Below are 246,106 nucleotides of genomic sequence, written 5' to 3'. Positions count from 1 at the left end.
ACTAAGTGCATGGCAGGGTGTATCAGGTATTTTTGGATATACTGTGTTGCCCACATCACTATGTATACCCACAATGTTCATCCAAAGCCCATCAAACAAGGAAGTTCCTTCCAATAACTCCAAAATCATACCAAACACCCCAAACCAAAGTGTAAAAATTCCCATAAAACAACTTCAACCAAATGATAAAATTATCACTAATCCAAACTAAAACTTTATATACTTTTATGTCTATTCTTGATTGCAAAACCTTCAAGAAGGCAAATTTTATTTCCTCATTTAATCCAAAACTTCGACTACGCAAAAAAGGAAAGAATTCTCAAAAAAAACTTACATTTGCCATCAATTTTTACGATAAGAATGGTAAAACAATCGAGTCAAGCTTAACTAGTCTTATGGTACGGATATAGCATTATCATTAGACAACAAAAGGCTATTGATGCCGAGCCATTGATTATGGTGAATGAGCAATGAACACAAAAATTAAAGTCAAGGCAATCGTCAAAGGACCTTAATTTTTTTGTTATTGAATAAATTGTGATTTGATTGAAGGATAGACTGTAATGGATGAAGAAAACATGGTAACGACTTACTGTCTAATTTAATTGCAAGCCATTGACCAATATCTACTGACTTGCAATTACAATTTTGTTATAGACATATCAAATAAATGATGGAATAATTGAACAATAATGTATGTTGAATGTCTGTTGGATTCTCGATCATGTAATGACTGGATTTACAGTTTTTGCGGATGAATCCTTAATATTAACACATGGTTCAAGGAAATCAAACAAAGTCGTAAAGCATTAAGGGGATTTTTCTCATATTAATCGTAATGGCTTCTTTACTTTGTTTCAATCTATTTCCATTAGCTTGTTTTTTGGATGGTGTGGATGAAATGAAGTTATACATTTTGTCCGATTCTAAAGATATTTTGATATTCAGAGTTAATATGCTGTTTAGAAACCACATATGATATTCAGCAACATAGCGTGTCATTTAGTGACGTAGCTTGCCACATAGCGACATAGCTTGCCACTCTGAAGCGTAGTGTGGTGTTCAGCGACATCACATGCCCCTCAGCAATGTTGCATGTCACTCATCAACGTCACATGTCACTGTGTAAAGTCACTTTCCACTTAGTAACGTCACATGTCGCTCGGCAATGTCGCATGTCACTTGGCAACGTCACATGTCACTTGGCAACGTCGCATGTCACTCGGTAACGTCACATGCTAATTGGCAACGTCACATTCACTTGGAAACGTCACATGTCACTCGAATGCCACTTGACGATGTAGTAAATCATTGAAATAGCGTGTCACATTGCAAATGCTACAATTCCCAACAATTCCTTTGGATTCAGGATATAACATTGAAATCGTAAATCCAAATAAAGCGCCTTAAACTTCTTAACTTACCATTTCACCCCCCAAACACAATTTTTCTATATCATCCAAACGGAAATGTGTGCGTCTACACATATAATGGATAAAAGAAGCAAGTCACTCAATCAATTGTGTAATATCTCTCTTTCCTGTATCGATAGTAAATGTGAAGCAATTTTCATAGAGATAAATTACTTCCCAAACGATTCATTTCAACCCGAAGAAAATGTCTATGCCTTATTCTTGGAACATTTGACTCCATAAAATCGAATTTTATGCTTGCAAAGTCTCGAGATGCTTTTTTGAATCCTTACCTTACATTCCATTTGGCATAGACTTTGGATGTTGCTTTTTATTCAATAAACTAATTTCCCGTATCATTTTCATATCCTTTATATACCTTTTCAGACTTGTTAGTTTCAGGGATACGGAGGTAGGAAGAACGTGACGGCTCAAAAGAATCAAACATAAATTATTATTTTTATTTTTAAAATTTAGTCTAGCTCCCTTTTTGGCATTTTTCAGATAAATTCTATCCAATGTCACATGCCCAAAAAAAAAATGTCTCATATTACAGTCGGATGTTTGGTTAGGAAGCTGGAGTTTATTTATGGTTGATCAATATGGTAAAATGTGAGATTATGGTTGGCATCGAATTTCGTAATCCTTAAAGAATCGTGTTTTACTGTTGAAATTTAGGGGGGAATTGAGGAAGTGAAAAAGTTTTTCTGTAGGCATGATTAATTGGGTGAAATTTTAGAGGTAGTTGGAGCATTTTGAGGTAAATTTATGGAAATTAGGCTGCGTTGGGTGAGTTTAATGAAGTTTGTTAAGGTTAATCTTGTGGTCTCAACAGTTTATCATTGGAAGTGCAGTTGTAAAGCAGATACAGAGAATGTTTAATTTATGTGTAGTGATTTGCCATAAAGTCAAATTTTCTCCGATAGCTCTGTGGTAGGAGCATGCGACCGGAAATCTTAGGACGCTGGTTTAAATCCTACGGCAAAAAGTCCAAAAAGGTGACTAAAGTGGAGTCTGGACTACAGTATAGGCAACTCCATATCGAATTCCTTCCAATTCTGTGGTAAGTAGTGATATATTATATTTTGAATAGCTTGTTGCCATCATTTCGTCCGTCTGCTCAATATACTGATGCCACTTTATATCAAAACTAAAAGTTCCATTGGATTAAAGCCATAAAAAACTCCCGTAGTTGATTCCTTTTGTTTTTTGTGACATCATGCAGAAATTATGGTTCCTTTCAAAACATTTAGTGATTAAGGGATATCACATTGAAGTGAGAAAGCAATGATGATATTTGAATTTTTTCAGGCAATTTATAAAGGAATAAAAAAAAAAGTTTTGGTAAATTTTCCAAATCATTGTGAAGTTTTTGTTCTTCATAACAACAATGAACATGAAAATGGCGCTCATTTTTGTAGAATTGTCATGAAGATTTTCATCGTTGATGTTTTTCAATTTTACGGCTACAAAAAGAATCATTTTCATTGATAAATGCTCTTATTGACAATTTTTGTAAATGTCCATAAAAATGCTGACTCATCCAAAAAGCAGCCGTCATTGAAAAAAATAAAATATCAACAACATTATCCCTAAATGAACTTCCACTTACATTCTCATATGTAGCATTAACAATAGACAAGTACGCTCATTCACTGTCATACGACGATATCATTAATACTGATTTAATGTGCGTACTTATGCGTAGATTCGATCAATATAAAAATGTCAAGTTGAATGATTGAAAAAATAATTTTTTTTTATATTTTTGTTCTCGTTCACATAGAAACGTGGAGATAAAGTCGATACATTGTCGTTTTTATTAGCTGACATAGACGTGAGTAGACATGCTTTTTATTAAATTAAATTTAAGCTTTAAAACGGAGATTAATCTGTTTTGTTTGATGGATTTTGAAAAATACAGGATTGAAGGAATTGGTAATCTGATGAATTTTGAATGAAATCTTAAAGGAATCTTTGAAAATAAATTTAAAAAGCTTGAAATCAAATTTAAAGATTTGAAATCAAATTTAAAGTTTTGAAATCAAATTTAAAGATTTTGAAATCAAATTTAAAGATTTTAAATCAAATTTAAAGATTTTGAAATCAAATTTAATGATTTTAAATCAAATTTAAAGTTTTGAAATCAAATTCAAAGAATTGGAATTAAATTTAATGATTTGAAATCAAATTTAAAGATTTTGAAATCAATTTTAAAGATTTGAAATCAAATTTAAAGATTTGAAATCAAATTTAAAGATTTGAAATTAAATTTAAAGATTTGAAATCAAATTCAAAGAATTGGAATTAAATTTAATGATTTGAATTCAAATTTAAAGATTTGAAATCAATTTTAAAGATTTGAAATCAAATTTAAAGATTTGAAATCAAATTTAAAGATTTGAAATCAATTTTAAAGATTTGAAATCAAGTTTAAAGATTTAAAATCAAAATTAAAGATTTGAAAATCTGAAAACAAATTTAAAAATTTTTAAAAATTAAGTTTTTTAAATTAAAAATAAATTCAAAAATTTGAAAATTATTTCAAATTATTCTGAAAATCTTTTAAAATTAATTGAATTAAAATTAAAAAACAAATCATGTTTTTTCATATAGAAATTCTCATTCCTTTATTACAATTTTAAGTATTTTCTACAATTTTTCATATTTATTATTATTTTATTTTTTTGCAATAGATATCCTAAAAAAAAGTCTACAAAATTTCATCATTTTGATACAAAAATTTATTTCATCTCAAAAAAAAAAGTTCTTGTTTTAAAAAAAAAATTAATAAATTTTCCATAATATTTCATGTCACAAGACAAACTTTTCTATGCCTTAAATCAAATTACTAGAGTCATTTATCGCTTATAAAATATTTATAATAATTTTCTTCATATTTTTTTATACTCCATACTCAGGGAGTAGAAAAAAAAGTTAAGTTATGAGTGTATACAGTTATTTTTTTTTTATATATATATTCAGAAAAGTTAAATGAGGAAAAATAATATACATGCGACATATTCCCCTGTGTGGTGTATCATATGATGTTCATGAATAATGTTTGAGGAACAAAAATTAAGTGAAATGAATTGCAGACTTGGGAATAGAGATGTCAATACAAATACCCAAATACCCAAATATTTGGGTTTTTTCGAACTATTTGGGGTTCCCAAATATTTGGGTTAAAACCCAAATATATTTGGGCCCACTTAAAATCATCACTTTAAAGGAAATTTTCCATAAAATTTCAGATTTTCATTGAAATTTAAAGTATCAATTTTTTTGCCAATTTGAATTTAATCTCATATTTTGAAATATAAAGCCTAATAAGCTTAAATTAAATCAATCTATTAAATCAATCTATATTTTTAAGACATTTATGTTGAATATAAGTTAAAGTTTGGTTATATAATATACCTTACAAGAAATCATAGTAAATTTGCATAAATTCAGCATTATCATAACCAGAATCCTTACGAAGAATCATACTAATTATATCAGATCTACTGTAAGTTTGTGGAAAAATTGTAGACACAATATGCGACCTACAGAGCGATAGATATATTCCTGCATGCAGATAATAAAAAATAAAATCTGCGAAAAGGTAGTTTTGTTCCTGAAGAATTAATATTTAAAAATAAAAAAAAATTATTCAATCTGCTGTTATTATCTCAGCTCTTGTGGGTGCAACTTTGGTCCAAAGTGGGTACATCTTCAGTAGGTAGAAGAATTAAAATATTAACTAGCTTGACTTTTGCTCATTGTTTTAATTAAACCAATCGGTGAATGACTTTCGCAATGATGAAAAAAAAGCTCAGCTGTTATCTGAGACAACTTTTAAAAGAATTTTTTCGGAAATTGTCCTTAAGCCTACTTTTTAGACCAAAATTTTTTTTAAAAATATTTGTACAAATATTTGGGGTTTAATATTTGGGTATTTGGGTATTTGTACAAATAGTAAAAACCCAAATAATTGACATCTCTACTTGGGAATGATTAGGAAGCTTTTTTGCCTTAATTTTTATAGGCGGGGGCTGCTGTTTATTGTTGAGGTTGGAGTGTACTTAAAGGGGATCAAATGTTGATGATTTTTTGAGTTTTAAATTTAATTTATTGACTTTTTCAAGTGATTTTTGAGAGAATTTAAAGCTCTTTTTAATGAGCCCCTGTTGGAAGTTCGTAAGGATTGTCTAGCAACGATGCTTATGTTGTAGACAAGGTACTTAAGTTTGTTTCCTATGTTACTTGTCATAAAATTTGAAGTTAAAAGGATAATTTTGAAACTTTGATATTGCAACAATCGAGTGCTTCTTATAAACAAGCAACTTACTCATGAGTATCAAGCAACATACCCACAATTGAGCATGGTTCAAATAGACTGACAATTATACACAATCTCACGCAGATTAAGGTATGCTTGTCCTTTGTATGTTAGGAAAATCTGCTAAGCAATTGGCTTTAGCTTACTCAACCAAAGAGCATTAATAGGAATCGAACAAACTACTTTGAGGACATTTTTGTATTTTGTCTATTTAAGTGTGATGAACGTAATCAGCGTTAAGTCAATTTAATTCACTTTTCAGTGTTGAATTAGCATCATCTTTATCCTAACCTAGCATAATTCTACATTAGCCTTCAGTGACATATTCAGAGAGTACTTAAACCTCCCTCGTCCCCTCTATTGGAGAAATTCTTCAATTTGCTAAGGTTTTCGAAGATAATCTCAAAACCCTTTGAAAATTTATCGGCCTGTTTCGCTAAAGTCGGTTAACCTCAATTTGAGAAACATAGGCCGTATGTATGAATCAGAAAATGTCAAAAAGAAAAGAGTGTAACTGTCTCAAATTCGAATTTTTCGTCATTAGATTTGCGAAAAATTGGAACATTTCGAACTGAACTCATTTTAAATTTTTAATTTCCGTTACGAAGAATTGTAAAAGTAACGGTCAAAAAAATATGAATTTTGACGACAAAAAATTATTTTTGAAAAAAATTAACGGTCGTTTTTTGAGACAGCCACACTCTGGCTGGTCTGGTCAAAAAAAGCCATAAAAAATCTCTTAAAAAGCTCAAGCTTCCCACTTCCCCCCAAACTGACACAATTCAAGTCACAACATTTTTCCCAACATTTTCCACTTAAACTGCATTTAAAAAGATTACTTTAAAAAAAAGTTTTCCAGCATATATATATATACACCCAATTTCCCTCAACATACGTCGCTTAAGCATACACAACAAAAAAAGAAAAATGAAAAATGATAAAAAGGATGTTTTTGATTTTTCTCATAGGATAGATACTGAAGTTACACACATAAAAAAAAGAAGAATAAGAAGAACTAAAGGCACAGAGCAATGATTAGAAAATTGAGGGAAAAAGAGATAAAATAAAAAAATTAATTATGAATTGCTATTTAATATTACAATATGAATTTCTCATGATGACCTCATTCATAGTTTTGAGGACTAAGCAAGCATAAATCTCTGCTATATAACAAATGAAATCTGTGTCTGTGAATATAAAAAAGTATTTTTTTTTGTTTCTTGTTCAATGGCCACTATTTAATAGTAAAATACATAAAAAATAATATAAATCCCATATTTATGCTTAAAAATGATCAACTTTAACGCTGACTTGATGGGCTGTATTTGATGGTGGAAGATCTATGTTGTCCCAATTGGTTTGTAGATTTTTTTCACTGTCGGTCGCTTTGAGGGCTAAACCAAGTGATGGTGTACTTGATGCACAATGTGGAATGTTGAGGGTGACGGGTTCAAGGAACTCTAATCCTACCGGTCCACATAGTACGATTGGTGAGAGGACTTGTTCACCTAGAGAATTTGGAGAGAAAAAAAAAAATTAATTTTGAGGTTAGAATTTTAAATATTAGAGTTTTTGTGAGATTCTGAAGTGTAGTTGAGAGGTTGGCTGTGTTGGGGCTAGGTCTCAGGTATTTTTGTATTGTGTCAATTGTAGTATTAAATGGACATGATTGGGGTTTAAATTTCTGAACAATCAGGGCGACGAGAATCTTGCTTAGTGGTAGATTTAATATGAATCCGACATTAAGTAAGAGTACCGTCGACCTGGAATCTAAACCGAATCTGACATTAAGTAAGAGTCATGTCGACTTAGAATCTAAACCGAATCCGGCAACATGTCAGTCGCACCGCTCTGATATGTAAAACTTTTTGAACAATTTTGTCAAAAATTGTGTTGAAAACAGCAGGTATGGCACTTTTTTTTACAATTTTAGCAATTAATATGGCAATGCGCCGATCTTGAATAGTACAAGACGGTTAATCAATCGAAAATCCGACACCAGGACGACATGGCTGCGACTTGGTGACGAATTTGGTTCAAATCCAACAACATGAAAGAGTCACACCAGCCTAGTGCTTGATTTTGGATAAATTACTCGATTGTTGTATGCAGAAATGCCCTAATGACTATATGGTGCTGCTGAAGATGCTGTTGAACTATTTGGCAGTATGTCATTTGCATTAATAGCTAATAGTTCTCAATAAAAAGCTAATAAAATGAAATGTCGTCGATATTACTCATTCCTGAGCTAGTCCAGACACATAACATTGTCAAAACACCTCTATTAAGGTCCAATACCCTCAAATCTCACCCCACACTTCACAGTTCCCCTCAACCCCCCTTCAGAATCTCCATCAACATAAAACATATCAATCAATGTGCTAAAATACTCAAAGTAGAACACAAATCACCGAAATAATAATAAACCAAATGATTCAACAATAAGGAGCGTGTGTAAATGATTAGTATGAATAATCTACAGACTACTTTATAGCATGCAAAAAAAAAGACTAAAAGATACATCACACAGACACATCAAACACACACAAATCAAATAATAAAAAAAAGTTTTTTTGTGAATAACGAAAAATAAAAAAAAGTTTGTGCGAAAAAATAGAACCAACCATTTTCCATGTCCAACGGTGGACCGCCAACTGATTCAGAAATTCTTGGATCTGACACAGTAAAGTAAATTTCTTGTTTTGCACCTTTTGGTAAAGCACCGGGTGGTATTATCAATGATACATTCCATGCCTTATCTTCAAGCATTCCACCCATTTCATCAAAATATCCTTTTGTTGTTGTCGGTTGACGTACGGCCGGGGTACCCAAAAATCTTGCCTTTGCCAATGACTTTTGCTCTTTAAGGGTCAATTCACTTGTATATGGTGTAGAATGAGCATTTGGTGGCCCAGTTGGAAGACTAGCTTGTGATATATATTGTGTATCAATGGATGTATGAGAATCATAAACAAATTCAGCATGTCCATTTCCATTTCTATGTTCGACAGTTCTTGTTGTTGTTGGTGAACGTATTGGCGGTGGTGGAGGTGCTGCACGCTTGATTATACTTGAAATGTGTATTGGTTCTTTTGGACGTTCAATAGCCGTCCGTTGCAATGAATCGTCACTATCGTCGACCGTCTCATTTGTATTGGAATTGACAACTGTAGCTTCATCGTCCGCAAATGGTATTTCACTATCGTCATTATCATCACGTGCTGAAATTTCATTTAATTCATCTTGTGATTTATTCTTCATTATTGTCTCCTCAATCACTTCCAATAATGACTTTTCTTGTTCATTATTCTCATTCGATAGCTCCAAGTCATCACTATTGCGGCTATGTTCCTTATCATTTGACTCATCACATTCCTTCTTCGACTCATAGATTGGCTGTGATCTTAAATTTCCTGTATTTGTGCTTGCACCGCTACTTGATCTGGTTAAGAAATTGGGTTCAGCCATTGATTGCATTGCATCCATACGTGATTGATAGATTTGATCTTTCAATTGTCGTCTTGATTCTCTCAAATTTCTTTCTTTTGATGGCGACGAGATTGATGATGCCGATGATGTTCCAGGTGAATTTACATCTTTTCTAGTTTGCATTAACTTTTGACTGTCATCAATTGGACGTTCAATAAATTGCCGACGATTGATTTGTGACATTTCAGGTTGTGGCGGTCTTGACTTCATTTGTTCTTGATACATCAATGAGCCACGTTGACTTTGATAAATTGGCTCCTCAATTGACATTTGTGTGAATCTATCGTCAATATCTTCAGCATATTTTGAACGACGTTTTGTGAGTGTTGCAAATGCCGGTACATCGGGTTGACGTTCATTCATGCTATGTCGTCGGACAATTCGACCGCCTGTAGATGTTTGGACGGGAGCGGGTCGTTGAAGCTCAATTAATGCACGATTTGCATAAATATTTTCTTCTGGCGGTGGGCCATAATTTCCATACATTGGCTCATCATCATACTGTCCATTGACTGGATAATAACGTTCATGTCGCTGATACCAAGCATAACGTTCATCTTGTGGATAATATCCTGGCCTCTGTTGCTGCTGCTGTTGCTGATAATAATTGTAATACTGTTGCTGCTGATATTCATAATAATCCTGTGTATTTGGATAGCTTTGTTGTGAATAAAACATTCGACTAGATCCTTTTTCCATCATGGAATGTTGTCGTCTTAGTGACCGTTGCTTCTTTGATTCACTTGGTTCCATAAAACTAGCTTGTCGTCGTAATGTTTTTGTGCCTTTGACGATGGCACTTTTAATCGCCTTTAAGGGACTTTTTAATGGATTTTTCTTTGGTTTTACTGGCAGTTCCGGTGGCGGTTCGGGCGTTACACTGACCATATCATAACGATGCTGCTGCTGTTGATGTTTGGGCGGTAAATTCTGTCTCATTGGTGGCATATCGCTAATTCAATTATGGATAAAATTCAATTTTTTTTTTTAATAAATTTTTGTGACTCAATTAATGCACATCAGGACATGCACTAACTTTTTCCATATGCTTGAATTTGTAAAAAAAATTATATTATTTTTTATCATCATCAATTATATTTTTTCTTTCCTGCAGTTGAAAATAAATTGTTTTATATCATCAGTCATACTAGCATCACATTCATTCAAATAAATTAAGCAGATTTTTAAGGTTGATATACCCAACAAATATGTAAGCTTACTGACCCAGATACCAAAAATGACTGTTATGAATTTACTTTTTTTTTTGTGGATTTTTTGATGGTGTTATGGTTGAATTGAGGTAGTTTGTTGTCAATTATGTGTACTTAGGGTACTTAATAGCATGTAATTAGCTTAGTTTACCATTTAAGTATACTAGTTTACTATTTTAGTACACTTTATTAGTATACTAATTTAGTATAAGAATAGTAATTTAGTATATTAACTTGGAAAACTAATTTAGTACACTAAATAATACTAATTTAGTATACCAATTCAGTATTATAATTTAGTACACTAATTCAGTAGACTAGCTTAGTACATTAATTTAGTACACTAATTCAGTAGACTAGCTTAGTACATTAATTTAGTACACTAATTTAGTATACTAATTTAGTAATATAATTCAGTTTACTAACTTAGTTCAATTTTGTATACTAATTTAGTACACTGATTCAGTATACTAACTTAGTACACTAGATAGTTTACTAATTTAGTATAGTAGTTCACTATACTAACTTAGTAAGCTGTTTAGTTAGTACTCTTATACTACTTAGTATACTAGCCTGATACACTAGCTATTGTATACTAATATTTAAGAGTGTGTAATCAGTATTCTTAGTTATAATGTAGTAGTAGTATACTACTAAAATAGTAAGACTAAACCAGTATTAATGAACACTATTTTAACTAGTATTTTCTTATTAATATATAACTGAAAAAGTACTAGCATAGTCTAATACAGTATGACACTAGTATCATAGTCGTATACTAAGATAGAAGAACAATACATGAATAACGACTAGAATTCCAAAATATTCTCAGTCTTTTAATCCATCATTTTTCACTAGAATAAATCATAACAGTCATTACTCATCTGAGTCAAAAATCTCTCCACCAAATTACAATAATTAATCCTTCCTAAACTCAATGAAGTAAAATCCTCAACCACAAAAATAAGGAAAAAGCTGTTATAGCTAATGAAAAGCATATATTTTAAATATCGCAACAGTGTAAGTATGATAAGAAGTTTCGTCTTTATATTCTGTGTCAAAAGTTTGATCTACTCTGTGTATAGCTGTGTATATGATAATACTTAATCTCTTCTACGATATAATATGTAAGGAAGGAAATTACAGCATGAAAACTTGATTCGAAAAATTAAATCCGGAGTCAGAAAATTACCGCTTTGGAGGAAATAACATTTGACACACATCTGGTTTATAAAACTGCACAAAATGACGAAAAATATTTTGAGGTTATTTTGTCTCTAGAAAACCACCAGAGAGATATATGGATTCAAGACTATGCACCAAAAAAGCACTCTTAATGGAGCAACTGAGAGTAAATTTTGCTATTTTTTAACTCAACTCCACCCATTTTGTGGGAATTTTTAAATTAAATTATTAATTTAAATCGTACTCGTATGTAAAATTCTGGCAAAAAATCTACACAGATGTAATCAAAGCTTGAGAAGCAACTCCAAAAAAGTTTGTCTTATTAATGAGCTTGTCGACATAAGGAAATTTATTTCAGAATCAAATCGTATATCAAAGGAGTTCCGAGCTGGATATAGTGAAAATAGGAATTTTTGTGGCTGTGACATGATAACACGTTGCTGTGACATGAAAACCACGTAGCTGTGACTTGAAAACTACATAGCTGTTATGACAAGCACAAGGCTGTGACATGAAAATGGCACAGTTGTGGGACATTGTTGTCACATAAATATGGTATAGAAACCGCGCAATTCTGATAAAACAATCACATGGTTGTGACAAGAAAACCACATGAATGTGATATCTCATTCTTATGACTGTGACATGACATTCATATGACTTTAGAATGACAAAAACTTGAATATGACATGAAAACTATGCAACAGCCACATAAAAGCTGCAAGGCTATGTGATGCCAAAATGACACCATGTGACACTCATGTCGCTCGGAATTCAAGCATTTTATACCATGACTCTACTATAAACATCAAAAGCCAAATATATTCTCTTTCACAGCCACAAGTATTTTGAGAATAAATGAAAGTACTTGTTTTTGCAAAAAAATTGTGCATAGCGATAAAACTTGAGTGTTGAGATGAAAGCGCGAATGCACAAAAAAAGCTCTTTTTTGAGATAAAAGTAATGTGAAAAGTGGTTTGCAGTAGTTTGCGATAGAGGAAGAGACACTTAATGTAAATAATTCTCTAACTAATAGTAAAGCAGCTAATAAATTTGAAAAAGTTTATTGCTAAAAAAGCGAGAGAGAGTCACTGTATTTAAATGACTTTATTTTGTAGATATGCAGTTTTGTGGTTAGAGCTGTAGATTGATTCTTTTGAAGTTTGATTGAATTCTGATCTAAAGTTCTAATAATTTTTGCTATATTTCCTTCCAAACACCAACTAAATTTACACAGAATTCAATCTACTTTGTAAGATAGTGAATATAGATTCACAAATTTATTACTGAGGTTGTTCATAAGTGACGTTAAATTTTTAAGTTGCGTGACACATGTATCGTGACACAATGTGTTGCGATACAGTGTGACACATGCAGTAACACAAAATATTGCACGCACAATAGTAACACAAATTGTTGCACTACACAGTGTGACAAAATGTTGCACTAGTTACACGGTAAATGTTGCACTACATTGTGACATATGTAGTAACACAAATTGTATGTTGAGCTACAGTGTGACACACAGCAGTTAACACAGAATGTTGCTCCACAACATGACATATGAAGTAACACAAAATGTTGCGTTGCAGTGTCACATCAAAATGTTGCGCGACAGTGTCACAGTAGATCAAAAATCTAATTTTGCAAGACATCATTTATGAACAACCCCAATCTAGTATGCAGAATATCATAAGTACAATCTAGTTCAATATTCGTGCATTTTCAAAGCTTTTACAGACTTTCAACAAATCTTTTTACCATCAACATCATTAAACTATCAACAAAAAAAAAAATTAATTAATTATATCATAATATGTAAATGATTCAACAACGATGATCCAACCGAGGAGGGAAAAAAGTTAGTGCGATATCTCTGACTCCTTAGTTACTAAATAGGGAAATGTTTTTTTTTGTTTATAAAAATTCTTTATTTTTTTATAATTTTTTTTATGTTTTCTGTTGTATTTTCAACTTTGTGGATGAAAATGGGGGTATTAGGATATGGTGATGGGAATGTTTTGTGCATGCATGAAAAATATGATAAAGGATATGTGATGTGGTAGTGAATTTTGGGGGGAATTTTGTTTTTGAATCTTTAAAATGAATATGGGAATGGAACTTTTTTTGTGTCCTTAACGATAACATTAGCTAGCTTTCTGGTGGAGGCCATGGATCACATTTCATCTGTATGACCAGCGAAGTAATTAAGTGAAAGGACAACATTAGGATTTTAAAAAAATAAATAAACCTTAGATCGGCTTTTATTTTACGCGGAAACCTTGTTGGTAATCCTCGATCGAAACTGCACAGACGTTTCATGGCATTTTCAAAAATGTTTCGTGATAAACAGGTTGCTTCAATGACCTTTAGCTGATTAAACCATCAGACAGACCCAAAGCATAGCGATATAGACTTAACTTATTGGATTATGAATCCTGGGGTTCAAATGAACTGACTTCAGGGTTAAATATAATTAAACACTGGTATTGAGTTGCTTTGTGACTGATCATAATGCATAAGCAAAAGAAAAACCTTCAAAAAGTAAAGCAAACTCATATACTAAATTAATTTAAAGTTACTGAATTTTGGGATTCGAACCAACACCTATGTATGTAGTTTTGTAATATTCAAATTTATTCAAACTAGGCTTGTACCAAGTTAACATAGTTTTGTGTATAAAGATTTTGGCAAAATCTACATTATAATCACAGAAATTTTTGAAGATGCCTGAAAAGCTTCTGAGGATTGGTAGAGTTATAAACATCTGTTTTGGTATTACGCTTGACTTTATAGGTACATACTTGAGCTAATCGTGCCTAAGCTACTAGTGCTTAAGCTAGGAACTCGAACTTGAGCAATTAAGCGTAACATCACTAAATGAACGCTAAGTTGGTTTGCAAAACTCACAAAGATCTTTCCCAAAATCCCCAAAACAAGGACATTAATTCCCCAAAAAATTCACCTCTTCTATTTTAAAGATTCAAAAACTCGTAACATGAGGATATGAGTAAGAGATAGCATTTATAGAACAGAAAAGAGATAGAAAATGATAGAAAAAAATATATAAAAAAAAGGTAGTAAAAATAAGAGTCAACTCACCTCATACTATGAGCACCAACTTGTGGCTTTCTATACAATTCAAAAGCAGAGCCACGTTGTTCACGATTTGCCAAGTCTATACCATACTGAGTTGGTACTGGTAAGTTTCCTATATTATTTGTTGGATTTAAAATTCAGAGAGTGAAATGGAAAGAGAAGTAGAGATGAAAATGTTATAAAAATTTGTAATAAGATTGTATAACAATTAAAAAAAAACTTAGAGCGGAAATAAGTGCAGGATGGATGGAGGGAAAAAAAAGATTATTAAATAAGCTTCCGTTATTATTTTTCTGTTCCCACAGGCATGGTAATAAAATTATAATTGGGTTAATGGATATTGCAATGCTCATCTGCTATGGATCGTCGACATGACATTTATGTTGTAATCATATCCAATGTGATGAACATCCATAGCATCAGATTCTGTCACAATTTCAATTTTTTTTTATTTTTTCAGCATGCATGAATTCCATCAAATTTTAAATGCATGGAATTATTTTTTGTCATTTTCCAACTTCCGTCAGTTAAAAAATGGTTTAAATGTAATTAAAACAATTAATGAAATTATGAAATATTTTTTAAATGTGTAAATGGATTAACTGGAGTGGGGCAAAGTGGTTCCAAAATTGGGGATGAATTTTGCTGATGATTGTATGGATCAATCAATATGGAAATGAAAATTAAGTGATTTTGATAAAGTTGAAGCATTTTATCATTTAACGGTATTTTAGAATTCAAATTTTAACTATCAAAATGCTTAAAGTTTAGATTTTGAGCTTGAACTTAAAAAACACGTGTTTTTTGCTTATTTAAGAAAAAATCATTGAATTTTCGCGTTTAAATCAAGTTTTGTGCTTTAACACCAATTGATCATGAAATAAATCGATGGCAAAGACCTTAAGTTTCAAACTAAAGCTTTCTACGATGTCTAGTTGTCGAAATTTTGCGTCTCATCTATTCAAATCAATTTTTGATCAATTTCCTTAATTTTCAGCCAAATTTCAAAGTTAATTGAATTTAAAATCTCAAAAAACCGTCAATTTCGCGTATTTTAATAAAATTTCACATCCAATTACCTCAAAAAATAACAAATGTCTGCAGTACCCAAAAATAAATTCACCACAACCGACCTCATACGCTGCATAATATTCATTTCCCAAAAACCGCACGCTCAACACGATTTTCAATAAATTAATATTTCCATATTTAATTTTTATTCCATACTCATGTGCACAATTGCAGCCATAATTTACTCGAAAACATGGCGAGACTCAATAAATTACGATACTTTGGAACCACCACCCATACTTTATTTTTCATGCATATGAATTATTTAATTTTGTTATGGAAGCATTTCAAAGTAAAGTTAATTAAATTAATTTTTTTCATTATTTTTGTTTGCCCAAAAATTTTTTCTGTTTACTGTTCTTACTCCTGCATCAGTAAGGAATTGAACAGTTGGAAGCTTTGTGTATCATGAATATGTATTAATAAATGTAAATGTAAATGTTATGATTATTTACCAAATCCATGATTTCTATGTGAATAGTTTCCACTACCATAATGCGGTTGATGATTATATCCATTATTACCAAACATAGGTGGTGATTGCATATGTGGTGGCATCGGTGGCATTGGTTGTTGACCATAATTTGAATGTGAATTTCCACCAAATTGATGGTGACTATAATGTGGTGATGTACCAGATCCATTTGTCATACTTTGATGATGATAGTGCTGGTGTTGTTGATTGGTTGGAGTTGAATAGTAGAATCCGTTTGGTGAGCGTGGTGAGACAGGCTCCTGGATTAATAGATTGTGTAAAGTATTAGATTTATTGTTATTCTGAATCATTTTCAATAAATTATCAATTTTGAACTTAAATCATTAAGAATTGAACTCAAAAAGTCAAATTTTGAACTTTAACCGACAAATTTTGAATTTCTATAGTCAATTTTGGATTAAAATGATCAAAATTTGAACTTAAACTTAGAAGGTCAATTTTTGAACTTTAATTGACAAAATTTGAACTTTAGCAGTCAATTTTGAATTAAAATAATCAAATATTGAAGTTTAACTGTCAAATTGAACTCAAAAGTTCAAAAATTGAACTATAACTGCAAATTTTGAATTAAAATGATCAAAATTAGTGTCAAATTAAATCCAAAGTATCAAATTTTGAACTTCAACTGACAATTTTTGAACTTAGTTGGTCAATTTTGAGATTAAATGATTAAAAATTGAACTTTGGGTGTCAAATTGAACTGAAAAAGTCAAATTTGAACTTTATCTGACAAATTTTAACTTTAACCCTCTCAAATTGAGGTTTAACATCCTATTTTCATCTACTTACCCCATTTTCCCACTGATTACCATTCGTAGTTCCACCCTGCATCGGTGGACGATAATTCTTCGGCTTTGGCGGTGGAACAGGCTTAAATGCACTTGGTGGTGGCGGTTGAGAGTTGGGAAGTGGCGGTCCAACTTGTGCAATTTTCGGTGGCTTTATATAATCGGCTTGAGTAGCTGAATTGTTTCTACTATAATAGTAATACAAATAATAATAATAATAATGGATGATAATGGAAATAATAAATAAAAATCAATTATTGGTGAATGTAGCAAGCATTAAAAATGTGAGCGAGTGAGAGAGATAGCATGGCATTGTCTACATGTCATGTAACAGCAAAAAAATATAAAATCAGTGCAAATAAATGAAAAAAAACTTATACAAGAGTATTATAAGATGATGTCAACAAATTAGCTTTAGCTAATGGAAGTGCTCGAGTAGCATGTGGAGAATGTGAATATGTGAAAATATGCGAGCGACGTGTTGGGCAAGTTTGATAATGAACAAATGTCTGTGGATTATTCGAATGTAATTTACAAGTGCTGTTGCCTTTTGGTAATTGATAAATTCTATCCAGACAGACAGAGCAATAGATATAAAAAAATATTAGTGCAATTTAACGTTCAATTTTTAATCGGGTGTGGAGAAAAAGAAGATAAAAAAATATGAAGCAGATTAATGCTTGATGCTTGACTTGACTTTCTGTTATTGCTAATCATAATTAATTGAATATTTTGGCTTTTTATGCTTGATTTGTGGTTCAGGACATTTTAATCTTGATATTTTTGTGGTAATGGATTGAATTTGATGTGATTTTGTGGTATTGGGTATTGGGAGTTGGCAGAAGGCAGGCAATGATGGAGTCAGCTTCAGAAGGCAACTAAGAGAAGCTATGGATCGCAGTTAGTCTGTAGGGGCACCAAAGTATGTAAATAAATGATTTGTTGGCAATTTGTGACTATATTGAGTTAGACTAGTCGTGTTTTTGTACCTAATCGGTCAAAACTGTATTTTTAAGACATCATCTTGCTTACTTGGGGTCAGATCCAGGTTGAATCTAGTCTTGACGACAATCAGAAGCCGACTTATGCATTCCAGGATTTTTAAGAACCCAGACTCAAAGTCCTAGTTCAAATTCCTCAATAACATCTCCTTTAAAGCAGCTAATATCACTATTAATCCACTAATGTACCATCCACATCACCCCAACTCCACCCAATTAACCACAATAATCAATCACAAATATTAATTTCCTTTCCCACAAATCACATTCCATGTTAATTTTATGCTCGCAAATTTATGCCAATTATGGATATTCATTAAGTCACCATCTCATCTTACCTATATTTTCCATAATCCGTCTTTGTCTCCATCATATGCGGTTTTCTTGGACTCTCAATTAACAAATTTGTCGGTCTTTGCGGAAGATTTGCATTATTTCTTGGCTGTGCCATTGATTCCATACCACCACTAAAACTATAATCACGTTCATGCATTGAATTACGCTGATGTGATGCATATTCTTGGGAATTAACCAATGATGCACGATTTGCTGTCGGTGGTGGGATTGATTTGAGATCGTCTGGTGCATTTGGACCTAATCGATTCTGTAGAGATGATGTTGATGTAGTGATGGCTTGTTGTGGTTGATTAGCATTGAATGAATCGTAGCTTGACACACTATCGTAACTTGATCCATTTTTCTGATTTGAATTTTGACGATCTAAGGAGTTCTGTTGAGTATTTGAATGTTGGTGGTGGTGATGTCCATGGACAATGTTGCGTCGTTCCAAAGAGTTCTCATTGCTTGGAATTTTCTTGGGTTCCATTGTATTTAAGAGTTTATTTGATGCTGTATATAAGTCATCTTGTTGTTGATCTTCCGGACTAACGCCTTGTTTTGCTTGGTTTCCAAATAGCCGCTCCTGTGCTGTACGTCCTATCGTACCGCCATTACTATTAGCTGATGATGAATTTCTTGATGGCAACGATGATCCTGGTGTGCTTGGTGGCACTGAATTTGGCTTTGATGCTCTATCAATGCGTGGCGGTAATTCTGGAACAGCTAAAAATTTATAGTTATTTCCATTAGCACATACAATAACATACAAATTGTAGATATGTTATAATAAATTTATTTATAGCTTACTGAATGTACTTGGACGCGTTCCATAAAGTGCTTGCTCATCGGTCGGTTTTGATGGTGAAAATCCATATTTATTATCGACAGTCAATCTTCGTGTATGTGCAGTTGAATGGTCATATGGATTCTATAAGTAGTTGTAATAAATGCATTAGTACATATTCTCATGATTATATGGATATTGGAGGTCCCTTGTGATGAATTTTTGTGATATGTTTGAATTGAGTTTTTGGGGTTTTGGGTATAAAATGGTTAAAAACTCAAATTATGGAAGGCTGTATCCCGAATATATTAAAGTAGGCTGGTGACAGAGACAGTGTTCAGATGGAAAGTCTTCTTCTGTAACATAAGCTCCACATAGGAACATGGTTGCAGTAAGTAAGTAAGTAAGAGACAGTGTTGTATTTGTCCGAATACCACAAGCCGGGTAATCGATCCAAAATCCGGGACTAAGCTTGATACAGACATAGTTTCAATTGTAAATCGAATCAAGCAGCAAGTCAGAGTTACGCAGGCCTAGAGCCTGATTTTTTATCGATTAGCCGACTCATGCTGTTTGAGCAGGTTCTAGCAGACGAATGCCAGCGACAGAGCCAGCTTGAGGCTATATCTACGGAAAGCCATGAATCACAATTAGTCTCTCTGGTCAGCAAGATGCGTAATCAGGCAAAGTAGGTATCATACATTTAGTATTAGGTTCCGTTTCAGGTTTTGGTTTCAGTTCTGCTAGTGATGAATCTTTATGTGTTGTAGTTTTGAGATTCGAACCTAAAATATCAATGACAATTCTTGAATTTTCACGAGTCTAGTCCAAATTGCTGCATTTTAGAGATTAGACTAGATTAAAACCAATTAAAATTTGAAACCTTGGCCAAGTTAAAATGGAAAACATGGGTAGTTAAGTGTGTCTTGTGCATATCTAATGGGAGTCTGTATGTAGTTCATGTAGGACACATCCTTAAGCACTTAGAATAAAGAGTTTATTGCTATAGTGCAGAATAGGCTGATTTCTCAATTGTGTTTCCCGAGAAACTCTACAATACTTGAAGGAATTCCCCCCCAAAAATTCAAATATCAACAAAATTCATCCACAAGGGACTAAGCTTTCACAAAAAAAAAAATAACAGAATATATAAGAGTAGAGAATAGATTATGTTAATTCAATATTTCGACCATCAACCAACATAGATATTATAGAGTATATTGTATATATTGCCCAACAACCTCAAGAATGGTTATTATATGGCATATAATATATATAAATGTATATGTCAGTACATGAGAAATACTAATAATAATAAAAAATAATAATAATAAATAATGTGCTGGATGAAGATGGAAGAAATTGTGAATTAAAAGAATCTCACGTCGGTTTTTTTGGTTGAAATCTGTAATTCAATGTATAAATTCAAATCCCTTACCGTGTATGGCGGTGGCATTCCTTCAACCATTTCCTCACGATCACGATCTAAATTATCCTGATTTGTTGCTATTGATGGATCAGAACTTGACTTTACAAGCTGCGGTAAATTACCCAATGATAATGATGCTGATGGTCCTGGTGATAGCTCTAAATCTGATTCGGGACTTGATGCATACGATAGTCTCGATGTTGTATTCATTGGGAATAGGAAATCATCCGATAATGACTCAACAGGCTGAAGATTTTTATGTCAAATTTTTTTTTTAAACATTTTTCGTCGAAGGTCGGATATATGAATGGATGTAAGGATATGATGGATTTTTTTGGGGATATATAATTTTGTCAGGGATGTAGTTTTTGTGGTTAATTTGCCAAATTCGTAAAACCCAAAATAAAATCAGAATTATTTTGTGTGAGAACAAACCAATGTATTTTTATAAAAATGGATATACCGGACGAATGAAATTTATATATATGAACATAAAATATAAATAATCAATAAAACATAAACAGAAATTTGAGGATAAGGAAGGAATTAGGATATGTGCATGAATATGATCAGGATATAAGGCAGAATATATATAAAAAAAATTATGAAAATATTTTCATTTGTGATGATTTTAAGAAAAATAAATGACATTCGATATGTATGTTTATGTAAGCAGATCATGGAAACATAAAAAAAAAGTAGAAAAAAAATATGGAGAAAAAAACACACAGTTAGTGATGGGCATATAAAAATAAATAAACAGATTTTTTAAGCATAAATGATATTTTTTAAAAAATGGATTAATTATTTTTTTGTGGATTATAGAGTTAGTGTTATGCTGCATATTTGGAGAGGTTAGGTTTTTCGTTGAATGAGGTTTTTTGTATAGCTTTGGAATTTTCAATAAAGTTTGATGAATGTTGAGCAGTTTAGCCATCAATGAGGCTAATTGATGGGATTATCACGAATAGAAGAAGTCTGACAAACGATCCAAGATCAGGTACTAGGCCGGCATCAAGGATGATATCGTATTTAAACCGAATCCGGCCGAATTAAATAACTAGGTGTCAGAATCACTAGATTTAAACCGTATCCGGTACAAAATCAGAGTTACTGTCTTAAAACCGAATCTGGGATCAAATCAGAGTCATTGCCTTTAAACTGAATCTGATACCAAGTCAGAATAACTAGGTTTAAACCAAATCCGGCATCAAGTAATAGTCATTGACCATAAGCCGAATCCGGGAGAAATTATGAGCCACTAGCTTTAAATCGTTTCCAACACCGAGTCAGAATCACTAGTTTTAACATCAAGTCAGAGTCATGCCTGTCTGGGTCCGGATTTTCGATCAATTAACTGATTTGTGATATTCAGGTAATAATACTAAATTATAATGAATTTGAGTGAATTCTGAACTTTTTAATTTTGATGCATAAAGACTCTATGACATTGCATAGGGAACAATGCATTTTGTGTTACTTATTGCTCAGCCAAGCGACATAACGGTTAAATTATGAACTTTTTTCATTAAAGATTAAAGATATAAATTTACATTGTGTCATGGTCCTCAACAGTTCCCGATAGCTCAGCAAGTAAGAGCATTTGACATGTAATCGAGTAAGCGTGAGTTCGAGTCCCACTCTGGCTATGTTGTAAATAAGTCTCTAGAACCTTAAAAGTAGTAAGGCTTCACTCAACTATTCATAAATTCACTCTTAAAAAATTCCAAAAAGCACTCAAAAATATCAAAATTCAATAATTGGATTTAATAAAGCTACTATGAACCATGCTACGGACATTTCAGTGTCGAAAAAAGTCGACATTTATGAAAAAAAGTCGACTTGTGTCGAATTTGGAATTTTTTGCATATTTTTGTCTAATTTCAACATTATTAATCATCTATTTTAGCTAAAGATTGATCTACATACAAGAATTGTTCAATTAGACCTTGTTAATCAATGAAAATTGACTAAAATTTGTGAAAATTTGGCGGTTATTTTGAAATTCAAAAGAAAAATAACGACCTTTTTCGACATGTCCGTAGCATGCTATGAACCTAAATGCATTATTCCTCTCTATAAAACAAAGTACAAAGTTCATATTGGCTCACAATCAAGCTATTGAAATCGAATTTTTTTGTCAGTATTGTTTTACATTTTGTGCAATCAAATACTCCAAAAATTTCTCTATTCAATTACTGAGCTTTACATTTTTTCAGCATTTTTGCATGCGATACTGCACACAATAGCACTTGAACCTCAATATCATAAAATTTGATGTTTTTTGCTTTAAAATTTTTGTAAAATTTCCACAAAATCATTGAAAATTCCCCCAAAAAAACTCATTCATCGAAGCCACAATAATGTATACCAAAATGAAGCATAAAAGCTGAAACAGCATTAGAAAAAAAAGTAGCAAGTAAGCTTCATTGTGATAGACAAAAAAGAAACATAAAACATATTAAATTTGTAGTGAAACAAACAACAAAAAAGCTCATGAAATTGTCTCTGGATGGTGAATTGTATTGATAAAGTCTGTAAAGCTTTCATCATTAACATGATTAGGAATTGGAAGAAATTGTTGTTGTGATATTTGTTGTTGTTGTGATGATTGAGCATGCATACGTGTTAGCTCGTTATAATAGTAAGGAGATCTCCTCTCGTCCGTGTGATTTCTCAGCGTTCCATTTCGTGAGCTATTATTGTTATTGTCATCAATCATACGGCCATTATTATTGCCAAATGTATTAAGACTTTGTAGACTACGAGTCGGTACACGATAAAAGCTATTTGCATGACGTATTGGAACAATCTGATAATTCACCGGATTAGGAATAGGCATGGAATAGCGCGGTCTTTGATAGTAAGCCATAGAGCTAGCTGCATGATTTCTGTGACGTAATATTGGATTACAACAAGCATAAGGACATGATGGTGGTGACAAATATGGGAGAAATATGTCTGAGGTAAATCTTGGTTCCTATAATATTTTTTTCAGTATTTTAACATTTATGTGGCGGATTAGTAGGTGAACGACATTTAAGAACATTTATAACATAAACAAGTAGAATAAAAAAAAGAAAGAGAGAAAGGATATCCACATGAGATGTAACGAAATAAAGAAGGAAAATAAATAAAGAAAAAGTAAGAATTTTTTTTCTCTTTAAAAAGTAAATTTTTTTTGGAAAAAAATTGTCAAATTTGAATGGATTTTCTGGTGAACTGGAGGATTTTGAGGAACTGAAATTTTGGCATATGATGCTTGCCACTTTTTTGCATCAAAAGGTATTAATTTGAAGTTTCTAGGATGCTTGCTTAAAGCACAATTTGAAAAACAAAACTCGAAGTGAGAGCATCATTGACATGGATTAACATTTAGATTCGAATTTATTTTAACCGTTACAATATAAATTCATGAAAATCGGTTAAATATTCAAACTATTTTGATCAAAAAGACAGATTTTTGCAATTTTTTTCAAACTTCCTCAAAAATCCACTTCCAGTCCACCTGCAACCCAACTTAAGCCATCCATCTCTGATGGCTTCTTTTTGTATCCATGTCTTTTGTTCATTTCGAAACTCAATGAATAAAAATAATAGTTTGTAGGTGGAAAACAAATTGTTATCAACAACATCAATGACATGTCGAATTTATTAAAGGAAATATGAGCTAAGGCATGGTGAGACTTGAAGAAATTTATCTCATGTCAGTCGATAAAAAGATGATAATTTTTCATGATATTCACCAACACCTTTGCATTAATGCACGACTTTTTTATCGCGCCAATTTCCTTTTTGTTCCGACACCAAAAGCAATAAATTCTTTATTATGTCCTTTAATCTCACCTTCGTTTCTGACATCCAGACAGCACCAGCTTGTTGTTTATCGACAGTCTCTCTGACCTTACGGTACCATGACTCGGTATCATTAAGTGATATTGATGTACTAAATACATGTGACCATACACGATCTAATTTCTGGCATTGCTCGAAAAGCTTCTTGGAACTTTTGTGTGCTGATTTTGGAATACCTTGTCGTAGTTGCTTAATTGTATGCTTAGTATCAGCCTTGAGGAAGATGACAACTGGATAGAATTGTGCATAATTAAGACGATCAACAGCATTTGGTGTTATATCAAGTAATGCATGCTTTCCACGATCCATAATGTCACGAATATTTGATAATCTAACAATCCCGCATTTAGTCTTATCACTATCTTGTAATGGTGCTGTAAACTTATCAGGATAATCCTTAATAAGTCGCTCCCTTGCGAGATCAGCAACAGGTCCGAACAATACAACTGGACGAATAAATCCAGGATGACGAAGCACAACACGCTCATATGCAGGGAATTTAGAAACGGAATCAGAAAATACAACATCATCCCAATTCTCTCTTGACAATGACTTTGATCGTCGATGGTTGGTTCTTTTACGTCTAAAGAAATTCATTCGTGACTCTGAGTTTGATGCTTCCTTCTTACTTGCATTAAATTGAGCTGTTGCCAATTCTTCAGCTCTTGCCTTATTTGGAATTATTCCACGTTGTAATTCTTGATGACCTCGTCCAATTCTCATCACTTGCCAAGATCCAACGACACCATTATGTAGTGTGTCAATTACCCTAAATACATCGCCAGATCTAAACGAAAGTTCATTTTTCGATGGTGCATCGTAGTGGAAATGTGTCTTAATATGGAAGGAATCGCCACGCTGATTTTGTATGACATTATCGTATTCCTCTTTGCAGTATTGCACAATTAGGTCAATGCGATCTTGTAGTGAGAGAAGAAATAGCACAGCTTCCTCACGCGTTACACCATTCATATCCATGTCATTAACTTTTAATAGCTTATCACCTGGTACGAGACCTTGCATTGATGCTGGACTATTTTGTTGTACGGCTGTCACAAAAATTCCAACTTCATTTCCACCCGTTAATCTAATTCCAACTGAGCCTTCTTTTTGGAATGTTATGTATCGTGGTTCGGTCGTTTCAGCTGCCATTCGTCGTGTACTATAATATTCGTCACGTGGTAATGGTGGACGTGGCGGCTCATCAATAATTCCACTACGACTTCTCGAATGATTTGGTGGTGTTGATGGTCGATCGAGTTGCGATAGCTGTGAGATGTCAGTAAGTGGACCTCTTGAACGTCCACGTGGTGTTAAATTGCATTTATCATCTAACATTGTACTCAGTGATGGTCGTGTTGGTGGCTGGACGTAGAGGTTTTGTGTTGAGTATGATGATGTATTAAAATTATCTTCAATATTTGAACAATTTGATAATTGCTGTTGATGTGAGAACATAGAACTATTGGTTTGTTGTGGTTGTGTGACTACTGCATTTGGATCTCTTATGACTGCAAGATTAAGTCGGTCCTTACACGAGTCCATAATCTTCTTTGCTTCCTTTATACTCATCGCGTCATTACAGTTTGTATTGTGAACACGTGTCACGATGTCACCCTCTTGTAACATATATCCATTTGCTGACAATTGCTCACGTGTCTTTGATGAGATCTCCTTTATAAACAATCGACATCCAAGAACAATACCAAAGTCCTCCTTCTTACTGGCTTTATTAATTATAACTTTTATTTGTTGTTGAGATCCAATTGAACTTAGACTATGTTGATGCTGATGCATATTTTGATGATTTGTCATTGCACTACTACCGGGTTGTTGATAATTACCAGGTACCGGTATTGGTACACGTCGTTTAACAACAAGTGTTACTGTATTTCCACTATCACGTAATACTTGAACTGCTGTTGCATACTCGACGTTCTCTAATGAAATGCCATTCGCTGTGATGATTCTGTCGTTCGTTCTAAAAAATATTGAGAGATGGTGAAAGTGATGAGAGAATATTAAAAATTCATAATGGAAAGTGATGAGGTGGGGTGGGTACGTAAGTGACGTCAACTGGAATTGGGATTTTGTGGATCATGTTGGTTGCTGATTCTTCATACATTATGTATGATTGGTTAAACAGAGTCTGGTGATGGTTTGTTTGAGGATACTCAAAGATACTATGAGGTAGTGCTGTTCTGCGCAATAAAATGATAAGCCAAGACCGAAGCCTCACACAGGATGTGGTTCATGGCATTCCTGGCATGTCCCGACACACAGTATATACAACACTGCTGTGAGGGAATGATGTGACAAGATAGGAAGCAACATGGAATGTCAAGTTTCAAGACTTCACCCTAAAACAGCTCTAACAATACATAACTGAGGTCCAGCGACCGAGCAACTCTTAATTTCCCCAATCACACCCTTAATAAACCAGTCTACCAGACATCACTTATTCACACCCCCCTCAAAACTATTCCTATACTCACTCTAATTTTCCTTCCGCTGGTCCACCTTTCAGAACATCACTAACGGCAATAGATGGATCACCATTCGCAAAATGTGGATTGTCTCGTCCTCCAGACTGTATTTAAAAGATGATATTTTATGAGGCTCATTATATGATGATATGAATAGTTTTTACTTACCACAGCAATTCCAAATCCATAGCCTGCAACTCTATATAATATAACAGTGTGATATTCCCATGTAGTTCTTTCACCCTATATAGAAGAGATTAAGAAAAATGAATCATAAGTAAACAAGTCTCTTTTTTTGTCATAACATAATGGACGTTTATGCATATATGCAAATATTAGGATGACTCAAAGCAATCATTATGAAAAAGTAAAGAACTTCCATCTGAGATTAAAAAATCTCGAGTAGATAGTTTTAATTACAAAGTGCTCCCATGTGAATAACTTAAATGCTATGTGTCGGAGACTCTTTTTCATCTGAAATCTTTTTGCAATTTCAATCCACAGAATTGAAGCGTAAGTGAGATGAAATTTCTTGTGAATCAACATCCATTCAGAATTTTATTTTTGTTTGCTTTGACTTCTGGGGATGGAATTTATGAATTATTTCAGTACTTTTTTGTTAAAATAATTTGTTATTGTTATAGCTTGAATATTTAAAGTATTAAGCATCTCACATGTGTGTATTATAAGCAATAATAATAGAATGTTTATTGTCATTCTTGTGTATTGAATATCTTTTTGATATTGTTATATGAATTCAATAAATGGTTTTTGTAGTGAAGTTTAATTTGAGTTAACAAAAGCTTAGTAAGCTGTTATAGATCAGTTTTAAAGGCGAATCTTGAGTATTGTTGCTGATTGTAGGTTTATTTGTCATTTAACAAGGAATTGAACCCTAACTTGACAATTTTTCATATCGACCAGAGTTTGCCAATGAGATTTCATAAGAAACTAGGTTGATGTTCCCCTATAAGTCAATTTTTCAACTTAAAATCACGAATTTCAATCAAAATTTGTAATTTTGAATTCAAAATGCAATTAAAATCAATGCTTGCCATCTTATTTTACTTAGAAATACAATTTTCATCCTTTAAGTCATCACAGTTGGCTAGAAAACTAAGAAAAACTTTTTGAGGTGAGAAAAAAATTTAGGTTAAAACAGCAGTTTTATTTTAATTTTTCAGTAAATTTGGTGACTTTACAGAATTGAAAACTATTATTCCAAATTGATCAGGCTGGAATAAGTCGATCTTATGTCTATTAATTAACTTGACTTGTTTAAAATTTGCCATGAGATGTCAAATTAACTACTAAACAAGAATGAGTCAAAAACTGCTTATGGTTCCACAAAAATCCTCAAATTTGAACAGCACTAGACAGTAAATAACACATATATCCAACATCACTAACTATGATTCATCCAAGCTTCAAAATTTATCTCAACACAGGCAATAAATTCATTTATTCCACTCTTATCTACCAAAAAAAAAAACTCCCAATCCAGCAAAATTCAATTACTTCCCAGACAAAGTCAAATATCCTTTGACAATTTCCCTCAAAAAAATTCCAACTTTTTATTCCATTTTTGCACATATTGTCTGAACTTTCACAGCAATGATAATATCTATTAGACAATATATGTACATAGTTTTTATATTGATCTATGTATTTTTCGCCGGCAGCCAAAATAAAAAAAGCTGCTGTGCATCAACAAACAGTTTTCCTTCGTCATCCAACGAGCGCAAGTAAACACAGCACAGAACTTTATTTTTTATTCAATATCAATCCATAAATATCTCGATTTCAGTTTTACGGAACCATATTCACATGTGGGAAAGTGGTAAATGGGGATTGTATGGATGTGATGTGTATTGGGAAGATTGTGGAGCTGATCAATGCAATTTTTGGTCAATTTTTTATATTTTGAGTAGTTTCACACCCTTGATTTTTTCCAAAATTGGTTTGTGGGTTCAAAAGTCAATCTATAATGTGACACAAGGTATAGGATCACCTTTGCTTAATTGATTATGAGATCGGGAGCTTAATAGTTGATGAAATACATAGAAATGCGTATTAGCATGACACATAGTCAAGTGACAATCCGTAGGCGTAGCTTGACACCCCTGCAACTCAAATCAACGCAATTTAAGTACAATATAGTCAATTAAATAGCTTAATACTAGCCTTAAATAGCTTAAATAGCCACAATTCAATAACCATACAACACAGTCGTAGTTAATCAGTCCAAGAATCCACTTCTCCACACACATCACATCCAGACACTCCCACCCATAACTGATATAAAGACAAAAAACAATATTTACAGCACAATAAGTAATGCAATTACTTTTAGATTGTTTGGAATGTCATAAAGCTTCATTTTGTTCACTTTTTTTGTGTGCAGACATAGGACTTCATCTGCAAACAATTGATATGTAATATTGATGTAAATAAAGAGTAAGCACACTGCGATTAAAATTAAAAATTAAACAATAGACAGGCACAAAAAACCAGAAGTATTTCGAATTTAAAAACACAATGTCGAATGTCTGAGATTTAATAGTAAACTGACGGTCGGGATGAAAAAAAAAAGTAAATTTTTTTGCCTTGTTCAATTGTAAAAAAGCCATGCCGGCACAGTGGAAGTAAACATAGCATAATGTCACGATGTTTGTATGCGACACAGTCGTCGGAGGCAGGCAACAACAAAAAATTATGAAAATCTGTGCCTGTATATGTGGAACTATTTTTCATTGTTGTTGTTGTGGATGAAAATGGATTTTATTTTATGCACATCTACTGCATGCTGCATAAAACTTCAAATGTCAGAATTTTTTTTTATAAATTTTCATTTTCTCGCCCGAAAGGAAGGAAAAAATGTGTACAGACAGCATGAATATGACAACAATGATGTGATTGTTTCTTTCACTGAAAATTGACACACTTGAGTCTACTTAATGCTGTTCTATGCTAAAAGCATACATAACATAAATTATATTAACGAGTTGGTAATGCGGGGCAATGTGTTTAAAAACATTTATTTTAATATTTTTTCTTTCCCTTCTTAAATTGACAGGAATTAAAGTGTTTTTAGTATGTAACTTATCAGATAGACTTAATGTGTTGAAAATGTTATGAGTGACTCTACTTTTTGTGATATTTTGAACAGAAGTGTGGCTAAAGAATGGTACAGAGTGACACAATTAATTGCTTTGAAGCCATTTGAAGGGATCAGAGTTTGGTTTGGTTATTTAAAGCCGTCAACCTAACATTTTAGGCAGTTTAGGGTCACCTACATGGTCTACTCTCTCTTTAGATCCCATTTAAAGGATTTTGTTACAGAATGCATCATATTTGATGTAATCAAGAGGATCTGTTGAAATTGGCAAGTGGAAGCCCGTGATAGGGTCAGTTTCTGACGGCATCTGAAGCAAACCATGGATCACTATCGATCTGTACGACTAACAAAGGAAGTAAGTAAGCTTCTTCCAAGAGGCAGTTTGCTAGGAGTGTCAAACCAATACCAAGCAAATACATCTCGATTCAATTGACATCGGACTACAATCATAATCTGAACATCAACTACTCACACTAAGGCTCACCACCTCCCTAATAGCTCACCCAACTCATCCATTTAGCCTAATTTTAGACAAATTATTCTTTTTAAAAATCCATAACAAAAAATAACTTCAAAGCTGTCATTCCAAGAAATTATCTTCCCTCAAACCATAGCTCATCATCTGATTGGCATCACTCTTGTCCTCATCTGTTTCTCTTTTCCTACCCTTTCAATAATTTTCCTTTTCATGCAAAAAAAATCTTGTCATAACTCAAAATTCCTTTTTTTTTGTTGCTCACGGACAGAAAATGAGAGACGAATAAAAAAAAACAAGGCAATAACAAATGTGGCATTGTAAAGAATATTCTCAATAAAAACAGAAGTTCTCTTCATATCTTATTTCATTTACCATATACATGCATAGATGTCAACTTGACAGAAGATAACGGCACGTTTTATGTTATTTTTTCCAATATTTTCTTTCTTTTCATTCTTCTTTTCATCTTCTCTTATCATAATTGCATTTGAGGCATGAATAAATGAGTGACATAAAGCTATGATATTTTAAAGAAAATAAAAGACGATTAAGTGTCACAAATAAGAGTATTTGAATAAAAAATCAATATTTAAATGGCTTTTTTAAATTAATTTTTAAGCACGATTGAATTTAAAATGCATATCATGTCTTTTCGGGTATTATAAGTAAGTATGTTGAGGCTTGTAAGTCAATTTGAATGGTTGAATGAGTTTGAAAATGGAAATTGGGGAATTTTGAAGATTTGTGACTTTGAGACAACTTTTGCCACTTTTTTCTATCAAATGGCATCAAAAAGTCATAGAAATTCCTAAAATAAGTCCCAAAATTATCAAAATTACTTTTCGAAGTGAGAAAAGTCCGCCATTTTGAATTACAAACTAAACTTCTCAAATTTCAAACATCAAATAACCGTTAAAATTCCATTCAACCTCAAAAATGCAAGAATGTCTCAACCTGACCACAAAAAACACATTTTTTACTTCCTCATATCCATCAAAATTCTTTTGTATCTCGTAAACATTCTTCACAAAAATATGATAATGAAAAAATATAAAAATTCATAAATGTGAATAAAAAATATGCGGCGAGACCACAGCCATCAAGTGACTCATTCGAATGACCTTCTCAGCTACTAATTTAATAATTTGTAGGATGATAAATATTTTTTGAAAATCGACTTATGATTCTTCTGTTAATATGTTAAATTCCTCACGAAAAACAATTTAACATGATCGTGTCAATTTGATTAAAGGAATTTCTTTTCAAGTCTGACGAATTTTGGTCGTGTTTTAACAGACATTGAAGGTTGTATGGGGGTTTGGATGACGTGGAACATTATGAAGGTCAATTCGTGGTAAAGGCTATCAGGCAGAGATGATGCCATGGACCAAGATGCCAAGAAGCTCGCTAGAGCTTATTCAGGTAACATATACTAGATGAGCATGGTTGTGAGCGTTGCTCTCAATATACTCTGCTATTTAGAGCGTGCCTTTTACCTGCTTTATATAGAAATAGCTATGAAAAGGTATAGTTAACTGCTCAGAGCAGGATCTATGTCGAATCTAGTACAGTATTAGTTTGAAGGTGATTTAATGTCAAATTTCTTCCATTTGTGCTTCTTGGAGGTATATCAAAGCTGTTTTGCAGCTTGTGACGAAACTAGAGAGTTTGATTGACTAAGATGCATTATGCAGCTATGGTTTAGAGAACCAAGTTTGGATACTACTTCTATATTTTGGTGTGAGATGCTAAAAAGCCTTGAGTAGCTAGAAAACTACTTTTTGTGCTGAACTAGACTCCAATATCCTCAAAGTAGACAAAAGTCAATTGAAACTCGACATCAACTAGGCATTTGCTTATACTGCCCTAAACTACCTATACTGTAATTTAACTCAATATAACTCCTCAAATCCGTAAATTAAGTATAATTCCTCAACCAACTGTCACCTGATCATCTCATGTCGATTCCCAAGTCTCTGCCATATCCATGCATATTCAGTATGCATCACATACTGAAAACATGGAATTCTGATTCTTTATGATGAGAAGAGGAAAGAGAATGCCACAAAAAAGTTATGAAATGTGTAAATGAATATGTCAAATCCCACACATATGAACATACATCAACATTTGCATATATTCGAAGAATGTGCCGATGGCTATAAATAGCTAGTCGAGAATTTTTTTTATTTTATTTTAACTTTTCATGCAAATGTAAAATTTTAAAATGTTGCAGCAGGTTTAGAATTTCGTAAGCATTAATATGAAGTTTTTATGTGTGCTGCATTCGAAATGAAGCAAATTGTCTTCAAAGAGCCATGCCAAAATATGATTGTTTAGAAATTTACTTCACGTAAAGTTTTTCAATAAACAATTTGGCGCAATTTATGTTTTTTTCAATTGATTTATATAATTTATGTGGCTAATTACAGCACATGAGGAATGGATTTCTCTTTTTTTTTCAGTAATTTATGGCCAATAAATTAGATTATGGATTAACGACTTTGACTTTGTAATCCTTCTTCTTACTTATTTTCTCATAATTTGTTGTATAATCTATTGTTAAGTCATTAAGTCGTTGGTCAGCTGTAGATAAAAAGTCGTTAAAATTGGTTTCAAATTAATTTTTAATTTGTTTTGTTTTAAATGTTGAGTAAGTCGTTATGGATATTCGAACGGGCTAAGAATGGCTGACTTTGGAGGTTATTGACGGCTTTGAAATTCAAAAGTCAAAATTAACGGATTTTGTAGAATTTTAATCTCAAATTTAACGAATCTTGTAGAATTTAAATGCCAAAATTAATGGATTTGTAGAACTCAAATATCAAAATTAACGAATTTTGTAGAATTTAAATGTCAAAATTAACGGGTTTTGTAGAATTTTAATCTCAAATTTAACGAATCTTGTAGAATTTAAATGCCAAAATTAATGGATTTGTAGAACTCAAATATCAAAATTAACGAATTTTGTAGAATTTAAATGTCAAAATTAACGGGTTTTGTAGAATCTTGAAGAATTCAAAATTAAAAATAACGGTTTTCGCCAAATTCTTGCCAATTAAAACATCAAAATCATAACCAGACAATCTACAGCCTCCACGTCCATTTATCAACTCACACAGCTAATCAGTCAATCATCCAACCATCCAATCAGTCACTCATTCTCAAAACAAACAAAACAAAATGAAAACTGATATGCAAAAGAGAAAGAAAATCACGACAATGGCATATCACATAACCTCTTAAATGTCTCTTGATGAATCAAATTACAAACATACAGTTAATTGCTGGACAATGAATGTTAAACACTGCAACTCTACAAGCTATGAAGAAAGTTTTTGTATTATTATTTCCCTTTATGCAGCTATTAGTAACACAGTGTGTTGTGAAAGCAGACACAATATTTCGTGGTACATTTTTGTTGTTGGAATAATAATAAAATTTAATATTTAATGATCGTGTAATTAAATTAAAAAAAATATTTCATGTTGAATTTCGTGTCGAAAGATTAATAAGAAATTGATGCGAGGGTCAAGATTTAATGACCAAAAAATTTATTTAAAATTCGATATAAAATGTAGACAAAATTCATAGAGAGAAAGTAAATTGAAAATTTGTGATAAGAGGAAGCTATATGGACATAACTTGATGTAGAAAATGGTCAGTACTAATGTTCAGCTTTAACTTTAGAATATTCTCACGTCACGGAAGTTGTTCTTACAGGAATGACAAGAATATTAAACATTATTTTATTGTTTTCCATGTTAATACTGTAGATGAACCTTTAAGGTCTTGACTAGGCTTGTTATTGCATTTACATGAGTTGATTAGTTGATGTGAGTCATTAGAAATGCATTTTGCAGACCGATTCTCCATAGGAAATTTAGTATTAGTGGTCGAAACGGTAGAACGTTGGACTTACATGCCCAAAGGTCAATGGTTCGAATCCAAGTTAGGAAAAATGATAGACTAAAGTCAAAACTTTCATTTTAAATTTAAAATTAATTTGTAGATTTGTATTTTGTTGCCGAGCAGTCAAATTTACAAATATTGAGAAAATGAAGTTATAGCTTTGACATGACTGTTGTCATGGTAATTTCATAAATTTTCACGGTCTGTGACGAGTTGCAAACTTGAAATGAGTGGTTATGAGTAGTCAACGATGAGTCTAGATCAGTGACTCTCCAGAGTGTGTCTTTCTCAAAAACGACAGTTAATTTTTTTCAAAAAAAAAAAAAAAAATTTTTGACGTTAATTTTAAATTTTTTTTTGACCGTTCCTTTTATTTTTCTTCCATAAATTTGTACGAAATGCTGACTCTCAAACTGTATTCATGCCACAAAAGTGTGTGATGCGCCTCAATTGTCAAACATCACTCAACCTTTTAACATTCCATCCAACTCACAACAATCAATTAATTCCATTAATCGTGTACCCATAACTCAAAACAACTTAAAAGTCATCCAAAAGAATGTAAAGTATAAAAAACCTCACAAAAAGCCAATCAACTAATTAAATTTAATGATTTTTTAATTACTCGAAAACTACAAAAAAAAATCAATCAAAATGCTTTTTCTTTGTCTCGTCCATGACAAATGAGTAAATAATGACCTATAAAGTCAATAAGTCATATCACTTTCGATAATGAACAGTTACTGATGAAAAAAAATTTACATTACATGCATTATTTCACTCTGATCGAGGCAATTGAACGATGGAAGCGTGCTGTTGCTGCCGTTTTTGTTGCAATTCATGTTGATGACGTCATTGTCATCAAGTTGTTTTTTTTTACGTCGATATATTGAGGCACAAAACTTTTCCTTTTTTTCTTGAATCATTTCGCAATCATGATTTCGAGATGTAAGAAATTAAATATAAAGCTGGTCTAATAGTGTGTGTTAAGATATGTGTGTAAATTTATTCACATCTGACTCTCTTGACTTGCTTTAAAATCAATATTTTCCTTTTAAATTTTTTCTCAGTTTCTTTACTCTTCTTTTCAGTTTCATTTCGTTTGATTCTCTATCAAGTGAGTGTGGAGAAGGCAAGAATTGGCAAATGAAACGATGATGATGATGAAGAAGAAGAAGGAAATTGTATATAGTGCCAGAAAACCAGTTTAGCGAACCTAAATGATTAAATAAATATTCGCGACGCAAACGAAACACACCAAAAAAAATATATGTGTAGATATTCACATATATTATTCTGGTTTGGCTTGCGAGTTGAAATTGAAACTGGAAAAAATTATTATTATGTGAGAGAAATGACTTGAAATTTTTTTTGAGGTTATGTTGGGATTGTGGCGCATTTAAAGAGAAATTAACAGCAATTTTGAGGTTATTTTGAAATAAAATCTATCAAATTATTGTCCGTTTATTAGTTTCAGATTCTAACGGTTTTTTCAAATTCAAAATTGTCCAGTGAAAAAATTTTCAACTCAACAACAAAAATTTTTCTCACCTCGAAAAGTATTTTGCAGATTTTGACTAATCTAAAGCATTTTCGACTGCAAAACTTGTCAATTAATCTTCAAAAAAGTGGCAAGCATAAATTCAAACCAATTTCACCTCTCAATTCTCAAATCCACCAACTTATGACTCAATCTAACATTCTAACCTCGAAAAAAACAAACCCTCGAATGTCAACAATCGCAACACACTTTAATATTAATTGAATTCAATTATAATTTCATAAAGCCCAATATTTAGTCAGACGCTTAGGCAAACATTGTAACTATCCATTTCAAAACATTTGCCAACCAAAGTGTCAACGAGCAAATTAATCACTTGATAAACCGACTAGTCTAATAAATAAAAAACTAGTCAGTCGCTTATGAATCAGCTAGTAAATGTAATCAAATGGGTTTACTGTAATGGGGATTGTTTGTAAGTGATGTAAAATGAGAAATTTTGAGGTTATGTTAGTGATGTGTTGTGGATTTGGGGAGTTTGACTGGTTTGAGTTGTAATACAGCTCATAACCTTAATGATAGACATCATAACCACATTTACCCCTGAGAAACATTAAAAATTATCTAATCAACGAGTCTCGTCTTGTTATTCGATTTCACATTAAAAATACGACAAGTTATTTAAAAATAGGCAGTGACGGGGATGGGCAGACGATTTGATGGACTCTATTTGTGAAATTAGAATGGGAATTCATGAATAATTTTTTGGGGAAACGATGATTAAGTATTCACTTTATGACCACAGTTGAGTGAATTTCTTGGGAACAAATCCGCCCAATTCTAGTTCTCTTCTTCCTTTACCATTGCCATGCTTCCTTTACATTCAAAGTCTCTTTTTATGAATCAAATCTAACAACGACAAAGATATATTTTTATATTTTATATTCCAAGATTTTTCAGTTCGATTACGAATAACAACAAAAAAAAGTTCACGTCTGACCGTGCATCGAAATCTCTTTCATTTATGCTTTTTTTTGTTCTCTTTGCCTTCTGTTTCCTATATCGATGGAATTTCATCGGATTTCTATAACTCATTTTTTTTTTCTTATTGTTTCATTCAGGTATGACTAATGATATTTTCATATATTTTATAGCATGGATATGCTGGTGCAATAAAAAATTGTTATGATTTTTTAAGACTCAGTTATTTTTTGGGAGGGATCGAAAGGTGAAAAAAGTAAAGATTGCAGCAAGGCATAAAAAATGATAAATGCAGAGAGTCAATAACTTATTGCAATTGTTTGGAGGTTTTTGAAGTAAAAGGAGTGTTGAATTATGGATTTTTTGAAGGGAATTGTTGAGTTTCTTTGGGTTTGTGGTAGAGATTATCATCAAGGTTGATCAGATATTTGAGAATTGCAATTATTGTGCTTAATGAACTGCTAATTTAGTCTAAATTTGTGAATTTTTGAGGTATTTTGAGTTAACGACTATCAAAAATTCAAATTTTCAGCAATTTGAAGTTAACGGTCACCAAAAATTCAAATTTTCTACAACCTGAAGTTGCCTTCATCAAAAAATTTCCAGATTTTCAATGTAAACTGTCATAAAAAATTCGAAATTTCTCCAACCTTAAGTTGACTCAAAAATTCAAAAATAAATCATCCGTTAAACATCAAATTTTGACAATCAACTCCAAAATCCATCAAAATATTTCTCCAAAACCACTATAGCTCCAGTTCACAACAAGACATTCATCCACCAAAAAATATGATTAACAATCCAAACACCCGAGGCCAATTTCTCTTTAGAGGCTTTATGAAGTATTTAAACTCTTAATGACTTCAAGCTACTGCCTAATCACCGATTCATTAAGTCATACTCAATACATCCAGCACTCCATCATATTCATCACGATCAAACAACATCTACACATGAGCGATACTTGATCGACTTGAGTACACAATAGTGTGCTATAAAAGATTAGCTAATATTCGAAAGTGATTGATTGAAAAAAGACTTCACATTGAGCTCTCTTTAGGTATTGTGATTCATGATGCAATCATTAAAGGTGGTGGGGATGAGTGTAAGTGACGTCTAATGGATTTTGAGTAATTTTTTGGGATTGTAATGCAAAAAATGCTGAGTTTTGGGAGATTTTTGTGGCTGTAGAGCAATAGATCAAGGTTGTGGGTATGCAGGGGGTGTAGACATGCAGGGTTAGACGTCACCTACCCACAGCCCCCATTAATAAATGAAAAGTAAATGTTTTAATTGGATTTCTACTTTTTTATGCCATTTCATCTTGTGTAAATCTCTTATTTCCTTTTTCTATTGTTAATATTAGCAGTAAATTACAGTATTTAAACTCTGTTTTTTTGATACAGTAACAGCATGCAAATTTGTATTCATCAAAAATTTTCGACTACATTCATCATCATCATTATTTTCGATGTTAGTTCTTTCCACCAATTTTCTTCACTATATTCCATTTCCCATGCTTTTAAAGCAAACAAACATTCTTCTGTGTATATTCATCATAATCCACATAGTAATCACCTCGGACAGCAGCTCATCTTTTATTGTATGATCGAAAATTGCGCATCTTCTTACCACCCGAAAAAAATGCCAGACTTTATGGACTTAATGATCATTTTTGGGATAAATTTAATCATTTGATGCGGATATTTTAAGATTTTTATGGAATTGAGTGAGAACTTTATAGCCTAGTTATAGAGTATTTCCATCATATATGCTCAATTATTTGTTATAAAGGCAACTTAAGTATGGCATGGTTGATTAGAGAGGTAGAATTTGTGACTCATTTGTGTTGCTTGATAGTTTGGTTTGTTGGTGTTGATATGTCTATAACTCAGGTATGAGGTATAATGTTGAGGATTAAGGCTGAACCAAGGCTGGACTAGCTGTATATTTCTACAAGCTTTGTGATGTTGCCAGCAATAGAGTCAGATGGATTAGGTTCCAACTTACAGCATGATTACAGTAAGTAAGTAAATAAGTAGCTGCATATCTAATTCTAAGGCTGACTAATGTTGTCAGGATGACTATTGGAACTAGTCATTCCACTTAATTCAACAAAAAACCATAAATTTTGAGATATATCGATGTAAAATTAATGTGAAAATTGGTAGGATTCGAACCTTCGACTTCACAGTTTGGTATGACCACTTCATGATCACATGTTCTAACCAATGAGCTATCAAAGACTTCTCAACAACCTGACAGAATGTCAATTAAAAAGGAACATGCTAATCTGATCAGCAGGGACGTAATTAGCATTATGTATAGCATCTTTGATCCCTTATGAATGATGTTTAAGCTTAAGATTCTGCTGAACTAAAGCTTGTCAATAAAAGCAAATTTAAATCCCAAAATTCCGTTAAATTTCAAAATTCATCCACCAATAAATCATCAACTAATCTTCAATATCCATCAATCCAGCTCAGCAATTCCGCAAATTAAGCCTTTTGTTTAGCTATTATTTTATTATACAAGTAACACAACAACCATGAGACAATTGGAATGCCTACATAATTACTCACATATCCAGCCATACGATATTTTTTTATTTTTATATCTTTCTATCTCGTAATGGATTAAATTGCAGCCAAAGGCTTTTTTTATTGCACAGTTATGCTGCAAGCATTATGACTTGATGTAATATGCAGCAATATTATCTCCTACTGCCTATGCTTTTTTTTTGCCATATTGCTTATGTCTCATTTTATGGACTTTTCATGACATTTTGCAAGAAAAATGGCTTATGGGAGGGGAGGATGTGGATGTTACGTCATGTGGAGAAATAGGGAAGGTGGCTGATGGTCACTGCTTGAGAATCTGTAGATTTGAGCTAGATTTGAGGCTGTAGAGGACTCTATGGTTGAATAATTTGAGGTTATGTACCAAAAAATCAAATTTTGGCATACATCACTGATGAACATCCCCAAAAAAGAGCAAAAAAAAAATTCTTTTCCCATAAAAAAAAATGTCAATAGATAGTCGCACATCTCTTTGTTAAGTCTTGTGTTAAATCTTCGAGCCGTCAAAAGGTATTTTATAATAATTAAGATAAATACACAAAATGTGAGCAGGAAAAGGCACATTTTTTTACTTCAGATGTCACAGAAAGATTTCGAAAATATTTTTTCTGTTCCTCTTTCCCTTCATTGAATTCATGACAGTCGACAGACATTAGAGAAAATATGATAAATATTGAACGAAAAATTCCAATGATTGAAAGTTGGAAACGATTCGGACTTTATCACAATTTTGAGCTTGTGTATGGCATGGCTATCAATTTTAAAGCGATTTGACGTTGTTCTGGGTAAATTCAATGTGGGTCAGTAAGATATGATTATCAGCTTCGTAATGGAAATTTGTTTGGCGATGATTGGAGTGTAATAACATAAGTATGGTTTTAGAAGCATAGCTTGTGCAGATTGAGAATGAGAATTTGTGTTGAAATGAAGGTTGTTGGGTGTAATTACGGGTGATAGTTTATCAAAGAGTAAGTGATCAGCATGATTTAGTGCTCAAAGTTGATTTGATTGATGTTAATAAGAATTGTGGTTGTATGAAATTGAATCAAGATCAAACGAAGCGGGATATGGATGCATAGCTCATGAAAGCAGTCATCAGATTGAAGAGTTCAGTTAATTCAGTCGTATTGGCTCTTGATTGAGCTTATATAATACGAATCAAGCAATTTATAGTCAATTTTTCACAAAATTACTATCAATTTATTCAATCGAATCAAAATTTGATATGTTTATCAAAACTTTTTTTTTTTTTGGAGCAAATTTTCAGTTTTACATTACCAAAAGCAATAATAAAGGCATCAAACATTGCCAAAAGTATCAGTAGCAATTTAACGTATATTTAAAATTTGAAAATATATCTTATGATGATCAAAGATGTCTTTGACTTCTCATTGATTTGGAATTTCAACAATTAACATTACCAAATATGTCATTGAATATTTTACCGAATTTTCAAAATTTGAAAAAATTTCCCGCCATTTTGTATTTTTCCTCCACTTCAAAAAAATTTTCTCAATTTTCTCATCAATTTCAAACCCAATTTAAAATGTTTCTTCACAAATGTCTTCAACAAAGTGGCAAAATTCTTCCACAAAACCTTAAAATTCATATAAACAACTCTAAATATCAATTTTAAACAATTAAATGAATTCAACAACAAGTCAGACATTTTGAAATTCCTTTCATCCCACTTTGAAGTCTATTTTGTGATTTATTCTTAATAAATCGAATTCAATTCATTGTATTTATGATGAATCACTGTCTATAACATCAATATCTGATCCAGACTGTAAAATTTTGAATGTTTTGTTTATTTTCATGTTCGATTGCCAAGCAATAGACTTAGTAAACATTATTATCAGTAGATAAGTATCTAAATAGCTGAAATCTCTGAAGATAAGACACATACATGCACAAAAATATTCATAAATCCGTTTCCTAGTCAAATTTCAGCCATAAAACCAATTTGTTTAGGCAATTTACGTGCACGACACAAAGTCACAATTATTATCATGTCAGACAGAAAAAGAAGCAAATTTTACCTGTGGATCCACAAAATGATTATTTGGTAACTGTTGTTCACTTAGTCCACTTGTATTTAAGAGGCTATCCATTATAATATTTCTTATTAATTACTTTTTTCAACTCAACAAAAAAATAAACTTAGTTTTCTCTATTATTATTATTATTATTACGTATATCCAGCAGTTCACTATAATGATATTTTCTATAAATTCTCAAATAATGCCTACTGCATTCACAATATCAACTTGTTGCGCTCACAACATATTTTTTTTTGTTATTATTCAACGTGCTTCACTTTTTATGAAAACAATAAAAAAAAAAAAACGCACAAAAAAATCTTCCTTTTTTTTCAAGAATATGCACACATATAAAGAGACCTTGAAGAATGTGTGGAGAGGCTCAACATGTTTCCAATAATATATATATATATTGAGAAATAAGAAGAATGTAAGCAAGAAAAAGCGTACAAACGTGTATACACGGGGATAACAGCAACACGAAAGCCTCTCAGAATTTTTTTTATATATTTTTTCTTCTTATTCCATTAAATTTTTTACATCCATAATTTCACTTTTTTTGGCTCATTATCACTAAGAAATTTATATTTATCCAATTTATGGCACTTAATATTAGCGAATTTTTAATTAATTTAAGTGAAAAAAATATTAAAAAATTAAAAAAATTCGACCGCGTTGCGGCTTCGCTTGTTATTTGATCGAATGCCTATTGCTCACTGAGAGAGAAAATCAAGTAAGTTATTCAGCTTTGCTTTAATGCACCTACACATGTGTACAGGCATGGACTTTTAAAACGTACAGCATAGCTATTTCTTGTTTTTCAACACTCTCACATGCACAAAATTTCTCCTCTCAATTCCTTTTTCGAATGTTGTTGCTCACACATCATCATCATCATCATCGTCATCGTCATTGACCGAAACGTTTGGCAAAGCAAGAAAAAAATGTTCGTCAGGTACACGACACAATATTCTCCTTCATTCAGGAATGTTCTTGCTCTCAAAAAACTAATACAAAACAGAAGTGAAATGAGAATTCCTGATATTCTTAAAAGTTGTGCATGTATTGGAACCATCATATCTCTGGGACATTTAATTGAGCAGAAAATTAATGTTAACGACAATGATTCATCATTGAAATTGCATACGAGAGTCTTTCACTTAAAAAGGAATTGATTGAAATAGTTTTGTGATGAGTCTGACTATGTAGACATGATAAATATTATTAATTTTTCGAATTAAGACCTTAAGTGGATATACAAGAGAATTTCAAGATGGTTTCTGGCAAAAAAAATTGGCATTGGCTATTTATGTAAATTAATGGATGAGTTAAACGCTGTTTTTGGGTATGGGAATTATTTTTGGGTAATTATTGAGGAGCTTCTTTGTCATTGTTGCATGGACATTGTTGCAAATTATAATTGTTATGGATGATAATGACTTTAAATTGTCTTTGATGAATTTTAGCCTTAGGGCTTGTTATGGAAAAGTTGATAATTTAGTGAAAAAATTGACGTTTTGGATCTGATATTTAAAGAATTAAAACCTAATTTCAAACTTTATAAGAAATTTAAAAATCGTTCATTAACAAAAATTCGAAAGTTCGAAAATCGTTAGGTTCAAAACAATTCGAATTCGAAAATCGTTCAATAAAAAAATCATTAGAATTCGAAAATTCGAAAATCATTCAGTTTCAAAATTCGAAATTTTTTCGGTAACAAAATTCGAAAATCATTCAGTAACAAAATTCGAAAATCAATCAATAACAAAATTTGAAAATTATTCAGTTCCAAAATTTGAAAATCAATCAGTTCCAAAATTCGAAAATCATTCAGTTTCCAAATTCGAAAATCATTCAGTAACAAAATTCGAAAATTGTTCAGTAACATAATTCATTCAGAAATAGTTTTGTACCAAAATTCGAAAATCAATCAATAATAAAATTTGAAAATCATTAGTGAGAAAAATTCGAAAATCATTCAGTAACAAAATTCGAAAATTGTTCAGTAACATAATTCATTCAGTTCAACAGGATTCGAAAATCTCGATTTCGAAAATTCGAAAATCGTTCAGTAACAAAAACTTAATTTCGAAAATTCGAAAATTGTTCAGTTAATTAAATTCTAAAAATCATTCAATAAGAAAAATTCAAAAATATTCAAAAATCTTGTCAAAATCCCAATAATTCAAAACAAAGCCCAAAACATAACCTCAAAACATTCCCAAATCTCTATCCTAATCCGCCTGCGAAAACAACTGTCCAATTTGAAACTCACAAACAAAAAAAAAAATTCTCACCAAGAATCTATAAACGTTCGATAAGAATGTGTAGGATGGCTATTCATTCTTACTCCACTATGTGCTCATGACTAAGTGAGTAACATCAAGTAAAGAAAAAAAAAAAAAACATTTTTTCACGTCCAAGAAGCCACACAAAAAGTTACTACGACTTTCTAGTTTCACAACAACAATGAAAGGAAATATTTATCAGGTAGAAATAAGAACTGTAACCTTTTAAAAAAAAATTTATAAAAATAAAAACAATTTTTTTTTTCACTTCTAAAAAGCATAAACCGTAACAGGTCAAAACAGGTTGAATGAATAGCATTTTATGTTATGTCGTATGTGCACCGTCAAAAAATTTATGTATGTATTAATGGTGGAATATCAATCAAGATAGGAAATTCCTTTCCATACTCATTGTCGGCATCAGATTTCATAGACTTGCATTCCAATTAGTCACCCAAATAGTTAAGACAATAAGAGAAGGAATGATTGGATATTAATCAGATAATAAAAAATGGAATTAAACTTTTTTTTTTGTCGACAGATTTTATTGAAAAAAATAAAATAGATTTATAAAAGAAGTTGAAGACCCTAAACTTATTATTAGATTACGATAGGGCAGGGGTGGGCAACCTGTGTGCCGCGGCACACCTTAATTTTAAATCTTGAATATTGCGTCAATTTATAATATTTTTGCGTCAATTTTGTATACTTTTACTCCAATTTTGAAATATTTTGCTTCAATTTTGGAAGAATTCGCACCAAATTTAGAAATTTTGCGTCAATTCTGAAAAGTTGCGTCAATTTCGGATGGTTTTGCGTCAATTTTGAACAATTTTGCAACAAATTTAACAATCTTGCCTCAATTCTAGAAAGTTGATAAGAAACCTCGATCAAAACCGTACACAGTATACGGTTCAAGACTTTTCCAAGCATTTTTGAACAACATACTAGCATACCGCGGCACACAGGTCGTCAACCCCTGCAATAGGGCATATCAAACATTTAAGAATAATTTTCATATTTTGATAACTTGAAGTTGAGGCTCTCGTCAAGCATGACGAAGAAGACCGCTTTTCTGGGAATATTATTTTAGGAAGGAAATGGGTTTGAATTGTTAATTAAAGTCTGTTGGCCAGACATTGAATTTATAGTATGAGATGGAACAAATTAGTTGTAATAAGTTTGTTGCATTTTACGAAAGGTTTTTGGACTTTTTGTGTAGGACTTGCTTCATTTTGGGTTTATTTTGGGAGTTTTTGCGTCAATTTTAGATAGCTTTGCGTCAATTATGCATCAAATTTAGACATTTTGCGTCAGTTTTAGAAAGTTGCGTCAATTTTGGAAGCATTTAAATCATTTTTGCATCAATTATTGAAATTTTGCGTCAATTCAGGGTATTTGCGTTAATTTTGGATAGTTTCGCGTCAATTTTGGATAGTTTTGCATCAATTTTAATAAATTTTTATCAATTTTGCATCAAATTTGGAAATTTTGTCAAATTTCAAATGTTTTATCAATTTTGGAATGTATTGCGTCATTTTTGGAAGGATTTACAACAATTTTGGATTTTTGCGTCAAAATTGAATAGTTTTGTGCCATTTTTTGAACATTTTTCGTCAATTTTGGAAAGTTTGCGTCAGATTTGTATCAATTTGAATTTATTTTTGTAACATTCAATCAATTTGGCATTTTTTAATCAAAATTTTTGCATCTTTTAACTCATTTACCAAACTTAAAGCTCACCATCGATTAAAAAACATAAAAATATGCACGCTTAAAGTCAATGAATTCTCACCTAATTTATCCATAATTCGATTTAAAATGTTCCACAATTTCCCAACACAAAGCACAATTAAATAAATTCCGCTTCATTAAAATGCAGTTCAACTCGTCAACAGTACAACAATGTAATTTCACTATAAACATCAACAACAACGACGTTGTTCATCACAACATTTTATGGCTTCTCTCTATCAATAGCACAAAAATCTATTAAATGTATTGTATATGTCACTATCGAGTTAATCACCTTGTTATATAACTTTTTTTTGAGGTGCCATGAATATAATTAACGAAGAATCAAATTTCATAGATGATATTGTCATAAAAATCAGTCATTTTTCATTGACTGGATGTGCTTCTTTTTTTTGTATATTTTGCATTAATGACCCCAATCGACAAGTCTTTTAATGAGGATTAATAATTCTTGTATCATTGAGCATTGATGATGTTTCGTTTAGTCATAAATTTTGAATACTTTAAATTGTTTGGTGATGTCGCAGCTCAATGTTGTTTTTAAGTTCCCAGAACTGGTAATTAATTCATTATTGTTAAGATTCTTACTACCAATTATCTCCCATTTTATGTCAAATATTTTACTCAGTTCTTAAAACGAGCCTAAAAAAATTCTAAAATCTATTGATGTTTTTCGTTTGTGACGTCACATGTGATGGTGAAATATATTGCGAAATCAATTCTAAAGAGTTTTTGAAATTTAAATTTTAACGGATTTTGGCAATTCAAATTTTAACGGTCTTTGTGAATTCAAACTTTAACAGCTTTTTGAACTTTATGTTTAAATTTTTAATGCTTTTGAAACTAACATTTTAACAGTTTTTTAAAATTAAAATTTTAACGGATTTTTGAAATTCAAATTTACACAATTTCTCGAAGTTCAAATTTAAACGATGATTTCAATTTAAAACCGTTAAGGTTTTTTAATAATTCAAATTCCAACTGTTATTGAACTCCAAATTTTAAAGGTTTTTTGAAATTCAAATTCAAACGTTTTTTGCAATCAAATTTTAACTGATTTTTAAAATTGATAATTTAACGGTTTTTCCAGTTTCAAATTTCAAAGAAGATTTGAAATTCCTATTTTAACGGTTTTAAAAAGTCAAATTTCAGCCTTTTTGGCTATCAAATTTCAACACTTTTTCAAAATTGAAATTCTAACGGTTTTTTGGGCTTTCAAATTAGAACTATTTTCTAAATTAGTGATCAAGCCTCCAAAAATCTCCAAAAATTCCAATCCCATTACACATCACTTCCCATCGATCCTCTCCACTCCATCTCTATGACTTTTTATATTTAATATTTCTTCTACACAGATTCTTATGCAAATCAGATTGACTCTCGTGCAGGTGTGTCTCAACATTATTATTGGATATACATGTATATTTAAATGTGTGCTAAATATTCCTTTCAATTTCAATGTCTCTCTGTTGTTTCTATTACTCTCGATTTTTTGGAATGTCTACAACCCAACTCTTATTTCTCCGTCGTATCCAATATTTTTTTGAATTCATTAAAGTAAGTCGTGCTATGACAATTTAAATATATGAAGAGAAAATAGGCGATCAAAAGATGATAATTGAGGTAAATTAAGCTCAATTTAATAGCTGATCATAAAGCTCAAAATAATTAAGAAATTATATCAATAATCGCACGTGGGACGCGACATCCAGCACACGTTTAAAAGGCTTAATTGACATTTTTTGTCATAATCGGATTTTCATCTATTTAAATGCACAGTAAATTGAGGACTTTACGGATGTGCTTTTTTGATGAGATAATTTAATTAAGATTTTTTATCAATTAAGAAATTGTCTAAGCAGGCAGCACAAAAAAACGAGAGCATGGATGTCCAAAGAGGATTAAAAATAAATTTAAGTGCTTCAAAACCTCACAAATGTTTCGACCAAAACATTTGAGGGGTTTTCGATGTTTACTGCGTGAAATGAAATTTGAAACCTTTATTTCCCCAATATTAATGCACAACGCACGCTTCTATGTCTTCTTATTCATCATATTGATATCAATCAAAGCAGGAAATTGATAAAAAAAAAGAAATTCTTAAGAAAATATTTAGATGAAATTTAAGCTGACTTTTAAAAGTGACTCCTATGGAGCGATTTATTGGATGGAATATGGAATGAGGAAAGAATTTGACTTTATGTCTAGAATTTTTATGAGTTTTGCATGTTTTTTTTTAGATTATCTTGTTGAAAATTATGACTGAGGTGTGTTGATTTATATAGTTTTGGTGGATTTAGTCAAGTGGATGGGTTGAGAATAAAGCAATAATTGCAGATTCAAGGAATTCCTAATTTTAAAATAATTATTAAAGTGAATATCAGATTTTCTGGTCTGAAGCTAGTGAAATAGCTTAAGAGCTAGGCACTTACTCCATTTCAACTTAGGAATCTAAATTTGAAGTTGCAAAATAGGTTTTGTACCTCGAACCAAACGAAAGGGTTTTATAATTATCTAGAACCTTATTATCATGAAGTGTCAGCACCAGGGATACATTTACAGGGTTTGGAGTCATTCCTGCTCCCCTTTTTGGACAATATTCTTCAATTTTCTAGGAATTTTAGTTAGTGAGTAAGTAAGTATAGTTTATTATCAGAGGTATTTATATTACATTAGGATATATTAGGATTTTAGAGACAAAATTCCTAATCAAGCCTCCCCATCCCCTTAAAACTCCTCTGGGCTACACTCTTTTGATGCAGATGAATGAACAGTAAATTTAAACTACATATACGGACTGATTAGTAATTAAGAGAGTTAGAAATGGACTAGAATTGCATCCAAAATCCAATCCCAACCAAATGTTGAGTCACTAATGTATTAGCCCGTAAGACATTCAGTGTAGAACTGTCTGAAAATCTGGCCTCAGGCCAGCATGACTCTAGTTCTAAACGGCATTTGATGAAATGAGGTATTAAGCCAGCACTAAATCCTGGTTAATTTAGATGAAATCCAACCTCAGACCAGAGCGAAGACCAGAGTCAAGTCAGTCTGGCTCCAGATTTTTTGGCCATTTCTACGCAGTTTCCTTTCCATGTAACTCAATCAAATTAACAAGATTTTGCGTCAATTATCACAAATTAACAAAGAAAATAGTCTCGATTCCAATTAAGTAGACTATGTGTGATTTTGTATTTAGTTTAAACTATACTATCTGACACTCTATTGTGCTAAAGAGTGAAAGGTGTCATAAACAAATGGATCAATTAATTATTGAATATAGAACAAAGAAAATCACACCCACTGTGCAACTAGTCGTACGACAAATATGACATTTTGATGTCTTTGTTCATATTTTCGTTCAAATGCACAAGTTCAATTCCTTTGAATTTAGCAGAGCTCGAAGTCGATATGGTTGAAGTCGACTCGAGTCGATTCGACTCGACTTCGAGCTCTGGAATTTAGTAAAAAGCTCTAAAAATTCACCCTTTAAACACTCACTCTTTAAGCCTCACTTCCATCACCCATTACCTCACAAAAAAATTCCATTCAGTCACTCTCAGTATATTTTACAATCTTTAAAGGTACAATAACAATAATAATGACAATCTATGTGATGATCACATAGTCACATATACAGTACACAGTACACAGAACCCACCTTCATATGAAGATAATGATGCTGTTGATTTTGATATTGTTGTAAAAGCCATCGACTTGATGGCAAATTTTTACTTGATGTTAATGGCAATTGAGGCGGATTTCGTTGTGTTATCAATAATCCATTCTGATCATTTACACCCACTCGCGGTGAATCAGCATTAATATGCGTACGATAATCATTTTGGAAGAAATAATTTGCAGGATAGAAATTTTTTGTAAATAAATTTGATGATACGTAAGACGTTTTAAGACGTCGACGGTGTGTTGATGACTTTTTATGTTTTTTTGATTTTTTCTTAACGGCTTTTCGACTTGACACGTTGCTCTTTGGCTGTTTATCACGTTGGTGACAGGTCAGGAAATTTAAATGCATTTTTTTCACTTTTTTTTAAATTTTTTTTTTTACTTCCCAAAAGTTTTATTTACTTTCACATTCACGAACCGACATACGACGACTGATGAGAGTCTTCGCTTTTTTATAAATTAATTATTGCCTCCCTTTTTCTGGCTTCGAATTTCAAGTTCGCATATTTGTTTGACTTGCGTATGACACAATGTGTATTGGTTACCAAACTAATACCAATAATTATTATTCAATGCTGCCTTCTATCTGTTGTTCATTTTAAAATAGATTGTTTTACTGCGAACATGTAAATAGAGACTGCATGTGTGACTGGAGGGCATGGAACTTATGGTTTTTTTGGATAAAAAAGTCTGTTTTGTTGAACTGGAATTTACGTTGTATTTTTGAAAATATTGATGTTGATGGAGTGGGGTAAGCTACTAAGTGAGCAATTGACGCGAAAATTCTCGCATCTTTTGTTACTGAATGCACTATTGATGCAAAAAAAATTGCATCTTTTGTTACTGAATGCACTTTTGATGCAAAAGTTTTTGCTTCTTCTGTTACTGAATGCACTTTTGAAGCAAAAATTTCTGCTTCTTTTGTTATTGAATGCACTTTTGATGCGAAACTTTTTGGATCTTTTAGTTATTGAATGCACTTTTGATGCAAAACTTTTTGGATCTTTTAGTTATTGAATGCACTTTTGATGCAAAACTTTTTGCTTCTTTTGTTACTGAATGCACTTTTAAAGTGAAAATTTTTGTGTCTTTTGTTACTGAATGCACTTTTGATGCGAAACTTTTTGCATCTTTTGTTACTGAATGCACTTTTGATGTGAAACTTTTTGTATCTTTTGTTACTGAATGCACTTTTGATGCGAAACTTTTCGGATCTTTTAGTTACTGAATGCTATTTTGAAGGGAAACTTTTTGCTTCTTTTGTTACTAAATGCTTTTTGGATGCGAATTAATTTGCATCTTTTGTTCATGCGAAACTATCTGGATTTTTTCTGAATTGCTTGAATCTAAACTAACAGCAATCAACATTCATATTCCCCTTAGAAAATTCCAAAACTAATCAATCCTTCAATATCCAGTAATATTCCATGTTAATCAAACCACATCAAACAACTTCCTAAAAACACAAAATAACTTTATTCACACACAATTTGTTGACACAAAAATCCCCGCAACATGCCAACCAAAAAATCTAATCAAAAATTGCTCCTACCATCAACGATTAATTTCTTCCAATCACAATACCTACATAAATTAAATGCGCATTATCAATCGATGCCAGTTGCATCTCCCTTCCATTTTTCTCAGACCAACACAACTTCATTATAAGTCGATTAGCGCGAGCTGTTGACAATATCCCCAATTTTTACTTACAGTATAGACGTCGTCATATGCACACATGGTGCTTATGAATCAATCAATGAGGGGCAATTTTCATTCATAAATGTAGTAAGCATTGACATCAGAGTGGCAAAACAGGCACCTGTGACAGGTAAAAACCGTACAAATTCTTGATAATTTTGTATGGTTTTTGTAAGGACATTTGTATGGTTTTAAAAGAAAAACCATACAAATTAGCAAAAATTTGAACAGTTTTCACTTGTCACATGTGCCTGTTTTGCAACTCTGGTTGACACACCTGAATATCAGTGATATTTACCGTAATTACATCATATCGTAACTCAGTCCTTATCAATGTCTTGTTGTTATTTCTATATTTATACATTTTTAGGGGTAAGAAAGTACGAGGGTTGCAAGATATTGTATCTAAATGTTCATGTTAATGGAATGACCACAAGCAATACATTACTTAACCTTGAAGGTATACACAAATGTTCAGCTTTTTAAAAACATTTAGATCCGAAAATATTCTCTCTTTTTAATCTAATTAATGCATGACTCCTGTGCAGAAATCGTTTACGGTTATGCTTGTATTGTCAATTAAGCTTAATAGTGTGTGGAATTGAATATTTTTTATGCACAGAGACAGGAATTTGTTGTGTGTTGCAAAAATCACGCAATTGTGAATACATTAATTTTCATTTATGACAACTTTTTATTTTGTTGTGAGAGATAAATTGTCTATAAAATATATTTATAGTGGGGATATTTTAGGGACTAGGATTGGAAACTATAGAGGGGTTATTAAGGGATATTTGAGGATCTTTGAGGTAAGGTATCTAAGGATGTTTTGTAGAATGTTGAGACAAAAGAGATGCTTGAAGGAATTTGATTAATATTGAGAATTTAGGGGATATTTTACGGGATATTTAGGGATATTCTAGGGAGTATTTTGAGAGACATTCGGGGATATTTTATAAAACATTAAGACAAAAGGGACACTTGAAGTAATTTGATAAGCATTGTCCATTTAAAAAATAAAATTTAGGGGATATTTAGGGATATTTTAGGGGATATTTTGAGGAATATTGAAACAAATGAGATATTTGAAATAACTTGATGAACACTGAGAATTTAGGTGATATTTTAGGGGATATTTAGGGATATTTTGATAATTTTTTTAAATTTCCTAATATTTTAGATGATCCTTGAGTTATACAGCTCTTATAAAGTTGCTTTCATATCAAAGAAGCTTTAAAATTAAAAAATTCATAGATTGAGGCTATTGACCAAGACAGTATTGAATTTGATGTTGGAACTTGATAAGCTGTAGCCAGCGATAGTGCCATTTTCAGGCGGCATCTGAGTAAGACTATAAGCCACAATTAATCTGTACAGCCAGTAAAGTAAGTAAGCAAGTAAATAAACCACAAAGTACCCACACCTTGCAATTGCCATTCTATGAATTTTCATTAAAAATTTATTGCAATAAAATAGCCACTGACCAGACCAAACATAAAATTACCACAGAAAATCGGATTTTCATCCCAAAAATTTATCTTTTTACACTCATACGTGAGTGAATTCCAATTCCTTTTATTAAATTTGTACAAAATATTTTGTTCACCCTCAAAAATAATACACCAACACATGTGAGTATGCATTAGGATTTTAATAAATTTCTATGGATATCGAGAGAAAATTCCCTTGAGTCAAGAATAACTAATATTATTTGGGGGGTTGATCAAAGAAAGGAAGTAATATGTATTCAATGACTCAGCATCGAAGGATTTAAAACTCACCATATTTTCCTCTTCAACTTGATCTGCTAGAACTTCTATTGCCTCATTCATCGACCGTATACTTCGTTTTCCAACTTTTCCGTTTAAATTGCGACTGTTTACTTTATCACATCCATAATCACTATATCCTGGCGAACTATAGCGCTTTGATCTTCCGTTTGTACCATAATTGCCATTTGTGCCATAATTGCCATTTGTGCTGAGATGTTGGTGATTTTGTTGCGATATTAGAGGTGTGGGTGAGCGGCTAGACTCGTGTTGTGTATCCCTGTATGATGAAATATAAAAAAAATGGAAAGAAATTGAATTATTATCGATTTTGCTTTTACTTGATGCTGCATATTTTGATGGATTTTTTAATGGAAAATTTTAATTTAATGTTTATTTTGAGTGGATGTCTGATTGAAGTGTTTATTGGATGTAAATATTTTTGAATTGATTTAAGGGATTAATGAGATTTTTTGATTTTATTATGATGAATTTATTGGGATTTTGATGAAATATGGCTGAATTTTTCAAGTTTTTAAAAAAGTTGCTCAGTTTTGGTCAAAACTTTGCTCAATTTCATTTAAAGTTGTCAAAAATTTTGCGAAGTTTCAATCAAAATTGTCAAAAATTTGCTCAGTTCTAGTCAAAATTGTCACAAATTTGCTCAGTTTCTGTCAAAATTGTCAAAAATTTGCTCAGTTTTAGTCAAAATTGTCAAAAAGTTGCTCAGTTTTAATTAAAATTGTCAAAAATTTGCTCAATTTTAGTCAAAATTGTCAAAATTTTGCTCAGTTTAAATCAAAATTGTGAAAAAATTTGCCAAAGTTTTGCTCAGTTTTAATTAAAAATTGTCATATTTTTGCTCAATTTCAGTCAACATTGTCAAAAAATTTGCTCAGTTTAAGTCAAAATTGTCAGAAATTGGCTCAGTTTTAATCAAACTTGTCAAAAAGTTGCTCAGTTTTAGTCAAAATTTGTGCGTCCTAATAGCTCATCTCATGAAACTTCTAACTCGATTCCCCACAAAAAAATCACATAAATTTAATTAAATTTCCAACAAATAAAAACCTTCTCAACCGCTTCGGTATTGCTGACAGTGGAAGGAAGTAACCAAACTGTGGTTGCGGTACAGAATTGACTTCCTCAATTGATAATAAGCTTCCATTGCCCAACGAAGATGCTTGTTCACTATTAGCAATCAATTCCGATATACTTTGCAAAAAAATATTTTCCGATGATTTCGTTAATTCGTCACTAATTTCACTTTCAGTTTCACCGCTCGTACTTGCCGTGGCATCGACATCAGCCATGTTTATTTAATTTTCTTAATTAACTCTAATTGATAATGAATTTTTCTCACTTTATACTATTTCTGTATGTGTATGTTTATATCCAACATCGGCAGACAGATTAGTGACGTAATTTACAACTTTTTTTTACGCGAAACGATCCTAATTATAGAGCACAAAATGCTCAGCCGACACACATCGTTTTTAATTTTTCGTGGAATTGAATATTCTCATGAAAAAAGTGCACAACTTCTTATTCTTTCACAGTTTTTTAAGTAATTTTTGTGTCACTAGAAATGCTTGAACTGTTGATCATTCAAAGGTAATTAAAGCATTAATGACTCAAACGATGAAGGCTGTATTTACAAATTATTAAATGTTATAAATTAGAAAACTTTAATTATTTTCATTATGCAAGATATAAAGCAGCTCTTATTCACCTCTAACTTCTTCCCAAGGCTTCTCCCTCTATGCTACATTTAAATAACAATTACTTCATTTCCTTCAAATTTAAAGAGCAACATCGAAAATGGAATTTCATTTAATTATAGGAATTTGTACTGTATATTCACATTCTTGCTCTAATTTTTTCAATAAAAGCTGCTTTTTTGGCACACAGAATGTGTATTTATGAATTTCTTTTGTCTCGTTAAAAAGCCGGCAATTAAAATTACATGTTTCTTTGAAATGAAGCGGTTTTTGCGATTTAGGGCTTATTGTAGTTGAGTCTTGCTGCTTTTTTTGCATGCAATTGCAGTTGTGTAATGTTTTGTTGTGGCTTCTGAATGCAAATATGATTGAAATGCTTTTTGAAATGAGAATTTTAATTTATAGGCAAATAATTGGAGGGAAACATTTTAATTTGAATTTTTGAAGGCCGTTAAATTATTTAGTTTCATTATTTAAGCTAAATACATGCTTTTGCAACTGAAAACTATTGCAATTCATGTCTTGCCACTTTTTTAGACACGAATTCACTTACATCTCTTTAATTAAGCAATTCTAGAAGAAATAATCAACAAAAAACTTTTCGAGGTGGAGAAAAAATTTGGAAAATTCAAATTCAAATCTACAAAAGCCGTTATTATGATTCCCTATCATTCAAACCCTATAAAGATAGTCATTATCCACACAATTCATCACCATTGAGTCATTAACACAATTAAAATACTTTTCTCTGAATTAAAAACACAAATATGCGTCAATAGCCTCAAATGCAAATATTTATCCACCCACAAAAACACAAAAAAATTTTTTCGCATGGTTTCTCCAATGACAGTTTTCATTCTCGTCACATTGAGTCAAAAGGAAGCAAAATAACTTGTCGAAAAAAGGCAAGTTTTCTTCTTAAAATAAAGAAATTCCACATTTTTTTAAATTTCATCAAGTTCCCCCCATAAAATGCACTCAAATTAATACGAGACGAAGGCATGCGACTTCATGTTGACTTGAATGTGACAGATGGATAATTATGACTGTGATCGTTTAGTTTAGTTGACGATGGGCGTCAATTGATTCACAATGTCTCGTGATTTATTACACTTATTATACTAAATCTGCTTTTAATTTGTGTATTTTTTTTTTTTTTTTTTTGAAAAACTTCCGCTAACAAATTTTCATTTTCATTTTTTTTATTCAGGTGGTATTTTATTACTAGACAGACAACGAGATCATAAATTGACTGTGACCGAAAAAAAGATTTTTCTTTTGCTATATTATTTTTCAATTCTTGCACTTTTAATCTGAACGACTAGAAAATAAAGACTAAAAGTCTCACAATCATGCATGTTTATTCTCAATTTTTTCTCTTTGGCGTCGGCAGCAATAGTCAGCAGCATGTGATGATATTTTAAGAATGAATTTTTATTTTGTTGATTTTCTTTCTCCACTGAAAATTTTTTACACTCTTTAGCGCATTTTCTCAGAAAAGGTGTCATCTGTCCGATTCAGTTAGTCCGATTCAGTTTATCCGACTCAGTTTGTCCGATTCAGTATGTCCGACTCATTCTGTCCAACTCAGTTTGTCCGATTCAGTTTGTCCGATTCAATCTGTCCGACTCAGTCTGTCCAACTCAGTCTGTCCGATTCAGTCTTTCCGATTCAGTCTGTCCGATTCAGTTTGTCCGACTCAGTTTGTCCGATTCAGTATGTCTGACTCAGTCTGTCCGATTCAGTCTTTCCGATTCAGTCTGTTCGATTCAGTTTGTCCGATTCAACATGTCCGATTTAGTCTGCCCGACTCAGTCTGTCCGACTCAGTTTGTCCGATTCAGTTCGTCCAACTCAATCTCTCCAATTCAATCTATTCGGATCAGTCGGTCCGACTCAATTTGTCTGACTCAGTCTGTCCGACTCAACCAGTCCGACTCAGTATGTCAAACTTAAACTGTCCGAATAAGTTTGTCCAATACAGTCTGTCTGACTCAAACTGTCCGACTCAATCTGTCTGACTCAATCTTTCTGACTAAATTTATCCGTCAAGCTATAAATGCGCTTTAATCGACCCCAAAATGACTCTGCATATTCTAATTTTTCCCATGTCGTCTCGTAAAGAACGAGAAAAATTTCGAGAAATAAAGATGTGAAAAAGAGAGGCATTAATTTGTTGAGAAGCACGAAAAGATCACTTTACAGAAATATTCGTGTAATGTTTACATTTGAGGTGTATTTGCTCTACTGTAATAAATACCAATCAGTACTTATGTACAACAAGAACTTTGACTGCGTAAATTTCCACTTCATTTGCCGCCAATTAGACTCACAACCAAAATTGTTTGGCTTCATTCATAAATTCATCAATTTTCATTTGACTCATTTACGCTCTGCACAATCAGATCATATAATTTGAATATATATGGGTCTCTATGTGCGGCAGTGAGTATAAATTGCTTAAATTATGTCAATCATGAACTGTTTCCAAAATATAATAAAATTAGACCATTTCACTTCCCTTTCTTTCACACTTCCGCAATGGTTAATCATAAAAGTCATATTTTATGTGTTTCTAAATGTTCAACTTGATGATTTGTTGCTGAACATCTACAAAAGAATTCCAAAAATTCACTTCCAAAAATAGCAACATTCTGAATTCCTCCAATTCCCCTCTAATGACCTGAATGCTTAAACATGGAGAAAATTAATCGGTTGCATGAAATACAAAATAAAAAAATCAAGTGCGAAAGTTCATAGCCAGAACAAGAAGTAAAGCATACATGCTAGGAAATAAAATAACTCAAACATTTACAGTAAAATATTGTCAGATCATTTAAATTAATGATCATTGATGAAATTTCTTCTTCTAGTTCTTCTATTCGTCTTCAATATTTCATCGTCGGCTCTTAATCGGTGTTTATTTTCGAGGGAGTTGAGTTAGTGATTGTGTACAGGGACATATTTACACTCATGGAAATCGAGTTTGGATATCTGTTTTGATTTAAATTTGAAAATTGTCATTTAAATGGGCATGGTTCGGTGGCGTAGAGTGTATAGTCTTAGGTCTGTTCCTAGAGTAGTAACCAATATGTCATAGGTTCGATTCCTGTTCTTAACCATTTTTCAAAGATTCAGAAATAAAATTTTGATATTTAAATTAAAAAATTGTCAGTTTTACTTCCCGTGCTTCAGTGGCCTAGAGGATAAAGTGCTAGGACAAGTCACCAAGAGGTAGTGAGTTCGATTCCTGCACCGAGCAATAATTTCAAAATTTAGACATTTAAGTCAAAAAATTGTGTCATTATACTTCACGTGTTCCTGTAGCCTAAAGGAAAGAGTAACCTGCAATTAACCAAGAGGGGTCATGAGTTCGTTTTCCACTTCAAGCAACTTTCAGGATTTTTCAATTTCAGAACGAATTGTAAAAATTCAAAAATTAAGACATTTTTCTTTGAGTGTAGCCATCATCTCCCTTCTATCAATGAGTCCCCTCCAACTACACCCCTGCATTCCAATCTCAATATTATTCTTCTGTATCAGGAATGTCTCAACATTGTATATACCGATCAGATTTTACATAGTCAGGCTCTTCACATGTTCTCTCGATAGACGATTAATTCCCGGAATTTTCGGAATCATTGAGAACGAATGAAGGAAAAAGAAAGAGAAAAACATTTAAATCAATTAATAAAAATATTCTGGGCCTCCCTAATCGAACAAATTTACATGCTTAATAAGATGTGTGTTCAGCCATCCATTGAATTCTAATTGCCCTTATTTTTGTGGGTCTCCCTGCATGTATTTAATGAATTTTGAATATTATTCATCATTTCGTTAATGAAGTCTACGACAAATATTCAGTTCCATAAACTTTATCTCATAAAATTATTGTCACTGTATACAAATGTCTACAACTACACACATGCCAGACGATCTCGATCAATAAATTCTCCCGTTTTTATTAACTTAATGCTCAGACGCTGACTCTTTTGCAGGCTTATAAATATGAACTCAGTTTTTTATCTTCATCGTTGTTGCTGTATTGCTCATACGTAATACATTCGTCTGCCACTTCTTCCTACTAGCTCTTTTTCATTATTTGTGAGTCAATAAAATTTTTTTACTCTGTGCTCAAAATTGTTTTGCATAAATTCAGCTTTTAGCAGCTGATTCTTCCCTTAGTGCTTATATTGACTGGAAGTCTGGATGCTTAACTTGTAGATTTAAATGCCTACAAGCTGATTAGCTGATTTACAAACTGATTGACTGACCTGTTGATAGATTGACAGACGTGTTGACTAATTGACTGACTTAAGGGATCATTAAATGAGTTATGGACTTGATTATTGACTAATTGACATACTGACTGATTGAGAAAAGGTTTGTCTTGATTTATAGGCACAGTTTTATCATTTTAGAGTAGTGATTATTAAGTATTATGAGGAACAGTGGACTGTTAACACTAGTAGATCAGTGCTGTCCAAGCAATGTGCCGCAAAATTCTTGAATATCGCTCAGAATCCCGACTTCTTGTTCGGAAATGTCATGAATCGTATGCCTTGTGGAATATCGGCCGTGGCTTACCATTAAGGTGTGCCATAGGACAAAAACGTTTAGACAGCACTGCTCTATATTACAAGCATTGCTGGGTTAGATAGAATCAGCAGGGACTGTGAATTAGAACTGTCAGGTACAGGTCATACTTCGCCATACTTGGTGCAACATTACAATGCAACAGTAATGAAGCTATACCGTACCGTGTCACATCAATCCCAAAGAAATCAACCCCTGAATTGAACTGCTTAGAAGGAATCTCTTGATGGACACATCAATCCACTGAACATCACTAATTAGCATGCGTTAGTCATCATCAGTAGCCACATCACAAACTCTTTAATCTCCATTTCCATTATCCAACAAATCCAGTCAATTTAACAAATATTTACTAATCTGTTGCGCTATAGAGTTACTTGAATAAACAGTTGACTAAATGATTGTCAACTTAATTACTTGTTCTGCTAATTGTCGAACAAACTAACTGTTTAAATTACTAACAGATGACATAATGTTTGAATATCTAAATGGCAGATTTTGTAGAATAGATTTCTACAGGAATTTACAGTAATGACATTAAGGATTGTGTACTTCCTTATATTAAAGATAAAGTAAAGGCTGAGGTCACTTAAAAGACGTGAAATGCATTCCCATTTGCTGCTGTAATTTATTTTATTTTCACACTCACTCAATCTTGTGGCATGACACATAGGAAATTGATAAAGGTATTGGATGTTGGATGCTATTCCTGAGATATGAGTTATGAGGATATTATTTATATTTCCGCTGGATTTATTTTGTTATCAATTGGAATGGATTTGTGTGATTCATCAAAGGGGGATATGATTAGTGGATGTCATACCAGGTGTATTGGAGAGGTTGGAAAGAAAATGCAGTTGTAATTTAAAGACACATTCCCACGGGCCCTATGTGAGTCAATAGATTTTTTGATTAGACCAAAGAATTGCTGGAATGGATCTGTAGAAAAGGACGCTAAAGTCCTTAACATTTCAAACTGGCAGAAGTACGCCAAGGATAGAGCCAGCTTTAGACGTTCTCTCTTGCCGGCAATAAATACACGTGCGCTCCAGCCAAGGTAGTAAGTAAATAAGTAAGGGTTTTTGATCGACTAGTAAGAATTTGACCTAGAAATACAACTAGTCAATTAGAATTCCCATCTTTTTGGAGCTGAGTACTATATTTTGACTACATTTGCGGTATCTAGTCAACAGAAGCATAGTCAAGGCAAAGATTAAGAGGGTTCGAGTTGGAAACATTGCCTCTGAGTCCAGTTTCCCAGGTTAATAAGTCAAAAAAAAGAAATCAAACCAAGAATTCTTGAAGAGAAGCTCTTGCACTTGGCATTAGAAATTAAAAAAAGAAAACCAACGATAGTTCCAGGTTCTTAGGGAAGTTATGGATCACAAATTATCTTTATTACCATTAAAGTAAGTAAGGAACAGACACCAGGACTTCAACTCTATTTAAGCAGCAAAAAAGGTGGGAATAAAAAATGAAATTAAATTCAATACAACACTTGAAAATTATGAGATTCGAACTCAAGAAGATACAACAATTCACTCAATGAATCCAGCATATTTATATAAACCCTTAACTCAAAATCTGCAAATTCCCAATATATTCCAAATCCATAAAAATTCCCTCAACTGCGCTCCATATGTCAATCATCCAGACAATCCAATGCATTTCCTACTAATTCCTTTCCTCCTTTCGATTTCACACACGAAAAATGAACAAAAAAAATTATTTTTATTGCATTCGGAAGAGAAAGAAAGCAAAAAAAAGTAAAATTGATGAGGAAGACAATGAAATGAAATCAAGAAGAAAGTAGCTCTGAATTTATTTGCACAATCTGCCTGTGTCTATAGATTTTAAATCACATCCACAATATGAGGAAATAAACCACACGCAAAAAAAATTTCTTTGTCTTTCTCATCGTTATTACCGAACTATTAATCAAGTGACATGTAAGAAACTTGATATTTTTTAAAAAAATCTCCCATAAAATTTATTGTCCATCCGATTGAGATTATTTTTGGAAATAGAATATTATGATGGATCTATCAAATTCGTGTATTCTATAAAAAACAATTTATGTACAATTTTTTATTGCCTTTTGGCGGTCAGACAAGAGGAATTGAGAGAATTTGAGATTAGTTTGCATGTCGCATGGAGATTGTTGATGTCATGATAGAGGAAATAGAGAAATAGTCATCAAATTGGGCAGATAGATGATTCATAAATGGTGATAATTGAAAAATTGGAGTCAATCAGTTGGAATCTCAAAGATGTCACGCTGTTTTGGAGTCTATGCTGTTCTATAGGGACTAGGAAGTGGGTGATCAAGTAGAATGTAGGTGATCTAATGCTTAAATCCAAAAAGGAGGACTTTGGGCAATCTGGACCACCCTTTTTTGGTCTGAAAGTTCTAAAGTTTCCGAACAGTCTCAATTTTCAGTATCGATATCGTGATTCTATTGTGTTATGTCCTCAGACCTAAATGGTGTAGATCAGTGTTGTCCAAACTTTCTTGAATCACGGCACATCTTATTGGTAAGCCTTGGAGGCACATGTTATTCGGAAATTGCACATTTCATGCCGTTCAAGATACCGATCAAGATACGGTATCATAGGAATAATCATAGGAAGTCATTCCCACCTGGAAGTCAAATGTCTGAACAAACCCGTTCAGGAGGTCATAACTAAACGATCCTCCTTAGATTAGACGTCTTGCAGTTCATGATACACAGTTTGGACAACATTGGTCATCGGAAGACACTCGATCCCGTTCCCACCTGGAAGTCCAATTTCTGAACCCACCCATTCTGGACGTCACATCTAAACGATCCAACTTAGATTAGACGTCTTACAGTTCATGATACATAGTTTAGGCAACACTGGTCTAGACTTATTGCGCAATCATAGGAAGACACTCGATCCCGTTCCCACCTGGAAGTCCAATTTCTGAACCCACCCATTCTGGACGTCACATCTAAACGATCCCCATTAGATAATTAACTCATTATCGAAATTACCCATAATCACATCCAAAATTGTCATCATCATTTAAGACAAAGCAATTTGCTACTCTATAAGCCAAATAGTAAACAACTTAATACTTGATAGAATTTCACTAAAAATCATCTTCTTATTTTGATTCCTCATAAAATAACTCACATCCGTTCCACATAAAATCCCAAGAACATCTTCATTCGAGCATTGTTGACTCTATAAAAATCTTTTGTGGCTTCCTGATTATTCCACGATAATAAATACACTGAAATCTTTGATCTGTTGCAATACATGCGAAGCCAACAAGAGTTGAATTTCCTCTGACATTTAAAGGGAAGTTCTTAATGATTATTACTTGATGTGCTGTGCATTGATCATTAACCTGAGGCTCATTGAAGTCTTACAGCAGTTGTAATTATCAATTTGTTATCCATTTACACAGAATCGGAAGTGTATTGTCAAGTCTTATGTCAGACATTCACGGACAGCATCATGTCACAAAAGTACCGCCTTATTTTGACTATTTTGGATCTAAATTATTCAAATATATTCAAAAATCCATAAAACGATTGAATATTTTTTTATGGACGGCGTTAACATAATCCGCAAACAGTTGAGACAGAGTCGGAGATAATTGTTGAGTAAATCACGAGATTGTCAATAGTAAAATCGCTAACGTCTTTATATTTGACATTTTATTATGTGGATTAAAGTCTTATCGTCTTATTCTTAATTTAATTTTTCGTCGTTTGAGTTAATAGTATTCTGATTTTGTTGAGTAGGAATTAGATGAGTTGGGGAATATGGATTTAAATGAGAATACTATGTTGGGTAAGAATGTAAACAAGGGGACTGTAACTAGTTTCAAAAAAGGGACTAGAACTAGCTTCAAAAAGGGGGGACTGTAACTAACTTCAAAAAGGAGACTGTAACTAGCTTCAAAAGTGGATGAGACTGTAACTAACTTCAAAAAGGGTACTGAAACTATCTTCAAAGAGGGGACTGTAACTAGCTTCAAAAAGCGTGGGACTGTAACTAACTTCAAAAAGCGGGGACTGTAACTTCAAAAAGGGGAGACTGTAACTAGATTTAAAATGGGGGACTGTAATTAACTTCAATAAGGGGAATGTAACTAGCTTCAAAAATGGAACTGTAACTAGCCTCATAAAGGGGACTGTAACTAGCCTCATAAAGGGGACTGTAACTAGCTTCAAATAGGGGACTGTAACTAGCTTCAAAATTGGGGGGCTGTAACTAGCTTCAAAATGGGGACTGTAACTAGCTGCAAAAAGGGGACTGTAATTAACTTCAATAGTGGATGAGACTGTAACTAACTTCAAAAAGGGTACTGAAACTATCTTCAAAGAGGGGACTGTAACTAGCTTCAAAAAGCGTGGGACTGTAACTAACTTCAATAAGGGGACTGTAACTAGCTTCAAAAGAGGACTGTAACTAGTTTCAAGAGGGGAGCTGTAACTAGTTTTAAGAGGGGGACTGTAGCTAGTTTCAAATAGTTTCATTCCTTCAAAATTATTGAAACCTGTTTCAAACCTTTCTTTACATCATCATTCCTTTATATTCCCCATTCAAAACTTCATATCAATTACCGAATTCCTTTTCACTTTCAATATAATCCCCAATCGTGTTCCACTCACGAAATTCCATCCAAAAATTCTTTTCATATACAAAATAAAAATAAATCTTCGTGACTTACCTATCATTGGTTGATGATGCTGATGATTCCCCATTGGAATTCTTTGGTGAATTTCCTGCAATTAAATGAATACAATTATTAATTGAAATTATGTTACAAGAACACAAGAAAATAAGAACTAAAAAATAAAACTTTTTTCCCATCATTAAGCATCATAATAATCCTCGTCTCGCCTTATAAGTTATTTTATAATTTGATTTTCTTTCAAATTGTTTTGATGCTTATTCATGTGAAGAAATTTCATTTTATTTCTCATTCTCTTCTTCTATCTTAATTGCATCACATTGGAGAAATATTTTTTGAAGCAGTAAGAAGCTCAAATGGAAACAAAATGCGACAATCGTCATGAGAAATACTAACGTAGGTGGACTGATGAATAAGCAGCATTTTGTTTTAGAATAGTTTTTGGAAAACGAGAATTTTTTGAGGTTTTAATCTTCAATGGCAAGTTGATGTGTATTTTGGAGATTGTAACACGTCAGGTGTCTTCTATGTGGTGTTTGAGTGGGATAAGGTTGCATTAATTATGTTTGATCATGTTTGTGATCCAGAAACTCAAATTATGCTCTATAAACAATGATTCTGGCTTACATTCAGGTATTAAAAGCCATAGCTAATCAGATACTGTTTGGTTCTAGTTATATCATCTACTTAGACACTGTCTGAACAAAACTTCAATTTGCAGTTTCCATAATATCAATATTGATGTAATTTCCATGAAATTTGATGAATTTACCTTCCGCTAAGTACGATCAGGACGACTTTTTACTCAATTTCTCATCAAGTCCTCTTCTTCCTCTTGAAAACTCAACACAGAACAGCACAGAACACGACAACAATCGCACAAAAATTCAAAAAAAAATTCCAAAATTCATCAAATCCTAAAAAAATCCAATGCCAACTTTGCTACAAACAAAATTTCAATTGAAACTTCAAAAGATCAATAAAAATTTTACAAAATTTCCATCAATTATTCCTCAAAAAAGCTTCTACATCCATCCATTACAATTCCATAAATCTCACATTGATCCGAAAAATTCCATCAGATTGCCTGAAGCCAACATGAAATATTCACAACAACAAAAAAAAGAGGATTTGCAATTCAATTTTCAAATTCAAAATAAAATAGAATAATTCATCCTTAAAAATATTCATGAATGAGTTTGACATAGCATGGATGAAAATAGATTTTTTGTTGGCATTTTTCCGAACAACACAGGCAAACCGTAATTTTTGGCATAAAAATGGTTCAAAATAAGCCGTCATAAAGCCATCAAGTCCACCCTGAGTGACACAAATGGAGAAGGCCCTAAGAGCTCCATGGCGAGTCTTCTTAATTTGGGTCGCTCGAGCATTTTGCCACTTGTCGGACGGCGTCGTAATGTTGCACTTGTAAACACATTGTAGCAGAGCTCGACGTCAACTTGAGTTTTGCATGCAGTTGAGTCGAATTTTCCATATAAAATTCGAGTCGACTTCGAGTTTTGCGTTGTGATGTTCGGGTTTATGTCCAAAATGACTGATACGTGTAAGCAAATGATACAATTGATCCTAACGAGTTACAACCTGTCTAGCGACAATCAGATAGATGTCATATAGTAGTTTGAAACAGTTTTAAATGCGAATTGTTATGATTTTTGCCCTACAACTGTCTTATGTACTATAAACAATGCCTAAAGTAGACTAGATTCACATTCTTCCAACTATTCGACATTCTACTACTAAGTCACATCCAAATCACTCTTCTGTCACCTTAAACACGAATATCATCCACTCTTTCCATCCATGCATACCTCAACAATATCAAAAAGTCAACAAAAAAACATGACAAATTCTAAAAATAGAATCAATTTTAAAAGGAACTGATTGAAAAGCTATAAAAAGAGACAGACAAGAACGATGATAATAAAACAAAAAAATGCCGAGGAAGTAGAGTAGAAAGAAGAGTAAAAGAGAATGCATTCATTGTGATATGGAAGTTGTAATTATCAGACAGAAGCAGGAAGGCGTTGATTATTGAATTAAGTGTACGAGAACCACAAAAAATGTATATCAGTGATACAAAATATTTTTATGAGGTTTTAAATTGTCAAATGAGAATTTATGGAACTGGAATTTTAATAATCCCGAAGGACTTGACATAAAATATTCATTTCGGTTTGTGATGTTAAAATTTTTAAATTCTATCAACTGGGGAAGCATTCATTAAGTTATTAGTTAAGTCAGGAAGTGCTTATCGTTTGAGGGATGAATTGTCAATGATGTGTGTTGGGAATCTAGGTATGATGCTAAATGCATCATTAGGTTGGTGCTAAATGCATCTATGAGACATTTTAGAGTTGAAGTAAGATCACATAGGTGGTCAATGAACTTATGGTCAAGTTTGAGGTACTAAAGTAGCATCTAAGAGATATTTTAGTGGCGGCAACAGAACACATGGGTGGCCAAAGAACTCACTGAAGGCAACTATCTGTAGAGGCGACTAGCAAGCAGCAACCAGCTAAATAACTAGTTTCAAACGAGATCTATGAGAAGTTATGGATCGCAATTGATCTTTATGAATGAAAGGTTCGACCGAGGACTGCATAGGCATCTACAACTGCACACAGATTGGTTACCACTGATCAAGAGTAATCTAGGGTCTAGTGATAGTATTGAAGCATGATCTAGGCTCTACTCTATATAAATAAGAGACATTCGTCGTGAGTCACGCTATATTTCTATAGGACAACAGCTTACGCTTAATACAAGGCTACAACCATATTCCTTAGCCTATGACCTAGATGGACGACTATATACTAGTGCTTACCCTACTTCCATATACTAGATCATGGATGGGCAAGCTGTGTGACGCCAAAATATATGAAATACCATGAATCATATGCCCTAATAAAAAAGGTGTCCACCACTGTCCTAGACCGATTTGATTCCCAATTCCAACTAAAACTATCCATACTAAAAACATCATTGCCAATCAACCCACAATAACAAAAAACAATCATAAAATGTACTTATGTTGACTACTGAGCTGCATTGATATACATATTTATGTAACATGCTTCAAAAACCAGTCTTATTTAATAGTTTACTTCCGAAACGTCATGCAGTTGCAGTCTATAAAAATTGTATATCAGAGAACTTATTATTTAAAGAGGGATTTTAACTTGAAATGCTGAAAGAACTTAAAAGTCCCTTGAGTTTATCGTATTTTGTAACCTCTACACCTGCTGTTATGCAGACATAAGTATATTGTTAAAAGGCATAACAAACAGTCACAACAGGTTGATGCATATTTTGTTGTTGGAATTGACTCTTAATTAAAGGTAGATAGGGGAATTTTTAAGGCTTTTTAGGATTGTTTTAAATGCTATAAAAAAAATTTATTTTGTATTCTTTTTTTGTGGATGCACTGAATGTTAATGTGGCATAAGATGCAAACAACTGATGACAGCTGCAAATTTGTAGCACGTGGTGTGTATCTGCGCATCTCAACCTCTAATTTGACATGCAATTTAAGATAATAATAACTCTTCTAGACTCCCTTAAAAATGCATTTTTTCGTTATGCTGCACGAGCGGAACCATGGTTGTGATGTTGGATTTATGAAGGGGGACAATGTACTTGGTATGGCAAGTGAACGGGGCTTGACGTCGACTCCAATTATAGAAGTCGAATTATATATGAAGTTGAGTCAAACTTGAGTAGACTTTCCATAAAAATCCGAGTCGAGTTCAGCTCCTACTTGTAAAGATTTGACTGCTTTTACGGCTTTTGGCAGTTTGAAGTGATGATTTTGTGTCTTGGTCCAATATAACGATTAGAGCTGATCAATGAGCATTCTATTGACAAAAAGGTTTAAGCGAGCATATTGCCACACTATCTATCAATCCCCAGTAGCTCAGTATGAAAAAGCACTTAGCATGCAATCATGAAAGCGTGAGTTCGAATCTCACTCGATCTGGTACCGAAGAAGGTTGAAATGAGCTTTGTAGCACACATTCTCAAGCAAAATTCGGTAGCTCAGTAGGTAGAGGGCAATTGACATGAACAATTAACATGTAAGAGGGTGTGTGTTCAAGTCCCTTTCGAGCCTTGTTGATGGAAGTACAGGATACTAAACTCTCAATTCAATTTGATGAGAATTGAACCTGTAACTTCAAATTGAATCAATTTTGTCCACTCAGACAGTGATTTACATGCACTCGACCACCAACCCACCATCCATACAAAAGCCATTCATCGCAAAATGTATTTTAACATCCACATCCATAAACAACCGTTCTACCCACCCCCATTTCCCATAAATAAATCGATATCAATCCCCAAAAAAGTACACAAATTTTAAAATGTGCAATTCCAAAATATTTCATGTCATTATCACTTCATTCAGTCAATTGCAATCAGCACATAGCATTTCCGTCACTCATTCTACCGCATAAAATTCCATCAAATTCTCCACAAAATGAGATGAAATTCCAACAGTTGATTAATGCACATTTATGGGAACCAAAATTAAATTTGATCCATTTTGGACTAGCTTTATAGCCAATTTAATTTGATCTATTCACCGGTCTTATTATTGTTATTTTTAATTATTATTTACGATCCTGACCTACAATCTCCCCATGTGACCAATTGTGTATTCCTCATCATCATCAAATGAAGTATATCCAATAATAAAATCGAATTAAACCAATTTAATCATTTGTCGTTTATTGTTGTGTATCGAATTAGGTTTATGAATAGCTGCCTTTTTTTAAATGGAAATTGGAAACAATGTAGTCGCAAAAAAAACTGAGCAGCAGCAGCAGAGGAAATTCGACTTTTTTCATTTTTTGGTGTGTGTTATCGAAAGTTCCCACAATGTGAATTGTTATAATTCAGTTTTTGGGCTGCTAAATGTCGTCTCTGTTGATTGAGTTTTCTTCACGACTGACTGCATCGATTTGAATGACTTTTTTTGGTTTAATCAACCAAAGGGATGGACGCAATGAATAAATGAAGGTTAATTAAGAACAAAAAGAAGTTGGAAAAAGTTTTATGCAGTGGTTTAATGAGGAAGTGATTTTGCAAATGAGCTGATAGGAAGTGAGATTGTAGAGAGATTTTCGTGATGAGGATGCAAAGGGAAAGTTGATGACTCATGATGTGAGGGGATGCATATGATCTAGGGTATCATACATGGTTTAACACAAATATCTCATAATTTAGTGAATTTTAAGAGTCCTGAGCAATATGGATAAAATTTAGATTTTAACCCAATTTCTGGTGAAATAGACATCAAGTGGTTTATTTTGCCGTTTGAAGACTAAATATCCCAAACTCTGGACAGATACTTGACTCAGGGCATAGCTTAACAACTAAATGATGTTGTCGAAGCAAAATTAAGGCTGCTGGAGTTTTATGTTTATAAAAGGTACCAAAACAGAGACTTTACAAAGCCGTAACTCAATCCCGAGATTTAAATGAACTGAATCACAGTATTGATCCCGGGTTTGCACGCAATTTAATCCCAGTATGCAATAGTGACAAAGCCTTTTTGATTTTGCTCGGAGACAGTGGTTTCTTGTAGAGTAACCAGTAGAAAATTAGCAATGATGCAATGGACTCCCAGGAAGTGTCGGTTTTGGTCTCAGTCTTAACCTCAAAATACTCCAAACTCTTAAACAGGACAATCAAGTACATTGCTAGATCTTCATTTAACTCAACTTACAAACCGAGTGTAGTTCCGTTTTTATTTCCAGCTGGAATTCACCGAAGGACATAAATTACAACATAACCAAGTCCTTCAATCTCTTAACCAAATTTTAAGGAAATAAATTGCAATAAATCACAAAACCAAAAACCTCCAAAAATTAATAAACATAATTCACTTATCTCTCAATCGAAGGTCACAATCAAGCCTATACTGAGCCCCTGCCTGTGTGGCGCTACATTTTAATAATAAAAAATTATTAAATTTGCCACACTTTCATATTTCCCCATAGTCGCGCAATTTATTCATGATTCATGGACTTTTTATCATGTTTAATTCTCATCATAATAAAGTATTGATTGCTCTTTCAGCTGTATAAACACAGACACAGATTTCGATGCTTTATAATCTCAACAATCAAATGAACAGAAGTGATGATTGAATAGTTAAACTCATTAATTCTTAGAAATTTTTGCTATAAATAACCGCGAAACTTAAAAACAATCAAAAACGCTTAGCAGCATGAAATTTAATATCATGCCTGAACAGCACATAAGTTGTTGTTGCAATTAAAGCAGCACCTCATGACATGAATAAATAAAGAGAAAAAAGTGTATTAAGTTGCTGAAATTAGCAGAAAATGTGCTTTTGCCACAATAATCTGATTCCCAGTCAATGTGAACTTTTTTTTCTGGTTTGAGAAATTTTTTTTAATTTTTATTTACAATTCCGTTACGGTTTTTGAAGTTCTATCATTGTTTTATTAATGTGTATGTTTTATCATTATTATATTAGCTCTTATTTCGCCTTCTTTTATTTATTTATTCAATAATATTTCTTCGCGTTTGATGATGATGATGAGAGGTTTGAGTTGGGAGAGGTTTTAAGCTGCCTAATTAAGGTTGCGCATTTAAATATTGAGTTTTAGTTTGAATTTGAAATTAACGGTAATTTTAAATTTGAATTTAGTTCATTAAGTTCAATTGTCCGTTAAGTTCAAAATTCAAAAATCAAAATGTCCATTAAGTTCAAAATTCAAACTCAAATTGTCAATTAAGTTCAAAATTCAAACTCAAATTGTCCGTTAAGTTCAAAATTCAAACTCAAATTGTCCATTAAGTTCAAAATTCAAACTCAAATTGTCCGTTAAGTTCAAAATTCAAACTCAAATTGTCGGTTAATTTTGAAGTTCAAATTCAAATTGAAAATGATCGTTAGATTCAAATTATTAATTTTCTTTAAAAATGCGTTAAAAACTCAATTTTGTTCAATCTTCTAACAAAGCCCCAACTCTTGCTTATCACTCAACACCATCTCTAACCAATTCATCAATCAAGACAAACTGACCCCCCAAACAGAACCCACTGACTCAACTTGAAACTTACTTCAAAAGCAGTAATGTAAACCAAAAGAAATGGAAACCACAAAAAAAAGCAAAATAAGAAGTAGAAAAAATATGGAATAAATTGTAAGAATTATTATAGAGGAAGTTGCCCCTTTACGTGTTGCTCGCAATCTTACACGCGCACACACATATACAGCTGCTTATTTTCAGGTTCAATCAACATCAATCGCTTGTAAATGTTATATAAAAAGCCAACTCATATGGCTGGAAAAAAAGAAGAAGAAACAGAAGAGCTGCGAGAGAGAGAGAGAGGAAAAAACGATAAATTTTAAATAAAAAAGAAATTTAAATTTATTTATGTGAGAAACAAAAAAAAAATATACTGAATGGATTAATGAGTTCACTTAATAGGTCTGTAAATAATTCCTCCTTGAAAATGCCAAAAAGTAAATAAAAAAAAGGCTCTTCTATGTCAGTGTTGCTCGAATTGTGTGTTGCTGTACAGACATTGGAGGAAGCCAAGAACGACATCGCACACGATATGCGACTTACGACACATTAGACTCTTCTATGTCAGTGTTCTCCAAAATGGTATGCGACACACTATTGTGATATACGACACACTAGTGAGGTATGCGACACTATAGTGTGATATGCGACATAGTAGTGTGGTATGCGACACAGTAATGTGGTATGTGACACAGTAATGTGGTATGCGACACACTAGTGTGGTATGAGATACACTAGTGTGGTATGAGACACACTAGTGTGGTATGAGACACACTAGTGTGGTATGAGACACACTAGTGTGGTATGAGACACACTAGTGTGGTATGAGACACACTAGTGTGGTATGAGACACACTAGTGTGGTATGAGACACACTAGTGTGGTATGAGACACACTTCTGTTTAATATGTCGCGACACCCAGTTTGGACAACACTGTTCTATGTCTACAACGGGTTTTTGTGTCGCACCACACAAGTTGTCTACCACTGGTCTACAGATTAATGTTGATGATAGCAAAAACTTAATTAAAGTGTAGTGCCTTCAATCAAAAATACATATAATTTGAATAATATGATTGACAAGGGGGGACTTTGAAGACATAATTAACAATTCCCATTTGTTACAGATATGAATCATTAAATACAGAATAAGGTTCTCACAATCCACAAATGATTTTTTTTGTAATGGGACTGAGCAACTGTAAAATTTACAAAATTGTCACGTGAGTCTCAAATCTATTTTTTTGTTCACATAAAATTTAAGTTAAGCAATATTTTTTATGATGTGAATAAATTTTTGAATTTTAATAACTGAAATGGAACAATGAGATGTAATGAAGTGCTCTTATGGATGTCAGTTTTTTAAGATATAAATGACTTTTTATTACTTTTTGTTCTTAAGAGGACTATTCAATTTTTTAAATTTATTGAGGGCAGATGGCTTTTTGGGTTGCGAATATTATTTTAAATGAAATTTGGCAAATTGAATTGTCGAGAGGAAAAGGAGTAAGGAGGTGACTGCTTGCAGCAATGGAAAAAAAAATTTAAGTATTTCTTAAATTTTTAAAATTTTTATAATCTTAAAACCATTAAAAATTTTGAAAATATGCTCGGAACGAGAATCGAACCCAAGACTTCCTCATTAGATGTCGGGCACTCTATCAACTAGTACACCTAGTCTAATGAAGCCTTGTGACAATCGTCAAGCTTGAATGAACTCTTTTGATGACATTATTGCCTATAGCCTACAACTGACGGAACAGAACAGACCATAACTGACCAAAATCCATCAAAATCACCAGATCAAGTCACCAAAAACCCAACTCTATTCCAAAGAACTTCTAGAACCTTCAAATCTACAAAAATCACTCCTAATTAAGCAAAAAAACGGAAAATCATGAAACTAACTTGACTTCTGCTGGCAGAGATAGTTTATAATACATTTTATGCTCCATTACATCTACCTTATGGGCTGTTAACTATGAAATAAAATTTTATAATCGTCTTAGAATGGTAATGTTGCTTAAATATCGGCTACAAAAAAGTTACATGTTAAAATTTTGTGTATTGTTGAATTGGAATCAAAGAGAAGAATCTATTCCTAAATTGGATAGAAGCACGTTTTGTGCCAAAACAAATAGCTTTTGTCTGGATTGTGGTATTGTTGGAGATGAGAATAGAGATGCGAGTACTGGTAGAGCAGAGGTTGTTGGCAGTGTAGAAGATGAATTTAAATTATGGAAGGCTTCTATATCATATATCACATTTGGATAATCGATCCAAAATACGATACCAGGTTAGAATTACTCTAGGATGGTGTTGGGTTTAGTTTAAATCAGAGTCATACAACAAGTCAGAGTCACATATGTAGTCATTCGGCATTAGATTCCAAGCGTCTTTTAAGTATCTAACAAGTAGCTGTCATTGATAGAAAGACTCTTGCTTCTTAAGGTACATTCCACATGGCTGCGTGGACAACATAAAGTCGTATGTAGATCCTGGAATGAGGCTGTTGAAATAGACAGTGTAGCATTTGATATCGGCATAGAACAGCCAAGGATAGAGCCAGTTTTAGATGTCAACTTAGAGAGGAAATGGATCACAGCTGATTTGTACGACCAGCGAAGTAATTTGATGCAGTTAGACACTTTACTGTCCACACTACCTCAAAACCTCATCTATGCTGATTCACAGTCAAAAAACATTAAAATAGTCAACATAAACAGCTTAAAAATGATTTTAAATTAGAATTTCTGCCAAGTTCTGAAGACTTACTTCCTTCATACACAAACACAATAAAATTTAAAATTCTATGAATATTCTTTAGCATATGCCGTTGAACTTGGCAATTTTAAATTGAAAAAAATTCGCTAGCCAGCGGACTTCCAAATTAATTAAAAGAATAAGGTTAATGAAAAGTCTCAGATGGTTATCAAAGCTTAAAGCTGAATTTACTTTGAAAAAAATAATAAAAATTGATCAAAAAAAAAAATGGAAAATTTTTTTATCTTAATTAAATGCAATTTATTCCACATTCAAGTTAATTGAATTTTTTACTTCATTATAGTATATGAATAGTAGCTGTGTATGTTGAAGAACCGTGGGTAATGATGATGACGTGAAACTCTCGATTTTCAAGCTATAATCTCATCATGTTGTGAATCAAAATAATCACTCATTTTATATTCATATCTGAAAAAATATATATATACCTATATTCGAACATAAAGCCATATAAAAAGCTTAACATTTAATGAAAAAAATCTTTTTTTTTTTTATTTCGTAAAAATCGTGTGAAAATGATGTTGATTTGGAATTGAAAGAATTGAAGAAAATAGATTTTTATGTACTCATAAAAAATTATAAAATAGCAAGCAAGCAACAAAAATGTTAAGGCTTCGATTCTTTCAAAAACATTTTTAATTTTTAAAACGGTTTTCAAAAGTTCAAAAAATATCATTTAAATTAAATAATTTTCAATTTACTTAATACGGTTCGATGGCGTAGAGGTTATAGTAATTGGTAACCACCAACCAAGAAGTCATGAGTTCGATTCCCGCACCAAGCAATTTTATCAAATTTTTGCAATATTTCTAACGGTTTTTAAAAATTCAAAATTTCTTCAGATCATTTAAATCCTGTTTAAATTTAGCTGTTTAACGAGTGAGGAAGTGCGGCAGACCATCAATCTCAGTTAGAATAGAATATAATGTTGAGTTCGCTTAAACCAACGGCACTTCGATCGATGATCTGTTGTACCATCCCAAATTCGTTACAAAATCAATCTCATTTAGAACTCTACAGTTTATGATAGTATCAGAACCACTCCTTTGGTAGGACCGCTATTGTCAGCTTATTATTATAAGCCTTACGAAGAGAGGCTGAGCCGCGTTTCCACAGCATATAATCCAAAAAAAGGGCAATTAATAAGTTTCTCATGCCGAGTCTCGAACCCAAGACCGCTTGGTCAGTATCACAATAATTAAGTACCGAAGTACGAAACCATTCCGCCACCGAGCCACGTCGACTCACTTTAAATGCATTAGCTTACAGCCATCATAAAGCCCTATCTTAAACTTGTTATAAACATCATTCACGCACAAACCCCAACATCCAACAAATTACCAAAAAAAGATGAATCAAAACTACACGTTTTTAAATCAAAAAATCATTCATTTTTCTTATTATTCTCTCAATCATCCAGATGATTTCTTCAAATAATCTATTCGATTCCAATAAGGTGTGTGTATGTGTGTGGTGTTTAGTCGTAGGTTTTAATAGCCAGCCAGTAATAGACATGACTATTTTATACAAAAAACTCTTAACAATATCATAAAAAATGGTAATGAATTTGATGTCAGAGGTGACTTTAAAAAATGATCAATTGAGCTTTCTAAACAGCTGTTTTGCGGATGACTCATCGTCGATGCGAGACTCAAAAGCCCTGACAAATACAGCAAAGAAAAGCCGCATTCAGGTTTTTTATTACTATTTTTTTATACACAGAATGGAAATAAAAAATGAAATGATTCAATAGAGTAATTGAAAGAAAGCCTTTGCGTTGATTCTACCTCGTCTTCTTCTTCATTATCGTCTCTATAACTATACAATATTCATCATCAGCATCATATGTGAATTGAATAAATACGAATACAAATAAATTTATTTCATTTTAACTTCTCTTTTATTTTTGTTTTGTTTATATACATTTTATAATATGCTGTATATGCTGTATGAAAGCGAGCATCGAAGGAATAACAAATTGTGTGTTTTTAAAGCAAGCTAGATGATGTAGAAGTTGGATTTTTTTTTTTGTGGCGCAATGCTTCTTTGATGTTTCTTTGAAGATTTTAAGTTGATTTCGTTAATTTGAATTTTAACGGTCGTTTTAGATTTAAATTTTAGATATGAAGACAACTTCAAGTCATTTGAAATTGAACTTTGATTAAGATTCAACGGTTTTTGGAATGATTTTCTGATTTAAGTTCAAAATTTGAACTTAAAGATTTCAAATTTTGAACTTAAAGATTTCAAATTTCTAAATTTTGAACCAAAAGATTTCAGATTTTGAAAAGTCGTTGAACTTTTAACGTCTAAAATTCGTTGAAAATTGAAATTTCAGAGGACATCTTTAGAGTAATCTTAAATTCGAACTTCAAAAGTAAATAAAAATTGAAGTTCATAAGTCGTTAAATTTTGGAATTTTAAAAGATTTTAAATTTTGAACTTTTCAAAGTCGATAAATTTTCAACTTCAAAATTCATTTATGTTTGAAATTCAAAATGTCGTTAATTTCAAAATTTCAAATGTCGTTGATTTTTGAACTTCAAATTTCGTGGATTTTTGAACTTCAAAGGGTAATTGAATTTTTGAATTTCAAAAAATCGTTAAATTTTGTTCTTAAAGGTTCATTGATTTTTGAATCTCAAATAGTCGTTAATTTTTGAACATCAAAGGAAAATTGAAATTCAAACTTAAAAGTCGTTAAATTGAATTCCCTGATTTTGAACTAAAATAAACTGCTCAAAAAAAAAGACAAAAATCAAAGCAGCCTTTGAAAATTCAAATTTTTACAAAAACACCTCAAAAGCTTCCAAATCTCTCAAAACTCCTGGACATAAAAATTCATCAAACCACTCAAAACATCTTTATCAAAGATGAGTGAGTCAAAATGTCACATAAAACGCGAACTTCTCACATCATCATCAATATTTATAAAAAAAGAAGTAAGTATATACACAAAAAAAGAGATGAAAATGGATTTTTTATTGCTTTATGAGCGCAGCAAAATCGTAGATCTACTTTTTTTGGAGTTCTTAAATTATTTTATATGCTTTTGTATAATTTACAGTACATTTTCTGTATATGGAAACAATTTACAAATTGAGTAATTGCATGAAACAGTAAATATAGCATCTAATCTAGCCAAAAGGAAGATAATTTTTCAAAAAAAAGCCACGATTTGTTTAATGTAGCAATAAAAACACAGAAAATTAAGTTTACAAACTGGCCTACTTTTCCAATTTTTGTGTGGAGAACATTAACAGAAGTTGAAATCAGAATGATTTTTAAACAACATAAGAACATCCAATAACAGTCTGTATACAGAATGATTGAAACACTTCCTCAATAAATTTTCCGAGTGTACCAAAAGCAGTTGGGGGTTATTTGGGAGTGATGTCTATAGAAAATTGGATTTGTAAGATTGTTTACTGGAGGGTATGTCTAGACTGGGTCTGGTTGAATCCGTAGATTACGTGGTAGTACCAAGGAGTACATAATAGTCTATAGGAATACGTAGTAGTCCAGAAGGAATACGTAGTAGTCCAGAAGGAATACGTAGTAGTCCAGGAGGAATACGTAGTAGTCCAGGAGGAATACGTAGTAGTCCAGAGAGGAATACGTAGTAGTCCACGAGGAATACGTAGTAGTCCAGGAGGAATACGTAGTAGTCCAGAAGGAATACGTAGTAGTCCACGAGGAATACGTAGTAGTCCAGAAGGAATACGTAGTAGTCCAGAAGGAATACGTAGTAGTCCAGAAGGAATACGTAGTAGTCCAGGAGGAATACATAGTAGTCCAGGAGGAATACGTAGAGAATACGTAGTGATCTGAAGAAATACCTAAAATTATATAGTACTCCAAAATAGTATACAGCAGTCTATGGAGGCAGTTAAACTGTTAGACATTAATCCCAAACAGCCCCACATACCCAGCAACAACATATGAATATGAATAAAAAGAAAAAAATAATATTTTTCGCTTTCAATGAGGCGAATTTTTTTTTGTTAGAAACAATACAGACATAATGGGAAAATGCAATCCAGATGTGGAGCAAAAGACACACTGAATATGTTTATGTATATGAATGGAGCACAAGCAATAAGCATGTTCTCTTGGCAGGCGCAGCATAAATGTTTAATATCTCAGTAAATGTTTTTTTATACTGCGCCACTTACACTCTTTATGATCTTAGCTTGTATTACGACAGAAAATTTTGCTGGATATAAATAAAGCAACAGCCAAACAAATAAAGTTGTTATGCATTAGCATGCAAATTCTATGAATGAAATTTTGTTGTATTTTTTTGACCTTTAAATGTGTGTAATGAAATTTATTAGAAAATATGAACCAGAAAAACCTCTACTTTTGCACAAATATATATAATTCAGGCACATATACATAGATTGAGACTAATGTGATTCATAAGTCTATAATAATAGTTTTTCATCATTTTGATCTGAATTTATTAAATTTATATTGTATTGTGATATATGAATATATAGGAATTGCTACTGAATTTTGTAATTTCCATTTTGATGAAGATGATGATGATGTGATGGAATTGTGCCAGGAAGTGCCAATAGATTGCTGTTTAATGGGAAATTGTCTTGTTTTATGAGGTTTTATTGGATTTATTGATTTTTTTAATTATTAAGTGCCAAAAACTTTTATTGATATTTGGTTCAATTTTCTGCATCCAAAGTGAGTTCAGTAACTTTTCGCATCTCAAGTGTATTCAGTGACAATTTGCATCACTAGTGTATTCAGTGACTTTCTGCATCTCAAATGCATTCAGTGACATTTCTGCCTCAAAAGTGTATTCAGTGATTTATCTGCCTCAATATTGTATTAAGTGATATTTCTGCCTCAAAAGTGTATTCAGTGACTTTTCGCATCTCAATTGTATTCTGTTACTTCGCATCTTTAGTGTATTCAGTGACTTTTTGCCTCAATAGTGTATTCGGTGACCTTTCTGCTTCAAAAGTGTATTCAGTGACTTTTCTGCATCCAAAGTGTATTCAGTGACATTTCTGCCTCAATAGTGTATTCATTAAAATTTCTGCATCCAAAGTGTATTCAGTGACAATTTCTGCCTCAAAAGTATATTCACTGACTTTTTGCATCTTCAGTGTATTCAGTGACTTTCTGCATCCAAAGTGTATTCAGTAACATTTTTGCATCTACAAAATTCCCAACCAAGCCATCTTATTGGCACACAACATCCATCCATCCATCAAGTAAGAAGCATCATTTCCATACCCAAAATTGCAATCACTGTAATTTTGCCTCATCACAAAGCGACATACGTCAATCTAAATCATTCTCCCGTCATTTATGACGGGTAACGGATTCTAGCTCCACATAATAATCCATTTCAACATTCAACTTGTAAGTTCAATTTTATATACCAAAAATCGTCAAGGATATACCATTTCTTATATTATTGTTTACATGCATTCAGCCTCGTAACAAACGAAATTACATCATGCCGTTACTTGCGGTGTGATTTATTTTTATGATACTTTCTATTGACAATAACAAAACGACGACAAGAAGTGCAATAACAGCTAGGAAAGTCTTCAACCCTCACAAAAAATAATTTTAATGTTTTTATTTTTCTTCCTTTTTTCTTTTCCAAAAAAGGAACAGACACAAAAATTACTGTGTACACATAGCGCGAGTTGCATAGAGTCGCATAGATATAAAAATTGTTAGGGATACAAAAATTTTTTGGAATAAATTTTACTGTACATTCAACATACATAGGGGTTGATTATCCCAAAAAAAAATGTACAAAAATTCAATCAATATGTGTTTGTGAATTTCAAAATAAGTTGCAGCATGGCTGTCTCTCCCTCATTTGTGCATATGTATTAGTTGTATTAATATCTAGAGAATAGAGTGCAGGGGTGCTTGAACTGTGTGATGCGGTACTTTAGTGTATACCATTGGAATTATCAGATCATGTCACGAACCGCATGCCGTACACGGTCTCGGAAGCGTAGTGAACTTGGAGATAGGCGGAACTGACGTGTTCCGCAACACACAGATTACCCAACCCTGACTACAACATAGACTAAAGGCACTTTGTATTGTAAAAGTTTTATGGTGCCTGTCTTTTCAATTGGAATGTTCGTTCCTCTATTTTCTAGTCTACAACTACCTGAGACGATGCATGTAGAGGGTTGAAGGTTAGATTTTATGACTGTATGTGAATGCACTCCACGTAATTTACTTTCTCATCTTCATAATAATTTTGTTTGAAGTATTAAATATTTTATTGTTTGAAGCATGCTTGATTTTTTTGTTATTTTATAGATCTTGTTGACTTGTAGCAGATAATAATCATATATTGAGTACATTTGGATATATTTCTAAATTTAACAAGACTTCAATAGCTTTATAAGGATTTTGGAAGGTCAATTCATGCTCAGTTTTATCCATAATGGATATTTAATGTCTCACAATGATCCCCAAAATGTAAAAAAACTTTGGAATTTTAATCAGTCAATAAAAAGATTGACATAGGAAGTTTAAATGGGCATATACATAGACATGACATACAGCATGACAATATAAAAATACAAATATAATCGGACTGGAAGGTTTAAAAGATTTCCTTGTAAAATAGGGAATACAGATGTGTTTATGGTGAGTGACGGAGAGATTTTCTTGGTGATGTTTAGGATTGTTAAAAATGTAAATGAAGATTTACATAGTAATTATGTGTGTTTTTTGGGTAGATTGGATTGGAGATAGTATTCAGGTAAACTTTTAAAGAATTTGGATGATTCTATAAAAAGCAGGTTAAGAAGAAATCAACAGATTTAAAAAGACATCTCCTATATAGATGAGAAATTAATGCTGGATTGGAAATGAACTTTGTAAGAAAAATGCCATACAAAATGTCATTGTTGGAAGAGAATCACAAGTTTGTTGCACTGTTCTTTATTATTATAATTTAAGGAAGCATCCAAGAAAGCAGCAAGATTGAAAGTGAAGTTGGTTTTCGGGGACTTGAACCAAATATCTGGCTATGAACCTAGAAGTTCATTTGTCAGGAGTTCCACAACTCTACTTGACGTAAAACAGTGATTAAGGAAGATAAACTTAATCTGCGGACAGAGAATTTGCTCAAACTAGGAAACATAGCCTGAAGCGGATGTAAATTATGGTACCGACCGAATTTAGAACGAACTTTCAGCAGAAAATTCGAAATTCGGTCGAGATGATGTCAAAAAATTATATTATGCCTGAAATTTGACCAAAATTCATCCTGTCTCATCAGCCACAACTCCTATAACAGAGTCAGCTGGAAATCCAAATTCTAGTCAGAGTTACTCACGCCTGATACAGGACAAATTAGGTAACAGAGCCTGCCACTGACTAAGATTCAAATCCGAAATTTAGACAGTGTCAAGCCGACATGATGCAGTATCTCCTAGATATTAATCTCTGCGACAGCATCAGATGTAAATCCATAATTCAGTCAGAGTGACTGATATTTGCCCATTGTTGCTTTTTCGCTGCTTAGTCGGAGTGACTCTAACTTTGTGAATAACAAACTAGTTAACATAGCTTGCAATAGAGTCAGATAGAAATCCAGTCAGAGTCACGTCAGCCTGGTGCAGGACAAAGTATGTAACATAGTCAGAAAGAAAACCAAAGTACAGTCAGATACATGCCGTCCTGGTGCTGGATTTGGTACTGATTAACCGACTTGTGCTGTTCGGGATGCTTTGCTTTTACAAGATACTCCGATATCAGTTGCAATGAGAATCTCTACAGCACGACAGTCTCTTTTAATTGGGTGGAAAAACGAAACATTCTTGAGGGTGTGCAGCACGTCTCTTAAATTCCTCTCTTCCGTCTTCAAAAGATAATGACAATAAAATCTCTGTCCACCTCCTCAAATTACACTCCAATATTCAAATTTTAATGATAATTTTTTTTAAATACCATCCAACCCTCCCAGAAATTACAATAAAAATCCGAGAATGTCTCGCTAAAAAATCTGCACAGTAGGATGCCCTACGATGCAGTCTTGCAAAGCATACATAATAAGTAAGTATAGAGAGAGAGAAATAGGATACTTGAGTGCACATGGTTTAATAACCAATACATGAGAAATTACACATAGTTGTGAGGCACAGTTTACATAAAGAAAAATAAGGGAGACTATAGAACAGAACAGAACATAACAAAAATGCCGAGCATTACAAAAATCCATTATAGATTCATATCTAAAAAGAGATTTTTTGTTGTTGTTGTTGCTGTATCTCTCTTTTTTGGTTACTTTCTAGCTCTTTTATTGTATTTTTTTATAATAATAACATACGTAGGGCATGGTTGCAATCCACTTCCTGTTTTAAGATGAAATTTTTTTATTGTTTGTTTATTTTTTTATAAAAAATTTAAAAATCACTGAAAGAATTCTGTTACGGACAATAAAATGCAATTATGAGCAGCACATATTTGTCATCAAGTTTGACCCTTGTTCTGTAGATTTGTTAGATTAATTCTACTGTCGCTTTTATAATAAAGCGATGGAATTTATTGAATAAGTTTTGATCATAAATTTTAATACGGAATAATTAAAATGGAGCAGCCCACATGATTTGAGTCAGAAAAATGACCAATTTTGGGTATTTATAAAACAAACAAAGAGATGATCAGGGCAGTTGTGGATCTGGAAGATTTTTGATGGTTGGGAAGGGTTTTTGGAATGTTTTCTTGATAGAAATGGAGGATTTGTCCAAAATTGTAGACTTACGGACAAAAAATGCGGATCTACAGCTTTGGTATGGCTCACAATTGCAGGCAACCGCTTTCATCCGAATTCGACAAGAATGATAATTTTTCTATATTTTCTAGCAACCAATGTGACTTAATCAGGTTCTTCGGAGAGCACATCAGCTAACTCAAATAGTACAAGTCAGATAAACGTTCCCAAATCCAGCCCCAAGTCAGAGTGACTCAAGCATTTGTACTATTCAGACTATCTAGAACAATCATATAAATCAAATAATTTAGTGTTTTTAAATGTTTGTTGAATCATTCAAGTATCTAGATTGTATTCTCTGAATTTTTTAGGCACTTGAAGAACTTTCATTTAGTCATAAATCAAAATTTTATTTTTTTTAATAAGCACTGGAGTAAAAAAGGGTCCTGAAGGAAAAAAGGGTCCTAAAGCTACATGGTTCAGACCAGTTATGAAGGAATGGCAGTTTAACTGGCGGAGAGAGTTTTTGTACAAACTGAGTTACAAAGCCAGCAACAGAGTCAGAAAGAAAGCATTTGATTTCAACCTAAGTTCCACATAAGAGCTCGGCAACAGTAAGTAACTGAGTACACGGAGTTCGCTAGGGCATCTTTGTATTGTCACATCAACAATAGTACTCAGCACTGTGCTGGCCGAATTTAGCATGGCTTAACGCAGAATATATTAATAGAGTCATAAATCATTTGTTGACCGAATACTTAAGTTCAAATCCCTATTTTAATGAACATTTTCAAACATTCAACAGTCTAAATCCACAATTAAATATCCAAGATTCAATTCTCCTAAAAGCCAGAAATTCAAATCCCAATTTCTTCAATCAAAATTATGAAGAGTTTCTTAAATTTCATAATTTATGACGTATTTCACAAATAATTTCCACAGACACAAAAAAACCTCTCCAAAAGATGCAATTTGACGCAATTTATGAGAGACGAGAGGAGATATCCACCCAATTGAATAATTTTGTTCCTTACCGTAATTTAAACTGTCGTTTATAAGAGCAGTAATAAGTAATTTACATTCACTTTCAATCGAATAACAAAATCGTTTGAAGCACTTTAGTCCTTCCTTTGAGATTAAATCGATCAAATATTGACATTTCTTATCATTTAATTCATTCTCATTCTCATTATCGTCCGTGCTTAACAAAAATTCTAAATCATTTTTGTCAATCACCGTCTCTTCAACGAGTGACTGTAATACTGCCTTATTTGTAAGTAAATCTTGTATTAATATTGATTTGTATTTTGTTAGAAGATCAGAAATTTCCTTTGTATGATCCGTCGTCATGTTTCAACTGCTTAAGCTTAATAATAATCACTCATGAGCACTTAGCATGATTTTTTTTTCTATTTTATAAATTTTTTTTTATTTTCTTATTCCACTTTAATTCTTATTCACTTCTTTTGTTTATGCTATATCCACCATAGTACACACACCCGGCTAACGTAAATACTTTTAAAAAAAAAATCTATGCACGTCTATTCGAGTTGAATGTCTTGCACAAACTGACTGATGTTTGTACACAAATCGTGCAACATTGTTGAGTCGTGAAACAAGAAGAAGGAAGAAAGTAAAGAATTTTCTGTCAATGTGTTGGTGAGAATTTGAATTTTTAAAAACCGTTACGACTATTTAGCGATTTTATTGAAATTCTTCAATTTCTGAATGAAAATCAATCAAAAATCATCATTTCTTTGGTAACTTTGGTAGATTTTATTCCAATTCATAACATCCAACACTAATTCCTATCTAAAACTCAATAAAACATCTTCAAACTTAATAAAAATTCACTTTCAACAAATAAATTTACAATCTGCAGCCAACTTCATGTTATTGCAATATTCAAACTATAACGATCATTTTGGAAAGATCATTGGATTGAAGGCATTTGATGGAACAAATCGTCCACTTCCAGCAACGACATTCAATTTTCCGTCCTCAAAAGCAACTTTTCCATTGACAATGACTGTCTCTGGAACTCCATGACATACCATACCCTCAAAAATATTGAAATCGCATGCATGATGATGAGTTTTGACTGAAATTGTACGAGTAGCTTTATGATTCCAAATGACAAGATCGGCATCAGCACCGACAGTGATTGAACCTTTACGTGGGTAGATGTTGAAGATTTTCGCTGCATTTGTACTGTAAATGGACATTAATTAATGACTGAAGGACATAGACATGTCAAGGCTATACTTACGAAGTCACAGCAACAAACTTCTTAGGATCAATGACTCCAGTATGTACACCTCGTTCCCAAATGACACTCATTCGGTCCTCAACACCATTAACTCCATTAGGGATTTTAGAAAAGTCATCAAGTCCCAGTTCCTTCTGCTTCTTATTAAATGTGCAGTTATCAGATCCAGTAGCTTGAAGATCATCATTTCCCAACATTCTCATCAGCACTTCAGGTGTTTCTTTATTTGGACGTAACGGCGGTGACATGACATGAGCAGCAGCATGGTGCCAGCACTTATCATAATATTCATTACCAGTCGTACCCAAAGCAGCTGCAAGTGTCTCACCAAAAATGAAGTTCTTGCCCCATCTTTCACGTGCCCTTGCTACTTCCTCTGCTGCTGAAATTGACATGACATGAACAACATAAAGTGGACAATTCGTTTGATGAGCAATAACGCAGGCACGATTTGTAGCTTCAGCCTCAACATCCTCAGTTCTTGACAGCTGATGACCTTCTGGTCCACGAACTCCACTTTGAAGTAGTTTTTCTGTATTTTTGGCAATAATGTCACCATTCTCAGCATGAACTTGAGCTAAGGCACCAAGATCGCGGCAGTGCTCGAAAGTTTCGTAAAGTTCGCTGTCGTCGAGCATGAACAAGCCTTTGTAGGCCATGAACATTTTAAAGGAATTGATGCCTTTTTCTTTACATAAGATTGCCATTTCCTCTCTGACTTGTGGGCTCCACCAAGTGATGGCGCAGTGCTGTGGATGGAAGTGGATTAATTAGTGCCGTACCTTAAGATAAGCCATACAGATTGATACATCCTATGGACATAGGTTTGCTGCATCCTATGGAAGCTAACAAGACATATTTCATGCCTAGATCTTGCAGCTAGAGCAACCAGTTCCAGCAAAAACTCACCAAAGCATAGTCACAGACAGCCTTACTGTCAGCACGTGTACGCCATGAGTCATAAGCCTTAAGTAGCGATTCACCTTTCTTTGGTATTACAAAGTCAATAATAGATGTAGTTCCACCAGCAACAGCTGCACATGTACCATGATAGAAGTCATCAACAGCTACTGTATTTCCGAATTCAAGCTCAAAATGTGTATGAGGGTCAATGCCACCCGGTAAGACATACTTTCCTTCTGCGTTTATGATTTTAGCATTTTCTGGTGCTTTAAAGTCATTTTCACTTCCAATGAAGTTAATGACTCCATTTTCGATGTAAATGACTGAATTTTCTTGAATGGAATCGAAGTTTACGATGCATGCGTTTCGGATGTAAATGCTTTCTGACATTCTAGAAAAAGTGAAATTTTATTGACTTAGGTTAGTTTAGTGGAATTGATGTAGAAGATTCTAATGCAAACAGCTTGTTTTGATATGAATGTGAGGATTCTATATTTAGAATGTGTAGCTTGATTCACACGTGATGAATAATGTAAAGAGAATTAATCGAGAAAAAATTATAAAAAGTTGGTGATAGGAATGATTTGTTGTGATTAGATGAGTTGTTCATAACTGGAAAATATTGAGAATATTGTAGAATTTTGCAGGAACTTCGTGAGAAGGGTATCAGTGAGCTGTCGATCATTTATCTAAAGACGAACTCAGGTCAATGGCATAGTTATTATGTATGCATATATTTAGAGAAACAATTAGAAGGAAATTGAGGATTACAGGAGCATAGAGAGTCTTAGGGCCGATTTTTTGGCTTCTATCCCACTCTTGGAATTGTTTTTAATAAGGCAAAAATCAGGAACGCAGCCAGAACGTTACCAAAGTAGAGGCATTTCTATTTTTTTAAAGGGGATTCTTGATTTTACTCTTATAATTCTCTAGAAAGTTGAAGAAACTGCTGATGCAAGAATTTTGCTATGAAAAATACATTCTAAGTGTACGTTGCGGCACATCCAGAATTTGTTTTGGATTTTTTGAAACTTTTGTGTTAAAAATGCGAAAATTTATGGAAACTTTGAGATTTTTCAATGAAAAACTAATTATTTCGAGAACTATTAAGAGGGTTTGACACCAACCTCTCTCCCCTTTGTGGATACACCCTGAATATGCTTCTGGATGCATCTAAGAATAATATTTCCAGAACTGAACTTCTCAAGATTTGCTTCACGTTATAACAATTGCCAATAATTTTCAACTATCTAAAATTGGTCGGATCCTTTCTAATTTCTAATCGAAAATTTCTAACTGCATCCCTGATTCCAATGGTTGGCAAATTTTTTGACACAGCAAAGTTCAGCGCTTCAAAAAAGTTTCGCGGCACAAGAGAGATTTTCACGACACGCCAGTATGTTGTGGCGCACAGATTGGTCACCACTGTTCTATACCTCAAATTTGAAGCAAAGGTACAGTAAGATCATCAAAATATCGAAGTTTCTCCACGAATCCAAATTTTCACAAAAATTCTACACTTAATAGACATAAGATTGTCTACAACTTAGTCACATCCATGTAAAATCATCATACTAGCTCATCTCCAAAACAAACTCATTATCAACTTCTTGTAACACTACTCTAAACAGATAACTACTTATTCTAAACAGTTCATTCATTATTTTCAGCAAAACATGATTTTTGCTTCTTTAAACATTTACAAAATCTTTCATTTTTTTGTTGATTTTTCGATATCGCGCATATTTTTGTTAGGTAAAGAAGAAAAGTCATGTCAATGCGAGGGAAAAAAAAGTCATAAATGAAAAATATTTTTAATTTTTATGACTTTCTATAAATAATCCTGATAAAGTATCAAACTTGCGCACTTATTTATCTGCTGAAGTTCAATTAATTGCGGCAATTTAGATTTGACAATAGCTTCAAATTTTGAGTCAAATGTCTAATAACCTTACAAAATATCCACAACTTTTCAAGTTCCTTAATAAAATTTTCTAAATTAATTTAGTCACTCACTTACTTTTTCTTCAGACTTTTCTATTCGACAACTGAGTGAAAACTGAGGCATTTGAGTAATAAATTTTAAATTTTTATGGTTCTCGTATCAAACGTACGTCTATAATTACGCACGGCACAACAAGCTGTTGATTTTTCTTCTAAAATTTTCTTTTTTTTGGGTGATTAACCAGCTTTATTGGACATACTAAATTCACTGATTAATATTTCTTAGATTTAAAACAAAATTATTCATAAATATTTACATTTTCACAGATTATTGTGCAATAAGTACAAGGTAATCGCTCTGTGAACTTAGAATCTCTAGTGATGATGTCTAGTGCATCTGTTGAATGTGTAGGTTGATCGCAAGAATTTTCTTATGTCGCTTTAAATTTCTATTAGATGGCGCTAGGTAGTCGACACATGTTGAGGATGGAAATGATTATTTTAGTGATTGAAAATGATAGCTGTACATTGTTTCTTCATTACTTAATCAAGTATTTTATAAAATTCAAGAATTTTAACGGTTTTCATGAATTCAAAAATTTAACGGCTTTTAAAAATTCAAATGTTTTATTAAATTCAAAATTCACAATTTTTTTTATTTACAATTTCATGTCAGGCATCAAAGTTTATTTTGGCATCAATATACGTAAATTTACTTTTCTTTTACCTCTTGCCACAAAGTGTAATCAACGGCTGGAATTTCACTGCATGGAACTACCTTGTTTCTGTAATTGATTTAGAAAAATGTGTGATTAAGTTATGAGATCGATTATATCAAGATTATGTATGAATCTGATATTATTGTCATGATTAAGGTTTGAATCTTATTTAAATTGGATTTTATCTTTGAGTATGAGTTTCATAATCAACACTCTATGTCCAAACCACTGTTGGCAGAACTCTGGGATTCGGGACTCCAATGGAGGTGTCTTTTGGGACTTTTGAGACTAATTGGCAACTCTACTCCAAAACTCCAAAAATACACCTCTAATAGAGTTCGGATTGCACCAGTCCAGAGTGGACCACAACATTGGAGTCCTTCCAACCAGAGTTGCAAAACAGGTGCCTGTGACAGGCAAAAAAAGATAAAAAACCTTAATAATTCTCAGGCCAGGTGCCTGTGCAACTCTGATCCGAACTCCACAAGTCAGAAAAGTTTCGTTAATCTAGGACACAGTTTAGCAACTCTGGATGAATTAATCCGATTTCCATATCAATAGTACAATCTCGTGTACGTTAGAGAAATGAGACCAAGCTTTAAGGATGTTGCGCTGATCAAAAATGTGATTGAACAGTTCCACATCCTTGGGAAGCTGTAATGGCTCTTTATCAACTAGAAAAGCTTATGTTTGATTGATTCTAGTTAGATTTTTCTGAAAATGTCACTAAGAAACAACATAAAAACCAAAACAACTACTTACTCATCACTCAACGTTCTAAAAGCATTAGGTTGCATGCTTGAAATATTGTTTCCATTATCACAGAACATGCGTGACATGCTTGACTTTCTAATTTCAGCCAATTGATCAGGCTTGAGTGCAACTTCATCATCACCACTTTCAAACCAGTAACGATCACCAACACGAGTTCTGTAGAATTGCTTCATGTAGATGCATTGATATGTTGGACCAGCCAAGACAGTTTTGTCAAGACGATGCTCGAGGATTCCACCGACACTAAGTTCAACGTCTTCGAAGCTTTGGTAGACAGCTTTAAGGTTGTCGAGGTCCTAAAATTGACAAAATTTAGTGGATTTTATCGAAAATTGAGATCCAGGACATAACTTACCTCAGCAGATATCAAATCCAAGTAATCCTCCCACTTAGTAGCCTTTGGAAGTCCACAAATCTCTCTAAATTCATTATAAGTGCCAATACCGTGATCTCTGCCTCTTTGAATATCAATAGCTCTAATATCATCACCATACTTCTTCAAATGTCTAAGAAGGAATTCCTTAACTTCAGTATCGAAGTTCTTGTCAGCCTTTTGGAATGATTGGGTAGCCATACCACGTCCGAATGAGTCGTAGTTGTCATTTTGTTCGAGAACTCTTGGACGAAGGAAGACGTCACTGATTCTGAGAGTGTTTGTTGTTTCACGGGATTCTGACATTAATCTGGTTGGAAATTGGAAATGTTAGGTTTAATTTGATTTTTTGAAATTTTAACGGCTTTTGAAAATTTTAACGGTTTTTAAAAATTTGTAATTTTAATGGCTTTTAAAAATTTAAAAGTTTAACGGTTTTGAAAATTAAAAAGTTTTTGGCAAATTTTAATGAATTTTTAAATTTGAACGGTTTTTAAAAATTTGAAATTTTAACGGTTCTTGAAAATTCAAAAATTGTATTGGTTTTTAAAAATTTAAATTTTTAGCAATTTTTTAAATTTTAACAATTTTGGCCATTTTAAAGAATTTTTTAAATTTTAAAATTTTAACGGCATTTGAAAATTTGAAATTTAGACTACTTTTTCATACAAACCTAAAAATAATTTAAATTTCGCAAAGCATGCTTAATCAAATTTCACTCAAAAATACTAAATTTCAATAAGTCAAGTCATTATTTACAATTCCACACTTATAAGTCACAGTTAAAGCACAAAAAAATCAAAGAAACTTTATACTCACTTCAAATGTCCCTCAATCGATGAATGATAATAACGGAAAGCAGTCGATGAATGATCATTCAATACCGATGGATCAACAGTAGCATCATAGTCATTAACATATTCACTTCCGTCCTTATGATACAGCATCTTAGCTTTGTACATATTCTCCTCACCAAGGAACAAAGGCAGCCATTCATAATACACAACATACTGATACTGTGCAATGTTAATGCGACGTGCTTCCTGGAAGATTTTCTCGTCCGTCCAATTTGGATTAATTTCATGAAGAATGTCAGCAAGTCGATTATGTTCACGGATGTAGAAAATATGCAAAATAGCCAAATCAGGACTCTGATTCAATCTCGGATCACCACCAAAGTAGCAAGTCTCGCCCGGTGTCTCAACATAACAAACATTATCACCATTTGGATTATGTGGTGGCCATTCCTTGCCATTACGTTTCTCCATCTTCAATCGTCCACCGCTATATTCGCGAATTGAGTCTAATTCCTTCTCGGAGTTACCATAAATAAGCGAAAGGTCAAGAAAGCCAGTTACGACTGTTATCTGTTCAGCAGGTTGATTTGATTCATTTTCGCTAAGCTCATTGTCCTTATCAGTTAATGTACGTGTAAATTTCATACATTGAACGCCATCTTCAGAATGAATTGGATCGTCGGCAGGAATTGGAATATTGAAGCAGTGTGACTCATGTGATATGACCTTTCCATCGGCACAGCATGGTGGATTGAGTGATCCACCTGTAAATGCCATGTCATGTGCAACAAACTGTCCAAATTGCATCATAACAATTGTATGGTTCGGATCTGGAACGTCCTTCTTGCCAAAAACTGTCGTTGACACAACACGAGCACTTGGCAGTTCCTGTCCAGTCACAGACTTTGGTGGTGCATGAATACCATCTGAATAGTTTGGTGGCACTAAACGTGCATATTTTGTACCAGCTGCACCCCAATCACGATGCACTAAATTATTACACGAGCCGTCTAACGTCCGATAATGATGAGTGACACAGTTATCGGCAATGACATTCACTGCCAATAAAGCGATTGAAATAAACAAAATCATTTTTTTAGAACTTTTTACGAAAATCCCAGAGAGACTTTCACAACAAGAGCGACCGTAAAAGACTAAGTATTGACTTTGAATATTAAATAACTTTATACTCAAAAAAATTTGTATTTTGATTGCTCAATAGAAATTTTTAGTGGTGAGCAAGGTCAGTGTCAGGGGGGTCGATGATTGTTTGTAGATGATTGTGCGAATGTGAAAGGGGTTTGGTGACTTGAGGATCAAAATATTGATCAAATTAAGCTGATTTATAGGAAAATTACTGATATCTTTGAAGAATAAGACTGGAAATAACGATGAGACGTATAGCAAGCAATCATACTCTGAGAATTACACTAATTTGCAAAGTCATTTGAAGATAAGATAAAGAATACCCCACTATTAGCTACTTGAGTGATGTTTATATTGATTTATTTGTCATTTAGATATAATTGAAGTGGTTTGAGGTTAGATGAATCTAAATTATGTTATTTTCCGGCATTAGCTGTTTTAAACTGTATTCTCGTAGGCTTCAGAATCTAAAACTCAAAACTCAAAGGCTAGAAAGCTTAAAGAAGTGGTGAGCAACCTGTGTGCCGCGGTATTCTAGACTGAATATCATAAATCGGTTAATCGATCAAAAATTCGACTTCTGGTAGACATGATTCTGATTTGGTCCTGGATTCTCTTTCTCTCTTCCTCTCTTCTTATTCCTCTCATTCCTCTTTACTCTCTTTCCTCCGTTTCCTCTCTTTCCTCTCTTTCCTCTCTTTCCTCCGTTTCCTCTCTTTCCTCTCTTTTGTCTCTTTCCTCTCTTTTCTCTCTTTCCTCTCTTTTCTCTCTCTTTCCTCTCTTTTTCTCTCTCTCGTCTCTCTTTTCTCTCTCGTCTCTCTCTTCCTTTTCTTCTCTCTCTTCCCCTCTCTTCTCTCTCTTCCCTCTCTTCTCCTTCTTCTGTATTGTCGTCCCTGTATTGTCATCCTGTATTGTCATCTGTGTTGCCCACCACTGCCTTAAGAGCAAACTCAATGTCAAGAGAAATTCACAAACTTCAAGCTGATAAGAGCCTCAAAAAAATATTCTAGAAAGAACACAACAATCCACGTGATTTATTATCTCCCGTTGTGCCATAAACAGAATTTCAGAAGTTAACCACTCATTTTATTTATAAATTAACATACATTAATTATGCACTTTATGGACTCCCAGGCGAGAATGTCATCTTTTACAGATTGTCGGAATAAGAATTTCTTTTCTCAGATGTGTGGATTGAAAATGCACAAATGCTGTTGGATGTTAAATAATTTCAACAAATTCATACATTTAATGATGCAATTTAATCAGCAAATTTACTCGTATGGATAAAAAGAGCCCACTTAATGCAATCAATTGAGTGAATTTTTCATCAGGTTTGTAATCCCGTACGTGTGCATGAAACTGTTTTTCTTTTGTGTCGGTCAGTTGAATGTCGTGAGAATGTTTACTGTGTATTTAAGTAGAATTTTTTGTGAGTTTTTTATAGGTTTTGAGGACGATTTAAATGACATAAACTTAATTTGAATGGGCAATATGATATAATAGGTCGTTAATAGCTAAGCTGACGGTTAAAAGATGACATCTGCTCTGGGACGGTCCATAAATTATGACACTAGTCGATTGTAGAACTAGTTCACTAGGTGTTGTGTCACTTTGTACAGTCCAATGATTCATTCAATACTTTTTCGAATACCGTGTACCGTCACCTTGTACCGCCATTGTGTAACGCCTCTGTGTACCAACCGTGCAATTTCCCACAATGTGCAGCTTAGTTCGGGTGACTCGCATAATTTGCTGGATGTACAAAATCAATTAAGATCCAAAACCTAATTTAGATGCCTCTAAATCCGATTTAGATAGCTGACAATCGATTAACAACCAGTTTTCAGAATCCGTTAATGCATACTCAAACAGCATAATACGGTAAATTTCGTTTATTCATGCTGCTCGGGCTAATTACGACGTAAATGCTGAAAAGATGGCTATAGTGTCGTAAGCATTGTGCCAGTCTATGTCATATCTGTCTATATAATGATTAAGAGATCGGTCTATGATGGGATTCGAACCGACGTACTTACAAAAGAGTGATACAGATACCGGTCTGTTGCCTAACCACTCGGCCACAGAAACCTTACTCCCGCACTGACAAATTCGTCTATATGACTCGATACCCTAAATTCCGCTCTGTTCTTACACCATACTGACATAAAGACTCAGTTAAGCTGATTTGGTACCCATTTAATTCTGAATCTTACATTTACACACGCCTTAATCTAACAAAGTGTCAAATTTATGACAATTGAAGTTGTCAACATGCGTAGAGTTCGCTGTGATATTTTGACCCATTAAGTCTCCTTAATACTTATTTATATCCAAAAATAGATAAATCTTGTCCAAGAATCTCTCCAAAAACTATCAAAACACCAAAAGAATTTGCATAGCGAAAGTTTAAATTCCAATTAAGCATTATTCAGCATAAATTAAGATATATATGCATATATTTTCGTGAATATTCTTTATACCAAATTTGGACAACAAGCTGTAAATTTTTTCAGATACACAATCAACAGCTTCTTATCCTCTAACACAATTAAAGACCAACCAAACTCTCACTTGAGTATCCATTAAGTCACCGATCTCATCAAACTGATCACGTGCTTAAATACAAGAAAATTGATTCGATTTAAATTATCAAGCTACAAAAAAATCAGCAACAGCCATAAAAACAAAATATAAAAAAAAAGTTCACTCAACATACATATTGTGTCCAATATCTGTTACCCCATATGTGTCTCGCCGGCTATATTAACATAAACAATGTCCATATGGAAGTGCGCCCATTGATATTAAGATTTTTATACCGTTATCGTTACGAAAAATACGAGTCCATCCAGATATAAATTCATTCATATTCAATACGAAAAATTCTTGTGGGTTCAAAAAACTTTAAATTTGCAAAAGCAAAGAAAAAAAAAGCAGGAATTAAAAGAGAAATTAAGGTTTGGACACTGGATTTGGAGGAGGATTTGAGAAAATGGCATTTTTGGAGTCGAGTGACATTCTGCTGCAAATATCAATATTTTAGGGTTCGTCAAAACTGTATGCGCATATGCGTGCATACGCATATGCGTGCATATATGCGCATACATATGCATATGTATGCATTTTTGTTTGCATACAAATTAATACAATTTTTTTGATTTTTCAATATTTAACTTTTACATAACTCTAAAAAGTGTGTTTTTTAATATTAACTTTCTAATATTAAGATGAAAAACCAAGAAAATGCTAATTTTCCCAGTTAATTCTCTTATTTTAGGAAAAATAAAACCCTATAAAATGTGATGTTCTGAAAAGTTTTCTTAAATTAGGATAAATGCCTTAATTAATGCATTTTTAAGCGTAATTTTAATTAAATTATGATGAAAAACTCAGAAATATATGATTTGACTTTCAATTTTCATTTACCAGATTAAAAAATGATTTTAAACGAATTATTAATTTAAATTTGTATGCATTTGTATGCATTGTATGCGCATACTGTATGCGAATACATTTGTACTGTATGCGCATGTATGCATGCATATGCGCATATTTGTCGAACCCTACAATATTTGCTGTAAAAGTGTTAAAAAGTGGACATTATAACGCTGTCGCAGTACTTGTTAATGTCCAATCGATGGTTCACAGATGCTACAAACTTAACTCAATATTGGAGATCGATACTCAATGAAGAATCAGCATTCAATTTAGTATGCTAGGTTTAATACAAAATTTGTATTAAGTAATGGGCATGAAGAAGCATCAATTCCTGTTCAGTAATGAATTAAAAGACCTGAAGATGAGGAATGCAATCCGAGGCCAACGTGTCTATAGTCCCAGACCAGATTTGGTGAAATTCGACTTCAGATCAGAGTAAAGTCAGTCTGGAACCAGATTTACGATCATTTCTACGCCGTGTGCTTTCCTTTATTCAATTAATTCAGCAGTTCGAGCTATTATCGTTAAAGAATTGTGTTTTAGCTTCCTTTTCTACATATCCAATCTAAAAGTGAAACAGATGATCCTGAAGTCACTTTGAATCTCATCCCATACTCCTCACAAAAAGCAAACACATACTTTAAAAGACATGCCTCAAAAATCCTCCCAAGTATCCAATCCTTGAGTCCAAAATTAAGAATTGACATGATAATAAAATATTATCTTCGATTGGGGATATAAAACGACCCGAAACGCTGCAGGTAGAGGCACAATTCATTTACACTTCGTAACATGAAGAGGTTCTTGGTTTGGCTCGTTCTGATTTTTTTGTTGCTTGAGGAAAATAAAATTTTAGCGAATGTAAGAAAAGGTAAGCATCCGTGTAGCACAGTAGGATTAAGTGGAACTTAGTTGTGTAATCTAATTAAATGTCCACAGAATTTTGTGAATCCATTTCACTTCCAATAAAATGTGACAAGACATTAAAATATCGTCAAATTAATGGCAGATGTAACAATTTAATAAATCCATACCTGGGAGCTGCAAATACAAGACTGAGTCGGTTACTAAGATCTCGGTACTCAGATGACATTTCAGCACCTCCTAAATCAGTAAAAGGAGGTGACTTGCCAAGTGCTCGACTGATATCACTTACTGCATTTAGTGACAATAATGTGCCAAATGTAAAATTCACACAAGCATTTATGCAGTATGCACAAGTCATTGCCCATGACGTAACAAATGTCTTAGGTGCACCGTCTCAACGTGGATGCTGTAAAGATAATGGATTACTTGTGCCAAAACCGGATAAAAGTTGCTTACACATTCCAGTGCCAAGAACTGATAATATACATTCGGGAATGACGTGTCTGGACTTTACAAGATCATTATCGGATAATGAAGTGCAATGTCCAAATTATCCAAAAGGATATCCATCAGAGCAAATTAATGGAGCGACATCAAACTTGGACTTGTCGCATGTGTATGGAGTCAGTCAAGAGAACTTGAAGTCATTACGTTCATTCAAAGGTGGTCAATTGGCAGTTGAAAGCCGTTACAATACAACATGGCCATTACAGGAACCAAATGCTAGTCAACAATGCTTCGTCCAGACACCACGTGAGACATGCTACCGCAGTGGTGATTCAAGACTTAATCAGAATCCAGAGTTGACTATTGTCCATATATTATTCATCAGGGAGCACAACAGAATCGCAAAGGAACTCCAAAAAGTCAATCCTAAATGGTCGGACGAGATTCTGTTCCAAGAAGCAAGGCGCATTAATATTGCTCAGTTCCAGTACATCACCTATTATGGATGGTTGACAGCAGTCGTCGGTGGCAATAATTTAAAAGCTATGGGCTTCTATTATCAACCATCGGGTAGCGAATATGCCAATGATTATGATCCAAAAATAGACTCAAGCGTTTATAATGAGTTTAGTGCTGGATCTTTTAGATTGTTGCATTCATTGATTGATGGACATTTGAGGTAAATTTATGATATTTTTGAAGTTTTTGGGGATTTATGCATCAGTTATTGAGGATGTAGATCTAAACCTGGCTCGACCTGACCTGATGCGCCCCGACCTAGCCTAACCCGACCCGAACTAACCTGACCTATGCCAACCTAAGCTGACTTGACCCGAGCTAACCTGACCCGACATAACCTGACCTGACCAGACCTAACCTTGCCTGAGCTGACCCGACCGTGTAGACAGAACTGCAATATGGGGGCTTTTGGGCTTCCTGAATCAGGACTCCCAAAGCTCTGCCAACTCTGGACCTGACATACATAACCATATGACATGTAATTATGCCAATAATTCCAATTACATATATTTCCAGAAAGCTATCAGAATCCCGCACAATCGAGGAAATAGTCAGGCTGTCTGAGACATTCCTTCGACCAAAATTCATTGAAGGTCATGGAAGTTTTGACAGCTTTTTGCGAGGAATGGTGGCACAGCCATCGCAATCATTCGACAAAAACTACGACGCAGAAATTCGATCATATTTATTCAAGCGACGAAAGGTTTATGGAAGTGATTTAAATGCGCTGGATATTCAAAGAGGTCGTGATCATGGACTTGGCAGCTATAATGATTTGAGGAACTTTTGTGGAATTAAAAGAGCTGTGAAGTGGGAGGACTTTGCTGATTATATTAGTGTTGCTGTAAGTATATTGATATAGTCAGTGAGTTTAGTTCCAGCAATTAAAATTGTCTTCCTCAGGATATTGATAATTTGAAGAAAGTCTACGCGGATGTCGATGATGTGGTAAGTATGGATTTAATTCTCATGTTAATTATCACCAATAATGAACTTTACAGGACTTGAACGTTGGATCATCCCTTGAGAAACCCTACGCACCAGGAATTGCTGTTGGAGTTACTTATATCTGTATCCTTAGAATACAAATCAGAGCTTTTCGTTCCGGTGATCGTTATTGGTTTGAGACTAAGGATCCAGCAATCAGATTTACACCAAATCAATTAGCAGAGATCAGGAAGGCGAGCTTCTCGAGAATCATCTGTGACAATACAGAAACTATCTTTAGTGTTCCACAAAATCCATTCCTGATACCAAATGATGTGAATAATACTTATGTTAAATGCTCTGATTTACCAAAAGTTGATTTGTCATTGTTTAAGGAATAGAAGAGGAAATTTAAGAGGAATAAAGGCTTATATGAAGGTTGATGACTTTTTTTATTAGAATTTTTTATGAATGGAGTGTCCAAATTGAACAGGATTGCAGTCGGAACTTTGAAAATTCAACTTAAATGGAACATGATGCGAATTTTCGTAGAGTTTTTCCAAATCGTCGTTCTAGTTACTTAAAGGTCAGTTTGCAAATTGCATGCAGTTTTGAGGATACACTAAGCATATCCACGAAAATAAGAGAGTAACTGCAAGGGTTCTCGAGTCTAAGTCTCAGTCTTAGTCTCAATCTCAGTCTCAGCCCTAGTCTCAGTCCTCAGCCTCGGTCAAGCACCAATCCAGTTTCACTCTAGCCTGAGACCAGAGTTTTGCTCTATAAACCGATTTGAGTTATTCGCCTTGGTTGATGTTTATTGACATTGTGATAGATGTTTCGAGATTCCTGTTAATTAACTCAACATTCTGAATAATTTATGTTCGACAGGCTAGCCACCTTTGCAGAACAGCGACGTATCCAGGGGTGAAAATGGACTTTTAGAGTCAACTCTTCGTGCAGTTTTTTTGAAGAAATTACGTTAGTTTACTAGGATATTTTAAAACAACGTTGTGAGCTTAGTCATGGCTCATGAGCATGCTCCTTGTCTGTTACCCCGAGTTTAAAAACCCTATTCATTAGTTAAATGTTCACGACAAATGCATTTAATTTTACATAACTTAATATGAATACGTTTATTACTAATTTATTTATCATTAAAGTGTAGTTATTTATTAACTTCCGAAAATGATATGCATAATTTTCAATTTAAAAACCAAGTGAAGCGCAGCATTTGAACACACAATGCATTTGAATTTCATAAAATGAACAAGTTGTTGATTGTGTTAATTTTTATAATTGGGACTTATCAGTCTACAGCCGATGACAGAAGAGGTAAGTTATGGCAGTATTAAGATTGCGAATCAGAACTTGAAGTCGACTCGGATTTTGTGGAATCTCCATAAGTCGACTTAAAGCTCTGTTTTGACAAGTAACTTCCATTCCCACAGAATTTTGTGAATCCGTTTCTCGACCCATCAAATGCGATCCATGCCTTAAGTACCGACTAATTAATGGACGATGCAACAACTTAGAGAATCCATATTATGGAGCTGCAAACACCAAACTTATTCGATTCATGAAGTCTAGGTATGCAGATGGAGTTTCAGTTCCACCAAAGTCAGTGACCGGAGCAGAGCTACCAAGTGCCAGATTAATATCACTTGAAGTCTTCAATGACACGAAGAAACAAAATGTTAAGTACACACATGGATTCATGCAATTTGGACAGCTTGTTGCCCATGACATAGCAAATATCCTGAAAGTTCCTAAGCAGCGTGGATGTTGCAACGAAAATGGACAACTTGTTTATAATCCTGACTCAAGCTGCCTTCCCATACCAGTGCCTGAATCTGATGAAATTCATAAAGGAATGAAATGCTTGGATTTTATGAGATCCATAACAGACAAAGACATGAAGTGTCCAAATTATCCAGAAGGACCTGCACAGCAAATTAATTCAGTCACAGCAAGTTTGGACTTGTCTTATATTTATGGAACTACCAATGAAGCTCTTATGAGGCAACGCTCACTAAGGAATGGACGGTTAGCTATGGAAAAACGTTACAACTCCACCTGGCCATTACATGAACCAAACACTAAAGATGCATGCTTTTCATGGAATTCACGCGAGACATGCTACATCAGTGGTGATCCAAGGATTAATCAGAATCCAACATTGTCAATTGTTCAAATTTTATTCATTCGAGAACACAACCGAATTGCTAAGGAACTAAGAAAGTTAAATCCACATTGGAATGATGAGCTGCTTTTCCAGGAGTCAAGACGAATTAACATTGCTGAATTTCAAAGTATAGCTTACTACGGTTGGTTCACTGCCATAGTTGGTCCTGAAAATGTAAATTCACTTGGATATTATTATCAGCCATCTGGAAGTGAATATGCAAATGATTATGACAAGACTATAGATCCAAGCATATACAATGAGTTTCCTTCTGGTGTATTCAGGCTGTTGCATACAGTTATCGATGGTAGTTTACAGTGAGTTTAATTAGTATGATCCAGAATGGCACAAATTAGTTGATTGATCCGAAAATCCAGCTCTTGATTAGCGTGACTGATTAGATTTAAATCCGCCAACATGTGAGAGTCACACTGGCTTGATGGCGAACTTCAGATCAATAACCTGACTTGTTGTGCTCTTTTGTTCATTCACAGGATCTTAATTTCCAATTACAAATCTTAAATCATGTTTAATTTTACAGAAAGCTTTCCGAATCCGGACAACTTGAGGGAGTAGTTCGTCTTTCTGATTTCTATCATCGCCCAAAAGCTATAGAAGGTTACGGAAATTTTGACAGCTTATTACGAGGTTTATTGCAACAGCCAGCGCAATTTTTCGATAGAAACTACGATCCAGAAATTCGATCATATCTATTTAGAATGCAAAGGAAGTATGGAAGTGATTTAAAGGCACTGGACATTCAAAGGGGTCGAGATCATGGACTTGCTAATTATAATGAATTAAGAAGCTTTTGTGGACTTAAGAGAGCTACGAAATGGGAGGATTTTGCTGATCATATTCCTATGTCTGTAAGTAGTATTGCTATTTGTTTTGGGAATCGAACCCAAAAGCATTTATATGGTTCAATACCCAAGATTCCACTCTACTTAGACACTAAACTCACTAACTTTCATGGTTCTTTCTTAGGACGTTGAGAATTTAAGAAGAGTTTACGCCGATGTCGAGGATGTCGTAAGTATTACAATCCAATAACCCAATATCAACATCAACTAATCATGCATTTTACATACCCAAAGGATTTGAACGTTGGATCATCACTTGAAAAGCCAATTGGACCAGACTCTCTGATCGGTTACACTTACACCTGTCTCCTTAAAATACAAGTTAAAAACTTGAGAATTACTGATCGATATTGGTTTGAAAACAACGATCCGGCTGCAAGATTCACTCCAAATCAATTGGCAGAGCTCAGAAAAGCCAGCTTTACACGAATTATTTGTGACAACACTGAAAGTATCTTTACTGTACCCAAGAATCCATTCTTTGTTCAAGAGTTTACGCCGATGTCGAGGATGAAACTATTTTTCGTAATGTAATATTTGAATTATATTGTTATTTGGAATTACCGTCTGGACATTTACGGTGCTAGGTTTTAATCCCAGAAAATATAATCCCAGACGTCACTTCAAAATATAAGTCCATCAGGAGTAATTGTATGTGGCATTATAACTAAGTTCATGCCACATTTTACTCCTACCCACTCCTGGGATTATTAGGATTTGAACGTTGGATCATCACTTGAAAAGCCAATTGGACCAGACTCTCTGATCGGTTATGTACACTTACACCTGTCTCCTTAAAATACAAGTTAAAAACTTCGAGAATTACTGATCGATATTGGTTTGAAAACAACGATCCTGATAAGAACGCTGCAAGATTCACTCCAAATCAATTGGCAGAGCTCAGAAAAGCCAGCTTTACACGAATTATTTGTGACAACACTGAAAGTATCTTTACTGTACCCAAGAATCCATTCTTTGTTCAAGGTTATAAGAATAATACTTTCACCAAGTGCTCAGACTTGCCTAAGGTCGATTTGTCATTGTTTAAGGAATAATTGAGGAAATGTCAGCTCAACTATTTTTGGCAGAGTCTGAAAGCCTTCTGTTGTATAAGCTCCACATAGGAACATGGTTGCCGTAAGTAAGTGCAATTCCCTATTCCCGGCAATGGGCCCTCGTGCACCCCAGCCAAGAAAGTATTTAAAAAGTGTTAAGATTTAAAAAATAACTCTTTTCGTAAATTTTAATAAGATTTTTCAAGGAAAAAAATCAAAAGCTTCAAATACACATCAGGATAATAAGTCCAGAATTGAAAAATTTTCTGGGCTTAAATTGCACGAAGAGATAATAATCCCAGGAGTAATTGTACGTGGACTTATAATTGCACTGAACAAACATAAGTCCAGGAGTAAATGTATGTGGCCTTATGAACTACACGTGCAGATTATAATGCAATTAGCATTATGTTCTGGACTTATATTTTGGTTGTGTATTAATTTTGTATCTGGGATTATAATTTCTGGGATTAAAACCCAGCATCGACATTTACTACTGAAATAAATAGTGAATAAAAATTACAATTAAAATCGTACGATTGAAATCGAAATCAAAAAAATTGCATTGAAAAAATCGTACGATTGAAATCATAATTTAAATTCAATTTCAATTACAATTATGATCGTAGGATTTAAATTATTGCGATTGAATCGTGTTAATTTCGATCTTTTTTACGATCGAAATTAAACGATTCAATCCTAAAATTGGGATCGAAATTGATTGTATGAAATTTTTTTTGTGGGTAATGATTATGATTAATTTTGAAGGATATTGATTCGGATTCTAGACTGTTGTTCTTTTGTGAATGTTGATGCATTTAATATTTATACTGGATCTGCTGGAACAGCTGAATTTTCTGCTGATTTGCTGATTCTTCTCTTGATTTTCATTGATTTTCAGCAGAATTCTCATTCTTTTGGCTGTTTTATTAGGAACTGAGTGCTTTTTGAATACAGTGATTTCATATTTTGGTTCAGTGAGGCTATATGGAGCTTAGGATGCTTATAAAAGCGGAAGTGCTTAGTTCCTGAGATCTGATACACTATCATTTCGAGAAATGAAATAAAAATATTTTTGGCAGTTCCAGCCAGTTGGACATAACCAGTTATCAATCAGCCGTTAATTGGAAGATATCGATTATGCATAATGTAACATGTGTCTATCAGTATACAGGATATTTAACGTTTTGGACTAATTTTTAATCACTTCAGTCGGTTCCACCTTTGATCCAGAGCAGAATAGAATAAAGTAAATCGTCCAAAAAGCAACTTTTTATGTTCAAATGTTTTTTAATCTCGATTCCTTTGATTTGTTTGTGAAATATAATAATCTTAATGATAACTGGCTATGTCCAACTGGCTGGAACTGCCAAAAATATTTTTATTTCATTTCTCGACGAATCATGACTTTTTAAGCATGTGATCAGATCTCAGGAACTAAGCACTTCCGCTACTTCCTTTAAAAATCAATAGCCTCACTGAACCAAAATATGAAATCACTGTATTCAAAAAGCACTCAGTTTCTAATGCAATGAGAATTCTGCTGAAAATCAATGAAAATCAAGAGAAGAATCAGCAAATCAGCAGAAAATTCAGCTGTTCCAGCAGATCCAGTATAAATATTAAATGCATCAACATTCACAAAAGAACAACAGTCTAGAATCCGTATCAATATCCTTCAAAATTAATCATAATCATTACCCACAAAAAAATTTTCATACAATCAATTTCGATCCCAATTTTAGGATTGAATCGTTTAATTTCGATCGTAAAAAAAGATCGAAATTAACACGATTCAATCGCAATAATTTAAATCCTACGATCATAATTGTAATTGAAATTGAATTTAAATTATGATTTCAATCGTACGATTTTTTCAATGCAATTTTTTTGATTTCGATTTCAATCGTACGATTTTAATTGTAATTTTTATTCACTAGAAATAAATAATAAAATAATCAAAAAGCAAGCATAAAGTCTATAGAATATTTTCCTGAAACTTGCTAGTTTGTCCGATAGCAACCATTCCTATAAATACAGTTCGTTCACCGTAAATAGCTAGTATGTGTGTCATGAAAGTGACTGATAAAAGTAAAATTAATCTATTAAGCTGTCTGCATGAATGTTATAAAACATTAGAATTACACTATTTTCGTGTATCTTTGTTAGATCAGATCAGTAATACATTTTTCAAGTAGGTATTAACTGGTACGTTTCAACTAGAGGGCTTGTTCCGATTTCGAGACACTGCAAGTGACTGGCTCTTTTCCAAATCCAACGTTGAACTGAGCTCAAAAATCAATCTACACAGCGGCGCATATTGCAATGTTGCCATCATGACGACGAAGCGGCAGTATGCTCAAATCCACTTGGCAAATTTGGTTGCTTCCGTGGAAGCCTTCTGACAAATGTAGTTCTTTCATCAAGTGCCTGTCACTGCCGCTTTGAATTTGAATATGTGCCGATCGGATAAACCTAATTCAAATCCAGGTATAATGAACTCTGACTTGAGGCAGAGGCGGTTTTTACCGAATCAAGCATGGAGCCAGAATCAATCTTGCCTGGAGCCGCATTTTTGACAATTTCTAATTCCTGCGCCTTTCAAATAAGTCACTAAGCCATCTAAACTTCTGAAAAACCCACAATTGAAAATTATAGGATTCGAAACGATGACCTTCAAAGTTATCAATCCAAATACTTGTCACATTACTTCATAAAAGCATTTAACTACAACTCAACTGCTTAGCAAGAAACTGTTGTGTTATAGTCTTGATAAGAATATAAAACACAATGTTTTCTTTTTAATTACATATATTAACTTCATTTTTTCAAGACAGCAGTGCTATTTTTATTAGTAGTCGCCGTCATTTGAAAGAAACTAGAAGTTTAATAATGAATTTTTTGAGATTTATTCAATTCTCATTAATCTGTGCTGTGGCTTGTGGACAAAGCTTGAAGCCTATAAGAAATGATTCAAGCATTTCCAAAGCTTTCTTTGATGTTGTTGATGCATTTTATGTACAGAATAAAATCCAGTTTGACATCAAAATAGTTCAAAAGATTGATGGAATATTAAGTTCGACTTATGATGAAATTCTAGCAGTGCTGGATGAATTGACTTCATATAAGATCGATCATTGGAAAATGAGGTCATTTCGACATAAGCCGATGGTTAATTCTTCAGTTTTATTCTTTGTAGATTCATGTGAAGCTTACTTTACAGCACAAAAGCCCGACCTGCTTAATCACTTTCCAACAAAGTTGAAATTTATATTCCTGGTCGAGAATTGTGAGCTTGATTTCATAAGGTTCGGCATTGATAGACTTATTGTATCTAAGAAGATTGGTCCACGCTATGCAGCAATCGATTGGTATGAAGTTCTATTCATCATCGAGACTAATTTTGTACATCTTGGAGCAATTGAATATTTCACAGATGAGGCATGTAATGAGCCACAGGTCATTCTTCTAAATTCATTTAATAGAGCCACACAAAAATGGAACAAAAAATTGGAAAATCATGAACATTTCCAAAACTTTTACGGATGTCCTTTGAAATTGGGTTTTGTAACTGAACAACTTGGAACTTGTTGGGCAGATTACAGTGACAATAAAATTTTGAAAATTGGCGGAATTATCACAGAACTTTTCAAAATGTCATCAATCAAATTAAATTTTCAACCAATGAGTGATGTCCTTATTGCTAATGATAGTGATGCATCCATATTCTTGGCGAGATATTCAAAATTTATCTTTGAACATCACTCAACAGTAACATTTTCAGCTGATCAAGATGTTATTATTGCTACACCTGGTGAATTATATACATCATATGAGAAGCTCTTATTGCCGTTTGATAGTGCAACATGGAAGTACTTACATATTACATTCGTTGCATGTTTTGTTGCTATATTTGCAATCAAACGAATGCCAAAGTTTTTCCGGCAAAGGATATTCGGTGATGATGTCAAAACTCCAGTATTGAATGTCATTAGCACATTTTTTGGAATAAGTCAATTCAAGCTGCCTATTAGACACATGCCGAGGTTTATTCTTACCTTATTTATCTTTTTCTGTTTGATTTTTCGTACATGTTATCAAAGTAAATTGTTTGAATTTATGACAAGTGAGCCGCGACGTCCACCACCGATGACTATTGAGGATTTAAAGAACAGAAATTACACAGTTCTTACCGATTATGATCCTGATATTTTTTATACGCTACTTAATGATGAAATTATGGATTGGTAAGTCTGAAACTTACTTTTTATGTATTTATTGTTTTAATTTCACTTTTTTCGGTTTGCTGGCTGTGTAAAGCGCGAGATCACAGCAACCAGACATCATAAAGATCCGTTTTATTTAGTTATTGACTAATAACTTGATCAAACAGCTTAAAACTAACTTTAAATGCTTAAATTAATAATTTTTTTCCGAATTTTTCAATTTATTTACAAAAAACTCCAAAAAACTTCCCCTCGACAAAGATTTAAATTCTTTTTGATCGTTAAATTTCAAAAAATATTTGACTGTTATTTATCACAAAACTCCAACTAAATTCTATTCAATTATTTACAGGCCAAATGTAAGCTTCCGAAATTCTAAAGAAATCCTTACCTTAATGTGGTCTCAAGCTCAAAACTCATCAGCTAAAATTGCAATGATTGTTTCTGTTAATGCACTCAACTTAGCTTATTCCAGATACAAAGTAAAATGGCATGTATTACCGGATTATATTCATCATACAGCTAATTATGGAACTATGATGCTGAAAAATAATTATTTGTACACAAGTATCAACAAAGTCACTCAGCAGTGTATTCCAGCAGGCATCCTTGACTTTATGATAACAAATTGTAAAAATTCCAGAAAATATAAAGTCACTGACAAAAATTGGGCAATTTTGCAGTTTAACAACTTGGAATTTGGATTTGTCATATGGTTTGGATGTTGTCTTGTTTGTATCTGTGCATTTTTGTGGGAAATTGTGATTGGAATTGTAAAATTAACAAGTAATTCCTCAATTTATCAACTCTCAAGATTGCGTCACAGGAAGTTACAGTTTGCGAAGATTCATCCAGGAAGTTTAGAATCAGATCGTGAGGAAACGCCAACTGACCTGGATGAGATTAGAATGTTGAACTTGTCGTAGATTCTTTAAGTTCGAAACCTTACTATTTCCAAGGTTCAAGAGATCGAAAGCACACTTCCTCACAGCAATGCTCGAGTGGGACTCGAATCCCCGTCCAAAGAATTCCAGTTACATGCTTCTACCAAAGAGCTATCGAGGATTGTTTGGAATCGTGGAACAAAGCACACTTAAACCTTCATTCTCTGTCCAATGCTCATTACACAGCATAAAATCAACAATTTCTCCCAAGCGGAACTAGATTTATTCGCCAAATTAATGGATTGAGACCAGTCGTCGTGGAGCTGTCAGGACAACTTATCGCCTTACTGTTAATACGGCGACCACGCCATCTTTTACCGAACACATCGTCCAGTTCTTATAACACAATGTATTATACAATGTAAATGTACTTTATGTAACAATGCATTATGATAAACTTTATTAATTACTTTAGTGAAGTTAACTGATTTTAGTTACTTTGTATTAATTTCCGGAAGTGATAAACTAATATTTTCATTTATAAACGGCACGCAATGCAATAGAACAAGACATAGTTCTTTTACTATTTATAGAATGAAGGTCTTAGTCTTGCTAGCATTAATTGCTGTTTGGATTGGATATCATCAATCATTGGCGGCTGGTAATCAGCAACGAGCAGGTAAGGATTCTTTTCCTAACAGGCATAGAGGAAATACCACTGTGGGACCTAAAAGTGATCGCTTTGCCTGTTAGGGTTTAAAACATAGTCCAACAATATCTTAGTCTAATTCCATTTTTTTGCAGAGTATTGCGAAACACTTACCCGACGCATAAAATGTCCACGCACATCAAAATATCGTCTATATAACAACAGATGCAACAACCTAAAAAATCCATTTTATGGTGCTGCAAACACAAAACTTAAACGACTCATGAAGGCAAGGTATGCAGATGGAATTTCTCAACCACCAAAATCAGTGACTGGAGCAGAACTGCCAAGCGCTAGAAAAGTATCACTTGAAGTCTTCAAAGACATAAAAACCCCAAATCAAAAATATACGCAAGCCTTTGTGCACTTTGTCCAATTTATTGCTCATGGTATAACTCATGTTTTGAGAGTTGACAAAAAGCGTGGATGCTGCAATGAAAATATGCAGCTTGATAGTGATCGTGATGAAGGCTGCTTTTACATCCCGATTCCTGAAACTGATGAAATTCATGAAGGAATGAAATGCTTAAACTTTATGAGATCAGTCACAAATTATGACATGAAATGTAATAAAAAAGAACCAAAAGCACCTGCTGATCAAATAAATAAAGCAACATCAAGTTTGGATTTATCGAATGTTTATGGTGTTGATAAGAAAAATGTTAGAAATACACGGACATTTAAAGATGGACAATTAAAGATGGATAAACGACGTGACACAACATGGCCAACGCAGGAGAAAAACACTAAAGATGTCTGTTTCAATGATAATGCAACCCAGACTTGCTACACTAGTGGTGATAATAGTATCAATCAGACTCCAGCACTATCAGTTATTCAGATTCTTTTTGTCCGAGAACACAATCGCCTTGCTATGGAACTGAAAAAAGTAAATCCGCAATGGCCAGATAAGACTTTATTCCAGGAAGCAAGACGCATCAACATTGCTCAATTCCAATATATCGCCTTCTATGAATGGTTCTCTTCAGTCTTAGATGAAGAAACCATCAAATCAAATGGTATTGAATATCAACCGTCCGGAAGTGAATATATCAATAATTACAATGATACCTTAGATTCAGGTATATACAATGAGTTTTCGGCTGGAGTATTTCGATTATTTCACACAGATATCAATGGGAATTTGAGGTTAGTTCTTACTAAATGCATGATCCAGGAGGGCTAAATCACCAAACCCAACCCAATCCCCTCCGGGTATGATCGTTACTAAAATCTTTTAAATTTACAGAATCGTGTCTGAATCCGGAGATATTGAAAAAGAACTAAGAATGTCTGACTATTATTTCCGTCCACATATCATCGAAGAAATAGGTAACTTTGATGGTTTACTGCGCGGATTGATGTCTCAACCAGCTGAAGATTATGATGAAAGCTTCGATCCTGAAGTTCGTTCATTTTTATTCAAATTTGATAAGAAAGTTGGAAGTGATTTAACCGCTTTAGACATCCAGAGAGGCCGCGATCATGGACTTCCTAGTTACAATGATTTAAGGGAGTTTTGTGGACTTCCGAGGGCAACGGAATGGAAGGACTTTAAAGATCATATTATTGGAAAGAACATTGCAAAATTAAAAATAGTTTATGCACATGTTGATGATGTTGTAAGTATGACTTTAAATTAGAATAAAGCTATCAATTAACAATCATTAATTTATTTAAAGGATCTGAATGTAGGTTCATTACTTGAAAACCCAATAGGACCGGAAACCGAAATTGGATTTACTTACGCCTGCATCTTAAAAGAACAATTAAAAGCATTTAGAACTGGTGATCGTTTTTGGTTTGAACATAACAATCCCGTAGTCAGATTCACTCCAAATCAATTGGCCGAAATAAGGAAGTCTAGCTTCTTGCGGATAGTTTGTGACAATACTAGAAACATCTTCACTGTCCCCGAAAATCCATTTTTATTGAATCAGAATCGTGTTAAATGTTCAGATTTACCTAAAGTTGATTTGTCATTGTTTAAGGAATAACCAGCATATATCAAAAATAAAGTTTGTATTATTAAGGTTGCATAACAATCAGGGGTTTTGAATTGATCATCAACTTGAGTCATCAAATTTGCATGTCATATCTACATAGTTTTATAAGAAACAGATCCAAATAGTTAATCCATGACTGACAACTTTGATGACTTTTCGATAATTTTCCAGCTATCGACACAACTGTTTATACATCAACAACAAAGCAATGAGTCATCAAATCAATCAATCCATGTCATTGTATCTATGTGCTGTTTCTACCTATTTGCAATTAAATCCAGGCTACAAGCAATTATGCTGACTTTAATGCATACAAAACATTCTGAAATCAAAAATATTGACAAGTTTCACAATTTTCGGAATCAAAAAACTCATTTAGTCATCATTATCACTTTATTATTCAATTCGTAACAGCACAACGTCATATACTCTACATTATCAGACTTTTATTGTAATTAAAACATGATTAATAATAAAAAAATAGACATAAAATCGCATTATTGTTCTTTGTGAATCAAACGTATTGGGAAAGAAATGAACAACCAGGAAGGTTAAATAGAATGTAAACTAAATTGATAAGCCTCAAATAATTTAAACTTTTGGAATTCCAGCTGAAATTTCACTTTCAATTCCCAAATGATCTTCGCCTCTCAAGATCTTGAAAGTACCATGATCACCCCAATCGGAGTTCCAGCTGTTTGCAACCCACCAGAATTTGGTTCCATCTTCAACACCCCATCCGAATAACTTGATTGCATGTCCACCTAATGCCTTTCCAGCTACGTGCTTATAGACACCTGATTTGTAGTTGACAAAATCTTCATAGACTGTGAATGCAGCTTCGACTGGTCCGTTCTTGAAAATTTCAGTACGAATTTGATCTTCGTCGCGTTTGACTGAGTAACTTGATGCTCCGAAATGTTTATCGGCTTTAAAGTCAACTTTGTATGCTGAGTTTGAGCATTTGTTGTTGCATTTTGGTGTCTTTCCTTCTCCGCTGCATGGCATTCTAGTTCCATTGACGTGATGTTCACATGGTGCAATTTCGTATGGCTGGAATAGTAATACATAACATTAGTCATTGCTTATCAATTGAAATGATGATTAAAAGTACTTACAAGGCAGCCAATTGATGAGTTGTATGGACCACCGCTTACAATTCCTTTGCGTACCCAATATGACCAAGCAGATCCTAAGATATTCCACAATTATCATCAAATTCTCACTTAATTTAATCAAATATCTTATTACCTGGAAATCCACCATTACATCCAAATCCACAAGTGTGACAGCAGCTAACTAAATGCTCACTCGAGAAGTGGAAATGCTGTGTAGCATTTGAATGGATACACCAACGATCACTCATAGCTTCTGCAGCACCGAATGCCCAGCATGATCCACAACTTCCTTGATCACGAATTTCACCGATTGTAGGGCAATTAGGCCATTGAACTCGAGCATCAAAATTATCCGGAAGTGACTCGATGTTTCCAATGTCATGGACTAATTCTGGCAAGCGGAAATGTGAGCTATCTGTAGGAAAAAATAGATCCAGAAAGGGAAAATGGCGTCAACAAAGGAATTTTTGAGCATTATTTATATTTGTTTACCTGGATGAACTCCCATTAATCCTTTTAAGAACTTAATGTCTGTATCTTCATGAAAATTACGTCCAGCCTTCCATGTCGTCGCCTTACTATTGATTAAATTGATAAACTAAACAAAAAATTTAGAACAAAATGATTAATTCAATTAGTAAGTAAGACGCAAATATGACAATTCAATACTCACATCATCAGATAACGGATGATGAGCGTTGGAAATTACAAAAAATGTAGCAAGTAGAATTAATATTTTCATTTTTTTATTATCACTTAATTCCAACAAAGAAAGCAAAATTCTTTTAAAATACTTTATTTATTCTTAATCGATCTAAAGCACAAAAACAACTGAGACTGATTAATCAAACAAACACTGTTTTGCTGTGTAGGGTACACTGTTGAGAATTTTTGGTATCAATAATTTGAATTTTAAAAAGCCGTTAGAGAGTTTAATGGGGAATTTTGATGTTTTGAGAGTTGACGGTAGAAGGGAAGATAGAAAGTGGATTTTTGGGGTAGATTTGGGGTTTTGGGGGACTTTATGAATGAAGTTAGGTCTCTTTATATATTGTTAACCTGATTTTAAGGATTTCATAAATTTTAAAGCTTGAATTCATAGAAAAATTCAATGATCCTCAACAACCGCATGTTTATGATGATTTCGCATGTTTTATTTGTATTATTCGCATGTATGCCAGCATGAAGCATATGAGAATGAGGAAAAATTCAAAAATTATTTCAGTATGTGAGAATCGATCGTAGCGTTAAGACGTTAATTTGTAGTTACTGCCGGGTCTTATCAGATACTTTATTATCCTGATTAATTCAACCACGGTTGATCCTTGTGAAGGAAATTGAATTAAATAAGTGAATTTTAACAGTGCAAAAAGGATTAAAATTAAGAATAATTTAGACTAAATTGAAGGTTCAGTCAATTTATGAATGAAATATAAAGTGAGTCAAGATTAAGTTTAGAAATAATTTAGTGGCAATATGAGAATAAATGAGAAGATCTCAATTTATTTTAAACATAAATAAATTCAATCACGATGAGATTTAGAAAGCAAGTAAATGAATTTATGGTTGTGTATATACATAGAGTGAACATTCAGTAGCCAGGAATGGAATGGAATGGATTTAAGTGGAAAATTGCTCATTGTTTAAAATAAAATAAAAATAAAAAAAAAATACTCAATATATTTTCACAATGATCAGCATCATCAGTTTCTGTGCATTGCTGCATTTCTCCTGAAAAATATTGAAATTTTAAAGAATTTTTTTCAAAGTTTACTTAAATAAAATAATATACAAATGGAACGAAATATTCATTTACTGTTGAAACGAAGATTAATGCAAGCAATTTTTCTCGTTCCTTTTTTTTGCGAAATTTCTTTTTTCTTTTTTTTTGAAAAAATTGCGAGGAAAATGCTTTTCTATTGTCGGCTAAACATAACGTGATCTTTAAGTAAACATTAAAAATACTTTTGAAACTGAAAACTTGTTCAATAAAATTTTTTAATTAACTAAATATTGCAAATATTCTCAAAAAGAATCTATTGTCGATGTGCAAAACGTGTCTTTATAATAAATTGACTTGAAAAGTTGAAGAAATTAAAAATTCTAATAAAAATATTTTTAGGTAAATTGAAAATTTTTGTTTGAAGGATTCACGATGGGGCACTGTGTGAAAAGAATTGAAGGTGAACAGATCGTTTGTGGAGTTTTCCATAAAGTCGTAAAGTGGCTGTGATGATTATTTGAAAATTGAAATAAATTTTCTCTTAATTTTTATTGAAATTGAGTTTTTTAATAGCTTAGTTCTTAATTTGAAATTAGAAAAATTTTGAAAAATTCGTTTTGTGAATTTTAAATTAAGTTTTCAAATTTCAAAATTGAATTTTTGAATTGTGTAATTTGAGTTTTTGTTTAAGAATCTTAAAATATAAATATTCCATTTTTGAAATTAGATAATTTAAAAAAGATCAAATTTTGAAATTTGATATTTTGAATATTAAATTTTAATAATGAGGAAACTTAAATTTAGTAATTTTAAAGACTAAAATTAAAAAACTTTAAAATTTAAAATTTTAATTTCTTTAATAATTAGAGTTTAATTTTAATTTAATAATGAGTTTAATAATTATTTAAATTATATTTTCGAATGATTAATTCAAAATTATTGAAATTTAATTTTCTAAACTTTAAATTTTAATTTTCTAAACTTTAAATTTTAATTTTCAATTTAATTTAAAAATTTTCAATTCAATTTAAAAATTTTCAATTCAATTTAATATTTTCAATTCAATTTAAAAATTTTTAATTCAATTTAAAAATTTTCAAATTTGAATTTTAACTTATCAAATTTAAATTATCAAACTATTAAAATTGTGTTTTCTGATTATTAAATTTAAAGTATCAAATCGTTATATTTAAAACTTGTTAAGTATGAGCTCAAGGGAATGAAATTTAAATATTAATACATAAATTTAATTATTGTTCAACATTTTTTCAAATAGCTTATTGGTATGAAAAAATCAAAAATCAAAGATATATAATACAAAATCGACAATTTTCAATTTTGTTACATTTTAACGAAATGTTTACAAAAGAAAAATAATACTGATAATGCTAAAAAAAAATCTTTTATTAGCTTAACCTACAAAAATTTCTAAAACATAATTAAATATGTAGATTATTATTAAATAATTTTAATTACCGGCATTTTTCTGATAAGGATTTTAAAGGCCGTGCTTGTAGATTTTACTAAAAAATCTGAATTTTTCTTTGAAAATAATGTTAATAATTTGAAGAAAATTTAAAAAGTTCAAATTTTATTTTTGTTCAATTCTAAATTTATACATTTTATTAAATGAAATTTGCTAGTTAATTTAAAAAAAAATTAATTTTTTAAACCAATTTTATATTTTTCAAATTTCTTTCAAATTTCTTCAAAGTCAATTTCTTCATTTACATTCTATTACATTATCTAACTTAATAAACTCAAATTGAATCCAATTTTTAACCTTTTCTCCAATTCGCAAACATTAATTTATTTAATATCCAGGAATTGTCCATAATTTATTCCAATTTTATCATAAAGTATCCGCCGTCCCATCCTTGATCAAATTCAACATTAAATGGCAAAGTAATAAAGAAAAAAAAATCTTTGTTGCTTCTTTTTCTCTCTCCATTTGTACGTGATCAGTTTTGATTAATTCCCAACAGCAGTGGCAATCACATTGCAAGAATATTAATTAGAATTTCCTTTCAAGAATTCACATTTTTTTTTTGTCTTCACTCGTCAAACGCTTTATGCTTCGTTAAGAAAGGAGAAGAGTCGTTATTTTTAAAAATAATAGAAGCAAGTTCTGCGCAAATTTTTTTTTTTTTTTTTAAATAAACTTTTTATTCATTAAATTTTTAACTTAATTATGTACAAAGTTTGGATACATTTTATTTGTATTTAAATTTTTAAAGGATTCTGGCTTATCGCATTCATCACTTAGTTTTTGATTTTATTTTGAAATTGTTTTGCTTTAATTTATGTTGTGGTTTATTCGGTGTTTCGCGACGCAAGACGAGTGTTGAAATTCGCTTGCAACTTTCCGACGTAGTCCTCAATAGAGGGTATTTTTGCTTCAGTATGTAGATCTGATATCCTTTCATATCTTGTTTTGTTGAGAACAATTCTCAAGAATTTGTTTTGTAGTACTTGTAGTTTTTGTAGATGTGTTTTTGCCATCCGTTCATATGCTGGACAGCCGTATGTGAAGATGGGTCTCACGGCTAACTTGTAGATGAGAAGTTTGTTTCGAACGTCGAGATGTGAGTTCCTGCTGATGAGGGGATAAAGTAGTCTTAGTGCAGTGTGAGCTCTGTTGGTCACATATTCTACATGCTGCTTTAATGTCACTCTCTTGTCGATTATCATTCCCAGATATTTAGCTTCGGTTTCCCATTTGATGTTTTCGTTGAGGAATTCTGCGCAAAATTTTCATTGCAAATTTTCCATTTAATTGCCGCACTGTGTGCGTTTACATTCTGTTTTGTTTACATCATTTTCAGCACTCACTTGTGCTGTGCTGTATGTCTTCTCACTCACTGCCTCCCTCTTGTTCGACTAAAACAGTTTCTTTTTTTTTTAATGAATTACACTTGAATAAAATGTGTGAATTAAGAGTAACGCAGACGATGCTCGTGCCAAATGCGAATGATCGTATTCATTGAGAATATAATGTCATTAAATCAAATGCTCAAATATACAGTTTTTCAGGTGAACAGATTACAAATTGCATGCTCGTATTCGAATGTAATTTATCATTTGTGCTAACAAGAAAGGAGCACCGCGGCAGTATGAGAAAATTAAATTGAATTTTTTTTAATTGAGATAAAGTTTATGAGGCATTGAGGATGAGTGGATTAAGTGTATTTGTGGGTAATTGTGCGATTTTATGGCTTTGAAGATTGCTTTTCATGTTTTAACGGCTTTTGAGATTTTGAATTATTTTAAATGCAATCCAAGGTCAATGATGCTTTCATATTTGACTTTAATTCTTCATTTTTCTCAGTTTTAAACAGCAATTTAGCATAAAAACCATAAAATAAGCTTCAAACGAACAGCATCGACCGACTTCCTATAGAATCTACAACGGAAATTTCCTTTAATCCATAATAAATCACATTTCATCCAAACTGCATACTCATCATACGTTTTAACGGCTTTTGAGATTTTGAATTATTTTACATGCAATTCAAGGTCAATGATGCTTCCATATTTGAGATTAATTTTAAAATTTTCTAAGTTTTAGACAGTAACTCAACATAAAAACCACAAAACAAACTTCAAAAGAACAGCAAGATCCGATTTCCTATAAAATCTACAACACAAAGCTTCCTTAATCCATAATAAACCACAATTTTTCCCAAACTGCATACTCATCGTCCACTTTTTCACGGAAATGAACATAAATTCAAAAATAAATACCGTTTTATGTGATGATAGAAAATCATGAAGCAATAATAAACTGCATAAAGTGCAATAAAGAATTATTAAAATATTAAAAAGCCTGGCATAAATCATAACCTGATCCATTTCGACTTTATTATTTTCATTCATGAAAAATAAATTTCAGAATTTCTTCACAATGTAATTGCATGCTGTAGATTTTTAGCGCATTTTTGAAACTTGTTTTCAAAAAGGTAGCTTAATAAGTCACTTTGTTCGGCTGTTCGGGCGAAGAAAAACTTTTTAACTAGACATCGTAGAGAGCTCGGAATGGTTTTAAAAGATCAGTTCCATTGTTTTATTGGCCGCAAAGTATTTTAAAAATCTTAAAACGATCTATAATTACGAAAATTAATGAATTTTATATTTCAGTACAAAATGTAAACAAACTTTTGCGAAAAAGCTTTGAAATTTTCAAATCCGTTAAAAAATTTAAATTTCAGAAAAACGTTATTTCAAAATATTCTTAATATTTTAAAAATTAATTTCTTGAATTCTTTCTTTAACGAATCTTATCGATCTTTTTTTGCATAGCGGACAGAAGTGACTTAGACCTTACTGGATCTTGTTTTTGGGTCTAGAAGTGTCCTGGATCTTACTGGATTTTTTTTAGGTCTGAAAATGATCTGGATCTTACTGGATCTTGAATTTTAGGCCTAGAAGTGACCTGGATCTTACTGGATTTTGTTTTTTAGGTCTGGAAGTGACCTGGATCTTACTGGATCATGAATTTTAGGTCTGGAAGTGACTTATTAATCAATTACTGATTGCTGGGACAAAAATGCGCTTAAGTCCCTCGAACAATAACACGAGGACTTTTGTAATTTTTTCCTTCATATTAAGCCATGCATGTCTATTTATATTCATTTCTGTCAAACTGCAAATTGTAACACTTTTTTAAGTGCATCGCTAGACAAAAAAACAATCTGAGAGAAAATAAGTCGACGAGATGAGATTATTTAATATGATTTAATCAGACATTAAGACTCAATATGCATTTTTTATGCATCTGTGACTAGAGAGATCAATTTTGTGGACTTCTCTTTTTGTTTATTATTCCTGAAATGATTTCCGTTCTCTTGAGTTTGATGGGCATTGACTTATATTCATTTATGCGGGCAGTGAAAGTAAATTTACTGTATAACAAATTTCGATTCTTCTTCCTGTTTAATGAATTAATTTTTATACAGCACAGTACTTAATTTTTATTTTTCGGTGTTTCCATGAGGTTTCTTTTTTTGAGGAGGAAATTCGAATTTATGGATATTTACTTTTTTGAATTGCTTGTTATTGGCTTGGATATTAGATTTTTACTTCAAATGACTCTAGTTTATGAATTTTACTTAGGGAATTGAATGTGAATGAACTGTTGCCATGTTTTATTATCATTTTATGCATTTATTATGTAATAAATCGTTGTATTGATTGAAATATTCAATAAAAACTTTTCGAAGTGAGTAAATTTTTGTGACCGACATTTTTAGAGTTTGAATTTTGAAAAATCGGTAAAAACTTTAATGTAAATTTCTAAGTAAAAACTAAGATTATTTTAAAACTACAGGCCTTCAGTCTTGGACAAACTATGAGATATAGTCGAAGACTAAGATGCAGGAAATGCAGTCTGACGGCTCAGGTTCGAATCCTACTAAAAACAATGCAAAACCACCAGAATTTCAATATTTTGTCTCACTTTTTTCATCTAAAAACCTTAAAAAAAGAAAAATCGAGATCAACGTGAGTCATAAGCCATATATTTTGAAATTGTATACGATTATATCGGCAGGCAGTCAGCGGATGAATTTCCATACCTCGAAAAAAAAGAAAAGAAAATATCTTCTTACGTACAAGTTTTTCCTCTCATTTGGATTAACTCTTTTAGTCTATTTTATCTAAAAATATACAAATGTTTGTAAGACGAGATGAGGAAAAAAAAGAGTCTTGGTACGAATGTATTGTGGATGAACAAAAAAAAAAATAATTATATTCATGTCTTTGAAGTTCTGACTTAGCGATATTTGCGTTCACTTACGTTCAGAGATTTCTTAACGTCGTAATTGAACTGCGAAAAATGAAAATCCAAATGGCTCAATAACAAGATCACTCTTTTGTAAATATCTATTACAGCCGTATAGGAACGAGGAAAGGGAATTTCTCCATATGCGTTGTGCTGATTGAATTTAAAGTAAATTGTTGTAAATCACTTTAAGGGGTTTTTATTGTATTTACGCACATAAATTTATGATTTATGCCGCTATCACTCTATAAATATTTCTTTTTATGCTTCAATTGATCAAATAATTGCTGTACGTTCTTGTGATAATTTCACACGAATATGGGTTGGAATTGGGAATAAATGAAGAGTTTGTTGAAAATTTTAATCGGCTTTTAGATTTAATATTCATGCAATAAATTTCAAATCCACTAGAATATATTGTATGATTAAGTGAAATATCGTTCAATTTTGTAATGAAGTAGTGTAAGTCATGAATTTTAAGTTTTGAATGGGGAATTTTTGTATTTTAAATTGTGGGAATTTATGGGAGAATAGAAAGTAGTGAAAGAATTTATGTAGAATTGGATTAAGTCTAGAATATGTTCATGTCTTGTATGTCTTGAAGCAATTGTAGCAAATGCAGTAAATTCATAACATTATCCATAATTTTCAAAGAAACTACCTAAGGGGATAATTTCTCGGATATAAATAATTTAATTATTCTATATTCTATGTTATGACTTAAGAAATTGGTTTCAAATGAGGTACTAGGTCAGTAATACGCAAGCATTTATTTTTCTACAAAAACACCACTACGGCTCATAGCCGGTCTCAAAGCGGTCTCTTTGTCTGTTGATTGTTAGTCTTGACCGATACCACATACGACATACGGATCAGAACAGAATTGACATGAATTTTTGTCAACACACTAATGTGCTGTGGCACACAGATTGCCCACTACTGCTCTACATAGACAATACAAGAACATTAAGTTGTTCTAGAAACACAATTTCAAAATGAGTAATTAACAACTTTTGCTCACCATCATCCTTCCTCAGAACTCTGAATGAACTGATTTCAACTTCTTCAAGCAAAATTCCAATCTACCCAAATATGTAGCACAACGTGTTCGCTATGACCAAGCACGCTAAGAACGAAGTTACCCTGCTGGAATCTTGACGACTGGTCATCTACTAGTTATAACGTATTTTTGTCTACTCGGGTGATTAATTTATTTTTAAGGTGAATTATGCGATTTATCGCATTGTGCCGATCGGGCTGCTTTAAGCTCCACTCTCCCAAACATGCCTCTGGTCATTGTTTAACCGAAAAACTCAGCAATTTATAAAACAAAATTACTTAATATTCTCCAAATATTCTCAAATTAGGCCATAAATCAAAATTCCCAAGTGCTCTTCATTTAAGAAAATTTAAAGTGATCATCTTCAAAAAAATCTATTTTTGCTGGAGAACTGCTTAGCATTAGCATTAGTTTCTAAGGAAGACTTGAAGAACCGATCATCGAAATACAAATAAAACATGATAATATCCAGCCTTGTTAGTAGTCCAAAAATTTTGCAAATTGATATGTTGCATGTCTCAAGATTAGTATGCAGACCACGCAATCTGTGGCTGACCACAATGATAATTCACCAAAAACATATGATTTACCACTGAAATTTAATCGCCAATAATTTATTGGAAAATCGTGATAATGATCTTGTCGATAAGTTTAGGATGTTGTTTTTGTGGTTTAGAGTCTAGATTGTTCTGCGATGAGGTAGTTAAGCTGTGGATTATTAGCGGTAGTTGTTTGTGAATTATGTACATTTGTTATATCTGAAAAGGTATCCGAGTTACATAAAAATGGCAAAAACATTAATACTTCATTAATATGGATGTGATTTGAACTCTGCATAGCTTCTAATTGGCTGTTAACAGAATCTTTGTGTCTCCTAGTATAGGCTGGGTAATTTATCATATTTAGTCTAATCTGCGAGTCCAAAATTAGAGACAATGTAGATCAAGTGGCTGAATTGTGGACTATAGACTCAAAATTCTAATATTTGTAAGGAATTAGGTTCGATTCCCAACAATTTCAACGTTTTTTTCGAGTGGCATAATGCGATGAATCGCAAATTTTGACTTAAAAATGGGTCCAAATTAGCAAGTTTGTGTCAAGTCATATAGCGATCAAGCAATGCTGTTCGGGTTGAAAGGATGCAGATCAACAACAATTTTACTTAATTATTTTAAATGACTAAGTCAATTCCTCTTATCAACATAACCAATTACTCAAAATAAATCATAAAACCCAATAAGGTCACATTCCATAAGCATCATAATCTAAAAATACTACAAGTAAATCCCAAGAATCATCTTCCATTCTGTATAAAATTATTACGATTTTCAACTCGCGACCTCATCAACGGCAATCTGAGTGATTTCGCAAGCATAATATGAATCATTTCCATGTGTAATTCTCATGCATACGATGAGATATTAAGAGGAGAAAATACGCAAGAATCCGATATATCCACAATAAAAAAAATGTTTTTTAATATTTTGTATGCATACATTAATAAATAGAGCAGTGGTGGACAATCTGTGGGATGCGGCACTCTAGTTGGAAGGGCAAAATTGTTGGAAATGTCGTGAGCCGTATGTCGCGTGCGGTTTTGGTCGAGGTGACTAACAAAGTGGGCCGTGTCACAAAAAAGGTTGCCCACCACTGATATATGTATAGTGTCTGAAAATACACATCTGAATATTTATTTATTTTATTTTTTTTCGTGTAAAGCGATTATTTGAAAACATTTGGACATTAGGGCAATAGCACACATTTATTTACTATAAGACTGAAAAGAAAAGAAGGGAAAAAAGTCATTTTTCAAATCTACGAGCTGATTTGTTTGTCAAGAATCACGGCTAGTTTTTCTTTTTGTGTGTTGCTAAACGAAAATTTTTGAGGAAATTTTTCTCTCTTGTTTGTGCGAAAAGGAAAAATTGAAAATTGCCAGATACAAAATTATTAATTTTTATGGAATCAATTATCACATTCCATTAAGTATGACGCTGGCTTTTTGAGAAAAATGCACTTAAAATTTGCATTAAGTTAGATCAGGAAGGAGATTTTTTGATGATCTAATCTAATTTTTGTAGGAACTGCTGTAATTTTGTCATAAAAGTTTCTGGCTTTGATCAGATTTGATAGTTCTTGGATTTAGTACTAGATGAGTAATTAATACATTTAGTAACCAGATCGTTTAAAGATGAATCATGGACAAACATTAGATATATCTCAGAGCTTGAAATCGACAAGTAGTTTCAATTAAACTGAGTCACGAACAGCGTAACATATTCGCTAGGATACCCAAATGTCGCCGTATCAACAATAAGATGCGTAGCTCCCTTGACGATATCGTAATGACTGATTTTTATCCGTTTTTACTGCAATAATACTGTTCATGGCATTGTTACACTCGACATTTTCTCACGAAATCTAAATGGACTTCAAGCTCTTCCTGAGCATTTAGGGCTCTGCTACACTGTCAGACAAGGGTGTTTTGGGAGTCAAAACAACTCATTTTTTGATAAAATTCTTCTATTAATCAGGATTTTTCGAGATATAAATCCAAAAAAATTATGATTAATTCCAGTTTATTCATTAAACTCTGTACGATGAGTTTATAAACTACAAAAACTTAATTTCACTACTCCAGCTTATTCACAAATTGAGTTTGTTCAATATTTAAGGAATTAGAGATTCTTTCTTCCAACTTTCTTCATTAAACATCAAGTTTGTCATCAAAATACAATGTTTTCTTGCTTTAATGTTCGAATAATGGCTAATCATCCTCGAATTGGCAAAACACCGTTAGAACTAGTCATTAAATAAACATTAACTTGCATTTAACCTAGTTTGAACGTATTTTTGTCCACTTGGTATATTTCCCATAGTTAGCCTAAATATCAACCAAAGAGTTCCTCAATACGATTCAAACTATGTAAAACTACCATATCCCTCCCTCAATTCAATCCACAACATCACAAATCCAACAAATCTTTAATCACATTAGCACAAAACCAATTCAAATTCACTCCGTCTACCCTAATATCCATCAATCTTAATAAAAACAAAAATTCTGCATCTGTGAATCTACAGATGATATATTTGATTACTTTTGACCTATCAATTACAAAAAATGTAATTCATAATGAACCTCACTAATAAATTATTTTAATAGATAAATCCCCTCAAGTCTCATTTCATCAATCTCTCAGCTATATGAATGCTTTTCTATCATCTGTAAGCCAAAACATTCATTTCTTTCCTTTTTGTCTTCTTAGAAAATCACAGTGCGTCGTCTGTGAAACTCGTGAAATTTTTTCTATGAAATAAATATAAAAAATAAACCTAAATATGAGAAGATGATTTGTTGATGTCAACATGAGAACATTATAATAAACATTAAGGTCATTTGGATATACGCGAGAGAGATTTATTTTTATTAGTCGACAAGCAAATCGACGAGATATTAGTGTATGTAAGAATCAGACTGAATGAAAGGCAGTGAACATATGATTTTAATTTTGTTTTATAGACTGCTATCAGATGTGCGTTTAGAGTCTCAATTTAATGATTTGCCACTAATCTACACACATGATTTGTATGAAATCACATTTCATCTCAGTTTTTTTTTTCGGCGAAACTGATTTAAGTTCTTCTTGTTTTCATTTTCTGTTTACAAAAAAGATGTCCGAATATATATTATTAAAGCGCCAGCATTGTTTGAAAGTATATTTCTTAAATAAATTAAAATCAAGTTGGAAAGTTTTTCGACATTTTGGAATTAAAAAGGCTTTTTTGGAATCAAAACCTTTCATTCAAATTTCGACTTAACTCAACGAATTGCTTCAAAATTTGCAATCTACAATAAGATATTTAATCAATTTTCATCGAACAAATTTAACGAACTTATGAATTTTGAAAAAAAAATTGCAAAATTTTCCCATATTTAAGATTTTTATTGCGTTTTCTTCCATTTAACAGCATCTTTAATCAAAATTTAACTTAATTCTTCATCTTTAAGACGGCAAGAGCCAAATTTAATAGATTTCAGTCACATAATCACTTTCAATCAAAATTTATGACTCATTTGAACATTCTAACCAAGAAAAACTGACTCAAAAGTCAACCTCCAACTCCCAAATCCAAGCTAATCACATTCGCAAGTCATAATAAACCCCAAAAGAAGTAATCAAAATAATTGGCAACAAAAGATTAGCATTCATTTCTTTAAATGAGCTTTTATTTTTCAAAATCTCAGACAATCAAGTTAAAATTTTTAAAGTTTTTATCAAGAACTCTTTTTTGCACATAAATCATGTCACGCTAGTCTTTCTTTTTTAAGAATTCAGAGCGACTCCATCCTTCGAAAAAATGGAATGAATTAATTAATGAAATGTATGGGAAAACGTTTTGTGTGCGGTCCAATGATAAAATGGAATTACTTTGATGCTGTGTCTTTTTATCAGCAAATAATTTTTATGAGACGATCGTCGGGTCTGAATCACACATGCGAGCAGAATCTTTTTTTGACAAGCTTGTTTTATGATTTTTGACAAATTTTTTTTACGATGATGATTAAAAGATTACATCACAAATTTTTTAATGGCTATTTTAGTGCATTTTTTGATTTTTATGACTATATTTTGAAGGAATAAAGCTTGTTGAATATTCAAAAATCCTTAAACATTCAAGAAATTAAGACAAAGAAGTCTTTAAATGACATTCAGAGAACCTCAAAAAATTGCTTTTAAATTCATCCCATTATTCAATTCTAAAAGGATAATTTTTAAATAAAAGACGCTAGTCGATAAGATCAGCAGGCAAGAAATTAAATGAAGAACCACCAAAAAGTCACCACGTAATTAATTCTAAATTCATTCAAATGAATAAGACAAAGGCAAGATCGATTTGCACGTAAAAAGTCACGATATTGGGGATTGTTTGGGAATCATGTCAATTGGAGAGTCTTTATGGAGGGGGTCATAGCTTTAGTGTTCGACTGATCATTAAACCAATTGTATATGTTTGGATTGTGTACATGAGCTGCTAATTGTATCGATATTTGGGGTTTGACCCCTTAGTTGGCATATTAGACCAGTAGTGGGCAGCCTTAAATGCGCCATGGCACTCTATGGTGGTAAACCTCAATCATAGCCGCTCACAGCTTACGATTCATGACAATTTAAAAATTTCTGGTGTCGCGACTCACATGTTGCCCACCATTGCTCTAGGGTCTTCCAACTTAGGGGTCAAACCCCAAACATCAATCCAAATTGCTCCCCAACTCCTCCCCATCATTTTGAACCGACGTCATGTCTAAATGACCCCCATCAAAAAAATTATAATTCATTAAATTCTTAATTTTTCATGAAATCTGAGTTTCCTTATCGGCATGAATAATTATCATGGCTTAGAAACCATAAATCAAATTGCATTTGTCCACAAAAAATATTTTCTTTCTTTTGTCCATGCTCTCCTTTTGTGGACATTCATACAGGTCGTTAACACTCGAATGTGTTTCTTTTACAAATGCACGCATGCAATTAAAACAAAACAAAAAAATTTGAGTCAAAAAGCATATAACAATGTGTAAGGAATAAAAAATAAAGTAAATAAAAAATTTCCGCATAGCCAACGGCGATTTTCGTTGACACGATCATTTCGACAACAGTGAGAACAAGAAAGTATGAAATGAAATAAATGAAACCATCAACATGTATATCAGAGAAAAATGTGAGAATCAAATTATAACAAAAAAGTAAATCTTTTAATCTTTGCGAAAATAAAATATATTGGATTGATGTTCGGTGTATAGTTATGGTTGGATGTCTGTTGAGTTTATAGATCTTTATTTGATATTCAAGAAGATTTTGCGTCTTTTTTGAATCGGCAAGCAAATTTTGCATCTTTTTTGGATCAAAAACTAAATTTTGCATCTTTTTTGAATCTTGAAGCAAAACTTTGCATCTTTTTGTGGATCTTGAAACAAAGTTTTGCATCTTTTTTGAATCTTGAAGCAAAACTTTGCATCTTTTTGTGGATCTTGAAACAAAGTTTTGCATCTTTTTTGAATCTTGAAGCTAAATTTTGCATCTTTTTTGAATTATCAATCAAATTTTTGCATCTTTTGTGGATTTTGAACAGTATTTGCATCTTTTTTTGGATCTTGAAGCAAAACTTTGCATCTTTTTTAACTTAAATCGCGAATTCATAGCACCTGCCACTCTCATAATTAAATCGCCATTCTCACCGCACCACACGTTCCTAGTATGCAAAACAAAAAACTACATATGTGGTAACAAGCAATGCTCAGAAACAGGTTGCTGTTACACAACCGAATAAAAATCGTTATTAAAATTAAATTAAAATAAAAATTTAGAATATTTTTGACTGCGAATATGAATTTTTTTATAAAATAAGAATTCACATTTGGTGAATTTGATACAATAATATATGAGATTACTGCTGTCACATATATTTCGTGCATAATATTCTCAAATCTCTTAACGATAAGATTTCTTTTTTTTTTATAATTTTTAATTCAAATTTTTTTCATCTTGCGTATTCTCAAATGAACCACACTACACGCTCTTGATATTCATATTATTTTGTGTGTGTCTCTCTCTCATCTCTGATTGATAAGAATGAGAATCACTAACAAGTTGTACGCGACATTTGATTAATTTTTGCTGTCTAAATGAAAAGAGACATTCATGAATGTACAGTGACATGAGCATTTAATTTTTTTTTGTATTTTTTTGAAAGTGAATTTAAATTTGTTAGTGCTTATCAGTCATTGTATTGATGATTATTGCTGCTCATTAATCATGATCTACAAGTTCATTTTAATTAAAATTTTCTCTTCTTCCATCTCATTATGTGACGTTGTTCTGGATGAGTAATTTTGATTAAAACTTTGTTTAATTAGATCAAGAGTGGGCAACGTTTTATTTTTCGCGGGATGGATTGGTGGATAGCATCGATCGAAATTGCACACGGCATGCGGTTCATGACATTTTTAAGAATATTTGATGGCGCACTAGTGTGCCGCGGTTCAAAGGTTGCCCAACGCTGAATTAGATTCTTGAAATTACTTGGTTAATCGATCCAAAATCAGTTCCCTAGCCGGCGTGACTCTGACTTGGTCCGAGATTCGATTTGAATCCGGGACCATACCAGAGTCACGCCAGTCTAGTTCCAGAATTCGAATATTCGGTTTGACTAAAATCTAGCAATTTCTAGCTATTTCTCAATGATACCAATTCCATAACATTTTGGCAACACAAAGACACTAAAGGTCTAATTGATAGAGCGTTGATCTCTCTTGTATGTAGATGAGCTATTAATAGGTTCTAATTAATATATGTAGGTGGGGTGAAGATATTTTAAAATATTGCTTCCTTAAACATTTTGTTTGTGATATTTAAATCGTATTAATTATTTTACTCGTGGGAATTGAGGAATGATGGTAAGGAAGAATGTGATTTATTTTGAGATTTTTGGAGGATTTTAGAGTAAATTATGGGAATGTAGATCTTCTTATAGTTTCCTTGTGTTTAGAATTCGACGAATTGAGAGTTAAGGAATCAAAAGGAATTGAACCTTTGCTATTAGCAGCAAGAGCATTTAATCTCTAATCCGAGGATGCTTTTGACCTTAGATTCTGTAGATATTATATATATATACTGTCTTATTCAAAATAATTTTCAGTTATTTTGGATCCAAGGAGTCTTGCTCCGCTTTGCTGTTTTTACTAGGATTGTCTTGGCTTTCTACACAAAAAAAACACTATAATTCCATTCGAGCATCTTAACTAATCTCCAAAGAAACTTAAAACAATGCAAAAATTCCACCTTTGTCACCTCAAGAATGCAATAGACTTTATGCCATAGATCATGCAAGCTATTCCCACTTCACCATATCCAATTACATTAGACGTGCAATTCTTATTCATAGAGAAATAAATGTCATTAATTTTAAAATAAAATTTATAGCTACAAAACTTTAAATTATGAATGAAAATTTCACATGCCCATCCTCTTCTATTTATCAACAGATCTACATAGCATTTGCAATGTTGTCACATCCAATTCGCAAGTTAAACTAGATTTCATTTAGAACTTTGAATCTACAGATTTTTGGGATGTTTAGTTAAGTCATTTGGAGAGTCTAATTCGTACGAATAGATAACAGTTCATTTTACCCATAAACACTTTTATTCTCATTCTATTAGCGCAAAAAAGAAATAGAATTTTTATTGGATTTGTTCCTATAAATTTAAAAATAATCTCATTTTAAAGACAAAAAAAAAGGTTGAAGATTTGCATAATTTTCAAATTTCATTTAGATTCTAACAACAGGAAGAAATGGAATTCTTAATTTGCATAATATTTTTGCTAAATAGAATTTTTAACAAATCGATAAAACGCAGCGAATGAAATAAAAAATTAGAAGAGAAATTTTCATGTCTCATAAATTATTAATTTATTGCCATTTCAAGATCAATGGACTCTTGCTGTTATGTGATAAATTTGTAGCCACTAAATGATGGTTGCAAGTATCAGATGACGTCGATTACGGCGCATTGTCATACGTTATGATCAATCAAGCATCGTAAATTATCAATTAGGATGACGGTGTCGTAAATTTGGTTGGGAATTTTTCTCCTTAATTGAGTAACAAAATTTTAGGAGTTGAATTTTGATTTTATGAATTTTTGGTTGATGTGATTGAATTTGAAAGATTTGAGTGAGGTTTAGTAGGATTGGAATTTTTTGAACACGTGGGAACCCTCATGTTATGGTAGAACTATCGATAGAAGAATTTATGTGGTTTCTTTTGTTGTTATAATTAGAAATTTGTAAATTATACAACAAATGGAAACTATAGAGTAGATTGATGTTATTGAAGTAATTGTTTGAAGTTATGTAGTTAGTTTACAATCTATTACTACATAAAATATCTGTTAATTCAATCAAAATTTATTAAATTGTACATTTGCTTACAATTTGTTTGGTGGACAATCCCCTGATAGAATACAATGTCATAGAAGATCACCAATCATCAACCTTAGGTGATTATCAACCAAAATGGAAGGTTATATTAAAAATTACTTAGAAAAACGCTGAAATTTAAAGAACTTAGGCAAATAAATAAAAATTTAAACGAAATTTTTTAAATCTTAACGAAAATGCTCAAAATTTTGCTGAGAATATTCGAAAAATTTGTCGAACTTCCTCAAGATATTAGCGAAAAGTTCAATTTTATGGCCAGTTCACGTCGGTCCGTCAAAGGGAACAGACGTGTTTTTGATTCGCTCCGCAATTAATTCAAAATTCTCAAAAGCTCCAGATAACAACAACAGAGATTAAAGTTTCGAATCTCAGTTCAACTTGTTCAGACGTGTTTTGACTTGTTCGGCAAAATGGTAGAAACAACAACAAATCTCAACAACGAGGAAAGTAACCAAAAACTTTCGGAAAAACAACCTGAATCTCAACAACAAGATTCAGCACCCGTGACAACTCTCATCACCGAGGATATAAACAACGAAAAGCAACATGACATTGAGATGGAAAATCTCAAAACAAAACAGACAACAATGGATCAATTCGTCCAACCATTAAGGGCAGAAAAACGTCGCAGACCACTTGAAATCTTCAGTGCGCCAGCCAAAAAGATATCTAGTGCTAGCAAAAAGAAAGATGATAACAAAAAACAATTTGACTTCTCAAATGCCAGGACGAATCTGTACGATGACAGATTTTTCAACTTCAGCGGAGATAACAGCAAAGCACCAGAACAACCAAAACAAAGTGAAATATCATCATCATCGAAAGACAACAACGTAACATCACAGCAGAAACCAAAACCACCACCGATCCATATAACTAGTGGTGGAGGACAGGAGATCAGAAGGTTGATGAACCAGATCAACAACCAACCCAGGAGTTTTATGATCAACGTCAAAAAGGATAAACTCAAAACAAAAGTTGTATCAACGGAGAGTTGGGACGACTACGACAGATTCATCAAACTCCTCAGAGAAAAACAACATTACTTTCACACCTATGCAAACCAGGAACCACAGATGAAATTCGTGCTCTACGGACTTCCAATGATGGAGATCGTAGACTTGGAAAAGGAGTTGAAAACGGAAAACATATCACCAGTTAAAATTGTCAAAATGACAATGAAACAAAGGAGACACGAAAACGACGACGATCAGAACTACCTTCTGTATTTTAATAAAGTACAGGAAGGTAACATTTTGGAAAACCTTCGAAAGGTTAACTGTGTCTACGGCTTCAAAGTAAAATGGGCTAAATACAACAACAGGCGTAACGGACCTTCTTTCTGTTCGAAATGTTTGCAGTTTGGTCATGGACAACGTGGTTGTAACAAACCACTAATCTGTTTCAGATGCTCTGAACAGCATGATTCAAAAACCTGTCCTTACATTTCGATTGAAACCAACAAGGTCCCAATCGAAAAACTAAAGTGTCACTTCTGCGGCGAGAAACATACAGCAATCTCACAAGAATGCAACATCAGGAAACAAATAATCGAGAAGTGGAAAGCTAAATCAACGAACGACAACAACCGAAATCAAAACAGACCATCAGGTGAACAACAAAGGATTCCACGAAATCCTGCTGGACAAAGGAATGCTCCACCAACATCAAAAGCAGGTGAACGATCAGGCGGATCTGATCAATTTACATCACAAAGACCAGCTAGGAGTATCCCAGAACCGGTACCAACAACATCTAGAAAACCAGCTTCTGAAACCTCCGCACCAGTCACCATAAAATCACAAAATAATCATCCACAGCAGAAACCCTCAAATCAGGGAAATCAAAACAAAAACCGAAGAAATAGGAGAAGGGGAAGGAATGGTAATAACAACAGGTCAAAGCCAAAGACCAATAACAATCATCAACAGAACTCAACGCAGGTTGTAGAAATTATGGACCTAGACTTCAATTCACTAACCTTGGAAACAAACAAGGTCGATCCTGAACCTTCATCCAGTGCTAATATAAAGGAACAAATTTCACCAGCCCAAGGCACAATCGATGAATGCATGTTCTTCATCAACTCATTCATCGAAATCATCACCAAAAAGCCAGAGTACCTAAAAGAGGAACAGGTACAACAAGCCATCGGCCAAAAAGTTGCCAAAATCTACATGAGTCAACATGGATTGTAGTCACCAAAGAATCAACGTAATTTACTGGAATGCTAACAGCCTTGCAGATAAGATGTTAGCATTTCTCGACTACCTCAGCATGCAAAACGTTGATGTTGCGTGCATATCGGAAACATTCCTAAAACCAAACTCCAAAGTAGACTCGCATCCTGACTACGTAATTCATCGATTTGATCGCATTGATAGACCAAAAGGCGGTGTTGCGATCATTGTCAAAAGAAATCTAAAACATCAGCTTCAACCAAGTTACAACACAAAGCTAATAGAATGCATCGGAATAAAAGTCTTCATCAACGAATCAATAAGCTGCCACATCCTCTCCGTCTATCTTCCAGGAGGAAGCAAAGGAAGGAAATAGACGATCATCTAAGAGATGACATCAACAAAATAACAAACATCAGAGGAAACTACTACATCTGCGGAGACTTCAATGCAAAACATCGAGAGTGGAATTGCAACGTAGCAAACAAAGCCGGGACAATACTACAGGATATGTCCGGGGAGTTCATGATCTACTACCCCGATTCACCAACGTATTATCCAGAAGATCCGACGAAATCTGTATCAACAATCGACCTAATGCTCTCAAATTCCAGTCTGAACACTACAGAACTAAAATGCACAGAGGCAATGAGTGACCATTGCGCTGTGTATTTTCAAATCAGGACATCCAAAGTTGACAGAACAGACAACACAGTTTACAGATATGACTACAGAAATGCCAACTGGAAAAAATTCAAATCGTATATAACTCGTCGCATCGAAGACAGCACTCTGGAAAACTCATGCAACACCGTAGAGGAGATAGAACATCATATCAAAGTATTCTCAGAACTCATCATGGATTCCAGAAACAAAACTGTGAAGAAGAAAAAGATCAACTTTGAATCGACAAAGCTCACACCAGAAATCAAAGACTTAATCAGGACAAAAAGAAGTCTTCGACGAAGATGGCAACGTAGCAGAGATAATCAAATCAAAACTGAATTAAACATTCTGCAGAAAGTCATCAAAGACAAAATTAAGGAACTCAAAAATACAAACTGGAATAAGCGGCTTTCAGAAATCCAACCATCAAACCAAACAGTCTGGAGGATTGCAAAGCATTGCAAGAAAGGTTCAAAATCGATGCCACCGTTGATTGATGCAGATAGAACGTTCATCACTAATAAGGAAAAAGCCAGCGTTCTCAGTGACTATTTTCGTAAAGCTCACGAAAATCCACTTGAGGACAACAACCCAGTACATACCCAGGAAGTAGACAACGCAGTGAAGGAAGCATTGGAAGGAGAAAATAGTGACTGCACAGAACTTACAAATGTAGAGGAAATCTCATACATTGTAAGAAATCTGAAAAATCCTAAAGCACCAGGATTAGACGATGTCAACAACATACTCCTCAAAAATCTTCCACCAAAAGGCTTCGAATATTTGAAATTCATCATCAACACGTGTCTCAAACTTAACTATTTTCCGAAAGTTTGGAAAAAAGCTAAAGTAATCCCGATCCCAAAACCTGGCAAACCAGCAAACGAAGTGAGCAGCTATAGACCAATAAGCTTGCTTAGTTCCCTAAGCAAAATATTGGAGAGAGTATTGCTGAATAGAATAAACGAGCATCTGGAGGATAACAACATCATTCCGACTCAACAGTGTGGCTTTCGCACAGGACGATCAACATCTCACCAACTCATCAAAGTAATCAAAACAGCAAAGGAAAACATAAGCAGGAAGAAATCAACAGGAATGATCTTCCTAGATGTGGAGAAAGCATTTGACAGAGTCTGGCATAACGGACTCTTGTTTAAAATGATCAAATTAGGGTTTCCACTACCACTTATAAAAACTGTAAGATCTTTCCTAAGTGAAAGAACTTTCTCAGTTTTTATTAAAGGTCAGTTCTCAGAAACCAATGAAATCAAATTCGGAGTACCACAAGGAGCAGTGCTTTCACCAACTCTCTACAACATCTACACATATGATATTGTAAGAGAAACAACCAACAATATCGCACTCTTCGCAGATGATACTGCATTGTATCATTCTGCAGAAAACTCAGCCGATATTGTAACACATCTACAACACACTGGAAGAAAAGTACAACAATACATGAACAAATGGAAAATAAATCTCAACAAACAGAAGACTCAAGCCTTATTCAACAAATAGGTACTCCAGGCAACTTCCTAGAGACAACATCAAATTCCTCAACGAAAACATCAAATGGGAAACCGAAGCTAAATATCTGGGAATGATAATCGACAAGAGAGTGACATTAAAGCAGCATGTAGAATATGTGACCAACAGAGCTCACACTGCACTAAGACTACTTTATCCCCTCATCAGCAGGAACTCACATCTCGACGTTCGAAACAAACTTCTCATCTACAAGCTAGCCGTGAGACCCATCTTCACATACGGCTGTCCAGCATTTGAACGGATGGCAAAAACACATCTACAAAAACTACAAGTACTACAAAACAAATTCTTGAGAATTGTTCTCAACAAAACGAGATATGAAAGGATATCAGATCTACATACTGAAGCAAAAATACCCTCTATTGAGGACTACGTCGGAAAGTTGCAAGCGAATTTCAACACTCGTCTTGCGTCGCGAAACACCGAATAAACCATAACATAAATTAAAGCAAAACAATTTCAAAATAAAATCAAAAACTAAGTGATTGAAGGCGATAAGTCAGAATCCTTAAAAATTTAAATACAAATAAAATGTATCCAAACTTTGTACATAATTAAGTTAAAAATTTAATGAATAAAAAGTTTATTTAAAAAAAAAAAAAAATCAATTTTATGAAAGTGATCCAAAACTTTAACGAAACAGTTCAAAATTTGAACAAACGAATTCAAAAACCTACGAAAAATAACGAATTAAACAATCTGCAATCTCCAAAAGCAACTCCAGTTACTACGAGGATATACTCACAATTTTTATTATCGCGCAAAAAAATCTCTTTGAATCGAAAATTTACACAATTTCTGTTTATTTGAGATCTCTATTTATGAGGTCTTTTTTGTTTGATTTCATTCCTTATTATTACTGTTGCTCTTCAAAAAAAGGATCGTGTTGCTTATCAAACAAAAAATAATTTTTATACCTGCATTTTGATGGCTGTTATGACATTCACACCACAAGATTAAATATTTGAAAATATATTCAATAATTATGCTTTCATCGTGTGTTGCTTGCTGATATCAATCTCTCGTAAAGATCACAATTGTCACATAAATTTACACTTTACCTTTTTTTTTCATTTTTATTTATTCACATTGAGTATCTCTTTTTTTTTCTTTTATTTTATAGAGTGTTCATCTGATGTTTTGATACAATCAGAATTCCGTAGCGAAAAAAAAAGAAAGAGGAGAAAAAGGACAGGAAGAAATTATTGCTTTGCCGACGAATTACAGAGAAAAAATAAAAGAATTAAAAAAATAGAAATGAGTGCCTCTCATCAAGTGATGTGTCAATAAAAGTGAGACTCAAACAGAAGTAACAAAGTGTCACGGCGATTGATGGACGCCTATCTTCCACATTTCTCCTGTCTCAAATGAATATAAAAATATTAAATATATAAAAAAAATATAAAAAATTTTAAAAATAATAATATAAGATAGTGAAGAAAAATGTGCAATAAAAGTACTTTTAAGATATTTTTAGTTCTTACAGTCATTGCAATAACTCAAGTGCATGGCAAACATACACAGAATGGATTTCGGCGGAACAGAAACTCTGGTGAGTGCATCAATTTGCTTTTGTGTGTTTTAATATCGTGTGTTTCCTTCTTCCTATTATTTTTGGACAACAGAGTTGAATTAAATGATTTGTTTGAGACTTTTATGAATTTATGAGCACTTATTGGTTTTAAGATCTTCAATAAAGTACCTTAGAATCGAAAGAAACACTTAATAAGTCATTTTAAAGCCAATAACTTGCAAAATATGTTGATTAATCAAATAACGGACATTTTAGATTCAAAAATTCTTCGTTAAATATGACGAAAGTAGTTGAACTCCCCTTTGTTTACGGTTGAACGCATTAAAATTGCAGAAATTTTTCAAAGAATGTATTTAATTAATTTTACTGACTACTGTGAACTAAAATTGATTTAGTCTATTAGAACATACGTAAGTGAACTCACAGATTCTTTTTTGAAGAAGATCAAGTGTGATTTTTAAGATTTAAATTGAAATTTTGCAATTTATATTATTTTAGTAGGGAATTTTCTAAAATTTCAACTCTGATGCTGCAAGATCAATGTTAAAATATCAATTCCTGACAACTTAGCCATGATAACAAAAGACTTGCTATCACATTCATAATCAAATTCACAAATTCCTTCCAAACCACCAACACTGGAAGACAAGCGTAAAGATTTAATTACCGGTTTTTGATACACTTTAATTTGATCATAAAAAAAATCCCAATAACTTTTATAGCCTCTTCAAAATTGAAATGAAATTGCCAAATTCCTCAGCTAAAACGTTCAATGACGTAAGCTCACTTAACACTGCAAAATTTGTCTGAGCTCATGTTCAGAACAATTAAAAAAAATTTTTGACAAAAATAATAATCATAAAAACTTAAGATTTTAGTCACACAATTCCAATTTTAATAACAACTCTGAATTTAATTATTCAAATTTTTGTTCAAATTTGTATTCCACCCACAAATTCAGCATATAATGCATACTACATACATACTTCTGTTTATTATAATAATTTATTGTCACAAAATGCTTTCTCATTTCTCATATTTTTCATTCTTTTTGCAAATAATTTTTTGAGAATTTGAGCGAAAATGAAGCTTGTCTTTTTCGGCGGTGTCAATTATCGTAATATTTATTAAGGGATTGTTTGTAAGTGACGTCTGAGTTCAAGGAAAGTTAAGAGATCTAAAGCATGAAACATTCTGTTGAATGATTGCATCAAATAGGTGATTTAAGAGTCAATGCGCAAGTCCCTGGAAGATCGGTTTTACTGTAAGTGACTTGATGCAGTCAGAGCTTCAATGACCAACGACTTCATGAACATTACTAACTAATGCCTCCTCAGAGAGCGAATTAAATGTGATATAAAGTTGACAGATCAGCAAACACACGAAAAATTGCAAAACCGCCTCAATTTTTCGGAACTCCGTACAAAATTCAACAGCCTCGAGAGGTGAAAAATTATATTTAATTAAAGATAAGATGACATTAATTCCATATTAAGATAAAAGCAATTTTATTGTACAAAAAGAAGGAATAAATTCTTTATAATCAATTACCTTTTATGAGCATCTCGCATTGCAGCTACCAAATATGTACAATTTATGTTTGTTTAAATTGTTATCATTGATGCATTCTCGAGTAATTTGGGATATAATTCATCTTTCAACTGCAATTTCTTATTCTACCTTTAATTTGAAGTCTTGTTGTCGGGACTCTCTGATTCATGTAATGACTTAATGAAGGTGTGCAGTGCTACCGAGTAAGTTATCATGCAATGCCAAATCTTCATTGACTTTTGAAGTTGTAAAATAAATTGGAATTGTTGATATCTGGCATCGGTTAAATTACAGCTTGTGGATGAATATTTTTTATTGCTGAATTGGCAATGGAATATGGAATAATCGATCAGGTCAATGTTATGGACGATCCTTAAAATTCTGAGTTTGGTTTTATCGCGATAGAAGTTGGAATAACTGTTAAATTAAGCCATAAGAATCAGGAAATTGGGAATACAATGTGGAATAATTGGAATATGTAGCTTTTGTGGATAGTGGATAAGAATTTTTTGGGATTTGGAATGAAATAATTTGGAGTGTCTAGATGTTTGGGCAATTGTGGTTTGAATGTTGATGATGCTCATAAGCTGCTGTGTTGTAGTCCGCCAGCGATTGACCAGAAAGCAGTCAACCTCACTCGATGCTTGACGTCTCTGAACGATGCGCTCGAATATAGCGTTGAATCCTTTATGATCTAAACAGCCATAAACTCACTCAACCAAGTGTCTGATTGCTCTCTGTAACAATACAATCCGTGCATATTCTGTCATAATTCACCCACAAAACGGATGAATAGGTGACAAATGTCACAATATAAAACAGCAATAATATGCACAAATAAGAACTGTCAGTTCAGTAGCCAATAAAATATCAAATGGATCATTAATTCTCTTTTGTTTGACTAACTACTCATTCAATTCTGTCGCCAAAAAATTATATTCAAACAAAAGTAAAAGAAATGCATTGAAATAAGTAAGGAAATGGAGACGACCAATGGACTATTGAAAAGAATCTCTTTCGTGCTGCACATTAATTTGCATCGAAACAAGACTGTAGCAATCAGTAGTAATGAGCAAATTATACGATTCAAAATTTGTCAAATTTATCACAAAGTAATTTTAAGCTGTCGACAGACACATTCGAATTTGGCAAATTCATATAAAATGCAAATGATGTCTGACTACAGGTTTTGAACTAAAATATTTAAATTATAGTTTTATGTTCACATTTGATTCTTTTTTGAAGAATTTACTGTCACATGCCCGAGTAACACGAGGGTTTGTTTGGTAGGCATATTGAGTTTGGAGTCTATTTGGACTCCGGATGGTAGTCTATCTACTGCTCCTACATTGTGTCACTCGAATGACCCGAGCAACATACATGAAGATGGCTTTACCACGGCATCTTTAAGGCTTTACCATGGATTCACTCGGGCTATAGGATATACAATTTCACACAACTTATTAGATGAATGTAAAACTTATGAGCATTATCATTGTCAAGATTGGGTGTAAATTATGTATCACGTATCTTCATTAGATCTTAAAGGAAATTAAAGACTTTTTTGCAGAAATAGTCATAAAATATTTACGATTGATAATTATTAGAATTCGTGATTTTAATGCTTTTTCATAGCTTAAAAAATATTTTTATGTCTCATACGTTGACATAATTTTTATCACCTGGACGTTGCTATTTTGGAAAGTGATATTGTTTGCTTCTTGATTAAGGCATTCCAAAATGATTCATCCGCTAATTTTTTTGTTAAGCTTCTCGCGTTTTCCTTAAGTCATTATTCTGAGTTTTATTGATTTTATTTCGGATATATTTTGCTGTTGTGTGTAGGCAAGGCTTTAATTGGACTGAATTGGACTAGGTGTGAATGATAAAAAGAACCCACATACCAATTATGATTATTGGAGATTTCTCTTGAGATTTTTTGCTGGATATTTGAATCTAGAGTTTCATTTTCAATCTTGTGGCTACTGCAAATATATGGAACTGATCAGTTTTAGGGTTCATTAAGGAAAAACACTTCACATTTGATCATTCTTTACGGACAAAGATGTGAAGTGTGATGAAGATCAATTCTGGGTCTTGAGAAATTGAAAGCGAGGACCTGTAGTTTTCGGCTGCAAGTTTTAGTTCGTCCAAAGATTTTGTCGGCAGGCCTGCAATTTTGAACAAACTCTAGTAAAGATGAGCTAAAATGAGCCATGTCTTAGCCGTCAGGGCAGCCGTCAAGGTATTACCGTGACCACATGACATTATCCAAGTGATCACATTGTGCTGCTTACACCCCTGCTTATATGTTTTAAAAATTGACATTTAAAAGACACTTTGTTGCTTAATTATGCCATATTAAGTTCACATTATCAAAACTGCCACCATAACAGCCCGTAATGTGCATGATTACATCATTATCTCAATTAATTTACATTTAATTTTTATCAAAAAAGACAACAATTTTTATCACGCAAACTTATTTCCCTCTCCCAACACGACACATGTAAGCTACGAACATTAAAAAATTAAGTGTCTCATTTTATGTAACATTTTTTGGCAGCTCAAGCTCCTTGTCTACTGTTTTTTAATTGCTACAAAAGCGTTTTGTCAACGATTGTAAGTCAACAACAACAGAATCAACTCCCACGATTATGTGACACATGAAGTCACGTCCGTAAGCATATATATTTATCAACAAGAGACAAATTTATAAAAAATCACTTATGCAAAAAAACATAAAATAAAGTATAAGACATTAGTCATCACATTTTGAGATCTTGTTCTTCTCATTTTCAAATCTTTTTTAAGCTAAGACAAAGAAGATGAGCCTGAAAAATGATTTCAAATTGTATTTTTGTGTGTAGAACAACATTATCATTATTTTTTTTCTTTACAACACACTGCAGCTCGTCATCCTTATGCCTATGTACACATACATGCTATGCCTACATAAGTGTAAAAAAAAATTTCCATCTGTGCAACACGTGTGCATACATTTTCCAAATAAAATAAAATAATAATAAAAATAAGCAATGTGCCCTGCTTTCTTGATGCTTCTTCCTTTTTTTATGACCATGGCCAAAATTTTTTGTTGTCTTTTCTTGTGTGCCTCTGTCAGAAAGAGTCAGTTGCTTTTTTTTGGGTTTGTTGATTTATGCAGGGTATGGTCACTTAAATATGTTCTAAAATAGTTCCTAGCTATGGCATTTCTTGTTGCATTTTGCGATGAGCTGGAAATATTGAGTCAATGATCATAGTCAATGCTATTCATGAATTTTCTAAGACATTTAATAATCAGGATTCAGCGCTATGTAGGTTTATGGTTAAAACTCTTGATATTAGACTAGCAATTTACATGAATGAGGGTCTGTTACCTCAGGGACAGTGTTGTTATCATTTAAAGCCACATTTTCTTAAAATCCCGTTTTAAACCAATCTCATGCCGGTCTGTTGATAGATACTTTACTTGTGATATCCGAAACATACCTATGGGTAACATCCAAAATGATTTAATAAAGAAATGGACCGAAATGTTACAATATTTTGTTAAAAACCGCTCCACAAGTCCTAATGCCTAAGTTTGGGGTTTGAATCCCATAACCGCTTAATGAGCCATTCAGAATCCAAATTGGATATCCATTAGACTTATTCTTTCAAAACCGAGTAGAAAGTTTTGGTTTAATTCGATGCAAGTTTAACTGTCTAAGATGAAGTGGAAGACTAAGATGCTGTGGTTGGCTAATGTTGAGCCTGACTACTCGGAACATTCATATTCATACGACCCTTAAAAGTACAATTTTACTTCATAAACGATACAAAATCCAAAAATATCAAGCATGATGATGATGATGCCAAATATAATTCTAATAAATGTCCTTACCTTGATTTTTCCCCAACTGCATTCAAATAACGAGCACAAGAAAATAAAAAAAAATGTTCGAATGCTCGTTACTGTCGAATATTCATAATGCACATCATGATGCTCTTCTCTCATTCCGGGGTCGTTGGTAAGAAAATTTATGAGAATAAATACATGTTATATATGCCAGAGATCACTTCCATAGTGCGACAAACGGCGACGACCAGATGATCATTATTTTCTTGTCTTATTTTTTTCTTCTCTCATTTTGAATCCCGTAAAAGGAGGATATAGTGTCTGTTGCACTTGAAGATGATTTTTAATAGGTTAAACAGAATTTGTAAATTAAATTAAGGAATATACTTATTTTTGGGGAATCTGGAAAGAATCAAGAGAAGTCAAGTGATGTTTTAAGAAGAAATTTTAGAGTTCCAACATTTACGTCAGTTCCATTGCGATGCAAAATTTTCTTTTAAAAATTCAAAAGATTTTTTTTGTTTAAAAAAACATTTCAAAAAATTTTCTTCTTTTTCGGCATTAATCTGCAAGATATCTGTGTTTATGAATGAACGTAAGTCGCAGATCGTTTATATTCGGAGGCCAGAGTACGCTTTATTGGGAAATTAGTAATTGATTCTTAGAATTGAATTCTCTTATACCTGGAATTACTACGATTAATATTTTCAAATTTGTTTACTCCGAGCAATTAATTCATAACTTTTGGAATGGATGGCAATTGTGAAGAACATTTTGGAATTAGGACGGACATTTATAGAATTGTGGAAGGGATCGTTCATGAATGATGTACAATGGAATCAGATTAACGAGAATTCAATTTCAAAATAGTTCAAAATTCAATTTTAGGTCAGAAATGAGTCGGCTTTGACATTGATCAAGCATCGTTGGATGCCATAGTTAACAATGTGCTCCATGCAATTGTCGTGGTACTTCTACCAATTCGGCAAACATTTAAAACGTAGTCGTGTGTCCTAGTTGTGAATTTGATCGGTTTTGACTATTGGCTGCCACTTCGCTCGAAGAAACTACCTACTGGCCCTTTAGCTTAAGGGCAAATTCGATGCAATTCTGGCTTATGTCAGAGTCAAGTAGCCCTGGAGCCGAATTGTCGGCCATTTCTACTCCTTGTGTTTTCCAGAAATCCAAACAGCACAAGATATTCGCAAGGACAACTCTACATCACCAAGTGAACGACACAACGCAAAGTCGCCAAGATAAACCATCTAAATCTTCAACTTCTTCTTTATATAATCCACAATAATTTCCTGATTGATAATATCTTCACATATTCTCTCCATAATTCACAACAACCTCCACAATTATTACTCACATGGAATCGATTGAACATCAAGTCGTCGTTTCATTTCTTTTGATGTGAGATTTATTTAAAGATAGCGACGAACTACTAAACGAAATTGTCTTTATATAATTTACTATAGCAATGAAGATGCTCTCATAAGCTATAAGGAACAAAAATATCATTTACAATATTGTGTTTATTATTACACAAGGCACCAACATTGTTTATATCTTAATTTCTCCATTTTCATGGTGGAAAAAACCTAAACAAAAAAGAGATTAAATTATTTAAAGCAGATGATGGTCTTTGGCTTGATGCACTTGTGAAGTTTTTATGTTCAATGTTGTTTTATTGACTGAACTATATTTTGACTTGGGGTGATACAGCGTTGATGCATTAGTATATCAATGTAACTTGTTTGAGGAACGCGAATTAGGAGGAAGAATCCACATTGAGATCAAATGGAGCTTGTTGTCGCCTGGATCGCTTTACTTGCATATATCGCTGACTGTACAGATCAATTGTTATCTATTACCTCTCTCAGATAACAACTGAAGTTGATTCTATCGCTGACTTCCTTCTGCTAATTTCCAATACCAATTTCAATACTGTCTCTATTAAAATCTTCCTTTCAAGAGTTGATTAGACGCCCGGATCGCTATACAATGAGAAATGGCCACAGATTCCATCTCAATCACGTAGCATTGTATCACTGCTCCCATTTAGTAGCTGAATTTAAGTGATATTTTGTTAGATTGATCTAAATCTAGTCATAATCTCGAGCAACATAGTACGGCGAACCGCATTTGTTGCCGTTTATGAGCCACCAGGTCAACCTCTCGTCTCACCGTTAATACGACGAAATAGCGGTGCCCTATCCAACACAGTGTGTTGTTCGGATATAATGAAGAAAGGCAAACAATCGAATGCAATCCTACCCGAAGCGAATAGTCAGTGGCACTGCGATCCTAATAGCCAATAGAATCCATCATCACCGTCTAAACTGGCCTCTGTCTTGTTTCTCAAATTCAATTTCCTACACAGAAAAAATCATTTCCTAAAATTCCAACCAAAAAATATCTGATTCATATCCTTAACATCTGAACATTTCCACTGAATCCTAAGAAAATCAACGGAAGCGGGTTAGAATAACCAAAAATTTTTGATAAATATCATTCACTCGATCATCATCATAACAACGATCACGTTTCATTTTAATTTCATCGCTTGTCATTCCTTCCTGTCGGTGTTACGCGATCGATCCTCCTTGCCGTTGCCACTTCTTCCTTTTCTTCTTACAACTTTCCACAAAATAAAAATAAATAAAAAATTTTTTTAATTCCTCTGTGTCTATTTTTAGAGATTAAATGAATTTTTTTTTCTCATTACGTAAAATTTCTGTTCCAGCATCTGATATTGTCGCATCAGTGCGGGTTCATGCAACATGATATTATGAGTTTGAGTGTATTTGATACACTTGAGTGTTTATTATGGTGGTTTCTATGCTTCTGTTACCTTCTAAACATAAAAATTTAGCTTGATGTTTTGAATGGGGGAATTGATGTTGTTAATATGTCTGTCTGTCTGACTGCTCTTGTGACTTGAACAGCATAACGCGTTCGCTGGGTCAATTTTTGAGGCGTGAAATGTGGTACGACGCATTGTGTTGATGAGGTGTCTTTCTGTATGTCTAACTGTTGATGCAACACATGGATCATTTGTTGATGGAGTGATTTGTCTGTTAGAATTCAAATTATTTTATAACCGTTACTTTTCAAACAATTCTTGACCGTTATTTTTCAAATTTTCATCAACCGTTAAAATTCAAACAATTTTCAACCGTTATATCTCCATATGTTCCGTGGCAGCTTTGTCTACAGCTAATCCAGACAGTGCGCCTTACTCAACAATAACAGCCCCACCTTAGTCAACTCAAAATTTCTTTTACGAGCAGTTTATATAATTAACTCAAAAAAAAAACACATCAGACATAAATGTCACATCTTTATGGCTCTGGCATGTGAAAAATATTAGAAGTAAAATTCAGTTGCACCAGATGCAAAAAATTGCTTCTTGTGATTTCTCATAAAAAAAGAAGGGGGAAATGCTAATGCACTGAAAAATATAATTTCCGCTGGAGATTTTGTTTAAATTTTTCATAATTTAATTAATTTCTATGCATCTTCTGTTTCTCATCTTGTTCCTCCTCCCCATCGTCATCATTGCCGATATTTTTTCTGTCGCTTTTTTATTTTCTTTTTGCAAATAAAATAAATATAACTCAAACAGCATATAGAGAGATGTATGAACACATTTTGACAACTGGCACAATAAATTTTGCTTTATTTTTCCTATTGAGCCTTCACAAGTCAATAATATTAAAAATAAATCTGAGAATTATTATGAAATGATTCATATTGTCTGAAAACTCTACGACAGGTTTGAGAGTTCATCAATTTAGACTTGTGACAAATTCAATCTGGTTGTGGATGTTTTATGGAAATTTGGGTGAATTTTTAATTTATTGAACATTTTTATGTGTCTTTATTCTGATTAGTTTAGGGCAAATTGAGTAACTTACATACTTCCTTGGCTGGGCAAATATGGAACCATTGCCACGCGGAGAGAACGTCTAAAGCTGGATCTATCGTACGAGAACTTCTGTCAGGTTAGCTTCCTTTTCTACACATCCAATCCAGGAATCCTTTTAGTGCTCCTCGAGATTGACAAATTGGCTAGTCGATCAATAATCAGGCCCCTAACCGACATGTCTCTGACTTGATGCTGAATTCGGTTTAAATCTGTCACTATCCCAGAGTACGGATTACTGTGTGAGCAATGATGTAATAGTGCTGGGATTTAGAACTGACAGAAGTTATCTAAAGACAAATTCAGCTTTCGACGAACTCTAAATGCAGCAATGTGACTTTGTGCACATCCGGCAAGGAAGTAATTTGGCAAAAAAAGAATGGATAGCCCACGGATCAGTAAAAATTTATTTATGTTAATTTTTTTGGGAATTGAACCCATGAACATGTCTATAAACCCAAATCTCAACTTCAATGTTAACTATAAATCTTTGTCCTGCACTGGCATCTAATACTATATAAAGAACTAGCTAATGCCACACTAAATCCAAGTATCAAACCTTATAAAACAGCATAAACCATAATTTAATTCAGTTCTGCCACAAAACATTACCAAAATTAATTATCATGATGACTTTAAAATTTATGACTAGCAAAAAATCAGCTAAATTCAATTTAATGACTTTATCGATCTCTCATATGCTAACAATTCCAATTCTCTCAATCGACTCTAATACATCAACATAAAATAAACAAGAACTTTAATTGATTCTGAATGCTTTCTTATTTGCGTAATTGAATTTTAATATATTTTATACAAACGACATATGGACACAATTTAATTGACTATGAACTGCGTTAAGTCAGCAGTTTCGCATTGAAATGTTGTTTTTGTGATCAAATAAGCGAGCAGTGGTTCACGATCGCATGCTCAATTGAATATTAAAAGGAATGTTTGGGCTGTGAGTTGTTTTTGAGTGATTTGTGACATTTTGCCGACATTTTTTTGGAAGTAATCCAAACATGTCATTCGATTGATGAATTGATGGTTAATTTGACGAGGTAAATCTGTCCTTGAGCAGGTTTCAAGGCAGTTTTTCAAAATTCTAAATTTTAACGGTTTTTTAAAATTCAAAATTTTAACGAACATCAAAGTTCAAAATTTCACCGAAAATCCCAAAGTTCAAAGATATTCAATGAATTTCTAAAGTTCAAAAATGATAACGAATTTCCAAAATTCAAAATTTTAACAAAATTTTTCAACAAATTCAAATAATAATTGACCGTTAAAAACTAAATTCATGCCAGAAAAGGTCTAACGATAGAATCAGCAGTAAATTAGATTCATATAAACCACAATGATTTATTTTTCGATTCCCAATAGAACAACATGTCTAACAACATTCTAATTTCTTCTCTATTTCCCCAAAAAAAGCTAGAAACAAAAAAAATATCATCAAGATTTATGAACTCAATTAGAATTAAAGAGAGACATTTTAAACACACGCCAGACGATTAGAAAAAGCAATAAAATTTTCCAAATATAATTTGTAATGACATATATATGGCCAATAGATCGTGTGGGATCATTCATGTGATGTTTATGTGTCTTCGGTGCATACATAAATTTTATCTTTAAATCTGCATTCCAAATACATGTTCGTATTCACATTCCTTTAAATAGAATGAAAATTTATAGACAATTAAATTGTTGCAGACGAGACGGGAATGATGAGAAGAAAGGGGAACCGCTTAGTAACTTTTTTTTTGCAGGTCTAGTGCGGCTGTAGAAATATTTTGATATGTTAATTGGATAGAATATATTAAGCTCTAATTCAAAACGATTTGTTATAATTAGAATTGTAAATTAGTTCGTCCATAATTAGATGGAAAGGTCAGTTTATGAATTACGTCAGTTTTCTAATCCAACGGTCATTTTCATTTTGAATTTTTAAATCCAAAGATGCAAAAAAAGACGCAAAAGTTTTGTAAACAAGAAAAAAAATTGTGCAATAAAACAGTAAATTCCTCAGTGTAAAACATTTAATTAGTCCCAATTCCAATACAGTGTCGTTCCATTATCCATAAACCTGTTCCGACCTATGTACTGAAGTAAATAAAGGATTATATTATTATTATTATTATCCATAAACTCAATCAAATTATTTGTCACATATATAAAAAAAATCAAATTTAAACTCGATAAATTTCATTACATAAAAGTCATAATACACTTTATAGTATTCAACGAACGTACGGTTGATGTTTCCTGTTTTAAAACATCAAAACTTCCTGTGTGCATGTGATTCTTCCAATACTGAAAGACATTTTTCTTTCCACACATTGTAATGCAATGTAACTATGCGTTTCTGGTGTTGATTAATAACAATTTTCCTCTTTTTTCATTTTTCTTTCCAGGAAAATTTCATGGTGACTTAGATGCTACACATGTGATTAATGATTCACCTGACAATGATGTTGATGATGAACAAATTGATCCCGATAAGTTATTAACGACATTACTTAGTTCCACGACAAATTCAAATGTTGCTAAACGTAGCAATATTGAGCCTGAAGACAATCAAACTGAATATGCTCCATACTTTACAAACAAGAATGCATTGCTCAACATAGTTCTAAGGCCGTCAGGTAACATGATAAAGCTGAAATGTCCAGCAAAAGGTAATCCCGAGCCAAAATGGGAATGGATTAAGAACGGAACACCAATTGAGAGGAAATTAGGTCATGTACAGTACAACAAAATGGCAATTACTCTTGAGGATTTAATTCCAGCTGACAGTGGAAATTATACATGCATCATATGCAATAAGCTTGATTGTATAAATTTCACATCAAAGGTGGAAGTTAGCGGTAAGAAGTTAAAAAAGATTAATTATAGTGGAAATATATCATAAAGTGGGTCGTTTGAGTGTTATGTAACAGCTAGGTGTGGTTAGTCACTTCCACTCCTTTGTCATACTTAGCTATATGAAGCCTAGGGCTGTAAGTCTGGGTTTGAGGCCTTTTTGAGTTAGTCTTTGGGTATTTACGAATATTTGATAGATCGTGACTGTTCATATATCCATAACATCACACCATACCCCTACTTACCCCCTCCAAACCCTAAACGTTACATAACATCCGAACAGACCCTAACAATTTAAACATACTCAGATCGTTACCCATCCGCACCGATAATTGTCGAAGGATTTCCGCGCAATCAAACCGTACTGGAAAACTCAACCGTCATATTTGAATGTCCATTAATATCCGATCTCGGTGTACATGTTGAGTGGGCGAAATTTAAAACAGATTCCACGACTAATGCAACAATTCCAAAAAACATTTCTAAATTTGAGGTGATAATAAACTTTTAAAAATGTTTTTGGTGATGGATAAATTACTTCCGATACATTTTTTTTCTGTTTTTCCTTTTCTTTTCGTATCTACTTTGTTATTTCTCTCTTCGGTTTGTTTTGTATTTAGTTAATTGAGTTTTGATAATGGTGGTGTTAATGATGATTTATAGTTTCATTCTTAAATTTGCTTTATTTATGTTTGATCTTGAGATGGTTGGAACATTTTGATGTGAGGTTCAACTTATTTATGTATTGGGCTTCAATATGTAGTCTCGATTGACATAATATAGTCGCTAGGGCAGTTCTGGGTCGTCTTAATAGCGAAAAAAGGTAAAAAGTCATCAACTATGCGTCTTGTCGGGGAATAGGGACATGTAGCAGTGTCTAGTTGAACAGGTTGTGTCTTGTGGGAGTCTAATATCAAAATGCAAAGGAACCATCAATGCGGCAAAGCCTATAACTAACAGAATTTCTTCTAATTAATAATTCCGAGCTGTAATTTAAGACGGACTCAAATTTGCTTACTTTTGAAGATTTAAGAGAGTTACGGGACGCACATAGAGCACTATGTCATTTATTTTTTTACTAGATTGCATCATAAAAACTTCAAGCTACGAAGAAAATTATTATTTTAATCACATGGAATCGACAGAGTTTATAAAATCTAAAAATTGCAGCAATGATTTGATTAGTAAAGAAAAATCTGAATTCGAAAGTAAGAGGAACGTTTCTGATTCATTAATGATGAAAACTACAACTTTAAAGACGAGTTCTTCAGGTACAAAAATCGATGTTGTCATACTAATTTAATTTTTAACGGACAAAAATAATTCAAAAATAGTTCCATTTTAAAATGAGGCTGTTGAAGGGTTTTAACTATTCTAAAATGATGCAAAAAATCAAAATTTTATACAAAAAGGCGCAAAAAAATTATTAAAAGTATTCAACTCATTTAGCTAAAAGATTCTAAATTTTTTAAATAAAGATGCGAAAAATGTCCAAAAACGCAAGAAAAGAGGCAAAAATTTGAAAGAAAGAAGCAAAAAACTGATTTAAAAAGACGCGAAAATACTGTCAAAATGACGCTAAATCCTAAAACTGTACAGATGATTTTCAAACTGTTATAAGGTTTTTAGTACATCATGTAGAAAATTTTCAAATATTTTTTATCCGTTAAATTTTTTTCACAGGTATTATTGACTATTGGTGATGAGTTTTTCTGTTTTAAATTCTATAATTTCATTAATTTTTTTTTCATAATTCTCAATTTTAATAAATCTTGGTGATGGATTTTGTGTGGATTTTTAATCAAATTTCTTCCCAAACCATTAAATTTTATATTCCAGAACGTGTCAATCATGCTCCAATATTTAAAACTGTCCTCACAAATAAAACAGTGGTGATTGGTGAAAATGTAACATTTGAAGTAGAAATTCATTCTGATTTACATCGATCAATTAATTGGATTAAAGGAGTTTGTGCTGATCAAGAGCCAAATTGTAATGGAACTAAATTTCCGGTCAAGGTGATGGACGAAAAAAAAACTGTGAATTATTATGTGAAGGACTAACAAGCATAAAACTTACTCAATTGCATGTGCATGTCGACTTACATCAATATTAATATAAAGTAACTAACTTGTGTAGCGTTGCTGGGGTGTATTTAGGGATTGGGTCATGTTTTGTAGACAGTAGCTATATTGACTGTATCTTAATGATCCTTAATATATTTTAGACATAGAATCTCCTTCTAATCCCCTAAATACACCTCTATGTAGTATATAGCCACTCTGATAACTTAGACATAAGCTATTTCTCTATTAATTCCTATTAATCTACCCTAAATAATTCTATTAACATACTTACTTCCTCAAATTTTATTCCACTCGATCAAAATATTCATAATTTACATCTCATATTCAGCACGACGATGAACAATCGGAAACACTTCGACTTGAAAATGTAACATACGCTGATGAGGGTTGGTATACATGCATAGCTGCAAATAGTTTAGGAAGTACACACGCGAGTGCATATCTTCAAGTTGTTGAGACACTGCCGCCAAATCCAGACATAACTATTGTCCCACATAAGCCGAATGAGTTGTATGGAATCCTTGTGATATGCTTGATGTTCTTCTTCCTACTTGCTTTGATTATTATCATTTTTGTATGGAAGAAGTACACAAAGACGAAGAAGCTGCAGAGACAGATGGAAAGAGTTAATCAGTGGACTAAGAAGGTTATTGTCGTGCAGCCATGCATTGATAATGGAAATCCAGGAATATCGGATTCGTTGGTAAGTTTAAGTTGCTGAATAATTAAGATCCAGTACAAAATTCCAAAAACAGCTCAATTAATCAATTAAAAATTGTTTCTTCCAGCAAATGCCAATCGTACGAATTGAAAAGCATCGAACAGCAATGGCAGGCAATGCAAATGATCCAAACATGATATCAGAATATGAATTTCCGATTGATCTTAATTGGGAATTTCCACGCGGTCAACTTGAGCTGTCTAAGAATTTAGGCGAGGGTGCATTCGGTAAAGTTGTTATGGCTGAAGCACATGGTTTAATGAGGGCGGGACAAATCACAGTTGTAGCTGTCAAAATGTTAAAAGAAGGACATACAGATGAGGATGTTAAAGATCTCGTTTGCGAAATGGAAGTGATGAAAATGATTGGAACACATGTCAATATTATTAATTTACTCGGTTGTTGTTCGCAAGATGGTCCACTTTATGTTATTGTTGAATATGCCCCGCACGGAAATTTGAGAGATTTCCTTCGTAAACATCGACCAAATGCTTATACAGACACGCCACATGAGAAAGAGAAACAGGCATTAACGCAAAAAGATTTAGTTTCATTTGCATTTCAAATTGCACGTGGTATGGAATATTTAGCAAGTCGGAAGTGCATACATCGAGATCTTGCAGCTAGGTAAAGAATTAGAAATGGAAATGTGAAAGTTATTAACATGCTGACTAATTTCTCATCTCTTTTGTTTGTTCTCGTATAGAAATGTTCTCGTTAGTGATGACTTTGTGATGAAAATTGCAGGTATGGCAATTGTTGTTATTGTATTTTATTATGAGGTAGAGACTTTATGACTGCAAATTATGATGATTATATACTTTGGAACGTGATTATGACATGAATAATGCTGGTTAATACTTTGCTGATTTTATTAAGCAGGAATTTATGAGGAGATTTGAATTTTAAGTGCCTAGATATGTGGCTTTTGAAGACTTGGATGTCTAGGACTGAAGAATTGAATTTTAACGACTTTTTTCATTTTGAATATTTATTATGATCGAAGTTAGCTTTAGGTGTCTTGGATATTCAAATTCGATCATTTAACGGCCATTTAGAATTCAAATTCTATTAAACATGACTTCAATATTCAATTGTGTCTTGACTATTTGAATTCTAAATGACAGTTATTTTCAAATGTTAACTGCTATGATCAAAAAATAAATCACCCATGAAGTTAGCTTCTAAACCCAATTGTTTCCAGACTATTCAAATCTCAAATAACCGTTAAATAGTAAAATTACTTTTATCATCATAATTTAATATCGTCATTAAAGTTTTATTACAAATTACAGTCATATAAACACAGCTATTCAGCATTCTTGACACACTTATCATTTTTATCGCCTATCTTTCTCCTACAGATTTCGGATTAGCACGCGATATTCACTCACAAGATTACTACAGAAAAACTACTGATGGAAGATTACCTGTCAAATGGATGAGGTAGACATTAAATCATTAACATTTTACATCATTATTAATATTATTTTATTATTCGCTTCCAGTCCCGAGTCATTGTTTGATAAAGTTTACGACACACAAAGCGACGTGTAAGCATTTTAATTAAATAAATTATTGAATAATATTTTGTATTAATTCATTTTAATATTTGGTCTATAGATGGTCGTATGGTATTTTATTATGGGAAATAATGACTTTAGGTGGCACACCATATCCAAGTGTGCCGAGTGTTAAGAATTTATTTGAGATTTTGAAGAAAGGCGATCGAATGGAGAAACCTGCATTATGTTCGATTGACATGTGAGTATTGAGTGCTGTTTAATAGCTGACATGTGCCATTAATTAAATTATTATTCTATTTTTTTCTATCCCTTATGTGTATTTAGATATATGTTGATGCGTGAATGCTGGGTAAGATTTACATGATTATCATGGATGCAGGGGTGTATTCAGGAGGGGTACGGGATTCGCTGTTAGTGCTGAATCAAAATCAGGAGAATTGGATTCAAAATTTGGGAATGTTGTTCAATATTGACTTGAAATCAACAATTTGATGTTCAAATCGAACAGTTTGACCCATCCGTACACAAATACACCCCTGCAGCTCCTTTAACTTACCCTAACCTCAAAAACTATTCCAATCAATCTCATTTCCCATTTCAGCACTGGAATCCAGTAGAACGTCCAACATTCTGCGAAATTGTCGAAGATTTAGACAAAATATTAAGCATAACGGCAAATGAAGAATACTTAGACTTGGGACTTCCTCAACTTGAGACACCACCAAGTTCCAGTGATGAGGAATCAGATGATGACGACACAAAAGAGAAATTTCCTCATTTACTTTAAATAACTCATTTCCAATTGGTTGTAAATATAAATCAAGATTAATAATTTTAAGTTATTTTATGGACGGACAAAAATGTTTTTATACTAAAAACAAATTTATTGATTTCACAATTATGATTATAACTTTTTGTGGATAATAACTCAATATTTTTCTTAATTTTAGTAAACATTTTTCTAAGACTACTAGATTCAAATTTTTCAATTATGAATAAAATTTATTCTGGAATTAATTGTAAAATGTATGTAGAACCTCCAAATTGGAACATGTGAGAAATGTTAATAAGGTTGAGTTGGGGTTCGTGATGCTTTTGAGGAGCCTAGAGTAGTTTTAAGTGGTTCTGAGGTTTAGAGTTGAATTATAGGAATTTATGGCTTATTATCTAAGATTCAGAGCTTGACTCAACTCAAAATTCATATGAAATTGACAAGATTAGATAGAATTGTCCATAATTTCAACTAAAGCATCTTGATGATTGTAAGATTGCTCAATCTATACTATTAGGAATTGTTCAAGTAAAATGGACACAGAATAGTCCAGACCACGATGAATTTGCATAGAAATGTTGGATGTGGAGCAATCCATAGCAGTTCAAATTACAAAACTAGAAATCAAAGTTCAAAACAATGTAACACCCCTCAAGCTCCCTTCTAGTGAAGATTACTCTTAATTTTATCAATAATTCATATTTTATTCTTAAAATTCTCAATAATTTTCTGATAATTCAGTGTTGTCCAAACTGTGGACGTAATGTACACTAGTTTGAAGCCATTATGGTTTTGAAATGCCTTGAACCGCATTACGTGTGCGTTTTTGGTGATGGCTTCCATCCATAGTGTACCATGCCACAAAAGATTTTGGACAACACTTTCTACCTAATTTGTTTAAAATCCTTTCAAAATTATTCAACAAAACATTAAATAAATTTTAGAATCCTTTTATTTCCTTCAAATGAGTGACATATTATAGAGATTATTTAAGTTATGTAGATTTATTAAAATAAATAATAATGAAAAAATGTAAGTCAAAATTTTGTAATAAACAAAAAAATAAAAAAGAAATTCAATTTAGATTTAAGATTTTCAAAGGAATAAAATTTGAGTTTTTTAACGGCTTTTTGGATTTCAAAATGTTTGCGTCATATAGTTTCATAGTTTTGCATCTTTAGTACTAAAATTTGTCTTGCTTCTAATTTTGCATCTTTCTTTGCTATTTTTGGATCTTTTGAAGCAGAAAATTTTCAAATTATTTCCAACCGTTATTTCAACAAACCTGAAAAATAAGCAAATTAACAAAATCCTTATTTTTTTCTTTCAATGTAATCTATTTTTATTTTATTTTCTTCATTATTCACTGTATTCAAACATGGATTTAACAAAAAGAAAATAATAATTTTTTAATAATAACTAACATGATCCACAATTTTATTTTTCATTCAAATTTGAATAACGTTCACGACCTAACTAAAAAAATTTTAATACTTAACGAAAAATTAGGGAAGAAATTGAAAGAAAAAAAAAGGTTGCAAAATAGACATCGTTTTCCATCTACAATAGATATAAAGTAACAGAAAATTTCTTAAATTTTCATTCTGAATGCATCGTTGACGGTCAAGGGATGTGCTTAGGATTAATTTTAGGTCAAACCTCAACAAATATGAACTTTTCTTAATTTACATACAATTTTTAGGGATATAAATTACAAAACCCATTAAATAATTGCAATAAGGATAACACACCCCTGACGAAAGCACAAAACAGAGTTTCAAAACTCAAAAATAGTAGAATTTTAATGATAAATCAATCACCATGTGTAATAAAATAATGTTTGAAACATAAATTTGATTATAGTATTTAAATAATAGTATTATATAATATTTTTTTGCATATTTTCATGATACAATTGCATTAAACTACCTAGCTAGACTACAAAAAGAATTTTTTTCCACATTTAGGGGAGTTCATCAATGACGTCTAAATTAGTATGAGAATTTTTAGACCCTAACTGACCCCATGAGACATGATTTTCATGTAGAAATTAGAGTTGAGAGTCTAGATCAGCATTTGAGGTGTATTAAGGATCAAGGTCTGTCTATATTCATGAATAACCTATAACAACACCCCCAAACTGCAAATCAACTTCCTATTCTTAAAATACCAGACCGTATGAGCAAGTAAACCTATATGGACCAATCCCAAGCATCTTCTAGCATTTCAGACTTAAGACATAATTTTCAATACCAAAATCTTGCCACAAGCAATCAGTCAGTTCCAATTTCTACAATTTTACATTGGACATCACCAACAAACTCCCCCCATTTACCGCAAAAACACAATTTTCATATATATCCTCGATCGAATTGATCTAAATCGTATTAATGTATAAAATATCGTTTTTTTTTCGATTAATTCCGATAAGCACTTAGTGCTGTGCTGATCAGACAGAAACATTTTTTTAAGCAAATAATGCACCAGCATCAGTCATCTCATTCCAAGTATTATTTTTCTTTTATAAAAGAAGATGATAATCTTAATTCTATTAAAAGAAGTTGAAATTTGAAATTACATACAGAATAATAATTTTCATTAATGTTTATCTAATTTTCATCTCGTCTTCATATCCTGTATAAATTATTAATTTTTTTTTTAGTTTTCAGGGCAATATTCGTCGATAATTTTCATTAAAATAAATATCTAATGTGAATTTATCTCAGCGTTTTTTTTTTTGTTTCAGCTTCTTATTGAAAATCATTTGGATTATAAAATTGCATTCCCTGTAACAGATATAAAATTATAGTTATTTACATAATAATGCAGAATGTTAAGTTAATAATTTTTTACCTGTGGCTGAGCTGCGGGATTGAAGAATTGCATGTCCATTTGTGGAGCAAGTTCTTTCGGTTGAGATACAGTCTTTCCTGCATTTCCCAATATATCAACGTAGGATTTCTTTAAATCTATTTATATCAGAGATTTTAAATAAATTAAAAATGGATTTAACGGAAAATTTAAATTTAAAAAGGTAAAAAAGTCAAACTGAAATTAACGATAATTTAAGATTCAAATAAAATAAACCAAAATTCAAAAAAATTTAACGAAAAGTTCAAAAACTGAACATTAAAAAATTCAAAACATAAAAATACGTTAAAAAATCAACAAACCCTTACTTCGGCCTTTTTGCATTTTAAACATGTTTGGAGCTGACGGCACTGACGGAGCAGCTTGATCTACTGCACCATTTGGATTAGTCTGTTGTTGTTGTTGCTGTTGAGGCATTTGAGCAACATGATTTTGCATTGGAGCCTGATTCATCATTGGTTGTTGAGTCATAGCAGGCTGCTGCATTTGTGGAGCGTATTGTTGTTGTGGCATCGACTGTTGCTGAGGCATCTGTTGTTGCTGTGGCATCGATTGTTGTTGTTGCATATTTTGTTGAGGAATTTGCTGTTGTGGGATATTCTGCATTGCCTGTTGAATATTTTGCATTTGTGGTGCTTGTGGCATGCCCATTTCACCCATTTTTGGAGGTGGTTTAAAGCTCTCAGCTTCGGCCTCTTCTCCATCCTTATTGACCCATTTTTTAGTCGATTCGTCCCACACAATCTAGTTAAAAATCAATAATCAATGAACAGTTTACATATTTATTGAAATAAGCAGCACTTACAGCTGGATTTTTATCATCAGGAAGAATCATCTGATTTGGAGCCTTTCCGAGTCTAAACAGACTTGAGAACCATCCTCCACTAGCTGGTACCTGCTTCTTAGCTTTTTCTGGTTCTGCTTTCTTTACTGGACTCTTCTTGTCTTCCTTATTATTTGCATTTGATTCTGACTTATCTTGTGACTGCTGATCATCAAATTTATGAGATAATGCTGCTCCCATTGTTATTGTCGGTTTAGGCTGTTGAAATTAAAATATAACGGTCAAAATTTATTTAATCGAGAATTTTGAATCTTTTACCTGATCCCATCCATATCCATATCCATCATTCTGTTGCTGATAATTCCCATGAGCATTTGGATCATAAGTCTGCTGAGCATATCCTTGCTGTTGATTCTGTTGCTGCTCATTAATCTGTCCATCATTTTGCATTCCTACATTTTGATTATAATTTGAATAATTTTGCATTTGATCCTGCATCTGGTATTGATTACTATATGCCGTATTTTGGTCATAAGTCGTTACAGGCACTTGATTTTGCTGCTCATAAACAATCTGATTTGAATCATGTTCCTCATAATTTTGCGATGGAATTGTTGGAGCATGAACTGGAGTTTGATGCTGACTTACTGGATCATAAATAGGAGTGGATTGAGGCTGTTGAATAGTTTGTTGCTGTTGATAATCAAGTGGATTATAGACATCATTAGTTTGAACATCAGCTGGAACATATTGCTGACTATAATTCGTTCCAGTCTCATTTTGTAGGACATTAGCTAAATCCTGCAACCATTGCTGATCTTCAGTTCCTTCAACATTATCGACATCTTCATATAGCTTCTCCATAACTGGATCGTAAAATTTCAATCGATCAGCCAGCGAATAAACTTTCGAGATGAAGGAACTGTCAAATAATTGTGACTGCTGGATGATGCACTTCGATATCTGTTCCATATACAGCAGAGACTTCAATTTCAAGCCATAATCAAGCATATTTGTAGCTAACAAGAACTTGTATTTCTGCAGTGACGCAATGAAATAATTTTCAGTATTTAAGCTCCTTGCATATTCATAGACTTCCGTCATAATAATTGAATCATCAGTAGCAAATTCTTTAAACGGCATTTGTACACTCGTACCAAGTAATCCAATTTTTCCATTAACTAATGCTGTATCGCTATAATCAGTGAATTGTGGATCAATTAACAAATAACAAAATTGTGATCCAAAAATGTCACCGCGACTAGCCAATGTGTCACCTAAAGCCAAAATTGATCGTTTAACTAAATCTGGTTTATCAGTACAATTGGATATAATCATAGCTAGATGTGGTCTCCAATCGCCCCACTTTTCATCGAAATTTGTCACACATGCAGGCATACGTCCACTCATAATTTGATAAAGCGTCTGTAGTGGATCATTATATGATAATTTATTAGCAAACTTTAACATAACATTTGCATGCTGCCGTCTATCGACTTTTGATGCTAGGAACAATGCATGTCCCCACAGATTATTGTCTGTTGCATAATCAAGTGCATCATGAATATTTCCATACAATAAATAACTTTTAAATTTATCGAGAACAACTTGTTCGGTCATTATACTCGCTGAAATTGACTGCGATGTCTGCTGATGACTTGCTGAATTTGAATGATGCTCACTTGCATCATTTTCTTCACTTTCACTAACGTCTGTTGCATTCTCATCGTCAATTTCATTATTGATATTTGCACTACTTTTATTATCATCTAAATCATATGCTCGATATTCTTCCGAGTTTTTCATCAACAACTCAGCTATGTCGTGTTCTGTATATGATCCATTTTGTCGAATCATCAAAATTAAATAGCTCCATAATAATGCATAGGAAGCACGTTCAATTGATTCTAAATGTGAGCTTTGCTTTAATTTTTCTTCACAAAATTCAATGACTGTCTTTTTATGTGAAACGCCTCTAATTAGTGGTCCTGGATACGATTGGTATTGTCGACGTGTCTTGTCGAAAATTGGAACGTTATCAACTTTGACTAAATATTTATCATCAGCATTTAACGTGTCGATTGTTATCATAAGTCCATTTGATAATCTAACAAAGCCATGTAGACATTGGAATTTCTGAGGTGTTAAGCGAGCAGCAGCTACTTCTGGTTGTTTAGCTCTGTTGAGTTGATTTGTTAAATTTTAATTAGTTTATGAATTTAATGTTTGATTAAGAATTTACATGCAAAATATATTTAAATTAGCTCATGATGAAATAATAAAAAATTTATGTTGAGCGCACTTTTGTTGTGTTATCAAAAGAACCGCCAGATTTGAACAAAAAAGTATTAATTTTAAAATAATAACAATTATTAAAATTCAAAAAATAACGGAAATTTCAAATTTAAAAGGAATCAAAATTCAAGTTCAAAATTTAGTACAAATATTCAAATATCAAAAGATCGTTATATTTTAGTACAAAACGAAGTTCAAAAATTTTGAATGCTAAAAATACGTTAGAAAATTTAAATTTCAAAAGTTCGTTATTTTTAGTATCCAAACTAGGTTCAAATTTTCAAATTCCAAAAATACGTTAAAAATTTAAATTTTTTCACACAAATCCAAAAAATTTTGTCCCACAAAAATGCGCTGCGAGTGTATTAATACTAATTTTTCACACCTTAAGTCACCATACATATCATATTTGTTAAAATTGTTTAATGATGAATATGCCTGATTGTAATCCTTTCCAATTGTTTGATATGGTTGTTGTAATGATTGATATTCATTCGTGTTATCAATAAATGACGAATTTAGACTTCCTAATGGATTTGTGACAATGCCTCCACTCATAAATCGACTTGTGCTTGCTCTATTAATTTGTGATTGCAATTGTATTTTTTCATAACAAACAGATTTTTAAATAAAAAAATTTCACACGAAATTATGGGAAAACAAAAAATAAAAGAAAGCAGAAAAGACAAAAAATTCGTGAGCAAAATGCACAAAAAGTATAAGATAAAATAAAATAATAATTAATTTTGTGTTAAAAGAAAAACTTCAGCCATATCTCGTGCAATTAAAGGCAATAATCAACTAAAAAGACACTCTATAAATACCTCTCGCTGCCTGAATTGTAACCAGATCTCAAGGAACCGCCAATATCATCCATTGTTGGCTGCATTGGAATTTGTGACTTTTGAAGCATTCCACTATAATAATTTTTATACCATTCGTATGCTTGTGGATTCGTCAAACGAATTTGTTCAAGCCATGCTTGCAATTTATCTGAATATTGCTGCTGTTGTTGTTGATAATAGTAATTCTGATCGTATGGATACGATGGTTGTTGATAATAGCCTTGCATCTCGTATGGACCTCTTGAGCTTCTTCCTGGTCGATAATCTCGCTCATATTCGCGATCTGACGCATTATGGCTGCGTCTACCTGATGGATATCCTTCATCATCGTAATATTTCTCGCGTCTCCTTCGACTTGCTCTTCTATCATCGTAGTCGTAGTCTTCTAAAAGTACAAAAATAATCATTGTTAAATCGTGTCTGTTGTTTGTGATATTTTTAAGTAAACTGATGAATTTTAATGGGGAAATTATATTAATTTCACAAAGAGACTTATAAAATTAATAAAGGATGATGCTGGATCTAATGATGTGGAATATAATTCGTTGCATTTGATTCAAAATGACTAATATTAGAATTATAATTTGAAATGTCAGTTGCTATAATTTTTTAAATAAGTTCGTTCACTTTTTGAACTTCAAATATTTGTTGAATTTTGAATTATAGAAGTTCGTTATATTTCAAGTTCAGAAAGTTGTAAATTTTTAAAGTTCAAAAATTCAAATTTCAAGAAAACGAGCGTTAAAAATTCAAACTTCAAGAAATAGTTACCTTTCAAATATTTAAAAGTCGTTAAATACTTACTTCTTCTAGGATCGCGAACATCACGTGGTCTTCTATCCTTTCTTTCTCTTTCTTTATCATCGTCCTCAACTTCATCATCGTTCCTCTTTTCTCTTCTATTTCGATTTCTCCTTCTATCATCATCTTCATCATCAGTACGCCTTCTTGAATCGCCATATCTTGAGCCATCAGTGTCGTCGTTTCTTCTTCTACCACCAGATCTCCTTTCCTTCTCACGTTTCTTATACTTTTCAAGTTCCTCGCGAACTCGATCACGATTCTTTTTACTATAACGATCATCATTCCTGTCTCTAGATTCCTCCTTTTTATATTCATCTAAACTAGCACTTTCTGAGTCATTATCACTATCGTATTTCTTGTTACTACGCCTCGATTTAAGCTTCATATTCTTTTCCAATTCTCTTAATTCACTGTCTTCAGATGACAATGTTGTATTTAGCTTCTGATTTGTTCTCATTCCATTATCAATGGACTTCCTTTTCTCCTCAAAATCAACTGGTTGAGGCTTGGGTGGATCACTAAGCTCATTAGCACCTTCAATGTCTTCACGAATGTCTGAATTTTGTTCACTCAAATTCACACTTGCTGGAATTGACGGAATTTCAATGACTGGCTGTAGATTTACATTTAAATCATTATTATTGTCATTTGCACCTTCAATCTCCTCTTCTCTTTGCTGTGAGCTGTCTAATGCATGCTGAATTTGATTCTGTAAATGCAAATTTTGTTCCTCCATTCCATCGCCATCGACATTACGCGACATTTGAGTTACTGATATATTTACGAAATCTTCATCATCTTCAATGTGCAGATTTTGCAATGGATTAATTAATGATGGTACATTGCTTTCTACCCCAGTAATTACTCGTTGACTATTTGCGTCACTTTCTCCAGCTACTAAATAAAGATTTCGGTCACTAATATTGAAATTTTGTTGATGATGTTCATCCTCGGCGATTCTTTCTTGCTGCTGTGGAATTTGCTGCTGCTGACTGACATTAAATGGTGGTAATTGACGCTGCATGCTGGGTTCATGAGAAACTTCTCCGTCAGCTTGTCTTTGATAGTTCATAAAGCTTGTTGGAGTCATTTCCGTTCCCGTCACCATTCTATTAGATCTTGGAGGCAATAAATCATTCTGAACTGATTGAACTTGTTCCTGATTATTCTCTGGTTCACCAACGACCATTCTGGACAGTCCAGGTGGTGGTAAATTCTCATTAAAGCTTTCTTGCATTACTGAATGTTGACTGAATACTGGAACTTCTTGTGCCAATTGTCCAGTAACTAAATAATTATGTCTATCGATAGATGAAGTCGTTATTGGCATAACTGGATTGTTTTGAGATGTTGGAACTGAATCATCAAGTCTTTCACGATTTTCAGGATAAGGAATTTCATTGATTGGATTTTTAGGCTGTTGTAAAGCAACAGAAGTTGGTGGTAAAGGCGGCATTTGTGGAATTGATGGTGGAAGTGGTGGTAAATTAGGAATTGATGCTGGTTCAAGAGACGAAGCTTGAATGTTTTCAATATTATCGAATTTAGGTTGATAGTATTGATTAGATGTTGGAATTTGAGGAACCGGCATTTCAGGAACTTGAGGCTCTTGTATTTTCGGTTTTTCTTCTTGAGCTGGTGCCTCAAAATGATTTGGGAAGTAACCAGCAGACGATGAAATTGGCTGATTACTGGACGATACATTCATTTGCTGACTAACTTGCGGTGCCTGCAAATTTTGCCAATCTGAAGATGTTGGTGGCATTTGAGGCATAGGAGGATTATTATTAACAGGCATTTGTGGCTGATTAGCAATCGGTGGCATTTGCTGTTGATTAGCAATCGGTGGCATTTGCTGTTGATTAAAAGCATTTTGAGCCATTGGAACTGGCTGCCAATTTGCCGATTCATTACTTTGCGTTCTCTGATCATTCCATTGAGAATATTGATAACCCGAATGTTGTTGTGACGTTGGTGCAGGCGTCGAATTGAAATTAGAATCTAGTATATAATTTTGCATTAAAGTTGGCGGCGTTGCCACATCTCTCGGTTGATTGACATTACTATAGCTCATTGGCTGTGAAGTTGGCATTGTTGGAAGTGCGGAACTCTGATCATTTGAATAACTTACACTAGCTTGTGGCTGTTGAGCTTGATATTGATTTTGAGACGCACTTTCATGTCTTTCTTGATATTGATTTTGAGGCGCACTTTCATGCCTTTCTTGATATTGATAATTGTTGTTAACATTCTCAAATTGAACATTTTGAGGATTTGACGAATTTAAAGACGTCGTAACAGTTGAAGATGGAATTGGTGATTGAACAAAGCTAAATGTTGGTGGTTGACTCGTCGGATATTGACTCAAATTATTATTATTATTTGCATTCGCATCACTAAATTGAGTTGGATTAAAGAAATTTACAGGATTTGCTGCATATTGTGGTTGTTGATGTGGACGCGATTGATTTGGAGCTTTTGCAAATGGATTCTGTTGCTGACTTTGTTGTTGTTGAGGATTATGCATGGTTTGAGCATGACTTACATTAGTTCCTTGTGGCTGATACACAAATGGAGAGTATAATGGAGCACTTGATGTCATTTGAGGCGGCTGTTGTTGCACATATTGTTGATTTGACTAAAAGAGAACGTAATATTTATAAACGAATCATGCATAATGAATAAAGAGCAGTTTATTATACTTGCGAAAGTTGTTGGGAATTTTGAAGTGAGTTGTTGTTGTTGTTATTACTCTCATTTGGATTTGCTCCCCAATCTTCACCCCAATTATCCCAACCGTCATCAAAATGTTGCGATGTCATATCAGTTATTCAATTATACATTCAGTTGATCTATATCTGCAGTCAATAATCGTAACAGAAAGAATATTGTGCAATTTTAATGGAAAAATTTCTTTCAATACTTTCACTTTTTTCAGAAATTCTTTTGTCACGATGTTTTCAATGTAATAAATAAACTAACTACAGATATCAATGCTTTACCTTACGATTAATAAGACAGCAAAAGACTTATTACACTAAAATACACACGAATAATACAATTAATTAATTATTTTGTCGAAGAAATTTTTTTGAAAAATTTTGTTGATGTGGAAAAAAATTTAGCAATGAATTTGAATTTGGAAATGTCGTTATGATATCTATAAATTTTTAGGGCACTGCTTGATGTCAAATTGAACTTCGATTGAGATTTTGGAAATGATAATTTATTGAGTTAATTAGTGCAGATTAATTGCTGATTAATGAATAAAAATCAGAATAATTTAAAGAATTTTAAATAGCATGAAGTTAGCGCTGGACTCTGTAACGGTCATTTTTTAAATTTTTAGTACTCATTCTTTTTGGTTCAAAAAAGCCGGCAACAAAATTTTCGATTAAATATAAATAGATGATTGGTTGCTTATTGTAATTAAACTCGTTTGTGAATGGTGTTCGATGAAGATCAAGTAAGCTTTTTTTAAAATCAACTTTATTTAACAATGTTTACACAATTATCACTAAATTTCCTCAATCAATTTTTCTTCTTCTTTTGCTTTGTTGTTGGAGGCTTGTTGTTTGGAGATTTACAGCAGAAAATTCTGCACAAATATACACAAATAAAAATCGCAATCAATAGAGTAGCAATTAAACTTAAGAATAATGCAAAGTAAACATCGAACGAGATCAATTGAAAGAAATACAAATCTCTTCCTGCACTCTTCAAGTGTTCAGCACCTTTATGTCTGTAAGCATATTCTGTCCAATAAACTACTGATTGTTGAGGGGTCATAGGTCGATCTTTGAATACTTTAGACAATGATTTAGCAGTCTCAAAGTACTTTGGATTATGAAGTAATTCCATCAAGGCTGATTGAATTTTCTCCTCAGTTATGTCATCAAAGTGGACATCTATACCATATCCTTTAGCTACCGCATTATTTATGTTCATCTTTTGATCACCATAGATTGGAATACCCAAAATTGGAACTCCTTCATAAATAGCTTCTGTTGTACTTAATGAACCACCGTGTGTAATGAATACTTTGACGTTCTTATGTGCCAAAATATCGCGTTGAGGTAACCAAGAACTGATTTTTACATTTTTCGATTTATTTGGTAAGTCTTCCTCAAATTTCCATAAAACTTTCTGTTGCAATGTTTCAAAAACATTAAGGAAAACATTTAGCTTCTCAGCCGGGAAATTTTTGCTTTGAAGGAACGATCCCATCGAAAATAAGATCGCACCATCAACAGCTGAATCTAAGAATTCTTGCAAGTCATTTGGCAAAGGCTTAGCTGGTTTAACATGAATTCCACCAATTTCGATGACACTTGGAAGATATGGACGCGGGTACGATGTGCTGACATGACTATTCTGGAAGATAATTGCTGGACTTTGGAACATTTCAAAATAAGGTTTCTTGGCATTTGGGAAATGTTTTTCATAGAAGCTATCCTGTCTTGGAATTCCGACACCATGGAAAGTAATTCTTTCATATAGAGAATAAAGAGTATTCCAATATCTTTCGGCAAACGTCATCTTATCAGTGTAACCCAAAACAACCATTGGAACGTAAGATGTAGGTGATACACTATGGACGATAAGGAAGGTATCATGATTAATTGATTTCAAAATAAAGATATAATATTATAGACTCACTTTCCAGTTATTTCATCGATCATACCAACAGCACCGAATGTTGTAAAGCCGATCAGAATGCAGTCGTGATGTTCCGCTAAAGCCTGTGAATTTTAGAGGTGCTTTATGAAAATGCAGCAATTAAATTAAATCCAAAAACTCACCATATATGTATCTATAAAGAATAATTCCACAATACAGACATCAAACTTTTCCTTGCTTTTCAAGAGCTTCTGAACACTTTCGTAATTGAGTGTTGCATCGATATCACTCAAATCGGTTTTGAACAACCAATCTATTGTGTTAACAGCAGACATTTTCCCGAAATCAAAGGCATTGATATTCATTTCTAATGAAAAAAAAAAAAATATTAGTAATCCATGCATTAATATGTATAAAAGAGCAATAACCTTTTTGGTATTTGTTTCTGACTTCTGAAAAATCAACATCCCGAAACCTTTCCTTTGGCTTTTTTTGTGGGAAAGGAGACATTACAGTAATATCATGGCCAGCATCGTGCAAAGCATCGACAATTCCTTGTCCTATAGTAAAATGTGATTTACTTATAGTCGGAAATACACCCAAAATCTTTAAAGAATTTGAGCCGACCACAAAAAATATCAGGAAACAGGCACAAATATTAATTAGCTTCATGTCTAATTTAAACTATTATCGCTATATTATGCTTATACTTTTGTTGGTTACTTTAAAAATTAGACATCAGACATCAAAGAAGTTGATTGATAGGACACACTTGAAGAACTGAAAGAGATTATCAAAAGAGAAATATTGGACGGCGTTTTGACATTCAAAAATTTGACGAATTCTTTAAAGGTCAAAAACTTAACGAAAATTTTTGAACTTCAAAAATATGACGAATTTTTCAATCAAGGGAAGTCGGTTTTTCTCAAATTTTTAGTACTCATTCTTGCCACAAAAAATCCGGCAACAATTTTCGATTAACTAATTAATTTATTGTTGATTAGTTGGTTCCTGTAGGTATTTAAATTGTTTTGTTGATGGTGTTCGATGAAGATCAAGTAAGTATCTCTTTAAAATTAACTTTATTTAACAATGTTTGGACAATTTTCACTAAATTTATTTAATTAATTTTTCTTCTGTTTTCCTAAAGATTTACGAAAGCATCTTCTATAAAGATATCTAGCAACGTAATAATCAATCATTGCATTAACAACAAAAATAAGGAACAACACAAAGTAAACATCCAGCGAGATCAATTGGAAGTAATACAAATCACTGCCTGCACTCTTTAAGTGTTCAGCACCTTTGTGTCTGTAAGCATATTCTGTCCAATAAACTACAGATTCTTGAGGAGTCATAGGACGATCGTTGAAAATTTTAGACAATGATTGAGCTGTATCATGGTATTTTGGATCATTAAGTAATTTCGTCAAGGCAGATTCAATTTTCTCCTCAGTTATGTCATCAAAATTGACAACTAAGCCATATCCTTTAGCTACCGCATTGTTCATGTTCATCTTTTGATCACCAAAGATTGGAATGCCCAAAAGTGGAACTCCTTCATACATAGCTTCTGTTGTACCTAGGAGACCACCGTGTGTGATGAATACTTTAATATTCTTATGAGCCATGACATCGCGTTGAGGTAACCAAGAACTGATTTTAACATTATTTGGTTTATTAGGCAAGTCTTCCTCAAATTTCCACAAAACTTTCTGTTTTAGTCTTCCGAACACATTAAGGAGCGCATTTCTCTTCTCAATCGGGAAATTCTTGCTTTGAATGATTGATCCCATTGAAAACAAGATCGCACCATCAACAGCTGAATCTAAGAATTCTTGCAAGTCATCTGGCAACGGCTTTGCAGCTTTAACATGAATTCCGCAAACTTCAATGACATTTGGCATATATGGACGCGGTGACGATGTGCTGACATGACTGTTTTGAAAGATAATAGCCGGACTTTTAAGCATATCATAAAAAGATTTTTTGGCATCTGGAAAATGCTTTTTATAGAGGTAATTATGAATCGGAACTTCAAGCACATGGAAAAAGAATTTTTCATATTGTGTATAAACAGTATTCCACAATCTTTCGATAAACGTCATCTTATCAGTGTAATCCAAAAATGGCATTGGAACATAAGATGTAGGTGATATGCTGTAGACGATAAGGAAGGTATGATGATTAATTATTTTGAAAATAATGTCTATAACTTACTTTCCAGTTATTTCATCGATCATACCGACAGCATTGAATGTAGTGTAGCTTATCAAAATGCAGCCATGATGTTCGGCTAGTGCCTGTGAAATAATATCAATGTGACATTCTTAATTGTGTACTTTACGAAAATGCAGAATGGATCTTGACCAAAGTTTACAATTCTTATCAACCATTAACTTACCATATATGCTTCCAGGTAAAATATTTCCACAATACAGATATCAAACTTTTCCTTACTTTTCAACAGCTTTTGAACACTTTCGTAACTAAGAACATCGTTAATAGCACTTATACCAAAGGTTGGCATCAATGGAATCATCATGAAAATTGGCATTTTCCCGAAATCAAAGGCATCGAGATTCATTTCTAATGAAAACAGAAACGTCATTAAACTTTAACCATCAAATATTCTCAAATTGGCAACAACCTTTTTCGGACTTTTCTTTTACTTCTGCAAATTCAACATCTCGATACCTTTCTTTCGACTTCTTTTGTGGGAAAGGTGACATCACAGTAATGTCATGTCCAGCATCATGTAAAGCATCGACAATACCTTTTCCTATAGCAAAATGTGATTTATTTATAGTCGGAAAGACACCTAAAATCTTTAAAGACTTTGTCCCGATCACAAAAAATATCAAAATAAAAGCAAAAATATTTGTAAGCTTCATGGCTTTTTGACAATTGGGAATAAACTAAAGTGAGAATATACTCAATCTCGCTATTTTACGCTCATATTTTTGCTTATTATGAAGATAAAAAGAGACGAAGAGCAAGTTAATAAAGAGAGAAGATGTTCCAGTGGTGATTGATAAAGCGCATTTACGTTGCTTAGATGTGATAATCAGTTGAAGAACAATTACTTAATACCTTTTGATAATCAAGATATCAATGCGTGTGTTAAAACCAATGATTGTAACTACATTCTGGTAAGTATTTCTTTATGAAATTTATTTATTGAACAATTTAGCTACAATTTCCTTAATTAATTTTTCTTCTGCTTTTTTGAAGGTTTGTCTGAAGATTTACGGAAGAATCTTCTGTACAGATATCTTACTACATAAAAATCAATCATCGCATTAACAACAAAAATAAGAAACAACACAAAGTAAACATCCAGCGATATCAATTGGAAGTAATACAAATCACTGCCTGCACTCTTCAAATGTTCAGCACCTTTATGTCTGTAAGCATATTCTGTCCAATAAACTACTGATTCTTGTGGGGTCATAGGTCGATCATTGAATATTTTAGACAATGATTGAGCAGTTTCAAAGTACTTTGGATCATTAAGCAATTTCGTCAAGGCTGATTCAATTTTCTCCTCAGTTATGTCATCAAAATTCACAACTAAGCCATATCCTTTAGCTACCGCATTGTTCATGTTCATCTTTTGATCGCCAAAGATTGGAATACCCAGCAGTGGAACTCCTTCATACATAGCTTCTGTTGTACCTAAGAGACCACCGTGTGTGATAAATACTTTGACGTTCTTGTGAGCTACGACATCACGTTGAGGTAACCAAGAACTAATTTTAACATTTTTCGGTTTATTCGGCAAGTCTTCCTCAAATTTCCATAAAACTTTCTGTTTTAGTCTTCCGAAGACATTAAGGAGCGCATTTCTCTTATCAATCGGGAAATTCTTACTTTGAATGAACGATCCCATCGAGAATACAATAGCACCATCAACAGCTGAGTCTAAGAATTCTTGCAAGTCATCAGGTAAAGGTTTAGCTGCTTTAACATGAATTCCACAAACTTCAATGACATTTGGCATATATGGACGTGGCGACGATGTGCTGACATGACTGTTTTGGAAGATAATTGCTGGACTTTTGACCATCTCATAAAAAGACTTTTTGGCGTCTGGGAAATGCCTTCTATAAATACGATACTGAATCGGAACTTCGAGCACATGGAAAAGAATTTTTTCATATTGTGTATAAACAGTATTCCACAATCTTTCGATAAAAGTCATTTTATCAGTGTAATCCAAAAATGGCATTGGAACATAAGAAGTTGGTGATATACTGTAGACGATAAGGAAGATGTCACTATTAATTGATTTCAAAATAATGATATAATATTGCACTCACTTTCCAGTTATTTCATCGATCATACCAACTGCATTGAATGTTGTGAAGCCGATCAGAATACAGCCATGATGCTCGGCCAAAGCCTGTGAATTATTAATAATCCATTACGAAAATTCAGTCACTTAAATTACTATCCAATGACTTACCATATATGTTTCCATGAAAAATATTTCCACGATGCAGACATCAAACTTTTCTTTGCTTTTTAAGAGCTCTTGAACGCTACTGTAACTTAGAATATCATCCATAACACCCATACCAAAGGTTGACATCATAGGAACCATCATAAAAATTGGCATTTTTCCGAAATCAAAGGGATTGATATTCATTTCTAATGGAATAGGAATATTAATAAACCACATGATTATCATATTTTTACAGACGAGCAACAACCTTTTTCGTATTTATCTTTGATTTCTGTGAAATCAATATCCCGATACCTTTCCAATGGCTTTTTTTGTGGGAATGGTGACATCACAGTAATGTCATGTCCAGCATCATGCAAAGCATCAACAATGGCTTTTCCTATTGCAAAATGTGATTTGCTTCCAGTTGGAAAGACACCCAAAATCTTCAAAGAATTTGAGCCGATCACAAAAAATATCAAAATAAAAGCAAAAATATTTATAAGCTTCATGCCTATTTCACAATTTGAAAGAAACTAAAGTGAGAATATACTCAATCTTGCTATTTTATGCTCATATTATTTTTAACCATAATGATAAAATGAGAAAAAGATAAAGCTTGATCGATTGGACAAGTTTGCGTGGTGAGCAATTAAGCGCACTTAAGCTGAGGAATTCGGTAGTCATTTCAATTTCAATTTAAACGAAGTCATTTCAATTTAAACGATAACGACATGTTGACATTCAAAAATTTTAAGAATTTTCAAAAAATTAAAAAATTTAACGACTTTCTGAAATTGAAGCGTTTTAAAGTTCAAATACTTAACGAAATATTTGAACTTCAAAAATTTCAAGAAGTTTTGAATCTCAGAAAACCGTTAACTTTAAACTTTATGGTTATTGGAGCTTATCAATCAAATGATGATAGCACAGATCTCTTTATCAGATTGATGCTGGAACAGACTCTCCGACATTTGAGAAACAAAAATTTCAGCATGTGTATATTTTTCAAAAATGCGTTTGTTTTGTTATTCTCTCAAATTCGCGTGGAGACACAACACTATAATTATTTTATCAACGATAGTGTGAAGTGGATCTTGTTTCTTGAAAATATTCACGCCGTGTCTTTATACTTCTGTTTTATGCCTTGATCATTTTATTTTTTTAATTTATCCAGTCTCATATTTGCCCAGTCTTAATTAAATGCTTTGAGTCAATTTCGCAAGCCTAAAGTTGCTTTTCTTAATATTTTAAATACAAATTTCAAGGTATATTGCTGGTAAAATTGATACCCTGAATTTACGTTATAAGCCAGTGGCTTATGGGAAGAAAAAAGTTTTCAAAATCGTGAAAAAAGGCTTAATAACGAGTAATGGCTTAGTAAAAAATGTAAACAAATGAAGCAAAAACGAAAATTTTCATAGAAATCTTAAAAATTATTAACTTTTTCTAGTCCTTACTGATTGTTTATATCCGAATATGTCATTTAAAATCGGAAAATTTATTTTATCTAGTTTAATTAATGACTTTATGGTAGTGGCTTATTAACGGATACAAAATTTTTCCACAGTCAAATTTCTTTACTAAGCCAGTGGCTTAGTAACGGGTAGTGGCTTATAACGTAAATTCAGGGTAATTTAATGAAATTCAGTTAATTTTTGAATTTTTGAACTTTATTTCTCTCACTCACATTTTGAACTTTTTTGAACCTTCTAATGTTTACATTTGTTTAATAAATTTTAAAATGTATTTAAATAGGAATTTATTGAAAAATAGGAAAGGATTTAAGATTCTATTAAATAGGAATTATTCAACAAAGCATAATTCATCAAATGTCATTCGACAACAGTTTTTAGACTTTTTCATTAAGGATAATCAACATGAATTTGTTAAAAGTTCGTCGGTTATTCCTTTCTGTGACAAAACATTATCTTTTACGAATTCAGGGATGAATCAAGTAAGTCTGGCCATTTCAATATTATTGCATCATTTAATTAATTATTAATTCTCTTTCAGTTTAAGAACATCTTCCTTGGATATCAAAAGCCAGCGTACCCAAAAGTTGCAAATACCCAAAAATGCATAAGAGTTGGTGGAAAGCATAACGATTTATCGATTGTAGGAAGTGACAGCTATCATCATACATTCTTTGAAATGTTGGGGAATTGGTCATTCGGAGACTATTTCAAAAAAGAAGCATGTGAAATGGCATATAAACTTCTAACGGAAGTTTATAAAATATCTCCAGACAGACTGTATGTTACTTACTTTAGTGGTGATGCTGAAAACAATCTTGATCCTGATCTAGAATGTCGAGACATTTGGCTTAATATAGGCGTTAAGAAGGATCGAATTATTGGATTTGGAATGAAGGATAATTTTTGGGAAATGGGAAAAAGTGGTCCTTGTGGGCCGTGCACAGAGATTCACATTGATCATCTACCTACTTTTGACTCAGTAAATAGAGGATATGATGTTAACATGGATAAAAGTGACTTGACAGAGATTTGGAACATAGTTTTTATACAAAATTATAGACGAAATGATGGAAAAATTGAGAATCTTCAAGAAAAGTTCATCGATACAGGCATGGGATTTGAGAGGCTTGTTGCATTTCTTCAGGGAAAATCCAGCAATTACGATTCAGATCTCTTTATGCCACTATTTAAGAAAATTGAAAAAATTACACATTCTGCACCGTACACTGGATCATTTAGTGGCGATGACTTTAAACGTGACACTTCGTATAGGATTTTAGCTGATCATAGTCGAATGATTGCTGTATGTTTGGCTGATGGTATGTTTCCTGAGCAAAAGTAAGTCATCTTGATCGCTTTATAGACTAATTTAATTAAATTTACTAATTTATGAAATATCTTCTATATTTTACAGCCAAAAACTCCGTAGAATTTTAAGAAAGTGCATCAACATTTCAGTCAAACATTTTGGTCATCAGAATTTAATGATTGAGACAGTTCCAGTTGTTGCTAATATATTAGGAGATACATTTCCAGAACTGCATCAAAAGCTATTTAATTCTTTAGAAATTTTAAAATATGAAGAAGAGTATTTCCAGTCACTAAAAGACTCATTGTCCAAAGGAATTAAAGAAATCATCAATCAAAATCCAAAGCTGAATGATTTAGATCTTTTTGAGTATCCAGGATTCGTACCTGCTTATCAGGACTTCAATAAGTATAAAAAATCAAACAAAAAGGAAATTTCAGGTGAAATGGCATTTAAATTGCATTCAACGTATGGACTGGATATAGACTTGATAGAAAAGTTGGCAGAAACTGAGAATATGACAGTCGATATTGATGGATATGAAGATCACATGGAACAGATGAAGAATAAATTATTGGAAAGTGTTGACGGTGAAAAGGCAATAACATTGAATGACTTAATATTATCAACACAGAATGACCTAAAGTATGAATACAGTTATGACACCTCCAAGCATTTGTTCTGTACAAAACCAGTACAAACTAAGATTTTAGCATTATTTGATGGCAATGGCTCTCAGATTGACAGTTCAGTAGATGCAAAAACTTCGTCAATTCGAGTCGTAACTGAATCTAGTCCATTTTATTATGAATCTGGTGGGCAGGAATCTGATTCTGGATATCTGATTAAGAATGGACAACAGAACAGAGTTAATTCCGTTACTTCTCAAAAAGAAAGAGTTTTTCATAGCATTCATCACGATTCAAAGGAAGTGATTACTGTTGGAGATTCAGTTGAATTGAAAATTGATGACACTAAGAGGACAGCATGCACTCGAAATCATTCAGCTACTCATATCATTAATGCAGTCATTAGGCAACTCAAGAAGCTTCCCATATATCAAAAATCCAGTCTAGTTACAAGCAATCAGTTGAAAATTGAATTGGCAATGATTGGACCTAAACTAAGTGAAATAGATGTTCGTAATATTGAGGAAGCAGTTCAGAAGGTTATCAGGAATGAAAGTCTTGACCGGAAAATTGAAATTGTAAATTCTCAGCAACTTCAAAAGCAGTTAGATAAGATTGTTATGGTTCCTGGTGAGATTTATCCTGATGATAATTTAAGGATCATAAGCTTTGGTGATCTGTCAACAGAACTTTGTTGCGGAAGTCATGTCCATAACACGAACCAAATTGAAGATTTCACATTTTCAAGTGTCAAGTCAACTGGAAGAACTAGTTATCTATTCACTGGACTGACTGCAAATGCAGCACGAAGAGCAATTCAAAAAGGAGATGAAGTCATAGATGAACTTAATAAATTAAAGGAAGTTGCAAGCTTAGACAATTTTAATGAGACATTAAGCAATGTAAGACGAATTTCAACGGAATTAATGAGCATGGAAATTTCGTACCTTAAGAAACTCGAATGCCTTAAACTTATTGAAGCTATAAAAGATCAAATTAAGAATGAAAGCAGAAGTGCTGTAAGCGAATTACTTGACATTGAAATGAAAGCAGTTAGTGACAAGAATAAAGACTCAAAATTTATCGTCCACTTCCTTACATGTTCAGAACTTATGAAGAATGTCTCGCTACAAAAAGCAACAAGATTAATAGATGATCAAAAGCCTGTCATAATAGTGTCATATGTTGATGATGAAGTTAAAGCTCGTTGCTGTGTCCCACAACAGTTGATAAATGAGAAATTTGATGCTGAAAAGTGGCTTAAAAGTTTTGCTGACAATTTGAAATCAAAGGTTGAACCTCCAAAAGGACAGAACAAACTTGAAGTTTGTTTCATGAAAGGACGTAAAGTTAAGGCTGACTTATTTGATAGTATGCTGCAAACAGCTACCAAAAGTGCTGAGAAATTTGCCTCAGAAAACTGTTAGGAACTTAGTCATAAGTAGACAGTAATAAATAATAATTTGTAAATAGCTAAGATACCACTTGTCTGTATTTTTCAGCATTTGCAGCATATCCTATATGAAGTAAGATCCTGTAATCCGTAAGAGGTACTTAAAGCCAATGCATCCCATTGTGTGACTTGGAGAAGTTGTGCTTAGACAGTGGTGCTTAGTTAAGTGAATTCTTCTACGGCGACAAATTCCTGGCAAACTGGACTAATATACAGAAATATCACAATTGACATACAATAATTTATTGAGCATTACAAAAAATCCTTTAAACTTTCTTCAACTTCAAAAACTTTTAAAATTTCTTCAATTATTTCCCAAACCAGCTCTACCTTCATGTCTGGACTAAAGAGTTTATACCAGTTGTCAAAGTCATCAATTAATGGAATTTTAATGCCGTAGATTTGAAATGTTAGGACTAAAACTGCTGTTGCTACTTGCTCTGCGCTGTATCTGATTGCACTGGAACTATAATAAAAATCCTGAAGCAATGACATTGCACATTTTGATAACGGTGTAATAGACAGCCATTCTTTAGGTAGCCAATTCTCAAGTGTATTAATATAGTTCAGCAGGAACGGATGTGGAAGTTGTGTGAATGGTGAGAAGTTCAGCACACGCATGATGAACATTTCACATTGAACGATTGTATCACGAATTGAAAGAATCCATGAATTATTTGTCATCTCATTTAAGGTATCCTGTCTGTTGAGAGTCACTTGCGAGACATTAATGAGATCTTTAAGCCGAATCGGATCTTCATTGACTTTCGATGCCAGAAATATTGATGCTGTTGCTATCGCAAATTTATCATAATCTACACGTCCTAGATTATCATAAACTCGATGAAATATTGATGCTGCATGAGCGAATGTTGATGGTTTTACTGTAAATTATTTAATTTCATTCACTGGATTTTGTAGTCGGTAAAATTTTACTTACATTCTAATTTTTGACAGCATTCTAGTATAAATTTGACAGATCCAAATGCTGAATTCTTTTCTAGCAGTCTGTAGTAGTTTGTTTTATTGATAGGCAATGCTTGCTGAACTGCTACATTAAAGTTATTATAATTATTCATTTTTACTTATTTTTTGTTTACTATTTTCTACCCCAAAAATCCGCTTTTATTCCGACGTTCTAAAAAAGTTTGAAAATTTTTAGTACTCAACGGTTCAAATTTAAAATTTTCGTTGAATCCAATTTAGCAAGCATTGCAAAAACCAGAATTCTTCAGAAAATTAAAATTGTTAAGAAAAATGAGTCAAGAAGATATTGAACAGCTTGAATACAGAAGTGAATCGCAAGATTCGTACTCATCAGATACAGAGTCGATGGATTCAGAAAATGGGGAGCAAGAAAACATCCTGGATGTGCTGGAAGAAAGATCATTGTGGCAAAAGAAAATTTACAGTGAATTTGAACGACTAAAATGTAAGAATTAATTCACTTAATTAGCAATTTATTACAAAAATACCTTTATTACAGCAATGAAGCAACGACTTCTTCTAAATATCAACGTAATCAATGAACTACGTGCCGATCTAACAGCTGCGAATATTTAGAATTAAATTTATTTGTTAATTACATTAATTATTTAATAAAGAGGGAAATTATTATCAATTTCCTCATTCCATTTATATAATCCACCAATTAGATCCTTTGCTTTGATGCTGTACTTGTCAGCAAGATACTTTACAGCAAGTTGTGAATCATTTCCTCGTCTACACAACACAAACACGTCTGTTTGTCTCATTTCATTCAATAATTCATCATTTAACTTCCCAGCAAGAAGATCCTTAATTGGAATATTCGTGGAATTCTTCAATTGACACATTTCAAACTCATTTACAGCTCTAACATCAATTAACAGGTGATCATTTGTGATATTCTTGTAATCAATCACTGATATTCTTTCATTTTCAGATAAAATCTTCAGATTTGGACTCTTATCCATTGCGCACATTCCACAGAACTGTTCATAATCAATCAATTTAGTAATTGTTGGATTATCACCACAAACTTCACAATCCTTCCTTCTGGATCTCAGTTTAATGTTTCTAAAACTACACATAGCTGCATCATACAGTATCAACTTTCCAGACATTACATTCTCATGATTCATAATAATTTTAACAACTTCCATTGCTTGCAGAGATCCAATAACACCAGTTACAGCACCAATAACACCACTATCGCCACAATTTTGAACTGTTTCTGGTGGAGGAGGTTTTGAGAATATACATCGATAGCATGGACCGTCTTGGTAGTTATAAACTGTTAATTGACCTTCCAATTGAAGTGCTGAGCCTGATACAAGTGGTTTCTTAAGTAATACACAAGCATCATTCAGTAAGTATCGAGTTGCAACATTGTCTGTGCAATCTACGACAATGTCATAGTCTTTAAGGATATCCATTGCATTTGATGAATTAATTAGGACATTATGACGGATGAATTTGATCGATGAGTTCATTTGCTGTAGCTTATTAATTGCCGAATCAACTTTTGAATTCTTTAGTACATCACTTTCATAGTGCAACAGTTGTCTGTGGAGATTTGATTCCTCAACTTCATCATAATCAACGAGTCCGATTGTTCCTGTGGTTTTTTGAGAAGGATATCAATCAATGATGCATTTATTATATGCTTTAGACACTTACCAACTCCAGATCCAGTAAGATTGCTTGAAACCGGGCATCCTTAGATGAAAAATTCATTGTTAGTTGATTTTATCAATTTAAAAGTATTAAATAACTTACCTAAGCCGCCAGCACCAACAATAACTACTTTAGCTTCAATTAACTTCACTTGCCCTTTAACGCCGATGCTCGGAACTATAACTTGCCGATTATATCGCTTAATTTGCTCTTTTGTTAACTGACTCATGATTTGTTTTGGTATTTTGTGTGTCACATGCAACTATTTACATACATTTCCTACCCCTGCATTTAAATTTTGACCGTTTCTCACATGCGATGACTCAAAATTAGTTTACTGACCTTATATGATTGTAATTCTGGTTCCGTTGTTAAGCACGTGATGATAAAATGCCGGTTTATGAGTCAATAAAAGTTATTAGCTATAAAAAATGATGAGTTTTTTGTAAACAAAATCAAAGCATAGACTTTTGAGTTGAGCTTAACAATAATCATTATCTATGTCTGTGGTAGATAATTTTTCGATGTCATTACCAAAATAAATAAACGAAATAGCCAGTGTATGGGTATAACTCAATATAAGGAAGTTTTTGGCTTATTTTTAAATCATTTTAAAGTTTGTCGCGGTTTGGTGAGAACTAAAAGATTCATAATGTGGTGTGGCTTAGCATTTGTACTTTGTGTAATTAATTGCTTGTTTTTAGACCTTAGAAATTTGGGAACATCCAGAAATTCAATTAAATAATTGATTTATTTCCAAAAATAAATACATAAGCCAGTCAAGGTCAAACTATTGATTTTTTAAGTGATTATGTCAATTATATCGTAATTAATATGGTGTTGCTGTCTGTCCATAATTATAGCTTTGTGGATTTATTTGTTAACTGGATGTTTGATTTGATAGCTTCCAAATGAGGCATTTAATCATCCATTAAATCTCTAATCATTTACATTTCCTATTCACAGTTTCTCCATCTATCATCAGCATTAAACATGGACGGTCCAATCATCATAATTGGTTCGGGTTTAAGTGGATTCGCAGCTGCAAGGAGATTGATGGACAATGACATCACTAACATAGTTATCCTAGAAGCAGAAAACAGAATTGGCGGAAGAATCAACTCAGTACCTTTCAGTGATGGAATCATAGATTTAGGTGCACAATGGGTTCATGGGCAGAAGAATAACATCATTTATGAAATGACTAGGAACATGTTTAATTTTGGTACGACACCTTTTGAGGAATTGTATTCGACATTTTTGTTAACAAATGGAACTAAACCTGAACAAAAGGACATAAGAAAAATTGTTGATGTTGCTTATAAGATACTCGATGATATTGATGACCTAGATGATCCACAAGGATCTATTGGTGATATATTTAATAAGAAGTTTGAAAAAGCTTTAAAAAGCTCAAAGCTTAAGAATATTGAACCTAAAGTCATCGAGTTAATGAAGGATAATATACAGAGAAACTATAATGGCTATATGGCAACAAACTCATGGTTTGATGTGTCTGCTAAGATAAATTCTGAAGAAGGAAAAGCTTCAGGGAATCAATATTTAACATGGAAGAAGAAGGGATATAAGACGTTTTTTGACTTCTTGACGGTAAGCATTGCATTTTATCTTAGAGTCGCTGCTTAATAACGGCTTATAATTAAGACAATCATCAACTTTTAACCTTTAATATTTCTTTCCCAGAAAAAGGCGCCAAATCCCGCACAATATCTAAACATTGAAAGTAAAGTCCAATTGAACAAGAAAGTAACAAATATCAAGTACAATCCAAAAGATGAAACCAGCAATGTTGCAGTAACTTGCTCTGATGGATCAACATATTCAGCTAAACACGTCATTTTCACTCCAAGTCTAGGTGTTTTGAAGAAATATCATGAAAGCTTATTCACACCTGCATTGCCAGACCAAAAAATATTGGCAATTAAAAATTATGGATTTGGAACTGTAGGAAAAGTTTTTTTGGAATTTGATCAGCCATTTTGGAAGGAACAAGGAAAGCCATTCTTAGCATATGAATTTTTGTGGTTAGACAGTGATATAAAAGAAGCGATAGCTACCAATCGTGAATGGATGACAAATATCACAGGTATTTATATCGTAGATCAGTTTCCAAATCTACTTGAAGTCTTTCTTGGTGGAAGTAATTTGAATGAGTTTGAAACATCTAGTGATAGTAAAATTATCGATGACTGCATGTGGCTACTTGAAAAGTCTTTAGCAAAGACACTTCCAAAGCCAAAAAGTATGATAAGGACTAAATGGTTGACAAATGAGAACTTTTTGGGTGCTTACTCTTATGGCTCAATTGATGCAGACAAGGCTAATGTTAGACCTAAAGACATTGCAGAATCAATTAAAAATGTAGATGAGGCTCCAATTTTGCTATTTGCTGGTGAAGCTACAGATGACAGATATCCAAGTATGGCGCATGGTGCAGTTAGAAGTGGATTTAGAGCTGCTGATGAAATTGTTGACTTTTATGATTAGTTTAGTGAAAGCTATAAAATGACAAAATTACAGGTGTAAATTTTTATTACTAATAGTTCCAAACTAACGTTTCAATGTGCTGGTTGCAACAAAGTTAGGATGTAACCTCGAATTAATCTTCTAAATTTGAATTATAATATAAGATTGGATTATAAAAGTAATTTATTTTATCGATGGCACGCTGTCTTTATTCATATTATAAGGATGCGAACGAAAATGCATCTAATAATTTTATTACCGCTGCAACTTTGTAATCCGATGTAAAGTAATAAAAAAAAAGCCCTATTAAAAAACTATAAAAGCCTGTGAAACTGAAACTTTTGATTGCAGTTGTCTATTGGCGTTAAGAATTCAATATTCAAATATTCGCAATGCTTAGAAATATTTTCTTCGTAATTTTGATTGTATCAAGCACTAAGGCAACAACTCAACCTAAAATAATAATAGTCGGTAGTGGACTTAGTGGATTATCAGCAGCAGTAAAGTTGTATGAAAATGGATATGAGAACATACTAATTCTAGAAGCAGAAAACAGAATTGGTGGACGAATCCACACGGTAGAGCTAAGTGATCAAGGATATGTTGATTTAGGTGCACAGTGGGTACATGGCATGAAAAACAATTCAATTTACGAATCCATTGTGGGAAAATATGGGTTTGGTGAAACTGGCTTTGATGATCACTATCCGATATTCCTGCAATCTGATGGCGTTCAACTTGATCAGGAAAAATGCCACAAATTGGCAGATATGGCAATGAAAATTCTATTTTCATCCTATGATCAAATGTCTGAATTTCCAGGAAGTATCCAAGATTACTTCATATCATCATTTGTTGGACAAACTACAGAAATGGCAGATCAAATGTTAACACATGAAATGATTGACTTTTTTGAGAAGGAAATGAATATTTGGAATGGATCAACAACTTGGAAAGATTTATCAGCGTCACTGCACTGTGCATCTGGTCATAATGCAGGGACACAGCATTTAACATGGAAACGTGATGGATTTTTTACATTTATTGAATTTATGACTGTATGTCCTTAAAATTCATATCCAATTTTAATTTTAATGATTCTTTTTCTATCAGAAGCAGCACAAGGACATCTTGAGTAAAGTCTTATTTAACAAGCAAGTAGTCAACATTCAATGGAATCAGAACTATGAATATAAATTGCCAATGGTTTCTACCTCTGATGGACACAAATACTTTGCAGATCACATAATATTTACAGCTTCTTTGGGTGTTTTGAAGGATATATATAGAACCTTATTCTCGCCACAACTACCAAAACCAATGATAAGAGCAATCAACTTAATGGGTTTTGGGATTATAGGCAAAATATTCTTAGAATTTGATGAACCTTTTTGGCCTGTAAATGATGACAATTGGGTTGGATATGGATTTCTTTGGACTGAAGAAGATTTAAGAGATTTGAAAGGAACTGACAAAGAATGGTAAGTCTTTAAAAGCTATTCTTAGCTAATGATCATATCCGATTAATGCATTTACTTTCAGGCTTTTGGATATCCAAGTGTATGCAAAACTCGATGCATTTCCAAACGTATTAGAATCATTGATTGCTGGACCTCACATGAAGGAATTTGAAACTTTATCTGACGAACAAATTGTCGATGACTCTTTGTGGCTACTAGAAAAGTTCTTAAAAATGTCTGTTCCACGTCCAAAAACAATGAGAAGAACAAAATGGCTGACTAATCCAAATTTCCTGGGTTCTTATTCATACAATTCAGTTAATGCCTGGAAATTCAACATCACATCTAAAGATTTGGCACAAACATTATATAATCAGATGAATAAGCCTGAGATATTATTTGCTGGTGAGCACACAGATGAGATGTATTCTTCAAATACTCATGGTGCTGTTAATAGTGGTTTTAGAGCTGCAAATGAATTGATAACGTATTTTCGACAGAAAGAATTGGAGATCATTATATGCGAGCATGCAGTTAATGATAGCTTTACTTTGTCAACTGCTAACAAATGCATCCAAAATGAAGAAAGTTCTTGAGTCTAGGATCATTAAAATAATGATTCTTATATTTATACACATTTATAATTTAGGGAAAATGGAGTTTTTTGGGAGAAGGACGGTTGAGTTTGTAAAAGATCACATACTTCTAGATATTAAGAAATATGGGTTATCGAATTGATTTATTTAGTGCATTTGACATTTAGAATTCCCAAAACAACAGTCGTCAATGTTTCGCAGATAGATATAAAGATATACAAAAACAAAGTTTATGACACTGATCTAGACTAACATCCAAAAAATTGAATAAAACTAATAAATTATAATCCTGAAAAATAAAATTATACAGCACGCAAGAAGATTTGATAGAAACTGGAATTTTCATAGTTCACTGTATTGTTGAGTATCAGTTGACATTTTTGGTGTGTAACGCATGACTCTGACTTTTGATCATTGATTGTTCCTTCTTATTTGTTGTTTTGATTTGTTCTGCACACTTCTGATAGATCTTGATCAGGATTAATCAGTAAATGTCACATTGCTGTGCAATATTTATTATACTACAGCATTCGACATAATTTAGCATTTTATACCCATCACTTCTTCCGATTATCCAAAAATATAACATCTCTATTCAGGTTTGACAGAAAAAACAATTCAAGAACGAAACTAAATCTTTCAATCTCCGCCAAAAATTTGTTTATTTTGACTTGATTTTCTAGATCTTGATCTAAGAACTTGAATGAAGATGTGCCAATTTATAGACTGAAATAACACAATAGTTCTACGCATGATGCTGAAAACTACTTTTTATTTTTGCAATAATATTTTTTGGTATAAAAGGCTGAAAAGACGGCGAAGCAGTTTTAGTTTTTGTTCACAAATAAAGCCGCAGTGATTGAAAAATCCGCGATGACGAATAAAGCTTTACTAATATTGATTTTTGCATTAATATCAGTCATAAATGCAAAAACCTTAAAAAAGAATCCAAAAATCGTAATTGTCGGTGCTGGACTAAGTGGATTATCAGCTGCAGTGAGGCTACTTGAGAATGACTATGATGACATAATAATTTTGGAAGCTGAAAATCGGATTGGTGGAAGGATTTATAGTGTGAAATTTAGTGATGGATTTATAGATTTAGGTGGACAATGGGTTCATGGACAAAAGAATAATTCAGTATACGACATTGTTGCTGGAAAGTATGACTTTGGTGAAACTGGATTTGACAATTATTCTCCAACGTTCATGCAATCGGATGGAGCTCCACTTGATCAAGAATTGTGTAAAAAATTAGGAGAAACAGCATTCAAAATCTTATTTGGATCTTATGATGAAATGTCCAAATTTGAAGGAAGTATCGAGGAATACTTCAAATCATCTTTTAGAAAGCAAGCTCGTGAATTCAAAGCTGATTATTCACTTGTAAATGAGATGACTGATTTTTATGAAAAGGAAATGAATATTTGGAATGGATCAATGTCATGGAATGATCTGTCAGCACATATGCATTGTATTTCTGGTCATAATGCGGGCATTCAACATTTGACTTGGAAACGTGATGGATATAAGAAGTTTATCGACTTTTTAATTGTGAGTTTTATAAGCTTTTAATTAATTTTTTAGAAATAATTCCTAATCCTCTTTATAGCAAGACAATCAAGATGTTCTCGATAAAATCATGTTCAATAAAGAAGTCGTCAACATTCAGTGGACCAAAAATTATGAAAATAAACTTCCAATCATCACAACTTCTGATGGATACAAATTCTCTGCAGATCATATAATCTTCACTGGTTCATTGGGCGTTTTGAAGGATCGACATCGAACTTTATTCTCACCACAACTTCCAATAACGTTAAGAAGAGCCATTGAATATATGGGATATGGAGTCATTGGGAAAATATTCCTTGAATTTGATCAATCCTTTTGGGGATTAACTGAGACAAATTGGGTAGCTTATGGATTTCTATGGACTAAGGAAGACATTAAGGAATTAACAGGAACAAAAAGGGAATGGTAAGTGTGAAAGTTCAAGTACGACTAGAAAAACTTGATGTCAGTGCTAACAATCAATCCTTTATATACTTACAGGCTGTTAGACGTTCAAGCATTCGCTAAACTCGATGCATTCCCAAACGTATTAGAAGCCCTCCTTGCTGGTCGACACATGAAGGAATTCGAAACAATTCCAGATGAGCAAATTATTGATGACTGCATGTGGGTTCTGGAGAAGTTCCTACAAAAGCAACTTCCTCGTCCTAAATCAATGGCTAGAACAAAATGGTTGACTGCTCACAATTTTATGGGATCTTATTCCTATAATTCAGTAAATGCTTTTAAGTTCAACGTAACAACTAAAGATCTTCAAGAGACTTTATACAACTTAAAGAAGAAGCCTGAGATATTGTTTGCTGGTGAACATACGGATGAGTTGTATTCATCAAATGCTCATGGAGCTGTGAATAGCGGTTTTAGAGTTGCAGATGAATTGATAAAATATTATTCATAATTATTGAAGACTATATAGCATTAAGCTATAGAACAAAAATGTAGTTAATTAATGTTTACAAAGTGTGTTTGGTTCCCTTAAAGTTGTAGTTACCAAGGCTTTATCAGCACCCAAAAATGTGTTTTTTAGATTCCAACTGATATAATATTCATGCTTATTGATAATGTTCAAGGTACAATGAATATTCAAACATGGAAGTTGAAGCTGAAAAATTCAATATTTAATATTAATATATTTTAATGCAAAAATTAATTCTTTATTGTGATGCAGATCAATGGAATTGAAAATAAGCAGAAATCCATATAATTATCATTAAATTTTACAAGAAATTCTGTAATTAGCAATAAGAAGTTCATTACAATGTCAATATTCCGTGAATATACAATCACTTACAAAAGGATTTAACTAAAATGCAGCAGCATTGAAGCTGCTAATTCAAAATGCAATTAAGGTAGATAATAGTTGACAATTTCTTTTGCAGCTCTAAAGCCACTATTGACAGCACCATGTGCCATACTTGGATATTTTGAATCAGTTGCTTCGCCAGCAAAAAGTACAATTGGTTTTGTGTCAACGTTGACGATTGGAGCAGCAAGGTGAGAGGTTCTGACTTTATTGCGTTCTTCAGCCATTGATGGATAGGAATAAGATCCCAAGAAGAATTCGTTAGTCATCCATTTAGTTTTTTGAACAGCCAATGGTCTTGGAACTGGTTTCATGTATGGTGCGAATGTTTCAAGCCACCATGTAACGTCAGCAATGATCTTCTCATTGTCTGTATTCTCGAATGTACGAACATAGTCACCAGCAAGGAAAACTTCAAGAATGTCAGGGAAATTATCAACAGCATAAACTGCAACGATTCCCAACAACCATTCTCTGCCATCTCTAATAGCTGTTTGTTTATCTTCTTCCAACCACATTCCTTCAATTCCTAAGAAAGGATCTGTGCCCAATGCCCAAAATGGATTACTGAATTGCATAAAGAATTTTCCTAAATTGCCGACTCCTCTGCTTTCAATTTCGATAGCTTTTGGATCTGTTGCATCTAATGCTGGAGTGAAGAGAGTCTTGTAATGAGCCTTCAAGTATCCAAGACTTGGTGTGAAGACGACGTGACTGGCAGTATATTTTGTATCATCAGCACATGTGACTGTCACTTTGCTATTTGCATCATTTTTGTTGTATTGGATGTTAGTGACTACTTTGTTGAGAATGACTTTGGCATCAATGTTTAAGTTTTCGGCTGGGTTTGGTGCTTTTTTCTGTGGGATATGGCATATTAGTTATTAGCATGCGTTGCCAAATTGATATTGATAGCTTACCGTCAAGTAATTGAAGAATGTATGGAATCCTTGTTTCTTCCATGTACAATGTTGATCACCGGTTGCCTTTTCTTCCTCATAATTGACGGTTGGAGAGATGTCGTTCCATGAATTAGCAGCAAAGAATCCCATAACCTGCTTAACAAGTTCAGCTTTTACAAGTTTTACTACTTCTGGGTCAGCATCTGGATAAGTTGTAGCTAGAAGAGCGTTAAACTTTTGCATGAATAATTCTCCGAATGGTACATTTGGGGCAACTCCTTTGTCAATTCCGTGAATAATTTTATATCCTGCACCATAAAGTGCAACATACAAATCCTGTTCAGGCAATATTCCATTAGAAAGTCTAAAATATGGATCAACAGTTTCGAATGCTGTAGATCCAAATGTAAAGTGAGGAGATGTCATTTCGTAGATAATATTTCCAGTTTGTCCATGACACCATTGAGCTCCTAAATCAACAAACCCATCACTGAATGGAACTGAATAAATTCTACCACCAGTACGGCCAAGAGCTTCCAAAATTTTAATATCAGTAAATCCTTTTTCTATTAATCCTCTGGCTGTGGCATATCCACTAAGACCAGCTCCAATAATGATGACTGATTTATCGTCACTCTGAGCATTTGCAGCTATGCTAAGCAACTAAATATGGAAGGCAAAGAGTACGGAAAATTAGATTCAGTTCCTAAAGGTTGGAATTAGTCCACTGTATGTCTATTGGTTGTAAACTTGACATTTCATGGCTAGTTACACAAATGTGAAGTTCAGAACTAAGCATACGGTCAACTAATTGCACCATTTTGGCATATAATTCAAAATTACAGGAAGTTCAACTTACACTCAGAATAATTACATAACAGCTCCACATTTTTATCTATTAAGCACAAATTAAACACTTGAATTGAGCTCGAATACAGTTGAAAATAGAATGTGGCATCGACAAATTTTGGTGCTTCTTTTATCGATCATACTAATACAGATTGGCATATTATATTCTATTTGAGAATACTTTGAATATCATCATGAATAGGCTGTAGTTAAATACGTGATGATTATCGATGTCTGTTTTAAAATAATCATCCGATAAAACGACATTTAAGTCAGGTAGATAAATTTTCTAGTCATTTGAATAAACATTTTCACGCCTATTTTGTATTCATATCTTTATAATAATAGAAACAATTGCTGAAAGATTAATTAAAATGGTTCGGCAATGATGAATTGACATACTTTGTTGCTGAAACGTGCGCTTTTGATAAAAGGAATGTGAGCCGAATGAGACGTGGCAAAGATAGTTAAGCTTGGTATGCTCACAACTGCAAGTTCTCGACCTCGAGACCAATACTTCTTAGTTTCGGTCACGAAATTTGTCCAGACCAAGACTTCCAACTTCCCTTGTAGTTTCAGTTTCGGTCTCGACAATTCCTCAAAACCTAGACTTCAAGAAATCATATTCATAACTGAATCTTGCTTCTTTGATCAACAACTTAAGGAAACAATGACAATGGAACTTTAGAGGAACTTACCCGAACAGACAAGGAGCATTTCTAGTTATATTGATTGATTATACGCTCATTTAGGTGAGTATGCTTATTGCAATTTAGAGTTAGTTACGAAAACTTCAACAACAACTTTCACTTCTTATTCAGATTACTTGCAATTGATTAGAAACCTGAGCGGCACCATGTGGGAAACCGCTATGAAAATGATTCGAAATACGCAGTCACGATATTGTCAAGACAACTTTGCAACTTACCATAATAAATACAACGATACAGCGATTTCTCAGGAAACACGGTGTGCTTCTCAAGTCCGTCACATTTTGATCGTAACCTCAACTCAAGATACGTATTTATCACGTTCTGTATCATTTGATAAGTGAAATTATTTGAAAATCTTATCGACCAAAACAAAAATGTCAAAGTGTTTTTAATTGATAAGAAAATTGATATAAAAAGAGAATCAAAATTGTTTTTCGAGACATTAATCTTTTCACCTTTGATAAAGTGTGAACAAAAGCAAAAAAACTATGCTGTTTAGGCTTGTGACTGGTTTGTGTGTAAGTGGAATTAAATTTAAATGAATTGTTTACTGCAAACCCGATAGTAGTGTCCCTTGTCCAGCATGGTGCTGCATTCTACCGAATCCAAGTTGCAATCAGGATCATGCCTACCTGGGGACACTATTTCCCGATTTTTTAACATCTAGTGCTTTTCGCCAAAGTTTTCATTAATTTTTCCTATCAATTAGCTACTCTGTGCATCACTAAATGCTCAAACAAGTGACAATTCAGTCATCATTGTTGGTGCCGGTCTTAGTGGCTATTCAGCAGCCAGAAGATTGTTGGAAAATGGATTCAATGAAATTACAATTTTAGAATCATCAGGCAGAATTGGCGGTCGAATTTATTCAGTTCCACTTAGTAATGGAATGGTAGATTCAGGAGCTCAATGGGTTCATGGACAAGTTGGAAATTCAATTTATCAGCTGGTGTCACCACACTTTTCATTTGGATCTACACCTGTTGACTTACACTATCCAATATTCGTTATATCCAATGGAACTACGCCACAACAAAGAAATTTTCAATCACTTTATTCACTTGGATATACAGTACTTGCTAACATTAGTACCATTCGACTTCCAAGAGGATCTCTCGGAGACTTATTTGTGACAAATTTTGACGAAGCTATTGCTGGTCCATTGTATCGACACATTGATGTTGCTACTCAAGACTTCATTAGAGAGGAAATCCACAAAGAAACTAATGGATATTATGGTACAAGCTCTTGGTTTGATATATCTGCAAGGCTGAACTTTTTGTCTGAATTTGCTGACGGTGATCAATACCTAACGTGGAAGAGGCAAGGATTTATCACAGTTTTTGATTATATTACGGTAAGTTTGATGAGTAATAGCTGGATCAGGGCTAGGAATTTGAGTTTGGAATAGGGTTTGATACTGTTGTTCTGGCATTTAATTGTCTAAGCAGTGGTAAACATCATTTTGAGGTACACTACAGTGCCGTGGCACACAGGTTGCCAATCACTTGGCTATAGTCAATTGAACATTCTTATTTCCCGACATCCCTTAAGGTCTATCGCAATAAACTCTCAAAACTAATTCACAATCATATCCTTTACAGCGCAGAGCTCCAAATCCATCCGAAAACCTTAACATCGACAGCAGAGTCATTTTCAACAAAAAAGTCACAAACATCAGGTACAACACAAATGATCCAGCAAGTAGATCAACTGTAACCTGTTCAGATGGATCGACCTACACTGCTAGACACGTCATATTCACTGGAAGTCTTGGAGTTTTGAAGAAATATCATGAAACAATGTTCACACCAGCACTGCCGACTAGGAAAGTATCATCAATAAGAAATATTGCATTCGGAAATGTCGCAAAATTCTTTATGGAATTTGATAATAATTTTTGGCAGACACCAGGAACAACATTCTTGAAATATTTATTTATGTGGACGGATTTCCATAAAAATCAAGCAATAGCAACAAATCGTGAATGGATGACGGATATTGCTGGCATTTATGCTGTCGATCAGTATCCAAACTTACTTCAAATCTTTTTCGGTGGTGGAAATACGCAAATGTTTGAGCTGGCAAGTGATGAGACAGTTATTAACGATGTCTTATGGATGCTTGATATGTTCTTACCGCACTTACGTCCAATACCAAGACCAAGGGCAGTTCATAAGACAAAATGGCTGACTAATGACAATTTCTTGGGATCCTACTCATATCCATCAATGGATCAGGAAAGAAGTTTATCAACAATTGCTGAACTAGCATCTAGTATTAGGGCAACTAACAATATGCCGATGGTTCTGTTTGCTGGTGAAGCTACAAGCTCTGAGTTCCCAAGCATGGCACATGGTGCACTTGATAGTGGCTACAGAGCAGCTGATGAAATTGTTAGTTTTTATGGATAGGTTAGTTGAGTGTTTTGAGGGAAATGGGGGGTGGGGAAGGGTTGAATGGTCAATCTGCCATATCTCCTTTTGGAGACGTTTCTGCTTCCTAGGTAGATGAGATGAGATAAGACTATTCAATGAATAAAAACAGTTTTAAATTTGTTACAAATTAATTTTGTAAATTTTATTTCAGCTTAATTCAAAAATTTAAAAATTAAACTATAAAATTAAATTATTTTTGAACTTTAATCTAATTTTTATATTCTTCATTCTGAAGATTAACGAACGACTTTTTGTCTGAACTTGGATAAAATAGGTTCTCCTTATCGCTTACAGATTCTGGCTTTCACGGTTCTGAATTTCAACTTTCTGTCTTTCAAAGTTCTGATTTTCAAGTTTCTGGCCTTCGAAGTTCTGATTTTCAAGTTTCTGGCCTTCAAAGTTCTGATTTTCAAGTTTCTGGCCATCAAAGTTCTGAGTTTCAAGTTTCTGGCTTCCAATGCTTAGGCTTTCAGATTTCTGATTATCAAACTTCTGGCTTTCAAATTTAGTCACACGTCCCATAAAGTGGGTTGATTGTGAGTCAAATAGTGCGAAGAAGAATGGCTGATTTGCTATGAACTTGATGTCTTCAAGGATGTGAAATTCGATAAAAATGCCTGGTAGTGAAAAAAATATTTAAAAATTAATAAAATTAACATTTTTTGTGGAAATTTCTTTTATTTTGTAGAAATTTCCACAAAAAAAGGTTTAAAAATCCTGAAAAATTGAAATATTTTAGAATAATTTCAAGTAATTGAGTTGGCAGGACTCCGAAATGGAGATACATTGTTAAATTTGTAGATTCTGGACTCCAAAGAATAGAAACCTTATGCGACTACATTCTAATAGTACAGGTCGGTTAATCAAACAAATTCCGGCACTAAGCTTGCATGACTCTGACATAATGCTGGATTTAAACTGAATCCGGCACCAATTTAGAGTCTGGTTTCAGATTTTTATCGATTAACCGACTTTTTGAAAAGTTAAACTAATTTTAGCATTAAAGAAGTAAATAGAAAGTCACGAGTCCTACCAACTCAGTGATCAATTAAGAAAGAAGAAAAGAAAGTCATTTAGAATATTAAATTAAACTTTATTGTTTGTTATTTAGAATATTTCATAACTCACTTAAGTTGATTTAGTTTAATTTAGATTGAAATTATTGGTTAAATTGCATAAATTGGCTTTATTAATAATATAGATTCTTATTTAATGCTTTTCATGTAAATTCGATGGATTTTGTACATCATTCTTTTAAATTTCACATGGTAATACTAAAGGAGGGATTAACAATATATGTGCTGCGGTATACTTATGTAATTTGGACTGAGAAATTCTTGAAAATTTTAAAATATAGTTTAATTTAGAAAGACCATAAAAAGTTGGATTTGAAAATGGACCATGGCACACAAACTGTATAAAAATTACAAATTTAATCTTCAATATGAAAAAAATGTTAAATTGACACTAAATTAAATTAAATTAAGAAAGGATTAATTCTTCCCATAAAATAAACAGAATCAGTAGATTTAATAAGGAATAAGAAAGGATGTTCAACACTGAAGAATATTGGATCAATCTCCATCATTCGTCGATACATTAGAAAATCTAGGAAAATATTATTAATTAATTTGAAAGTTTTAAAGTTAAGCATTAAGAAGCTTAATGAGAAATTCCCACATTTAAATCCTTTAGTGATTTATGAGTCAAATTCCAGATTTGTAGATGATCTTAGATTATTTATATCAATATGAAAAAGCATAAATAGTTGGATAGGAGTAGCTTAAGCTGCTTAAAAATCAAATTTGTTTTCCACAGTTAAACTTAACCTAAAAATTCAAAGTATCTTAAAATTTACGAATTCTTCCTAAAAATAGAACTGAATATTTAGTTTTTAAGCAAAATATGAAAGGATGCTTAGCCCAAAATGTGAGCTGAAGTTTTGCTGACTTGCCCTCGACTGCAATTTCTAAACAAAAAAATAAATTAATTAATTTAGCAAAATTTTCTATAAAAATTATTTATGGAAATGTGCAAAATTTCCATTGCAACTTGCCAAACTTTCTTATGAACTTTTGTGCTCAAAAACTATGAATTGTGCTAATTTTTAGTCAAAAAATTGATTCACATAGTGATAAGTTAAGCATTAAGAAGCTTGATGAGATTCCCACATTTATATCCTTTAGTGACTTATGAGTCAAATTTCAGATTTGCAGATGATCTTAGATTATTTATATCAAAATGAAAAATCATAAATAGTTTGATAGGAGTAACTTAAACTGCTTAAAAATCAAATTTGTTTTCCACAACTTAACCTAAAAATTCAAAATATCTTAAAATTTACGAATTCTTCCTAAAAATAGAACTGAAGATTTAGTTTTTAAGCAAAATATGAACGGACGATTAGCCGAAAAATTGAGCTTAATTTTTGCTGACAACTTGGTGATTTTTACAGCTAAACAAAAAAAAAATAAATAAATTAACTTAGCAAAATTTTCTTTAGAAAAATTTTATGGAAATGATGTGCAAAATTTCCATTGCAACTTGCCAAACTGTTTTATGGACTTTTGTGCTCAAAATCTATGAATTGTGTTCATTTTTAGTCAAAAAATTGATTCACATACACTTGAACCTAGCGAAAACTTATTAAAATGTGATAAAATTAGAATCTATTGATTCTTCCAATGAATAATGTTGTAGAATCCTGTTTTAATAGGAATGTAAATGGATGATTAGCTTTAAATTGCTCCACCATATTGCCAATCCAACTACGAAGTTGAGTTTTAATTGCTAAATTTGATTGAAAATTAAGAAAATTAATCTACCATTTTCATATTCACACCAAATTTTCAATTTGGGTGAATATATTGTTTTTGGTCTATCACTGAAACCACTTTTTTGATTTGCTGGATTACCCTAGGGGAATTGCCTCATATAGTTGCTAGCCAAAAGTCTGTGCCTGGAAATACCAATCCAACAGTGAAAACCGCATCTCATTTGGTGCTTCCAGTGCCGAGAAATCGCAAAAAAACGCTTTCTGTCATTAAGTTAGCAAGTTAGCAAGTTAGCAAGTTAGCAAGTTAGCAAGTTAGCAAGTTAGCAAGTTAATCGGTACGATAACTCGTTTCAAACTCAATATTAAGTCTTCGGGTTTTTTGCATCTGATAGATATCGGTTATGGCAAGAGCTGTATTGTTTTTGGAGCCATAAGATGCTTCCACTGAGGCACACGATGCAAAAATCTGTCATTTTTTTGCAAAATTATAGCCGATTATTCCAAAACACATTTTAATTTCTTTATAAAACTGAGAGTTTTCGGTTTTTTTGAATAATTCCGAAAACGTCTAGAGATATTAGCACACAGTTTATGTATGCAAAATTTCAACTCATAATAGTAAAACCACTGACCACCAGAGTCAATTGAATGCTTTTGTTCGATTCTCCTATTGGTGCACATATAATGAAATTTTTTCTGCATAGGTAATCTTCTATAGCCTATAAAAATCCAACTGCAAAATTTTTAAGGTCTAACTCACTTTATCATATTCACACCAAATTTTCAATTTGGGTGAATATATTGTTTTTGGTCTATCACTGAAACCACTTTTTTTGATTTGCTGGATTACCCTAGGGGAATTGCCTCATATAGTTGCTAGCCAAAAGTCTGTGCCTGGAAATACCAATCCAACAGTGAAAACCGCATCTCATTTGGTGCTTCCAGTGCCGAGAAATCGCAAAAAAACGCTTTCTGTCATTAAGTTAGCAAGTTAGCAAGTTAGCAAGTTAGCAAGTTAGCAAGTTAATCGGTACGATAACTCGTTTCAAACTCAATATTAAGTCTTCGGGTTTTTTGCATCTGATAGATATCGGTTATGGCAAGAGCTGTATTGTTTTTGGAGCCATAAGATGCTTCCACTGAGGCACACGATGCAAAAATCTGTCATTTTTTTGCAAAATTATAGCCGATTATTCCAAAACACATTTTAATTTCTTTATAAAACTGAGAGTTTTCGGTTTTTTTGAATAATTCCGAAAACGTCTAGAGATATTAGCACACAGTTTATGTATGCAAAATTTCAACTCATAATAGTAAAACCACTGACCACCAGAGTCAATTGAATGCTTTTGTTCGATTCTCCTATTGGTGCACATATAATGAAATTTTTTCTGCATAGGTAATCTTCTATAGCCTATAAAAATCCAACTGCAAAATTTTTAAGGTCTAACTCACTTTATCATATTCACACCAAATTTTCAATTTGGGTGAATATATTGTTTTTGGTCTATCACTGAAACCACTTTTTTTGATTTGCTGGATTACCCTAGGGGAATTGCCTCATATAGTTGCTAGCCAAAAGTCTGTGCCTGGAAATACCAATCCAACAGTGAAAACCGCATCTCATTTGGTGCTTCCAGTGCCGAGAAATCGCAAAAAAACGCTTTCTGTCATTAAGTTAGCAAGTTAGCAAGTTAGCAAGTTAGCAAGTTAGCAAGTTAATCGGTACGATAACTCGTTTCAAACTCAATATTAAGTCTTCGGGTTTTTTGCATCTGATAGATATCGGTTATGGCAAGAGCTGTATTGTTTTTGGAGCCATAAGATGCTTCCACTGAGGCACACGATGCAAAAATCTGTCATTTTTTTGCAAAATTATAGCCGATTATTCCAAAACACGTGTGAAAAAAATCGCGGCCTCGCTTCGCTCGGCCGCACACTTTTAAGGTTTCTTCTTATCTTGATTTTAATTAAGTAAAAATTAAGAATTTATAAATGTGTTTTATCCACAATATTAATATAAGTATTTTAAACGATTTGGCGTAATGCAATCGTAGCAATGTAATGATATTTTATCTTTATCATGTCGTGTGTTCAAGTCCTACTATTTTTTTTATTTTTTAATTTTTTGAGTTGTTTTTTTTTTGGAACCCTTATACTTTACCATAAATATAAATATTAAATCAGATTAATTTATCATAAATATTGCAAAACAGACACCTGTGACAGGCAAAAACCATACAATTCCTTGATAATTTGTATGGATTTGTAAGAAATTCTATACAAATTGGTTTTTGTCTGTCACAGGTGCCTGTTTTGCAACTCTATATTAAATGTATTAATTAGAGATATCTTTCGATCTATGCCTATTTTTTAGAAAACAAAAACATGTGATAAAATAGAGTCTGCGCTGGCTCCTATAGTGATCTATATAAGGACTGTAATCTACCCAAGTCGGGCGAGCGAAGCTCAGCCCGGCTCCTATAGTGATCTATATTAGTACTGTAATCTACCCAAGTCGGGCGAGCGAAGCTCAGCCCGGCTCCTATAGTGATCTATATTAGTACTGTAATCTACCCAAGTCGGGCGAGCGAAGCTCAGCCCGGCTCCTATAGTGATCTATATTAGTACTGTAATCTACAGTGTGAGTAGAAAAATAGTTCGAGCGAAGCTCGAACATTAATAGTTCGAACGCAGTTCGGACTTGGTTGAGCGAAGCTCACAAATTTTTGCGCCCTGAACGGAGCGAAGCGAGTGAAGGCGTGAAAATTTTCCCAAACAGTACAAACTGCATTTATATCAAAAAATGTTGCCGTGTGGAAAAAAATAGTTCGAGCGAAGCTCGAACATTAATGGTTCGAATGCATACTTCATTTGAATAATTTTAGTTACTATGTAAGTAATCATTATTTATCACATTTATTTGATGAATCTTTTATTTTGTTCAAGTTGTTTTTTTAATTCTTACTTTTCTGAACAGTTTTCTGATCTGTATATGGTGTGAATATTCCATGAAGCGTGATCCGCTTCATTACTAGTTATTTATTTAGGTCAGTTGTTAAGAAGGATTTTAAATCGTACATTAAGGTGGATTTGCAATTCTGATTCGATTGAAGATTAACTCATAAAAAAGCATAAATAATTCAAAATAACGAAATTCTCAAATTTCTTATTATTTGCAACAATTGAAGTTAGACTAGAATTATACTTTCTCGGAATCTCTGAATTGATCAATGAATGAATAAGATTGAATCCATTTGAATAAATTAAGATTATAAAATTTATGAAGAATTTTAGAAATTTATCAATTTTAAGATAAACTTACATTGAGAATTATTGAAATTTAGCGCAAAGTCCCGAGAAAGCATAGAAAATAGACAAAAGTTTGAAAGAAATTTTATTAAAGAATTTTTAAGTACATTTAAATGTTCAATTTAACTTTTACTGTATTACGTATAGTTCTCCGTAGTCAGAATAATATTGAAGCCCACGTTTAGTCTTGAAACTTTACAACTCTTCCCATAAACATTGTGAAATCTTTGTCTTTGAGAACAAACGTGAATGGAGAATTGACGACGAATCTTATTTGTTTAGTATTTAAAGTCGCAGATAGACCCACGATGACAGCTTTAAAAATAAAATGTAAATTAGTAAAATGTTAAAGCAATTTTTTTTAAAAGTTACAATGAAATGTAAAATTTTTATTGAATTTTTTTTGCCAATTTTTAATGAATTTTTTGGTGCTACAAAATTACAAAAAATATAATTCTTTTAGTTACAATATTTGGTGATAATTGTGGTGCTCGGAAAAGAATTGCAGGATTTAATTGTGGAGTTAAAACAAATTGACTTTTATAATGAATGAGGAAATTGAATCATGATTTAATGTTAAGGTTTGTTCTAAATTACAAGGTTGAAGACAGATGACGCAGACCTAAAGCCTCGGACGAACTATAGAGTACCGTCAAAAACTGTAATTATGCGGTTCTTGACCGAACCAATATTTAATGCAAATACTGAACTGAATTATTGTCGATAAATAATCGAATCTCTTCTTTTTTGGATTGTAAAGCGGAAACCACATCAAAATATGTATGTAGACTATCTATATATCAACAACTATATAACTATACAGACTATGAAATTCATTAGTTTTTAACAATACAATCTATCAAAATTTAGCATCTAAAGCATCTCCCGAGCGACAAAAAGAAGAAGATTCTGCTGTGAAGCTTTCAATGCTCTTCTTAAGCTTTATTTGCTCAATGCTCAATATACGTGGAAGCGGCTTTCATCCTTAGCATGAGACGAATCTTCCAAATGATAATATAGAAGATCTTTTCCTAATAACAAGTAAAAACGGATGATTTGCGACGACATAAATTTTATCAACTACTATTGACATCTGCTTTTCAAATAAAATACCTGTGTAAAAGAGAAATTTTGTAGATATAAGAACTATTGTAATTGCTTGAAATGACAACAAACATCGAATCTGTTCAAATCCAGAACTCAAATGTCAACTTCGAGCTCTGTTCAAAGCTTGTGCAAACACTCAGCAATCAAAATCTTCTTATTGATGCATTCTACTATAAATCCAATTTCGTGCAAACAAAAAACATAAATTTTGAATCAAAAGTTGAAATTTTTATTGCAATTTAAGATATAAACCAACTAAATTTGGAGGTAGGGTCCGAAAACATTATAGAATGTTAACTATTTCCAATGCTTCTAATATTTTTAAACCAAATTAGCAAATTTTTAACAAGTTTTAAAACTTTTAGTTATTTAAATTCTTTTAACTCGTCCAAGGAACAAGTTGACACGTTTTCTTATAATGCAAAAGACGAATGGCCGATTTGCTTTGAAATCATGAGCAATTTGTTTTGCAGAACGACCTAAAAATACAGCACCTATGTTGCGACAAAACAGAAGTAAATGTCAAAATAGGATTTTAAAAATGTTAGAATTTAAATGATTTGAAATTCTAGTTTCCATCACAAATGAAGTGACTTTATGGATTAAACTTATTAATTTCTGAAAATCCATTCTAATGACTATGAAAATATCAAGTATTTTGTTATTAAATTCTAAATCCTAAGTTTATTATCTCATTCAATTACGGTTATTAAGTATAAAAATCCAATAAATGCGGCTTAGTGATGCAATATGAGGTTATTCAAATCTAGCAACTCTTCCAATGAATAATGTCGTTGAATTGTCTCTGATAACAAAGTTAAATGGTACGTTGGCTGCAAATTTAGCAGTACGGACCAATGATAGGGAAACAAACTGGACACCTAGAAAAATACGTAAATTAAGGGAGACTTTAGTTTAAAATTTTCGGAATCGTTAAAGTAAACTTGGAAAATTAGTAGAAATTTTGATTTGTGGAAGGAATAACTGTTAGATAACCAGAGGCGAATCACATTCTTCGCTGTAATCAGCCAAGTCAATGTTCTTAGCTACAATTTTTGTGTAGCGAATACTCAAGTCTAGTTTGTGTGGCTACAAACAGCGAAAAAGTACTCGAATTAGACTAGACTCTCCCTGGGATCGAATCCGGGTCGTTAGAGTCAGGAGGCCGACATTCTAACCACCACGTCACTAATACTTGTGAGACGTAAAGATTCCCTTGCAAATTCGTTGTGATGTTCAGGATAAAACCCCATCTATCGGCAATCCATCAATTAATTTTAAAAATTTAACTGAATTTTGGGTCAATAATTATCAAAATCAATATCCATGTAAATAAAAAAAACTGAATAAATTAGCTTAAACTTTTTAGAATGTCAAGAATTCAAAGCTTTATTCGTCATAAACTTTAAAGAATGATCCAGCCGTATTTAGGTTTTAATGCTTCTAACACGTCCCATGAAAAGAGTTGATTTATTATTCCTAATCATGAACAAAAATGGATGTCGAACTAGGAATTGACGAGGTCTGAGTGGTAGAGCTGCACTTAAGAACGTAATAAGTATGCCTGAAAAGTGGAAATTTAGAATAGATTACTACATAGAATGCTAGTGTCATGAGAGTTTGAAAATCTTTGGATATGGGACTTTTGAGGCATTTGGACATTTGTTATTAGGATGATAGTTTTCATGCTCTTAATATACACAAAAATTATTCACATGACATAATTGTATTATTGACACTTTTAACATGACATGACTTGACATAAATTCAGCATAACTATTTCAAATTAAATTGTCTAATTCCATTTATTTCTCTATTTCCGACCAATCAGGATCATTTAAAATCATTTCTTCCCTTGAAGATTCTTCATAATCCTCTAAATCCGACAGCAAACTCTTTGGAAGATCAATAACTCTTCCCATGAAAAAGACATTTGATTCTTCTCGCAAAGCAAAAATGAATGGAGTATTTGCTTTGAAGTATTTTGGCCTTTTTCTGCACTTCAACATAGCCCGAAAATCTGCTTTAAATAAATAAACGAATAAAATTTTTCAAAGTAAATTCAATTCTAGAAGTTAGTTTGACAATTTAAAGCTAAACTTAAATTAGCGGCAGATTTTTAATAGCAAAACAACATCAAGCAGATATTGAAGTTAAAGCGAGTCGATTTAAATCACGTCAACTTAGATCTCTGACAAGCAACTCAAAATACTTTTAATAGGAATTAAACTAAGGTCAAAAATGATTAAAAAGTTATTCTGTGGCGGAATGGTTCAGTACTTTTGTGTCTAATTATTTCAATATCGAACCTGCGGTCATGGGTTCTAGACTCGGCAGAAGAACATTTTCTTGGGTTCTATTTCGAAGTTTTTGTGGAGGAGTGCGGTTCACAGCCTCCTTTTGTAAAATATAGGCAGTAATACCAATAGGAAGGAGTGGTTCAAGTCCCACTATAGACTATAGGTCTACTGAGACCAGAGGTCTGACGCACTTTGCACGTGTTTAACAGTTACTAGTCGCAAAACGCCCTAGCGCAACTCTGAATCTCAATAAACGGATGCTAAGCTCTACCTAAACATTCTAAATTACCCTTGACCCTTCTTTCATGCTTTGAATCTGATTCAAATTTGTAAACTTATTTAGTATAAATCTAAAAATCAACCTATTCCAAACCCCATCACATGCTCATAATGTAAATAACATGCATATTCATACTTCTTAGATTTTTTTTCATAACAATTCGTTATGTCCTTCATTCCTAATTGAATTTCCAGAACATTTATTTATTCTTAATGAGAATTTTTTGAGAATTTTCACATTTAAAATTTTCTAACTCGTCCCATAAACAATGCTGACTCTTCATTCATGATCATGAATAAAAATGGATGGCGTGCAATAAAATCTTCGGGTTCATCATATCCACTATACAGAACAAATTGTATACCTGCAAAATATTTAATCAGAGAGCCATCACTACTGATAATTGATAATGTAAATAATTTTAGAAGTTCATGCAAGGTTGAATTGAGCATTCCAGGTAGATTTAAAATGAGTAAAATTTGTATGATTTTTTAGTAAGAAGACACGAGGATACCAGAATGTAGAGAAGCTTAGAAGTTTTAAGACATTAGCAGAAGAAGATACAATTTGTCGATTGTTTGAACCTGTTCCACCCAAGTTCCACCCAATATTGAGCAGACTTTGTTATTTGATATTAAATTTATAGAATAGTTTTTAGATTTGAATATTATCGGAAGTAATTATGGAATAGTAAGATTCCCTTCAGAGATTAAGTAGAAATAGTAAAATTTTATTAGTGTACTCTAAGCAAAGTATAAACTGGAGTATCAAGCCTTATATAGGCGAATCTGTAAGTTCGAGAGTAAGGCCTCTGTGGCCGAGTGGTTGTTGATATTACAAGGATTTTTATAATGCCTACGATATTACAGCAACAGATCCTTATCAGATTTTAGACATTTGATAATCTCAATAAGCTGGAGTTCGAAGTGGACTCGGATTTTGTATGACTAAACACTAACTTCATACAAAATTCGAGTCGACTTCAAACTCTGCAATTAGCAAAGTAATCGGTAAATGGTATAATAATCAAATAATTCAGCTGCGGACAACCTTTTGTTTTTCGATGGTAAATCTTGACCGAAACTACACAGGCTAGTGTATAGCAACAGACGAGTGTACCGCGTAAACACAGAATGCCCACCAATGATATAATTCAATATAATCAATTTAGTAAGGCTGAAAATTTAAATTTAATTAAAATTTCCAATGATAAAAGTCATCCATAATTTTGCATACATATTATCTTATTACTAGTATTTTTTTATTCCTTAAATCTCTAAAAAAAGAATACTTTATAAAGCTTTTTTGGTTAAGCATTATTCATTACAAAATATTGTCTTCAAGTTAATCTTAATTAAATTTTAAAATTTTGAAATACGTCCAATAAATAAGGTTGAGTCTGCATCTTGAATTACAAATAGGAAAGGATGCTGAGCGATGAATTCATAATCATCGTCAATTATAGCACTAAAGGCAACTACTCTGATGGCTGTAAAGAATTTTTAGAAAGCGAAATATTAGAAATCTTTAAAATTTCTTCAGGACATCTATCACCAATGGCTACGTCTACGTATGCTTTATACATAAGCTATTTTATTATCATTCTAGTCCTTAATAGTATATGATACATGTAGGCATTTATAAATAGAGAATTGCAATAATAATGACTCAGATCCATCACCAAAAACGTTCAAGGAATACAACTTCAAGTATCCATCCATAATAATATAACCCAAGATATACAAATGAAGAAAGTTCTGCGACGGAGCTTTTAAATGCTTCACCAAAGCTCTTATATTAACTTCAAATGAAAGTAGTCTCTGGTGTCAATTTAATAGTCTTAATGTAGCGTTCAAGGGTTCGTGACCGAGTCTAATAGTAAGATGACTAGTATGACTAGCATGACTACTAGTTTGACTGCTAGTATGATGAATAGTAAGACTTGTATGATTATTTTTACTAGTATGACTACTAGAAATCTATTGGTCGCTTTTAAAACTAGAAATACGCAAATCAAATACTTAATTTGAGTAAAATACTTTATTATTTTATAGACATACACAAGTTTTTAACTTTGGGCGCACATTTTTATTGAAATTTTCATTTTCAATAACGAAATTATCATTTTCAAAAACGAAATTTTCGTTTTTATTGAAATTCTTAATTCTTCCAATAAAAAGTGCCCCAAGAGGTTCAAATTTCACATTTTTTGTTCCTTTCTTGTTTTTTATATTTTTTCTTTTTCTTTGATAAGATGCGCCTTTCAAAATAAATATAAACGGATGATTTGAATATTACGTCATCTGAGGCGCAATCTAAAACTATTCGACCAACTGGAAGAATTGTTACAATTAAAATTGGATTGAATTCAAAGTTTTAAACATTCAACATGCTTGACATCTTTTGATGCTACATTTAATCACAACTATCGAGTAATTCAATAAAATTACTATAAATTTAGAAGAATAAACCCGAGTGGACAAAAATACATTAAAACTAGTCATCAACTTGATTTCAACTCGTTATAGCGTGGACAAAAACCACTCGGGAAAGCTCTAATAATCATATTAAAGTTTAATTTTCATTAAAATTATCAATTCTTCCAATAAATAAGATTCCTTTACTAGAGCTTCTCAAAACGAACAAAAATGGTCGATTACATTGGAATTTTTTGGATCGTCTTATGCAAAAATCTACAGCAATAAGACCTGCAATAGACAAAGATTTAGACAAAATTGACATGAACTACTGTGAATATGTAACCTTAAATAATGGCAAATTTCATTTGGTTTTGACTAAAAAAGCTCAATAATCAATATAAGCAGCATATACACAATCAATCAAAAGAAAAGTTTGTTAGAGTTCCATGTTTCCGTTTTTATTCCTCTTCTACAAACATATTGATTAATCGCAATAAACAGTAAGTTCAATATCAATAATCTCAACCAACTCATGTTAGTTGTTCAAACTCTTTTGCATGATTAGTTCAGGAACGACGTTTTTTAATCAATTGTTTTGACACTTCCAATGAATAAAACTCCTTTATTGGTGATTTTTATAGTAAATGCAAATGGTTGTTTGCATCGAAATATTTCATAACTTATTGCGCAGATACGTATACAACCTTTTGCTGCAATACATAAAACTCAGGAATTTTACAAAAAATACCTCAAAATAAGTATTTGGGCATAAGAAGAACGTTTCAAAATTAAATTAAAAACAATTAAACATCTAAACCCGTATAAAGAATTTTGGTAAAGTTTATAAAATTCAACTTTTCGATCCAAAATCCAAATTAACATACAACTCTAAAGGACACTATTAATTTAGTAGTTTTTATTGTCTGAGTAGTTTTTACTGTATCAGAAGTAACTAAATCATGGCACATGATTTAAAAGTTTTCAATTCTTCCAGCAAAGAACGTCAAATCTGAGTTTTTGATGACAAAAAAGAATGGATGTTGACACAAAAAGAAATTGGGGCGCTGAATGCACAACACTCTGCACATTAAGACAGCTAGAAATGAAGAATATTTTTGAAATAATTTTAATTTAAATTAAAATTGTGATTAATAATTTTATACAGGAATGTTAAGTGCAAGTTTTCAAACTTAAGTCTTTTATAAATCATAAAAAAAATATTAATGCATAAATTTATTTAGGGAAGCAAATAATTTAAATAAGTTAGTACTTCGAATAGCAGAAATCGGTGCCAGGTCGGCGTGATTGTGACTTGATGTCGGATAGATTTATTAACCAACTTGTGCTACTCGAGTATTCGTGATTAGTATTGATACTTAGATAATTAATCTTATTACCAAAGCTTGAATTTGACTCAAATTTTATATGGAGTCATGTTGATTTCAGTCAATTTTTTCATACAAAATCTGAGTCGATTTCGAGCTCTGCTTATTATGTAACGCTCTTATAAAGAAAAAACTCAATAAATTCAAACAAAATTTTCAATTTTTCCAATAAATAATAATCCCAAAGTTTTGTCCCTCAAAATAAATACAAATGGCTGATTACATCTGAATGTTTGAAAATAATTTAAACATTGGTCCATAAATAATCCTGTAATTAGCAAATAATTTTAATCTTGAGAAGATATTTACATATGTGCATTGAAATATTTAATTAAATTTACTAATGAAAGTACAGAACAATTTATATTTTAAATGATTTCAATCCTTCCAACAAACAATGCTAAATTTGATTGCTTGATGACAAAGAAGAATGGATGACGACACAGAAATTTATTGAAGTGCCGAGCGCATTTCTTTCTACACATTAAAACAGCTAGAATTGAAGAATTTTTTGAATAATTTAAAAAAAAAGAGATTTTAAATTAGAATAAATTTAAAGGAATCTTGAAGAAATCAGGATTAATATTAAGAAGCTAGTAAATATTGTAAAAACAATCAATAGCACAGCGGAATTATCAGGAACTCAGAGTATTTTAAAACACAATCTCTCATCCTCAATTTTGATTTTTAAAAAAATTCTTCAATTTTCTAAGATTTTTCATGACAAAAATTTTGAAAACTTTTAAAAATTTAACTTTTTTTTACAAATTTTTATTAATTTAATTTAAAGTAATACTTATTCCCGAATTAAAATTTGTTGACCCTTCCTACAAAAAGGGCCAAATTAGAACGTTTGATGACAAAATAGAAAGGATGATCACATGAAAAATTCTCGAAATCCATTTCAATTAGACATTTTGTTACAATCATTATTCCTAAAAAAAGACAATGTTTTTGAAGATTAAAGCTTTTGCAATTTTTGACAAAATTAATGACTTCACTAATACAGTACTTGAACACAAAACTGTGGAACAAATTGAAAAGCAATTTAAATAATTGAGATGATTGAGGGAATCAAAAATAATCAAAAACTAATTTGAAATTGATCAAACTCTTGGGAAATTTAAGATATTTGTAAGGAAATAAAGAATGTGAACTGAACTTTAAAACCAACATCCTGAGTCAGAAATTCTCTTAAAAATCTTAGAAATCGTGAGTTTTACGATTTTTTTCAAAATTTCTACGACTTTTTTAGTTAAAAATTGTTAAATTCAAGATTTTTGATATTCGAAAACGTAAAAATCACAATTCTGACTTTTGACCAACAATCTAATTTAATGATGTATTCATCCTTTCTCAACATAAATCAAACCATAATGCTAATAAAGCTAAACCAAACAAAAAATTCTCATTAATTTTAAAGCATTTTTATTTGAGTTAATTAGCCTCAACACATTAATACATTAAGTTTCTCATAATTCTTTTTGTCTTCAAAACTTCGATACACGCCCAACAAACAATGAAGTAGATGGCGATTTCAAGACAAACAAGAATGGTTGATTAGCTCGGAAATATGTTGATGGAACAAAACTGCATAACATTATTGTCATTCCTAAATTAATTGAGATTAATTTTTTAGAAGATTTTCAAAATTTAACATTTAAAGGAAGGATTTATGATGGATTGAAACAAATGAAATTGGCAGGCTGAAGCATTTTTTGGCAATTTTCCAATGGAGATGAGCAAGTGGGAGTGAATTTAGAGCTTTTAACTATGTAAAAATCATGATATTGAGGAATATTTGTTAATATCAAGCAAAATTTATTGTTTGATGTCTGAACTTTGGTTTTTTGAGATGTAGACATATTGCCTAAGGTAAGCAACATTGCGGAGGGTGTTCAGAGATGGAGGATGGAAGTCAAAGCCCCAAATTTGTTAGTCAACCTCTAGTTTATTAGGGTTTTTCGAGAAAAACAATCCCAAAATTCCCAAACTTTAGAACTTCCGTTTTCCCATCGCTCTTATTTCTCTAGTTACAGCTCTATTAAGCAATTTGGCAACTTCAACATCCGAAAATTGTGCAATTTATATACAAGTCAATGAGTACGACGCAACTTATATATCATATTCACACCAAATTTTCAATTTGGGTGAATATACTTAAAGATCAAATTTGGAACTTCATATTTACACGATATTTCAATATTTACAGATTCATAACATAATAGTTATGTATAATAATTCAAAACAACCCAAAAAATCACTCCGGATATAATATATTGACCAAAACCGCAATTTAATAAAATCCGTTCTTACTAAAGTTCATGAATACTCTCAGCTTCAAATTCGCTTATATGATGAACTAATGATCCCATTGGATGTGAATATCGTCCAATAAAAAATATATCTCTAGCATTCTTAATTGCATACATGAATGGTTTATCGGCTATTAGACTTTCACATGACGATATGCAGCGTATCACAATTTCAAATTCTAAAATATTTAATTCCAATAAAAATGAGTAAAAATGTCAGTTAGGAAAAAATTTAAATATATTCGAGTGACAGAACGATTCTATTTTTGGGTTTGAATCTTGGATACAATTTTGAGCTTTTTGGAGCTTTTGAGAGCTTTTTTTTGAAAACTTTTTTGAATTCTCTCAAACAACGACAATTTTGATAATTTAGTGGACTTGTAGGTCGAAGATTCATAGCTTTCTTTTATTATTGTATCCATAAGGTAACATTAATGCACATAAATAATTTGTTCTTTAAAGCTCATCGTGCGTATCCATGTCTTCATCAAAATGACTTATTCTACCAGCGAAATAAATGAGATTCGTTTGTGTACATTTAAGTACAAATATGAATGGATGATCGGCAATAAAATCATGGAATATAGGAAGACTTCGCTTCATTATTCTAACAGCTATAATCCAGCAAAATGAATTTTAAAGGAAATAGAAGAGACAATAAAAACATTAATGTTAAAAAATAATTATATGCAAGCATAAAACAGGCATTAGGTATGAATGTAAATTCCCAGAAATAGAAATAAAAAAGGTGAGAAAAAAGGTAAAGAAAAAAACACAAAAAAAATGATCAAAAAATGACATTAAAATCTTACCAGTTGCAGCAGCAGCCTCAGCGCCCTCTTCGTTGACTTCAATGAATGCTTTGTGAACGACTTCAGAGACTTTCAAGTCTTCTGATTGCTCAAGTAAGTTGTTGAATTCAGCATCGTTACCGAACATCTTTGTCATGCCCATCTAAATTTTGGGAAGAGAAAAATGGAAGTGAAAATTGGTTCTAAAAATAGTTTTGGAATGTTCCTGAATGTCGCCCGACTAGTTATACCTTCTTCAATGGTTCATTCAATTGAATATCAAATTCAATCTTGAATTTTGGAATTTCAACATTGACTTCCTGTGAGTACATTCTGTTGGACATATCGCCAAAGTCAACTGATCCCAATTTCTTCTCCAAATTAGCCAATCCATCGCGTTTATTGGGCAAAATAATCATCATTGTGATATCAGAATCTTTATATGGTAATTCGAGTGCTGTGGCATCAAGTTCCTCAAAGACGCCATAATTGAAGTGCTTCTTAATTTTCATAAAGTCAACATCAACGGAATCAACTTCATTAAGGAAGAATGGAGCCTTGAATGTTTGTTGCTTATCAAATTGATGTTGCCAGAATCCTTTGAAGTAGATGGCATTAACGAGGACCATTCTTGTGTCACCGCTCAATGAATCTGGTGAGATAAGGTTCTTAATCTTATTGTTTGTATGGTCTTCAACCCAGCCATTAATTGTAGCGGCTGCTTGTGTATTAGCTCCAAAATTAAGGGTTTGTGCTTCGGACTTGAAACTCTTTGTTGCAATTTCTTGGAATGATGGCTTGACGCTGTACTTTTCCATGACGTAAACCTTGTTTGCTATAAAATTAGAAGATTAATGCTTAAAATAGATTGATTTGTGTTTTACAGCCATAACTTACCGATTTTTAAGCCATTTGTTTTTTCAACATTATCATTAAATGCTTTATAGCTATCAGCAATTGCATTTGTACTGTATTGTGCTGGATATTTCAATCCTTGCAACATTTGGCTTCTCGTTTGACTGCCTTCAGTTGCACCAAACATAGCCAATGTTACAGCTGACTGGATTGAAGCTGGTGAAATGATTACATTTCCTTGCTTGCCTTCGATTGTTTTCTATTTGTTGTGAGGGAAAAATGAGGAAAATTGTTGTTAAGTGAAAATGCAAAAAGTTGAAGGTTCAGTTGCAGTGATGGTGAAATTTGAAAGATTGCATATGCAATATTGAAAGTGGAACTGCAGTGATGGTGAAATTGGAAAATTTCATCGGAAAAATTGATTGATGTCAAGGTCAATTGATGAATTTATGGAGAAATATGTTTGTTTTTGTAGATTCCGGATGGAAATTTAATGGAAGCTGTCGATAGAGACAGTATTGGACTTGGTAATGGTAATTGGCAGACGGACTGGCCAAGACAGATTTAGACTTGATATTAGTAATTGACAGACGAACTGGCTAAGTCAGTATTGGACTTGGCATTGGTAATTGCCAGACGAACTAACTAGGATAGCACTGGACTTGGTATTGGTAATTGCCAGACGGAAGCCAGCGATAAAACCAACTTTAAGCTCCAAATGAGGAAGGTCATGGATCAAGGCCAACAAAGTAAGTATGTAGGATGAAAATTTTAAATATTAAGTAATACCAATCTGCAAATCTCTAATTTGATCATCTGTCATAAGACAAGTTTGATCTATCGACACAAGCATCTTATAAATCACTTGATATTTCATGCGAACAAAGTATTTGGAACACAACGAAGAAGTACACAAAATTTTTCACAATTTTCTTCTTCAAATCTTCTCAAAAAATGCCAAATGTTCCCCAAAAATCTCTAATATTCAATTTAAGACCCATAAAAATCCAAAACTAATCATTAATCACCAAAAAAAATCTAAATTTCCACCTACCTGATAAAGTTCAGTTGCAAATAAATTTGCAGCTTTAGCAAATTGCTGATCAACGTTTGTTGGTGATGCCATTGATGCGGTTAGAGCGATAGTTAAAGTACAGACTGAGAGGAATACTGAAAAAAGATGGAATATTTATACCAAAAATTTTCTATGAGATTATATTGTGAGTGTGTTGACGCGTGTGTAAACGTATGATATGAGTCACTAACAACTGTAAGCCTTAACATTGATTTTTATGCGACAAGTGTAGAGTAACTTTCGTGATTTGTTGTAAATTTTACCCAAAATTGTAAATTCTTGCAAATTTCAATTCAAATCAATCAATTCAGCGTCAATTCCCAGAATGGATTTTGCAGATGATCTCATCCAAGCCTTGTTTATTTTTAATGAATGGACAAAAAGAATACAAAAGAATTTCGCATTTGAAAAAAAAATTGAGTAAATTAGAGAGACCGGCATGTCGTGAGAGAACAACTTGTTCATATTTTGTAACTGTATTTGAATGTTTATGTATTTAGAGTCACTTTTATTGTATTTGCTTATGAATCAATTGATATTTATATTTAAAACTGATAAGATACAGCGAAGGGATTGGAGAATTTGTGAGAATTAGTCATTTATTGTGATTGATATCTACACGTCAGCTGTATTTTCAATTTCACAATGTTTACAAATTGAAATTTGAATTGAATCATTATTATGACTTTCTAGGATGACTTGTAGGTCATTACTAAGACTAATTCTATGACTATATTGAGTAATCTTTACTAAAATCAAGTTAATACCGCACAGCAGTTCCAAAATTCCAATAAGAAATTTCTCAAAAATTCAATCTTACGAAATATTTCGTAAAATTCTTCAAAACTTCCAAATTCTAATTTAATCCACAACATCCAATATTACCTGACAATTTATCAACGACTAGTGATTTATAGCTACCAACTATTTGTAAATATTTCATGTAAATAATTAAAATTAAATTTTAAAATAATCTAAGGCCTCCTTTGATTAAAAATACTAAAAATGTAATTCGTAAACATAAAGTTACTTCACAGATTGTCCGCATGACGGCAGTCGGAACTTCACCACAGAAGATCACGTTGAAAGCTTTGTCGAAACTAATTCAACTTGAGGGACATGTGAAGTGTGTAAAATATTAATTTTACACTTGAATAAATAAACATTTAAAATTAGGGCAAATTTTTATGATAAAAAAATTGTGAAATTTTTTTGTGGATGACTCAGCTGCCAAATTGCTTTGTTATTCAAGTTTATTTGGATTTTAATTTGAACTTTTTTTCAATTAGTTTGAACTAGCTACCTGCTAATTAAGCCGGTTTTAAACTGTATAATTGAATTTTAGCGATGACGGTCCACAGAATGTATGAAATTACGTATTTTGCAAGAATTTTTAGCTTCTTCTTTAAATTTTTAAATGACGATGAGAAATCAGCATTGACATTGTGATCTTTGCTGAGGTAATCATGATTTTTATTTTGAAGAACATGCACGTCGACAATATTGAGAGTACCGGTATTCCGAATATACATAAGCATTGCGGAATAATATTATCGCTTTATGCATGTTTAACTAGCTACTATGTTTTACGAGTGAAACAAGCTGCATTATGTCTAGTTGCAATCTTGACACATGTGAAACTTGCAATAAAATGTTGAAGTTGTTATCAGACACACGGTCGACTAATCGAAGCCTGTTTCACTTAGATTAAGCGGTAATCTAGTATCAACTAACGGTCTAACTATGCCTGTTAGAGTCCGAGATACTTCATTGCCTATAAACTTATCCTTTATTCTACATTTCATTTAGAAGCAAGGTTGCAATCGGCACACTTTCCTTTAAATTTAATTCCTATTTTCATCAATGTAAATTTAATGCATTTCATGTTCTTTTCACAAACTATAATGTTTTAAAAAATTATCCGCATTTCCACTCGATTAGAAACGGATTTCAAGTGAATCCAGTGAAAAATTTACATTTTAAAGTTCTTGTTTATATTAATTTCCATAATTTGTTTGACATGATGAATTATTTACTTTTTTAAATAGAAAAACCCTAGTGTTTGAAGGTAAACATTGTACAGAATATACCAAAACAACACGTGGAGGATATGATACATGTAAACACTGCTTCACAATTGATAAACAAATTATATTGTTCTCAATGACGAATTTTTGACTTTGTTTGTTATGGTTTGTGATGTTATTGGAATGGTCTTCAATTTCTTTTGATATTTACTGTCTGCTTTGAATCTTTTGAGTCAAATTAGATATGTTCTGAAGCTATTTCACAAATTTTAATAGAAATTTAGAGAATATTGTTGTTTTGCTATGTTTCTGTCAGAACAAAAGTCACACTAAGCTTGAATCACTTTTAGTCACAAAATGCTTACAATTCATATTCTTTACAACACTAAAAACTAGTTAAATGAAGATTTTTTGCAATTTTTTCACAAATTTCAATTTTTACTTGATCAACATTTTTATTAACATAGTTTTTGACCCTGCAACTTTGTTATGCATTTCATTTGAAATTTTTTTGACCGTTATGAATCAATTTTGTTCTAAATTCAAAGAATTGAAAAGAAATCTGTAAATCTGACCAATTATTTAACTCTATAATCTCAAAAACCCCAAAAGCAGCCATAAATAAACAAATGTTATATAAATTAAATCTTCAATTACACAAATGACATTAAAATATTAATGATAAAGTTATTGCTTTGAATATTGACACATCTGATTAATATCTTGTGAAATCCCCAGTCAATTCAAATTTTATTAGCATTTATTATTCTTGACAATTAAAAAAAAGAGATAAATGTGACATTGAGCAATAAAAATATAAGTAAATTGATCTATCTTATTGATGCGGTTTCCTTTAAAGTTCATCTTAATTCCGTTCCTCATAAATCAATTTTCACATTAAAATTAAACAGTCACGAATTGTTGACATTTATTAGGAAAAAACAAATCAATTCTAACAAAAAAACCACACATAATTTTATTTGCGGCACGAGAAATTAACACAAAAGCTGTTTTTGCTGTCAATGTCCAAAAACTTCAATATTTGCTTACATTTTTTACTTCGAAATAATTTCGATAACATTATTTTGGCATGTGTGTTAATGAATCCAAACTGTAATGACAGGTTCAATAATAAACAAGAAATAAAGAAGAAATTCAAAGCATATTAGTTCTGTGAACTTGATCGTCATCAATGACAGTCAATTTAAAAACATGTTTACTGTAGTTGAAGAACTTGTTTGGGCGTTTAAGAATAAAAAGGAAAGTTCCCGGTAATTCAAGATTCTTGCGAAACGGTTTGTTGATAATTTATGAGGTTGACGTAAATAAATTTGCTAACGAAAGATCAAAGACTTTAGAATGGAGGAATTTCAACTTGTTTTGAATTTCCCCAATAGTTAGAATTGGTTAATCGATTAAAAATCTGGATACAGGCCGGCGTGTTTCTAATAACCTGATTTGGCATCATGTCAGAGTCATGTCGGTCTGGAATTCTAATTCTGGCGCTGACCCAGGAATTCTGATTCTGGCGTGACTCTGACGTGACTCTGACTTGGTGCCGGATTCGGTTTCCAAAGTCATGCAAGAAAGTTTCCAGATCTAAATTCGCTTAACTTATGTATTCGGGGATTTTAATGATTTTGATTATTAAGGATGTTATCTAAGATTCAACAAATCAGACATCTATGGAATAATAACATAAATAATAGGAAATATAAGGAAGCTTGACTAGTAGAATGCAAATGTCGACTAATCGGTAGCCAAGAATATCGTAAAATTGGCCAGGTTGATGAAGTTAAATAATTCCTTTTGGGAGAGTTCATTAAAATATTCTAATTTGATTCTTGGGATGATTTCCATTCAGTTACGTCTAATAACCAGTTTCCCCGACTCAATTTTAAGAGGACTATTCAGTAACCAAAAATAAATTGTTCCAAAAAATGATTTCATAACACTTTAATCTCACTATATGAACAGTATATAATATTATTAAATTCTAGGTCATTGTTATCGCCCGCCAAAATTTAACCCTGACTCTTTCCAGAGAAATTAACAACATTTATTTTATATAAAAACGTATTTTGATTCATATTCAACCTTTTGTCAATCGTAGTAAGCGTTCAGTAAACATTGTCTAATTTTTTGTCACTTTTTAATCAAATATTCAATAAATTAAATTAGGTAAGTACTTAAATTCACTAAAAAACTTCACTTTTTGGATATTATCACAACTTCAATCACTCAGACTTAACTTCAAACTGAATTTTGCGACTCTTTTGTTTTCGAATTTTTATTAATTTCTGATAAAATTAAACTAGATCAATACCTGTTATCAGGTAAAGTTACAAATAGATAACAAAAAAAAAGCTATTAGTCAGCTGTTGATTTTCGTAATAAACAAGAAATTTTACATTGATAATATTCAGCAATGAAATTTTGTTTGGAAAACCTTAAAAATTGTAATTTAAGAAAACAATAAAGGTCGTTAAATTGCAAAATTGTCTTATCACGTTCCTAAAAGCCACGATATTTAATTTAAAAACTTAATTTATATTCGAAATAAATTTGGGTTTTCCCATCAGTTGAAAGTTATTTCAGAATATTAAATTAGAATATTCTGACGTACATGGAAGGAATACAAAGTAAAGACAATTTAGGGGTTCTTAGAAATGATTTGAAAATGTGTTAAATTATGCTGCTGATTAAATTAATCTTGTTTTATTATTAGTTTAGATTAGCAAGTATGAATGTCTAGTCCCGAGCGAATCAAATGAAAAAGGCTTTGTACAGGAAAGCATGAAGGGTTTAGATACACTTGGGTGGGGCTTAACCTCACACCCTGGGTCGTAATCCCATCTCCTGAGTCAAACTCCACCTCTTGGGTCAAATCCTAATTAACTGGGTTTAAACTTCTCTGGGCGAAGTCAACCCTTACACCTTCTCCCTTCAAGGTATATCAAATCCTCTAAGAAGCTGTTTATAGAGACGGTATTGCATTTAGTATTGGAAATTGGCAGGCGATTTCCAGTAATAGAGCCAGCTTTAGATGCCATCCGAGAGAGGTCATTGATCACAATTGATCTGGAGCAAAGGAAGTAAGTAATCAGAGCCTTAAATACTCCATGTTGAAGCCTTCTTCATTTACGTCACTCGGATAATTTGGTTTTTTTAGTCCTGTGATTCATTCAAACACTCAGGCAATAAAATTTATTTTTATTAGTATATAAACATATTTAAAAAACGTGTTTTTTCACAATTAAGTCATAAAAATCCAGAATACTATATAGAATCAGCAATACTTTGGGTTTTCCCAGCTCAAGTGATATTATTATTTAAAATGTGACAATTTGAGGATTAATGGTTATATTAAGTACGGCATTAAATTCTTCTCGTTAATTTAATCTTAAACTCTTGAATGTAGAGTCTAATGGTGGACAGCTGTGTGTATAAATCACGTAGCAAGTAAGCATTGATACAATGCATGATCTGATTCTGATTAAAAATTGCATTACTTTGTACACTTTTTCTTAAAACATTCAGCATTAAATACAGTTCCATAAAATGTAAATTCTCAATAATTAAACCGTGATGAATATCTCATATGTAGGTATTCCATAATTACTTAACAGCCCATGAAAAGAATGCAATTATTTGTGCTAAATCTACAAGAATAGCAACAGTTTCCAAAGTTTCCAGTACAATCACGAACAATTCAAAATATTCCTGATCAGTTACCGTACTAACTTAATGTTCAAAAACTCTTCGATTTTGAAAATATAAAGCTTATTTTTATGCAAAAATAAGAAAGTTCGCACGAAGTACAAACAACGTCTTCAGTTTTTGGACATTTATACGCAAATTACTTTCACGTGTGCCGTCAATGTTGTTTTTAATAGTTCTGGCAGCTTCGAGTTTTTGCTTTTTTTTTTGGCATCAATTTATGTCAATGTTTCAATTCCATAAACTTGAAATCCTGATTCAGGCTTTCATGTGGATATAACTTTTATGTATGTAAGCATGTCTGGTGTTGTTTAAATTGTTTGGTTTTATCAAATGCCGGTATTACTTTTAGTTTGTGATGTTTCCAAGACCGGCACAAAGTGTTCGTAAGAGCAGTGGTATGTCGCCGTATTTTTGGACGCTAAGTTACTCCTAATCAAGGTTTTCCGAAGTCTTGATCTTGATAAGTTGTCGGAACCGAGATTGAGACCGAGATCCAGAGTACTCGATGCTCGATGCCCGATTCCGATAAAGTCTCTGTTTGAGTACCAAGAACTCTTACACCTAACAGACAATGAGCACCATCGACTAAATAAGCATCTCAATAAATGTATGAGCATGCTCCTTGTTAGTTCGAGTACCCTGACGACACTGTGACTGCTGACGTCTATCCATCTTTACGACGCGATAAATGCGATTAGCCGCATTCTGCTGCTTGGCTTGGTTTATTACTGTAGTTTGTGACATTAAAGTATTTATTTGTTTTAAAAATTAACATCTTTTAAGCGTATATGCAGAATTGAGGCTTGAAGGCAATAGCCAGTTTTGCAGTGTTATGAATAAATTTATAGAATTGCTCATGGATTCTTTGACATCTTTTATCATTGACGTCATTAAAAATCCCTCAAAGAAAACATTTTATGACAATACATCTTATGGGAATACATCTTATAGGAAACTGTACGTGATCAAATAAGCACAATCTGTTTAAAAATCACTTAATATTCATCACATAATGGGATTTCCCCATATAAACAAAAAGGATTGTTGCTTCAATTGCACGATCATTTGCATAAATTGATCAATAAAAGAGTCAATTTAATTTAATTAATATATTTAGATTTCTTGCTAGTCATGCTGCATGTATCTTTAGCATTGTCTTGACTTATCACAATTATTTTGCAACAGTGGTGGACAACCTGTGTGTCTCGGCACACTTGTGGGTCTAATTATCATGAACCGTATGCCGTGCATGGTTTCGGTCGATACTTATCAACAATGTAAGTGCCGCGAAAATCCAAAGGCTGCGCATCACTGCCTTACAATGTACTTGAATAGCAAGGGTCAATGGCGTGTGAATGTTATGAACAGAAAGCTGTAGAATTTTTAAGAGAATCTACGAAGAATTGAGATTAAGATTGTTAATTGCATGCTGTGTGCTTCTAAAAAGTCCCGTTGATTGGAGGCACATGTAGACTATTTTGGAATTTTCAATAAATTATTTGATCTATTTTTACTTTAATTATAAATTCATGTTCCACATAAGATGAGGTATTTAGGTTTTATCAGTTGGTAGATTTTACATAAATTAAATGAGGATGAAAATGCAAATATTTTGAAAGAGGTTTTTTGAGACTTTTACATTTAGAATTGTTTTAAATTTTTATGAATTTTTGAAGTTGAATTTAAGAATCAGCAAGTTCTATGTAACAGCCAATAATTTATTGGCAATAAAGTCAAATTTCAAGATGTCCATAGAATTTTATTAACAAAATTTCAAATTATTTCCAATTTATTTCAATCAAAAATTTTGAAAATGTGACTTTTTTATAAGTAAAAAGTTTTAAAAGTTTAAGTCTTTTGTGATTTAGATTTATTTTTTAGAATTTTTTAAATTTTAAATTTTAATTTCTTAAATTTTTTAACTTGATTATCAATATTTGAATTTATAATATAATTTTACTAATTTCCAAAAAATTAGTTAGAGTTTGAATTTAAATTTATAATTCAATAAAATTCTAATTTTATAATATCTACATTTTAACTTAAAGTTGATTTAAATTTTTAATAAAATCTAATTTTTAATTATTTTGAAATTTCGATTTAAGTTTTCAAGTTTTAATTTTGAATTTTTTCAATTTTAAATTCGATTCAACTTAAAGTTTTTAGTTTTAGACTTTAAAAGTAAATTATTTTAATCTTAAATTTTTTTAATCGTATTTTTTAAGTTTTAAAATTTGACCATTTAAGTTCTTGAATTTTAAAATCTCATATTTTAATTTTTAAATTGAATTTTAAAAGTTTTAAATTTGTCAATTTTAATTTTTAAATCTTTTAAAATTTTCTTTAAAAACATTTCATTTTGATGTTTAACTTAAATGCAAAATTTATCCAAAACATGATATAAATCCCTATTTCCCAAAATCAATAAGTTCCCTCAAATCCTAGCTCAATTCCCATCTCATATCATCAAGAATACACAACAATTTTTAAAAACAAATCTACAATACTTACTGTGTCGAATCATTTTGAAGTTCTTCTATTTTTAATTATCACACAATTAATGCAGAAAAATATTCACAATTTGTATTTATTATTATCACAATTCTCCCAATTTATTAAATTCACAAATCCACTTCACTTTTTCCACAATATTTTTAATCAAATCACAGCTTAAAATCCTTGTTATTTTTATTTAAATCACCTTATCGACTTAACTTTTTTCAAAATTACTTTGTTAAAATTGATTAAACAACTTCAACTTTTAGCTACCGTACGATCCGAGTTTAAACACTCAACTAAATAAGCTTCAAATTGAGGAATACCTTTTATATGAGAGAAAGAAAATAATTTACATATGTTACTTAACTTTACTATGAGTATATGTGAACAATACTCGTATATCATTGTATGGTTGTGTATGGAGCATAAGCTACTGAGAGATTCTCTATTTTAAAGCTTCTCTTCTTCGGAGATGAGCAAGAAGTTTTGTTTTGATGATCATGTTTGTCTTACTGTGATGATGTATTTGAGCAAATAGTGCATCTGAAGATGGTTTAGCTGTCTGTTGAATGTTGAGGAGACAGAGTTGATGAAATTGGAAATAAAGGTCTGATTTTGATGACAAATTGTGAATTCTTCCATTTTAAGCATACACAACTTGGATCAGGGGCATATTCAGAACAGATGCTTGAGAGTCATCCCCAAAAATAGAAGAATATACAAAACAAAATCAAGGCTCCAGATGAGCATGACTCTAGTTCTAGTCCTGATTTAATTAAATCTGTCCTGAGGTCAGAGCCAAGTTAGTCTGAAACCAGAGTCAAATTGGTCTAATAACTGATTTTAGCCCATCCCTCCGTCCTGTTCTTTTCGGGGCTGTTTATACATCGAAGAAGCATTCTCCGGATTTAAGTCATGCTGACCAAGGTTCATACTAGTTTGGGGTTTCGCTGGCATTTGGTCGGATTTTGAATTGACCCGACTTGTGCTTTGAGTGATCTTTGGGTTAAAAATTGTCTTTTGTAATTTTGTGACTATTTTAGGTTGCATTCAATTAGAAAATTAATTATCACATTCAGACTGCATTCCCAAGAACTTTAACTACCCTACCTGTTGCATTACAATAACAAATATTTTTATACAACAAGTGTGTCTCAAAATAGTATTTTTATTGACGTCAAAGAATGCATTAATGTATATCATTAGCTGCTATTTATACATAAAATATTTATGATTTTTTGTCGTAAGGATAACTTTATGATCTTACTAATTGACACTAAACGTGTCTAAATAAGAACTTTAAATAGACCTTGATTGTTGAATAAGTTTGGAAATTTAATGAAAAAAGCTCTATCCAAAATTATTATTTATTTTTAGTTTAATTGCCGAACACGATAATCGAAGATTGATGAATCTTTAATAGTGAATAGCTTTAGGTCAGTAATTGTTGATATGTCCTTATGCTGTATGATTCTAATGAGATTTTAAGTCGAATCAATTTATTGATGAGAATTTCATTAGTAAATGGATCAATCGATATCAATCAATTTCATTTTACTCTGTGCATCAATAGTTCAATCAGAATTCTTAAGAGGAAGGACGACATAGATTGTCATCTAATCACCCCCAAAACTACGCACATGTCACATAAAATCAACAGATTAGATAGTGAAATCAATATTCAAATTTGATCGGAGAAGTTAATTAAAATTTTAAAGAGAATATGTTTGGAAGCTATAACAGTTTGAGAATCTATGGAAAGCTTGATGAATGGAATAAAGTTTGAGAATCAAAGGTACATTCGAATAAATGATACGTTCATATGAAGACTGATTAAGATTTCTGGACATATTCTTCCAGATTACAAACCAAAACGGCTTTCATTTGGTTTAAATAAAAAAGGCTACGCGGAACCTTCTTTAATTGAGTCGCTCAGGATTAGAATTCAACTATTTTGGAAACTATTCCGGAAGACATATGACAAAGAAAATGTGAAATATTCAGTGTCAGACCAGTATTCTAACAAATTTCATCGTTAGTGTTGTATCTTCCAGGTGTGAGTAGGCCTATACTTTTTAATAATTTTTAATTCAGACTTCTTATATTGGGCTTTAATCCTTCATTTTACAAGAGATATTATGAAGTTGATCAGGCTAGATTTGATGAAATCCGGCCTCGAGTCACATTCAAGTCGACCTGAAGCTGAATTTCCACTGATTTATACGTTTTCTGCTTTCCGGGAATTCTGTAAATGCGTTGATCAACATCAATAGATTCTGCAATATTCAAAAATAATCTGAAATTCCCTGAAACTAGCATTGATTCATTAGATCAATAATGTCTCTCAAAGAGAGCATGACAAACTATTATCAACAAAAATTCCACGTGAGTTCTTTCAATATACACAAAAATCTTCACCTGAAAGACTTATCTTGCATGACTTGGCACACATTAAGCAGAAATAATTATCGATTTTTATTATCGCATTAGCAGTAATTTTATTGATGTTTTATACCTGAAATTGAAAGATTTTTCCTTTAAAGTGTGCAGTGAGTGATTTTATCAACTGAATGGATTTATGGCGGTTCCAATGTTATCATTCCTGTCTAAGTGCTCCTGTACACAATCAATAAACTTTATTGGAATGAGACAAACATATTTTTAGAATCATATTAATGTTTTGTTAATGCACAGTCTATACTTAGTCTGGATATTAGTCATGAATTCTTGTGACTTTATGCTTCCAACCCTAATAAAAAAACAAATGTTCAAGACTCGAAGAATTTAAAATATAGTCGAGTATAATTATCCAAAATGCTTCTTTAATAGGACTGTGCCATTAGAAGCATGTGGTTCTATTTTTGGATATCAGTCTTAGACTATCCAATATTATCAATTATTAATGTACGGTTTTGATGGTGCTGCAATTAGTAAAATTTGATGAATTTTTAAACCAAATTCTTTGTTGTGATTTCAAATTTGATCGACTGACTGGCTGGGTGCTTGGCTGGATAAGACATGAGATCTCAGTAATCAGGAGTCGGTTTCATAACCTACCTGGAAGTCCTTACTCTTTCCGGATAGGTTAAGTTATTCTATGGTAATCCTTCTGACCTAGCCCTAGGGAACCTAGGATTAGATAAGTAGAGTAATCTAGTACAGCTAAGCTCTGTTTTCAAGTATTTCATTTTTACAAACCGTTAAATGTCAAAAACCAATAGCTGATGATCCTTAAGAAAGATAATATAATACAAAAGAACAAGGGTATGTGTTGGGGTAGGAACAGGTTAGGGGTCCACTCTCTTTTCCCTCCTTGGAGAAATTCTAACCAAAAAACCCTCAACTTTTGAGGTCGAAGCAAATGAATTTCAATCCACTCCCCTCAACCCCAATTTCTCTTCTTTCTGGCTTCTGCCCTGATATAGTCAATTCAGGATACATGGGAACAACCCAGAACACAAGTCAAAACAGCACATTTTAATATTCTAAATCAAAATTTTTCATTTTATTTCGTATAATTTACTAATTAACTTGTTTTAATCACAAAATTTTGTTTTTTTTTTCTTTGAAATTTTTACTTTATACAGCAAAACCATTGATTAGAATTTGAACTTACAATATATGTGGAACTAATTGGAAATTTGCTAAATTAAATTAATTTTTTGGACTTGTAAACTTAGTGAAGTGGAAAGTAATACGTTGTAAGTAGCTAATTGCAAGCTTGGACATGAATTTTTACTACATATGTTTGTCCACTCGGGCGATTTTTAATACAGTACGAAATACAGCTTGAAGTCGACATGGATTTTGTATGGAAAAGTCGACTCGATTCCATATAAAATTGAAGTCGACATTGAGCTCTGGTTCGCTGTTTTTTGTTGATATTTCAATGATTTGGTAGCTAGTTAGTCTGATAAAAATGTAGAAAATCAGGTTCTAATTATGAAATTAAGGTACATCTGTTGCCTTAACGTTGATTTTTATTAAATTTAGCAAATAACAATTTCAATAGATTCTTAAAGCATTCGATAGGAAAAGCACTGTCTTTATAAGATATGTTTGAATTTTTAAAGCTATAATCGATAGCAGCAACTCGTTTTCTTTTTTCTCTAATTTGGCAGTTCTTGATATGATGCGCATTCTAGCCTTGAGCGACTCAATGTAGATAAAGACAGCCATGTGGAATTTATATGAAATTCACAAATTCTCTCTAATAGCACAAATCTGTTAATGGATGAAAAATCCAGTTCTAGGCCAGGATGACTTTGACATGGTGTCAGATTCCAGATTAAACCGCAATAATGCAAGACTTATGGCGTTTTGTGGCCGGACTAGGTTTAAATTTTGGATCATGTCAGAGTCATATCACCTTGTTACTGGATTTTGGATTGATTAACAGACTTGTGCAATTCGGATCTAAATCAATTCCAAATGAAGCATTGTGTTGCTCAGTAGCTAATCCCTTGCTTGAGTGAACGTTCGGAAATTATGGAACTAATTTAATGTAACGCTTTGTAACAAAATCGTTAGCCAAAGTGTGTACTTTGTAACAAAATTGTAAGCTATTATAGAGACTGTAACCACTAATTACCAGAGCTCGAAGTCGATATGATTGAAGTCGACTCGACTCAAATGTAGCCGACTTCAAGTCGATTCGACTCGACTTGACTCAACTTTGAGCTCTGCTAATTACGTAATACTCTTATTAGGATAGGTGCCAAAAAGTCGATTTTTCTTTTTACGCAATTAGTAAACGGCCTGTCACTTGCCTAGTATCTATTATGTCGATTCCGAACGTTCCATAACCTAATTTTATTTTGAATTCCTTATTAATCCAGAGTTCGAAGTCAACTAGAATTGTATGTATCACAGAATGTAGAAATAGCCAATAATCCAACTCCAGGCTATCATGATTCTTGCTTCAAGCCAGATTCCATGATATCCAGCTTAAGTCCAGAGAGATTTTGTGCTGGATCCAGATTTTCGACCATTTCTACGACTTGTGCTATAGATTTATATGAAGAATAGTTCATACTCAATTCGACTAGACTTAATAATCCATACTAAACTTCTAGTTGTCTTCAGTTGACTAATTCATACACAAAATCATAATCGAATCCAAACTCTGTTTAATTAAGGAACCAAATGTTACTAAAAAATTGCCTTTCCTCTTTTCTAATTTTTCACCCTTTCCATAACTCATAACTGCCATACTTCCCATTTTTCATTATCAAACTTTCGACTGTTCATAAATAATTCAATTCATCCGGTTAATTATGTATTTGGTCAATATCCTGAGAAGTTTTTTCAAGTTTTTTTTAGTTTGTGGGGATATGCGTACTTCCATTTAATTATTAAAAGGTAAAAAGTGAGGTAACTTTATTGAATTTGTTATGTTCCTTATAGCTTGCTATCATTTTGAGCAATTATTCATTAATAGACAGAGCATTTTCATTAAACAAATCAGTTCCACATAGTTCACGCATGTTCTACGAACATTATAAAATTTCAAGGATGGTTTTGCTGGTGTCTGAATGGTACATATTAAGCAAGTAATTCTAAATTGTCACTTGTTGATTAAAAATTCAAGCCATCATAATTGTGTTCATGTACTTAATAAATATTTCATCTTTGGAGAATAAAATCCATAAACAAGACATTTTTACTCATCGCGATTTACCATACTGTGATCCTTTATTGACTTTCGAATGTCGTAATATGTTCTGTAACATGACATAAACTAAAAATAAAGAGGTGAAAAAAAAGAGAAAATAATCAATTTTATTTATGAATTAAATGAAATATTTATAAGGTGACGAATGGAGGGGTTGTTTTGCTAGTGACGGTTATATGGCTGCTTTGTAATGTTCTGAGCATTATGCGTGTCCTTATTGTATCGACAATATTCTACATATATAGAAGAGGACAAAGTCATTTCAAATTTTATATGGAATCAATTCGACTTGAGTCGACATTTCCACACAAAATCCTAGACAACTTCGAGCTCTGCTATATACTCGATTGGACAAAAATCTATATTATAAATAAGCCGAAAATTGAGCGGTATCTGGAGGAATAGGGGTGTAGTGTGATGCCACGTGAAGCTATGTTCTCACAATAAGAACGATTCGGTCTGTTGTCTGATCTCTCGACCACAGAAACTTTGCTCTCGCATTGGCAGAATTACCGATAATCCAGATTCCTCTCGACCCAGATATAACATTTTAAAAGGAACCGATAATAAGGAGGGTATGGTACTGGTTAGACCAAATTAGAGCTTTAAGATCAAGAGCAATGGTGCAGCAAGTAAAGCGTGTCACAAGATCTTATGATTATCTGTGACAGACTGCTCTCAAGTGGTACTTATAGTGATTTGGGATCGATATAAGTCGATACTAAGAAAGGCTTTGATCTACAATCCAAATTATACTTGAAGTAGCTCATAAGTCATCAAGCCTTGATCCTCACTGTCATTAATTTAACGGATTCTCGAGCGGCACATCAGTGGAATGAGACAGCAGTATGAGCCATATGAATCCCATGAAGCTATATGGCTTGCCATTTTCATGCACAGCAGCCATACAGCTAACATGTGTTACCAGGGATTGACGTCATTAGCAAAACCAACCATCCACAAAAAAACAATACTTACGCAATGCTGTGACGCTAACGGTGATTGTTATCAGCAGTATAAATCTACCGGCAAGAATTAATTCAATTGTGCAATAAGCCATAAAACTTAATTCAAATATAGTCCAGAAAATTTGATTTATAAGAACAGGTATGCGTGGACTCATTGTGATACCTTCTTCAGGTTTTAATCCACGTCCTTCATAGAAATTTCCATATTTATGAAAGCTATCCTGTAAAGCATCTTTCGATTTGTAGACATCATAAAGATACTCAAATGTCGGCTCAACATCATTCATGGGAATTCTTTCAATATAAATATGAGCAGTGACTTTCTTTCCCATTAATAAATTGCCTAATGTAGGCTTAACATCAGAATCCTTATCGAATGCTAATTGTACATTATAAACAACAGGGCAATTGTGTTTCTTAAGTATTGGAATACAGGTATTAAAGCCTTTTGGACGAGGTATTAAGTGATGCTTAAATGGCTCAATTTTCTTCTCTTTTGCAAACTTTATCGATGTCTCATGTTTCTCTTTTGTAAATCTTGTACCTTCTGCCGTCACAACAATCCATGTACTATTTGGATAGGTCATGTATTCTGATATATTCTTCTCAATTACTTTCTCATCCTTATCAAATGATCTAAGTAGAAATACATGTTCGGCTAGACCAAAGAACCATCCACATATTGGTATATATTTGATTGCATTTTTTATAAAGCCACGCGTACATCCGAGGCCACCAAACTTTTCAATCATTAACCATCCGACTAGCCAATCAATTTCATATGAATGATTTATAAGCGTAAAGTTATGCTCTTTTCCAATATATTTAAAATCTTCCTTTTTGCAGTAGATTTTTATTTCTGATCCTGACCAGATGTCGATGATGAATACAGCTTCTGTAATGAGAGATAAGAGAAAGAGAGATTAGTTGTGAGTTTTGGGTGAATTATGGTTTATTAGGTTGATTGGTCGATGTTTGTGGATCAAAGTAATGTCTGTGACTAGATAGTATTCAGTGCGAGTGACACAAATCGCCAAATGATGTTGAAGTCGGGTGCCCTGATAGCTGAAGGGGTACCAAGGAGGAATGCAAGTGTAACCTGGGAGATAGTTGTGGACTCAGGGAGATAGAGGTGTACCCAAGTAGATGAGGGTTTACCCAAGGAGATGAGGGTTTACCAAAGGAGATGAGGGTGTGCTTATGGAGATGGACGTGCACTCAGGAGGGGGTGGAGACTTGAAGTAAAACCAACCACCTTATTTGGACAAATGATTCAGCTTTCTAGGGTTTTACGAGACAAAAGTCCCAAAATCCTCATAAATTGTACCTCTCTGAATTTCCGATCTCCCCATTACCACCTGGAAGTCCAAAATTATCTATTTTTGGCTCATTTTGAAGCTGTAATGAAAATTTCATGACAATGCTCCCCATCACCACCTGGAAGTTCCGAATTGTCAGTTTTTGGTTCATTTTGAAGCAAAACAATGTAAATTGCCTGACAATGCTCTCCATTACCACCTGGAAGTTCAGAATTTCGTGTTTTTGATTGAACAATGCAAATTGCCGCCACATATCACGCACAAAATCAACGAAGAATCCAACTTCACACACCCCAGGAATCGAACCCATATTATAATTACTTCAGAAATCATCCGCAGCCTCTACATCTTTACTACAAATCCCCAAAACGTCATCATTTATGCTACAAAATCTCATAAATATTCAGAGAGTAATGTCGTTGACTCTAATTGATGCGATAAGAATCTTCTCCGGTTCTCCGCATACCCTTTCGCGTAGTAAAAACGTAATTATGTCAAATTTCTTATCAGCACCACTGATTAAATGGTAGAAGGTCACACGAGAATTTTGTTGTTTTTGGCCACGAAATTACGTTGATTCTTAAACGGGTGAAATTATATTTTGTTTTGGGTAATGACAGGCTTGACTTTTTGTTCTGTTTTTCATTTTCAACCTTTGATTACGGATGTTAATTTGAGGGATAATCTACATTGCAATTAAATTTTGTTGGTTTTATATGAATGTCTAGTTGAAGGTTGTCGGTCAAAATTGAAATTTATATTCTAACAATAAATATTCTTTTATTGAACACAGGCTCAATTGAGGCTTCTCTGAATGTTTTGAAGTTTCTCTTAGATTGACCTTGAAAATTGAGATTTTTTGTTCGTTGTTCTCTTCTTGAATGGGATATTTGCAATAGAATTACATGTTTCTTTGTTGTTTTGCAACAATTTTGTTTTAGATTTCGTGTCGTGTATAAGCTACAAGCGGCATGTTACAAAAAGGAGTAATCAATTTTGCATGCTTGACGTTTCTAATTAGAGATGTCAATCAAGGGATATAGTTATAGTTTATTATTAACGGAATTGAAGTTCTGGTTCCTAATTTGAAGGATTTTGTATAGTTTCATATAGAAATTTATATAGGAAGTCCTCTTCACACCTGGAAGTTCAAAATGTTGGTTCTTCGCGACAAACGAAAGCATTTTGTATAGTTTCATAGAAGAAAATTTATATATGAAGGCCCATTCACACCTGGAAGTTCAAAAAGCCGATTTTTCGTGTTACGAAATTAGTGAATGGACCCCAATCACATGTGCTTAAAAACCAGTTTGTAGGAAATACTAAGGAGCATATACTATTGAGAATAGTCATATTAATTTCAGCATATTCTAATCTTGGTACACCTTTGCGTGACATCTATGATTATTTTTGTAGCCAGAGTTGATATCTAGCACAGTGGTGGGTACTGTAGATCAGTGGTGGGCACAATAGATCAGTGGTAAGAAATTTATGTATCAGGACACACTAGTAGAACAGTAGTTGATCAGAGGTAGGCAACATGTGTGGTGCGACACACTAGTAGCACAGTGACAACCTTTTATGTGTCACAACACATCTTGATGGTAATCCACAACCGAAACCACACCACATGCGTTTCCAAAATATTTCTGTTGTGTCCCAGCACACAGGTTACCCACTAAACTACCACATGCTTCCAAGTTCTTTTATTTACGCATTTCCTTTGCTTGACTCAAGCTTGCCTTGATTAATACGACATAAAATGTCACAACATTCCTGACTAATCCTTTTTCAGTTTTGCAAACTCAGCGAATGATTTTTCAGATAATGAAATTATCAGCAAACAGCGTAGCTATCAGTAGCTATCAATTATCGTACATTTATAAAATTGTGAGGGATTTGGAATGTGACATATATTTGAAGGATTACTCTTATCTAAAGTCACGAGCAAGAAATTGCGTATAGTTTTCTTGAAATAAGTTGGAACTTTAAAATCTTTTAAAACTGTTTTAAGCTTGTATAGGATAAGGTTTTGATAAAATTAGTATCAAGATATATTTATAGATTTGATATCTGTTATGTCGCGAGTAGTCTCTGGAATTAGGGAGTCCCGAGCAGCACAGTGGAACGAGTCGCTGTTCTTACCGGTTAGAATTAGTCAACATGGTGGCGTCAGGACAGTTTCACGTCTTGTCATTAACACAGTAATGTAGCGGTGTCCTCAAAAACATCCAGTTTAAGATCTGTTCTACAATGTTCCCGAACACCACAACGTGTTCTCCACGTCACCGTTAAGTCCCCTTGCTAACGATAAAACGCAAATTTGCTCCGCGGCGCCGTGACTGCTGATTTCGATCCAGTTTGACGGCAATAGATGCGACTTGCTATTGTGTCGCTCGGGAATGTGTGAAATGATTGAGAAAGTATAGCTTGATAGGAATCGAACCCAGAATCTCACAAAATAGCAAATTCCCCTACACATGCCTCAATACCTTTCCACTATGTTCCAATATCACACTTAAAAATTCAATCAACTAGCCTATTACAATTTAGAACACAACGCTTTACTTTGTCCAAACAAAGGGTGAATAATTAATTTAAGATTCATAGATTTCCAACGATGAATGTGCTGTATAAAATTTTGATATTTCATTTTTTGAAACGTGTATGCTCATTTATTGATAAGAGTACTTCACAAGAATTATTTATAAATGAGGGGTTTGATGTTTGCTTGGGATATTATGGATTTAATGGATATAAGGAAAAAAACTGGCAGAAAGGAGTTGGTCAAGTTGAAATTTATGACTAATATACTAAGTAAGTAAGGATTTTCATGGATTGTTTAGGTATTACATAATGTTAGGGGGTGTGAGATGTAGGTCAAAACTTATTTGGATTCATTTTAATGAACAGTGGAGGAAGAAGCAGGATTGCAGCATAACATAATGTCAGTGTTGGGCAACCTTTTATTTTGCTTGACACAAATTGGTGACTGATCTCAATAAAAATATCACACTTCATACTGTTCACGACATTTCAGTGTGCCTCGGCATACAGATTACCAACCACTGCTATAGAATGTTTGAAGAATCAGACAATTTTAAAACCAGACTCAAATCGACTCGACTTCATACAAAATCCGAGTCGATTTTAAATTCTGCCGAATCATTAGTTTGATCAGCAGGTGCAGCAAAATAATAATTCCAAGAATTTAAGGTGTTTCCACAAGAAGTGAGGTGTTGGATGCAATGCGATCATGATCCTGTTTGACCCCTAAATCCTTTTTTTGACAACGCTACTGATTTGTTATCTTCATTGATCTTCTGATCTCTAAAGTCATTGCTACGTGAGTCACATAATCACGTAGCCTATGTCATTAGTCAGACACCCAGTTGACTCATAATAATAATGTAATTCAATCATGTGGACCAGTGATGGGCAACCTGTATTAATGTGTCGTCAAAAATGTTTGGAATTGCCATGAGCCATATGCCTTGTGAGTCAAAGTTTATCACCAAAGTGTGTCGCGATTACCCCCCACTGATGTCGACTTTAATCTTCAAATTTAGTACACATTCTTAAATCTGTGTACATATTCCTCAATTGTATTATATGAATTAATTCAAAATACACCGAAAATATTGCAAAAACTCTTCTTTGCTTTACATTCATTTGTGCTGATCGGAACAATAATAAAAACCTGTTTTTATTCTTTAAATTACTTTAAATCAATTTACCATTGAAAATTAAAATTATTCCACACAATATCAAAAACATGTGCTGAGTCGTAAGAAGTCACTCGTATTCGAAATCGGTAGGTAAAAAATAGAAAATTAGATTAAAGCTTTAAAAATAAAATTTGATCGAAATTCACTGATTACATCATGTTGCGGTCATTAGCTGATATTCGCACGGTCAGCCGGTCTGTAGAACAACATCCAAAATAAATGAAAATAAAGAATGCAAAAAGTATAAAATAAAACCGGTCATGTTACTTTCCTGTTGCGAATTCGATATTTGCGTACAGTGGTGGATGTGGATGTTTTGGATGTCGGAGGCAGAGGGGTATCCAGGGGAGAATCAACCTAATTTTTCTTATTTTTAGTGCAAATTTCTTCAATTTTCTCTTATTTTGAAAACCAAAAATCTCAAAAAATCCCAAAAGTCCACAAATCGTCCCTGACTACACCCCTGACTCAACTGCCTTCAAAACTTCTTGCTGCACACACTGGAAAAAAGTGCACAAAAAGGAGACAAAAATAATATTTTTATCCGTTTAGTTCAATAGCCTCTCCTGCTCTTTAATTTGAATTTTTATTTCCAGTTTTTGGCAAGCATGTGGCCTTCCAGTCAAATTATATCTTTACTGTATTCTCGATGGATTACATGATACTTTTTTTTGCGGAAAGGTAAACATTGTTGTAAATATAATTAATTAACACACCCACATTTTTTATCAATATGAAATTATCATATAATAAAGATAAGTTATCCAAATATGCTACTTAGTGCTACTGACAGATATGTATGGATATGTATGGATATTCATAGTTTCTTCCAATGGTGTCCAAATTATGAGCCACGACACAACAGTGTGCCGTTGAAATTTTTTGAAACTGCCATGGACCACATGTCGTGCATGGTTCGGTCATGGCTTACAACCAAGGTCCTGTGGTACAAAAAAGGTGAGACAGCACTGGTTCATTCACATTCGATTAATAGTCAGAGCTGTAGTCGAAGAAGAGAAAATAAGAGGAAAAATCCTCCAGAGAAGCAGCTTGTAATGTTTTCACCATGTTCCTTAATATTGCTCATCCTTGCCCAAAACCCTTAATCCGAAAACATTTTCTTGTACATGACGTGTTAAATTGTTTTCTTTTCTCATTATAACCGGAATGAATTATGTTGTACAGTACAAATATTTGGGAGCCAAATAATTGACAGCTCAAATTTACAGCAGTGCTGTCCAAACAGTGTGCCGCAGTATACTGTTGTTAATTTTATGTTTAAATAAAACGTAGTAAAAATTCCTAATTTCTGTCTAAGCATCGATATCAAGCTTGTTGTTGGTATTTTCTTTGGGCAGGCCATGCATACAAAATGACAAGTGACGCCTCAGTCCTTAAAGTAACTACTTCAGAATTGGTGGATGGCAAAAGATCGCGAGGAGGACCGAAGCATTCCTGGATTGGATGTATTGAAAATGACACTAATGTCCTAAATATCCCGAACTGGCAGAAAGTTTCGAAAGATTGAGCTGTTTTTAGACATTCACTAAGTACAGCAATGAGCTTTTGTGCGCCTTAGTCAAGGAAGTAAGTGAGTAAGTTTTGGTAAGAACTAAAACCAAATTTTCTTTACCAAGCCAAGAGCTTACGTTCAAAAGCAGAGTAAGCGCTCTTCAGCATGTAAACATGAAAGCTCTTAAGAGCATGCTCATTGCCTGTTAGGAATGTATACTAGAGCACGACTACTGTATTAGTGATCAGATGCAAAGCTGCCCTGACAGCATGACGGATGATTTTGATTCAGTTTGACTGTGAAAAATTCATTTCCCAAAATGTACTAGTCAGAAAAAATCACAAAAAAATCATAGTCAAACATGAAAGTGATTTAGAGATTGTAATCCAGGTACCAGTATCAATTTTTAGTTTTCAAGAATGTGACAAAGATTTTAAAGGAACCGGTACTGAAAATTCGAACATATTCGGTATTTTGGAGACTTCTAAGACAGTGATTCTTAAACTATGCTCCGCGATACACAGCTAATCCTGACATGAACTCAGGTATGCAGAAAATAGTTTGAAAACATATTAAAATTACGGAATTTTTTAAATTCTTTTGTTTCCAAAAATCGGTCATTTTTCACTTAGGTAGAATTTCATGTTCACCGCATAATTTCCAGTGTCACGCCTTTTAAATAGCCAGCAATTCACTGCTATAAGATCCCATAAATTCCACTTTCATCCACAAACATATCACTTGACATTGACTCCATTTACGTGCGTAGAGAGAATTCTTATCGCTTGGCATTTCAATGCCTGTCCATACTTACGTGACAACCACGTCCATGAAGCATAATACATGCAATGATGAAATAGGCGCTTATTAAAAGGCTTAACAAAGACATGCAAAAGCACTTGTACGATGTTTATGATCAATCCCGATGTCAATAATGTCGCCGTAATTAGTAAATATGATGCTATATTCTGCTTCAGAAACTTCAGCAAATGACTTGCCATTTTTTCTATATTTTCTTGCTCACTTTTTCTTCACTCACGATACAGAATTAAATATTTTTTTTTATAGATATATATGCTCCGCTCTCAGTTTAGTTATTTTATTCTCTGAGTTCTTACTTCTTACACATTATCACTCTTCAATGTCTAAACTTAAAATGAAATGAAAAATGTGAAAAAATTTGCTTTTTGTTGTTTATTTCCCTTTTTTTTTCAAAACTTCTCTCTCGGAGTGAGAATGAACAAAGTTAAAAAATTGTTATTTCTTTTTTGGCTTGATATAAAGTCTTTGTGTACACTGTGTAGAGATGTGGATCTCTAATTAAACAAAAACACTTTACAGATTATTTTTGGATATTCTCTCCGAATTCTTTTTTTTTTTTTGACTTTCTGGATGTTTATAAAAATATCTCAATTTTTTCAACTTCTGCGGAACTGACTTGACTTGATACAACGTCACCGGCTTATAGCCCTGCTAATGCCACACTCAACTTAGTCAACCTTTTCGTAAAATCCAAAATATTTTATTAAATTTTTTTCAGTTCCTAAAAATAAAAATTAAAAGAAAGAATTTTTAAAGTCCTTCCACTCGTACTCGACACATTGCGCAAACTCAACTAAAAAATATTTCACATGGACATTGAAGTAAAAAAAGAATTCTTTTCTTTTCATTTTTTTTTCGTATGAATGAATGAAGTGTGCTTCCCGTCTCGCTCACACATTTAATTTTTATATACGTGTATGTAGTAAACATGTGACGTGATAGTCAAGCCAAACAAATCTATAAGCGATCATTAACGTGTCATAATGCCGATCTGTACATGTGTTTGTGGCATGGCACCTTGGCAGGCATGATTGTTCTTTGACGAGTATTAATGCGCTTAGACAGGCATCACGGTACCTAGGCCGACATCACGGTACATAGAAAAGAAAGACAGGGCCTGGACAGATATCACGGCGTCTAGACTGAAAACACGGCGCCTAGGCAGGCATCACTACGTCTAGATAGGTATCACGGTGCCTTTCAAGTTATCACGGAACTTAGTTATCACGACTCCTAAACAGGCATTACGACTCTAAGACAGATATCACGGCTCCTAAACGGACATCACGGCACCTAGGCAGGTATCACGACTTCTAGAAAGCCATCACAGTACCCAGACAGATATCACGGCGCTTAGTTAGACATTATGGAATTTAGATAGGCCTAGATAGCTATCACGATAGGATGCAAAGAGCCAAGTTGCACTTAATTAGTATTCTTATATCTGTACTACACAACGTTAGGCATATCCTGGTAATTCTGTGCTCGAGTATTTGGTCGTTTTTGAAAATGAAATGCCATTTACCCAAACATTTCAAATCGGTTAATCGATCCAAAATCCAACCCTAGATCGATGTGACTTTGATTTGTTGTTGGGTTTGGTTCAAATTCGATTCAAATTCCGTTTGACTCCGACACCAAGTTAGGGTTATCCGGACCAGATGCTCCATTTAGGATTGATTAGCCGACCTCTGCTATTCTAATTAGCCCCAAGTATGCAACCATATCATCACCAACATAAAAACATGTACCGCTCGGGAATGCGTTGTTACAATTTTTATGTAGTTTTATAATTTCCTGTATTCCTTTAATTTTTTTCATATATGAAATATTATTCTGATGATAAGAAATTGTATGAAATTATGAGCTGACACCGTATTGCATACGGGTTAGGTAGGCATGCATAAACACCAAATATTGTGTGAGAATCATTACAATCTAAAGATTACGGCGCATATTTTTTCATATATTTACGGAAGCACATGTCAACATTGTTTGTGTGTTTTGGTGATGACATGAGTAAATATGTTTGTATTAAGTTTCTAAAAGGGGTGACTTTGGGAAAGTGTTTGGTTAGTTTATGGAAAGTGATTAGTTATTAGGGTTAGATCTAGTTTTGAAGAAAGTTATAGTAACATTGAGTACATGGCGGTGGAAGTGGATATTTTGTGATACAAAAAGGATCAAAAATCGATAACTTTTTGGTCAAATACGAGGAATGATTAGACTTTTTGGACATAAGCCAATGGAGAACAATATGGATATAGCTTGCTGTTGATTCTAACAGACTTGGCTGGGCTCCGGGATTCCAAATTCGGGATTCCAAATTCGTACTTCATTGGATTCCAAACGGAATCCAAGTTCGGACTTCAATGGATTCCAAACGGACTAAGCTTTGACTTCACCGTAGGTCGGCAGAATTCACTCTTTTTTTGGGTCCTACCAACTCTGGTCTCTAATTAGTCAAGAGTTTATCTGAGAAACTAGTCTTAAAATATCTAAAACTATGCTAAATGATGATCGGAGTTTGGAGTCCAGTAGATGACGACTGGCGGATCCCTGGGAACTCTGCAGATACGGCACATCTCGATGGTAAGCCACGTCCAAATTGAAACAATGCATTTGAGCCGTGCCACATACATAGTTTGGACAACACTGATCAACATCTATTCACAATTGCAATTAATTCATCAAATTCCTCCTACTTTCGTGTCTTTTAATGACTTGCAGTATGTTATCTCAATAATAACATGTCTGAGAATGTTAATTAGCCATTCCAATAAAATTAGACTCACCACAAAAATACTTAATTCATCATCAGCCAATTATCATCAATTAATTCTCAATTCCAGCACCCAAAATGCCATCCAATTCACTTCCATTTTCCTTCAAAATCATCGCACTTAATTGAAGCACTACAAACTCGTAGCTGAACAGAGCGAGAAAGGAAATAAAAATTTTGAAGACTAGAAATATTCTCTAGACATTGCGACTTCTTTTGTACATTAATTTGTGCAATTTACTTCCACAGCTGTCATATTTTCGTCTCTTTTGTGTCTTCGCTGTCTCCCCTATGTAAATTTGCTTACTTTTCAGTAATTTTTATGTCCATAAGAATGTTTAAATGAACAGCTGAATACAGTAACTAATTGTAGTTTAATTGAACAGTTTTGATGTACAGCTATATGGTCTAATGCATAACCATGACGTCATATGTGTGTTGGATGAGTGCCTATAAAATGTCTGTTATTCATTTTCATCAGTCATTCACCTGTGGTCTATGACGTGAGGCTTTACATTTTTTGTTCAAAGGTTAATCGGCTCTGGAATTTGTTTTTTGGTGCTGATTTTGATGATTTTTAGTCTAAATCATACTTAGTTATGGTCGAGAGGTTAAAAAGTATTAAAATTATCAATCCCGACCGGTACACGTTTTTAATGGCAGCTAAATACTAGGCTCCGACTTGGAGCCTAGGTTATTACAAAAGACCTTCCGTCTGACTCTATTGCTTGCCACATCACAAAGCTTGTACAAATACAAAGCTTACACAAATATGGCAACCAAATAACGGCGTACAACCATAGAGAAGGAGGCAGAGCAACAACACAAGAACCAAGCAGAAGTAGTCGCTCTGGCCAGGGACATAATCTTGAACAACTGCTTTATTAACGTACTAAGATTCACAGTCGATCAATAGAAACTAATCATCATCATCAAATGAAGGTCGCATGTGACAATTTTTATGGCAATTGACATGAGAATTGCCACTTGGACGGCATTTGCTTTAACAGGCAAGAATATGCTTTCATGGTACAGAAGGACCACTAAAGTACCGGAAATACTACTTACCTACCAGTCTGTATGCCTGTGGAAATGACAATCAATTTTCATCGATGAAAACTATCCTGTGCTGCTCGGCTAAGTGACGTTTTTTACGCTCTATCACTTTATAAGGTCATGATATCATTGGAATAGCTTTTATAGTAGGAAAGAAAACTAAAACATTGACGATGAATGAAGTTGAAGGTTTGAACTTGAACTTGATATTGAAAAAAATTGTTCATTGTTGTTTGAGGAACTTGACAGAAAAACATTGAATTTTAATAAAAATTGATAGATGCATAGAAATAAGCTCTGTGTCTCGCATTCTTGTATACCCGAAAAGACAATGAGGAAGTTCACATGAGACTGTGATGCAACATCATGCAAATATGGATTGAGTCACTTCTCGCTGTTTCTAGTTACTCTAAATCAGTTTGTTTACTTACTAAACACAAATTGTAGCTTGACACATTGATGACATAAGTTAAGCTAAGTGGCTTAATAAAACTTGACTCAACTTAAACCATCAATGTATCAAGCTATGTGTCATGCAACAAATTGTAAGTCGCAAGTAAACAAACTGATTTGGAGTAACTCGAAACAGTAAAAAGTGACTCAATATGATATGACAAGGTGATAAAATTAAAATTTCAATTATGCATCAAGTGCTGTTTACAAATGTAAATTAATATTATTTGCGTAAACTTACTTCAATTAATGCATTCAGAATGAAAATACTTAATTATTTGTTGCAAATAAACAGTTTAATTAATAATTAAAATGCACTAAGTTGAACTCTAGAGTTGAATATTAAGTAGTAAATAGAGAGTAAAGAATTCCAATTTTATAGGTTAAAGAACTTATTGCTGAATGACATAAATGAAGGAGGCTCGGCCAAGACGTTTTTAAGGCTCCACTAAACATCAATTGTGGTACATAATATTTCTAATTTTGAGTCTGAAGCTGGTTCTATCGCTGACAACCCCAATTAACGAAGCTAAGTGTATGCGTAATATATGTGACTGAAGCCACATTAAGCTTAACTCCGCCATGTGCCAACTTCACCTTCTCGTGGCGTAGGCCGTCAATCCAAGCCACATAGTGGGTCGGAGTCGAACGAGGTTCTTGTTAATGCACACTATATGCTGATGTGGCCTAGAAAGCTGCCATCTTTTACAACAACCTAAGAAAACAATGAGAGGTCATGGATCACAACTGTTCTATGGACAGGATTTTTCCATGAGTTCACTGAGAGCTTCCATGGCTCCACTATACCTCTTTTATTAACGCAAAATGGAAGTTGCCTATTTTTGACAGCCATTTGGAGTCACCGAAAAACCAGCAATAGCGTAGTGGTTAGAGCGTCTGACAACCGACTCTAACGACTCGGGTTCGATCCCTGAGAAAGATCTTTAGCGGATCCTTATAAACTCCGATACGGAGCCTTCTTCGTTTGTGCCGCTTTGGAAAATGTGTTCAGAGCAAGGCCTGGAAACTCCGGAATAATGAGAATATTTCATACAAATTTGGTTCAGAGACTATTGTTCAAATAGTAGCACAGATGATAGTATAGTAAACTCATCAGCTAATTAAAGTGGATCAAAAAGAGTGAAAACAAATATTATTTTTTATAATGTTTGCATTTCTTCTTTAAATAAATTTTTATTATTATTCATTTTTTTTTAGTTTTACATTTGTCTATATTAATCATAATAATAATCAATAATAATAATAATAATCATTCATCATATCTTTGTGTTTTCATCATAATTTCAAATTTAATTCTCATTTTTGAAAAATAAAAGTGTTAGTCAAAAGGTTATTTTCAGCTGTACTTTTTTTAGTAACGCGTGCAATTTTTGCACATTTTTTTATTAAAATTTTTTAAGATTTTTTTTTATTATTTTATTATTTGAAGATTTTTTAATTATTTTTTTTTGTAGATATGATTTTTAAATATAATTTTAATATATAAACAAATTTTCTATCTGAAAGATATCAAACAACATTTTTTTAAGGTTTAATTTTACTTTTTTTTAAATCGAAACAATTGGATAAATTTTTTTAAACGTTTTTTTGAATTTCAAAAAACATTTTTTTTATCATCCATAAAAAATTTTCTTATTTTTTCAAGTCTTCAACTTGACTATAATTTATTCTCAATTTCTAAACTCTTTTGTTCACATTTCATCATAAATGTGACTTTAAATATGATCAGGAACAGATAAAAATGGGAAGGGAAATTAACTTTCACGACTAGAACGATTTAAAAAATAAATTCAATTTTTAAAAAATAAAATTCAATAAAAATTTGTGCAAACTTTCATTAATAACAAGCAAGTAGTTTGTTGATATTTATGCATGATGTTTACTTGAATAATACTTGACGATTGAGTAATTGAATAGGTGCTAATAAGGAATTTAAGTAATAATGACTAAAGTAGTTGAAGATGCCTGTACGGCGGCTGTATCTAGATGAAAATAATATCAAGGTTTACTATTTCAGTATTATTATCTATTTGTGACTGGATATATGAGTTGTAACTGAAGTTTTGTGGCGATTAGGCTGACTAAAACAAAGCAATAGGGCCTCTGTAATCAGAACTTGCTATTTAGGTCGGTTACTAGATCTTATCTTGAAATTTCTTAAATTTAACCCGAGGCGCATCCCGAGAAATGTACCCAAGAGCGTAATCAGGGTGTCAAACTCTAATTTTGGACAAAATCTTAAATTTTTGACACAAAAATTCCAAAAAACAACACATAAATTTGCCTCTAACTTGACATCTGCTAGTGAACTCAAAAGAGTAAGTAACAACTAATTTTAGTAGGTCTAAACCAATCTCCTAGACTTCTAACTAAAAATATTAAGACACAAAACAAATTTTCTAACAAAAATAGACTAAATATTGAATAAAGTTGCTAGAACTTCTAACAAACTATGAACCAAAGCTCGAAGTTGACTTGAATTTGATTTGACGTAAAATTGAGTCGATTTTTCCTGTAATGTGCGAACAGTTGATGCGGACGTTGATTCGAACAAATTTGAATCATATTTCGAATGTTTTTTCGGAAAAAATCCGCCATCTTGAAAAACATCAAATCTTTTAAAATTTTTAGTTTTTCATGATTTTAGGCTTGAATGTTTCAATTAAACCAAGATTACCAATTTAATTATGTTCATTGAAACTTTTTTAATCATTTAATCGAAGTTTAAAGCTAAAATTATCAGCTTAAAGTTAGTTTTTTCAAAAATTATTCCAAATTTTTGGTTTTGTTTTCATTGTTTGTTTACAAACATTCTAAGAAAACAATGTAAAAATTAAATGTCTTTAATTAACTTTTCTTCATTATTTGAGACCTTTTCTTTAATTTTTTACAATTATTTAGTTTAGTTTAAGCATAATCTTGCTTTAAAATCAATAATTAAAGGCTAATTTAGAGTTTTCTTCGTTTAGATTATTAACGTTCATTTGAAATTTAATTTAGTTTCCGAAAATAAGAACCATTCGAAATTAAAATTCCGAAAATAAGAACTCGTTCGCACATTACAGGATTTTTCCATGCAAGTCAACATTCGAGCTGTGCCCCGAAAAACACACAGTGTACAAATTTGATGAAATCCGACTCAAGCTGACTCGATTCTGGCCTGAAGATAGTGTCACACTGACCTGGAGTCAGAGTCATCCAGGCCTGGAGCCAGAGTCATGCTGACCTGCGTACAGAGTCACACTGACCTAGAGACTGACTCATTCTGACCTAGAGACAGACTCACACTGACCAGAAAACGGATTTTCTCCCAAACCTGCCCCATGTGCCTTCCGGGTTCTAATAAACCTATTCAATTCACATCATGCACAAATAACCCTTTTCCAAAAAAAAATCCTTTTTTTTCTTTTAAATTCAAAAATTTTAGTTTACATTTCTTAATCTTCACTTTTCAATATTATTTTTTCCATTTCTATTCTATCTAAGCGGACACACACACATATCGTAAATGAATTAATGAACATTTTTCTCTCGATATTAAATTGTCTCTCAGTGAATTGAAGAAGCTCGTTGTAAATTTTACATTATTTTTTTTATCTCATTTAAATTAGTTAGACTGAGAAGACAGACTCAATTGCGATATCCATCACTGTATGTCATTTGTATTCATGTATGTTCATTCGAAACAGAAAAATGCAGTTTTTCTTACTCAATTTGCAAAAAAAAAAAAATTTAAATGAAAAATAAAAAAAATAAAAGAAAATAAATTTGCGCGAAAAAAACACTTATATTATCACAGTATCTCAAGGAGGAAGAGGATTATCTCATTCACAAAAATTGTTTATGCAATTTTTTTTCTCAAATAGGGAAATATTTTGACAGAGTGACATGTCCACAGTGCAACAGTTGTGTAATATCTGATTGACATAAATTGATCATTCTATTGACAGCAAAAGTGCTGCAGTGGCGTATTGGTTAGAGTGTCGGACAACCAATCCTAACAACCTGGGTTCGATCCCAGGGAAATTCAAGTTGAATTCGAGTGCTTTTTTCGCTTTTTCTAGTCACATTAACTCGATTTGTGAAGAAAAGGATAATCAAGTGCTGTCCAAACGTTTCCATACATGGTGGTAAGCCACGATAGGTCTTGAAAGTAAGCAACAACCGCAAACATGGACGGCATACGGTTCATGGCGTTTCCACAGTATTTGACGACACACTAGGGTGCCACAGGTCACAGTTTGGACTTCATTGGATCAATCGATAAAAAATCGGCTTACAAAAGAGCATGACTCTGACTTGGTGACAAATTCGGTTTACTATAGTACAATAAAACTCGAAATCGACTGATATTTTATATGAAAAAGACGACTCAAGTCAGCTTAAACCGATTAAAATTTGAATCGACTTCGAGTTATGTGTAAGAGTCACTTCAGGCACCAGGTCGACTAACTGACTTGTGTATTGCTGTTCGGAAATCAGTTTTGAATCATTTCATTGATTTTTAGCTCATTTTCCCAACATTTAAATAAAAATCAGCAAATTTCCTCTCCAACATTACTTAATTGTGCCACATCTGGCCGATATGATGTAGAACAACTACAAACACCATTTAAAGATTAGAAACTTTTTATCAAAATGAAAACGAACATGATGACTTTAATGTTCCGAAACTTTAGTAGAACTATTTGTATGTTTTCGTCTGTTGATTACATCATTTTGAGCAGTTCTCTCAGAGAGATATTGATTTAAATTATTTTTGGATTTCGGTAACTAAGTTGTTGTGCATTTAAAAATATTACAAATCGATGTAATTGTATTGGGGATTATTTAATCCTTTATCAAATGGATTGGACTTTCTGATTTCTAAGTTTAGTAAGATAAGGTATAATTTTTTTGTTTAGCCTTACGATTCTTAGGGCAGCACACGAACAGTACAATTTAGTCGATAGGACATCACTGAATAAGGTATGGATGTCCTGCCAGTACAATGATGGCTAATTTCGACCCAATTTGTGGTAACCATGAGTCAAGCAGTTTTGTATTTGACTTGCCTAGCTGTATGTCTAATTCTAAGCACGGTTAATCCCTTCCTGACTCCATTTGTCTTCATTCTAAATAACAGAGCTCAAAGTTGATCCGAGTACAACAAATCGACCCAAAGTCAACTCGGTATGACTAGTAACTAGTCCGGTGAGGCTCTAACTTAGTGCTGGACTCGGTTTGAATCCAGCTACATGCCAGAGTCATACCGAATGAGTGACAGACTTTAGATCAGTTAACCGAGTTGCTTTATTCCACATAGACTTACTGTCAGTGGCTAATGTCACTTTCTACCTATGTGGTTGACTGCCGATGGAAATAAAGACACTCGATTGCTTTATTTGAGCAAATACTTCCATAAATTGTAGCAAAAATAATGCTATTAGACATAACCCTTAACATCACTTTACTCGATTGACTATAATTTTTGGATTAATATATCTTTAGGTTCTATCATGTATGACTTGACACCACTTATCGATCTTATTCATCCAAAGCAACAAGCTTCACAAATTTGATTAAATGCTTGAGCTAATACGTCAATCAGAATAAGCACTACAATGACACTTTCCTGTCATATTTGCCGAACTTCCGTATTTTTCATCCACTTATTATGTCACACAACTGTTGCACAAGTCACTCAACTAAATTCTTCTTTTTAATATCTTTTGAGAATAGAAAATTATTCTCATAAAAAAAAACATAATAAATTTGTTAATAACCCAAAATAAAAAAGTATTAAATAACAAATTTGGTAAATTTAAAATTTACGATTTTTAACCTTATTTCAGACACACGTTGCAGCAGCAGCATTCTTATCAGCATCAAAGAAAAAATCCTTTGACTTACTACACATTTCACAAATTTTTTTCGTATTTGGATTAAGAAATGTACAAAATCGACAACTCCATTCATTCGGACCGACAATCAATTCAGGTGGCGATGGCATTTGTATTCTTTGATTGCTTTCCATCACAGATGATGTACGCTTATGCTCATGATTGCTTGTAGGCTGTGTGTCTGTTGTCGTTGATACAGATTTTGTTCTATATTTGGTTTGTACTGATGTACTGGTCTGTCCAGTCTTATCTAACGTTCGATTATTGCTCTTATGATTGGACGATAAACGATCACGTGGCGGTCCATGTCCATTGGACTTAATTTTTAAATTTTCTAATTCAGCTGCAATTTTCTCATCGGCTGTATTCACTTTACTCTTTTTCTCATTGTCTTTTTCGAGATTTTGAAAGACATAATCCCATGCCTGATAATTTCCAATGCCGTCACGTGTCTTTACATCACTACTCGTACTCGCCGGCGTTAATGACTTTTCACGTTTCAATGCTCTCAATTCATTCAATTCTTGTTCCATATCAACGCTATCGGATGTACTGTGAGTGCTCTTCTTTAAACTACTTCTCAGCTTAACCTCAGTCGTTTTACTTCCAACACGTATTGGCTCATTTGTAAATGAAATAAGCTCATCCTGAATGGCTGGTGATGATGATTCAGAATATTTTTGATGATGATACGACGACTGTTGTGGTTGTTGTTGCTGTTGTGGCTGATGATAGTCACTTACAGTTGTTGGTAATTGCATTAATTGTTGCTGATAAAATTCATTTGTGCTGAACATTCTTGAATGATGATTTGACATTGTATTTGTTGGATCTTGTGGATAATAACCTCCTGTATCATGACCTAAATTTGATGAAAGATTATAAGGTAATGGAGCTCTTGAATTTGGCTGATTATATGGATGATTATAGGCGGAATCAATATAATCAAATGGTGGTGGCGGCTGCTGTTGCTGCTGTGACTGCGACTGTTGTTGTTGAGTCGGTGATAAGTGCTGCTGATGTAATTGCTGTGCCATTTTATAATTATGATCTAATGATAAACGATGATGATGATTGATATTACCATTTCCTTGTATCTTACCATCATATTGATCTAATGATTTTGAATGTGGTAAATGATGTTGATAGCAATTAGCTGTTGGTGGTTGTGGCACATAATTTTGCATATGATGAGTACATGGTTGATTATAATGATGATAATATGAATTTTGTTGTGCTAATGGTGGTGGTGGAGGTGGTAACGATTGATTGTATTGTAACGGATGAATATTACAATGTGAACTACAAATTTGAGCTTGCTGTTGATAATGTTGTTGATGATGGTGCATAGGCGGTGATGGAAGAGCCAAAGCATATGGATCTAAAAAAAGTATAACAGTACGAGAAAATATAAGAATGAGTATTGTGGATAATAAACGAGTCTGAGTGGCATGTGGATGTGGATTTAGGGTTTACTGGCTGTTGGGATGAAGTTACAGCCAATAAAGTCCTGATTCACAATGATCTTGAGATTGAAGGACATTGATCCAGCAACCTATGACCAACAATCCATCATACCATCCAAAAATCAAACTTATAAATGATAATAAAACACACATGACCTAACAATGAGTAATAAAGCTACAACTACACATTACCTTTTCTCAAAATACCATGTATATGCATTTGACGTGATTGTAACATTTGAGTAAGACCTTTAATGGTCTGCGACGAGTCACCAATATGACATTCACGAAAATTAAATATATCATTCCATGTCGTTGCCAATCCAACTGTTGTCAGCTCCGAATTGACTTGCTTCATGATTTGACACTCTACGTACGCTGTAAGGGCATCACGACTAACATTTGTCACCTGATCGGGACATATTGGACCGTCAAGAACGAGAGTTTGATTTGGCATAAGCTTATAACCCATTGCAATAAATATTTTTTCAGCATCAAGAAGATTATTTTTAATTTCATGTTGATAAAATCCCGAATACATCTACAAAGAAGATACATTTATGATGATATATTTAGAATATTCTACATGATGTGTCATTGAACCTTAATATGTCTACATACCTTAATAACTCTATACTCCTTTCGCCATGGTTTTGTAAAAAGATTATTTGCATACTGACTAATTGACTCAAAACCAATGGCACCTTTAAATGCCGAAAAATCTCTCATTTGTGTGATACTCACACGCAGTACGTGCTCCGTTTCAGGTAAAAAGAATTTTCTATCATGTGGCACAATACTTATATATTCCCTTAATCGTCCTTCTAGCTTCTTACGTTCATCAATCTTTTTTAAGCTCTCTTCTAGTTCGAGGTAGTTCCAATGTAGGTCTAATATCTCTTTCCATAGCCCTTCTAGTGGATCTCGTCCATACATTGTTGACATCTTTTATGAAATTAGTGTTTGTGGACTTATGTGCTGACTTATATGTCGATAAAGAATAACATAAACAAAAAAACAACAAAAGACTGCGACTATTGTAACACTTCCTTTTTGTGAATGTATACAATCTTATCTGAAACGATGAGTAATTGAGAATTTGTTAGAAATTGAAAACTTTATTGATCTATAACTTTTCACATCCAAACTACCAGATTTTTATAAATAGAATCGATTAGCAAATCTTTATATGAAAATGACACAAATATTCAGGAAGAAAATAACAGGCCAGCACATCGGCAAAAGAAGAGAATCTCAATTTTTTTTTTCTTCTCCGTCAATTGCGCTGGTTTTTTCTTTTATTTTTTGTTTTGCTGCTATTTATAGCAACATAGAGAAATTCTCATAACTTTGCAATTTTTTTTTTTCTTGACTCTTTTTCTTCTTAACACAAATGTGTCAACGTGATTATTCTTACGATGTCATGTCACTTAATGATTTTATCATTATACGGATGTCGTCTAGAACAATCAACTTTAATGTAACTTTGCAGTTTCTGTGATTTATTTATGAAATTTTTTTTGAAGCACAAATGAAAATTTTACGATAAATTTTTTGATAGTTTTTGGATGTTTTCACTGATTTTGTTGGACTTTACCTTAACTAGCGTTGCACATAGTGTCGTGTTGCGATTAATTTAAGAATGTTTGTGCATCGCAATTATTAATTTTTTCTTTATTTTCGTAAAATTCAATAAGTTTTAAGTAAATGCTCACTCTGTTGCTCACCATTGAGATTTTTTTGGTGGATTTATTTGAATTTTAAAAGTTCGTTAATTTTACTGTGATTTATTTTTGTAGTAGATAAAGCAGACTTTTGCAGATGGTTATCGATTCTTCTTTCATTTCCTTAAACGAGTGAATGGATTTGAATATCAATTAATTGGATGATAATTTCGAGGAAGTGAGGAAGTTTTTAAAATTCTGACATTTTTTTTGCGGCTGCGAGACTTTTTTCTAGACAAAATAAAAGTAGTTTGATGATTTTTTGAGGATGTTCGAGGTAGATAGTGATAAACAGAGTATGCAGAAGGTTAGGATGTGGATGTTGATGTCTAGAAATTTCGGTTTTGGTTATTTTCTTTGTTTTTGTTGACTATTTTGTCATTTTTGAAGTCTAGCATTGATTTGGAGAGTCTAAAGCTTTGTGAGGCTCTAGACTGAACATGACTAATGCAACAGAAGATCTGTAGCACTAAGACACTCTAATTGAGCCTCATAGAAGCTAAAAAGAGACTAAATCTCAGTTGCATACTAAACCAAGCAGAACAAAAGCAAAATAGCTTCCAAAAAATCTCAATTTTCTCAAACTCACATCCACAACTAATCCAATTATCCTCACCATCCATAACAAAAACAACTTCCATTCCATGTCCCCATCATATCAACAACAACAATCAACAAAATCTTACAATACACAAAAAAATGCCGACAATTTCACCGGTCATACACTTCAACAGGTTTTTTAAATTAATTTATCCAAGGTCGACAACTGTGAATTTAACTCTGTGAACGCATAAGCACATTGTAATCGCTTACCTCAATTCCTGGAATATTTAATGCTCATATAAAAAGATTCAATGTAAAAAGCACTTTCGTATGAATCGATGAGAATCGACACTTGTTAAATTAGCGAAATGTTATCAAGTTGAGATTGCGGCATGTGCTAAGATTAGAGTCTATAGATGCATTGATTGAGGATGTTTCAAAACTTTTGTATGCTACGAACAAGCCGGACTAATTAGTTTTCTAATTATAGTCGGATTTAAGGAATGATTTGAGTTGATCTGATAAAAATTGCTTAATTTAGATCTACGGATACCGAGTGGAATTCGAACTCACATCCTATAATCTCCAGTCGCATGTTCTTACCACTGAGCTATCGAGGGTTGCTCAACTATATTGCAAAGTGCCATAATACTATACGGAATCAAAACTCGACCTCAAAATATGACTTCTAGCATCTGGAAGCTTCTTTACCAATTCAATCAGCACTTCAGTTCCAAATCTCTCCAAGTACTCTAACTATCATAAATTTCTACTAGATTATTCACAGAACCACACAATAAACAAAAGATCAACAATATTTCCCACTAATTACCTAGACCATGAATAATTAATTAGCCGTCAATCTTATTAACATGATGCAAATTAAAAGCAAAAGTTAAGCTACTCAACACAATCACATGTAACTAATTTCTATTCATTTTATCCCACATTTGTGTGTAGTTCTGAATACCTTGCTTCTCATTGTGGCTTATGATGAATTAACAAATAATCTGCACGAAATTGGTTTTTTTTTGTGGCAGTGACATTGAAAAATTGACAAGATTTATTGGGAATTTTTGGGGATTTTAATTAGATGTTCATGGTGCATTTTTGTTATTTTTGTATAGGACAAAAGTCCAGTAATATGAGATGGATGGAACATTTAGTCAAGATGTTCTGGATAATACATCCTGAATCGCACAACATCGACGCATCACAATGACATGTTATCGACGCATCACAATGACAAGTAACAAACACGTCAAAATGACATGTAATCGACACATTATAATCACAAGTCACTGACACATAAAAATGACATGTCAACGACACTTCCAAATGACATGTCATTGACACTTCCAAATGACAACACATCAAAATGGCATGTCATCGACACATCACAATGACAAGTCACTGACACATGACAATGAAATGCCATTGATACATCCAAATGACATGCCATCGACACATCAAAATGACATGTCATTGACACATTCAAATGACATGTCATTGACACATTCAAATGACACATCATTGACACATGGATATGACATGTCGTCGTCACATCAAAGTGACATGGCATCGGCACATCAAAACGACATGTCGTCAGTACACAAAATCACTTGAAATTGCTCTTAAAACATTGTATTCGTCAAGATAACCAACTTCAGACGTCATCCGCGAGAGACCATGGCTCACGATTAATCTAGATGGCCAGCGATATACGTGACTAAGTATGAAAGTCATCAGAATTCCAAATCATTTCCTATCCAAAAAAAATCCAAAGCCACATACTCAAAAATATACCGCTAGATGCAACACATTCAGTCTCACTTTTCAAAAAATAGTCTACACATGACATAGAGTATATGTATCTCAAGAAAAACGTGTTTCCATAGACAGAGACATTAAGGTGGAGAACAGAAGAGAGTGAGAAACCGAATGAGCTTAATTCACATGAATGTTTGTAGCCAAAAAAGTATTTTCACTGCTCGATGTTTTTACAATTATTTAGTATTAAGTAATCAGCTCGCGAAGTCAGACGCTTAAGCTCAACAGCAGCAGAAGAAATAAAGTTTTTTTTTATTAAGTTTTAAATTAAGGTAACATATTTTAATTCTTTGTCATATGATTGACCAATATGCTTGTTGGCATTACAAACGAATGTGCAAATTTGTTGATAAAAATTCATACGTTTTGGCATGGACAGAAGTGAAGCAACATACTGTGACGTTATTATATTTTGGTTTATATAATTGAAATTTTTTAAGTAATCCACGGAACTTAAAAGCTATTTTATAATGAGAAACAAATCAATTACTTCGGTTGGAATTGCTGTAAAATGAGTTGAAGTTATGTGGAAAATTAGCGAGATTTTGTTGGATGTAATGAGAGGTTGGAGCTTGAATATTAGATAAGTTAGTGACTAAGCTAGATTTTTTCATTGATTAAATTCAATTTTTTTGGAGTTTTCTTCTTTTTAAAAATGTTATGAAGCTTAATTCAGTGATTTTGCAAATAGTAAATGATTCAATGACTGAATGGTCTGGGTCTGGTTTATGTTGCAATCAATTTGTAATATAAAAATGTTTATCACGGTGGAGTTCAGTTTAGATCCGATTCCCGGAGTCCTAATGAATCTGGTTAAGATTGAATCTAAGATGAAGATTCAAAATAATCAACTGAATTGCTTCTCATTTATCATTCTGACGCGAGGATTGCTTTAAATTGATTTTTTTAAATACCGAAAAAGCATTCATGATATCTTTAGAATACCTTCACAGTACACAGGTTCAATATCACTAAATGAGACATTTTGTCAGTCCAAAAAGTATACAAATAAGCATCTCTCATCTTAAACCAGCCATTGCTAAGAATTTACTATCATATTTCGTTAATTCTATTAATAAAAGATATTTTAAATCATAAAAACATCCAACATCTCATGAGAATCGATAGAAAAATCAAGATTTAACTTCCCAAAATAACAGTTACATCTATAAAAATATTAGCATATCAAAATCATATATGTTAAGGTTTTTATACAAAAATTCTAGAAGCTTTATCAACATTTTATTAAATTCCCAGATTTTTATGCAAATATTTCTTTACATAAGGTCAGGTGTGGGTAACCTGAATGTCGTGAAATGTCTCAGGTGTTTTGGAAAACAAATCACAGGTGTTCAGTGAGCCAGAGTTGGCAGGACTTCAAAATAAAGTCGACTCCTTTAAAGTCCAGACTCCACTAGAATAATAAAGTGGAGTCCGTACTGCCAACTCTGCAGTGAGCAGCAAAAATCAGATTTCAATTGATTTATAGCTAGCTTTTTGAGTTTTCGAGGTTAGAATAGATTTATAGGTTAGTGTGCCTCAAAAACTCCTATAAATGAGGCGTATCGCTTCCCAAAAAAGGTTCTCCACCCCTCCATTAGACATTAAATCCAAAAATATCTCCAACA

At 32.8% G+C, this 246,106-nt stretch overlaps 25 protein-coding genes and 3 long non-coding RNA genes across 59 annotated transcripts in view; 14 read left to right on the top strand and 14 right to left on the bottom strand.

Annotated features, from left to right (window-relative positions):
• Positions 1–4,015: 4,015 nt before the first annotated feature.
• On the bottom strand, positions 4,016–83,911 carry pyd (zonula occludens-like protein polychaetoid). Of its 10 annotated transcripts, none has more exons than XM_070634346.1 (14): positions 83,390–83,911; positions 63,802–63,856; positions 52,793–53,060; positions 27,138–27,212; positions 26,979–27,073; positions 24,475–26,464; positions 20,638–20,874; positions 19,223–19,343; positions 18,415–19,138; positions 17,077–17,263; positions 16,247–16,526; positions 14,724–14,832; positions 8,361–10,177; positions 4,016–7,244 (listed from the first exon to the last, which is right to left on the bottom strand). In XM_070634346.1, exons 1-14 carry the CDS (start codon positions 83,703–83,705, stop codon positions 7,021–7,023), a joined length of 6,498 nt encoding a protein of 2,165 aa, XP_070490447.1. In that variant the 5' UTR covers positions 83,706–83,911; the 3' UTR covers positions 4,016–7,020. The 10 variants fall into 10 exon arrangements, with proteins under 10 accessions (XP_070490447.1, XP_070490448.1, XP_070490449.1 ...); XM_070634347.1 differs by having other exon boundaries at positions 16,316–16,526; XM_070634348.1 differs by lacking the exons at positions 63,802–63,856; positions 83,390–83,911 and adding exons at positions 53,849–54,425; positions 55,610–55,815.
• Positions 83,912–84,107: 196 nt separating this feature from the next.
• On the bottom strand, positions 84,108–87,654 carry CRMP (Collapsin Response Mediator Protein). Of its 2 annotated transcripts, none has more exons than XM_070634747.1 (4): positions 87,548–87,654; positions 85,534–85,918; positions 84,625–85,373; positions 84,108–84,566 (listed from the first exon to the last, which is right to left on the bottom strand). In XM_070634747.1, the coding sequence occupies exons 2-4, from the start codon at positions 85,915–85,917 to the stop codon at positions 84,275–84,277; spliced, it is 1,425 nt and encodes a 474-aa protein (XP_070490848.1). In that variant the 5' UTR covers position 85,918; positions 87,548–87,654; the 3' UTR covers positions 84,108–84,274. The 2 variants fall into 2 exon arrangements, with proteins under 2 accessions (XP_070490848.1, XP_070490849.1); XM_070634748.1 differs by having other exon boundaries at positions 87,544–87,645.
• A 416-nt stretch (positions 87,655–88,070) lies between these two features.
• Positions 88,071–91,304, bottom strand: LOC139086189 (peroxidase-like). Its single transcript, XM_070634558.1, has 4 exons — positions 90,157–91,304; positions 89,320–89,647; positions 88,953–89,260; positions 88,071–88,256 (listed from the first exon to the last, which is right to left on the bottom strand). The coding sequence occupies exons 1-4, from the start codon at positions 91,224–91,226 to the stop codon at positions 88,184–88,186; spliced, it is 1,779 nt and encodes a 592-aa protein (XP_070490659.1). The 5' UTR covers positions 91,227–91,304; the 3' UTR covers positions 88,071–88,183.
• Positions 91,305–95,094: 3,790 nt separating this feature from the next.
• Positions 95,095–97,942, top strand: LOC139086304 (peroxidase-like). Its single transcript, XM_070634718.1, has 5 exons — positions 95,095–95,592; positions 95,661–96,714; positions 97,071–97,398; positions 97,458–97,502; positions 97,556–97,942. Exons 1-5 carry the CDS (start codon positions 95,514–95,516, stop codon positions 97,880–97,882), a joined length of 1,833 nt encoding a protein of 610 aa, XP_070490819.1. The 5' UTR covers positions 95,095–95,513; the 3' UTR covers positions 97,883–97,942.
• An 801-nt stretch (positions 97,943–98,743) lies between these two features.
• On the top strand, positions 98,744–101,581 carry LOC139086533 (peroxidase-like). The gene is made up of 6 exons (XM_070634998.1): positions 98,744–98,813; positions 98,930–99,980; positions 100,205–100,532; positions 100,651–100,695; positions 100,761–101,056; positions 101,347–101,581. The coding sequence occupies exons 1-6, from the start codon at positions 98,744–98,746 to the stop codon at positions 101,579–101,581; spliced, it is 2,025 nt and encodes a 674-aa protein (XP_070491099.1).
• A 73-nt stretch (positions 101,582–101,654) lies between these two features.
• Positions 101,655–106,733, top strand: LOC139086532 (uncharacterized). Its single transcript, XM_070634997.1, has 3 exons — positions 101,655–101,667; positions 104,781–105,828; positions 106,160–106,733. The coding sequence occupies exons 1-3, from the start codon at positions 101,655–101,657 to the stop codon at positions 106,731–106,733; spliced, it is 1,635 nt and encodes a 544-aa protein (XP_070491098.1).
• On the top strand, positions 104,504–109,397 carry LOC139086210 (peroxidase-like). The gene is made up of 7 exons (XM_070634589.1): positions 104,504–104,952; positions 105,018–105,828; positions 106,160–107,112; positions 107,285–107,370; positions 107,496–108,549; positions 108,650–109,022; positions 109,083–109,397. The coding sequence occupies exons 3-7, from the start codon at positions 107,099–107,101 to the stop codon at positions 109,395–109,397; spliced, it is 1,842 nt and encodes a 613-aa protein (XP_070490690.1). The 5' UTR covers positions 104,504–104,952; positions 105,018–105,828; positions 106,160–107,098.
• Positions 109,398–109,780: 383 nt separating this feature from the next.
• CtsB (Cathepsin B) lies at positions 109,781–111,374 on the bottom strand. Its single transcript, XM_070634630.1, has 5 exons — positions 111,198–111,374; positions 111,017–111,122; positions 110,658–110,939; positions 110,525–110,598; positions 109,781–110,459 (listed from the first exon to the last, which is right to left on the bottom strand). Exons 1-5 carry the CDS (start codon positions 111,264–111,266, stop codon positions 109,998–110,000), a joined length of 993 nt encoding a protein of 330 aa, XP_070490731.1. The 5' UTR covers positions 111,267–111,374; the 3' UTR covers positions 109,781–109,997.
• Positions 111,375–111,763: 389 nt separating this feature from the next.
• On the top strand, positions 111,764–152,377 carry LOC139086250 (fibroblast growth factor receptor homolog 1-like). 2 transcript variants are annotated; one of them, XM_070634643.1, is made up of 12 exons: positions 111,764–111,961; positions 133,612–134,040; positions 145,763–146,215; positions 146,519–146,703; positions 148,626–149,000; positions 149,086–149,645; positions 149,725–149,765; positions 150,383–150,464; positions 150,527–150,571; positions 150,642–150,782; positions 150,869–150,893; positions 151,146–152,377. In XM_070634643.1, exons 2-12 carry the CDS (start codon positions 133,932–133,934, stop codon positions 151,329–151,331), a joined length of 2,202 nt encoding a protein of 733 aa, XP_070490744.1. In that variant the 5' UTR covers positions 111,764–111,961; positions 133,612–133,931; the 3' UTR covers positions 151,332–152,377. The 2 variants fall into 2 exon arrangements, with proteins under 2 accessions (XP_070490744.1, XP_070490745.1); XM_070634644.1 differs by lacking the exon at positions 146,519–146,703 and adding an exon at positions 148,050–148,228 and having other exon boundaries at positions 151,146–152,375.
• Positions 152,378–152,696: 319 nt separating this feature from the next.
• Positions 152,697–162,041, bottom strand: Sec16 (Secretory 16). Of its 3 annotated transcripts, none has more exons than XM_070634865.1 (10): positions 161,918–162,041; positions 161,618–161,773; positions 158,916–161,553; positions 158,091–158,496; positions 157,652–157,843; positions 155,290–157,150; positions 154,993–155,229; positions 154,490–154,931; positions 154,170–154,285; positions 152,697–154,102 (listed from the first exon to the last, which is right to left on the bottom strand). In XM_070634865.1, exons 2-10 carry the CDS (start codon positions 161,735–161,737, stop codon positions 154,067–154,069), a joined length of 6,048 nt encoding a protein of 2,015 aa, XP_070490966.1. In that variant the 5' UTR covers positions 161,738–161,773; positions 161,918–162,041; the 3' UTR covers positions 152,697–154,066. The 3 variants fall into 3 exon arrangements, with proteins under 3 accessions (XP_070490966.1, XP_070490968.1, XP_070490967.1); XM_070634866.1 differs by having other exon boundaries at positions 152,698–154,102; positions 154,496–154,931; XM_070634867.1 differs by lacking the exon at positions 157,652–157,843.
• Positions 162,042–162,446: 405 nt separating this feature from the next.
• LOC139086531 (UDP-glycosyltransferase UGT5-like) lies at positions 162,447–164,574 on the bottom strand. The gene is made up of 4 exons (XM_070634996.1): positions 163,964–164,574; positions 163,718–163,902; positions 163,575–163,657; positions 162,447–163,506 (listed from the first exon to the last, which is right to left on the bottom strand). Exons 1-4 carry the CDS (start codon positions 164,205–164,207, stop codon positions 162,447–162,449), a joined length of 1,572 nt encoding a protein of 523 aa, XP_070491097.1. The 5' UTR covers positions 164,208–164,574.
• A 31-nt stretch (positions 164,575–164,605) lies between these two features.
• On the bottom strand, positions 164,606–166,441 carry LOC139086417 (UDP-glycosyltransferase UGT5-like). Its single transcript, XM_070634870.1, has 4 exons — positions 166,186–166,441; positions 165,940–166,124; positions 165,756–165,838; positions 164,606–165,695 (listed from the first exon to the last, which is right to left on the bottom strand). The coding sequence occupies exons 1-4, from the start codon at positions 166,427–166,429 to the stop codon at positions 164,660–164,662; spliced, it is 1,548 nt and encodes a 515-aa protein (XP_070490971.1). The 5' UTR covers positions 166,430–166,441; the 3' UTR covers positions 164,606–164,659.
• Positions 165,253–168,701, top strand: LOC139086418 (uncharacterized). The gene is made up of 4 exons (XR_011544009.1): positions 165,253–165,553; positions 165,763–166,687; positions 166,770–167,276; positions 167,356–168,701. It is a non-coding gene; the product is annotated as an uncharacterized lncRNA (long non-coding RNA).
• On the bottom strand, positions 166,695–168,508 carry LOC139086416 (UDP-glycosyltransferase UGT5-like). Its single transcript, XM_070634868.1, has 4 exons — positions 168,251–168,508; positions 168,004–168,188; positions 167,858–167,940; positions 166,695–167,791 (listed from the first exon to the last, which is right to left on the bottom strand). The coding sequence occupies exons 1-4, from the start codon at positions 168,492–168,494 to the stop codon at positions 166,744–166,746; spliced, it is 1,560 nt and encodes a 519-aa protein (XP_070490969.1). The 5' UTR covers positions 168,495–168,508; the 3' UTR covers positions 166,695–166,743.
• Positions 168,702–169,681: 980 nt separating the features above from the next.
• On the top strand, positions 169,682–173,426 carry AlaRS-m (alanine--tRNA ligase, mitochondrial). Of its 2 annotated transcripts, none has more exons than XM_070634668.1 (4): positions 169,682–169,939; positions 169,999–170,798; positions 170,875–172,839; positions 172,901–173,426. In XM_070634668.1, exons 1-3 carry the CDS (start codon positions 169,727–169,729, stop codon positions 172,823–172,825), a joined length of 2,964 nt encoding a protein of 987 aa, XP_070490769.1. In that variant the 5' UTR covers positions 169,682–169,726; the 3' UTR covers positions 172,826–172,839; positions 172,901–173,426. The 2 variants fall into 2 exon arrangements, with proteins under 2 accessions (XP_070490769.1, XP_070490768.1); XM_070634667.1 differs by having other exon boundaries at positions 170,875–172,846.
• Positions 173,073–173,993, bottom strand: koko (cyclin Q). Its single transcript, XM_070634670.1, has 2 exons — positions 173,792–173,993; positions 173,073–173,735 (listed from the first exon to the last, which is right to left on the bottom strand). The coding sequence occupies exons 1-2, from the start codon at positions 173,928–173,930 to the stop codon at positions 173,104–173,106; spliced, it is 771 nt and encodes a 256-aa protein (XP_070490771.1). The 5' UTR covers positions 173,931–173,993; the 3' UTR covers positions 173,073–173,103.
• A 274-nt stretch (positions 173,994–174,267) lies between these two features.
• On the bottom strand, positions 174,268–175,780 carry Uba4 (Ubiquitin-like activating enzyme 4). The gene is made up of 3 exons (XM_070634669.1): positions 175,612–175,780; positions 175,513–175,551; positions 174,268–175,450 (listed from the first exon to the last, which is right to left on the bottom strand). The coding sequence occupies exons 1-3, from the start codon at positions 175,736–175,738 to the stop codon at positions 174,447–174,449; spliced, it is 1,170 nt and encodes a 389-aa protein (XP_070490770.1). The 5' UTR covers positions 175,739–175,780; the 3' UTR covers positions 174,268–174,446.
• A 227-nt stretch (positions 175,781–176,007) lies between these two features.
• LOC139086454 (spermine oxidase-like) lies at positions 176,008–178,334 on the top strand. 2 transcript variants are annotated; one of them, XM_070634916.1, is made up of 3 exons: positions 176,008–176,140; positions 176,476–177,120; positions 177,214–178,334. In XM_070634916.1, exons 1-3 carry the CDS (start codon positions 176,072–176,074, stop codon positions 178,015–178,017), a joined length of 1,518 nt encoding a protein of 505 aa, XP_070491017.1. In that variant the 5' UTR covers positions 176,008–176,071; the 3' UTR covers positions 178,018–178,334. The 2 variants fall into 2 exon arrangements, with proteins under 2 accessions (XP_070491017.1, XP_070491016.1); XM_070634915.1 differs by having other exon boundaries at positions 176,070–176,191.
• Positions 178,335–178,379: 45 nt separating this feature from the next.
• LOC139086455 (spermine oxidase-like) lies at positions 178,380–180,338 on the top strand. Its single transcript, XM_070634917.1, has 3 exons — positions 178,380–179,054; positions 179,110–179,477; positions 179,539–180,338. The coding sequence occupies exons 1-3, from the start codon at positions 178,389–178,391 to the stop codon at positions 180,050–180,052; spliced, it is 1,548 nt and encodes a 515-aa protein (XP_070491018.1). The 5' UTR covers positions 178,380–178,388; the 3' UTR covers positions 180,053–180,338.
• Positions 180,339–180,870: 532 nt separating this feature from the next.
• LOC139086628 (spermine oxidase-like) lies at positions 180,871–182,971 on the top strand. The gene is made up of 3 exons (XM_070635147.1): positions 180,871–181,606; positions 181,665–182,032; positions 182,108–182,971. The coding sequence occupies exons 1-3, from the start codon at positions 180,926–180,928 to the stop codon at positions 182,523–182,525; spliced, it is 1,467 nt and encodes a 488-aa protein (XP_070491248.1). The 5' UTR covers positions 180,871–180,925; the 3' UTR covers positions 182,526–182,971.
• LOC139086626 (spermine oxidase-like) lies at positions 182,758–184,845 on the bottom strand. The gene is made up of 3 exons (XM_070635144.1): positions 184,692–184,845; positions 183,851–184,495; positions 182,758–183,790 (listed from the first exon to the last, which is right to left on the bottom strand). The coding sequence occupies exons 1-3, from the start codon at positions 184,719–184,721 to the stop codon at positions 182,972–182,974; spliced, it is 1,494 nt and encodes a 497-aa protein (XP_070491245.1). The 5' UTR covers positions 184,722–184,845; the 3' UTR covers positions 182,758–182,971.
• Positions 184,588–187,963, top strand: LOC139086627 (spermine oxidase-like). The gene is made up of 5 exons (XM_070635146.1): positions 184,588–184,957; positions 185,030–185,433; positions 185,503–185,912; positions 186,104–186,751; positions 186,999–187,963. Exons 3-5 carry the CDS (start codon positions 185,883–185,885, stop codon positions 187,806–187,808), a joined length of 1,488 nt encoding a protein of 495 aa, XP_070491247.1. The 5' UTR covers positions 184,588–184,957; positions 185,030–185,433; positions 185,503–185,882; the 3' UTR covers positions 187,809–187,963.
• On the bottom strand, positions 187,942–214,987 carry LOC139086629 (antichymotrypsin-2-like). Of its 17 annotated transcripts, none has more exons than XR_011544039.1 (7): positions 207,334–207,473; positions 206,428–206,543; positions 205,416–205,632; positions 204,770–205,353; positions 204,540–204,681; positions 197,743–197,971; positions 195,684–195,908 (listed from the first exon to the last, which is right to left on the bottom strand). XR_011544039.1 is itself a non-coding variant. In XM_070635151.1 (6 exons), the coding sequence occupies exons 1-6, from the start codon at positions 214,720–214,722 to the stop codon at positions 188,121–188,123; spliced, it is 1,401 nt and encodes a 466-aa protein (XP_070491252.1). In that variant the 5' UTR covers positions 214,723–214,987; the 3' UTR covers positions 187,942–188,120. The 17 variants fall into 17 exon arrangements, 15 of the variants coding, with proteins under 15 accessions (XP_070491252.1, XP_070491250.1, XP_070491251.1 ...); XR_011544040.1 differs by lacking the exon at positions 195,684–195,908 and adding an exon at positions 196,379–196,591; XM_070635151.1 differs by lacking the exons at positions 195,684–195,908; positions 197,743–197,971; positions 207,334–207,473 and adding exons at positions 187,942–188,449; positions 214,710–214,987.
• LOC139086631 (uncharacterized) lies at positions 193,900–195,049 on the top strand. The gene is made up of 2 exons (XR_011544041.1): positions 193,900–194,250; positions 194,384–195,049. It is a non-coding gene; the product is annotated as an uncharacterized lncRNA (long non-coding RNA).
• A 1,444-nt stretch (positions 214,988–216,431) lies between the features above and the next one.
• LOC139085891 (uncharacterized) lies at positions 216,432–218,737 on the top strand. The gene is made up of 2 exons (XR_011543961.1): positions 216,432–217,082; positions 217,241–218,737. It is a non-coding gene; the product is annotated as an uncharacterized lncRNA (long non-coding RNA).
• On the bottom strand, positions 218,173–229,500 carry LOC139085890 (1-acyl-sn-glycerol-3-phosphate acyltransferase delta-like). The gene is made up of 3 exons (XM_070634074.1): positions 228,714–229,500; positions 221,350–222,234; positions 218,173–220,437 (listed from the first exon to the last, which is right to left on the bottom strand). The coding sequence occupies exons 1-3, from the start codon at positions 228,898–228,900 to the stop codon at positions 220,364–220,366; spliced, it is 1,146 nt and encodes a 381-aa protein (XP_070490175.1). The 5' UTR covers positions 228,901–229,500; the 3' UTR covers positions 218,173–220,363.
• Positions 229,501–234,660: 5,160 nt separating this feature from the next.
• Positions 234,661–242,116, bottom strand: tamo (PUB and ZnF_RBZ domain-containing protein tamozhennic). The gene is made up of 4 exons (XM_070634171.1): positions 241,979–242,116; positions 241,003–241,456; positions 240,574–240,922; positions 234,661–240,296 (listed from the first exon to the last, which is right to left on the bottom strand). The coding sequence occupies exons 2-4, from the start codon at positions 241,324–241,326 to the stop codon at positions 238,864–238,866; spliced, it is 2,106 nt and encodes a 701-aa protein (XP_070490272.1). The 5' UTR covers positions 241,327–241,456; positions 241,979–242,116; the 3' UTR covers positions 234,661–238,863.
• Positions 242,117–244,661: 2,545 nt separating this feature from the next.
• Positions 244,662–246,106, top strand: part of Npc2b (Niemann-Pick type C-2b) — a 7,373-nt gene continuing 5,928 nt past the window's right edge. Inside the window, exon 1 of the mRNA XM_070634441.1 lies at positions 244,662–244,750. The gene's annotated coding sequence lies outside the window, so the exon portion shown is untranslated. The remainder of the gene's footprint in view (positions 244,751–246,106) is intronic.

Source organism: Chironomus tepperi, unplaced genomic scaffold (assembly GCF_022539635.2).
Source record: "Chironomus tepperi strain 1889 unplaced genomic scaffold, CSIRO-AGI_Ctep_v1 contig_85, whole genome shotgun sequence".
Classification (NCBI taxonomy): Eukaryota; Metazoa; Arthropoda; class Insecta; order Diptera; family Chironomidae; genus Chironomus; species Chironomus tepperi.
The sequence above is the reverse complement of the archived record's forward strand: the minus strand, read 5'-3'. Positions and strand labels throughout refer to the sequence as shown.

Coding starts and splice junctions, on each gene's coding strand:
- pyd (XM_070634346.1), bottom strand. CDS start 83,705: ATGACGACGGATCATACAAAGGAAATTTCTGATCTTCTAACAAAATAC. Junction 63,857..83,389: donor AAACGACAGTTTAAATTACG/GTAAGGAACAAA, acceptor ATTTAATTGCAG/GAAATTCACCAAAGAATTCC. Junction 17,264..18,414: donor ACGGATTATGGAAAATATAG/GTAAGATGAGAT, acceptor TTACTATTATAG/TAGAAACAATTCAGCTACTC.
- CRMP (XM_070634747.1), bottom strand. CDS start 85,917: ATGTCAGAAAGCATTTACATCCGAAACGCATGCATCGTAAACTTCGAT. Junction 85,374..85,533: donor CTGTCTGTGACTATGCTTTG/GTGAGTTTTTGC, acceptor TTCCATCCACAG/CACTGCGCCATCACTTGGTG. Junction 84,567..84,624: donor AAGTTTGTTGCTGTGACTTC/GTAAGTATAGCC, acceptor GTCCATTTACAG/TACAAATGCAGCGAAAATCT.
- LOC139086189 (XM_070634558.1), bottom strand. CDS start 91,226: ATGATTTTGTTTATTTCAATCGCTTTATTGGCAGTGAATGTCATTGCC. Junction 89,648..90,156: donor TCGATTGAGGGACATTTGAA/GTGAGTATAAAG, acceptor ATTTCCAACCAG/ATTAATGTCAGAATCCCGTG. Junction 88,257..88,952: donor TTTAGAACGTTGAGTGATGA/GTAAGTAGTTGT, acceptor AATCAATTACAG/AAACAAGGTAGTTCCATGCA.
- LOC139086304 (XM_070634718.1), top strand. CDS start 95,514: ATGAAGAGGTTCTTGGTTTGGCTCGTTCTGATTTTTTTGTTGCTTGAG. Junction 96,715..97,070: donor TTGATTGATGGACATTTGAG/GTAAATTTATGA, acceptor ATATATTTCCAG/AAAGCTATCAGAATCCCGCA. Junction 97,503..97,555: donor ACGCGGATGTCGATGATGTG/GTAAGTATGGAT, acceptor TGAACTTTACAG/GACTTGAACGTTGGATCATC.
- LOC139086533 (XM_070634998.1), top strand. CDS start 98,744: ATGAACAAGTTGTTGATTGTGTTAATTTTTATAATTGGGACTTATCAG. Junction 98,814..98,929: donor TACAGCCGATGACAGAAGAG/GTAAGTTATGGC, acceptor CCATTCCCACAG/AATTTTGTGAATCCGTTTCT. Junction 101,057..101,346: donor ATGAAACTATTTTTCGTAAT/GTAATATTTGAA, acceptor AAAAACTTCGAG/AATTACTGATCGATATTGGT.
- LOC139086532 (XM_070634997.1), top strand. Junction 105,829..106,159: donor AATGATGAAATTATGGATTG/GTAAGTCTGAAA, acceptor AATTATTTACAG/GCCAAATGTAAGCTTCCGAA.
- LOC139086210 (XM_070634589.1), top strand. Junction 107,371..107,495: donor TGGTAATCAGCAACGAGCAG/GTAAGGATTCTT, acceptor ATTTTTTTGCAG/AGTATTGCGAAACACTTACC. Junction 108,550..108,649: donor GATATCAATGGGAATTTGAG/GTTAGTTCTTAC, acceptor TTAAATTTACAG/AATCGTGTCTGAATCCGGAG.
- CtsB (XM_070634630.1), bottom strand. CDS start 111,266: ATGAAAATATTAATTCTACTTGCTACATTTTTTGTAATTTCCAACGCT. Junction 111,123..111,197: donor ATCATCCGTTATCTGATGAT/GTGAGTATTGAA, acceptor TTTTTTGTTTAG/TTTATCAATTTAATCAATAG. Junction 110,460..110,524: donor ACTCATCAATTGGCTGCCTT/GTAAGTACTTTT, acceptor TTACTATTCCAG/CCATACGAAATTGCACCATG.
- LOC139086250 (XM_070634643.1), top strand. CDS start 133,932: ATGTGCAATAAAAGTACTTTTAAGATATTTTTAGTTCTTACAGTCATT. Junction 134,041..145,762: donor TCGGCGGAACAGAAACTCTG/GTGAGTGCATCA, acceptor TTTTCTTTCCAG/GAAAATTTCATGGTGACTTA. Junction 150,783..150,868: donor GCATTATGTTCGATTGACAT/GTGAGTATTGAG, acceptor ATGTGTATTTAG/ATATATGTTGATGCGTGAAT.
- Sec16 (XM_070634865.1), bottom strand. CDS start 161,737: ATGACATCGCAACATTTTGATGACGGTTGGGATAATTGGGGTGAAGAT. Junction 161,554..161,617: donor ATTCCCAACAACTTTCGCAA/GTATAATAAACT, acceptor GTTCTCTTTTAG/TCAAATCAACAATATGTGCA. Junction 155,230..155,289: donor ATGGATATGGATGGGATCAG/GTAAAAGATTCA, acceptor TAATTTCAACAG/CCTAAACCGACAATAACAAT.
- LOC139086531 (XM_070634996.1), bottom strand. CDS start 164,207: ATGAAGCTAATTAATATTTGTGCCTGTTTCCTGATATTTTTTGTGGTC. Junction 163,903..163,963: donor CAGAAACAAATACCAAAAAG/GTTATTGCTCTT, acceptor TTTTTTCATTAG/AAATGAATATCAATGCCTTT. Junction 163,658..163,717: donor TCTTTATAGATACATATATG/GTGAGTTTTTGG, acceptor TAAAATTCACAG/GCTTTAGCGGAACATCACGA.
- LOC139086417 (XM_070634870.1), bottom strand. CDS start 166,429: ATGAAGCTTACAAATATTTTTGCTTTTATTTTGATATTTTTTGTGATC. Junction 166,125..166,185: donor AAAAGAAAAGTCCGAAAAAG/GTTGTTGCCAAT, acceptor TGTTTTCATTAG/AAATGAATCTCGATGCCTTT. Junction 165,839..165,939: donor TTTACCTGGAAGCATATATG/GTAAGTTAATGG, acceptor ATTATTTCACAG/GCACTAGCCGAACATCATGG.
- LOC139086416 (XM_070634868.1), bottom strand. CDS start 168,494: ATGAAGCTTATAAATATTTTTGCTTTTATTTTGATATTTTTTGTGATC. Junction 167,941..168,003: donor TTTTCATGGAAACATATATG/GTAAGTCATTGG, acceptor AATAATTCACAG/GCTTTGGCCGAGCATCATGG. Junction 167,792..167,857: donor ATCGATGAAATAACTGGAAA/GTGAGTGCAATA, acceptor TATCGTCTACAG/TATATCACCAACTTCTTATG.
- AlaRS-m (XM_070634668.1), top strand. CDS start 169,727: ATGTATTTAAATAGGAATTTATTGAAAAATAGGAAAGGATTTAAGATT. Junction 169,940..169,998: donor CGAATTCAGGGATGAATCAA/GTAAGTCTGGCC, acceptor ATTCTCTTTCAG/TTTAAGAACATCTTCCTTGG. Junction 170,799..170,874: donor GGTATGTTTCCTGAGCAAAA/GTAAGTCATCTT, acceptor TATATTTTACAG/CCAAAAACTCCGTAGAATTT.
- koko (XM_070634670.1), bottom strand. CDS start 173,930: ATGAATAATTATAATAACTTTAATGTAGCAGTTCAGCAAGCATTGCCT. Junction 173,736..173,791: donor ATGCTGTCAAAAATTAGAAT/GTAAGTAAAATT, acceptor AATAATTTACAG/TAAAACCATCAACATTCGCT.
- Uba4 (XM_070634669.1), bottom strand. CDS start 175,738: ATGAGTCAGTTAACAAAAGAGCAAATTAAGCGATATAATCGGCAAGTT. Junction 175,552..175,611: donor TGTTGGTGCTGGCGGCTTAG/GTAAGTTATTTA, acceptor TTTTCATCTAAG/GATGCCCGGTTTCAAGCAAT. Junction 175,451..175,512: donor TCTTACTGGATCTGGAGTTG/GTAAGTGTCTAA, acceptor AAAAAACCACAG/GAACAATCGGACTCGTTGAT.
- LOC139086454 (XM_070634915.1), top strand. CDS start 176,072: ATGGGTATAACTCAATATAAGGAAGTTTTTGGCTTATTTTTAAATCAT. Junction 176,192..176,475: donor GCTTAGCATTTGTACTTTGT/GTAATTAATTGC, acceptor TCCTATTCACAG/TTTCTCCATCTATCATCAGC. Junction 177,121..177,213: donor CGTTTTTTGACTTCTTGACG/GTAAGCATTGCA, acceptor TTTCTTTCCCAG/AAAAAGGCGCCAAATCCCGC.
- LOC139086455 (XM_070634917.1), top strand. CDS start 178,389: ATGCTTAGAAATATTTTCTTCGTAATTTTGATTGTATCAAGCACTAAG. Junction 179,055..179,109: donor CATTTATTGAATTTATGACT/GTATGTCCTTAA, acceptor TTTTTCTATCAG/AAGCAGCACAAGGACATCTT. Junction 179,478..179,538: donor AAAGGAACTGACAAAGAATG/GTAAGTCTTTAA, acceptor ATTTACTTTCAG/GCTTTTGGATATCCAAGTGT.
- LOC139086628 (XM_070635147.1), top strand. CDS start 180,926: ATGACGAATAAAGCTTTACTAATATTGATTTTTGCATTAATATCAGTC. Junction 181,607..181,664: donor AGTTTATCGACTTTTTAATT/GTGAGTTTTATA, acceptor TCCTCTTTATAG/CAAGACAATCAAGATGTTCT. Junction 182,033..182,107: donor ACAGGAACAAAAAGGGAATG/GTAAGTGTGAAA, acceptor ATATACTTACAG/GCTGTTAGACGTTCAAGCAT.
- LOC139086626 (XM_070635144.1), bottom strand. CDS start 184,721: ATGTGGAGCTGTTATGTAATTATTCTGAGT. Junction 184,496..184,691: donor GTTATGTAATTATTCTGAGT/GTAAGTTGAACT, acceptor TTCCATATTTAG/TTGCTTAGCATAGCTGCAAA. Junction 183,791..183,850: donor CATTCTTCAATTACTTGACG/GTAAGCTATCAA, acceptor CATATCCCACAG/AAAAAAGCACCAAACCCAGC.
- LOC139086627 (XM_070635146.1), top strand. CDS start 185,883: ATGCTGTTTAGGCTTGTGACTGGTTTGTGT. Junction 185,913..186,103: donor GGCTTGTGACTGGTTTGTGT/GTAAGTGGAATT, acceptor CCTATCAATTAG/CTACTCTGTGCATCACTAAA. Junction 186,752..186,998: donor CAGTTTTTGATTATATTACG/GTAAGTTTGATG, acceptor TATCCTTTACAG/CGCAGAGCTCCAAATCCATC.
- LOC139086629 (XM_070635148.1), bottom strand. CDS start 207,391: ATGAAATATTTACAAATAGTTGGTAGCTATAAATCACTAGTCGTTGAT. Junction 206,544..207,333: donor AGTCGTTGATAAATTGTCAG/GTAATATTGGAT, acceptor ATCTTTTTTCAG/TATTCCTCTCAGTCTGTACT. Junction 204,682..204,769: donor TGAATGAACCATTGAAGAAG/GTATAACTAGTC, acceptor CCCAAAATTTAG/ATGGGCATGACAAAGATGTT.
- LOC139085890 (XM_070634074.1), bottom strand. CDS start 228,900: ATGGCAAGTCATTTGCTGAAGTTTCTGAAGCAGAATATAGCATCATAT. Junction 222,235..228,713: donor TTCATGGACGTGGTTGTCAC/GTAAGTATGGAC, acceptor CTCTCATTACAG/AAGCTGTATTCATCATCGAC. Junction 220,438..221,349: donor CGTTAGCGTCACAGCATTGC/GTAAGTATTGTT, acceptor CTTTATTTTTAG/TTTATGTCATGTTACAGAAC.
- tamo (XM_070634171.1), bottom strand. CDS start 241,326: ATGTCAACAATGTATGGACGAGATCCACTAGAAGGGCTATGGAAAGAG. Junction 240,923..241,002: donor AGGAGTATAGAGTTATTAAG/GTATGTAGACAT, acceptor TCTTCTTTGTAG/ATGTATTCGGGATTTTATCA. Junction 240,297..240,573: donor ACATGGTATTTTGAGAAAAG/GTAATGTGTAGT, acceptor TACTTTTTTTAG/ATCCATATGCTTTGGCTCTT.